Below are 237902 nucleotides of genomic sequence, written 5' to 3'. Positions count from 1 at the left end.
TCGACTACAATTTGCCTTTGAAAAAATCTCAAAAATATCATCAACTGGGCAGTGACGATTGTACAATTCCTTAAAGTAAAGGGTTGCATATTTGGACATAACTATAATAATTACGAAAACATCTCAACAAGATATTCACTACACTAATAAATAACAATAATGTGCTATTTGTGCAAGTAATACAATTAACTAACGTTCTAAATCGATTTAATATATTCAATACATGTTTTAATACTAAATGCATGAAGGAAAATTTTGTAAATGCTATACAGATAACTGTATGAGATATTTGTTTTGATTTTATTTTATTAGAAAGTATTATTTTGTGCGTTACCCTGTGACAACAAAAATTGGATTTGTGGTTAATATAAATTCGTATAAAATAAAATCACTGGTAGGAAATTGTTTGAAATGGAAGACTAGAATGCCAAACTAGGGTCATTGCGCCTGTTCGCGTCCACTTAGTGCAGTTGGAAAGTTTGAAGGAGAAAATAAAAATGTTCCAGAACAAATTTCAACGCAAAATTTATGTAACGTGTTCATTACATAGTCTATTTTAAGATTTACTTTCAATTGTGTTGGAAATATCATGTGGTTTTTATTTATCTAGACAAATAGCAGAATTAGGCGTTTTACCCAGTTCGCGTCCAAAAATTCCAGTTTGCGTCCACCCGTGGACCAGTTCGCGTCCACCAGCTCAGAAAAGGAATTAAGAGTGTATTGGGTGATATTTTATCAGATAAATGCAAATAAAAATTAGATTTTAATAAATTATTTATTTACGAATATAGTTATTTAATAAAAACCGGCCAAATGCGAGTGGGACTCGCACACCGAGGGTTCCGTTTTAACCTGTTTTTTTTTCATATGTTTTAACTGTAAATGATTATTTTTTCAATGTTTCCCTTATTTTTGCTATAAGACGTTGCTTCGTACCAAACTTCAAGTGTCTGTGTTCACGTAAAGTACCCTGTAGGTTTTGATTCCCTTGCGAGTTGCGAATGTCGAAATTTGCGAAAATTTGCAGCATAAACGGCTGTATCTTTTGATTGCTTTGGCTTATAAGTTTGATTTTTTCACTGCTGAACCGTAGACTTGAGTATTCAATATAAATTTCAGCTTTATACCTCCACGCGTTACTGAGAAAAAGGGTCTTGACCGAAAGACAGACCGGCACACGGACATACAGACGGATGGATATCAAAGTGATCCTACAAGGATTACGGTTTTTCCTTTTGAGGTTCGGAACCCTAAAATCAACATTATTATTAATATAATTCACTGTAAGGAAACTGGAAAAACTTATTTATATTTATCTTCTCATCATTAATAGAACTAAAAATTCACAAAAAACAAAGTTACGTTATGTAAATAAATAATAATCAGTTCTATTAAGATTACCTACCTATCCTATTTTTTAGTTTCTAATGAATTAAATTTATTTTTTGTTTATATTACTCTCACTCTCATTCTCAAAGATACTAGGTCTCATTCTTAGAATACCCATTTTAAAATGAAAAAATAGCAAAAAAAATTGCTAATTTGAATGAAAATTTAAATTATCAACTTGTAGTCTTAGTCAAAAATTTACAATCTATTTTAAATTACATATTTTAACAAACAATTCATTGCTACTTAATGAAAAACAATGTGGACGCAATTTGTTCTATTGTTATGCACTATAGGTATAGTTTGCGCCCACCGTGGACGCAAAATGGAAGTTGTACAAATTCGGTGTAGTAATTCGCGTCCACCTTATTTTAGCTATTAATTGTAAAAGAAATAAGCTGATTTATAATCCATACTATTCCATGTTTTGTTAGCAAAGTAAAGAAACAGTTACATATTCAAAAATTCACATTTAACAATAAGATACTTACCGTGAAACGCGACGCTGCGCACTATTTTTTTCTCAAAATACCGCGCGTTTTAGCTCTCTCGTTTAATAGCCAAAATTAAATAATTTTTTTTAATAGGATAGGCGGTGCGCAGGCATATTTTGAATATGTGTGCATGTCTCTTATACATTGAGGTATTATCGGAAATTTTTCTTATTACAATTTTACTTAAAGTAAGTATACTTATTTTCGTGAATTTTCTAAAAGATATCCGCAAAGTGGACGCGAATAGGCATGTGGACGCGAACAGGCGCAATGACCCTATATCGCGATCGGAATCATACGTAAGAATCCATTGTGTTGTATTTGGTAATGAATTTTTTTAAAACTTCCTAAGGTTTTTAAAATTTGTTTGTTTTCATACAGTCTTGGATCTTTAATTAATGACTTTTTATATATTTGTATATTTAATCAAAGTTTTGATCGGGTTAATTTGAGCGTACGCAGCATTTTATAAGTAGTTAACAATAATATTATGTAAAAATATCAGTTGTAAAATTTCTCAAATAATAATATTGTACTAGTAAACATTATTATATTAAAAAAATCACTTGATAACATTGAGGCAGTGTACACGTATCTTATTTATTGATTATTATTTAAAATCAGAAGTCATAAGGCATACCATAAAATACATTTTTGACCATATTTTTTATATTAAAATGCAACTTTGATTCAATAACACTAGTCTGCTTCGATACCACATATTATTTTCTATCCTTCATATTTTAAATATATCCAAATAGTAACTATGAATAGTGCAATTTCCTTACATTTTTTCTATGACAAACTATTATAGTTTGTTCTTGCCTCTTTGGACGCCTTAGAAATAGGTTAGTGTTAATTCGTTGGGTTACCAAAAATATTTTATTCATAGATTCTAGTTTTACTTTATTCCACCCTTACTGTGTATCTTTATCATTAAATATATTTAATTATTATTATTTTGCTGTTATTCCCACTTACTTCAGTAAATATATTCATAAGTTATACACGAAGGGAAAAGTCACTGGAAGTTAGTATTGCTTGCACAATATTTGTGGTAACCAATTAGAAGTTTTCATTAATACACTTATTACAATATGTTTATAATATTCCGATAAATTTAAACTAGCATCTTAATCTAACAGTTTGCAAATAGGTATTATAAATTCTGAAAGAGTTGTGACAAAGTACAGTAACCTTGCATTTGTGTGGGGTAAGGGAATGATTTCTCAAAAAATATATATTTGCTTTTAAAGCTTCATCTACGTGGTGTCACTAGTTCGTGCAGCGTTGTATCGTAGCAACAATAATTACATAGACCACTCTAGGGCTGCCGGAATCAGAAAAGTGTTGCGGAAAATATCAAAAATAAATATAGCTCAATAAACGCACGCGGAATATCTGTTATCACGTAGAAACAGGAAACTTAGGAAAACGTCACACCTTATACATATTCTCAACCTTAACCTATTTCACTAGAATAAAGGTTGTGGCTTGATCTCGTATGGAGGAACTTTTGACGCTCGATTGTTAAACTGGAATCTATAGATCACGCCACAACCTGTTAACGACGCAAAACAAATGCCAACGAGAAATCCCCATATTTATTGTCACATCATTCCCCACAACAACATGCAAGGCTGGAATGCTGTCCTCACGCAGCTAGCAGGGCTCTTATATTCTTGGGCGTGGATTGGCTGTTGAGGTGTTTTGTCGTGTATCGGAGAGCGTTTAGGAGTGGCTCGGCTTTGGGTGGGGGCTGTTGTTGAAGGAATTTGACGCAGCCTTTGACATCTACTGAGGAGGAACGACAGAACGCGCCGGAGGGGTGTACCCAGTCGTAAAGAATGATCAAACCGACCATCACGCGTAGCACGAGCAATGACGTTTCTTCGCGGCTGAACTGTGCCACTAGTTTGCTGAAAAGATATAAGGGACACGTTAAAATATTGTCAAATTAATTAGCTGTTATTATTTTAATAATTTAATCATCCTATTTAGATTTTAATAATTTAAAGATCATAGAAATTACAAATTTTAATAATATGTAATATTAATTAATTAATGGTGATTTTGATCAATTTTTAAAGTGAAACCGGTACATATACCTTTAGTAGGTATGTATACTGTCCTACATTGTGAAACAGTGTCCTGATCGAATTTCGGTCACAACAGCTTATCACACACATTAGCCAAGGGAACGGCGAAACTGACCATTTGCTTATCGATTTCAAATATCACTTAACTATCTCTAATCTCAATATTCTGTAGGGTTTTAATCGTGCTCGTACTGTCAATATTATAATATCACGAATACTTTATTACGAAGATATTTAATTCTCAATCTTTTGTAGAGAACTGCTTTTTTTAATTTTTAAATGTATTTTTAAGCCAAAATTTGAAAAAGTGTACGATATAATATCTTACTGTTTAGGCATTTTTGTATCTTCCTATTACATTTTATAACTGACTCCCTGCTCCTAAATTACCAAAAACAATTCCGCTGTTTTTACACAGTTACAAACATCCATACAATACAATATTCATATAATTTTCTGGACTCTGAACGCATAATTTTTTATCTTTAACTCCGCACAATCGCAGGCGGAAGCCAGTAAAAGCGTAACATTTTGATGTCCTAAAAATTAGCTCTAATAAATTAAGGTTTACATGTTCCGTATTGCTTCACCTACATACACATTTGGAGCGTACATAAAATATGTACAGTTAGCCGTTTCCTATATTTTAACGGCGGCTACAACTATGTGTAAATAAATAAAGCTTGTTACTAAAGCCCAGTTTCTGTATTTAGTCTGTAATCTCTGAAAAGATTTGTCGGCTGCATTATCTGTTTGTAATTGATTTTGGAATTCAAAAACGTGTTGGTTAACCATGATTGTAATTTGTAGCCGGTATGTTACTTATAAATTTCAATTTTAATCAACATATTTTGTGTTTTAGGGTTCTCTATTGTAGTTACATGTCACAAGACTTCTCCCCTTAATAATATCCATCAAAACAAACGGCAAACCATCTATTTACATAGCTATATGTTTAGCTAATTTACATGTGTTTGAATATTTCTCTTAGGTAGGTACCAACAATTCTCAAGAATCATGATTACTCCACCTACCTCTATTAACAATAACCTACCCAAATCAATTTATTACCACAGCCAACGTAATATTGAACCATAGATAATTATACTTCACAACTATTACAACTTATAGTTAATCGTAAAACAGTGCACACATTTACGTAACATAAAGTTACAAACAAAGACTGCAGAAATCGTTAACCCGCTTGCTCTAAACAGCTCGATTTACAACCGTATAGTTAGAACAGGAAAATTATTTATTCGCTCCCATCTATTTGATTGCAAAACCACAGTGCATCCGACATCCGTTAGTCGCGAGCCAATCATAGGCAATAAAACTAATTAGAGCTTTTTGTACTTGATGAAAATATATAATTAGTTTCGACTGTGGAAGTAGCTTTTCCTGTACATAATATATTACGTACACCAAAATGTATGTGTCGTTTTTTTTTTCATTAGTAGTAGAGTAGATTGACTTGCATTTTATCGTTTTCTATTTTCTTTAATTAGAATGACTTAATTGTATTGCTTTCAGTTTCTAATGTTTTTAATTGTATTGCTTTCAGTTTCTTATGTTTAGTAAGTTTTTCATTCATTATTTAATTGACATGTAAATAATTCGTTTTAAATAAAAAATCTTTGGCATTCATTACTCATAATATCCTACTTTATTCCGCTACTTCTGATTCTGCGTCTGTACTATTTTCTAAATTTATTACGTATTCTAATGTTAGTTATATTTTTAAGTTTTCCGCCCACTTCATTGATGGTCTTGATTAATGACGATCTACGTTGGCTATGGCTATTATGATGGAATATTAGGTCAAGAAACCGTTAGTTAATAAAATTGTAATTGCTACAAAACTTGGACTTTTCATCAGATCCCACCCAATCATCTATTACTTCTACATCCTATTTATTAAGTATCTTGCTTTGTCAATACGATTTTTGTATCATTGAGGGCTGATTTTTCAATCCTTGGCTAATACTTATTCGTAAAATAACGTAAACTACCAATTCAAAAATGTATTCTTTGCCTGTATTTGACAGTTTACGGGTGACATTTTAATGTTATCGTGTAATGCTTTAGGGTGCACTCACACACATCAGTCACCGTTACGGCACGTCACCGGACAGGATTAAAAAAAAATATGTATCAATAGTTCTAGTATGACTCTGTTCCCACACGACAGTCGCCGGCACGAAATCTATCAGTGACGTCCCCGGTCAGGCACGTCAAATAATCTTTCCATACATGTATCATACTTTTATCCCCACTCACCCGGTGCCGTCACGTCTCAGTTCAGTCAGCGTCGTGCTACCGTCAATTGCTACATGTTCTCTAGCGTGACACACGTCTAATCACTCACTAACCTGATGTATGTGTTCAATGATTCAGTCAAACCGGCGACGTGACTGACGGACAACATGACGGTGACTGGTGTTTGTGGATACGTACACAAACCGTCACCGATCAGTCATCGGTGACTTGACGGTGACTGATGTGTGTGAGTGCACCCTTATTGGGCGAATAAGTTTTAACCATGGATTGAAAAATCGGCCCTTAATAAAATATGAATATTACTAATCAAGTAATCATATACAAAGTGATAGAAACGAAACTCTAACATCGATTAAAAACTACCAATGTTATTGTCATTCAAGGCGCACGTTGCTATTGTCACTTTCAATGGCGCGAGCCGATTGCGCGTAACGTACACTAAACAACAAACACTACACGCAATATTCATTCTTATCACTTTAAAACAACGCTGATATTAGCATGTACGAATTGTACAAATGAATCAACGTTCGCTCCTTTGTATCTCCCGAATACGTTTTGATAAGGAAGTGGGTGTAGCGTCATAGGACGGTGAACGCGTCCTGAACGTGATTTGTTGTCCGATATTAAAAAATTTTCATTCACTCAATTCTGAACTGAATATTTAAATAATTGGACAGACTTATCACTGAAGGAACTCGTGTAAAAATAACTCATACTACCTAATACAAAAAATGATATAAAATACCTATGATTCAGGTAATTGTAAGATAACAATCATTGCGTACTTTCAGATTATATAGTATGCACCTTTATGATGTTGACTGACATTAGCATGAGATAACCACTGCGTTTTTTTGCAAATACATATTACTAATTATAAGTGTGATATGGCAAACTCTTCTCTCGATGTTTATTTTTATAAGCTCGCTACAAAAATCTTGGCACAGTAATGAATATCAATCAAAAACCTTAATCTTAATTATTAATTGTATTCAATCTTATAATCTCAATTAAACTACATATAGGTATTGTATCTTCTTCAAAAGGGATAAACGGCGTAGATATGTACAAGGCAACACTAATTGCATGTCGATATAGCAAGTTGCAACCATAGCATGCGCAGAACAATATGTGTAATCTGCAAGCCTTTACCATATACCACGAACTATCCAAGCGATTATATTAATACCACAGATAACTCAATAATTATTGTAATACAATAGCTTTCCGCACGTGACTTTGCCAGCTTTGTCTTAAACTTAACATAAGTAAATAATAATTATAATATAAATATATATATATAAATATTATAATATTAATACTAAAATATTCCTCTTTAACCACTCTATCTAAAAAGTGCATCAAATTACGTTGCGTAGTTTTTAAGATCTAATCCTAAAAAGGAAAAGACATAAGGGGACGCGACTTTGTTTTAAACTGTGCAGTTACATATCTTCTGTGGTAATACATAGCTAGCGGAAATCAGTAAACAGTAATCGATATGTCCACGTAATGACATTTGTCATTGGTGTCCGTGCGGTGGTAATGTGACACCTCGTAACACAATAAATTTGCCCTTGCGCCAATAACGCGCCGGCCGGCTCGAGTGCAAACATTTGTCGAGTCAATTTTGCATTGACTATTAAATACTGCGGGATTGTTCATTATATTGGAAGTTTCTACGTGATCAAATACCATAAAGCTTTAGAGAAAATTATATCGTTCATTAGAAGCACCTAAGTTACGCCCTTTTGTGCGTGCTGTCAAGCAAATAGAGTAAATACAGCATAGTATCTTTCATTTACTAAGTCAATTTTACAGGAAAAACTGGAATATCAATAAACGCTTCACAATCTATTAAAGAAGAAATTAAACTAATAGATTTAGGAAATATTTTCAAGTTAAAATCTCTTTGATGTAAACGTGTCGTTTTTAAAAATAAAATAATACACAGGATATCCGTAGGCAGTAACTGCTACTAGACACAATCTTCTGAAACTCATTTCGAATAAATAAAGAACACAAACATTTTAAAATAACATGAATCACGATTGATTAAAGTTTGAAAATATTCTATTTCGAAGTAATCTTATAAATTAGTTATACAATCTTATCATTTAATTTAAACTAATCTCTACTCCTGACTTATAAAGTGAAAAATATTCAGTTTCATTTTAAGTTTTTGAATATTCAAGCCTTGTTTTTTTATAATAAATGGGTCATTAAGTCTCTTTTATTCGCTGTAACTAAGCCTGACCTAGATCGCGAAAAATTTTAGACCTCCTTTTGTAAGTTCTATATTTTTGTAAGATTGCTCGCGAGACCTAAATTAGCCTACCTTTAATAAGTATCTTGCTTTCACACATGCGAGAATTTCTCATATTTTGAATAGTTGAAAATACATGTTTGAAAAACTGAAGCACATTTCATTCTGTTGAAAGTCTGTTTAAAAGAACTATATTGTTTGAATGAAATTATTATAGGTAAACCAGAATCTGATGGCAATTAGGGAAATCAAAATTTTGAGTGTGCAACCCTAGGGAAAATGGACTGAACGATCTTGATACTGCTTATTTTTTAGTTTGTTCTCAATATCATTAGTCACATTACTTAAGTGGACAATACTGTTATTAATGAGATATCCACTTAATATTATATAGGTACATACTTACATGTATTATATACATATTACTTTTATACAGGTAATACATCATTATTTACACATACCTATATTTTTATGTTCATTATCATTATGCCATGTGAAAATATCGATGTTATATCGATCTTATATCGATAGAAAACTAGACTGCTACTAACTAGAAATAAAAATAAAATAAAACTATGTTTATTTTCGTAAGTATTAACAGATACACACATTATAAAATTTACTTGGACAGCTTGGACTTGACGAATAGCCGTATTGGAAACTCCTGTAATAAGTTTTCATAAAATTATATTCCAATCAACAAACAATATTATAGTTACCTACATATAATATTTTTTAATTGAAAGTATCAAAGCGGGTAAGTCCAATTTACCAATAAAATCTTCTAAATTGAAAATTGTGATGTGTTTGACCCTTCTTCATCAAATATTTTTCTATACACATTATAAACAACACCTCTTGCTTGTGATCACAGCGGCTTTTTCGACATTTTCGAAGATTTTTTAGACAAAATCCTAAAAATTATTCATCAACTGCAAAAAAGACAAATAATTTGACAACCAATTTGATAGTTGTCAAATAAGTTGCCACATGAAAATCTTTTATTTCTTAAATATAAATATGCCATCAGATTCTGGTAGACCTATACAATCTTGTTAATATTTAGAAGAAGAATTATTGGTATGAATGTATTCTCTTATGCTGATTACTCTATCAAGAAGTCGAAACTACTTACGGATTTTCCAACATCCTCAAACAGACTTTGGCCATCGTGCTTAGCGTCTCCGTCGTGTTCTCTAAATCCTGTTGGTTGTCGTTCACAAATTGGCTTGTTGCTTCTGACAGTACTTTGAGCATTGGCGTCGCTTGTGCGTAGAACAATGACATTCGGTTCGCGACTTCTGCCCCTATGTGAGGCTCTTCGCCAGGAGGCAGCTCCGCGTTGATCAGACCACCTCGCGACACTATACGCCTGTAGTAGCTGAAGTCGTTCTGGATCGCTGGCGTTTTCATCTAGAACATTCGAGAATACAACTGTTTATAAACCTATAGGTATGTTACTCGGTGAATTTATTACTTTAAGTGCAATCTACGTTTGATATCATTAAAATCTCGCAATGCAAAGACTTCATAGTTTGAGAAATGAGCTTAGCTCATCTAACTTTCGCATAAATATAGTTAATGAAGGCTACAAATAGCTCCATCAGAAAACCGTATACTGAAAATTAAATTACAAGACAACTCTCTTAAAATTTCACTCCGCATTTAATTGAGTGCTTTTGGAAAATTATTAAATTACAATAACAAACGTTTCCACTTTGAAATGAAACATTTACTAGATGGGTACACGCAAATACGATATTTCATTGGCGCTTTCGCTTTACAAAAGTAAATAAATAAGCTATGAGGAGAAACATGACTCACATTTATTCAGCCGAGGTCGGGCCAAACCTTACTTTCTACAATGCTCAATTTATTTCAATCGATACCATGTTTGTCTCATTGGTGATGACTTATTGTTGGTATTTTATGATGTAACGTGAGTTCTGTGTATGTATTGAAAGAATGTTAATCGATTTTGGGTCTTGCTTTTTTCCTTGTCTTTATTACATATAATGAAGTAAATTTTCAAGTGTGCACTATAGTTTAATTATTATAAAACTACATCAGGGTTTAAATACTCAATTGTATTTCCAGACTGTTTCTTCCGTGAAAAAATTAAAATATTTCTTTTATCGATAAATATCTACCTTATACTTAATAATGAAGAATCAAAACATAAGTATTTAACTGTGACGCTAAGCAATTCAATACCAAAAGGTCTACGTAAGTATTAAATTTATTTCAGTCACAAATCAATTTGTTTTACTTGTTTTATACGGGAAGTTGTAAATATAAGAGCAATTTCTATTAAATTGCTGGCCATAAAGTGCATAATGGCTATCAACGTCGTGCGAATGGCCCAAGGTTGGGGTCAAAAGGGCCCTCAATTGTTAAATAACTTCGATACGCTTTGTTTATATAAACATTATTTCAGTTAGTTAACTATTGGCGAAAGTATTGGAGTCAGTATTGTTTTGATACGTCAATTAATATAAATGTGGACCACAGGAGTCGCAAATAAGGTATGAAGGAAAATTAATTCTAATATTATATTTGCATACAGCTTACTCTGTAAACTGTTTCGCGGAATACCTATTTCTTATTTCAATTTAGCTTAACAGGAACAGTAAGTAAGCAAATTGAATGTAGTCTCTAAGTTAATTCTACGAAGCGTTCTCTCTAGTTTCTTTAACTACATAAGTAGGTACTTCTATGTATTTTAAAATTAATATAATTCTGTTGTGTCTGTTTTGTGTTAAGTTCTATATCCTGGGAAGCTAGAATTGGTATAAAATTATCACTGTTACTTTTATCAGATACATATTATCTTAGTGGGAAAAGTCTCTGAATATCAAACTGTACCTATTGCATCTAAGTGCATATCCTGTACCTTATAGAATGCCTTTCTTTGACCCTACGTTTTAAGTGTAACTTTTCATACTAAATCATTACGCAAGGAAGACAGTCTTGAACCATTCTTTCATGCGAATCTTCACACGAACGGGTTAGAGATAATACAAATCGCAGCTACACTGAATCATAAATAACGAAGCAAATATCATAAAGAGCATTTCATTGTAAGCTAATAGGCGTGTGAGTGGAAATATTCAATAAACACTTGCGCCTTGTTGATGTAGGAAGCACGTCATTGGAACACGATTGTCATGCAACTGATAACATTGATATGATTCCGAAAATATTTTGTGGAGCTCGAATTTTTCTACGCAAATTGGATACAGCTTTGTTTAAAAATATATACATATAATAGTATGATGTATTGCAGCTAATTGGGACAATGTAAACAGTATTCAACGAGAGGATAGTTGAGGAATATCTAATCTGTGGTTGAGGTAAACGTTAATTCGAGAAGAGGGTAATTGGATATTTCATATACTCGGGATAACATTACGCTGATATATTTTTAAAATTTAATCAGATGTTAATAGTAAAAAGCCCATAAACCTTCTTAGAACTAGGTTATCTCGTGTACGAAATGTTGACATATCCGTCCAGTAGTTCCAGATAGAACGCATACAAACATACTATTCAGTGATCCGACTCGTTAAATATACGTACGAGTTAGTGCAATCCAGTAATTGCATAATTATCACGACACCTTAGCGTGATGACGTCAGACAAATATAATGACGACGAGGAAAAAGTTCTTAGTGTGTTCTTTCTGATCCAGTAACAGGTAACAAAAACAACTAAATTAAACATAGATAGGTCCGTCTTGCCCTCCTAACCGAATCTTAGACGCGGCGGCTAATCTAGTCTGAGACTATAGGCAACTGCTCAGAAATTATGCACGAACAAGCATCGAGATATATGTACTACTAGAGGGGTTATTCCAAACAAAAACATTGCGCGCGGCCGATGTGGTGGGGTACGTGTGGAACGAGCGAGGCGTGGCTTCAAGTTCAAAGATTAAGCAATGCGTGCAGATGCGACACATTGTGCAATCTGTTTACTCGGTACTATCTGGTGGTACTGATACTAGGGAATTAATAAAACGAGGATTTTATATTAAACTATGTATTTTAATTTCCTTTAAATAATATCAATTTAGTAAGTTTTTGTCGTTTTGTGTAGTAATCAATAGTTTTATCAGTTTTTGCTTCATGATGTAATCGAATTTTGGAGTATTGGTTTATAATAGCCCTAATTAAATGTATACGATGATTCAATGTTGATGGCGTTTACGTATAAGAAACTCACATTTTGAAAAATCTCACGTGAGATTCGAGGATGGGGGAGGGGTTGAATAAATTCTCACGACATCTCACCAGGGGGGGAGGGAGGTGCAGAAAATTTTAAAAAACACCTCACGTAATTTATGGACGCCCCCTTACTCGATCACAATTTTTGTAACGAATGTGAAAGACGAAACAATAAATACGCAAAGCGGCTTTTACTATAAACGGAACTACATTTAAAACTATACTTCGACGCCCCCCGCGAATAATCCGGTAATGACCTATTACGGGGTTTTTCATGTTATGCGTTTTTCGGCATCTAGAAGTTAAAATACACCATGTAAATTTTTTTCAGAATTTTTCTATCTTTATTTACGAAGATATGAAAAATTACGCGTATATTCCATAAAATAACATTAAAATGTATTTTAAACGAATAATATGGTTTTAGATCTTTACGAAAAATAATATCAATATGCTTCGACAGTAAACATTGTTACGATATTATTCAGGTAAATAGTTTTCTACATTATATAGGTAAGTGCTAGTACAGGCTTATTCGGGGTTTTATTAAGAAATCGATTTCCAGATACATTAATTATGGAGTGCAAGTATGCAAGGTATTGGTATGTAAGGTATTATGCAAGGTATAAACACTTTCTATTACTGAGCAAATGATTTACACGGCCTTAGAAAAATTAAAAGAGATGAAAGTTTGATATAGATAAACGAGGCAGGCATCAGAATAGACCACATCGAAACCTTCATCTTCATCTTCATTAGATGCTGGTCGTCCGACTCAGGTTCTACCTGCTGCCCACAATTATAAGCCCCCATCAGTATGGCTTCATGTCACAGAGGAGCACCGAGGACGCCCTCTATATACTGGTGGGCCACATCAGAAATAAGAGGGAGGAGAAGAAGATTTCTGTTGTGGTATTTCTGGACATAAAGGGAGCCTTCGACAGCGCCTGGTGGCCAGTCATAAAGGTGCGGTTGGCCGAAGTTGGGTGTCCGGGGAACGTAAGGCGGGTGATCAGCAGATACCTGAGTGGAAGAGGTGTGAAAGTTACCTAACTTTCACACCTCTTGTCCCCCGCATACCTGCAGGTGTGAAGTGAGTAGAGAGACCAACAAGGGGTGCGTGCAGGGTTCCATAGGTGGGCTGCTCCTGTGGGTCCTCTGCTGTGGATGTTAGAGGAGATGGATGTGTTTTGTCAGGCTTTTGCCGACGACATTGTGCTAGTGTTTGATGGAGATACTGCTTTAGAAGTAGAGACGAAGACAAACTGCACATTGAGGAAAATTGACGAATGGGGTGTCAGAAATAAACAAAAATTCGCACCACACAAGACATGTGCCCTGCTCTCGACACGAAAATTAAAATTTGCCATGCCACGACTTGTAATGGGGAGTGTGGACATCCAATATTTCGAAAGTATTAAGATACTGGGCCTTACTATTAATGGCGGCCTGACATTGACCGAAACGTCGGGAGCGTTTGCAAAAAGGCAATCGCCCGTTATAAGCTATTAGCAAGAGCAGCTAGAGTAAATTGGGGGCTTAACCCCCAAGTAGTTAAGACTATATATATCGCAGTTATAGAACCGACTATCTTGTATGCATCAGCAGCGTGGGCACCCACTACGGAAAAGATGGGGGTCCAAAAGAGGCTTAACACCGTTCAACGGGGTTTTGCCCAGAAGATCTGCAGAGCATATCGGACTGTCTCCCTGAACTCTGCGATGCTGTTGGCTGGGATTCTCCCTCTTGACCTCAGGATACTCGAAGCTTCGAGGCTTTATGAGATCAAGAGGGGTGTGTCGCACCCGGCGGTGTTGAGGGACAGGGAGGTGGAACGAATGGCTCTTGCGATTGAGGACCCACATTCGGCAGAGCAGGTAGAGCTGGGGCTCGGCTTGATAAATGAGGACACCTATGCTGACGTGGTTAACAGCCACGTCCACAGGGTCTATACGGACGGCAGCAAGATTGAGGGTCGAGTCGGAGCCGCCTTTTACGTATGGAAAGGTGATGCCGAGACAAAGGCCATTAAGCTTGCGTTGCCACCGTATTGTACCGTCTATCAGGCTGAGCTCCTAGCGCTCAAAAGAGCAGTAGACATAGCCTGCAAGAGTGGAGCGGCAAAGGTCGGTGTCCTTGTTGACTCCAGATCGGCGCTCCAGGCGGTTACCCTGAGTTCCTCTCATCCCCTGACTGTACAAACACAGGCGGCCCTCCGAAAAGCTGCATTGCAGAGGCGGGAGGTCTCCCTGTTTTGGATTAAGGCGCACGCAGGGCGGGGAACGAACGGGCAGACGAGTTAGCCAAGGAGGCCGCTCTGGGGTTGAGGAGGAAACCGGATTACGATCTGTGTCCTGTTTCATTCGTCAAGCGTATTTTGAGACAGGCTACGATCAGCGAATGGGATAGGAGATACGATGTAGGAGGAACGGCCGGAGTCACGAAGCTCTTTTTCCCAAGCGCTGCTGCTGCATAGAAGGTAGTCGGGAAAAAGACATCACACACCACACCATACAAGTACTGACTGATCACGGTGGATTCGCAGTCTGTGAGGTTCTGATGAGGATTCTGATTATATTTTTAACTGTAATAGGACCATAGTATAATTTTCATGATTATGTAATCATGTGTAATAGTCGTATCTTCAGTACAGTGTCTATTTTTTATAATAATAATAACTATCGTGTTTTGTGAAACAATCCAAAGTTGTTTCATTTACTAAAATGTCCTGTATTTCATAAAATATACTATAATAATCATCAAATAATACTTAAGTAAACTATTCGAATAAACAGTAATAGTTATAACAATAAAATGTACGTTACTGTTAAACAATCGAATAACCAAATAATAGATTTTTACAAATGTTCAGTATACAAAACAAATGACACGAATATTAGCGCAACAAGATATTACTGTTGCCGTCGAAAATATAAATTTACACGAACAATATCGTAAGTGACATTACTGACCAGAGCTTGACCTACACTAGTATAGTAAAATGCATCCAGCTAAATTATAACGAAGCCCTTGGGACTACTTAAATTTTGTTGAAATAACCAGATAGCTGAAAAAATTAGCTTCCATATGCGACATTAAAAGTCTCTGATACTTGTTGTTTAATGGAGTTATTAAGGAAAAATGGTTTTTTATTTTTCCTGAACATTTTCACTTTTACGATTACCGGATTATTCGCGGGGGGCGTCGACTTTATTTATTGAGTTATAAGTTTGCTTCCATTCTGTTTATTTACATTCTCAAAAACATAAATCGCCGCAGAGGCGGCTTGCGACAAAGGCGGCTTGTGTCAAAGGCCTCGGCGATATCATTTAAGAACATAATATTATGTACTTTAGGCAAACTTGTAATAAGATCTATTTTACTTTCTTATTAGTCCATTTGACAAGGATATTGGGTAAGATACCTATTGGAATAATTTAATTACATATTATGTATGTACTTATTAAATCCGCGAATAAAAAAAATTTTTAGTCGCGAATATAGAAATTGGGTCGCATTTTTTTAATCCATAGTGAAAACTCGAATAAAGGAAGCGCGATTAAGGAACTTTTACTGTATTAGTTTCTGTGAATGTTGTGTTTATTTGTAATTGTTGTGCCTTTGTTGTGCATAATAATTTATAAATCCTATTGGAACAACTGTTGATGAACCTTTTTTTAATAAATAAAAATAGGTAAATAAATAAATATTACTTAATATAACCTACCGTTTTACTTTGCGTAGTCGGGTAAAAGTATAAATATTTAGGTACTACACCACGGTAATCTTTCCTAGTATACATATATTGTATATTCATAGTTAAAAAATTCAGTTACATTTTTTTAACAGACTCATCGATAGTGTCACGTCTGTGCTGTTAGTCTATGAAAAATGGCGCGAAACGCAGAACGCGTGGTGATTTTTCGCAAAATGATAACAATATTAGTAAAATGCATGACTTACTCATAATAAGGAAACTTACTGGTGAAAAGTCACTCCTCGGGCTTTGTTTGTATTATGGGAACTGTTAAAACAATATCTAAGCACACACGAAGGCATTTTGAACAGAGCAATAACACGTGTTGACGCGGCAAGCGGGGGGCACAGTCCGACACAGACTAAAGAGACTTGTGATTCTTACCTCTAGCTCGTGTTAAAGAGAGTGTAGTAGCGATCGCCTCTCTAGTACGTAGTACATACTATCTCGATGCGAACAAGGCATTTTTTTAACAATACTATGACGTAACTTTTTATTTAATATTTTTGTGGATGAATAGTTGTCATTATAGTTGTCACTATGTCCTGTCAGAACATGCTTAGCTGTCGAATACTATAAAATGCCGCCTTCCGAATCGTGCCTAGGGGCTCGGACGTTGTTTATACGACGTTTGACCCAACTACCCTCACTTTATTAATAGTCGTTGACTTGCTGTGATTTGTTATCAACTGCTTACATCAATTAGGCAGTTGTGTAGAATCGCAGTACATTCTTATTACATTCAAAATAATATTTAACGCAGCCTCGCGTGTAATTTCTTATAATACCTTATTTCGACCCGTTACACACGTTGTATATAATTTATTACAAACTAAACAATGATTACCCATCCTGTACCTTGGAATTTGTATCTACAAAGCACAAAAGAGAAGATGTCCGTTTCCAGAATGCGTCCTATTACATAAGGAACATTCCCGAGTACTCGAAATAACTGCTTTGTACCAGAGGTTAGACGTAAACAAGTTTAAAGTGTATTTCTTCTTAATAAAATATTTCCTTGATATGAACCGAAGTATTGAACAATATTTTCAACGTTGAATTGCCGAAATTATGCATAGTTTCCTAAACTCCGTCAACTATTATCGTAACTGTTTTATACTACATTTTTGCAGCAGTGACTCAAGAATATTTAAACGATGTACTATTATTAACAATAAAACATTTCATTGATTTGTCACCATTATTCTAAAACTGCCTATTTTGGTTCTGTATGACTCAATGTATACCGAAAGGACTATATTTCACAGTACCTTATGTTCGTCGAATTTGAGAACGAATTCCAGTATTTCCGCAAACTGTTTCACCAGGGCTTGCTGCTGCTCCAAATGTTGTGTTGGACTCATACCACCGCCGACGAGTGACCCCAGTAGTCTTGGAACAACCTACAACAAAAGAAACGACATTAAAAGAGATCCAAAAGTAGAAGATGAACTATTTTCAGTAGAGAAACTTTATTATCCGCATATCGTCTACATTAATCAATAAGGTTAAACTAAACAATCAAATACTATGTAATTATTGTTTTGCACATGAGGCTAAATGACTATGCATTAACAATTATTCATAATATTAAAGTAGGACACAGTCAAAAACATGCTTAAATATCATTGAAGCATTTGAAATCAATAGTAGCTTCTCACTATGGTAACCGGGGAAAAATAACATGTTTATATCTGGTACAGCAAATACAATAAAATAAATATACAAACAAATAAATATACAATAAATATATTTGGCAATACAAAATTAACAAAGCTGAATTCAAGTCAATTAATTGCTTGCCATTAAATCATTGAAACACAAACATCGAAGCTTAGTTTTCAGAATTTATACATAGGGTCATACTCTAAAAATGAATATTAGTACACCTCTTCTAAGAATTCGAAATAGGTAATACTAATTTCTGGTATTTCAAACGTGAAGAATTGAAATAAGCATAGTAAAGGAGGGATTGAATATTTAAAGCCAAATTATTACTGATTGACTGATTGTCATGATTTAGGAATGAATATTCATATAAGAGTTATTTAGTACACGTATAAAAGAGAAACCAAATAATGGGCAACAAGTACCTATGGAACAATTTGAAGTATTCAACTGAATTATGTTTAATTGTTTGACATGTAATGATCTAAGAATTAATATGACCTATTAAATGCAATTTAGGATCATGAAAGCTGAGCTGCGTATACTATAACAATGAGAGTTAAGGCTAGACGAAGGTCGAATTGGTTTTCAGGTATACCACGTAGGTACGTATTTATTATAACGATGCAAATAATATTTATATTTAAAAATATAGTAATATTAATTAAATTTATAATTATTAGCATACTAGCAGTCCGCCCCGGCTTCGCCCGTGATACATATTTACGTTTTCTCTACATAAGAACCATCCTCGTACTTCAAGGAATATAATAAAAAAAAGAATTAACGAAATCGGTTCAGCCGTTCTCAAGTTATGCGCTTATACCAACAAATTTTGGGATTCATTTTTATATTATAGATAATACAGGAGCAAGAAAAAGAAAAGCAATTCATTGAAAATGACCTTTTGCCAAATTAGCTAAATTTTTAGATTTGGATGAAAATACGCTTCAGTAAATAAAGCTTGTATGCTTACGATAACTAGTACTATTTAAAACAAATAATTAAAAATTATAGAAATCCATAATTAACGAGATGATAATTTTCATCGAACGGGCAAAACGTTTCAATAAATGCATTATGTGTAACTGGCGCGAAGCCAAGCTATTGATGAAAAAATTTCGCGCCATATTGCTGATCACCATGCGTATAAAGTGTGGTGTATATACTCCATGCACGTAAAGATGTAAAATCAAAGTGCTTATAGTGATCAAATTATACATAAAAAAAATTGGTTGTCAGTAAAGTCGGTTTACTGACGATAGTTGAACGTGACAACGTCCGATTATGCTTCTTTGTCGCTCGTTCCGCGCTCTCGCTTGCACTTCAAGCCTTACATGGAACGCCTCAGAGCGAGGTAACGCCGCATGAGTCATGTTATTTCGTGCGTGCAGCCTGCTGTATCGAATTATAAGACGTTGTCACGTCAAAAATCCTTTACTATAAACAAAAAAGCTATTACATATATTAAACACCAACGTTCTTTACTTACAATAACAGACGACAGTGGCTACGTGACGGAAACACAACTTGTTTTAGAAGCAATGCCAATGACACAAATGTACAATGTAATAAGTTGGTTAAAACAAAAGTAGGAACTTTACAAAGAGGTCTTTGCCTGGACATTTTCACGTTAACTTAGAACAACTTCTTGAAGGCTTGCGAAGTTTATGCTTTGGTAATAAAAGTTTTACGTATACCTCAAGACCTTTACCGGTCATATGTCCCTAGTCACAAAACGTTGACGGAAGTTTAGCGTCATATAACCACTTGCTAAATGCAGAAGGAAACGTGACGTGCCGCGATAGCTACCGATTCCCTAGATCCGCATGCAGTTGAACGACCGTGCAAATGGGAACGGTTTGAATAAAATATTAGTTTCTAGTAAACCCGGTCAAACGTGAACCATCTGTTGTTTTGTTTTCCATAACAGTTCCTTTATGCTTTGTCGGCATCGCCCTCTACAATACATAGTTTAAAATTGCATGTAAACTTAATTGGTCCCCTTGTGGATATAATATCTATCTTGGGGGTCTTTCTTATTATTGCACGCCTCATAAGCGAAGCGTTGAGGTGGGTACTACTGTCACTTCGCGCAAAACATCTGATTTTTCAAACTTAAAATGTCTTTATGTATCATACATTGCACTTGTAAGATAATACATACACACACATATTAAGAAAAAACACTATTTTTAACGTTAATGATATTTTTGATGTCATTTTTGTTATTTAAACTAGTTAAAAAACAGTTTAAAAAAGTTCTGTCTTGGACGTCCGTGTGTCTGTATGTGCGGATCCTTTTTCTTGTTAACACGATAGCGACCGAAATACTTTACTAATCGAGTCTTTTTTTTTCTCTTACGCTTGAGTATGCTCAGGAATAGAACCCTTTCATTTTTCAGGGTCTGATTCGATGTGGTTTAATTGTTATTAAATAAACAAAAATAATAATTAATAAATATTTATTAAAAAAAAATTATGAGGCGTGCACTTTTGGATTTTCCAAACTATTTACTATTGCTAGCGTGAACTCTAATCGAATTAATATTTCGTAAACACGCTAACTGTAATCATATTTTGAAACTGTTTCGAGTCAATAAATATTTTTTGTTTATAAAAAAAATCTTCCAGGTTAAATAGAATTCAACTTCCGTTCATTATTAACAGTCAAAGCAATTTCAGTAATTACAAATATAGGTTAAGATGATTTTGGTTCGTTGCCAGCGTTTGACTTAATAGTTGCAATATCCAATTTTGGCCAAATTTTCGTCATGCTAAATGATAAAAGCTATCATCGCATTTATTAAAGGTTCATTTTAAAGGCAGGTAAGGAAGAGAAATGCATAATAACGGAGCAGCCAGTATTTGCTGCTCTTTATTATTAAATCAATCGATATGCGAATTCATTGAACCAATAGAAAATGATATGTCAATATAACAATTGAACTCGATTGTAAATCGTCAGAATATCAGGAAGTAGTTACAGCAGTTGATTAAGCTCGATGGCTGCGAGAGTGCACGTTAGCAACCATATTGTCTTGGTCTAATTCCTATCCTAGCTCAGTTAGAAATGCAAATGATGCCCAAATACGCCCACCTATTGGGATTGGTACATTCCTCGATAGTAATAATGTGGCATAGGTTGATAATATTTATAATTTATTAGCGCCTCTATCTAAATGTGAATAAATATGAGTAGAAATTGCGCTCACAGTTAATTTAAAACAATCTGCAAGTAAAACTTATCAGAATAATCCTATTGTTTGCGGTTTATTTTTAACTAAATAATTAAATATTATTCCCACTGGTGCTAGCAATTTCACGACACGTTTTCTTGTATGTATATATTCGTAATATAGTCCCCAAAAACGATAGTGCCTTTGTCTAAAGCACTAACATCACCACTAAAAATAGCAGAGATTCCTTTGTCCTGTTCTCATTAAAATTCAATTCTTTTATGGACAAAAGGATAAAAATGAAAAGTCAGGGCTTTCAGCTGGGATTTAATTACGATGATATCATACTTAAAGAGGTCAGTTAAATAACCTTTGTTGTTATTTAAAGAATTCAATGACATAACACGACAAATGTATGACTGGTTTGGTAAAAATAAAAGTATTTATGAGAAACAACATTATAAAACTTGGATGATAAATATTTGAAAAGTGAATTGTACCTACTGTAATAGTAACTTATCCAATTAGTACCTACAGGCTACAGCATTATAAAGTTCACAGGGTGGATTTTCAGTTTGAATTCTGATTTGAATACTATTTTGTTCAATAGTTGCAACTTGCAACCAGTGATGCAACGAATACGAATACGAATATTCGTATTCGCCGAATAGTAGACATTTACCGAATATTCGTATTCGGCGAATATACGAATATTTAAAAACAAGTCAAAAAAAAATCGCCCAAAACCAAAAAAAATCTACGAATTTTATGTTTTTTAAATAAAAATTTGCCTATTGTAAATTTTAATTATTAGAAGAGTAAACATTCATTAAATTAATAAGTCTTTATTAGGTAGTATTCGTATTCGCCGAATAGTAGGTTTGATATTCGTATACGTAAAAGTAGTATTCGTTGCATCACTAGTTGCAACGTAAGGAATATTACTTCTAACAATAATAATCATAGTTATGTTTGTACAGTCAGATAATACCCCAGCAGGAAATCATTAAAATATTTGATTACGTACGTACCTACATAACAAAAGCTTAACCGATATTTTCTCATTGCAATGTTTTGAAAACAAAGTTGTTATTTCCTTCACGACATTCCCTTGCATTGGTTAACAAATTTATATTTTAAATTTATTTATTTATTCATTTGAAATTCAAATGAATTTTTACTTGAGACTTGCGTGTTTATGGACATAATTATAAGAATTATCATTACCTCCATGAGATCTTCAAAAACAAAACTTTTTGTACTATTGTGAACGGAGAAATTGTATTGACTACCTTCACTACTCGGATATTACCCATCGCAAAGTGTATTGGGTACAGGGTAAGTAAGTTATTATTATCTAAAGGTTTCATACAATACAATGTCTTTTTCGATTGCCATAGTCGATAAACCAATGCGTTCTTTCGTCCATCATATTTCCTAACAATCTTTGACCCTCTATTTCAGATACTGTCATTCTGTTTGTATGTTTATATGATCCAGTGACACCATGAGGCTGAATTAATTGCGGTGAATCACGCATACTTAAGTGAGTCACGTGGTATTCAGATTCCGTGCGGCTCGTGGTCTGATCGCTGTTAGGGTTTACATTTATTAAATTAAGATTTATACTAGATTTAAGGATTCATTACTAATTGGTTTAATTACAAATGGAATACCAGTAAAATTGTGGGACTTGGAATTTATCGTTTATGATAGACTAGCTGTGCTCCGCGGTTTTACCCGCAGTGCTCCGCTAGTGTTGGTCTTACTCTTAGCGAGATGCAGGGTGGCCGGTCAATTGACGTCACAAAAAAAAATGTAGGTCCGGTATGTTGTGGAGTATCCGAATCACCCCCATGTATGTTCCGCGATTTTTTATAGTTTCGGAGTTATGATTTTTTTTCGATTTTTTGAGGAATTTCGACTTGATCATCTTAAAAAATTTCTAAAAAAAAAGCATAGACTTTTTAGAGTTTATTTTTTTTGCAACTGAGTTCCTATGAGTTGCACTTTTATGCCTAAAATAATCAGCTTCGTAACTTTGATGAAAGTTATGAAAATGTTGGTCTAAAGTTAAAAATTTACGTTCCGTGAATTATGACTTAAATTTTCAACTTGAAATTAAAAATCTAAACAGGTGACCTTATGATTTCTTAGTTAGTCTTAAAACTGCGCCAGACTCTCAGCTTTCATAATAATAATAATAAAGTGGTACTTAATGGGGGGAATTTGGCTAAAATCGGTCTTCAAAGACAGCAAGGTGGAAAATTCTTAAAATTAGCCAACTGATTAAAAATAAATTTATCATTCCTACGGCTAATTTAATGATTAGAGAATGCTGAAAACCTATCGTGTTGGTTGGATAAGGAAAGTTTTAAGTAAGAAGTAGATCATAATGTAAAAATAATTTAATATTTTTTAAATTTACAATAAATTTTCAAAGTGGCCACCTCCAGCAGCAATACACATTCTACACCTTCGTAAGAAATTGTGTTTCAATCGTCTAAATGCTTCTCTGTTCTCCTTGACAACACGTTTGGCTTCTATAATCTTCTGCCTCAGCTCTTGTTCACTCGAACATTCTCGGGCGTATGCTATTTCCTTGTAATAGCCCCAAATGAAAAAATCGATGGGGTTGAGGTCAGGTGAGCGTGGAGGCCATCTAATTGGTCCACTGCGTCCTATCCATCTGTTGGGGTATGTTTCATTTAAATAATTTCGGACTTGTGTTGCGTAGTGACACGGTGCGCCGTCATTTTGAAACACCATAGTGCGTCTAAGTTCGAGATTAACTTCTTGCAGCAACAATGGAAGTTCATTTTCCAAGAAGTTTCTGTAGGTTGCTCCATCAAGTCTAGTCGGCAATTCAAACGGACCAATTAGTTCGCCATTGAGGACACCAGACCACAAGTTAATGCTAAAACGATGTTGAAAGGTTGAAGCTCTCACAGCGTGTGGATTTTCCATCGCCCACGTGTGGTAATTATGAATATTGAATATTCCAGATCGCTCAAATCTTGATTCATCTGACCATAAAACTTTATTAAAAAATCCAGGATCATCTTGCTCTTTTCTTAACATGGTTTGGCAAAAATCAATGCGCAATTGGTGGTCTGTCGGCTGTAAAGCTTGGACTCGTCGAAAGTGGAACGCGTGGTATCCTTCATCGTGTAGTATGGCTTGGATAGAAGTCCTTGGGATGTCTAAAGCACGAGCTATAGCTCTCGTACTCGTAGACGGATTTTGCTGAACTGCTTCCAGCACCACTTCTGTGCGATCCAGGTCTGCTCTAAAGATTCCTTCACGATTGCCGCGTTGGCCAGGAATGCGGCCTGCCATCAAGGTGTTGTGTGTGTTAATAAAAACACGATGGTCGGGATATCGCAGAGGTTGTGGTCCACCACGGCGTTGAAGTTGTTCGCGATACAGTTTCGCTGCTTCAACGCCGTTTCCTCGTGCAACTCCATAAAAATAATGCATTTCTGCATATTCACTTAACGTGTAACTCATCTCTTACACTTCCAAGTAAACAAAGTCCAAATCACAATGCAAAACACAGTCCAATAAACGAGCTAAGTAGTCAAACAAGTAAGCAGCGGCGGAGTCCGTGGGTAATAAAATGGCGACACGAGTAGCAATAAACACAATGTGAGCACAACTGAGGTCGGTAACTAACAAACTTGTTTTGCATTAGATTTGGTCGGTTGCGCTCGGCCCCTCACGCCACCGAGAGTGAGAGAGATAGCAATACGGTCTCTTATCCTTTCAGCCCATTGTTATTGCAGGTAAAAGTTGCCGTTTCTTACCAAGGTGTACAATGTGTAATACTGCTGGAGGTGGCCACTTTGAAAATCTATTGTAAATTTAAAAAATATTAAATTATTTTTACATTATGATTTACTTCTTACTTATAACTTTCCTTATCCAACCAACACGATAGGTTTTCAGCATTCTCTAATCATTAAATTAGCCGTAGGAATGATAAATTTATTTTTAATCAGTTGGCTAATTTTAAGAATTTTCCACCTTGCTGTCTTTGAAGACCAATTTTAGCCAAATTCCCCCCATTAAGTACCACTTTATTATTATTATTATGAAAGCTGAGAGTCTGGCGCAGTTTTAAGACTAACTAAGAAATCATAAGGTCACCTGTTTAGATTTTTAATTTCAAGTTGAAAATTTAAGTCATAATTCACGGAACGTAAATTTTTAACTTTAGACCAACATTTTCATAACTTTCATCAAAGTTACGAAGCTGATTATTTTAGGCATAAAAGTGCAACTCATAGGAACTCAGTTGCAAAAAAAATAAACTCTAAAAAGTCTATGCTTTTTTTTTTAGAAATTTTTTAAGATGATCAAGTCGAAATTCCTCAAAAAATCGAAAAAAAATCATAACTCCGAAACTATAAAAAATCGCGGAACATACATGGGGGTGATTCGGATACTCCACAACATACCGGACCTACATTTTTTTTTGTGACGTCAATTGACCGGCCACCCTGTATATTATAGCCTTTCTCGATAAATGGGCTTTAGATAGCTCATTTATCGAGGAAGGGAACCGAAAGAATTTTTCAAATTGGACCATTTCTCGAGATTAGCGCATTCAAACAAACAAACTCTTCAGCTTTATAATATTTGTATAGATTAAGACGCCGAATCACTAGGCGTAATGGTTGTAACAACGCGGGTATCATCTTTGTAAATATGTAATTCATTCATTAGACAAGGAAAGTGTGAAGGCAAAGGATAGTATGGAAATCTATTTGGTACCAAATCGGGGAAGAAAGTTTGTTATCTTTATGCGTTTAGAATCCATAAAAGTCGCTACTTTTTACCTTTCTGTTGAGGGATAAGCGCTATGCTGAGTTGTAAGCACTTTCTCGTGGATAAAAATGTTATGGAAATTGTACCAAAAACGTCTTCTCAAAAGTAATATTGAAAGTTGAGTTACTAGCGTTATGTGCGTTACTTTTACGTTAATTGTCCTCATTGAACGTTAAACCAATGACCTCAGAGAAAATGGCATGTCCTTTACGCAACAAAAGACTTTATTTATAACTTTAAGAGCGTATACGCACTATGCGGGTAGCCGCATTGCGGGTAGCCGTCCGGCTGACCGCAAGCACAATTATGTACGTAATATTCATTTCTATGCGCACTGCGATGCGGCTACCGCAGACCGCACAGTGCGCATAGAAATGAATATTACGTACATAATTATTGTGCTTGCGGTCAGCCGGACGGCTACCCGCAATGCGGCTACCCGCATAGTGCGTATACGCTCTAAAGCGTTGGAAAAAGCAAATCATTAATCGAACGAAGACACACCTACTGTACTCCACTAATCGACAACTATAACAAAATAATTTCCCAACACACAGTTCATTGAATCCCAAGTACAATAGCCAAGTGTGACCTCAGACAATATCGAACTTCTGCGTACGAAGGTCTAGACTTCAGACTAAGTCTAGATGCAAATGAACACAATAAAAAAATCTTATTAATATTCAGGTGGTAGCCCTATTTCCTCACAGGATGAGGCAGGATTCGTTTCACACTTGTGGTGACGTAATAATCCATACATGGTGCTTCACATACAAGAACACGTGTTCTGTAATTATATCTATGATCATATTGTATAATTTATATGGAGGAATTAATGTTTCATGGGGGCGCTCCTAAAATCATGTTACAATTGTAGCGTGGCGTACAATTTGTCAGCATTGAATATCTACACAAGCAACATCATCCAATGATATCAAAACCAGCGTGATTGGTTAATATATCATACCAAAATATAACTCACTAAAATGTATTTAGTTATTCACTGTTTACTTCAACTGAACAAGAATATGTTTCATTATTTCCTCTTTTGCACTGCGATAGTCCTGAATTCGTTCGATGTGTCTTCAGTTCAAAGTGCAGTAAGCAAGGTCATCGTTCTAACTGATATATATATATCCTTATTTCACAGTTATGAGTGTTCTTATATTATTCCTTACATAGTCTACACCTACATAGCGACAATGGTGCAAGAATCACGCAATGCGGCGATATCGTTGCGATTCGCTAAATTTCGTGTGAAAGTTCCAATGCAGACCACACTGCGGTCCTTTATGTTATGTTATCCTTACGATGTAACATTAAAATCTGTTTTATTTTTTGCTTTGCAATATATTCACATGCATACACATTAGGTACACGGTAATAGCACAGAATACTTAATAGTAAGTAGCTAATCGTAATAGATACCGAATATTTCTAACTAAGAAACAGTTACTGTACTTTGTAAATAAGAACAAACCATGCTATTACGTTTCTTGTAGTTAAATGAACTAAAGCAAAATACGTACAAAAACACAATCTATTTATTATACAAATGGGTGAAGATTTATTGATATTGCATACAACAGCTGCCAATTAATATAGATGAACAGTAATGTGCAGTCAGCGTAAAAATTAACAGTGCAAGCGCTGTAAAAAGTATTGCAGTCACCATCCCTATATAATTAAATCGACATGCTCTGAGCGCTCATGTATTCTAACAAACACGTTCCAGGAATTGTTGGTATAAGCTAGAAAACCAATCAATCTCAAAGTACCAGCAATACTGCAAAACGAGGATTTCCAAATTCCTTGGACACTTGAAACGCAAGCTTCCAATATTACGATATTGGAAGTATCCAAATATTGGTATTTGGTACAGAAATGATTGAAATCATAATACACTATTTCGCATAGATATTCGGTCAAATTCAGTACACTGTAGTTTGTACAAATCTAAATCAGCAGTACATGCTCGGTATTTTAAAACGATTACAATGATGGATTGCTTCATCTCATCTCTTTGTAATGCGAAAAGCTATAAACAAAGACTTTTTATAACCGTTTCGTTTAGGCTGAAAAATAAAATGTGCATTACCTTTGTTACGTGTATGCGTTTGAATGAAATGTGAAATATTGTATACAAAGGAAGTACGAGGGAAACATCGAAAGACTTTGTAAATGTTTATGAGCAGAAATATATAATAATGAACAAAATCGGTCAAAATTAATAAGTAGGTAATATTATTTTATGCTATCCAAAAACCAACTAAAACGATTACACCAAGTCAATTATAATTTTATAGTAATGTAGGTTTAGTAGTTAGTTAAGTCTTAAACTTGAAGTTAACGAATGACTCCAGAAAAACGTGATAATGACGAGAAGTTATATTGCACAACCGTGAGAATTACAGGTAAGATCGAGGAGAAACTTTAAAATATGACAACCCTAAACGATTTTTTTTACGTTATTCTAAACTTATGCAAGTTATAATTCCTCATCTGCATTAACTTTAAAGATCCGCATAAAATGTAGACTTCATATTGTTATTCTAATTGGGAAAGAACGCGCATTTCTTTTCAATTTGATCATCTTTAGACTCTCCAGCTACATCTGTCAGTAATGCCCATTAATTGAATTAACATCAATTGCGAGATTTGAGCAATAAATAAAGGCAGATGTTGGCGGCAAGCATGCGGTTACTGCGGTCGTCATTTTTATTTATAGTTATTATATCTTATTAACAACTATCTTCGTGACCTACTTTAGAGGTGGAGTGCTATATACTCTAAGATATAGTCTTGACCAGATTGAGCCTATTACCGATGTCTGGAAAGCGTATTTCCGTTCATATGCTATTGCACAAAGTCCTTTTTAGATTTACGTTCTTCGTCCAATCTTCCTGTTTCTCTTATTCTCGTATAGACCATCTCAATATTTGTCTATTTTAAAGCCCAGTGTAATGCTTCATTAGTCGGGACGCGTAGGTGTCTAAGTGCAATTGTGTGGAGAACAAGAAAGCATACTCCGAGTGCAACGTCCTACACGCACTATTAATTTGTTACGATCATATGCTTCAGATATTACAAGAAACTTATGTCTTTGTTTTCTGAAAGATATCTAATGTTCTTTGCCTATAAGCCTTTTTGTTATGTGTCTTTATTTGATATTGATCTTTGATTTCAAAATTAAACTATGTTTGTGTATTCATAACTTTTTATCCCTACAATTATAGTACAACAACTCAAAACTTTCAATGATGATGTTGCGATAAGGGTTCGAGATTAGACAAAAGAAAAGCATGCAAGGTACTTCTGAGAATGACAAAGATCAAAGCAGACTTAGTGCAGTCAGTACATTTAGTAAACGGACTAGACATAACACAGACATAACACAGTACTTATGTCATTATTTATCATCTTATATATAAAATTCTCGTGTCACAATGTTAGTCTGCATACTCCTCCGAAACGGGTGGACCGATTCTCATGAAATTTTCTGTGCATATCGGGTAAGTCTGAGAATCGGCCAACATCTATTTTTCATATGTACCACGGGCGAAGCCGGGGCGGACCGCTAGTAATATGTACGGATTTTGTATGCACAATGATGACAACTCACATAAAAAGAAAGAAAAGAAAAGAAAGAAAATGCACGCTCGTTACACATTATGTTTCATCACGACGTCAGGCATGTTAACATGAGGACTTAACCAGTTTTTAAATAAATTAACGGATGTATTATGCAAAAAATATGAAAAGTTGTGGTAGAACGCAACCTAATTTTCATAGGCTTTGTGGAGCAATGCATGAATTAAAACATGAATATCATAATATGTAAGCGTAGCTAACTTGATAGCTTATTGTTCAGAGCAGGATTATAACCTAGAACACAATATGAGGTATCTACACAACAGAGGATTAGTATTGAAGGGCGGAATTTAAAGGCCTATTGTTTACAAGGCTGGTTTTAATTAACACAAACGTATGTATATCCTGATGGTTTATAATTGGTGTCTCTCTAGTACAATTTAGAGTCTAAACACGTGCATAATGAAACTAGTAGTGTTCACCAACAGCCCACGTTCCGGTTTCCTTAAAACACAATTTAAGAAGGTTTTTCGTCCTACGGGATTTCTATGTTTATTCATTACGTCCGCGTCTTAGGTAATGAAAGTTGGGATCAACAACGGGTAGCCAGAGAGACAGACCTATACTACGCTACGTTCTTATTTTTTACATACTTCCTTAATCCTTTCTAGTTCTTCTTGACTAGTAAATTAAACATTTATGTTTAAATTTTTGTTTTTATTTGTGTTTAAATAACAAATACAATATATTTTCCCCCAGGTTCATTTTGCAACGTGAAATAATTTGAGCGATAACTTTTAAGTGCACTTCAGAGCATTCCAACCGTGAAGATAATGCATGGAGTGTCCTATTGTTTATTAATGCCAGACTCGTAATACCTTATAAGGACCTTAATAAGCGTTTGTGCTTATGTTGTATTTTTATCAAGGAGAAAAATGAGCAGACGATCGTCCGACGATAAGAACCAAAACAATGGAAATTAGCTGCGTCACAAGGAAATTGAATAGCGCAATGTTAAAGCGAGATTATCAGACATTACATAATTCTGAGCATATTTCGTAGCATTTTGGGGTAAGAATGTTGCTGTTATTGATGAGTTTATTCACATTGTACATGATTTTATACAATATTATTAATTCGCAATATAATATCACTTTTGCATTTAAAGCAACCTCTCATAAACAAATTAACTCTGAGGCATATAGTCCCATTTCCACACTATTTCATACTTTACTTCATACCAAGTTGTATTTAGAGCTGAAAGTATTCACGGGCACAAAACCAACACGAAATCAGTTCAAATGTTGGAATCAATTGATGTTTACAAGTGACGGGCTTGTGGTATTTATACCGATTACCGCTGCATTTACACTCCTAATTAGATCTGTCACGAAAGTAAAGTGATATTACAGCATAGACCACAGTGCTACAAATTGAGTTGATCGTCTATTATTACTGGTTTAGCACTGGCCTGTTCATATGCGTTTATGGAGTAACTGCTTTTGAAGCGAAAAGAACTAGGTTTATGGAGTAACAGATTTAAATCAAAGGCAGCTTAAACCTTGTAGCTTAAGATACATTGTGATTTGTGCCTATAAAATTGTCAATAGTAAATTTTGCATGCAAATTGCGATCTGATAGGATATAAATATTAATAATAATAATAATAAGGGCGTAGGGATGTGACGACCCGATCTATTGTCTACGTGACAATAGATATTCCACCCGTGCAATCAGTCAACCCGCAGGACACCTTGTGGCGGGGTGTCGGGGAGTAGCGACCCCGCGGGAACCGAGTGCTCCCGGGGGAGGCCCCTGTCTTCATCTCCGGCTCGCCTTCACCGGCCGGTCGGAGTGAAGCCTGACGAGGACAGGACCCCCACCTCTGGCTTGCCTTAACCGGCCGGCCAGAGTGGAGTCGCGAGAGCTTTTAGCTCGAAGGGTGGATGCGAAGCGTAAGTGGCGAGTGGGCACGTGATGCTGGACCCTCAGGGAGCGCGTGATCGTAGTTTAAAGTCCAGGGACGCCTCTCCACCCTTAGCTGCTCACAATATGTTGCCCCCTTGTCGCACTATTGCAGCGACTTATTTCGGGGGCCCATACAGTGAGAGGGCGAGTCACCACCTGCCAACATATTTTTACTTTCTTTTAGTAGAAAGGCAGGTGCCATAGTTTCCCATAGTCCTCAGTACCAGTCCATTTAGCATCCCAATCCATAGCCCAATCATTAAATTTCCATACCCTGCAATAGTCCTACATCGGCCGCGGACTGCCCAGGGCTGTATCTCTATAGTGCAGTCATGGGCAGGCTGCGGCTGGTGTCCCACAACACATTAAAATTCTCGAAAGGGCCTCTGCGTGTTGGATCCGTGTCCCCACGTAAGCCTTCCAAAGATCCGGGTACTGTCCTTCTGGTGGTACCCGAGTATTATGGAAATGAGAAACATAATAATAATAAAATGGTCTTTATTTGTTTCTCACAACATTAGAAAGGTTACAAAAACTTATTAATACTACACAATGTATACAGTAGAAGATAACGTTGTGAGAAACTGGTGCCTGAAATAGACTACATAGAAGTCTGAGGTACAGGTCACCAGCCCCTCTCGCGGATATCATACGAGAATACACAAGTTTACGTACCTACAAAATGCATAAAGTTTTACAAATTTTATCAGAAGACAACTTTACCTTAAAAACACTAATACAAAAAAGTAAAGAGAAAAAAAATAAAATATATATATATGTATATATATATGTATATATATATTTAATTTTAATCCTACCAAATCTAAAAGGTATGAATGTGAGTGTGTTAGTGCTAGTATGCTAGTGTGTGTGAGCGCATGTGTGTGTGTGTGTGTAAGTAAGTGTGTGCGCAAGTATATGTGTAGGTGTGATTATATGTTTATATCAGTTTACATAAAGCGTTATTAATTTGCAGTAGAAAGATAAGCCCACAGAAATTTAAATGAGTTGTTTAAGAAGGTCTTCGGTTTGTTGGTAATCCAGTGATTTTAAAAAAGTAGAAACTGTCTTTTTGCAGTTGTAATTGTTCAAGGGATAAATGTTTAATTCCTTATTTATTTTATTATAGAGAAAGGGTCCCAAAAAGCAAAAGAAATGATGTGAATGAGTTGATGAAAAGGTGGCAGATGAACAAATTTTATTATTACGGCGCTTATTTTTGAGTAAAGTGGGGTCAAATACCAGCTTTGAATGTTGCTTCATAATGGTGTGAAGTATGAATGTTTGTCTGACCGAAAGCACACCCCACATTCTATAGAGCTCTAACGTGGGGTAACGATATGGAAGTCCAGCACTCACTTTAAGGATAGCACGTTGAGCTCTTTCAACTTCAATAAGGTGTGACTTTGCACAACCGCCCCAAGATGTAATACAATAATCTATCAGTGAATTACAAAGTGCAAAATATACTATTTTTAACACCTCTCTGTCAGCAACATGTGTAAGACTTTTGAAAACATAAATCAATTTTCGCAGTCTGGAGACTAGAGTGTCTACATGGGGTTTAAAAGATAAAAGTTGGTCGATAGTGGTACCGAGGTATTTTATAGTTTTAGTCCTCTCTAGTACAGGACAGTTACAGTTCACGTGATTTGGGGGACAAGTATGAGCTGAGATGACGAGTGTAGGAGGTGGTAGTAGATTGACCTTATGAGCGAAGACCATATATTTAGTTTTGGAAATGTTTAGCGTTAGGATATTTTGGCGTAGCCAATGCCCGACCTTATTAAATCCATCCTGAGCATATTTAAACACATTGTCCCAAGTGTCACCAACAAAAAATAGCGCGGTATCGTCGGCAAATGATACGATCTTCCCATTAAAAAGAGGTAGGTTACACAAATCATTTATGTACGCCAAGAAAAGGGTGGGGCCGATGACACTGCCCTGAGGAACGCCATAATTCACCGATAATTCCCCACTAACCACGTCATGACCGAGCTTCACGCGTTGTCGTCTATCAGATAGGTAGTCAGTCAATAGTTTTAGGGAGTTATCTCTTATACCCAATCGTTCCAATTTATACAACAAGTGAGAGATAGAGACCGTGTCAAATGCTTTAGCTAGATCTAGGAATACTGTTAAACATTTCTTTTTAGAGTCTAAATTTGTGATAATTGAGTCAACTAATTCATGCACAGCATCGCCAGTAGCTTTGCAGCGCCTGAAACCGAACTGGTTGGATGATAGTAGGTGGTTTACTTCTAGAAAATTAATTAGTCTTTTATTGATTAGTCGCTCTAAAATTTTGGAAAGAGTTGGCAAAATGGATATAGGTCGGTAGTTGCTGACACAGTCTCTATCGCCTCCTTTGTGAATGGGAGTAATAAGGGCTGATTTAAATGCTCTCGGAAATGTGCCCGAATCCATGGCAAGATTACAGATATGTAGGATAGGTTGTGTCAAAAGTTTACTGTACTTCTTTAAAATTCTTCCTGAAATTAGGTCACTACCAGCTACAGAGTCGCTCTTTAAACCATTTATAACATGAGAGATTTCGTCATTGTCTGTAGGAAGTAAAACGAAGGAATTTACAGGTGGGGACAAAACAGGAAGGTGGTTAGGTGGCTGCTGTGGAAACGCATTATGATTTAAGTCGATGATTTGTTTTGCTAAATTTTCGCCTACGCGAGAAAAGTATTGGTTAACGTCATTGGCGCTTTTTTGGGGATCACATGAATTTAAAAGAGCAGAATTATGATTACCAGATTTATCACAGTTACTTATTTCCTTGATAGTTGTCCATAATTTTTTAGTATTACCCTTAGTTTTTTGTATAGCTTGCTTATCATAGTTGCGCTTTGCTTTTTTTAAGGAAGAGTTACAGAAATTCCTGTAACGTTTGTAAATGAGTTTTAAAGTTTCATTAGTCGGATGTTTTTTTGATTTAATGTATAGATTGTCCCGATTTCTCATAATACGCAAAAGCCCTTTTGTGATCCATGGCTTAAAGATCCGTTGCCTTGATGGGATTTTGACTTTACGCGTGTTATTTTTTATATGTTGGTATAAAAGCGATACAAATTTATCTGTAGCTAGATTAACGTCGGAGAAGGTAGAAATTTGTTGAAAATTAGTAGTTAATAAGTCATTTTCAAGCCCATCAAAATCAATTGAATGACATACATGATTAGATTTATAATTAGATATGTTGAAATTTAGACTTATAACAACGCATTCGTGGTCTGTAATAGATGACTCAATTATTAGGCATGTTACATTTAAGCTAGAGCGTATCATGGCATGGTCTAGGCATGTTCGTCCGTGAGTGGGAACACTATGGCCTGGCAGAATTCGATGGCTAGCTAGAATGTTAAGATATTCAAATGAACGTTTATCGCTTGTGTTCGGTGTGATATCAATGTTGATATCACCGCATATGATTATATTTTTGAAAGAGTTAAGTCTGGTTAGAAGTGATTCTAGTGAATTGACAAAGTTTGAAGTATTGGTTTGGCCTGGAGGGCGGTAAATAGCAATTATACAAGTTTCAGAGTTGACAGATAACATTAAACAATTAGCATCGCATATATAAGGTTCTTCGTGAGTTATGGGAAGGTTTTTATTAAAGTATATAACGACTCCTTCATTTTGAGTTTTATGAGAAGTAGATGATGCATGGCTGTAGTTGTTAAGGTTTGGAATGTGTCGCGCAGAAGGGAGCCAACATTCAGTTCAGTACTATAACGTACCTATGTGAAGTTGGCAACTGACTGAATAAAAATGAGTGTTTCTCAATTCTATTCGATTGTACTAGGTTTGTACCGGATTGTACCGCTATTTATTTCGTTTGTACCCCAAAGGGGTGGGGAGAAACATAGGGTCGTAGTTAAACTGAATAAAAATGAATGTTTCTCAATTCTATTCGATTGTACTAGGTTTGTACCGGATTGTACCGCTTTTTATTTCGTTTGTACCCCAAAGAGGTGGGGAGAAACATAGGGTCGTAGTTATATAGTTCGCTGCTAACTGAATAAAAATGAGTGTTTCTCAATTCTATTCGATTGTACTAGGTTTGTACCGGATGGTACCGCTTTTTATTTCGTTTGTACCCCAAAGAGGTGGGGAGAAACATAGGGTCGTAGTTATATAGTTTGCTGCTAACTGAATAAAAATGAGTGTTTCTCAATTCTATTCGATTGTACTAGGTTTGTACCGGATTGTACCGCTATTTATTTCGTTTGTACCCCAAAGGGGTGGGGAGAAACATAGGGTCGTAGTTAAACTGAATAAAAATGAATGTTTCTCAATTCTATTCGATTGTACTAGGTTTGTACCGGATTGTACCGCTTTTTATTTCGTTTGTACCCCAAAGAGGTGGGGAGAAACATAGGGTCGTAGTTATATAGTTCGCTGCTAACTGAATAAAAATGAGTGTTTCTCAATTCTATTCGATTGTACTAGGTTTGTACCGGATGGTACCGCTTTTTATTTCGTTTGTACCCCAAAGAGGTGGGGAGAAACATAGGGTCGTAGTTATATAGTTTGCTGCTAACTGAATAAAAATGAGTGTTTCTCAATTCTATTCGATTGTACTAGGTTTGTACCGGATTGTACCGCTATTTATTTCGTTTGTACCCCAAAGGGGTGGGGAGAAACATAGGGTCGTAGTTAAACTGAATAAAAATGAATGTTTCTCAATTCTATTCGATTGTACTAGGTTTGTACCGGATTGTACCGCTTTTTATTTCGTTTGTACCCCAAAGAGGTGGGGAGAAACATAGGGTCGTAGTTATATAGTTCTCTGCTAACTGAATAAAAATGAGTGTTTCTCAATTCTATTCGATTGTACTAGGTTTGTACCAGAACGTACCGCTTTTTATTTCGTTTGTACCCCAAAGAGGTGGGGAGAAACATAGGGTCGTAGTTATATAGTTTGCTGCTAACTGAATAAAAATGAGTGTTTCTCAATTCTATTCGATTGTACTAGGTTTGTACCGGATTGTACCGCTATTTATTTCGTTTGTACCCCAAAGGGGTGGGGAGAAACATAGGGTCGTAGTTAAACTGAATAAAAATGAATGTTTCTCAATTCTATTCGATTGTACTAGGTTTGTACCGGATTGTACCGCTATTTATTTCGTTTGTACCCCAAAGAGGTGGGGAGAAACATAGGGTCGTAGTTATATAGTTCTCTGCTAACTGAATAAAAATGAGTGTTTCTCAATTCTATTCGATTGTACTAGGTTTGTACCGGATTGTACCGCTTTTTATTTCGTTTGTACCCCAAAGAGGTGGGGAGAAACATAGGGTCGTAGTTATATAGTTCGCTGCTAACTGAATAAAAATGAGTGTTTCTCAATTCTATTCGATTGTACTAGGTTTGTACCGGATTGTACCGCTTTTTATTTCGTTTGTACCCCAAAGAGGTGGGGAGAAACATAGGGTCGTAGTTATATAGTTCGCTGCTAACTGAATAAAAATGAGTGTTTCTCAATTCTATTCGATTGTACTAGGTTTGTACCAGAACGTACCGCTTTTTATTTCGTTTGTACCCCAAAGAGGTGGGGCGAAAAATATGGGGTCGTAGTTATATGTATAGTTCGCTGCTAACTGAATAAAAATGAGTGTTTCTCAATTCTATTCGATTGTACTAGGTTTGTACCAGAACGTACCGCTTTTTATTTCGTTTGTACCCCAAAGAGGTGGGGAGAAACATAGGGTCGTAGTTATATAGTTTGCTGCTAACTGAATAAAAATGAGTGTTTCTCAATTCTATTCGATTGTACTAGGTTTGTACCGGATTGTACCGCTATTTATTTCGTTTGTACCCCAAAGGGGTGGGGAGAAACATAGGGTCGTAGTTAAACTGAATAAAAATGAATGTTTCTCAATTCTATTCGATTGTACTAGGTTTGTACCGGATTGTACCACACTATTACTTTGTACTTCTAAAACACTCATTTTTATTCAGTTAGCAGCAAACTATATAACTACGACCCTATGTTTCTCCCCACCTCTTTGGGGTACAAACGAAATAAAAAGCGGTACCATCCGGTACAAACCTAGTACAATCGAATAGAATTGAGAAACACTCATTTTTATTCAGTTAGCAGCGAACTATATAACTATGACCCTATGTTTCTCCCCACCTCTTTGGGGTACAAACGAAATAAAAAGCGGTACAATCCGGTACAAACCTAGTACAATCGAATAGAATTGAGAAACATTCATTTTTATTCAGTTTAATTACGACCCTATGTTTCTCCCCACCCCTTTGGGGTACAAACGAAATAAATAGCGGTACAATCCGGTACAAACCTAGTACAATCGAATAGAATTGAGAAACACTCATTTTTATTCAGTTAGCAGCGAACTATATAACTACGACCCTATGTTTCTCCCCACCTCTTTGGGGTACAAACGAAATAAAAAGCGGTACAATCCGGTACAAACCTAGTACAATCGAATAGAATTGAGAAACACTCATTTTTATTCAGTTAGCAGAGAACTATATAACTACGACCCTATGTTTCTCCCCACCTCTTTGGGGTACAAACAAAATAAAAAGCGGTACAATCCGGTACAAACCTAGTACAATCGAATAGAATTGAGAAACACTCATTTTTATTCAGTTAGTTGCCATATAACTACGACCCTATGTTTCTCCCCACCCCTTTGGGGTACAAACGAAATAAATAGCGGTACAATCCGGTACAAACCTAGTACAATCGAATAGAATTGAGAAACACTCATTTTTATTCAGTCAGTTGCCAACTTCACATAGGTCTATAACGTCCCAGGTTATTTCGGTTCTATGTATAAGCGTCAGTAGATTAGAAAAATTACAATTAATACTGCGGATATTTTGTGATAGTATATTAAGGTTAAATTTATTTGTGCCAATATGATTTTTAATATTCTCAACATTGCAGGTAATAACATTAGCCACTCGGATGCTGTCTAGATCGGAATTAAGTTTCTCAATAGCGGTCATTATAATTTAAATGAACATTAGGTGTCAGCGGCATAGGCCGCTACACATATAATATAGAAAAAATAAAATAAAATAATCCGATCAGACATACTAGCAGCGGCTATCACAATAGTGTTAGTAATAATTATTATATGGCAATGTTTGAGTTTTATTAACTGAGATTGTAATGATGTAAATGTAAACGTTGTATATAGGATAGTATGAGTGTTGTGTGTATAATATAGTGTATGTGTAAGGAGTGGTGTAATTGATTTTAAGTGATTTGGTAGGTAAAAATTGTATAATATAAAAACTAAAACAGTACAATATTCCAAGTAGATAATATATCCTTGAATAGATATTTTAAGAATCTTATACAGATGAAATAAAACTAAAAGAAAATATTTATAACTAATGTGTAAGAAGACTAGTCATGCAAGTATTGACAATAAATCCGCCTCTTCGTTTATCCGGACTGGGGTCGAATTCTGATTCTTCTTGATGTAAATCTTTCCGTGCGCTGTCCAAGTGCTAAAAATCTTATTGTTTTTAACATTTTGCCGAGCCATGTAAAAAACCTTTCGAGATTTAGAGGATAGATATTCCGAGATAAATATATTACGAGGCGCGCCCGATAGGTTAATATGTTCTGTATTTAACTGTTTATCTTTAGTAAGGCGTTTCGATTTATTGAATTTAGAATAACTAGATAAAAGTTTCTCCTTATGATGCGTTGTTGTAAAGTCCACTATTACGGCGTTAGACTTTGTGCGGAATATCTCCCGGATGTCCGTTGGTTTAATAGTTGAATCAGAACATAATATTGAACTCAAACCGGTCACAATATTGAAGAGAGATTCTTTGTTTTCATTTGTTTGTATAGGCAAATTCCTTATTTCAATTGTGCTGGAATGGGCTGATTTTTCGAGTTGATCTAATTTAAATTCCAAGTAGGCTATTTTCTTTTTGTGTTCCCTATTTTCATTCTCTAATTCATATACTCTTGATAACAATTCTTCATGTTGGCTTGTAATGCATTCAACCGATTTTTGTATGTCTTGGTTTTGGGTGATAATCGTAGTGAGGGCTTTAGTTAAAGATTCGAACTTGCGATCCTGTTGTTCTTTTAAATCAGTAAACATATTTTTTATGTCCAAAATCGACGAAGGGGACGGCATAGGACATTCAGCAAGACTTCGTTTTTGGCGTTTGGTGATATTGAAGTAATTGTCCTCTGCATCCCGACTGCATGGACGGTTTAGGGCCGAATCTGAATTATATTGCGTTATGACGTTAGGTGTATTAAGTTGAGTACAAGAAACTGGCGGAGAACGCTGGATAGACATCGTAAACTGATGCGCTGATTACACCTAACGAGTACAGTGGCGAGTCAGTAAATACGCTCTCGGCCGAGACAGTTGCCGAACCGAGTGGGTGTTTACACGTATTTCGCTAGTGGCGAGTCAATTCAGTTTTGATCACGACGCGGACGTCTGCAATGGATCGAAAAAAAAAAGAATTTAAACGGGTTTTAAATCGGCTGTTACCAGATATTATTAACGAATTGTGGGATTTATTAGAAATAATAAATAAAAATAATAATTCTTTGAAAAAATACAATGACGAAACGAACGAGTGGCGAGTGGCCGAGTGACGCGACGAGTGCGTGTTTATACCTGCCGAGCGGAATAGCGAGTGGGTACTCGGCCGAGTAAACAAATTGGGATTCTAGTGACTGTCTCGCCGCTCTTCTCGGCCGAGTACTCGGCCGAGCACTCGTTGAAGTGTTTATACCAACCGAGCACTCGGCCGAGGACACTGACTCGCCACTGTACTCGTTAGGTGTAATCGCCGCATAATAGAATACGGTTAAGTAATTGGACTGTGGAACGTATGAGCTATGTCTCCCGCATAAGGTAGTAATTAGCGTAGCTACTGAAAACAGCGATAGCTGTGTAGATTACTCACGCGAGTTTTTGTCTTCGTCGCACAGATGAATATCCTGCTCATTAATGCAAATCACTTTTGTCCATTTAATTCACGTGGTACTCGAACGATGTGATATTGTGATTGTGTCGAGCGTAATTTGTAGTTATCGCAGTCTTTCACAGTGGTTGATGATTGAGTTGATGATTGAGTTACGATGGGCGTTCTTATATATATGCAATTTATCACTATCTCGCCTCCGCGTCCGATTTGATAATTATCACATAATGTCTCTACAAATGAGGAGAGACTGAGGCATAGTTTTAAGGACGCTTTCTATCCATAATGACAAACTTTCCAATTATCGATCTTTACTTTAATGGTCTACGTGATAAGGTTATAAGGGGGAAAGTCCAGAATCGATCTTAAATGTAACTGAGGGGTGGCTTGTTATTTATTATATATATTAATATAAATAAATATCATACAACTTTTTAAACTTAAGCGAATTTAGATTCCTAGATACACTAGTTAGCGGATCGTAAATTTTTTTTAGAAGTTTCGTCAGTGTAGTTAGTAGTTACCACTACAATTTTACGATTTTATTTAGCTACTTAAATTTTGCGTTGCGTGACATAATATCGTTTTTATAAAGAACATAATTCCCATGATATGCCAAAAAATGTTTACGTATTTTTGCCAAAATGTCTTATTTTTGAAGAATGAAGAATAAACATTCTTAACATCAAAGTAATGTGTAAAATATAAATAAACACTGCATGCCATGTATATTTTTGCGGACGCATAACCTTTGAGTGTGTGCGGTGTAGTATAAAGTTGCATGGTTGAATAGACACCCTTACCTTTTCATAATATATAAACTGTATTAATTATAGACTGTCCTGTTTGACATTGATTTGTAGTAAACATAAAATTGTATTATTAATTGATTAATAAATAAATTGAATTCAAATATGAATGATACAGTTAATAACTTTACTGATAGCAATCACTCTATGCTAATCAAGTTTTATATATTGTGTTAGTTCATTACAAATGTTCCCAAAAACGACGGTTCTCATATGGACTGTATTTTTTGTGGATTTGTTACTCGATAATTCTGAGTGTTCAAGAGAGGATCGTCAATGTTTAGATATTAATTATAATATACTAGCGACCCGCCTGCTTTGTCTAAACACAATAAATAATATACTAAAACCTTCTTCGTGAATCACTCTATCTATTAAAAAAACCGCATCAAAATCCGTTGCGTAGTTTTAAAGATTTAAAATCAATCATTTAAGATAAAACTCAAAAATAACTTAATCTAGATAAATATTCAGACATTTTGCATTATTGACTTGCAAACATTCATCCGTTAATTCATTTAATATGATTCATAACATTTAGCCAGTTCCACAACATATGTTATATTTAGCTTATCTGATAGTTAAAATGACAAATAATATATTTTTAAACATATTATGATATATCTGTTTTAAACTTTTAAGATACATGGCTATCACTTTTACATCTTCTCTGTCGCAACATATAAGACTAGTCTATAAATTATAAGACAATGCAATAAAAAGCTTAACAAAATTTAAACAATATAGGAGGAAGTTCACATCAGTACATATACAGTTTGTGTAATGTGTATACCTTATCTATGAGATACTATTAATCATTTGTGATAAAGATAAACATCCTTCAGATAAGATAGGCGATGAGAGGTTTCTCATATAAACAATATGTCTGAAAATATTTGATTTGCTTAGATTTTGGTAATTTATATAAATAATTTTAATATTATGTAATTGGCCAATGGCCAACTCGCTATGGCCAGCCACCTTCATTATTTAATAACAGTTTTTCTACTTTTTGTGTCCCCTATACAGGACAAACGGCTTTGCGGAGTTTTGAATGAAGTTACTTCAACAGGAACAAGTAGAATAGCAATGAATGGTGGATAAGATCATGTCTCACAATATTTTAGATCTACAATATTACTAGGTTTCAATTTTATAGAACTTTATAAATGCTTATCTACTTTGAAAATATTAAAATCTTATTTTCAATTGTCCCATCAAATTCCCATAAGAAATTATATTTACTTGCCTAAATTATTTTTTAAGCAGAACTAAATTACCTATAGCATCAAATTGTTTATTATTAATTAATATTATGATAATCTTCAGACAGTATGTCCCTGTATATAATTTCATCCTTGTGACTTTCTGACTAGGTTCTTTGTTATAAACATGACTCACCCTTTGCAGTTCCAGCGAATGATTGTAGAATCTAAGAAGTTTGTCAACTAAAGGTTTTACGGCTCGCCACGCTCTCTCCTGTGTAATAGTCGAAGGATCTGCTATAGCTTCTCGTATTTCTTTGCCCGCCCCCTTATAACACTGTATTTCTTCTAATATTCTGTCAGAATCTAAAAGAACTCTTTGCACTTCTTCGTAAACATCGCGCTCCGTATCAGTGGGTGCTGCGTTCTCGAAATCCAAGAATATATCGTATCGCGGTGAAGAACAACAGTTGGAATCATCACGGGCCAACAAACTCAACAATTTACCCATATTGTTAAAATTTAAACACAATTTATATTATTAAAAATACCTCCTCGACGGCAGAGATATCATTGCCCGAAAATATCGTTCAAAAAAGTTATAGAACTAATAAAAAATAGTACAAATTCAAAAACACTATCACAATGGGAATATTTGTTTATTATCAGATTTTTTTCACGATTTAACCGAATTTATAGCACATTTCAATAAACGTTCTAACGCACATACCCCACCGAAGAAACGATAACGAATGACAGACAGTTCTCTTTGACACTGCGTCATGCGTTTGTTGCCGACATTTTTGTATCCGCCCACTTAAGGGATGTGCTCACGATGTGCTCAAGTTGTTATCGATTCTAATGTTGGCACTACCTACTGTGGACGTTGAACAGCGTAGACAGAGAAACCAATAGACAAATTGATATCTTATGTCGCATTCACACAAGAAAAAGAGCAACTTATGCCGGTGTTGTGTAAAGAAATGAGAGAGAACGATAAAATTTTTTGTTTCACCCAGCGTGCCACTTTTTTCAAGAAAAGCAACCTACTTTGCTAAACAAAGTTTGACAGCTAACTATCGTCTTCCCTAAAAATATAGTTTTTACATGTTATAAGTTAGAAGTAATTCATTGTGTTTGGTTTTGCATAATTTAAACTTACCGTTAATACCTTATAAAATAATACCATGGTGCGGTGTAGTGTTAAAGGGTGTAAAAGTGATAGTGGAACGAAAATGCCTGGATTGTCTTTTCACTCGTAAGTATACAACTCTTTATCAGTTAATAGACCTTCATGATATTTTAGCGTGTTAATATATTGTGTATCACGTGCTGTTGACTTGAATACATTGTTTAAAAACCACAAAAATAACAATTATAAATTTTAACCTAAAAAATTTTGTGTTGCCAACTTTTCTACAAATTGTTACCCACTATTATGGGAAATCTTAATATATATAAATCTCGTGTCACAATGTTTGTCCTCAATGGACTCCTAAACCACTTACCGATTATAATAAAATTCGCACACCATGTGCAGTTCGATCCAACTTGAGAGATAGGATAGTTAAAAACATGTAGGTACCACGGGCGAAGCCGGGGCGGACCGCTAGTAATAATATATATTCTGCAGTGTGTATTTAATTAAATATCTGAAATATTCAATGGCTTTTTCCAGTTTTCCTGGACCGGATAATTTACGAAAAATTTGGATTGTAGCTACAGGACGAACAGCTTGGAAACCAAAACCGTCATCAAAAATTTGCAGCAACCATTTTGAGAAAAAAATGTTGATCCAAAAGAAAAAACTTACAATGCTATATCCTTATGCTGTACCTATTCTGGTAAATATTTAGTGGCATATTAATCTTATCAATTAAAGTCTCAACTATTATATGTTTTATGTTTTTAAAATTTAATCACCTGTAGAAAAACATTATTTTGTGCATTTTATTACTTTTATAGACATTTTATTATTATATTATTTTATTATATATATTATTTTACATTTATAGACAAATGTTAACTAACGAAATTTTTTTGAACTTCCGTCCTTATTGCACATTAAAAAAAATGTTTAAATAATTGTCGGTAAAATATTTCACTTTTTGGAGCCCTTCATATAAATATACTTAACAAGATCGCGCCATAAAAGTTTAAAAAATGTTAATACTTTGTTTATAATATTTTTTTCAAGTTAAGTAACTTGAACAAAAAACTAGAAATTTCTAGTGTTTTGTTAACTTGAAAAAATTTTTTCTTAGAAATTTCTAGTTTTTTGTTAACTTGTTAATAATTTCGGAGTTATTAACAATAAACGAAATACCTTTTTTTTTGCGACGCTGCCCCGCCGAAGACAATGGACACTCTTGGTTCCAACATTGAACCGGAGGGACGTAGTTAATTAAGTTAGAGATAATTTAAATGTAATTTTTTTATTACAATAAATTATTATTAAGTAAATTTTGGTTTTTTTGCGCCTTCGCGGGTCGGTCAATATAATTGGCGCAGCCGGTAGGATTGTTAAGTACATATAACACGCATTGATTATAGGAAGATGCATAAGGCCACCCAGTAAGGACTTGTACCCAGTAACGATTGCGACATCGCGCACACCTGCGGTTCCAGAAAGTATTACGGCAATCACCACCACCGCAACGCTGCCCCGCCGAAGTCAATGGACGCTCTTGGTTCCAACATTGAACCGGAGGGACGTAGTTCATTAAGTTAGAGATAATTTAAATGTAATTTTTTTATTACAATAAATTATTATTAAGTAAATTTCGTTTTTTTTTGCGCCTTCGCGGGTTGGTCTATATAATTATTAAAGTGTGTATCTGTTAATTTACGAAAATAAACATTATTTTATTTATTTTATTTTATAAAAAATAATAAACAATCGAGTTTTCATCTGCATTATCATTACATACTTACACATTTTCATATGGGATTATGATAATGATATATACATATTATATAATATATAGGTATGTGTAAATACATAATATGTATTACCCATCTAAAAGTAATATGTTTATTATATACTAGCTGCGCTCCGCGGTTTCACCCGCGTGTCTCCACTCCTGTTGGTCTTAGTGTTACGATACAATATAGCCTTCCTCGATCAATGGGCTATCTAACACTGAAAGAATTTTTCAAATCGGAATCAAAGTAGTTCCTGCGAATATCCCTTCCCTACTCACCTTCACCCCGTCCCGTACTACGCCTCCTCATTGAATTATACAGTATACCTACTATTTTCTGTAAATTGACACTTTTAAAAATTCGTTATATATCTTTTTAATGGAATATCGCGGACTTTCTTGTAGATATTGATCCATTCTATAATACCGTAGAACATTTTTTTGTTAAATGCGTTGTTAAGATAGAAATCTTCAATAGATTCCGCAGCGCACGCGATGACAGAATTTTTATTAAGGATACATTATTGCATTTTTGGTAAAGATCTCTAATTTTTTTGAAAATGCAATATAGCCTATGTTGCTCAGTGAAGATGCAGCTTTCTAATGGTGAAAGAATTTTTGAAATCGGTCCAGTAGTTTATGCGTGAAAACCATACATACATACATAATTACAAACCTTTCCTCTTTATAATATTAAGTATAGACGTGTAAGTATGTATCTACATAATATCAATATGTGGATATCTCATTATTATCCACTTATGTGAAAATGATATTGAGAGATTTGTATCTTACAAATTGTGGGGTAAATTTTCCCTCATACGGTAACCCTAAATATTGTGACGTAATCTTTTCTATCTCTTTCTGCGACACGCATTGCCGGTGTCTATTGGATTCTCCGTCTACGTTGAACAGTAAAGACTTTTTTATTATATTTATTGTAAATTTATATTTACGCTCCTTTTTTTTAGAACAGAATAATGTGGTTCTTATCTTTACAATTTTATTAAAGCTAACGTCTTGTCTTTGACACAAGACAAGTTGTCTTGTCTGTTACCACACTGGTAAAGCGTCATATTTACGGTCCATCTTGACGTACGTCCCGCCAAGGTCATACACGATGCACGACGCAAAACGACAGTGAATAGCGTTGACGTACGTCAATAATTATTATTATTATCTTGCTGGATGTGCACGACCAACTTTTCATCCAGCAAGCACCCCCACCACCGCGAACGTCGTGCAGATGGACAGTGAATAGCGCGGACGTACAGCAGATTAGTGTTGCCAACAGAAATTAATGTAAATACTTGGAAACGTGGCCTATTGATATGATTTTTTTGTGATAACTTAGTGAGTACATGAGCAAGCAAGAAACGGTTATTTTTGATTTTTATGTACACAGGAAATCCCAATTATCATTACTTTTGGATCAACCTTGTACACATGGACAGTTTATATTCAGAAGTTAATAAATTAAAAGAACTCCAAGGCGAATTGTTGAATAACACAGATTTTATGCAAAAGTCCACTGCAGAAAAATGGCAATTTATTTAAAAAAAAATATCTTGACGAATTTGTTTGTTTAAAAAAAAATGATTAGCTATAATATACTCTCTGTTCCCGCCACTTTAGCATTTACTGAAAGAGTCTTTTCGGTCATGAATGTGAAGTGGCGGGAAGAGAGAAACCGAGCTTCATTAAAAATTAGTTAAAAATGAGCTCTTGAAATATATGAATTTAGATTTGGAATGTTTGGATTCATATAATTCATTTAAAAATAATGAAAAATACTTAGTTACTGCAAAAAGTACAAAAAAATACATTTTTAAAAATATTTATTTACTCTTTATTTACCTCCTTTAAAATCAGATATACTCTATTTCTTCAAATAAAAGTTGGCAACCCTTGCCATGCTTGATGCGCGCACGATCGTCAGTACTCAGTAGGATACATCCAGCACCGCGGCCTTGAGCCGACGTACGTCGGGGATTGACCGTGAATAAGACGCTTAAGTACTCGGAGCAATTATGTAGCACAGAACTAGTAGATCTGTGGTAAGTAGTAAAGTATAACGCGTTTCATTCATTTCATTTCAGAAACGAATCTTCAATGGCAGCCAAAGCTGACACTGACATATGGAAGGGTCAGTAAAAAAGAAAATAAAAATAATGTAAATGGATAATTATTTTATTAATTATTTCAAATTGTTTATTGGCAAACTTCTTTGTTATGGCACTTGTGTATTTATATGAATTATCATATTTACGTATTCAGAATGCAACAAAATCCCCATAATACTTGTAATGAGCCCATAAAACTGAACAACTTTTCCCAAAGAACATATTAATTTGTCAAATTCCAATAAAACATTATTTACTATCGCAAATACATAATTAATAATTATCATTGTAAATTAATGATAAAAACTATTATAGGGAAAATCAAATACATTTTAGTATTTGATTTTCCCTATAGTTGCATGCCGTACGGCCGTGTGTAAGCGAGAGGGAATGAGAAGTGCCGCCATTTAAGATTCTTCTCTAATTAAATGCTCTATAGTCTATACACCTTATACTCTCTACCGAGAGGTTTTAACTTTTATGTACTAACTTGCTCAGTGCTCTGTGGTATAGTGTTCAAACGTAGTGATTATAATTATCCTCTTTGTAGTGTTCTGTGCACTAAACACAGCTGGTAAATTACCTACAATCCGTAGGTAGTTCTGCAATAATTAGCAATATATGTATTCCTTCAATCTGAAACAGGAGATTAGAAAATTTCGTGAACAATGGAATAAAATATACAGTGTTTATGAATGAATGAATGAATGAAAAATGCTTTATTGCACACTAAATACAGGATTAGAAAATGGATTAGAAACTAAGAGCTATACACGTAGTAACATGTACAAAGGGCGGTCTTAACGCTGTAAGCGATTTCTGCCAAACAACCCGAAAAATTTAGGAGGATTACATTAATTATAGTGGTGATGCATTAAACAGACTTTAAATTTTGCTTTGAACTAAAATAAAATGTATAATAAATAAGTATAAATAATTATGCCCTAAATAATAACATACACAGCAGTTTATGTATTGTATTTTATTTTATTTTTTGTTATATAAAAAAAAACATCAAATTATATTATTATTATGTAAAATTTACATGACTAAAAGAGCAACACGAAGTTTCTTGCTGATTCTTCTCCGTAGAGACTGCAGCTTTCCGAATCAGTGGAAATTGGTAAAACTATGTTTTATGACAATTCAAAAGCGCTTCTAGAAGAAATCTAATTGAATGAATAAATATTTGAGTTTGAGTTTGAATGCGAACTGTAGCGCTCGAAGGTGGAGGGGATTACTGCGCATGGATACTACTGGTACTATCCGCTGTCGCGCCCGACATTCAATTATCACTGGTCTCAGATTGTTTATTTATTATTTCTGCACATGTTCGGGGGCTCGGGCCAACTGCAACGCTTCAAAAAGGTTTGGCTACGGGCTAAGTTTTTTAAAGGTTTTCCGACGTAAACATCTCCATTGTTTCAGGGAATTTACAAAAAAAGAAAGCAGATTAATTACAATATCATACATGCGCGTATAATTATGATTGCGTAATTATAATCAATTACTTACTTATGGTGCATTTACATTAAACGAGCGAATGCCCATTCTAACCCCACTATGTCATATTATGTTTGTATAATACTGTACGCTTACTGTATGCACCATAGTTTATCGCATTTCATTATAGAAACGAATCTAAAATGGCGGCGTTTATCATTCGCTCTCGCTAACACACGGCCGTACGGCATGCAACTATAGGGAAAATCAAATACTAAAATGTATTTGATTTTCCCTATAATAGTTTTTATCATAAATTTACAATGACAATTATAATTATGTATTTGCGATAGTTAATAATGTTTTATTGGAATTTGACAAAATATGTTCTTTGGGAAAAGTTGTTCAGTTTTATGGGCTCATTACAAGTACATATTATGGGGTATTTGTTGCATTCTGTATACGTAAACATGATAATTCATATAAATTCACAAATACCATAACAAAAAAGTTTGTCAATAACCAATTTGAAATAATTAATAAAATAATTATCCATTTACATTATTTTTATTTTCTTTTTTACTGACCCTATCATATTATGTCAGTGTCAGCTTTGGCCGCCATTGAAGATTCGTTTCTATAATGTAACGCGTTATACGCACCCATTGGCTATTACCATGCTATTACGCACCACTCACCCCTATTTGGTGACTGGAAATGAAAGATGAGTATCCAGGCATTATTTATTTATTTTATCATAAGTATATAACATCGACACAATGCCAAATGTATTTTACATACGAATTTAATTTACAAACAAAAATTAATTAGACTATTTACAAAACTCTTTAAATTTTATCTTGATACATATCTACTAGGTACATATAATAATATTTTCTCATTTAAGCATGCTAATGAGCAATGTTTACTCACTCATTAAATCAAGCAGACAACATCACATTCATAATAAATATAATACATATTATGTAAACAATATTGAATATATGGTAATAAGTGCGGATTGTTGAATATGCAATACATAATAGTAATTCTTACTACTTCTTCTACTTTTATTTTATGAGTATTTTAAGAATTATATAACATATAATATATATTGAATATGATGTTGCCTGGCATCAATCAACATATAATGGCTGGTTCACACTTTGATTAGTGCGAGTGCAGGTGATTAGTGCGAGTGCAGGTGTGTAGTGCGAGTAGTGTCCAATTGACTGCGAGTGCAGGTGATTAGTGCGAGTGCAGGTGTGTAGTGCGAGTAGTGTCCAATTGACTGCGAGTGCAGGTGATTAGTGCGAGTGCAGGCACGCTGCGAGTGAGGGGGAAGGGAGGGCGCGCGGGACGTGGCTACTCGCAGTCCACTCGCAAAAAAATAGAACACGCTTCTATTCACTTTACTACACAGCCTACTAAACACTCGCACTAAACAGTCGCTGTCCACACGTAGTACTACTCATCACCTGCACTCGCACTAATCAAAGTGTGAACCAGCCATAAGTAAGTACTTGAAAAGTTAAAAATAATTGTAAATTTTAAGCCCCTGTATAAAATTTAATCTACTGATTAATAGAGAGACATGGACAGACCAAGATAGCAATAATTATTTTATCAAATAATAATTACTACAAATTAAAAAAAATCTAACAAACTTATCGATATCTTAATAATCGTATAATTTTAAAGATCAGTCTAACATTCGATAAAATTTACATTTATAATTCTAACTGCGGTGTTGAATAAGGCTGTGGCCCACGGAAAGTAGGCCTGTAACATTTTTTAATTATGTAGTTATTTCTTTTTAAAAAAGTAAAATTGTACATACTTACTTGTAAAGAAAAATATTATTTAAAAAAAAATGAATACAAATTTTATATGTAGTAAACAGATAGACAAAAAAGGTTTTCACAAACTGGTGATATCTTTTACAACCAAAAAAATAATTTCTTGTAAATAAATACAAATCAATCACGCATGTTTTTTTGCCAAAATATAAATTTCGATTGTTTGACATCGTTAAAATATTCGAAGAGATGTTGTTTAAATTAATAGACATAATATAAAATTGTATTCAGATTAACGACGTAAAGACACTCAGACTAAGACACCGTTCGCACAACAATCATTAAATAAAATCAATTTTAAATATAATATCCTACATATCTAACATCTACAATACAGTATCTACATTTGCTAACGTAGTCTTAATTTATTTGGTGTAAAGATCCATCTTATATTAATCGTAATTAAAATTTTCAATTTATGCTGCTACAGTTCCTTGAAGATTAAAATAAGTAGGTAGATTATAAGGTTTATTTTTGTGTAGATAACTAGAACGAGTTTATTTCGAATATTTTAATATAAGGTACAAATTAATAATCATTGCTGTTTACATCTAGATATAAGTATCGTGAATTAATATTAGTGATGAGAAATTTAGTGCGATAGAATAATTTTCAAGTTTGAACGTGGTGGAGTACCCTGAAAATAAATGCCATAAATGCGAGACAATATTCGCTGTGAAATCATGAATTTGTATAAGTGTTCAAAACGTTAACTTAGTGTCCAATAAGTAATACAAAATAGTAACAAAGTAGTGCACCGTCTCACCCAACAACCATAAGTCTATACTAATATAAAACTAGGAACGAAGTATATTGTACGTGATGTAGGTAATCCAATGAGCACTAGAACTTTAATGAAACAATAATTTATACTTAGCCACTAAAATTCCATAAATGCAAGCGAAAAGTAATGAAAAATTTGTAACACCGGCGCGGGCGGTCTAAACGTTCAATACATTTCCGAAATTCCGTGTGATTGTTAATAAATGAGAAGGACCAAATTTTGGAAAGCTGTGAGTATATTTTAATTTCAATTAAAATTAATCGTCATGTAAATTATATATCAAGAAGCAATGTCTTTTTTATCCCCACCAGCTTCTATCTGTCTGTATGTCTAGCTAGGCTTATAGCACTATACCTAACATTATTTCCAGAAAATTCCATTCTTCGACGATATTTTTCAAATTACAATTATGTGTAGAGTTATCCTGAAAATCAACAAAATGCTGTTTTGGAACGTTTAGCGCCGCTGTATCTCTGTCTGTTTATCTGAAGTACTTTAGAGCCGATACTAGAAGGAACTTTTCGATGAAGAGGTCGGAGTCCAGCGCGGCGATGTGCGCGGCGCGTCCAACTAGAGCGCTTGCGGTGTGCGGCAGCGCGTGTTGCACGTCGTACCGCACCACGGAGACGGATGACGCTCGCGCGGCTAGCGGGGATACCATGTTGTGCACCTGTTCGAAGTTTTGTGTTTCGTGAAGATATACAGGGAAGAACTGTTTCAATGATTGAAGTTTTGTGTTGTTGAAGGGGAGAAGTAAGGATATGTTCCATGCTTCAAGGTAAGGATTTGCTCGTTCCACATCATGAAGTAGTTAAATTAATTCGGAAACTTAAAGTAAATTTAGTTACTTAATTTCAATAATTTATTTATTTTATTTGAAATTAAAATGTTTGTTCTGAAGTAATAATGGATGGTAATGGAAAATTTGAAACATGTCCCAGCGCTATTGGAATAATGTTATAATGCGATTTATTATAAATTTTATGAAATGAAAAGTATTCAAAAGTAAAATTGTGAATATGACACCAACTCGCTCACCATTTCTCTATACGCCTGTCCCAGAAGCGAAGTGTCTTTGGCAGCTGCTTTACACAATTCGAGTCTAGCTGAGTGCAATGGAACGTATCGATCTTGACCAGATCCGCAAAGGAGGATGTGCTTGAACTGATGAAGTTGACTCCTTTCACTCAATCGATACAAAAACGACCGTCGCGGGTCTGACGCATCGCGTAGTGAAAGTTGGAGAAGAGAACCAGACTTCTTCCATTTTTGCATGAACCACATTCCTGAAAATGTTTTATATTAGAAGTTTAAGTTTTAGATCACAGAATATAATATTTTCATTGTTATAACCAACTTACCCGCATTCACAAGACCACTAGAATTGTACAACGTTCCTAAATGGGGTCCACTGAGAGACAGGAATGTATGTAATTTTCCCAAAAATGGCTTCATTTGAGGCCTGGCCAGAGCAGACCTAATAATAATAGTGCCTAAGGAATGTCCCACGAAACTTATTCTAGCTGGTTCGCTTGAATTTTGTATGTGGGTTAAAATTTCTTGGACTAGCCTGAAAATTTAAATAAAAATTATTGAGTTATACATATTTTGAAGAACTGTATTAAACATGAATGTATACTTACCTATCTGTCATTGTGTCGAAATCAGAGAATGTATCTCCTTGATTCCTTTCAGACATAAGGAAGTCTAGTCGAGCGCCGGGTAAGCCTAGTTCTAAATACGTTTTAACTAAGCGTAGATCGGCTGCATTTCCGTCTAAGCCGTGGACACATATTATTAGATGTAGACCTAAAAAATTGAAATAAAGAGTTTTATAAATATTTTCATTAACAGTATTAAATTAGAGATGATTAATTATTCTATTATGTCTTACCTTCTGGGTTAAACATTCTATATTCATCACTAATATGAAAGTATGGTAACGAATTTTCAACAGGCGGGAAGTCAGAGTATATCGCTCCAGGGTACTTCACACTTTGTCTGAATTCGTCTCTACATTTTACAAACAGTCTTTCTGATTCTGCGAGTCCAAATATACTGACTAGATTACTTTCTCGTTCTAAAACAATATTGGTATTAATTTTTATGATTTTATTGTAAAATATAGTAAGTATATTGAAATGGTAATTTCAAATTTTTACCATTTTCATTCCTTGATGCTAGTTCTCCTGTACTTCTACTTTTATTAAGTGTGCTTGTAGCAGATGAAGCTGAGGCGCTTGAAGATTTTTGTGGCCGTAGCTTTCGCCTTTCCAATATACCTGAGATAAATGTTTTCATATAAAACTATTTCAATTGTTAGTTCGTTTAAACTTTATCTGTAAAAGAAACTATTTATATATTTACCTTCACAAACGTGATATAATGGATTATCCAATTGCAAGCTCGTTGGTTGCTCGGCTTTTCGCGATTTTGAAGGCGTTGATGATTTACTGCTTTGTCGGCTCAATTTTGGTGATTTCGTCGGTGGATCCTAAAATATAGTTTTGAATATTAGAAATAACAAGACGTGTTTGTTGTGTATTTTTTTTATCTCAAATAATAATTTACCTTAAATTGATCAGGTGGCGGTGGAGCATCTCTAAATTGTTGTGGAGGTGGTAAATGTTCGTAATCATTGTCCCCAACAAAGTGACTTAAATCCACTTCAGATTTAGCTTTTCCTTGATATTGTTGTACAGCAGCTATTGGTCCACCTTTATGTGATTTACACGGTCTTCCAACGGTTAAGCTTCGTATTTCAGCAGCTATAAGCTTTTCTGTATATTCTATCTTATCTCTCAGTTTTGTTTTATCTAAGGTATTTGATTTTATTGGAACTAATTGAGCTTTAGTAGATATTTCTTTTCTAATATATGGATGTAAATTATCACTAATAGTTTGAGACTTTTTCACAGTTCCTTCACTGGGTGTTTTAGATGTGGATGCATATGATTTGCCTTGTATAGCACTAAATGAGTTATGCCTTTGACTAATTTTATTATTAGCATCGGAACACTGGAGACAACTTGCGACACAGGTATCAGAATTACATCCTGCATCTATACCGTTACTGTGCATAACTTTATTATATTCACACTGGCTATCCGTGCATATTGAGTCACTACAGATTGTGCATTCTTCACAAACTTCTTTATCACAACACTCTATTTTTTCTTCATCATTACTTTCTTCAGCTTTTACTGCTAATTTCATTAGCCTCTCTCTTAATTGTTCTCCATTAAGGATACTTCTTTTAAAATCTCTTAATTTTTCACTATCCCTTTTACGTGGTTCGCTTGGCGGTTCATAAGTTTTGCTTGCTTCTTGAGTGACGACAGTATTTCTAGGCGGTGCAATATTTTGATTTACACTGCTGGCATTATCAGGAGATGACGGCCCCGAACTGCGTCCACTCGATACCCATCCACTTTGTTCACTTAAACTTGACGTTGAGCTTCTACTCCTTCTGTCCTCTTTATTTAGAAAGCTATCTGGCGGCATAATTTTAAAATCTTTATCACCTATATCTAAAGGAGGAGATTCGAAGGCCGGTGGTGGCGGAGGTGCTAGGTTGGGTAGGGACTCAGATCCAAATGTATTATTTAAATTAGGTTCATCTAAAACGGACGCGGCGCTCCTACAATGACGTAACTCAGAACCATGATCAAGACTATATGGAACGCTAGCTGAAGATTCTAATCGTCGAAGTTGTAAAGGTATGCTCTCATCACTCGACGAAGAAGCAGCAGCTGACATAAGCTGCGTCATTTTTTCGGATGCTTTATGCTTTGTTCGTTTTTCAGGTCTACCACTAGACCGTCCGCTTTTAGGCGTAGTGAGTCCTGATTTTGGTGTTGCTCTTCCAGATTTAGGTGTAGCTCGACCAGACCGCGGTGTTACGCCACCAGATTTAGGTGTACCTTTTCCAGATTTAGGAGTAGCTCTATCAGATTTTGGAGTGCTACGTTCTGATTTAGATGTATGCCGATCTGATTTACTATCTCTTGATCTTATTGAATGGTGACTACTTAATGAGTCTCGACTAGAATTTATTTTTGCATTTTCTTTTCCCGCATGATTCAGTCGCGATTCTTTCGAACGACTTCTTTTCTGTCTTACTGATGGCATCGTCGAATGTGGGGTTGATGGTGGTGTTTTCGAGTATGTTGACTTTGAAGTGCCATCACTACTTCGATCTAAAGTCATAACGAAACCACTGTCATCGCTACTTTTACTCGATTTTTTCTGATAATTGTGAATAAGACTTCCAGTATTAAAATCATAACTCCAGTCGCCCTTTTGTAAATAGTAGTTTAGTTCATGCCTTAATTGATTGCGAGCTGCTTCGATGTCTATTTGGTTGTTTTCAATTTGATGAAACACATGTGTAGAATTAGATCTATGAACATGTTTACTAGATACTAAATTATTTTGATCAGTCACTTGAGTTTTTCCACTCACCGGTGGATAAGAATTACGCGGAGGCAACATAGGACGGGGTAAATTTACAGTATAGCCTCTTTGAAATTCTAGGGGATTACGAATTACATTATTAACTTGCATTGTACCCTGATTACCGAAAGCATAACCATATATTTGGTTCGAATTCGTTTTCGCCGATCCATTATAATTATACCCTACGCTATGGAATACTTCATTATTTGACCCATGGGTACCGACATTCATTGTGCACGGATTTTTGTATTTTTCTCTAAATTCATTAATATTTCTTCTATATTCATCACCTTTAGATCCACACCTTGTTGTAGTGCTTGTCGGATATGAAGTTGTTGTTACACTTCTTGGGAGAGTCGTTGGTTTTGTTTGCTGTGGAGGCACATATTGTTTTTGATAATTAACAGAAGCATTGGAGTTGTTTCTGGAACTTTTTGTTAACTGCTTTGTTTGCACACTAAGCGGTGTCATTTGAGATACTCGTAGTTGATCAAGGGATTTACTATGTCTTGCAGGCAATGTGCTCACACCACTCGTTATTTCATGTTTTTGACTAAATACTTCACCATGATCTGCTTTTTCTTTGCCAGTGCGGGTACTTTTACCTTGACCTTTTGCTCCGTTTATATCAAGTAAGGTTGATGCTGAATACCTTGATAATTGTTGACCTTGTTGAATAGGGCAAGAGGAAAATGCACTGTTAAGTGGTAATTGAATTTCAGTTATTTTATTGTTCTGAACGATATATCGATTCCTTCCCGTTATTTCTAAATTTTTATTATGAGGTTTATTTAATTCGACAACGTTTTGCTTTACTATTGTTCTTTTAGGTGACCCTCGAGCAGAACTTTGTGGTGCAAGAGTAAGAGTTGCTTGTACTACGTTCGAATTGGCTTTAGCTGTGCTGTATTGTGGTTCCATTACGTCTACCATATTTTTTGGTAATGTAAGAGTCACTCTGGAAGCTTCGGATGAAGGCCTCCGTGAATCCATCATAGAGCTTACACTACAGGCACAGTCATCTCTAGCGGGTTCAGAGCACAAAAATGGATCTGAAACATAAATTGAATTTATTGTTATAATTTTAAACAAAACAGTAATGTCCCTGATAGTATATTTAGTACTTTTAGACCTACATTTTAATTTTTAATCCATTATTATTCATTGATATAATATACCGAACATTTACAGAAGCTCTCAAACCGCTCATAACAGCTGTTAATAATATAATACATACCGCTGCCTGATTTACTAGCACTCGAATTTAAGAAGGATCGTCGCCTAGCAAATTCTGCTGTATCTTGATATCTGAAAAATTATCGTAGAATACTGTAATATGCATTGACTATGAATTGAATGAAGTAGAAAATTATCTTATGGATGAATTATTTTAATAGATTTAATACCTGTCCTCAAAAATAATCGGCATTATATGAGGATCTCCGTCTAACGCAATGCAGTGGACCGGCAGAGGTGGAAGAAGCGCTAAGTATCGAGATCTTCTCGCCACGTCACCAACACTCTGATATGACTGATAGTTGCTATCATAGCAGCCAGCAAGGGAATGCCGTGGATTGTCTAGCACGAAGAAGCATTCTGAGAACCGCTTAATGCTGAAAATATAACGGAGTATTATTTATTATTTAGTTATAGTTAAGGTTATAGTTATGTCATCATAACAATGTTGCTCTACTGTTTATTTTTCTTATAAACGAGACAACTACGCTTTCTAGAACGTCGAAATTTATAATATAGTGTTTCAAAATTAAAAAAAAAAATTACCGAAGAGCGTGATGCCGAGCAGCTAACGCATGATGCACGTGCGGCCGGTCTGACGTGTGATGCAGGAATGCGCGCCATCTCAGTGTCACTTCAGCACATAACCTCGCTATGTCGTGCGCAGCTCCCATCGCCCATTCTTCTTCTTCGCCAGCATCGGACTTCTGTACAGATTTACAAAGAAGTATGTAGTGCTATTTCATAATCGTAATTTTTACCTACAATGCCTATTAGAATAATAATGCTTATTGTTTAAGTTACGTAGTAACCGATTTTTTTTCTCAAATAGGCATGTGCAATGTGCATATTATCCACGAACTTTTAAGAATTATGTTAGCAATTAATTTTGCTTGTTTGCCTAATTTATGATTAATATTTTCAATGCTATTATTGTCATTGTGTAGTGCAGATCTGGTACCCCTATTGTAACACCAACCTATGGCTTAAAAATTCTTTTCACCAAGAAAGCGTACCTTGCACAAATCACTAATATCCTTCATCCTCTGTGCTACTTCCCCGACGATGGAATTGGAAGACTCATCCGGGGTAAGGGTAACACCTGTTGAACCGCACACGGCTAACGCGCTCTGCAACCCTTCGAGCGAGCCAAGAAGTATGCCGCAAACTTCTGCATGCACTTGCCTGAAAATATTGGCAATTCGTAGTACTATAAAACTTGTTAAAAATGATAGATATATTTTATTTATTTATTTGTTTATTTCAGGCAACAAATGTAGTTACAGTTAAAAAGGTCTTAATAGGTAAAAGGTCTTTTAGAAATGTTTGCTATTATAATATGTTGTAAACTTTTTTTAATCCTTCCCTTGGGCCCTGTACCATGATTTCATCATTTTCCCACTCTGCTTTAAGACATCGAGGAAAGGAAAGTTCACGTAGGGTTTAAGTATGTTTACATTTAGCTCATTAAATCAAAATATATTTCACACAGTCACATAGCTTAAAATTCGCTAAATGTTTCAATTTTCATATATTACCTTGCATGCGCGATCTTGCTAGAGTTACCGCCCGCACATTTTCCACCAGAACCGAATAGAATGTTCTCGAAGCTTCCAGAAGCATTGAAACTTGCTCCAGCACTTTTCATTAACTTCCCCCATTGTTTGCTGGAGCGAGGTGTACTGAAATATTACAGTAATATTGAATAAACTTGTTCGAAATCCGATATTCTCAATCGTTCTCTTATTCCAATTACTTTTTATTCTTAGGATAGACAACTTTATTTTCATAGGTTTATACAAATGAAGAGCAGTATATTATACTTCTTTTAATCACTGATAATAAAAATTGATAAGGGAACTTACCAACTTTGAACGTAATGCATGATGCTTTTCCTGAGAGACATGTAACAAACGAATTTCCTGACATTTATTAGCTTAAATAACAATTATGATTATATGTTAGTTGTGATATTATCTATTACTAAGACATGAGTGAAATCCACACAAGGAAAATAGCATTTATAAATCAAAGGGTCGCTACTGATTAGTTTAAAACTAATAACAGAGAAGCGGAAATCCCAAAAACTTTAATCTGTTTAAACTTACTTTATATACGGCTGATGTAAAGCAACCAGACTGGCATGAATGGTTATCGAGACAGCTGACAGATGAAAGTAGTCGAACAGCACTGGTAAATGATAATGCAAGCCATTAGATGGTTGGAAGTGGAGCTTCAGTACGCGGCAGGAGACTGGCGCCAGTGTACTGGACTGCGCTCCTTCGCTGCACCAGAGTTCCACCCCGAGACTCCATTCTGCTCTCTCTAGAGACTCTTTTAGATTGCGGCTATCAACTGTGGAAATCAAATAATGTTTATACGATTTTTTTCAGGTACGATGTAAATTTCGGGCGTATGTTCTTGGTTTTTCGTTCATAATCATAAATTGTGTGTAAAATAACAATTTTGTTTTTGCGACTTTTGTTAATGTTAATTTGTTTAGTTTTGCGGAGTTTTATATGGGTTTGACGCACTTGGTGCACTTCTCAACTTGTACACCATGCTCAAATGGTGAACTTAGCAACTTGTACACTTCTCAAATGGTACGCTTCGCGACTGGTACACGTCTCAAATGGTGCACTTCGCAAATGGTGCACTTTTTAAGATTAGTTGAGATTTGGAAAAATTGTGTAAAAAAGAAAGAATTTTTAGTTTTGGATGTTTAATTTTTATAATTATAAATGAATAAAACGATAAAACGGGTAGTAACGTTTAACTAAATTTCTAAGTACCGTAGTCTTGACAGTTTTGTTTTTTATTCTATAATTATTATTTATGATGAATTACTAAGTTTTACTTATTATTACTTTTACTAATTTGTTTTTAAGAAACAGGTTATGATTTAATTTAAAGCTTTTATTTAATTAGTAATAGTTAAAAGTTAAATAATAATATTACAAAGGTTATTGATATAATATGATATTATATCATATCTTTATTATGATATTTTTTTACTGTAAATCTACTTTTTTTTTGACATAATTATATTATTTTTATTATATCCGAGTCACATTTTTATTTTTGAAAAAATAAAAATGACCCAAAATGTTATAGTGTTTAAGGTGATTCTGTATAGTTTAATTATTATTATTGTGTTGACATAATTATATAAATTAAACATCCAAAACTAAAAATTCTTTCATTTTTACACAATTTTTCCAAATCTCAACTAATCTTAAAAAGTGCACCATTTGCGAAGTGCACCATTTGAGACGTGTACCAGTCGCGAACGATCTGGTCTTACAAAATGCACGAACTAGGATTTTCTTGTCCTCATTCACACGAAGCATTTTGCATATTGGGTCATCCTCGGTGGCAAAATGCCAGACTTCATAGGCTGATTTATCTTTACATTTTTGTGTATTAGGTGTCTTTGTTTTTACTGTGCTCTTTTCGTAGGAATCAAAAGAAATCAACACAGCAGTTAATTAGTGAAACATCAACTATGATTGAATCGTATCTGCAGTATCAGTAAATATGCTAATGTTTGAATAAATAAAATTTTCACGTTGCCTATGGCTGATTCCATTAGACGCAGCTAAATAAACATAATTAAATATAGACACGATAAAAGACAATGAACCACAATTGAATGTGTAGACTTCGTGCAGACACTCGAACTATTCATAAGTCTTGAAGGTCAAGATAGCATTCAAGATAGAAATCTTAATTGAGTATGAGCTTTTTCCACGTGTTTTGCTATAATACTTAGGTATAAAAATAACTAGCCGCTCGTCCCGAATCTACGAATTGACCCGGAATATAAACAAAATAAAATATCCTCTATGTCAGTCAGGAATAATGCAGCTTTCGCCTGGTGATACAATTTATCAAAAAGGTTTAATAATTTCGGAAACAAACAATACATTCTTTCTTCTTTAAAATATTGGTCTAAATGGCGATATTACCTAGCAAATGAGCTCTAAAATGCACGATATCCCGCAAGGTGACCTCCTCGTTCCTGTACATGATCTGGAAGGCTCTGGAAGCAGCCAGGCCGCCGATGAGCGACGCGTTGGCTGCCGGCCTGCCGGTCCTCGCCGCCCCATTGCCGCTGGACACGGAGGCTTCGATGTGGACCGGCACTTTCGGTGACACGCGTAAACCGATACGCACTTGGTAGAGCCTGTAAAGAAAATTATTTTTTATTCGTGTAGACTTCTTTGAAAAGCGCTTTTTTATTGTTATAATTTATTGACAATGTTAATCATTTCATCAATAATCGATTTAATGTTTTATACACCACTATACATATAATACAATTTTTGACATATTAGTTTGGTTTAAAATGGGATCACTAGCATCAGTTTGCATCATAAGCAACAAGCATTCGGACTTTACAAACAATCTCATATAACCCTACCTGTTTTTTGATTCAGAAAATTAAAATTGTACTGGATATAAAATGCTTGAAAATGATTAAAATAAAGCCGCATGATAAAATTCAAGAGTTTTAAGACCTCTTCTACTAATTCACTGGTTCAAATTTCAAACGGCTAAAAGCATTTTGCCAAATAATAGCACGCAAACATCTTATGTTTCTATTTTTGGGTTATGAAACACGGTTTTGTGCATAAATAAATTCATATTAATAATTTTGGAGCGATAAATTTATCTACCAGTCTCATTTTAAGAGCTAGCCGCTAGCGTATACTAGGCATTAGCATTTCTATTTCAATGCTACAATATTTTGGATTCATTCCCATTGGAATGGTATTTTTTAACAATGAATACTACCGTTCCACCTGGCTTGGCTTCAGTTTGACAGCGAAAAGGAGGTCATCGCCGGAACTAGAAAAATACGCTAGGAAAAGTTGAACGTATTTTTTAAAATTTTGGGTAATAAACATTGAGGTATTACCTAGTACATGTAACTCAATGGTAATAACTAAGGGTAATAAATACAAATTCGTCTGATGTGGCTAAAATTGTGATTATGTTTTCAAATCTAAATAAAAATTAGACTACGACAATCGGATGAAATTTTTATTTTAAAGCATTGTTATTTATTCATTAAAATTGTATGTGTTACTACTTACTACCTAGTTAAAACTGTACCTACTGTCTATAGATTAAACATGATTTTCTCTTGATTTTCTCACTTGAGTTTAGTTATAACTGTCATATAAAATTAATCACATTATATTCCTTTTAAATGCTATGAAAAATAGAACCTATAACAATAATATTGTGCAAAATCGGTACCAGGGAATAATAACTAAGCCTAGATAAAATGCAGTTATTTTTCCAGCTATGAATGAACGAATATTTGAACGGAAAAGTGTGACGACAAAGCAACTGTGCCAGTACTTATTATAATAGACAACCTTTTTGCCGAGGCTTCGCTTTTATGGTTGGGACAAATAAGTATCATGCGTTTTAACGATACTAGCTGATTCCCACTACTTCGTCTGGGTTAAATAGAATTTATTGTGAGCAGACTCTTTTCAAAATCTGTACAATACATTCATGCAGGTAGATAGATTTCTTTAAAAATTGTTTTGATGTGTTATTTGCAGCCTCCAGGAAAATCTAACAGTGAAAAAAAAGAAAAGCATCCTTTTCACACAAGAACTGAAATACACACATACACTTAATACACATAACTAATTTTCACTCTCTTGTTAATGTACTTTTATTTACTATTTTTCTATTTTATTGTATCTATAATTTTCAATAATATCGAATAATATATTAGTTTATCAACTTATCACAGATTACAACGTACCAAATCCAATTAAAACTGCCAATTGTCTTGTTGAAGCCGAAAGCTATCGCGCATATTTTTCATCCCACTAAAAATATTGTACGAGAAACTATAGTGCTTTTGTCTCGAGGGCTCCAATAAAACAATGTGTTGGTTGTGAAGAGTCTTCGATTGAAGATGAAGTGGATGGTTCATCTTTATCCGAGGTTGTTATTAAGCATGTGTTATAAAAAAACCGGCCAAGTGCGAGTCGGACTCGCCACGAAGGGTTTCGTACTATAGGGGTCATCACTACATAGTATAAAACAAAGTCGCTTTCTCTGTCCCTATGTCCCTTTGTACGCTTAAATCTTTGAAACTACGCAACGGATTTTGATGTTATATGTATAATAACATCCATCAAATAGTGGAGAAGTACTGTTATTTTTGAGGTTTGTAATGTGATGTCGTAAAAAATTACATTTTTTCCGCTTACATTGCAAACGCAGGCTGAACCCGACGTGTTTTATCAAAATAATGTACTAAGTATAATTGTACACATTGAAAAGGTCTACAGAAAAGTCCTCGGTGGTATATGTCTATCTCATAAGAGAAACCCACAATAACTTTTTTTTGTCATTTACTTTTTACGACAAATAATGGCTAATTTTCGAAGCGATTTTAACCAATACAGCATTAATCCTTAACCAATTTAATACCTTGAATACATTGTTCATTTAATATAGATCTATATGGCCCCTTACACCGTATGATTTAAGTGAATATTTTCGAAGATATAACAGATTTAAAAATTGCGGGACGTAGCGTTTGCGGCGGCACCGGCCGGCCGCCTGGCTATATATTTTATACCCGTGCGAAGCCGGAGCGGGCCGCATGTTTTATATACTTCGTTCACAGTTTTTCTGTAGTGTATTTAGTATCAGCATTGCACCCGTGCGAAGCCGGGGCGGGTCGCTAGTTAATATATATAGTTTTTATCTTTTAGTAAGTATTTGCTGTTATAGCGACAACGGAAATTCATTATTTATGAAAATTTCAGCTTTCTAGCTATCACGGTTTATGAGATACAGCCTGGAGACAGACAGGACCCTATGGTTCCGTTTTACCCTTTCGGTACGGAACCCTAAAAAGATTTATTTTTAAAAGTTACGCTCTGGCGAGCAGCTATAACTCAATTTGCCACCCCGGTGTTAAATGAATTAATTTTCATCACTATCGTGTGAAAATGTTGAATTATTCTATACACGTTGAGTAGACACGAGCTTTAATTTTTTATGGAAAGTTCTGTTTTACCATTACCTGCTGTATAAAATTGCACACTACGCATTACTTTTTAATCTTTCGTGTAGAAATAGATACGTACCTAGTACCTACTTCTTTTTAATTTTCCATGTGACATAGCTAACTAACCAATGATTTTCAAACGAAAGGTTAGCAATTATCTCATTTATTATATACTTATTAAACATATTTATGTTGAGAAGGTGAAAGTATATAATAAATTCTCCAATAATAAATTCTTTTACTTTTTAATTTATTATGCACCTTTGTCCACCATACTCAGCATTTGTCCTAGTCGATTGGGTTGCCTGGCAGAGATCGCTGTCAGCGATAAGGCCGCCCTCTGTACATTGTTAAATAAGTTATTATGTGTTTTAAATTGTCCTATATGGTGTAGGTACAATAAATAATTTTTCATTCATTCATAGTCTCTTCATTAAGGAATGAAAATGTTGTTTTGTCAACAAAAACAAAAAAATAATTATCTGAACAAATTATTGTAGGAATGTAAAAAATATTTAAATGAAACTAACTACTACTTTAACATAAATTTAACCAAGATCTTGTTAGAATTTAAGTGAATTGTGAATCTCTTTACATTGGGATCAAGGTAACAACGAAAGAAAAAACTTGTCAACGTTATTAAAAACAGATTCTTTATTCTTATATAGGTACCATCATAACAGAGTCTGGTTAGGTAGGTCAAGTGAAGACAGTCGACTGTTAGGATTTTGTTCTAAAAATAGTTAAAAGTAAATAGTGTTAGTAGTTGCGTGAATAGTCATCTTCACAGAAAAAAGAAAATCTGAAAAGGCAGTAAAAAGTATATTATAATGATAAGAATCATTTTTAATTTGGTTTAATCCGAAGTTGATGATGGTGCAGTCTGAATATCCAGAGAAAAGCCCTTATTTATCGTTTTGATTAAAAAATAACTAGTCAAATTATATTTCACACCTATCTTTTGTAATTAACAAATTATATTTCATACCTATATGTAGTTTATAATTTCGCAGGTTAGATTCAAATTCAAACTACGCATTAGAACAAAATTTTCAATCCCATCATCGAGCAGAGGCAGACATTAGTTTCCGGCACATTTCCGCTACTAGCTGGTTTAATTTTGTGTACTAAAGTTACTTTTGCACTTTTCATAAGCTTTTGTAGGTCTAAGACCTAAACCTTAATATCACGGTTCCTTCATGAATATGCTGCTCTTCATAAGAATTGTTAAAAACTATCATGCACAGAAAACCATATCAATCTATTTAAATGCCGTAATTTTTGCATGCTATGTTGTATTGGCTGAACATGTTTGTTGTACTTTATTAATATTATCACCATATTTAAAGAAAAGATAATTTGGAAAATCCAAAAGTGCACGCCTCATAATTTTTTTTTAATAAATATTTATTAATTATTATTTTTGTTTATTTAATAACAATTAAACCACATCGAATCAGACCCTGAAAAATGAAAGGGTTCTATTCCTGAGCATACTCAAGCGTAAGAGAAAAAAAAAGACTCGATTAGTAAATTATTTCGGTCGCTATCGTGTTAACAAGAAAAAGGATCCGCACATACAGACACACGGACGTCCAAGACAGAACTTTTTTAAACTGTTTTTTAACTAGTTTAAATAACAAAAATGACATCAAAAATATCATGAACGTTAAAAATAGTGTTTTTTCTTAATATGTGTGTGTATGTATTATCTTACAAGTGCAATGTATGATACATAAAGACATTTTAAGTTTGAAAAATCAGATGTTTTGCGCGAAGTGACAGTAGATAGTACTAGTCCGGGATACATCGCCCATTTTTGCAAGTGATTACTATCAAGCTAATTTTTCGTGAGTAGCTTTATTTTGATGAGATGCCCAATAATTTCATGTACGAAACTCTCGATTGTGGTAGCTTACAGAGGTAACAAGGATAAAAATTTTTGATTTGACGGTTCTCAAATATTTATTACGCAATTTGTAGGACAATATGTCTGTTGAATTAAATAAGTATTAAATAAGTGAAAACAAAAAAATCAGCTGGTTAGTAATCATTTATGATGACTTCGTTATCGATACACATTGGAAAGGGGGACTCTTTGATCAAACCATAGATTTTGTAGGACAAATATTTTTTCGAATAATTTAGATAATTATCTTGAGATTGAACAAAAAAAAACATTCAGTTAGTAATTAATATTTGAGAACCATCAAATCAAAATATTTTATCCTTGTTTCCTCTGGTAGCTACCACAATCGAGAGTTTTGTACATGAAATTATTGGGCATCTCATCATAATAAAGCTACTCACGAAAAATTAGCTTGATAGTAATCACTTGCAAAAATGGGCGATGTATCCCGGACTATACCCACCTCAACGCTTCGCTTATGAGGCGTGCAAAAATAAAGATTTATTTATTTATATAAAAGTTGTTAGGTACCTTAATATTGAACATTAGAACCGTCTGAGAATTATATTCAGACTAGAGGTCCGCCCCGGCTTCGCCCGTGGTACATATTTCGCAATAAAAGGTAGCCTATGTCCTTTCTCGGGTATCAAAATATCTCCATACCAAATTTCATGCAAATTGGTTCAGTAGTTTAGGCGTGATTGAGTAACAGACAGACAGACAGAGTTACTTTCGCATTTATAATATTAAGTATGGATTCGGAGTTTCTTCCGTGAATTATATTTGCGATACCCTATCGGTTACAAAGTTTTCCACTAGGTATGTAGAGTGTGCTTGAAATTTTTTTTATTGATTTTATACCTCCTCCTTTATTACTTCATACAGTGGGTTGCCTGGAAGAGATATTTAGTGATAAGGCCGCCCTCTGTGCTAGTCTAGCTATTTATTTTTATATTAATAAGGTTTAGTTTTAAGTAATAATAGAAATATGTATACTAGCATTACTAGCATAGTAGTGTAATAAATAAATAAATAATAAATAAAAAATAAACACAATATATAAGAAACAATTAAAAAAATGCTACCGCTACGACATTATTAATTAAAGATATATATAATGAGGTATCCTAAAACATTTGTTGTTATACGGAAGCGATTTACTCGGACCCCCATCGATAAGAAAGGTATTACACGTGTAGCCAAAGATTTGCAATCTCAGTAATTTCTTGGCAGTATTTCTTTCTGCATTCTATCACGTTACCTCACAGAGTTAATGAGTTTAGAGTATTGTACTTAGATTTCACAGTATAGTCAAAAATCATCCTTCTTATTGGATGTGACTTGCATTCAAAATAAAATTTTCACATAACAACGTAACTACCTATGTGTAATCTATACTCTATACATATATAATAAATCTGTAGAAGGGTCAATTCTGTACATTGAAAATATTGAAAAAATAAATAGCAGGGGGTGTTACTGGATCGATACCAAACCCAAATATGTGATTAAAAAAATTTTTGTCTGTCTGTCTGTCTGTCTGTATGTGAAGACATCACGTGAAAACTAACAGTTCGATTTCGATGAAACTTGGTATAATTATACCTTATTATCCTGGGCGTAAAATAGGATACTTTTTATCCTGGAAAAATACGCAGAAAAAAAAATAATCTTAATTTTTGAGTTTTATCCATAGACGTTGTTCTGTACAACCGCGAACACACGTTGCGTATTATTAAAGGCCTAGCCGCCAATAGATATTTATAAGATGTTATTGTCAGAGTAACTCAAAATATAGAAATAAACCATCCACGCGAAGACCGACATCCGCGCGGACGGAGTCGCGGGCGGAAGCTAGTAAAAACTAATATTATAAATGCGAAAGTAACTCTGTCTGTCTGTCTGTTACTCAATCACGCCTGAACTACTGAACCAATTTGCATGAAATTTGGTATAGAGATATTTTGATACCCGAGAAAGGACATAGGATAGGTTTTGTCCCGAAAATCATACGTGACCGGGTTTTTCTCTGAAAACGCGGGCTAAGCCGCGGGCGGAAAGCTAGTGTGTAATAAAAATAAACATCATACATACTTATTATGTAGCATCACTAAACGTCGATCTTTTAGATACTGTATACGACAAGACTAGATCTAATAATAGATAGCTCAGAAAGATTTTAATGTTTTGAAACAATTTTGAATAAAAGATAAAATATTTTAACAATACTTTGAGAAAAGTGCGGCTGGAGCTTTCTAGTCTCATTAAATTATATAGGTACTATTCAATATTGCTTTGGAATAAATACTTCGAGAAAATACGAACGATTGTATTATGAAACCTTGCAGGATTAATATTTCAATATTTTTTTTTGTACTATGAGTTGAGCTTTGATAATTAATGAGGTGAGGTCAAATATCTAGTGCTAAAAAATCAATATGCAGTCTTAACTCTTTAGTTTACAGCCTACGGATATTATAAAAAAATATATATTATAATATACACAACTTAGTTCAAACAATTAAATTCCTATTTATATTTTTTTAATACTTATTTGCGGATTCCTCAGTATTTCATACATTAAGATTAAACGAAAGTACCTACATATTAAATTTTCAATACCACATCATATCATTATAACACTTGGCATAAACCCACTATAATAAATACCTACTAAATACAAGACAACAATAAAATAGCAAATTATGCAATAGATAAATTAGATTCTTTAGTAAAGTTTCCAACATAACGTTGCCATGACTGTTTCACGGGCGATTTGCCAATCATAATCGGATTACAGTCACACATAAACATTTATGAATGTGTTTATTAGATTTTAATAGAGTTGTTGAACCACTAGTAGTATAAGCAGATCGATATATTTACTAATTATAAGCTTTAGTTCAAACTGTTATAAGTATCTATAGATACGTATAATATGTTCGCCCAAGGACTGCGCTGTAAGGCCATTTGTAGTTTTATGTATGTGGATGATAAAATTCCATTGAAAGATAAAAATATGTACAATAATAATACCCTACAAACTATGTTACTTGTTCAAGAATAGATCGTCTGAAAAGTTTCAAATGTTATGGTAACTATTTATAGACAAGGTGTTCTGTGTATAGATTTTCGCACCTTTGTTAATTTATACATGTGTTCTAAATTAGTCAAGTATGTAGTAAGGTAAGTATCTGAAATAGAGTCATATACAGCTACATGGAATTGAAAAATAAATAAGATATTTGTTTTGCAACTAATATTATACAATATACTCGTTTAGACGTTATTTTAATAGCTAGAACAACATAAGAAGTAAGTTTTCTGACCAAACTGAGCCATAAAGATGATTTATCTTGTAAGAAATACGTGTTACATAAACGATTAGGTTGCATAAGTGTTATTGAATGAGGGTAAACTATATGTTTACTCTACTAAGGTTAGACTATCGATTTTTCAACACATGGATGAAATTTTCTATCCTGTTCATGATTTATGAAATTATAGGTCGTGTAGGTACCTACTCGTGTAATTATCTGTTATCAATGATTAAATGTAAATGTATGTTGTGGAAGCTATCTTTTATTCTTAGGAAAATTATGTCTATATAGTTAAATGGATATAAAAATCCTAAAAGTGGACGAAAAACACAGATTTTATCTTTTATCAAAAATAGGTATTTAATTCGATTCATTCAAGGCTTTGTTTCCTATTTTATTATTACAAAGGATTTTTTTGTAAAAAACGGAAACAACGAATATGAGAGTTCGTTGTTTCCACGAAGAGGTTATATTTTTCAGTATTTTTTCATACGCGACAAAAGGAAAAGGTTAGTTTTGGATTGGGGATAACGAATTCAAATTACATATGTCGATAATTGCAGGTAAAAATAGTACATACGCACATACATAAAATGTATAACAGTAAATTATCAAGCTAATTGCTTTCAGCGCTCACATTAAAAGAAACCTCAATTATTTCAGTAACTAAATCGTAGAACCACGGTAATTACGTCACTAAGGGTTAAAAGCATACTCTGTGTAAATTTGAAACAGTGCAGTGTTTCTTTTTAATTTATGCTTCATATTTCAGTGATTAAAAAGGATTTTATAACTTGCAGTGCTTTAATTTTCTTAAATAATGAATCCTCGTGGTTGTTTCCTTATTTTTAGCACGGCATTGTTTCTAAGGCTGGAATATTTGTAGTCCTTGAGTTAAGGTGAAATAATAAAAAAGAGACACGGTTGTTTTCTTATAAAATCGATATCATAGAAATTCCTATACTTATTTTCAAAAAACTTGTTGAAATAATTGTATATTGAAACAAAACTTATGTTTGATTTTAAAATTTCATATTCGGAAATTCGGTACAGAAATATGGACTAGACTAAAATACAGGCTTTTTGATGTAATACAGAAAGAACAGACTAAATTGAAAAACACGAAAATTCCAATTCCATTCCATTCATAAGGTATTGGTTAACATAATTCATGATTCTTCTTTTTATGTTATAGGGAGGCAAACGAGCAGGCACATTGCCTGATGGTAAGCAAATTGCGCCGCCCATAGACTACCATAACAGAGGTTATGGGTTGCCTACCAGTTATTACTTCTTGTAAAGCAATACCAATACGCATTAATTATTATATTATATTGATATGATTGATTGAGATATCTGAATAATAGTTAATGTCCTACTTACTGGCTGCTACATAATAAGCTAAAGCCTGCAATTTTCTCGTAGCCCGTTATACGAGTAAGAATTTTTTTCATTCTGGTTACCATGTCACACAATCTATCTTTCATCAAGACAAAGTTCGACGACCCTTTTTAAAATCGTTCTATTTTCTTTTCATATCACAAATAAGGAAAAAGTAGCCGCCCCCGGGGTCTTCAACAATCTAGTCATACAATATGATCAAAAGTCATGAATAATTTATGAAAATGAATAAAAATAGATGGATTCAATACATAGATACAGGGTAAATATATTGACTTAAAATCGACTAATTGCAAGTGAGGGTAAGATTCTGGAGTAACATTCTTTACCTCACAATGGCTTTGTATCTTTTGTGTTTTATTTTCTACGGTAAATGATATTCTATTTTAAACGATTCTCAATTTGAAGACTAAGGAGTGTTGAAAGACGCTCTATGCTGTATTTATTTTTTAATTACATACCAAGATATGACCATATGGAACACCCATAATTAAGAACGTCGTATGCTGCGTAATTGAAAATGTAAAGAATTAAGTATTTATTTAATTGTAATTGATAAAAATAAGTAATACAGATTACAGGCATATTTTAAGATGCCTAAGTAACTATATCATATTATTATGACGATGTACTAAATGTAGAGCTTTGTCATTATTATTTAAGATGTTTTGTATAGATTTTATTATAAATATTTTAATAATACACTTTTACATTCATGTCATAATTATCATTTTATCTCATTAATTGCAAGTTTAAAATATTTAATACTAGCGGTCCGCCCCAGCTTCGCCCGCGGCCGCGGTATTTACGTTTTCTCTGCATAAGAACCATCCTCGTACTTCAAGGAATTTGATAAAAAAATAATTAACGAAGCCATGTTCTCGAGATTTTCGCTTATAGTCTGTCCACTATAAGAATTGCTTTTTGACAGCTCGACGGGTGATACCAGAAGTGATGTTCAAAAGATTATCGATTGTGATACCATTTCAATTATAAATTCAAAATATTATCATAAATCGAATCAGGTACGTAAATAATAATTACAACGTAAACGTACTAATAAGATATGTAATAATAAGACCACATATCTATGCATTGTATGTTAAAACTAAACTAAACTAATATTTTATTATTTATTGGTTTCTATCTTACAATTTGGTTGTCTTTACGTTTAAATTATATAACATAATAGAAGAGTTTTTCTGTATCGGATATATTTTACAGAGTATTTCTATCGATTATTTTAATCTATCGACCCATCATTGAATAATTCTGTGTAGGCATCACTAAGTGGGCGGGACCTGTCCATGAAGTACGATAATTATTTGTATGACATTTTAACATAGACAATACAATTAAACATAGGCGTGAAGCTGTCAAAAAGCAAATAATATAATGGACAGAGTATAGCAACATTAACGTTTCATTTTTAAAATATAGATGAGAATCAAAATAATATTACGATATATATCTGTTATCTCTTTATTTCAACGTTTTTCCTTTCAACATCCCTTACGAAATAATTGCTTTCGTATATCTTAACAAGGGAATATATCCTTAATGGGCTTAATAATTGATGAAATCCGAATATCAGCCCGGGAGGACGTCAGATCCCGTCGGGTTTACTATTTGACGTCATAATCATTGTTACAGTTAACACAATCCGACTCAAACTTTGTTTCACTCCAGTTATTTATACCGATTTAGTTACGTAATAGTCCTGCGAAAAGATATTATTACCTATCAAGGTTTTCTAGCAATATGGTTATATACCGAAATCTTTTATAGTGGCGTTTAATAAATGTTAGTGTGATGAATTATTTGTTGAGCCAGTAACTAGCAACTAGCAACGACTTCTAACAATTAACCACCATTTTTAATTTTTTTTCAGTTTAAATTTCACTATTGGAAAAGAAACTGTTCTTAATTCAATGGATTTATAGCTATTGATAAGTTTGAATGATTGTTGCTCTGGTTCTGAAGATAATCTCTCGCAAGAAAATAGATGAGGTCAAAAGCTTAATGCTTTGAATACACGCGACTGGATCTACTAATTAAAGCGTTCAATTATAGTTTCAGCGTTTAATTATTTCTGCTATTAATTCGATTCGACACATTTTATGTCATAACTCATAACCTATGTAGCGGAAATTCAATTTTGCGGTTATTTTAATAAATTGTAGCATGCCATTTCTGTGTATAATTTACGAAGACTGTTGCGGTGTGTAGTCATTGAAGACGTTCTTATCAATCGTTATCAAAATTCCTGAACATCGAGTCAAATGTTACGTAGGTGCTATAATTTATGCATGGTCGTCGTGGCTAGGCAGCTTACCCTCTCTGGAAGAGATCGACATTGTAGAACTTGTACAGTTCAATAGAGAACTCGAAGGTAGCCTGCAGGTCGGTCATGGTGTGAGATCGGGGGAGCGGGCGCGGGCGGCGCGGCGCGCCATGCCGCGGCCGTCGTTAGCAGCCAGCCGGAGCCGGCCGGAGCGCCACAGCCCCGCGCATCAGCGATCACTGCATCCACCTCAGTCACGACCACACCCCACAAACACTCCCGGGAATTTTCAGCGGATATTCTGAAACGCAGCGGCGATCACGAGCGTACAGCCGACAGTGCGGGAAACGGGAATTCATTTTAGCCGCGCCGTACGCATGCGCGAGTGCCGCGTCGTCGCGGCAGAGTCGAGCTACGGCAGTGCGCGCTGCCTGTCCGACTGGGCAGGTACGAGCACATGGCGCTTGCCACCGCATTTACCTTACGATTAAAGGTCAGAGGGCGGTCGCGTGCGCCGGCCTCTGTACCCTCTTGCCGATGTATATTGGATAACGTAGCGCAATTTGGGGCGACTTTAGCGTTGCGAAAGTTCACGGCGCTATTTGTCACTTGTAATAGAACGAAATGTCAAGAGCTGTCTTTTAGAATTGTATTATTCATTTTCTTTCTGCATTGTTGTTTAAACAGCGTCTTCATTAGAAATAGAAATGAACATAAAACGATTAGTAGAGATTTATTTAGAACATAGAGTTTCGAACTGTGAATCATTTGATCAAAATTTAATTTTGAATACACAATAACCTAGGGGAAATGTTTATTGAAATTTTGAATTTTCGTAAGGTAAATCTCGCTTCCAAATATCGATATATGTAATAATTGTCTTTAACATAGCAAAGGCAAAATGTGTAAGATTAAATTAATTTTTCATCAGCATACAATACAACATTAACATACTTGTTCTTCAAGAAAATAGCGTAGGTATACCGCTGTCAAAGGGCGCTCACATAAAAATACCATTGGTTTATGAATGTAAATGAAGACGATTTTCCATCAGGTGACTCGTCTACTTAATAGGTAGATTAATAAACTTTAGCATTCCGTTCGCGGCTTCAACATATGGTCAAGGAAATTTCCATGGGAATGGGGTTGCTCCATCGTGGTAAAAAATAGTCTATGAGTACTAACTAGTCTCGTAACAACTTTCAGACACTAAATTATTGTATCAAATCGCTCCATGCGCCTCCACGTGCCAAAAAAGAGCGTGAGTGCTGAGCACACGTGTCAGAAATGAAACTAATTTGGTATGATTCAAAGATATCAAAATCGTCGCCTTACTCCATGACGTGATGGTATTGCCATGACGTGACTTTGAAATTTTACTCTCAACGCGCTTCACTTCAAAAAAACACTTGATTTCGTATTAATGTATAATAAAATTAGTAAGGATAGAGTTTCCCTAATATTGCTTCATGAAAATGAATTTTTCTATACTACTCCGATAAAAGGACTAAATTAATCAGGCCTAATAATTGTTAACATTCAGTGACCACCCAAATCCACTCGACAGCGATGCGTCAACGATACACGTTCAAACAAATTGAAAACAAAATGCTAAATATTATTGTATAAGCTTATTCTGTACGTGGATTACAAGCGGGATTGAATTTTGCATGGCTACAGGAAAAGGTCATGGGTCGACTTTTAGGTGATCGATACTTAGCAGTTGGGAACGTTAAAGTTTACGCTTAAATTTAGAATAGGCTATTTGGGGCTGTCTTCAAGATAGATACGGTTAGAAATAGAACATTGTTTTTTTTTTACTATTGCTTTGCTTATATCAAAAATATTAAAATGCTTTGCCTCGTTCTTACATCTCAAACAATCTGACTGTTTGAGAATTGTTTTGCTCTACATTTTTAATTTATTAGAAAATAAATATTTCTCGCATTGCATAGGTATTGCTCATCATTAAACCTTTATGTATATATATATATTTATGTATTTCTATTTACATTTAATTTTATTTATTTAAATGGTATTGGTATATGGTACCTATACCTGTGCTCAGCCATTACCAAATATCGATCCTCAATCCTTACATCACTGCATTCACAATTTACAAAAAAAGCAACTATAACGAAATCATGATACGAGCAGCAAAACGTCCACAAGAGCATCCTACAAGCATGCAATATGCTGAGTGTTTCGAACCCTGCAGTAGTGCATTGTGAATGCCATGCCTGTCGCCTAGTAACGCGACTTTAACGTACATTGCACTTCTTTGTGATGTAGGTTACCTATTTAGTTGAAGTTATGTAACGTATCGGAGGGGGCAATAATTTAATTGGATGTTATACAGATAGTACAGACATATAGTGTACTTATATGTTATGCGCTACACTACTATATAAGTAATAGGTACGACAGAAATATGAATGTAGAGTCTCGTTTTATCCATATCATGATATAATTCTATTTATTGGGGAACCCCTAATGCTGCTTCAGATACTTTCAGAACCTACACGTAGTTATGTACACTGAAAAAAAAGTGAGTTTGTGTATAGTTTTTTCGTTATATGTTGCTTCAGTTAGCATAGCTCTTTTGCTGCATAGAAGTTTAAAGTCAGGATTCCCCTATTTGTTTAAAAGAAGTAGAATACGAAGCAAATGAGGCACAAAATTGCTGCACACGTTAGAATAAATCACATAAATCACAAATGGCGCATACCGTCTATTGAATTCAAAAACTCCAATTTATCATTATGGTCAGGTGCTATTCTGTAAAATCCTGGGACTTTGGAATTTATATTCTTCGACATCAATTAACATTTGATACCTTTTATTTAGTTTTCTATTTAGTGCCTATTCTTTTGTTAAAAACTATTCACGTAAATTGCAACATGGTTTCTGAAATAATTGAAGCTTAAACGAACATATGAGCATCAAAATAGCCCATTCATTGACATAAAGCATTGAATGTACAGGCAAAACGTGTAGAAGAGGTTGTTTTTCCCCCAGTAACGCACTATTCAGTACATTGTCGTATGGAACTCATACTTTTTGTGCTCTATAGTCTATGTACTCTATGTAGAAGTACATGAGCGTTTTGAATTTTGCCTTTTCAGGTCAAGCTTGTGATTACGGTGCTATGTGGTTTGATTGGTTGTTGGGTTTTATGAATGTCCTTGCTTACAGCTAAATCCTTGATTTTTGAGGACACTTCTAAACAGGTAGTTTTCGTAAGTATGGCAAAAGTGGTACGATTTAGAAAATGATTTGGTGGGGTTATAAAAAAAGAATGGATCATTTTAATTTCAAAAGTACATAATTTACAGCTTGGTTCTATGCAATTAATTAAATTAAAACGACTTATCCGATATTGATAATTCTTTCACCAATCTATTTTGTTCTATCTGTTCTTTAAAAAGCAATAATCTTAACTTTGACTCGATGATAATAATGTTCACTTACAATTTTTTTTATATATAAATTATTAGCATTAAATTAGTATATCATCATTTATGTAATAAAATTCACTGCTTCTTCCGTTATTAAAGAGGCAAACAATAAGTTCGTGAACAAAGGCAACAATAAAGCCATAACAATTTGGCCAACAATTATTGACCTTCGTGAGAATGTAACAATTTGCAAAGGTCATAACTTCAATAAGGGCCACATTGTAACTGGGAACCGCGTTTGTTTCCTCCCCGTAATGGCGTCAAGAATAATTACACCTACGGCCCAGACGGCTTTCTGTGGGTTAAAAATAATCGCGGTGAAACGTTAAATGTGGTTTTGTACTGTTTTTTAATAATACGAGCAAATATGAATTTAAATTGTAACTGAGCTTCACAATTTACGTTCGGTTCGTTTTCATTTATTTATTCACAGCTAATATGTTTGTTAATTCGAAATATGTCATAAAACAATTTATTAATTTCATTCCGTATAAATAAATACGATCATTTCCTTCCAACTATTGCAAAAACTTTTTGCGATTACGATTTATACCTCTAACAAATTTTGCGAACGCCTGATGATTTTATCATAGCAACATCGTGTCAATTTGTGCCTTGTGGCGAGCGTTGCTAATTTAATGCGGTGTTGACGACGAAAGAAGAAGACAATAAATTTGCGCGTATTAATTTATTTTTCAAAATTACAGAATGCGTTTGGTAGAATTAATTAATTTTAGTGAGGGAGTGTCCTGCTCAGCGGTTGCGTGGCGAGTCGAAGTAGTAGAGGACAGTGGGGTCAATCCGCGGCCAATCGCACGGCGCCGCGACGTGACGACGCGATGACGCAGTCGCAACGCTCCGTTCCGCACGATTTTGTTGCGGCAACATGCTCCCGGCCTTGGAACGTGCTGGTTCCAACGAACTGTCGACCACGAAGCGAAGAATCAGCTATCTGGTGAAGGAAGCGGACAAATTTTAGTGAACGCCCGACGCACGATGCCGTCTGCAGTACGAATGTCGGCCACTCGTGCTACTCCATCCTTCCCCGGATATGTCGCGTGGATGCGCCCCAAGCTCCACTTCAACGGCGGCAATCGGTCGTCCTTAATGAGAACGAGCGTGTTCTCCTTGAGCTCCCCCTTGTGCTGGTGCCATCTGGTTCGCGTTTGCATCTCGGAGACATACTCTTTGGACCAACGATTCCAAAAGTGCTGGCGTATTTGTTCCACCCTCTGGAACCTCGGGAGACGAAGCTCAGGCACGTCGTATAGCAGCTCAGCCGTTACAGGTGCAGTCAGCGGACGACCAACCAGGAAATGTGCAGGGCTAAGTGGAAGGAAATCATTGGGATCTGTGGAAAGATGGGTCAAAGGACGGGAGTTCAGGACAGCTTCAACCTGGGTCAATACTGTGCTAAACTCCTCGAACGTTAGATGTGCGTTACCTACTACACGTTTGAGATGGTGCTTGCAGCTTTTTACTCCAGCTTCCCACAATCCCCCGAAATGACTAGCGTAAAAAGGTATCATTTTAAAATTAATATTTTGCGAAGTTGCATATGCTTTAATTTCATCAGAACAGGTAGCTAAAAATTTTTTGAACTCATTCATGAGACCGACAAAATTCTTCCCATTGTCAGAAAAGATAGTCACGGGTTTACCTCGCCGCGATATAAAACGTTTCAAAGCTAATAGATATGATTCCGACGATAGATCGCTAACAAGTTCCAAGTGAACCGCGCGTGTAACAAAACATATAAATAAGCATATGTACGATTTTTGCAACTTAGCACCTCTGCCTTTGCGATTCAACGTGAACACTGGGCCAGCGTAGTCGACACCACAACGTATAAACGGATAACCTGGGTCCAGACGCTCCTGCGGTAGATTCCCCATTATAGGCGCGACCGTAGTCGGTTGCAGTCGTGCGCAGCGCATGCACGAATGTACCACCTTCCTACCGAGGTTTCTGCCGCCGACCGGCCACCACATCTCTCTGATCGTAAACAGTAGAAGCTGTGGCCCGGCGTGGAGTAAACGTTCATGCTCGAACCGAAAAAGCAAAAGTGAAAAATGATGATTAGCTGCGATTAAAATAGGAAATTTTTTATTAAAACTAAAATTTGGCGAATTTTGAATACGCCCACCTACACGAATTAAATTATTATTTGCGTCAAAGAATACATTTAATTTAGAAATTTGATTGTAGCCTGATATATTCGTTATATTTTTATTATTTTTAAGCGCATAGTAAATATCGGGAAACGATTCCTGTTGACTCAACTTTGCTAACGTTAATTCAGCACGATTTAATTCCTCGACTGATAATAAACCTGTCCACTTATTAGTTTTATTTCGCGCGTTATTAATAAAACGTAATACATATGCAGCTGCGCGTTTAAGTCTATTATATTGTGAAAATCGAGAAAAAATAATTAAATTATCGTTTAAATTATTACTTATGTGACAACAAATATTTGTAGATTTAATTTCCGGTAAATCTGTATTAATTAATTTGGAATGTTTTAAATCGGACAATTCAAAATGTACATTATGTAAAAATAACGGACCCTCCCACCATAAAGATGAGGAGCTAAGCGCTTCTAGACTTTGCCCGCGTGAGACTAAATCGGCTGGATTATCCTTGCCTGCGACGTGACGCCATGGATGTTCCTTGGTCAGCTCGTGAATCTCTGCCGTCCTATTTTGAACATAAGGTTTTAATAAATTAATAGGCATACCTAACCAACCTAAAACGATAGTTGAATCTGTCCAAAATACAATTTTATTAAAGTTTGAACGCAGTGATCCAATAAGCTTATAATATAATCGTGCACCTAACAGCGCACCACACAACTCTAATCTAGGTATAGTTGTAGGTTTAGTCGGCGCGATCTTACCCTTCGAACATATCAAGCGCACTGTGACATCAGCTGTTGCATTGATCGTACGAGCGTATGCGCAAGCTCCGTACGCGACCTGTGAAGCATCGGTAAATATATGTAGTTCGGTTCGCACTGGATCAATGCACATAACGTGACGCGGTATTCGTAAACTGCTCAGAAAAGATAATCCATTTATAAATTTATCCCATATTTGCGAAATTTCGTTAGGAACCGATTCATCCCACGTCAATTTTAACAACCAACATCTTTGTAATAAATGCTTTGCGATAGTAATAAACGGACTTAATAATCCTAGCGGATCGTATATTTGTGAAGCGCACGATAAAATAATACGTTTTGTCACTACTTCACTCTTTTGTATAATTTGCGTGAAATAATAAATATAATCATCGAGACTATTCCATCCGATACCTAAAGTTTTATTGTTACAAGTTTTATTCAGTAAACATAGATCGTGTGTTTGCGATTCATTAACGCTAGGCGTAATTAAATTTAAATTATGACTAAAAATCCATTTTCGTAATTTAATACATGCTGAATCTAAAAGACTACTAGTTTCTCTACAAATATTTTCTAATTCGGATATAGAATTCGATGAAACTATGAGATCGTCAACGTAAAAACAATTATTAATAGTATCGGCTACATACGGAATATTCGAGTGTTTGGCTAATTCCTTTAAACATCTACAACTTAGATACGGTGCGGATGCCGTTCCGTACGTCACGGTGTTGAGTCGGTACACCCTCAGCGGCTCTGAGGGATCATCCCGCCACAAGATCAGCTGCAGGTCACGCTGATCTTCAGCAATCTTCAATTGCCTGTAAAATTTTTCAATGTCAGCGCATGCAACATACCTATTCTCGCGAAAACGTAATAAAATAGAAATTAAATCACCTTGAATAGCAGGTCCAATCATTTGTATGTCGTTTAATGATACGCCGGAACTAGACTTCATACTCGCATCAAAAACTACGCGTAATTTAGTTGTGGTGGCGTGCTCCCTAAACACACCATGATGCGGTAGGAAATAGTGCGGATTCCCATACGTATTGACGAGACTCATATGACCTAAATTAATATACTCCTGTATAAAATCAGAATACATCTTTTTATAATTAGTATTTTGCTGAAGACGTTTCTCTAATGCGTAAAAACGACGTTCAGCTTGTGCGCGTGTATTACCTAATAACTCAGGTGATTGTTTCAACGGAATTGAAACACAGAAACGACCATCGGAAAGTCGACGTGTTGTGCGAATAAAATGTTCCTCACAAGCAATATTATCTTCGCTCGATAATTGCTGTAATTTATTGCTAGGCGCGGATAATTCTTCTAATTCCCAGAAATTCCTAACTAACTTATCGAGTGAATCATCTTCCGTGGATAATGTCGAATAATTACAATTAATATGTGATAATTTTTTATTACTAGTATACGGAAAAGATTTAATTGCACCTGACACTATCCAACCTAATTTGGTGTTTTGAAGGAAAGGACCACTTTTCAGGCGCATTTTTCCTTCGGTTATTAATTCCCAAAATAAATCAGCACCGATCAGTAAATCAATAGGTTGACTTTCGTAAAAATTGGGATCAGCTAACAATAAATTGTGAGGAATATTAAATTGATTTAAATTAACCGTGGTTGTAGGCAATTTTGATGTAATTTGGGGCAAAATCAAACATTGAAAACGGGCAGTGAAGCTCCCGTCGCGCGATTTAATTTCAATGTTACAAGATTGCGAACATTGCGTAATAGAATTACCTACACCGTGAATATGTTGAGTGGACTGTAATATTCGTATATTTAATTTATTTGCAAACGATTGCGTTATAAAGGATCGCTCGCTTCCGCTATCTAGAACTGCGCGTGCGCAATAATACTCACCCGATTCATTATATACTTCAACTATCGCCGTAGACAATATGACAATCTGTTGCGAAGAATTGTCATCCTTTGTATGCATAACGGTTTGTGCGTGATTAATACATTGAAGTTGCATGTGTGCGTTATCTACTGAAACCACTGAAACGGGATGCGTATTAGTAAGCGAGGGGTGCTCGTACGTAGTTAACGTCACTGTATTTTGTTTAATTGGTGATAATTTAATTGCGTCACAAAGTAAACTATTGTGCTTTTGTTCACACTTTCTACACGGACCAAAAAGACAAGTATCAACTAAATGACCTGGGCGCATACAATTAATGCATAAGTTTTTATCATTTATGAAATTAACCCTATGTTGCGGAGATAAGTCGAGAAACTTCTGGCATGAATACAGCTGATGCCTTTCGCTACATAGCAAACATGACTTGTAATGGCTGCGCGACTTATTGGATTGCGATTTAGATTGTTTGTTATCCGAAACTATGTTGCAATGAATTTTGGATGATGAATTTTTATTTTGGTAAGTAGAAAATTTATTTGAGTTATTTGAAATACTAGGTTTACTGTGATTTACGGATAGTGTAGTTAATAAATCGGCTTTTTCTTTAATAAATTCTAATAAATCGTTTAGTTTAATAATTTTGTCCTTATGTAATTTATAAAATGTGTTTTTAAATTGTTCCCACTCGCGTTCAGTGGTAGGATCTAACTTTGAAACTACGATATAAATAATCAAAGTGTCCCAGTATTCCGTGGGTTCTCCTAAGATTTTAAGAATACGTAAATTTTTTAAAACTGTATCAATTAAATTGTGTAATTGAATAGCCGATTCTCTTGAGACGTTTTGAAGTGAAAATATTGCTTTAATGTGACTTTGCACTATCAATCGCGTGTTATTAAAACGGTGTAATAAAAGCTCCCATGCAACCAGATAATTTTCGGATGAAAATTCAACGTTTTCTATAACGATTTTGGCATCGCCTTTTAAACTCGCCTTTAAATAATGGAATTTTTGAACCGGTGGTATTGTTTTCGAATTGTGAATTAAGGATGAAAACGTGTCGCGAAATTCTACCCAGTGTTCATGTGAACCGTCAAAGCTAGGTACAGAAATAGTCGGTAATTTTACTGAATCGTTATTAAAATTGTTACAGGTCGTATGGTCGTGCGCTAAGGAACAGTCAATGGATTTATTAACAGATCTATCCTCGGAATTATCTGGGTTTACCATGCAGTCCAGCATCGCCAGGACAACATAATATTCCCTCTCAAACTCTACGCGTGATTCTATGAGTTTATCCGTTTCTGACTCCGGGACAAGATCTTCGATTTTACTTTGTACTTGGTTGAAATCGTTCATTAAACTTTGTGCACCTGGTATACGTAATTTTAGTTCTGCCCTTTGATGTGTATCAAGATCCACGTTTTCAAAAGACGAAACATATTTCTTAAAATTCGTTAATCTACATTTGATTAATCCCCTTTTCTTCCTCAAATCCTTAAGCTCCTTTTGCTCAGAAAGAGACATAATGACTGAAGTAAAAAGCTACAAGTACTTACGTGCCACGTGAAGCAGATTCTTCGGTTGCGTAAAGGCACGTGAGGAGGCAAGCAACACCAAAAGCTCTGGAATATACAAAGCACAGTATTACTCAGATGAAGCTTTACAGGGTTGGATAAATTAGCTGGCCGTCTTACCAAACTGCACTGTAATTTTGCGACTTCCTTGCCGATTGCGTCTCCAAAATCCAGGATGTGATCCGGTGTCGAAGGTCCAGAAAATGTTGACGACGAAAGAAGAAGACAATAAACTTGTGCGTATATAGTTTAATATTTAAAATTACAGAGTGCGTTTGGTAGATTAATTTTTAGTGAGGGAGTGTCCTGCTCAGCGGTTGCGTGGCGAGTCGAAGTAGTAGAGGACAGTGGGGTCAATCCGCGGCCAATCGCACGGCGCCGCGACGTGACGACGCGATGACGCAGTCGCAACGCTCCGTTCCGCACGATTTTGTTGCGGCAACATGCGGTGCTAGCGGACTGTGAGGGATCGAATTGGACGTTGGATTTCGACGGAATATCACATGGCTTCCCCTCGATTTGTTTGAGCGAGGAAGAGGGACGTAGATTGCATGTTCAGGAAATTAATAGTCGACGCGGATTCGTTTTGGACAGAATATTGCGATACGTTCGTGTTTTTGGTGTTGATGGAATGAAATTCTTATGATGATCAACTACTAGGTATATATAGATATAAGATAGTATAGAACGGTATGGGGTAAGCACTACCGCGAATGCTATTGCTTGTAAATTCTGTAATATTGTTCTGACAAGAAGTTACATTCTGATGCATGATAAGGAAATGACCGTTAAGAGCCCTTTTACTGTACGACACATAAAATTGTACAAAGACGTTCAATTTTTATAAAATTTATTTGAAATTGCATATTTCATTCTATATATTCTATATACATATTTCGTTTCTTTCAATTCAAGCTTTCACATCTAACCAAGGTATAAATAAACATGGAATATTTACATTTCTTCCCCCATGTCATGTTGGCCAAGGGTGGAGATATTAAAGGCGGATCCCAAATATACATTCTATATATACCTATGGATATTCAATGTGACCCTTCTGTTCGCGTTTGATTGAGGAACTAGAACAAATATTCAAAATATTTGATGCTTGTACCCTCTTACCAATATGTTATTTGCATGTATAACGTATTAGCTAAGAATAACGAAAAAATCCTTAAATACTGTAACTATAAGGATCCTTAGTAACTAATAATATAGTCTGCAATTTACAAATAACCAGGCTTCACCCAGGTAGAAATCTCTTTTTATTTTTTTTTTAAGTTCAGGCGGAGGCAGATCCAACAGCCTTATTATCATTAAAATCCATTCAGCCTTTCTGGAGGGTAAGTGGTGTAACGAACCAGACTTACTTTTAAATTCATAGACGTATAGTATAAATTTTTACATAAACCATAGACTATAGAGCCTTTACTTAAATACTATTCTCCTGCTAAGTGCAAGCCTTCTCTATTTGCACTTAGCAGGAGAATAGTATTCTCTAGCTATCATATAACAATATACAATATTATTCCTCTAAAACACCAAGAGCTTTCAAGAACTTTATTATCATTTTACTTTTTAAAAAATTATAACAAAAAAAATTGCAAGCAAAATTAAAACAGACAATTTTACGGCTATATAATTGCATCAAACACAATTTATGACGATAATTAAAACGCTCTATTCCGATTCGTTTCACTTAATATTCATTAGAGTTGCATTAAAAACTCCAGCAACTAATTAAATAAAGGCTCTCAGCTACAAACGGAAAATGAAACCTCCTTACAAAGTAACCTATTTACGAGGACGGAAATGACGAGCTTGAAGCGGCATCACGGTAAGTAGCCACTTCCGGCGCGCAAATGAGATTTAACTTATGCCGATATCGCGGTACATTTATTTATAAATAGGCTTACAGTACAATGTACGATTATTATGTGGGAGGTTTAATGCTTTATTTATTTATGTTATAATAGGATCTGAACTTTTTAGAATAACGCTCTGTCTTGTTCACATTAAAAAAAAATGAATTGCTTGTGTGTGTGTGTGTGTACTTTAATTAGTTTATTGCAATAAGCATAAACTATAATAATTATATTAATTATATTTAAGGAGGTTGGATTTACCGGTGAAGCCCATGACAGTGGGGATACAGCGGGCAGTCCTGCTGGACAACGCTCGGATAGTCAGTAGGTTCCTCACTCAGTCGCCCTAGACTCCGGCTGTCTGGCCACTCAGCCGGAGTTGTTCACAACACCGCCGCGAGGCAAGATACTTGCCCCCCCAAATATTAATTAAATTAATTTTATAAATAAAATTGCATGTGTAATAATTGTAAGACCACCTAGGTACAGGACTGCAGACTACAATAGAGTCAATTGATTTTAAGTTATTCTAAATTATTTTTTGTTTGAACTCTAGATTAGAATTATAGCATAGGATGTGTTTGTTGTTCGAAATGAATTCTTAATCAATAGGCAATCACTAATTGTGATGGAACCTAATTCTTATGGTCATTCGCACTTGCCTTAACAACAGGGTGTTTCAATAAAACAAAACACAAATAACTCGTAAGTTTCGTTTATTTTTCCTTAAAACTATTTTTACACAAGATAACTTGTACTAACACTAGTTTGACTATGGACACACGTGTCCTTCGAGCTGCGAGAGCTCTGGTAACAAGATCATAGGCAGTGACCGTTACAACTTATCATAATATATGTTTTTTTGATCCACAATCTAATTTTATTGATACATATACATTGCATGACGAATGTTTGCTACCAATACTCGAAATAATAATATTATATTACGCATACATGAAATTTTGTGAAATACAGACGAATTCCAAAATGTTTTAAAATGTCTATGTCTTAAGAGTTATGTTACATATTACATCCTCATTTCAGCATTGGTAGTCCTAGTCAATAGATGGTATTTTTGCAATCAAATAATAATAAATAACAACCCTACCTAATCTACAATCGTACAACATCTACCTTTTACGAAGAAATTGTATCACATAATTACAAATGTACTGAGTACTGACCGTAATCATTTCTATTCCATCTTATTTATTACTTGAAATAGAAGATTAACATCTAGCACACTACTCTTATATCACAACAAAACAATGAACTGTAATAAGATTGTGCTTAGGACACGAAACATGATTTCTTTAAATAAAAACCTAATTACTATTTGAACACATGTACAGCTTTTGAGAAGTAATTTATAGAACTATTAATCGAGTCGGCACGTAAAAGTTAACAAAACAGTATAAGATAATTTGTGACGTTACAGTATCGTAAAAAAGTATTGTTAAAAATTGGCAACAAAAATGTACGACACAACCATTTCCACTAAATATAATTAGAACTTCCATTTAAAAATGTAACCACCCTGTATAACATGTCGTGTCCAGCACTATGACATTATCAATCGGACCTCACTTCGCAAATGAAGTACGTTTCGAAGGAACAAGGGGAGTCGTTCCACTTGAGACCTTTGTCGTCTCTGTTCCATAGTTCCAAGCAGTTTTCTTCTTCTCCATTCTCGTATCTGAAGTTGTTTGGTTCACCGGCGTTCCAGTTGACGAATGTTAGTGGCCGACCGTTGGCCATCCAGAAGAAATTGCCTTCTTCAGCCAAATCGGTACCTGATGTCCAGAAATGCTCGCGGCCATATCCTGCAATTTGAAAGGGTATTTTAGTCTCTACAATGTGTGGTGTAAAAGTGAGAAATAAAGTTTATGGCTGTAATTGTGTTGGGGCCCTAGATCAGGAGTCAGTTTCTTCTTGTAAATGGGAATGCTTTGATGAGAAAAAACAAAACCGACTCTTTTTAAATATTTCATGGAAATTATGATACATGTTGCATTATAATTTGGATGTTTTGCAGTTGTAGTACTTTTTATATATGACAGTTCTTCATAACACAGTTATTTTTATACATACACAAATGCAACAATTATAATAGACTGCAGCAATAAAAATATTTCATAAACATCTCTTCAATTACAAGAAATTAACCTTTTATTTAATCTTATATATAAAAATGAATCGCAAAATGTGTTGGTAAGCGCATAACTCGAGAACGGCTGAACCGATTTCGATAATTCTTTTTTTATTATATTCCTTGAAGTACGAGGATGGTTTTTATGTAGAGAAAACGTAAATATGTACCACGGGCGAAGCCGGGGCGGACCGCTAGTTGAACATAAAAATGTCTGTCATAACAAGTAACAACGTATTAAAGATCAATATACTGCATCCTCTTTGAATTATGAAACTTAAGAGGAAATAGATCAGTAATTATTACCAATTAGTCCTTAAACTTTTTAATTGATAAGTATGAAAAAATATAATAAAGAAAAACTAGCTGTTTTGAAATTTGCTAGAGACGATACCACAGTATTACCATTATTTCCTACAGTAAGGAATCGCCTTTGATGTCGCGCAATGCCGCCGCCAGCGTAGGTACTTACGCTGCCACACGAAAATACACTAGGGTTGCAACAAATGGGAAATAAAACAATTGTGATTTTTAATATTATAATGAAATCTTTATTCATATGTACATTCAAAATAATTGCGATTATTAAATCTGATGTAATTATTTGTTCATAAATATATAATTACAGATATTGCACTGCTAAATATTATTTACGTGGACACTTTATTTTTGGATGTTCTTAATTGTATATTATAACATTTAACTAAGTAATGCATTCGCATTGGGATGTACAATCTGATTAGAAAATAATGAGGACAACATATATACATAGCTTTGATTTTAATTCAACAGATACGATTAATACAATCTTTCTGAAATATTGTTTCCTTCTGGAATTTCAATGTAGATTTACATCCGTAAACCGAACAGTTTGTGCGCGCCATAATAGAATATGTAAGTACCTATGTATAATAAAATTATTACACAAAAAATACGACTGCGTCATCCTTTCGCGCTAGGTAAAGCAAACTAAGCGTGTTTGCTTTACGCGGCCCGCGTCGCCCGACCCCCGCCAGTTCCCCTCCGTTTCTCTGCACAAGTACATTCGTCACACTACTGTAGGAAATAATGGTAATACTGTGACGATACTATAATTAATATGTAGGTATGAAAACCTAAGTGCCTTTAAATTTATTTGCCACATTTCAGAAAATTTCATAAGGAAGCTCTATATTTCTATGAAAGCATTTGCAACAATTACATTCATCGATATTTGATTAGATTCACTTTATTGTGTTATCTTACTATCTTAGTTTAACTCAATCGACGGCTTTACGAAAACCACCAATAATGTAGCGGTAAAACAACAATTATCCGGATTGCAATGTATAATTTGATAATAATCTTAATAATAAATATTACCTGATTCTCTGACGTATTTCTCAAGCCTGTCGTTCTCTTCTTGTGACGAAATCGAGGCTAGATGCATTCCGTGGAACCTGCAGTATTGTTGCGCTTTGAACCAGTTTGCCTGAAACAATAGATTATATTATGTTATATAACTTTATATTATTTAATTTTTACTTAAATAATATACATGATATAACAGAGTAATTATTATAATCTTGTAAGTAATAAAAAAATAACAGTTAGTTGTGAAATTACTGCATACATTGGGGAGTTATACCTCCTCTATGCTGTATAGGCTACTCTATTGCTATATGCACATGAAAATATGATATTTTTTTTAAATAAACCAATGAAAATTATCAATATGGAAATTGTAAAACTAATAAATTATGATAGTAGCACGATGTATAAAATACATACAATTATGTAGGTAGGTGTTTGTTCGCATTTTCTTTGTTTGCGAGGAGTCAAATTTTATTTCAAAAATGAAGACAACAATGGAAACAATTTATAGGCTTATCCAACTATAACCTATTACCTGAGTTATGTAATAAAAAATGCTATGTTTTTCCTATTATTTGTTATGTGCAGTTGTTCAAATGTCATTAAATATCTAATTATGTAGACCCACTTTCACTGTGACTGATAGACCGGGAGATACTGACACAAAATTTCGAGTCATTTGTAACAGGATGGCGGTTCTACAGGGGTCTTAGTACGCAATGACAAAAAGAAAAACGATGGTGTGAACGCTGGTACCGGCGGCTTAGTCGCGTGGGCGTTAGTCGAACTCGTCGGAAAAATAGCGAAGTCAAACGATTTGTAACACAAAAGTTTTAGAATTTACCGATAGCCCATAAAAAAGAAGTAGGCGGTAGTGTCATGCCATACTTTTCCGGTGTGACTTACAGCCCGCCATACCGACGCGAATGTGTTGATTTAAAAAAAACAATTCAACCATTTGTACCAGGCTAACTTTTGCACAGGTAACCATCGTCGTGCAGCCATTTACGAAAATCGCCATGCCATACATACGATTGGAATCGTATACATACGATTCCAAATGGTCGCCATACCGCCGAAAATCTGCAAATTTTTTTTTTTCGCCGAACCATTCGTAACACCCTACATTTTTTTTCAACAACTCCTGAATGATTATAAATAGAAGTGTGATAATGCCATACCTGTGGGAGGTGGCGAATGTGTATAAGATTTTTTTTTATTGTATGATTTTATTCGTATTTTGAACGATTTGTAACAGTATGGCATTAATCTTTCCTATAAGTTCAACAAATATAAATACAAAATTTCAAAGATCTAGGTGGTAGAAATCTTCACTTCTATAAATTAATAATAAATTTATTTATGAAGTATGGCAGCACTTTTTCCCCCTACTAGAAGTATGGCAAATATAATAATGGTCACATTTTATCAAATACTCTCCAAAAATCCAAATGCAATACTGGTACAAAAAGTTTGTCGAAAAAAAAATGTTTGCAGATTTTCGGCGGTATGGCGACCATTTGGAATCGTCCGAAAAGTATGGTATGGTGATTTTCGTAAATGGCTACACGACGATGGTTACCTGTGCAAAAGTTAGCCTGGTACAAATGGTTGAATTGTTTTTTTTTAAATCAACACATTTGCGTCGGTATGGCGGGCTGTAAGTCACACCGGAAAAGTATGGCATGACACTACCGCCTACTTCTTTTTTATGGGCTATCGGTAAATTCTAAAATTTTTGTGTTACAAATCGTTTGACTTTCGCTATTTTTACGACGAGTTCGAGTAACGCCCACGCGACTAAGCCACCGGTACCAGTGTTCACACCATCGTTTTTCTTTTTGTCATTGCGTACTAAGACCCCTGTAGAACCGCCATCCTGTTACAAATGACTCGAAATTTTGTGTCAGTATCTCCCGGTCTATGACAGTGGCAGAAGATTAGTTTTCGTCATTAAAAAAACTAGTTACTTGTGTATCATTAGTGACAATGTAATTACGTAATATGTTATTGAGAAAAATTTTCAATGACCGAAGTGCAAATAATATGTAGAGCTTATTAAAATACAAAGCTGCAAGTATGAAGCATTTGATATACACTTAAGTCAAAAATGATTTCCAACGTTTAACTATTTTCTATTATGAACAACTAGATCGATTGAAATTTCCAAACCTTCTTCAGAAATAAGTTTGAGAAAAAGAAGTTTAATGACTAGAAGGCGCTACTTCGAAATTGTGTAAAGAATGACGAAGAAGATAAAATAATAATAAGGGTACCTATTCATTCTTCATGATAAAGATTATAATATAAAAATGCGACAATCTAGCAAATAAATTATAAGGTTGTCTACCCTGTTTTATAGATTTCAACAAATCGTAGACATCATTAATAACGGGTCTATACTAATGGGATACTATTACTGTGATATATTGGAAAAACAAATACCTATAGTTAATTTGAGACTTGAATAACATTATCTAAAAGAATATTAATTTTGGGGTGAATGGTCTATTAATCAACATATTTTAAGGTCATTCACACGGGATAAAAAAAATTCAAACTTGTTAGGGATTTTGTCATATAATATTTAAGGCTAATTTAAATATTAGATAATGATCAAAATAATATTCGAGTAAATTGATTAATATGAATGCAAATTTCTAGAAATTCTGGATTTCACAATTTGTTAGCTATTAAACTTCGATTATAAAGTTTTCGCATGACATACAATTAATGATTTTAAATAACAACTTTTATATAATATATATTGTATATTATGTTTAAAATTTTATAGTTTATAGACTTATATCACTTAATATATTATACTGCTAAGCGACGTATTAGAGTGCTCTACGTTCGACTATTTTGTTATCCATGTTTTATATTGAGAAATTATATTAAATATCATACCTAAGAGGCAAAAGGTGTAAAATTGTGATCAGTTTGAAGTTTACGCTTCATTTTCCATTGCAGCCGGCATACCCATTACTTCCAGTCCATTGATATCAGAGCTAATTTTATAGGAACGGATGTTTGATATTTCGATGAAGGAAATTACGTCCCTAATTTTAGAAGAAAACATCGATATTTATATAATAAATACCGAATTTTGTTGAAATGCCTGTTACGACAATTCTATATTATCTACGCTATAAATCAATAAAGGCTAGAATCTAGATAATATTATGAAAGCTTAGTAATAAAGAATATCATATAGAGAACATAAATACCTATATTGTACATTGGTAATTTCTAAAAGAGAAACCTAAAGCAATTGCAAAATCAGTGTTGCTTATAAAAATTTATGAGATAAGGAAGCGTAGATATTAAAATACTTCAGATTATCCAATTAGAACCAAAATTTTGACAGTATACTCTATAAGATCTTTAGGACATTTTATTAAAGTAATACCTACGCAAAGACCTTAACAAACATAACATAACACATATTATATAATCTTTGTTTACAGATACGTATAATAGTTATACAATAGATCCATTTTATTGTAACGATGGCTACAAAGCTATTGTTTTGTCGTTACATGCATTTGGAGCGCGACCGTTCGGAACAGTTACAGCTTATGAAACCATTATTTTCAACCCACGCAATTTAATATGACAGCGAAATGTTCAAGGTACAATGCAGATAGTACAAAATACAAATATTGTACATATTGCATGATGGTCTTTAGGCAATACTGATAACGCCTACAAGTAGTAATTTTTGACATTACAATGATGTAAAAAATATAAAAAAAATATTTTGATATATTTATAAAAAAATAACCGTGTGCAAATTTAATACTTTTAAATTTAAATTACATCGTAAATTAATTTTCAGCATAAAAAGCGAAGAGATATTTTTTATAAGTGAACTGCCAGCCTTCAACTCCGATAAAGGAAAGGGTGCACTCTGGGAGTATCACCCTTCCTGTACCTACGTGTCTACAACACTCATAGTTTTACGACAGATAAAAAATAACTGAAAATAAAAAAATTATACATTTCTAATTGCCTCCCACCTAATAATATTTCGTAGGCGCGGTCCATTGATTCTAAGTAAGAGAAAGTTGCAAGGGTCAGCTACGCGACAAGTATGATGCGTATGCACATCACGTAATACAAGTGATTGAGTAGTGAGTAATAATTGCATGCTCCGACCAATTTCGGAGCTATAAATCTTTTTAATTCGTGGGAAATCAATTTAACTGCATAGGTGGTATTGTAATCATCTTTTATTAAAATAAACTTTTGTTTTCATTGTGTTCAATTCTCTTTTAAGTGGCAACATATTATAATGTTCCTTGAGATTATACTAAACATCCAAGCGAATGCTACCTATTGGCAATACTTAGATTTATTTACATATTTTGCTAGTGGCAATTCTATAGATTAGCACCCACTGAAGGAAATATACCTAAACATTTTTTGGCTTTATATTCGCAGGAATGGACACCAAAATCCTTAACAGCTTAAAACATAAATATAAAATATTTTGTGTGTCAATATGGTCGTTAAATTAGCCTGTTGACAAAGATGGACGGACAAACAATCGATATGATGAATGAAATCGCAAGCAACGCTTGTCAAATTTCCAATAAATCCTTGACCTAAAGATGAAAGCAAAATTATTGTTATTTATATTTAAAGAGGACATGTTTTTTTTGAGTCTCAGTGTTCTTCTAAAAGAATATACTTAAAATGAGCATTTAAAAATGTTAATGATTTCGAGGCTTGTCAGGTTTTTTTAGTTTTTTTAGGTAGTTGTTTAGAAAACTACATATACCTTTATAGCTTATCAATTTGTCATTGCGTCAATAGCAATTTTTATTGTTGTTGCATCTGTCTGAAGAAATTAATTGCAAAATTAAGGGCATTATGCATGATATAAATTGTGTTGTATTCTACTAGGTTAAATAGGTTACATCCTAAGCCCTAATACTCACATACTTTCAGCTATAGTTTTATATTACGTAGCTAGAAGCCTCATAAGCTATCGCGGTGAACGTACTATAATTTGTACAAGACTTTAATTTGCAGAAATTATGTAATAGCTCATTAATTAATTTTAAATTGATATATTTTTCCACGTATCAATAATGATGTTTAATTTTTTAAACGAAATTGTTCTCGCATCATTACGTATTTTATAACGATTTTTTATTCATTGTGTTTTCATTATCTGTGATAGGTAATGGCGGGAATAAGATGACAGTTAATATTATGTATGTACAAAGTTTATAATATATATAATATATATATGATAAGGCCGCCCCGTTACACATATTGGAGCTGTTACTTTGTCATTTATTGTTTACTTTTATATTTTATAAAATAATGTGTGTAATGAAGTGTCAAATAATAATAATAATAAAGTTTATCTTTCGTTTTTTTTAAGGCAATAAGAATAAACTTTTTTTAATTTTAAAGCGGTACAATTCGTAAAGTAGGTTTTTAATTTTCCAGTAAGCGCAGTGGGCACAGTTTAAAACTTTAAATTAAGTGTACTTAACCTCTTGAACTTAGCTTCAAAAGAGCTGTAGAATTATTCGACCTCCAAACAGAGATATATATGCTAATATTTTAAGAAATTTTAGTCTGCAAATTTGTGTATTTATATCGCTTATTAAATGCGAATCTTCTGAAACCAGTTTAAATAAAACTTTATAGAAACGATTATAATATTTTCTTGTTCTGGTTGAAAGTTCTAGATATAAAATGATTTGTTAAAGTTAAAGCCGATGTATTTCAGTAATTAGTTCAATTAACTAGTATTTTTGATGTTTTAAAGGAAATCAACAAAAATACTAACTTCAATTAAACTCAAATCAACTCAGAACAAAATAATCAATTAAAACATTTTTATCGACTTGTTTACGTGTTTCCAAGGAATTTCCATTACGCTGTTTAAATATATTTTATAATAGGTATACATGTACTTATGTATTTATATTATCCTCTTTACCTTATTCCTTTACAATATGAACAAAAGAATACCTTCCCTTCCAAAGAATACCTTATTACATACTTTGATGATATCTTGGATACCCATGGTGCATAGCATGCGTTCATGCATGGATTGTCATATTATTTATAAGAATGTGACCGAGAATTACAAGAAAAATTATAAAACAAAGAATGAATACTTATTCATTCAGATACCTAGTTAAATAATAAAAAAGTTAATTTTAAAATGAAGTCCCAATGTACAATATATACATTACTAATAGCATTATATCTGGCAATGATTTATTTAATGCAAAATAACATAAAATACATAAACAATATACACGACTAGCTTCCACCCACGACTTTGTACGTGCATCCCCGTTTTTCCCCGTTCCCGCAAGAATTTCGGGAAATCCTTTCTTAGCGGATGCCTACGTCCTAACATCTACCTGCATGCCAAATTTCAGCCCGATACGTCCAGTGGTTTGGGCTGTGCGTTGATAGATCACTATATCAGTCACCTTTGAGTTTTATATAATATATAGATTATGGTAATCTAAGACCCAAGAAATAATAATTTCTACAGCCATTAAATTCTTGAGTTACACAAAAAAAGAAACAATTTCAAACGCAGGTATTGGTATGTGTGCTGCTGTAGGAGGGCATGTAAAAGTGAAAAATATCTAGACTAGATAGATATTCTGGTTTTTCATACAGTCATAAAATTTTATGAATTAGTTTTTTTACTGTAGGTATGTCTTTTTGTTCATTGATTTCATTCTGAACAGATAAATAAATAAATAAATAAATAAATATTATAGGACATTATTACACAAATCGACCTAGTCCCACAGTAAGCTCAATTAAGGCTTGTGTTGTGGGTACTAGGCGACGATAAATATAATATTTAATAAATACATATATAGATAATAACACCCAGACCCAAGAACAAATCTGTGGCATCTGGGAGACACCTGTTAACTCCATTTTTGGCAAAATTTTGTTAGATACATGTTTGATAAGTACAGAAAGCGCAGATTTTTTTGATCCAGGCGTGATATCTCTACGTCCACGGGAAGTAAATGAAAAAAAAATGTACACTCCTGTTAAATCCAAGATTTTTTGCTACAATCAAGATATATTATAATTATCATTAATATAGCATAGTAACTTTTGATGCCAAACCTGATAACTAATATAACAAGTACATAAATGTTAATTCCAAGCTTTATGCCTATGGACAAAAACTTGTTAAGTCCCAGTTACCGCGTATGTACCAAAAACATGAGATACCTACATGTTAATTATTGCAACTTATCAGATTTGGATTTATATTTCCAATTTGGTATATATAACGGTGACTACTAAATAATTAAAATACAGTGTTATTTTAATGTAAATATCTATTTATTTTCAAAATAACCACCATTTTGCCGATGGGGGATACATGATGTGGCTCCGGGGCGACTAGGAGAGTAAACTCTATCGTTATGGCGGTTATGAGACTGTTCAATCGGAAAAATTTCTTCATCTGTGAAAAAAATATTTTTCCATGCTTCACCAGCGGAGCGCGCTTTCAGTAAGCGACATATTATTTCAAGGAGTATTTTTTTATCTTTATCACCCAACCGCTGCGCTTTTCGCAGCTTGTATGCTGTTAACTTGAGCTCATTTTTAACAACTCGTTGCAACGTTGAATGACTTACACCTAAATCTCGAGCCATTTTTCTTACCTTGCTTGTGGATTGCGGGTCAATCTTTGTTTGACGATATGTCGAAGCCTAGGCGTCCTCAGAGTTCTTTTTCTGCCTCTTCCCGGACGATCACCAAGATGGCCAAGCACATCGTATTAAAGTCGCAGTATCTCGCACTGCCGCTTACCATATAAGGATATTATTGCAAAAAATTACTAATTTTTAATTTATTCTCTTCACAAATAACTTTAAGTTGGCGCCAAATCATGTGAAAATAATAATTAAAAAACAAAAGCAACGCAGCATGTCCCATTTTTTAAATTTATTATTTTCAAATTTGTCAACGTAATTTAGAACCACCCTGTATATTACCTGTTATGTATTGTATTGCATTGGCTCAAAAATCTACCGAAATCCACCACAAGTTTCTCGTGCCAGGTCACACTCATTTTATTAGAGTGTGACGGTGATCATGCGTTGATAGAAAGATTTGTTAAAGAGTACAACCCGAATATTGCAGTTGAATGTTATAAAAATGACAAGCAAAAATTTCTCGGTGAAATTTATGACACAAACCGAATTTTACGGTTTTTCGAAACTACTAAGAATTTTGTCAAAAAAAATATTGACATTTCAAAACAATCTTTTGCTTGGAAAAGTATTTTCTGGCTAAAATTTGAAAAAAAATCACCGGAAGTAAGTTTTAAGTATTCATTGGAGAAATCAGTTATCAGAGCCTTTTAGGACATTTTCAATGAAAAGAAGAGGAAGGCAAAGTATATTTTGTTCAGAAACATTACTCCCTGAACAGGCATATGTCGGAGGATTGGCGATTGCTCCATTAAATCTTTAACCAAAAAGTTTAAAGATTTAATGGATCTTATGCAATTCATTGATCCAGTATATCGCGATTTCTATTCTAATTTAAACCAATCAGCTTTTGTTTTGGAAAACTACTCAGATAGCGAAGAAGATTATGATTAGTATCCAAATGAGTGATTCTTTTGTTTTGGTATTTATTTGATATGTGCCTTTATTTAAAATTTTCGTTGCATGTACACTCCTGTTAAGTCCATACTTTTATTAAAATTAGCCATAAGAGTGATTCCATTGTGAAATTAACTTATAAATAAAGAAATATAACAAAAATAACGTAAAATTGTTTTAATTAAATGAATAGCAATGAAATAATCATTATTTTTATTTTGCTCATTTTGAGATAAGTCCATTCCACTGCAATATTTTTTTTTTGGTTATAATCTGATAAGTCACATTATTCGCTAAACTACTGCGTCAATTTTGTAAACTGTACAAGCAAAAAAAGGGTTAATATATGATATTTCATTATAATATGACATAATTCATCTCATTCATCATTTATATCTTATATCCGATTTTTAGCAGCCAATAATATGTTAAATTGCTTCTCCTGAAAATTTAACTTTTTGGAGTTAACAGGTGTCTCCCAGATACCACAGAAATAATTGAGTTCATCAGATGTGTGAAGGTAAGTGTTAATATATACAACAGACAAGACTCAAAAATTCAAAATTGTTCAATAACATTTTATAATATATTATAAATTAAGTTAGTATAGAAAATTAGATTTTCTACTCAATAAATATATAAGAGGAAAAACTTCCAGCGTTATATGATTCTAGGGTGAAATCTTAAGAAGTACCTAAGTATCTACTGAACGGCTCTTGAAAATTAAAGCTACACTATTCCGGAGAATTGGCAGTTTATTTAATACTGTGATGCCAATCCGGACATATTTGCGAAAACAATAGAAGGATTCATGGCCTTACAAGACAATCCTGAATTCTTTAAATATTATCAAAGTATGTGGCATAGCACATAGATTATTAGATAATGCAATTAACTGGTTTATATGTCATAGTAATTGAGCACGTGTAATAATTAATACATTATTAATGGATTAAATAATCGTCACTGAGTTATTTCAAAATTATGAATCATGGATGTTATTACACTGCTATTATCATTAGCAATAACTTTAACGTTAAAGATAATCAACAATGGTAATAGTGAACCTATTAAACAATTACGATTATTATCTAATTTTTTCGAGTTATTTCAATTCTCGAAATGGAAGAGAAACTGATATGACAGTTTATATTTTAAATATAAAAAAAAACCTTCATGGTCAGTTTCGGCACTCAGTATAACAAAAGGAATGGTTGATCCAGTATAAAATATAAAAGATATAAATTTATTAACGTAATTGTTTCAAAGAAGTGATTTTGTATATGGTCATGTAGGAAGTGAAAAAATTAAAAACAACAACTATCGAATATTTCGGTAATTGCATATAATATATACTTATATATTTAAACATCGAAGAACATGAAGAATGCTTCGAAAAAGCATGGCTATCTCACTGTATGGTTTTACAATGATTTTCAAAATTTTATGAATAAAATCTATAATAAAATAACTAATAAGTAATTTAATTAAATTAGATTGAACAATACCTTAAAGAATATGCCCAAATAATAACGTTTTTCTCCGCTCTTCAGTAGAGGCATAGTCCATCTTGTTACGCCTAATTCATCGTCGTTGCAGCTTGAACAATCTGAAAACAATAAGAATTTTATGTTAGTCCTACTAATATTATAAACACAACATTATATGAGAATGTATGTTTATTATTTTGTGATATGAAAACCACAGAATGGATTTTGTTGGTGCTTGACGGTTATGTGGCTTTTGCACCAGATAGAGCAGGCTCCAAGGAGATGTTCGTTTGCAAAAATAGCGGATCTAAATCTGACTTCTGATATATATTGTATAGGTCCCAGACATCCTATAGACAGATGTTGCCAACCAGTTTTGTGGTCCCCCTGCCCGCACCCCGGTAATTAAATATATGGCATACAAAGAAAAAAATAAAAATTTCCAAAACATGCCGTGTGGGGTATCAAATGAAAGAGCTTATTGAGTATATCACGAATATATAGCATACTATATACATTTCTTACACTTTCTCTAAGATTTTTTAGAAAATTTACGAAAATGGTCCATTTTTGAGTTAACTTTAAACCACTATAGATTGAAAACTCATGAATATATTTTTTAAATTATTATTTTAAATAATTAACAATAGTCCATTGTTTTTGATTCAATTATTGAGTATATCACGAATATATGTATAGCATACTATATACATTTCTTACACTTTCTCTAAGATTTTTTAGAAAATTTACGAAAATGGTCCATTTTTGAGTTAACTTTAAACCACTATAGATTGAAAACTCATGAATATATTTTTTAAATTATTATTTTAAATAATTAACAATAGTCCATTGTTTATGATTCAATAGTTCGTAATATAATATAAGTGAGCTATGTGGTGGATTTGATGAAAATAACTATATACTATATGAACTTGAAAATATACTCGCCATCTTTGAATGCTCCCACTCCCCCATGCAACTATTTCACTGTACGAAATATTGAATCGTAAACAATGGACTATTGTTAATTATTTAAAATAATAATTTAAAAAATATATTCATGAGTTTTCAATCTATAGTGGTTTAAAGTTAACTCAAAAATGGACCATTTTCGTAAATTTTCTAAAAAATCTTAGAGAAAGTGTAAGAAATGTATATAGTATGCTATATATTCGTGATCTACTCAATAAGCTCTTTCATTTGATACCCCACACGGCATGTTTTGGAAATTTTTATTTTTTTCTTTGTATGCCATATTTAATTACCGGGGTGCGGGCAGGGGGACCACAAAACTGGTTGGCAACATCTGTCTATAGGATGTCTGGGATCTATACAATATATATCAGAAGTCAGATTTAGGTCCGCGATTTTTGCAAACGAAACTCCACTGAGAGTCCGGTCTAAGAATAACAAATGAGTTCGCGAGTGAACCCGTGTGGCACAGATAGTATAAATGAGTATTATATAACGCTAAATGCCCCCAAAGACCAGTACTTAGTACTAAAGTAAAAAAGAAATCTTTGTAAGCCAGAAATAGGCTAATAACATATAAATTGAAGTGAAACTCAATAATTGCAAGAGACATGAACTCATTTTTAACGATAATCTAAACACTTGAATATGAAAAAGGCAGTTCGCATAATAAACAATTAAACAATATATTTTTTAAACCTAGACATAGATAAATGCCAAGATAAAATGCCTCATTTGATCATGGGAAATTATGAGAGAACTAGCTTTCATTTGTATTGAATTGTTTTTTTAGACAATTGTATACTTATTACTCTGCCAAGAACGTAAATAAAAATCTACTTCCTGTTGATATTATAAATCTGAAAGTTTGTATGGAGAATTGTTTATTATTATTTGTTGTCTTTCCAAATTAATTACGACAGCAATTTGCAACGTTTTCTAGAAATATGGGGGCAAATCTAGATAGGAGTAGACTTAAATATCTAGATCAAAGATTACTAAATATTTAATAGTAATTTTGTTATAACTATAATAATTATTATAAATAATGAATTTTCACGCATTATTTATTATTATTTAATTTATATATTTAATAAATTTAATGAATCAATCAAACATAATTTATTTCGAGTACACGTTGCTCTACTTATAATTGACATTTATTTATGACATTTTAAACACCCAAAATTACGAGCAATTTCTTAAATACGCTCATACGTGATTAATTATTCATATTTCTTGATTTATGTTGGTAGAACTAGTTATGTATTTAATCAATTATGCATTCCATCAATGTTAATACAATATATAATATTATTTTAGCAAATGTAATTGTAGCTTGCACGTGTTAGAAGACCTTGTTTTTTTTAATATATGCCAGTACACATTGCACAAGGGTGAACTATGAACTGCGAACTGTGAATGAACTGTATAATGGGCTTACAAAATTGTAGAAAAATAAAATTATTATATTTTTTTAAACGTGTACAATTTTTTTTTATATTATTCCATAATACATTTGTTTTAAAGTTTATCAATGTTAGTTGCGAATAGCACGTATCCATTTTATTTTATTTTAATAAAAGAATTTAATGCAAAAAATATGTTTGCGAACGAGATTTGAAAAACCTATTCATTAGAACAGGATTTATATACTTACCATAAGTATTTTAATGAAAATTAATAGGTTGATTGATATATTAAGAATATTATAATGCCTACCTATAATAATGACATCATCGTATGGCAATTCGATTTACCTATCACACTTATTTTTATTATGAGAAATTAAAAAACATTAGTAGTTTTAAATGTCAGGATCTTTATCAGACTAGTGTCGTTTGTTATTTTTTACATTAGGTATATAGAAACGTATATTCCATTCGTTCAATAAACTTCTATGCTAATGAACGAAAATAGCTAAAAGCTAATCAATTTTAACTGCCAACATTATTTAAGTTTGAGATTTAAACCGCTATAAACGAAAACGAAACCACGATAAAAAACATCTTACGTAGGGGGAGTCCGGGAGACTTGCCCAGGTGGGAGAGTTGAACCACTTTCAATAACTTTTTAAATTAGGCGCCAAATTACGCCAAGTAGCAAACAAATGAACGCGCATAATCTGCCAATCACAAGCAACTCGAAATTTTGGGTGATAACAGACGCGTTCGACCGTGAGTTACGAAAAAGTGTTTTCATCGTCGCGGAGTGAATTTTTTTGGATCTGTTGTTTTAATTGCTATGCACGCATTTCTGAAGGTATGTATCAAACACCTACGTTATTGCATTACTAGATTATCATATTTTGTCGTACGTTCAGTGTTGTTCTCCAGGTGATAGTGGATTTGTTGGAAAAAATCAAGATATGGCCTTGAGTCGGGTGTGGGAGAGTTGAACCAGTCTGCAGTCGGGAGACTTAAACAGTGGTTCAACTCTCCCTTTGCAGTTTGTGCACTATTTAAGTTAGTTTTTGTTTTGTTTCAGAAAGAAAATACCATTTCAGTATAAGCCTAAGGAAGATAGTCGTCACAGGAAACCGTTTACTTAGTCTGAGATTGAAAGTGCAGACAGAGAAATAAAGAGTGGCAAATCTATTCGTCAAATTTCAATCAAGTATGGGATAGACAGAACCATTTTACGACGGTATTACCTGTTAGGTGAACAAAAGTTGACACCTTTGCAAGACAAGGGGAGCCAATACAAATGCTCCCAGATTTTCAATGTAAATAAAGAGACATTGCTCGTTCGTTACTTATTGACCTGCAGTAAAATGCACTATGGCTTAACCAGAAAACAAGCAATGCAACTAGCATTCGACTACGCCAATTTCATTGAATTTACCTATAGTTCCACTTATTAAACCTATGTTGATTTTGCATGTGCCACATTTAATCTTTGAGACTAATAGCTATTCTTAGTTTATAGTAAAAAAATGTCTTTAAATTAGTTTTGTAGATTTATATAGCAGTAGATAGGTACTTCAAAACGTGTATAAATTAATTAATAATAAAAGCGAATGTTATGTTATGCAGTTGCTCTGAAAACATTTGGATAATTATTTTCACTAATTTGTTTAGAAGGTGATTATGAATATTCTAGTTATTGTTAAACGTGTCTAAATAATACATAAATAATGTGTGTAATATGCTTTATTTGCTTCATTTCTCCTCTCTAAAAAGGTATGGGCAAGTGTCCCTCACCTTATGGGCAAGTGTCCCGCCGGTTGGGGAGACTTGAATCAAAACTCATTTTTCATTAAAACTTAGTTTACTGTCTTCTCCTTGCAATTTTTATTTTCAAAATGGTATAAAATCTTAGCCAGATAATAAGGCTTCCATATGGTATAGATCTTAAAGCTCTCAAGGTCACTAATCAGATTTTATAGAGTTTTTAGTAAAAAGCGGTTCAAGTCTCCCGGACTCCCCCTAAGTAATATGTTGGTCTCATGTTTATGGCAATGAAATTATAATGCAAAGATTCATCTAAATTCGTTTTATAATAACAAACAAACATGGAGTTGTATTCTTTCAACACGATGTTATAGGAAGGTACTGAAATAGCTTGAATGAACTTAGTCTGGTTGTACCTATCTTGTTTGTTAAAGGGGAGGAAATTCTCCAAAGATACTTTGTTTTTTGGGGGAAATGCAGATCATATTGTGGGATCCCTACCTAATAAAACCGGTGGCAAAACCCACATTATAGCAGCTGTGACTCCAGAATCTAGTAATAACCTGGCTTGCTTTTATTTCAAATCAATTTCTCGATCTATATTTTGAAATTCTTTTAAAATTTCGTGCCAGAGATTTTTTTTCTTTTAGTGGCAGCACACATATATTGGTAAAAATTTCAATTACACATAGGTACATCAATGTCGAAAAAAAGAAGATATTTTTAAGTTAAAGGTTATCAGAAACACTCGAACAAATTTGTTCGATCACGAATTTATTTTTCGGAGAATCATTAAATTATATTACAAAATTACGTTTAAACGTTGGATTATAGGAAATTGATTTTCCACGGATGAAACCACGAAGGTTATAATATAATCGTTCATTTTGTAGGTTAAGTGATACAGGATGTACTTAGTTATCCTTTAGTCGATGGTCCATAGTGGTTAAAAGCCGGTATATTGCCAAAGTTGATTAGCTATGGAAAGACTTTGATCACGCTTAGCAACTGCTGTTTAAAACAGGAACCAAGGCTAGCGTTCCGAGGCTATAAGTCGAAAAAAAGCCTCTGTTTAATCCCGTCTTAATTTTTAAAGTATTTATAGCATTTAAAGCTGAAATGAAGGATTTAAAAAAAACCTATTTATGATAAAATAAAATTGTAAGTAACTGTTTTTACGAATACAAGGATCTATATTAATCTACATTTATGAATCATACAACATCCTCCTTGTCGTATTGGCTAATAGTAATTTGATCATCTCTGATATTTCTGGTAAAAAGGTCACAGCTATGATTTATTACTTTTGGTACAACAAAAGTTCGCCTTATTAAAAATTTCGTAACGGAGTTTGTAAACTATTAATAAGCTCTGTTTAGTATATTTCAATTGCTATAGTTCTGTCTTATTGTAGTTTAGTATGTGAAGTAAATTTTGTATAGAGTGTCAATTATTAAAGCGCAAAATTATGCAAAGCATTTTTGCAATAGAAGATTTTCATAAATATTGTCATTCCTTAAAGTCCTTAAATTATTAAATGATTATAATGTGTTGAGAATTAAGCCGGGATGAAAATCATGATTTTCAATATGAATTTGCATAAATATAATTTAAGTATTATTTCGTCCTGTTTTTAATTGCATCGCTTAAATGAACAAGCTTCCAAAGCCTAACAGTAAAGGGGTGACTGCGGATAGCGAATGAATTCAAAAATATGATACCTATGTAAATTGTAGACACGACGTATTGATTATAATTATAATTCTATGAATAGCACTGTTATATAACTCATTATGTATTTTTTACTAAATATTATAAAGCTGAAGAGTTTGTTTGTTTGAACGCGCTAATCTCAGGAACTACTGGTTCAATTTGAAAAATTATTTCAGTGTTAGATAGCCCATTTATCGACGAAGGCTATAGGGCATAGGCTATATATCATTACGCATAGACCAACAGGAGCGGAGCACTGTGCTGTACTGTGTGATAAAACCGCGGGGCACAGCTAGTTGATTATATCTAATTATAATTCTATGAATAGCGCTCTATATATTTTATTTACATCATCAGATTGATAACGAACCATATTTGTTTAACAGAATAAATTACACTTAAAATCTTAAAGCTTTTTGGCTATCGCTATAAAAGTAAGTTATTACTTTTTTAACCTTCGTGTGCCTAGAACAAATGCAGGTAGTAAAGGTCAATGTTACATGTTATAAAAATTATATTGTAACATTTATTTTTGTGTCCGTACAATAATTTATAAGCAAACAAATAAGTAAATAATTGTTAGTGTTGTAGCTCTACTAATATTACAAATGCAAAGGTCCTAGGACTCCTAGGATATGTTTTATTCCAGAAATCCCACGGGAACTAGTACTTCGCGAGTTTTTCTACAACTCTAGCTGTAGGAAAACTCGCGTAACTCGTTTCCAGAGAAGCCGTATGCGGAAAGCTAGTTATATATAAACAAACAAACAAGTAATGTAGTATATTATATAGCTACTTCAGTATGGCACGCGTCACCTTAATGCGATATCTCCAATGATTCATCCGTTTTGTAATGACACTGAATTCAAGATATCCGTTTCATTGTCTTTCACTTATCGAGGTTATATTTAAATCTGTAACGCCTTCGGAAGTGTTTTTTAAGTTCTTCAGAATCAATACATTTTAATATTTTTCTTTTAATTGGTGTTTTAGGAGTCAGGGATATAATTAAATAAATCAAAGCCTACGCTTCGTTGGCGTAAGTAAAAGATACTCGATGCTCGGTTCATCTTTATTATAACAGCTTTATCGTGAATATTTTAAAAACCTAGCGATAAAGCCGCTCTTTGCTGTTTCTGTAACCTTGTCGTTCTTATATTTATTTATGTATTTTCAATGCAATAAAGTATTTTTCATTCATTCATTCAAAACTCTACTGAAACACATTTGGCTTTCTTAGAAATTGACTTGATTAAAAAATTCATCTCTCTGATTCAATGTATGAATCTTGAGAAATCTATGTCACGGATCTTCTGTTAGATATCTTCTTGAAATCGATTATGACTCAAAACTTATTATTAACAGACAAGAGAACATACTATTCACCGAAGTCACCTGATGGAAAGTCCCTACATCCCGTTAAACATTAATAAATTAGCATATCACAATCCATGCTCATATTATGTTTTATCTGTGATTTTTCGCGAGTATTATACGGGTAACTGAAAATTCGATAAAAACTTTTTGTTTTTTCTTCACCAGGCGCATAATATTTAGAGCACATATGCACAAACAATGTCTATTCCAGGCCATAGTTCGATGGGGCGGATATCCGACATGACCGGCTGCACAGGGCAGCTAGGCCGCAACCAACTTCCTGACTACGGACTACGAGCTTTTATGTATACCACAATAACATTATTTCTGTTTCAGCCTAGGATTTACTGTAAAAAAAAATATTTTGATATCTGGAAGATCATTCAATAGATCATGAAAAGTATTTCTTATAATAAACGACGTAAGGAAAGTACAAAAATAGAGCAAGTTTCGCTTCCTTGATCTACTTATATAGATTAGGGTTTAGGCCGTTAGGGTATCTATTAGATAGAAAATTTATATAGGTATTATAGTCAACATTAATACTATTCTTTATTAAGAATGATTACAGAAACGAACATGGAAAAAGAACTAAAAAGATAGGGTACAATAAAAGTGCAACTGCCGTATCCTGCCACTTCAAGCACGATGCTGCCACGAAAATAGATGTATCATTTTATATCAACTTTTCCAGTCCTCCCCTCATAACTGTATCGGATCGTAAAGATAAAGGAAATTGAGATAAAATTCTTGACCCAAGTTCCCGTTCCGAAGTGCAACAAAAGATTGTAACAAAGACTAGGCCACTCTGCTTTTGTTGTTTGTATATTCTCTTTATTTGACGCCATTCTAAGAATATACTATTATGTAACATGGGAACATATCGTTGTATGAAACTCGCGACTTTAATTGAATAAATATTTAAAGAACTTATAAGAATAGAATCTTTTAAAAAAGTCATTAAAGCTATGCAACTAACTTGGTACTACAATGCTATTATTAAACTATACAGTATTCACGATGCAAATCTTATTGCAATCTATTTAACTTAGGTATTTGTAGGTAATTTCATAGACAATTTGAAACATTTCCCTGTTTATTTTCCATTATAACAATGTTTAAATAAAAGATAAGACGGGAATAAATTTAAAACATCATATAGCCAATCATAGAAATGTCTCTATGTTTTTATTTAAGCATAAAAATGCAGCATACAAATTCAGCAAGCTTCCTCTATTTACCTGATTTCCCAAAGTTTCCGAGAGGCGATTGGTAGTTCACCGTCTTCGTGTCAGCTATGCAGCTCATCACCAACAGCAACACAATCAAATACTGGTGGATCATTGTAACTTTCGTCTTTACCTTGTTACACTCAAAATTACACTGAATCTATTTGACTGCTTCTAAAAAACGTCGAGGATTTAATGAGGTGACTGTGCATTTAATCGTTCCTTGAAATTTGCGAAACGCTATGCAGTGTCATAACCTTTATATTTATTTTGAAGAAAAGTTTGCAGATTGTCTAAAAATTTCATTCAATGTTTGTCATACTTGAGAACGCTTTGTGTAAAAAAGAAAAGAGTTGCCTTCACATATACAATTAGAGGGGACATTTTTTATTCATAGCTTTGAAATCTATGAATGAAAAATATTTATAAATTGAACGCAATTGTTTTATTGAATATGCAGACTTATTCTGGTATATAATAAACTTAATATATATGCATTTAAAGCCGATAATTTGATAAATGATACACATTACTAAATTGATTTCCAGACTTAATTATGTCAGATTTGGAATTAATAAAATTAATTGTTATTGTGTGTAATTACCACTGAAATCGAGTATTAAGAATAACGATCACATTTTGTCTTAATATCATAAAAGTTCTATAAATATTAAATACTACCATATCATATCGAGTAATAATTATGTGTAATAAAATCTGTAACTTATAAGGTCATAAGAAATGCACTTTACTATTATTGTATGCAATTAAAAATTTTATTTACTATTTAAATATAATCATACACGTGTTTTATGAGTAACATGCATTTATATGGGAATTTAAGATCACATAATATTTTCCGGTCATTGGTAAGGACAAATAATTAATTAAGATTTTTTGAACCGATTTAAATCCGTGATTAATGTCTTATCGCCGAAATATCGATTTTTGTGTAATTCTTATTTATAATTTAAGGTCACATTTTACAACGCTTACTTATGTGTTAAATTAAATTATTGTTCAATGCAATATTTACTACTTATGAAAATATTATTAAAGGCGAGTGTCAATTTTAATTAAATGAAATTGACACTTCAAAAGTATAATTAATCCATACTAATATTATAAATGCGAAAGTAATTCTGTCTGTCTGTCTGTTACTCAATCACGCCTAAACTGCTGAATCAATTTGCATGAAATTTGGTATAGCGATATTTCGATACTCGAGAAAGGACATGGAATAGGTTTTATCCCGGAAATCCTACGGGAACGGGTTTTTTCTTTGAAAACGCGGGCGAAGCCGTGGGCGGAAAGCTAGTGTTTAATATTTTCATTTAATTATCTAAAAAAATACTGCATTTTTATGTTTTGGTAGCTTCCTTTCGAATTGACGAGTGATCAATTCTTTAAATTCTCTATTAGAAAATAACCAGCTTACTGAAACGAATTATAGAAAAGCTTACAAAAAAATTACTATAAAAGCACAAACGTATACAGAGATAATATTTAAAAACTAACAATACATCATAAAAAGTTTCGTCACTGACACAAGAAAGAATTGTGGGTCGTTACGAAGACATGTAGGTAATTTATGTTTCAAAAATATTTGCAACATTGCCATATAATGTTATAATAATAATTAATAAGTGTTATTTGGGTGCTCTTGCACGCATTGTTAAGTAATTTTTTCCTGCATATAATTATACATTTAACGAGTGTTGATTAACATCTTACTTGTGAATTTGTTTATGGGACAGTTTATGATGAAATACTTAGATTATGTCTTAAATTATCTGATAAGATTATTATTTTTTTAATTTAAATGAAAAAATAGTTAGTAGTAGCAGATGGCATAAGGCTCTAAGCTTGAATTTTGAATGTAATTTGTTATTTATAATTTCTTAAGTAAAACTATACGTATTAAGTATAAATAATACTGCTTCGATATATTATGAGTACCTACAAGTAGATATAGTACATATAGTAATACAATTAACAACCACTTTTTATATGAGCTAAAAAAATATCGAGCGTGTAAATAGCAGTGATTTAAATGAATTACAATCGAATAAAGACATTATTTACCTTAATGTTATAAATAACGGAATAATAAGCTGCTTCATTTAACAATAATCTTGTTCTTTACGATGTATAAATATTATAAACGGAGGCTTGAAAAAATTCCTTATTACACAAACCTGTTATATTTATTATGATATGAGTAATATAAATAAGTTAATAATTGATGCCCGCGATTTTGTCTACCGTAAATGTCCTTTTTATGGGCATCTCTATTTTTCCCAAAGTAATTTTAAAATAAATTAAAACTTTTATAGAACCGCTATAATAAGTGCAGCCTTTTCAGCCATAGACAGGCAAGTTAAAACTTATCACGTTTTATTTCGTTCTTTTCGTATAGACACCTACTTCTATGAGTTATGACCCTTTGGTATGACAAACAAAAAATCTTTAGAATTAGTATTCAATTTGAATTAATAATTGCAAAGCTTAACTTTAATATAAACTGATTTATTATATTGAAACAATGATTATTCGCGGAAGTTTATTTACTATTGTATTGTTGACTCAAAATAGTTCAGAAACCTCGCGATTTACCGGTTCCACATATTTCAAGTATTGCATACAATGAACAAGGGCAAAGCGCATAACGACTATACCAAAAATTTTATTTCCGTTAAAATACTTTTAATTAATGATTTAACTCTCCTTGTAAATAAAGATACGGATTATTAATGATACTTTACATAGAAAATAATATTTATCACGAAATATCATCATCAGCCCATATATGTTCCCACTGCTGGGACACGGGCCTCCTATGAGGGTACAGGCCATAATCCACCACGCTGGCCAAGTGCGGGTTGGCGGATGACACATATCGTCGAACTTTTGATTCTTCGACATGTCGGTTTCCTCACGATGTTTTCCTTCACCGTTCGAGCAGTGGTGATGTTACAACATGCGCAGATAAATTGAAAAATCAATTTATTTCCTGCGCGCTCGCCCGGTCTCGAACCCCGGACTTATCGATTCGGAATCCGAGGTCTCACCACTGAGCCACCACTGCTCTATTATCTGCTATCTGCTCTCTTATCACGAAATATATTAACACTTTTTGTAACGTCATATGATCGTGTCGTATTCTACTTCCTAATAGATTAAATACGAAAGTTTGTATTGATGTGAATATTCACATTTACGTTATATGTATTACATAAAAATTACTTATTAACATGATATAAATTTGGGCTTGGACATACAGGTAAAGTAAAGGCAGTTTTCATGAAAGGACGGGCGTGGACTGATGCTAGTAGGTACAAATTTAATTTCTCTACAGTCAAAACACTAATTTTAATAATTTATTCATTTAACTACCTTTATCTAATCCTTTACTTGAAAAATATTGTAGTTTTTGGCCCAAATTAGAGTGTGATTTGAAAACTTAAGCACATTTTACTTCACGGAAATCTAGCCACGTTTACATGCATGATTTTTTTTTATATATTGTGTCTCAGGTCCATGAGTGTCCATCTCAGGTCTTTATTCAATAGATATTTTCATTCATTTTAATGTATTTTAGCGTCGCCCGCCTTCCGGTAAAACAAGTTATCTATTAAAAAATAAAAAATGTATAATATAATGTGATGCATCAATACGTCAGAGTTACAACAGAGAGTATCCGTGTATAAAAGTGAAGGAGATTATAATTGCATATTGAATTCTTCTAATATTCAAGGAAAATTGGCAACTTCACTGTTATTTGCAGGTTTTTAATCTTGAAGAAGCTTTTGAATCGTTTTTTTTCAAAATAGTCCTACTTTGATTCTTTTAATTAGAAAGACGAAAGTAACTCTGTCTGTCTCTTCTTCACGCCTCAACCACTGAACCAATTTGGACAAAATTTGGTAGAGAGATAGCTTGAAACCTGAGAAAGGACATAGGATAGGTTTTATCTGTCTTTATTTTAATATTTCTATCAAATAGCAGACAATTTAAAAGGAAAATATTTTCCGTTGCGAAATTTGAAAACGCCATAGTCGCAACTGGCAACACTACCTGTTAGTTTACAAATTATGTAATATTTTGCGCTTACATAAAGATTAACTGCATTGAAGTAAATCACTAACACACATTTTGTCATAGATATCAATTAAATACAGATTACAAAAGTATTTCTCGGAAAAATATATTAGCACTTAGCAGTAGGTAATCAACATTTGAATGCAATTTAAATTAATGAAAAAATAATAATATGTTAGAAGATCATAAGATGACTAGTTTGGATACTTGGAAACTTTTGACCTTGTTATTTTTCTTTTGGAATTATAAATTAAGGCAGTAGAGTTTAGAGCTAAGGAGGCTCTTTATGAAAATTTTACTATTTATTCACATGATATTTGACGAAAAAAATAAAAATAGGACAACTCAAAATCTACTACTTAAGCCTGTAAGTGGACTATTGAGATTGATTGATTGATGAATGATTTACATAAAAAAATGTTGTTGTTGGTTGGTAAGATATTTAATTAACTTGACCTTATTAGGATGTATCAAACTTTTTGTTTGTACTTTTTTGTTATAAAATTTGGAATACATTATCCTCTAAAGGTTACATAATATTTTTATTAGTTTAATTTATAGCATGATATGATTAAAGCATGATAGATCAATGCCTTTTTTTCTATGTCACGAGTAGAAAAAAACCTTTTTTTCGAAAGGATAAATTGATATTATAAATTAAAACATCGATTGCGATACAAATCAAGAATACTTAAATCTGATTTTCCAGTAAAATCCTCTACTGTATCATTAGATGAAATATTGCGTTACATTGTTATTAACCTGTTGATGCAAGCAAAGAATGATGAAAATGTACCTGCATGGATGTTGCTAGTTAGCTAATATGGTCATGAAAAAATATTAATATAATTTAATTTATTAATTATCACATTAGGAAATGATACCTATATTAATTTCAGAGCCTATTGAAACAAATGCATAGTGTACAAAAGTATTTTAAAAAGATTTATTTTTCGTGCAGAGCATTAACTATATTACTTATATCAAATATCTATTTATTTTTAAGATATAATATCGAGTTTGAACAAAAAGTGAACGTTATAAATTGGTTATAAAACACAAGTCACAGACTATAGAGTAAAAGTGAATAGAAATTATGGAGGTTTCACTTATGTATGAAACCTGTTTCAACCGCGGGTTGCTGCATGTCAAGAAATATTTGATCGCTTGAGTCCTGTCACTTTTATGTCAAGGTCACTCCTAGGCGGGAAGAAACGTCAAAGTTTTTGAAAATCGAATAGCGTATAATTTTATTAAATTATGATGGCGAAGCGTAACACTTACAGATTAAAAAAATAAAATAAAAGAAGATTATAAATGCACAGTCAACCTCATGAGTCACCCAAAAACTTGCCAGCACTAAAAATGTTTTAGGCGTCGCGCGCGCGCATTCGAAACACGCGTTCGTCTCGAGCGTTTTACTTCTACTAAGCACCTCCTATGATAAAATAAGCAAGCTTTATGTAACCTTCAGATTGAAAGCCGCATTCTTTGCGGTCAAGCGTGTTGTTACCACTGAAGATGTCGCAAACCAGGCTTACCAAATGTCCATTGCTGACCTTTACAAGGTTTGACTCAGTATATTTACGTATTATATTGATTTGAGGGGACGTGACCGTGAAAATGCAATTTAAACTTTTATCCTAACGGGGGATTAGTTTGGCGTTTGGCAATAATTATGACAATGATCTTCCTTCATATGTTTAGATTCTACATGACAACTTAAATAGATCTTTCTTATAGACACTTGTATCGAGTCTACTTTTAATAGAGCCGTTGGTGTATTCTTTCGTAATAACGATTTTTTAAACGTTTTTTCAATAAAGTTCAATAAAGTTGAAAAATCAACATCAGATATGCAAAAAAGTTTAACAAATTCAAAATTATTTATATAAGTACCCACGTAGATAATAATTACAATTGTAGGAGCCATAATCTTAATTTTTACCAAGGTGTCCCATGAAAATATGGAAATAATATTAATCTCTACAAAATAAACCTTATACGCAAATGTAGAGTAGCGAATCATAGCGAGTATTTAACAAACAAGGAAGCAAGACTTCGCTCCCAATAAAAATGTGTCCATATCGTAAGCTCATAAAATATTTCATTTCTGGGCATTTACACAAAAGAAACGCTTCTTAATGTTGCAGGTGAATTTATTAGTTTTTGGTTTCCTTAAACCTTCCTATATTTTCAATACACGCCTTCATGAAACGTAAGCCGTAACAATTAATTTTATCTTAAAGCGAATTTATCGACACATTCACGACAAAGAATCCAAGTTATTGACTGAAATATTCGTCCTGAACTTGAACCTATCAAATATCAGATTAAACATTTACACTACCATGTATGGACTTTGTCGGAACACAAAAGAGACATAAATAAGGGAATTCCATTAAATTTTGAAAGGATAATTTCAATAAAATCCTTAAAATTATAGAGAACATATGGAATGATTATGAGGGCACATTAAATTGCATCAATAATGAATAATAATACATTGCTGTGCCTTCTTACATTCGATTTGTGGCTTTTTGAGTGTGGTAAGTGACTTGCTCAATACTATTTCTACTATTGATTGATGCTTATTATAAGTTACATCTTTTGGTACCTAATAAGATGAGCTGATTTATTATCTACTTTACAATAAGAGTATGTATTTACAATGCTATAAGTGAAACAGTAAGAATCTGTTTAGTCTTCGAACACAAAGAAAGATAAAGCAATTGAGCGGTAATCGACCATGGAAGGTATGAGACATTAAGCTTCTGTAGAAGCTCTTTGAACTTATAAATGTTTAACAACCACTAGCAAGAATATATTGATTTATATTGCGAAATATTTGTTTCAAATGGTCATTGTAATTACTTTTGTATTTTGTATAATACTAGCTTTCCGCCCGTCGCTTCGCCTGCTTTGTCTAAAACATAATAAATTATATACTAAAACCTTCCTCTTGAATCACTCTATATATTAAAAAAAACGCATCAAAATCCGTTACGTAGTTTTAAAGATTTAAGCATACATAGGGACATAGGGACATAGGGACAGAGAAAGCGACTTTGTTTTATACTATGTGGTGATTTTTAATTATTAAAATCATTGCATCTATCACACCATGTTCGTCATCGTCATCGTACGATGACTAGGTATATTATTTTCGGAGCGTAAGTATATGAGATTGAAAAGACGATTGAGAAGTTGAATTAAGATAATAAGCTCATCAATAAAGTTATATTAATGTTGCCAAACAAAATATATTTCGACATTATGTATCCATTAATTACGATCTATATCAATTCCGTGTTAACGAATAATAATAATAGTAAAACATGTCTACACTACAATAGGAAAGTAAGGGAAAGTGGTTCAGACGAGAAATATGTACTAATAGATGTATAGGAACATAGCAAAATGTAGATTTATAGCATACTAACCGCCTACAACTATTCCAGTTCATTTTATTGGCACAATTATTGGGTACACATAGCAAGGGAATTGTAACCATTTGGTTAACAATTTGATTGTTGTTACAAAATGATTAAAATTTCAACGAATACAGAAATAACTTTTGGAGATTTTTTTGTATAATAGGGTAGTCACTAGTCCCTATTATTATTTGATATGGTGCTGGGGGTGCCTGGTGGTAAACGTGCTTTAGTAGAATTAAGTATAGCAATGGTATAAGAAAAATAAGATCAGGGTTTGCGCTTCCTACACTTTTAATTGGAAATAATTATAGGAATAGAAAGTTCAAAGTACACAAATTATATATCTACTTGTTCTTGATAGGTACCGGATATAATAAAGTTCATGTTCAGATAAAAATAGTCATTTTTATAAACGCTTCTTAGATTGAGAAGTCAATCTAACATGTCCTGTGTGTTTAAAAATACTAAAGTTAATTGTTGCAAAATTTTAAGTGTTACTGAAATCTAAACGAATCTAAATGTTTTTTAATATTTAACCATAAACTCAAGCATGTTTCACATTAAAAATTCAATAAAAATAATTCCTCTTAGTTCTTACAGGCCCTCTTTACAATGGGCATGCTCTAAGCATCGGCAAAGCATTGGGCAGCATTGCGGGAGTAGAGGCATTCAAGATTTTTATTCATAGTCGTTGTAATGGAGGCAAACTTCGACGATAATTTATTGGGCCAACGCTGCCCATTTTAATGTTGATACTTTCAAACAAAAACAAGTGAATAGTGATGTTGATTTATAGCAGCCATTCATGCCTGACACCAAGTTGATGATACTATTACAAGGTTACACTTATTCTGTATGTACAGAACTTGTTACAGTAGATCAATGCTCTATAACGCAAAGTAAACGAACGTTAAAGGGCAAGGCCTACTAGTTGTTTTAATTCGACTATTTTATTTGTTCGTACTATTTTTACAAGAGGCTATAGAGGGTAATTTATCAGTGGTTTCTTTTTGCATACATTGCTTTATAGACCAGGTATAACTATCTTCTTTAAGAATAATTTTAATGATAATGGTAATGGTGTCTTGTAAATATTATTTGTTCTTGTTTTTCATAGTACTTCATCAAATAATGTCGTGAGAACTGAGAATTACAGGAGACGGATTATTATTTAATAATCTTTATTCAATACAAATGGAATTTTACAATAGTACACTAAATTATTTCAATAATGTTTGAATATTATTTTTATTTATAATTTATATTTTTCAATATAATATGAAGGATTGATAAGCGATTGATTTCTGATACCAATCTCCTGTAATTTGACCCATACCAAGGTATTATCGTAATTCGTATATGTCGAAATGTGCTTATAATAATATAATTATATCAAATCAATCATCTACAGTAATATGCATACTCTTTGTATTGCAGCTGCAGTGATGAAGCTGATGAGATTTTATTCTTATTATATTCGATCTTATAACATTGCTTTGGATTTATGATATTAATATATTTACATTTTTTTTATTTGAGTTGAAAAATAGTTTTCAAATTACGCATTTATATTATATAAAAGCTGAGTGTTTTTTTTTTCTGAAATTATTAAATCTTCAGTGAAATATATTTTGTTACTAACATTTTACCTGGTCGTTAAAAATTGCACATCTAAAATTAAATAGTAAGAATGGCATAAAAGCAAATTGATCTCAAAATTAATGATAAAGCAATAACTAGTGTAATTACTTTATAACTAAATGAGAATAAGTAGTAAGGGCTAATTCAGTGCAATCAGATATGTGCAGATTGCGTGAAGCGACAGCCTTGGTAGTTAGTTCAAATGTCACGTCTGTGTCACAAACGTATGCTCACATTTTTAATCTGTGCAGAATTTGAATTAAGAATTACTTCATATTATTTTTTTTTACTGGAAAGGCAAAGTCTGGTTTAGAACGAAACGAGAACGAAAGTTGGGTGTTGCTTTTTATCTGTGCAGAATTTGAATTAAGAATAAATTCTTCCATTTTTTAATTGGATACTGATGGATTAGTTTTTTTTCTCTTTATGGCAGCACGACTGAACGATGGATTACTTTTTGTATAATTTTTTAATTGTGCATATTTGACACAAATACTACGCAGATATCTTCAGATTATTACGTGTCTATGATTCAATAAAAAAGTTATAAACTTGATTAAATAAAAACGTGAACTGAATTAAATTAGGTACTCGAACGACACGTTAATAAATTATATTCTGTGTTCTTTATGGGGATAAAAAACATTAAATGCGATTCAAGCCATACTATTTAATAATTCCACTTTATTGCCAAGAGATTCCTGTTTAAGGAATTGCAGTCGTACATTATTTCAACTGGTTTAGTATTCGCTATAACATTATTATATTTAAAAAGCGTTATTTTATCATTCTCAAATAGAAGTAATCGATTTTAAATGATGTCGCATCGATTTAGTTCTTGATATAATATTTAAATATAGGTAGGTAGTATAATTAACGATTTAATAATTATATTTAAATATATCGAATATGTTAAGGATGATTATTTTAATTTATGTTTAAGTTCAAAATATAGCACGGTAATTATAAATATTTTATGGTTATAAATCTCAATATCAATTGGGAGCATCATATCGGATTTTCTTAATATTGTGATATATATTTACATAAAAAATCAATACGGCACGCAAAATAATTATCTGTGACCATCATGTCGCTTCCTTGAAGCATCATTAATTGCGACGTTTGACATTAATTTTTAATCAGTCATTAATGGGTCGAATTAAATTTATAATGTTCCATTTGACGATCAAAAACAGGATGTCGATCATTTATGACGTTTATCATCTATATTTAAAGCGTTTATTAATAATAATTATATTAAATAACCACTTAATATGAAAATTATGAATTAAATATTTATTATTAATATCAATGACTGTTTCTGGATCATGACGTTTATCCATAAATTATAAATGATCTTAAAATATATAGAAAAACTTATATGACTGAGATCTAAATCGATTGCTTACGATAGCTAGGTTCCAAATCCGCGTCAAGCGACTGGCTGGAATACTTTTTACTCCTACCTGAAACAATAAAACATAACCTTGAATTAAATGGTTCGGATGAGTTCATAGAACACCAAAAATGTAGAGCAACCTTCTTTCCATTCGTATACGGATTTGCATATATTCTAAACACAAGTTATTCGAATAAACTGAGTGCTATTTAACATAATAGTTAGGTGTAAATATAATGTGCTATAAAGAAAAAAAAACAAAAACAAGTAAGTATGTACATTGTACATACAAAAATGTCCTGCTGAAATTTACTATACAGGGTGTAATCGTTAAGTGTGCACAGGCGATTATTCCGTAACTATTACAGATATCAAAAAACTTTAAACTGATATCGAAAGTACTTAACCTAATGAGTAAAATGGCCATAATAAATTTTAAAAAATAATACGAGAAATATCTAAAAAATTAACTTTAAACCCTCCCATACATTTAGTATGAGATATGAATATCCCATGTACATGGGTTGATCCAAAAGTAATGATAATCAATATTAAACAAGGTTAACATTACAGTTAAAATAATTATGTATTTCTCTAGATAGTCTTCTAACTAGATAATATACTTCGATATTTTTTTTCCTTAACTTAGAAAAAAACCTTTGACTTCATCTACAAAAACCCCTCAAAATCGGCCATCACTTCGCTGTCGTCTTAAAATTTTTTGTATCGACGGTGTTTCTTGTGCCAAGGAGAGATAGAAAAAAACTTTGACTTCATCTACAAAAACCCCTCAAAATCGGCCATCACTTCGCTGTCGTCTTAAAATTTTTTGTATCGACGGTGTTTCTTGTGCCAAGGAGAGATAGAATTAACTAGGAGCTAGATCTTACAAACAGGGTGGGTGTTCAAGCATTTTCAATGCCGATTTTTGATTGGCAGCCATCGCAACTGACGCTTTGTGATCTGGTGCGTTGTCTTGGTGAACCAACATTCAAGACCGAAGTTTGCCATGTCTCTTTTTCTTACTAACCTACCCGCAATCTTTTAATTTGGTCTGTGTAGTAAGAGCCCTGTGTAGTACCTTCTTAAAATATTCCACATTTCTTCAGCGTTCCAAAAAACTACGGCTTTAATCTATCCCACTAATTTTCACTTTGAAAATCTTCACCGTCACTTTGGAAGCTCGCATCCAGGCCATTGATTGTTTCTTGGTTTCAGCATAAACATGGTGAAGCCAGGTAACGCCCATGGTCACAAATCGTGACAAAAAATTATCCTGAACTCATTAAAAATTTAGAAATTCACCCTCTAAATGTCGAATCGTTGTTTCTTCTTTTCGTCGGGAAACATTCTGGCTCGCACTGTTCACATTAAAATTAATGTTAATACTTGGAAACGTGGCCTGTAGATATAATTTTTTTGTGATAACTTAGTGATTACATGAGCAAGCATAAAACATTTATATTATATTTTTATGTGCACAGGAAATACCCAATTATCATTACTTTTGGATCAACCTATACATTTAATATGAAAGATTTTAGCTTTTTTTTTGTTTTTTTTGGTTTTCTGCTTTAATTACTTCGCAAATTTGGAGGGAAGTTCATTTAGAAACTGTAAATAGACCTCCTCATTGTATTGCACAATAAGGACGTCACTTCGAAAATCTACTATGAATACAAAATGTATGGGAAATAAATTGTATGGGAGCGTTTAATGTAACATTTTTGGTTATTTCTCGTTTTATTTTAAAAAATTTATTATGGCCATTTTACTCATTAGGTTAAGTACTTTCGATATCAGTTTAAAGTTTTTTGATATTTGCAATAGTTACGGAATAATCGCTTGTGCACACTTAACGATTACACCCTGTATAGCATAATACAATTTTAATGCGTAAAATTCATATATTTTTCAGGACACATACTTACCTACTTACTTAAGGGCCGATTTTTCAATGCTTGGATAAAACTTATCCGTCCAATAAAGTATTACACGATAATATTAAAATGTCACGTAAACTGTCAAATACGGGCAATTAGAATACGTTTTTAAAATGGTAGTTTTATACATTACTCGACGAATAAGTTTTATCCGAGCATTGAAAAATCGGCACTTAATTGACTTACTTAGCTGGACCATTTCTCAAAATAGATTTAGCAATAAATAGCTTTTTAGGTTCTTTTGTTAAAATGTTTTCTATAAATAATGTGAGAAATTATTTAGCTAAAATTCTATCTTGAAAAACACTTAGGTACTATATAATATATACAATATTTCTAGACATAAAAAGGTTACGTCATAAGTACTAGGGAAATAGAAAGTTGAAGGATGCCTACATTGTTGCTAATCTCTAGGATTATGGTCTAAAATAGTAAAACTGATATCTACGAAAGCTGACATTGCGGAAACTGGGAAAAACTGTTCTAAAAGCTTCAAGAGTTACAATAAATGAATATAAGTACCAAGCTTACTACAAATCACAGTTTTTTATTACGCATAATTATAATATGTATAGGTATATCCCTGGTTACATATTATGCTACATGCAACAAAAATGTAGGTACAATTGAAATTGATTATTTCATTATTGAATATATTATTTGAAATTATTGAAATTAGCTGTTGTCTATCTCTCCTTCATCTCATTTCTTCATGGTAGTAAGATATTATGTTTTTTTTTTTATTGTAACAAAAGTAGGTAGGTACTCGTTACAATTCATTCACTATTAAATGAGTTAAGTGCTTCTGACAAGATTTTGTAAGAATATTCAACACGTTCATACTAGATATTGCAAATTTTAATTATTCTATGATGCAAATGAACGCATTAATTGAAATAATATGCTCATAGCTATATATATGCTATGAATTTTACAAGATAAACTAAAATAAATTTTATTTTTTATAGAAGAAACTACTGGTATATTAATTATTCGTGATAATTAAACCAATTTATAGTAGGCCAATCAATTTTCACGTTTCAATTATGTAAATTAGAACCTTTGTTTTTATATTTTAATGATATATTTAAGGATCACGGGTTTATTTTATAAAATGCTAATTAATAATCCGAATTTTCCACTTCCCATGTTTTATAATCTATGTAAACCAATATTAACTAATGATTGCAAATCTGCCAATAAAATCTACAATCACGTAAATATACCGCTATTAGACACTTTGCCCCGCGGTTTTACCTGCAGTGCTCCCCTCTTGTTGGTCTTAGCGTGATCATATATAGCCTATAGCCTATAGCCTTCCTCGATAAATGGAATATCTAACACCGAAAGAGTTTTTCACATCGGACCATTAGTACTTGAGCTTAGCGCGTTCAAACAAACAAACTCTTTAGCTTTATAATATTAAGTATAGATAAAATCGGCTGCACTAAAAACTTTAAAATAAAAATCTAAACATAATAAAAAGCTAAAAATATTCTATCTACTAAACAACTTTACTTGCTCTTGTTCTACGGAGCGATCACCTGATATAACCTCAAAGTGTAATCAGATTAACGAACGAATATTGATGTCGGTATATACTTAAAAGCACACTTATGTGGCTCGTTAAGTGAATCTCGATTTTTATAACGATATCATACGATTGAGTTATTTATACGAACTTTATTCCTTCCAGCATGTAACTTGATGGAAAGGTAATTAGTAATTACTGTAATTTAGTTAATCTAAAAAGTACGAAGTTTTTTATAAATAATGCAAAAAATCCAAGTGCCGATGGGTAGTCAGATGGTAAGCGTAGATACATACAGCTGTCAAGAACCTGTCTTTTAATCGCAGTGGGTCGTCTTCTCGTAAATATTTTAAAGAGCTCCCTCCAGTTATAGCGATGGTACCTACATAGTGGATGTGGTATTGTTTTATTACAACAAGAACAGTTCAAATCATTCGATGGAGAAGATCCTTTGTACGATTGGGGATTGAATCTATAGGTACTATAATATTACAAAGCTGAAGAGTTTGTTTGTTTGAACGCGCTAATCTCAGGAACTACTGGTCCGATTTGAAAAATTCTTTCGGTGTTAGATAGCCCATTTATCGAGGAAGACTATAGGACTATCATCACGCTAAAATCAACATGAGTGGAGCACTGCGGGGAAAACCGCAGGGCATAGCTATTCATAAATAAATGTGCATGCAGGTTACGTAGATACTAGATAGTGCTTTTTTGTGTGTTACATTTTATTTGCTTCCAAACAATAACTTATAAATCTTCCTTTTTAGGTATGCTTTCTTAAGACGTTATTCAATAAGAAATATTCAGATATAACGATTGATTAAAGTGCATGAGATTTCTTTTAAATGCACATGAAATATTCATATTTGGTATTGCTTCAATAACATATAATATTTGGCTGTAAAAGTCATATTGGACTTCTGATTTAATTCAATGTAAGCGCATCAAATCCTTATTAATATGAATTTTTAAATATTTATTGTCTTGACCCTTGACTTGGCCTAGTTTCATATGCTGGAAATAGTTTTGCATAATTTTCTGATTTGGTTGAATTATAACAAATTCGTCTTGACGATTTTTAATTAGATACCTACCTATCTTAGGTAATAGATATTTCTTCAAATAAATATTCTTTAATTAGCCCTACTCGAAAGGTTTTTTTAACCATCCGCCTTGTATAGAGTGCAGTAAAATAATAGCTATAGGTACATATAGATGATACAAGAAGAAATATGTGGATTGTGGTATACATTATGTATTGCATATAATAGAATATATTGTAGAGCAGGCTTTGTACGAAGAGATCCGTAAGTTTAGAAGAACCTTTAAACACAGTAGAGTGAGTTGTATAATTCTTGTATCGATTCAAATAAAAAATGAAACTTACATTCTTCCGCATGAAGATAAATAATTTATTTTACAAAAGAAACTATTTCAGTACCGAATCATTTCTGCTGTATTAAGGTTATTTGATCTACTTAAGTAGCATAAATCACCGTAAACTTTTGACATTTAAAAGTATTCATATCACGAACAATAATCTTGATTTATGGGTACTATGACATTATGTCAAGGCTGTTCGAAATCGAGATGATGTTATTTTATTAACCGTGTTAATAGCGATTTGATAATTATACCTTAACATTGATTGAATGTCAATCGATTTGAATAATAAATGTAACATTTGGATCTAATCAATACATTATTATTAGTAATAATCTTGGTGCAGTAAAGTTGAAAGGTTAACGCCTACAATAGTTAATGTGAAATTAAAATAAAAAAAAAAGCGAAAAGCCATTTTATCGGTTCAACTTCAGAAGAGAAGAATTTGTACTCACCCACGCACTTATTGTTATCAATTAGAATGCAAGTACAAATTTAGAACGGACCAGAGTAGAACATACGACCGTTTAAAATTTAAATATCAAGTACGTTATAACTTATACGTACATTTTCACACCGAAAAATGAGAATATACCAGGTGTAGGAAGTAGCCTCTTATAGGCAAATACACAGAAGCATCAGACAATGCGGAAATAAATGTCGCTAGTGACCATTTCTTTAATTATCAAAACATCATAATAATATGCAAATAGATTACTAACGTAAAATCTATTTGTACATGATCTGAAATGAAATATAATACCTATGTGTAGTTTAAATTTGCAAAGAGAACTAATTATCGAGGTCTTATGTTTGATCTTTTCACTTTACTTTGATCCATTGATCCATAAAGTGTTTGAAAATATTATATTATATATGTATGAATTATATCTTTGCCTATATAGAATCTCGCCCACAAACATTCATTACAATAGAATTACAGAGATTTTATTTGTTTCGGATGACTGAACGACCAATGATGCATCGAAATTATCTCTAATCTGCAAATGTCACTTGTTAAACTTGTATAACAAGGTACCTAATTAAAAACTAATGGTGAAGTCACCAATTTATATAGATTTGTAGATTCCGTACATTATAAAACTTAAACAATTGCTATATTCGGTGTTAGTATGTAATAGAGAAAAGAGTGTGACTTTAAAAACCTAACCTGTAGCTAAACTTTACCTAAGCATTTTGGTCTGAAAGTTTTTATTCGTAGGACTTGTTTGTCCTTTATTTTTTTGCTAAATTTCTTTTTCTTTTTACTTTCACACAATATACCTAAGTAATTACGTTGATATTTTTCAAAAAACTATTTATACTCAAGCTATGCGTATTTATTTTTGTAAAACCCAGTTTACACCAAGACGTACATTAACATTGACCTTGCAAGAGCGACTTTTTGTCCGATATAAAACTATGCTAAGTGCAAGATGAACCAAACCAGTTAGGTCTAGTGTATATAAAGTTTCACGTCTTTTCTTTTGTAAGACAGGACTCACCGCAGGGACTCGAATATTTTTTTTAATGATCATTCTGGCATATCCGTTTATTTTTATTTGCATGCATTTAATGTAAAAGCTGAACAGACTCATTTACTTTATACTCGAAGAATGCATAATTATACAGGTTGACTGTTGTTACTTTTTACAGACCTACAATATAGGTATATATCGATGGATATTCCAATTATTAGTATGATAGTATAGTACCTACGTTCTATTTTATGCTGCCACAGAACTTTAATTTAGTCTGTTTATAAGAAAACTATCAAGACAGCCTTCTGGCAGTTTACTACAATCTAATATAGCACTAGGCGAATAAAATTGCAAAATACCAACATTTAAAAATGACATGGACCGAATAGTATGCACACTGCGTCACGTAAATATACCAACGGACTAAACACCTAGCTGGTAATTAAATTAACAGTGCTTTCGCAATATTTCGTAGTGTGTAATGTGTTCCTATAGTAATATAAGTCAATGCCTTCCTCCGTTTGTACTAGCATAGCGCAAGCGTGGCAATGCTGCGAAACTTTACGCATTATTTGCGTTTCTCATTTGGAGCAAAACCAATATTTATTAGCAAACAGTCTAAATGAGTTTTACGTAAAACTTATGATTACATTAGATAAACGCTCCTTTATTTTATTAAAACTTTTAAACCATTTTTATGGCTACTAAAATTGTTCACAATGAACAACTTTTGCAATTTATTTTAAACATTCAACATTCGTGGGTAACGACACGTAACGTTTAGATATGCTTAATTTATAAATTGTAGGTAGATAATAATTACTTTATGTGTCATCATAAATGATAATAAATAACTTTATTGCACAAATTTGTAACTAACTAACCATAACTAATACGCCACGTAATATAAATTGTTTATTTGTTTACCTTCAGAGTATATTGAATCAATCTGTTCGCTCTCCACGCTTTGTAAAGCGTCAAAGTCCGTATACTCTGGAACCTCGACAACCTCTTGTTCCACCTCTTCATTCATATCTTGGTTTTCTTCATTATCTGTACTCTCAGGTGAGGGCTTTTTCAAGCGATCGAGCATAGATTGCCGTATTGGTCGATCTTCTGGCTTCTTCCCAGGCAGAATGTCGAATATCGATGGTGCCCTGTAGTTTGGACTCGCTAATCCCAATTTCTTCTGTATAAACGCTTCCAGTATCTGCGTAGTGATTTTGTTCTGGCGCGCCAACTCTTGGAAATCTGCGGAGAAAGGAGAATGTCAGATAAAAATGACCGCGCGGAAGACCAATCATATGAAGTAGGAAAATTGAATTTGAATCGAGATAGACGTCATTTTTATCTGGTTCCCCGTTCTCTTTGGGATTCCAGTATTGGAAAGGCTTTAACAATTAAGGTAATGTGTTAAGAATTAAAGTAGTTAGTGGGTAGTATAATAATTGGTATGGGGAATCTTAGATAAACTGAGTCAATCTAGTTAGTAGTAGTTTTTAAGAATAGAGATAGTAGATAGGTAGAAAACTAAAATATCAATACTGGATAAATAAAAAAATTATAAAGCATAATATTTTAGTTTTGTAGAAAACAATATAATAATCGAAATCCTCCTCCCTTTCCTATTGATATTACTTCACTATAATATAAGAATAAGAAAAAAAATTTTCAAAAAGATTCATATCATGCCCTTGTATGTAAATCTTCTTGCGTGTATTAGCATAAATATTGAAGTACGCTACTGTGCTATTAACCATAACAAGAACAATATGCTCTTATCTGCTATCTTCCATGAATGTAAGGAAGTCGAGTACTTAATAATCGCAGGGCTGGTAAAAGGATGCGATAAATCCAAAAAGTAGCTCATTTGCTTTGTTTTAAACATCCTTGACGATTTCAAGGCGGTTTTAATACAGAGTTTGACTTAATTACTATTTGTTGAGAGTAAATATGGATGTAATTAGACAATTTATGGACGTGTACATAGATGTTAATCTTGTGTGGAGAAGAACAGTATGCTTTTATTCAGTGTGGCAAGACTTTAGGGTATTTTTACATATTACTTTACATAGGGTTTTATGGTACCTACCCAATTGTAATATTGAACGTCAAAAAAATAACAATGTGATTACTTAAATCTTCAAAACTGGCTTCTATAATAAAAGCTTCTTTAATTTTGTCTAGACTAACCTGAAATCCGGGTGTAGAAGCTAGTTCATATAAAATAAATAAACATCAAAGATTTTTATTTCTGATGAAGGTTAAAATACCTCCAAATAACGAACCAAAGCTATTGATTTGATTACAATTAAGATAAATCATCGATACACATTTCGCTTTCAATGACTAAGCTTTATGATACCAGAATTCCGATATTCATCAATTATTTGTTAGGCTTTTGTTGTAGATCGCTGCTGAGTTGCACAATGGAATTCTTTTATTAGTAACAAATAATTACGCCTTTCAAGATTACTGAAAGATATGAATAAGTGTAGTCTGGTAAAAGAAATCTTAATGATGATAGTAGAGTAAAAGCGCATGATGTTACTTCGGAAGATTCTTTAACTTTATAAATTGTCTTTAGTAGGAAAGTCTTTCAAATTTAATTGCACTCTTTGGTAGCCAAGTGTTTGCTTCTGTCTCTTCTCTGTCTTGAGGAAATGAAAATAGAATGTTCGAGAAAACTTCATTTAAAAAGTAAGCATGTATGCTAAATAAGAGGGACAAAAATTAAACGATGGGACAGTTTAGACAAAAAGTAACGATACCATAATAATATGGATTAATTCGTATACTTCGCCGTGAAGGTAGTCAAATTGACAAGTTCTACATTCGGAACTTAACGGCAATTATTTCACCATTATAATTTTCCCACTATAGTTATGATTCTTTAAAGTGCTGTAATTCTGGTTTTAAATTATTTTGTTATTTAAAAAACATAAAATGCAACACCAGCAACCGAAAACATTCCAATTAAGCTGTTGAATTAACCATTACTCTTTATGATCGTGAGAGTCATATAGAATGAAAAAAAAAATCGATGAAGAAACACGCTATAAAATAAAGAATCTTCAAGTTATGCACAATAACGCGGTTAATTTTTGAAATAACTGCATACAAAATTGGAATAAATTAAATTTATTACGTGAACCTTCGATAAATAATGTAACTACGCAATTTTGGAAGATGATACGTTTGTAATGTGGCTTTTAATGCAGTGATATAACGATTGTTGCAAAATTTTCCTCAAAAAAGTATTCGCTTTTGCGTACGAATTAAGCAATGCAGCGTCGGTTTGCCGTTTTCGGTTGTGCCTTTGTTGATTAAAGATTATTGTAGAATTTAGTACTACAAGGCAATATAGGGTAATTCCGGGGTAGATGGCCATAAAGGAGAGATGGCCTATCGAAGTATTTCAGGGATTCGTTCACTAGGTGTCACTATTTAGCGATTAGTTCGCTGCTTGTCGTGCGTGAGGGCAAAGGTACGTCGAAAAAATAAGCGAAAACTAAAGAAAAAGTAAGTAAATCCTTTGTTTTTTGATTCGAATAGCTTGAATATTTTTTAGATGTCAACTGTTTTTCACAAAGGTGATGTTAATTTCTTAAAATAATGGTTAAATTTGTATTTATTGTAAAGTATACGAACAGTGCTACGTTATTACCTCAAAATTATTGGTTTCATGTAATTATTTGTTTTAGTTTTTGATGTCGCCATCTCTCCCGAAATATAAGGATAGATGGCCAATTCTAGTCTGTAGATGATGGCCATAGTGACATAATATAAAAATTATGTTTTGTACAAATAATTGATTTATTTTTATATTTGTTTTAGACGCCTAATAAATACAAGTGAAAGACAGTGGCTGTGGGAGGTCGGAAGAATCGGTAAAAGCAGCCATTAATCTGTAATGATAGCTTATCCGTATGCGCGCCAGCGCGCCAGTACCAAATACCTAGAAAGACATTAGATTGAAGAATAAAAACAAAAATGTGTGCCCAGCACACGTGTCAGAAGTGAATCTCCTTTGACAAGAATCAAAGATCCAAAATCGTCACCTTATTCTATGACGTGACGGTTTTGTCATGACGCAACCTTGAAATTTTACTCTCTATCTAATCTAATATGTCAAGAAAGGACCAATGAGACCTACTTCATTTGGAGAAGAAAACGAGAAGAAATTTGTTACTTCTATCAAAACAAAGCAAGCTAAAGGCTTTGCTTTATCGATGGATGACGTGATCTCCTTACTGCGTATTTAAGATAGATGAATCTGGTTTACTATATCTGGCTTCTATAGCGGTCCCCACAGTGACGTCAACTGAAAAGGGGGAGACAATAACCAAAAAGAACGCGGCGAAAAAGAGAAAAGAAGACTTAAAACTAAAAAAATAGGACTAAAAATTAACCGTAAGCCTATAATTTAGTTATGGCCATCTTACCTCTAATGCCATGGCCATCACGCCCGGACACCTCGGGAGAGATTGCCAATTGTGATTTTTTAAAAACTTAAATTAATAAGGTGATCCTATTAGAAATTGTAACTTTTATGTTTAGAATATCATAGTTGAATCTTTAAAGTATAAGAAAAAATAAATACAATAACAAAAACAAAAGTATTTCATTTCTGATAGAGCTTAGAAAAAACTATGGCCAACTACCCCGGACTTACCCTATTGTCATGGGCATGATTTGTTTATGTGATTCTTGACCATATTTTTACATTGTGGAATTTGCCAACTTTTTATGTCATTGAGGATTTTTCCATGGTACGAAGATGATAAAGCGAATATTTTGCTGTATACTATAGTATAGTGCGGAAAATTGCAATTTAGGTACCATAGATATGGTAGGTACCTAAATTGCAATTTCCGATTTAGGTACCATAGATAATATGGTACCTACCAAAATTGCAATTTTCCAATTGCATTTAAATAATATTCTCAAGTGTAGATTTCCATGCTCGAAAGAATTTGCTATCGCAAATAGGATGATAGCCTTTTGACGATTGTTTTGTGAAGAGTTGTCTGACGTTATTGATCAGGTAAAGGTAGGTATTTTGAGAATATCATTATAAATGTTGACTTTTAAATTAATGAATTTCTGTTTATTAGCACTTCGAGTATCAATAGATCAATCTGCATTTGCATAAGATGCATCAAAGTAATTTACAGTGTGACATTGATCCATATTCATTAATTATATTTTAAATGGTGAAACGAAATACAAAAACGTATTTTAAATATTTATGTTAATAGAAACATCAATGTCTCAACACATAATAAAAAAAAAACAAAATATTTAGATTATAGTCTAAAAATAATATATACACTCAAGGACCAAGGTATAGGTATCATAAGTATTATTTTGAAAAATATTTTCTGGGAAACCTTGATTTCTTGTACAAATTAAAGATCTCCAAAGGATAAACCTCCAAAGCATACATTCACACACGTACATTTGAAATGTAAAATGATTATCGCATGAGTAAATATTTTATAGCAAAATAAACATAATTGGGATCCTTCCTTTCATAAAATATCGTGTATCCAAAAACAATGGGCCCATGTATCGTAATGAGCCATTCATTATCCCTTCTTTTATAAAATTTATGATACATCTTATTTTACACATTGTAAACGACGCATTCTTATTTTATTTCAGTTACATAAACATCGTTGCGATTTACAACTCAATTACGCTGTCAACGTCATCAATCCGATGTTTTATTCGCGATAATTCGTTGTTAAAATGAATACAGTTTTTCTGCAAGTTAAAAGTCTTTACCAATTCTAAATGTTTCGGATCTTACCTATTCTAATTATTTAAACTAAAGACAAGATATACAACTTTTGGTCATTGTAAATCTACCACAGTGAAAAAAAAACTTATCAGGTTAATATAGAGTACACTTAATAAAGTAAATCACTAATCGAAAGGCAATCTTATTTAACTTCTTTCAAATTATAAGCTTTATAATCTCAATGCAATAGAATCTATTTCTCTAGGTGTTAAACAGGCATTATATTTACGGCGGTTATGTTTCATTATACATATTACTAGCGGTCCGCCCCGGCTTCGCCCGTGGTTCATATGAAAAATAGATGTTGGCCGATTCTCAGACTTACCCGATATGCACAGAAAATTTCATGAGAATCGGTCCACCCGTTTTGGAGGAGTATGCAGACTAACATTGTGACACGAGAATTTTATATATAAGATGTAGTCGTCTAGCGAACAAATCTATTCATTAAATTCATTCATTGAAATAACAACAAAGCTTTGGTTACTGGGTCAAGTTAAAGCTATAAAATACATAATATCGTTTATCTTTTAAACATTCCATTGGATTAAAATATCCTATTTGTTTTATTGGAACGGATTAATCTTAAGGAATAACATTTTAATATTTGCCTATTAGCATCTATTAGACAAAATAAAAAATGCTGCTAGAAAATTTATATAAAATAATGAAAGTAATAGATAAATGATAATAGTATTAAGTGCCTATTTATTATGTCTGTTTAAATCAATTGAGGTTTATTTATTTCCAATAATAAGCAGATTTAAAACCATTCTGACAAAGATGTTGATCTAGCTCGTTTTTCAAGCACTTAAAAATTTATGATGGATTTTTCTGGCTCTTCCTTATTAATATGTTGTGTTAAATTAGAATTAATAACTAATCTCAGAATTATGCATATGAGATTGAGATTCGCTAATAAATATCAATAAATATAATAAAAAAATCAAGCCGTATCGAAAACAAGAGTAATTCAGCAGCATCTTTTTTGCCTCTTATTAATTAGAAATTGATTGTTTGAATTTATAATTGGCGTGGGTAATTTCTTTATGATGATTATAAATATGTCGATATTTTATAGTATTAAAATTTAAAAGGTTAAATATTAGATAATTATGGTACCAAGTTGTTGATTGGTGCGTGAGAGTTAGTCTATATGTATAGGTACATATAGCATATATCTGATTATCTTATATCTACCCAAGTTTTAGGAAGAGAGTTCTGCAAATCCCGTTGGAGTAAAACTACGACCAAAATCATCTTGTTCTGGTGGAAAACTGGAAAATACTAGTTTTGGCAGACAAAAGTTGCCTGTAATGGTGTCGAGGAAACTTAGCAAAATTATTGAATATTACTTACTAGATTTTTTAATCTGGTAGCACACCAACAAATCCACATACCATCAATTAAACAAAGAATAATTTTTTTAGCAAATAGATACATGCGTAATGCGTACGAAGTCGCGGTGATTAGCTAGTCAATTAGTCATAGATCACACAGATCCCATGTACATACACGCGGTTATTACACAATTAAATTAACTAGATACAATTAAACTTGAACTTTAAATTGCTTTCAAAAGATTGGGCCATGTGATGATAACTGTTGCAATCGCATAGTAGCGATGATTTTTACGTTTTATTGTGAATTTATAGATATTTAACCTATAGTTGATATTAATTATCTACGATTGACTTTTGGGGCTATAAATCTGAACTAAAATAAGCAATTATAGGCATTAATTTCTGAGTCGTAAATATTTAATGTGAGCAACGTGGTGTTGTAAATAATGTGTGATTTTTTTTGGCGTCATGGCAATACCGTCACTCATGGAGAAGGGTGACGATTTTGGTATCTTTGAATCTTGCCAAAGAAGTTTTACTTCTGACACGTATGCTCGGCACACACGCTCTTTGTTATGGTAGAGATAATCTCCAGTTCTATAAAACAAGTAGGTTCCTACATAGCCTAATTTTAAACTCTAGTAATAATTTTAACACAGCTACTTCAGTAATAATTTAAAGAAACAAATACTGTAAAATCTATCACCTAGGTCCTAGAAACAAAGTTAGCACATTTACTTGACCTCGGCACAATGTCAATGCACATTGCCACTGTCTGCGCAATCAAGATTTAGAGAAAACAATAGGAGTAAAAGTATTTTGGTGTAATTTAAGATGAGAAAGAAAAATTTGTTTATGCCACATCATGTATACTAAAGAGTATATTAAAATTAAAATTGTTGAGCTAAAAGCAAAGATAGATTTTACTTGCAATTTCCAAATGCCTTTGCAATAAATATTTAGACGAAGAATATATTATTTCCCATAATATCAAGCCGGTATAAAAACCAAAAAATATAAAGCTTAAGATATTTGAAATCGGACCTGTAGTTTTAAAAATTTAATCAACAACATAAATGACTCAAGTTAACCTATTTCAGTACCTACAGTTTTGTTTGAAATGAATGCAGATGGATAGATAATTTGTGCTTATTTAAAGATCACATTTTAATTAGTTAATGAATTTTAAGATTATACTGGTAATCTGCGTTACAAATTAACTGAACACGTAGATATCACTAAGTCTTAGTTTTGTCACTTCAATTGGCACCGAACTGCACCTTGGCCCACATTTGTAGAAGGCATCCTAATTTAAGTCACCTTGCTACTATCACACACGAAATCATAGATTAAATGCATTGTGATAAGTGTAAAGAGCTATCATGAGATTCATTAATTAATATCAATTATTATTATTGATACTAAAATTATTATCAATTTCTAACTGGCTTTGGTAGAATTGAAATAATTGGTAGAATAGTTGAAATAACTATAAAAATAATTATACAGTAGGTACTACGTAGATAAATAAGGGGTCATCTTCATCTTCATCACGTTCTCCACAGGAAAATAAGAAATAAAATGTAGATAATAAATTAAGATTGATTTTTGACAGATGGTATCAAGCTTTTTGGCAAAAAGATGCGCAACTTTTGATTAGTAATTCGAAGTATGCTAATATGCAATTAACATTGAAATATCAAGACAATTCAGTTAACAATGAATTTAGATTGGCTCTAGAATAGTTTAATATTATTAACAATAAATTAGGTTAAATCTTATTAAAACGTTTCTAATACAGACTCAGGTATCCTTAACCTTTCGAACCGAATATTTTGGTTAGTTTCTCTGTAAATTACCTAGGCATTTATCTAAATTTTATGCAAACAGTTTATGATTCGATGACATCATTATGGACAATATTTTGTCCGAATTCTTCTATTAACCATTTAAGTTTGAATTTTGCATATCAAATTATAATACTAAATTCACTGAACTAGAATTTTCAGCATAATTCAAGCGGTAATGTTATTCATTTAGATGTTTTTAATTATTTCCTTATTCAGCTAGTTTTTAAATAAATAAAAGCTAACCGGGAAGAGTTTTCATAATTTAGAGCATGAATAAATAACTTAATTTAGTCGTTATTTATAGATTCTAAGTAATTTTCTACTATCATTCAAGTATTGTAGGTACATGTAATAAAACAGAATTAAGTAAACGTTAGTCTACAAGGTGGATTTGAATGCAATTTCCCTGTCGATTTAAAGATTAAACTTTCCTCATTTGGCCACTAGATAATTTCTACAAAACGCTGCAAAATATTCATCTAGTCTTCCATTTCCAAGCCAATATTCCTATAACACGGTCCTGGCTACTGAGCACTCCTTACCGAACAATAAAATTTACTACTACAAGTATCTAAACTTGAGATTACTATTTAATTCTACAAAGCATTCATTTAAAAAGAAAAGTCCTCCACTTCTAAGGAGCCACATTCCTTTAATACGGCCCTGACAGTCCTTGAGCACTCCTTAAGGAAGACGCGTGGTTCACCTTTACGTTACACCATCTCAATCTACAAGATTGGCGAAACCGCTGCAAGTTACAACTAACGAGATTTGTAACTACTGTTGCTTATTTTAAAATTATTTTACATAATACTGCTCCTTTTTGCATTTACCTATTTGAACTTTAAAACTACGAAAACGGAAACGACTAAGGCATTAGGATTTAGGATCTAATTAAGTAAACAATATGAAAAAAATACATAGGCAGGTACATTAAATTAACACAATACACTATTGTTCTGCTGCTGTATTCCTTTGAATGTACAAAGGGACAATAATTGTCGTATATCCTCTGTCAGAGTTAAATAACACAAAACGTAGTAGAGTTACAAATCAATTAGATATCTAAGTAAGATCATGATCATGACCATCTTGGTATAGTTCCTTTGTAATTCGTGCTAACGTGATTGTTATCTCACTAGAATACTATCGCAACACGGATTCTCAATTGTTATTTTGTATTGAAACTATTTTATTGATAATGAACAATCTTATACATTTTATTGTTTACAATATAAAATAGTTGTTGACTGTTGTTTTAGATCTGCTCTACTATTTGAAAAATCGATCCAAAAAGTTTTCATTTTACTTTTAGTCCTACTAGTTTAAGAAATAAATACGTGTCTAAAAAAACAAAATAAGCTACTTATAGGAAAAGGTTTAGAAAGTGCAACAAAACCGCATAAAACATTGCGTGTATAATTTGCCATTAAAACAAAAAAGTTTCTGACTGCATCGCATCGGCATGAATCAATTACATCGTTTGTAAGTTTTATAATGTATTTATTAATTAACTAGGTTTCCGCCCGCGGCTTCGCCCGCGCAGTCAAAGAAAAACCCGCATAGTTCCCGTTCCCGTGAGATTTCCGGGATTGCGTCATTTTCCCGGGATAAAAAGTAGCCTATGTCCTTTCTCGGGTATCAAAATATCTCCATACCAAATTTCATGAAAATTAGTTCAGTAGTTTAGGCGTGATTGAGTAACAGACAGACAGACAGAGTTACTTTCGCATATATAATATTAGTATGGATTATGTCATATTATTTATTTATCTTTGTTCCATGTAACGACGAACTTGCAAACGAAATGAGTTCCGTAAGTCTAGATGCCTACTAAGTACCTATTAGAATTTAGAGTTTAAAACATTAACTACCTATCTACACTAATAATATTAATATATTAATATTAATATATATTTAATATTATAAAGAGGAAAACTTTGTTTGTTTGTTTGTTTGATTGTAATGAATAGGCTCATAAACTACTGGACCGATTTTAAAAATTCTTTCACCATTCGAAAGCTACATTATCCACGAGTAATATAGGCTAGGTTTTATCCCAGAAATCCCACGGGAACGGGAACTATGCGGGTTTTTCTTTGAAAACGCGGGCGAAGCCGCAGGCGGAAAGCTAGTACATAATAAAAATGAATTTACAGGTATTAGAGATATTAGGGATAATGATATAAAATCAATATTATTACAACATAATATTTTGATATTATATCATTACTTACGTAGATAATAAATAATTCAATCGAATCAATAATATGCATAAGGCGCTAAACGATATCGTCCAAATATGTTTATTCATTTCTTACTTGACCTATTAACACATATTAGATGAATTCCTGATTTTGATTAATTGGTGCCGATATAAAGAAAAAATTAAATTGCCTTTTGGCCAAGGACGGTCAATAAAACCGTCTGAATATTATAGTCGTAAAGAGATTTAATGTTAAAAAATGTCTTCAAAAACTGGATCTAGAGCAGATGTAGACTTAATTAGTAATTAATATAGACACTCCGTGATATATGTCAAATATGTTGATGATATTTGATGGGTTGACCTAAATTAAGATTGATTAAAAAAATCTACATTTTTTGAAGGACTACCGATATGCCAAATGATCGTCAGACCAATATATCACATGATTTACTTGATCTGTGTATAATTAGTACACATTTAATTAATGATTAACGACTAGACTATATTTTTAGATAAATGCCAATTTTGTTGCGTATTTCCGGGTTTTTTTTAATATTCCAGATTGTTGTATCTACTTAGCTAAAAATAACATAAACTGATAATTCTGTTATATTTCTTGAGATCAAATGTATCTAATTTGAATTATGTGAATTGCAATTGGTAATATTATTACAAAAATGATAATCCGGTAATGGATTTCAATTTATAAGAAAGTGCAGCAAAAACATGCCATGCCAATGTCTTCAATCTAATGTTTCTGAATAATCAAAATAATTCATCACATAATAATCACAAAGAGAACATTTTTCTATGTATACCCTCTGCCCTCACAGTACTGTTTTCGTTGAACCATAAAACAGGATTTCGAAATAAGTTCAAAATGTTCCATATTTTTGTCAATAAAAAGGACCTATTGTGTGCATTGAAAGCTTTCAAAGCATTCCATAAAACAAGATGTCCTGAAAACAAATACGCTTTAGATAAAATTCAATTCGTACCTATTGTTTAAATTGTCCTACTTCCGCATTTTTGCTTTGGAGGAATGCAAACTATTGTTTTCCTTGCAGCGTTTAAATTTTGAGTTTATATTATTAAGTTGTTGCGAGCAGTTTCGTAGTGTTCTGGAAGTTTGCCAACACTTGGCTTACGGATTGGAACCGACAATCCTTAGACCGAATATCCGGAAGATTTAATTACATTTCTCACCCTCCAACTTAGCATGATTCCCCTTTTGCAAATTTGTTGATAGCATCTTTAAATCCAAAGAAATTGCATCTTAAGTGATTAAGTTAAATTTAAACTGTTTTAAGTAATTGCAATAGTTTCGTAATTTTGTTTACTGTTTTGTTTTGTCGAATATAATCTTATATATTGTAATACTAGCGATCCGCCCCGGCTTCGCCCGTGGTGCATATTTACGTTTTCTCTACATAAGAACCATTCTCGTACTTCAAGGAATATAATAAAAAAAGAATTATCGAAATCGGTCCACCCGTTCACGCGTGATGCCGTGACCAAGGAAAACGGGTTTCATTTTTATATACAGGGTGTAATCGTTAAGTGTGCACAGGCGATTATTCCGTAACTATTGCAGATATCAAAAAACTTTAAACTGATATCAAAAGCCCTTTACCTAATGTAAAATGACAATAATAACTTTTTAAAAATAAAACGGGAAATATCCAAAAATTTTACATCAAACACGCCCATACCTTTAGTATGAGATATGACTATTGACAATCCTCAACATGTAATATGAAATGTTTTCGTTCTTTTTTTGGTTTTGTGCTGAATTTACTTTGCAAATTTTAATGAAAATTAATTTAGAAACTGTAAACAGAGCTCGATGTGGAATACAATGGTATTCCAAAACGAGGACGTCACTTCGAACATTTGCTTTGAATACAAAATGTATGGGATAATAAATTTTTAAAAATAAAAAGTTGTTATTGTCATTTTACTCATTAGGTAAAGGGCTTTCGATATCAGTTTAAAGTTTTTTGATATCTGCAATACTTACGGAATAATCACCTGTGCACACTTAACGATTACACCTGTGGATTACACCCTGTATAATTATTGTCAACTAGTGGTCCGCCCCGGCTTCGCCCGTGGTACATATTTCGCAATAAAAGGTAGCCTATGTCCTTTCTCGGGTATCAAAATATCTCCATACCAAATTTCATGCAAATTGGTTCAGCAGTTTAGGCGTGATTGAGTAACAGACAGACAGACAGAGTTACTTTCGCATTTATAATCTTCTTATATATAAAAATGAATCGCAAAATGTGTTGGTAAGCGCATAACTCGAGAACGGCTGAACCGATTTCGATAATTCTTTTTTTATTATATTCCTTGAAGTACGAGGATGGTTTTTATGTAGAGAAAACGTAAATATGTACCACGAGCGAAGCCGGGGCGGACCGCTAGTATTGAATAAATATAATAAGGATACTATTTTCACTATTATATATTACCTTTTTACAATTCATTCATAAATTTTTAATTATAATAACGTTGTCAAAATTGAAGAGTGACATCTATTCAAAAGAAATTTAATGGAAAAGTCGAAGTGCACAACAAACAAATAAATAGGATAAATTATGAATAAACTTGCGAGTTCGTGTAGTGATATTTCTTTAGATAGTCTTGAAAATGATTTTAAAAATAAATCAACAATCAAAGAACAAATTTCTGATGATAAGATGGACACGATCCTAGTGCCTTTTTATGAGAATGATGTGCTAATGAAAGTCCCAAAGTTGAACAAACATAAGCAAAATAAACCAAATCATGAGCGAGAATCGAATTCAAAAGAGCCAAAAAGTTATTTATTGAATAAATATTTGCAATCGTCCAAAAAGACTACATATTTAGATATGTTTCGCAAGCGAATCAGTGGTAACAACAACATCAACAAAAAAGAACAAACAGAGGAGATTCGCTCGACTTCACCTCAAGTAGGTGACACTGAAAGAGAAAGCATAGACGATGCGGGCAACAACAATGAAACCGAATTTTATAATACAGAGGCATACAATGAGATGTATTATGAAAAACTTATAAATCAAGATATGGCATATTATTTGGATCGATCATATGAAGAACTTAAATTTACTGACGATTTAGAGTGCAAATCACAAGATGATATAGCAGAGAATAATTTAAAGAGTGTTTCAGAAGTATCGCAACCTCGAAGGCATGCAAGAAGAGCGACAGCACAACCTATACAAAATTTAAAACTCGGTGGCTTGGGTCCTGACATGGAAAACATAAGACCGAGATTAGAAAGAGCACGAAGCCTGCAGAGGTATTCAGAAAAAGTGAGAATGGCTAATCGTTTAAAGATTTATAAAAAGTCTGTCGAAGAAGAAAACACAAAGAAACACGAAAGACAAGCGTCAGCTTCTCGTCGTAATTCCGCAACTCGTCACGATTCCGGCAAAAAAAAAACTTGCACTAACGAAGATCAAAATAAATCATACCTCGTTAATAAGTCGGTTCAGCAAAAGACATCAATTATCAGGAAAATATATCAAAAATCAAGATCAGCAGATCAAAACAAAAGAATTAAAGATAACCAAATGAACATAAACATACAATCAGACAATCAGGATAGAGGTGATCAAAATATAAAGAAGTGTATAACTGCTAGAGGCAATGTTCGACATAAAGATAAGAAAGTTGATACTAAATTAGAAAATTCCAGAAGTAAATCGAGTTCAAGGATCCAAGGAGTCAATACAGATCGTACGGAAAATAATGCAAAAATCCAACCAGTAGAAATAAGTTTTTTGGTTAACATTGGAGGAGGACTTCGACCATCAAGTGCTTTAAGAACATTGGAAGAAAAACATAAACAATATCAAGATAAAGTAAAAGGGTTTACGGCTGAGTTTTAAAATTAATTTTATGTATGTATTGTTTTATTAATTTATGTTATTTTATCAATAGTAAATAGTCAATGTCATTTTATTGTTTTCTTGATTCAAATTAATATCATATTATTACTATGATTCTAGTTGCATTATTCGATACATCTTCATTGTATGTATTTCACCATTTACTTCGTATAAGGCTCTAATTCAAGATCCTGGTCGATAAAATACTAGGGCATAAGAAATATCTTTCATCACAACAACATTCGCCAACCTAACTTTCTATTTAACACTAAATTATACGTCAGCCACGTGTTTGATAATCGATTTTTCTTAAAAAAGCACATTCACATTTTTAAATACCTAATATAAAAGTGATGTAAACAAAAATTTCTCAAAAAATATCACGCAAATAGTTAACGTAACGGCACCAGTCTTGTACAGATTAAGGGAAAAATTGAAGTTTTTTGCAAATTTCTCGTAGGTTTTTTAACTTTATTGGATATTGTTTAGTTATACCTTTAGTTCTATGTTAGTTTAACGTAACCAATGTTAGAAAAAAGATTACAATGCATAAATAATGAAGTTATTTATAAATTAAAAAACCACTTTTTTGCACCAGTGTTGGACAGTGAAAAATCTAATGATGGACACCCAGTTTTGGACAACATCCAGTTATGAACACCCATTTATGGACTGTACCTAATGTCGTTTCTCCTGTTATTTACACTTGGAGAAGACTTATAGTTATCAATAGAATCTTGAAAATGGTGATTGGAATACAATAAATCGGGGATGTATTTATAAAAAATAGTACTTATTAATTATTTTGCATGCTTATAATATTTAAAACAGTCTTAATTTCCATTTTCTAGGCAAAAATTGGAAAATGCATCGTTAAATACGAGTTATGTCCGTTAAGAAACACCAATATGGTTTTTTTTCTCAATAAGTCAGGGATGAAAAATATAACTAAAAAAAGTACTGCCATTCCATCCATTTTGGAACTTTTTCTTCTTCGTCATATCACTCTAGGGGGTAGATGTTACCCACTTCACGATGTTCCGCCATATCTCTCTGTTTCCTGGCATTCCGCTACACTCGTGAAGTGAATCGCCAATCTGAATCCGCCAGCAGCCTTAATCTGATCGGTCCATCGATATGGATTCCAAATTGTAGCACGAGGCAAAAAGCTTTTTTTAAACTGTTGTCAAGATGGTGTGGATGGAATTTAAGCGTGTGTGCTATATGGTGGTGGAATTTAGCAGCAGACAACGATCCAAACAGTTCATCAGAGAACTCTCTATGATAGATCCGTTACAATACGCATAAGTATGCGACTTCTCTACGCAGTGATAGAGAATGAAGCCGAGAACGAGTCGCACAGCACATAATGACCCATTGTTCTAAAATATATTCTTCATGTTTAGATAGATATTATGTTGTTGGACCAATTAGCGTAATTTTAACAAAAAATATCAATGTCCATTATAGGAACCAAAGCAAATCCAGTCATGGACAATTGTTGTACAATATTGGAACCCTTTGTTTGAAATGGTCGTGATAGGTATATTATTAATCAGAAAGAAAAGACAATACAGAAAAGCGCATGTAATTTTCAACCTTTAAAAAAAGTTTATTTTCGACATATGTCCATAAATGGATATATCCATAGAATTAAATCCAGTTATGAACACTGATGAATTTTATTTAAACAACATAACCTATCATGATACTAAATCGTGTAATATTTCGTACACTTAACTACTATAAATAAAAGTAATATCAAATTTTGCTGACATTAATACAAAAATTCTTATAACCAAAATTGTGTCCTCACTTCCTTAAGGATTTTCTTAGTAAAAACGGATTTCTTCGAAACGAGTCGCAGCATCTAAACATAACGTTCTGCCGTCTTCAAACATTTTGGCCGAATAAGATGAAATGTCGTATTTTGATAGCTTATGAACCAAACTTTTATTTTAAGTATTGCCAAATTATATAACGTTAATTTTGGTCTTAATATTTAAATTTAATATTTATTTTGTCCATTACTGGATGCTTGTCCACGACTGGTGCCGTTACCTTACCTTACTTTGGAATTTGCTAATACGCTTTGGTGAGTCCATGCTTAGATTTGTCATTTCCACATTACAAAACAGATAGGTATGATAACTATGTTCTCTTTTTTATTGGACAAAACTTTTTATCACTATAATTATAACGATGGTGAAAGTGGCCTATGTATTGAATCTACATACTAACAACTCACACACCTTTGATTAGGTATTTTTTATATCTCAGAAATTTAATCAGACGTATCTCTATTCAAATAAGATTCGTACATGGAAACGATTGCATAAGTTAAGTAATTATAGCATCGAGTTATATCATATCGGTAAAATGCTTAGGAATTTCCAAGAGTTCGAGGAAATAGGTAAACTATATTGTTTTATTCCTCTCAATTTTCAACTACAAATAAATAAAATTGTACGTCACACCTTTAATTTTTTTTAATAGTTACCACTGATGAAAGAATTACATATAATATGATTTCGTAGGCCTAAGACATTTAACTTGTTTATAATGATTATCAATAGAGGTATTTTAATGGCTTGTTTATCAAATTATTTAATTGAATTGGTATTTGGATGTATTTCCTGGAGTAATAGTGGTATGTAATGTTTTGACGATTAACAAATCCGGATATCACTTCTTATTAGGCCTGTATTCAATCAAAGTTAACATTTAAACGTCCTTCTGTTGCTTTGATAGATGCCTCTTGATATGATTGTAGGTAATTTGTTAAAAAATAAGTTAACAGGTTTTAAAATTACTTAACAAATTATCGAGCAAATGTGTGCCGAATTTAAAAGACAAAACAATAATAGTAAAGTGATAAATAAGGTATATATGAATATTCAAAAGAATAAGTATAATAACATATTCGTATATATCTATAATCTATATCTATCGGAGTATCTGGCATTATAATAAGTAAGTATGTATTTCTCATAATAACTTCCAAATGTATCTACGCTGATGAAAGTGAAGTAGTCAGAATATGATGTATATGTACCTATAGTTATTAGATCAAGTCCGGTTTTTATAGAGAAAGTGATTTGTTACAAGTAGAATTGAATCATCAGTTGTTAAAGAGCCTTGAATATAATGATTAAATACATTTATTGGTCAGTACAATGCTTCATCAAATTAGTGTTTGAAAAGATAACTAAAAATACTTAAGTAATTGTTGTTGTACAACAATAAACACAACACAAACAATAACATAACAAAATGTAGAGAGATATTTAGAAAACAGTAAAAGAAATATTTTTCAAGCAAGCCGGCAAGGACATAGAATTTCTTATACTACATATATTGACATATGTACATATATATGTAGGTACTTAAGTACCTGCTTATGGACTTATACCAATTTACTTATGATTTAATAATGATTTTGGAGAAAGGTTAATTGTAATGACATTCATGAAATTACAAAAATCGGCACTTGCGGGCCAATCCATATTTTTGGGAATTCCATAATAATTACATTGGTACAAGTACCAACGAACTTAAGAAATATAATTTTCCTACAAATACTGGAATCGACATAAAAACCATAGTAAAAACATGGTTGTCGTAACGTACGAGAAATTGAAAATATTATGTAGGTACCACCGAACCCTTTATAGGTCGGTGTATTAAAACTAAAAAACAACTCTCATATTATTTATTATGACTGATAACATTAAATACATATCATTATTGTATCGATGTGTAAGTTGCTTTCAAAAATATACATGGATATTGATAAGTCATCATTTACCCGAATGTTCACTCACTTACCGCGACAATGATCATTGGATAATGGATATAATACTCATTTAAATTCCCAAATTAGCTGGCCTTTATCACCCTTGATACAGTGTATTGAACGAATACCTATAGAAGTTACCAGTAATAAAATTAGTGTCTGTTTGTAGTATGACAATAACCGCTTTTTGCTAAATGCATAAATTATAGCTAAGCAATATATTATGATGTACACGAGGTTTATATACCAAAATAGTAATTTTTACAATTTTTGGCTGTCACAATTTGTTTGTTCCGGCTTATCTCTGGGACGGCTGGACCGATTTTAACAGGACTTTAAATGACAGATAGCCAATGTAATAAGGAGTTAATAAAAATAATTAGGAACATTAGGATTAAAAGGAAAAACTCATTTACGCGGGTGAAACTGCGGCACGCAGATAGTCAAATATAAACATGGAGAATGTAGTAGTGCGACTCGTAAAACTTATGCAACTCATTTCTCCGACACATTGGAATGTATTTTTTGCTCAAATTGAAGTGGCACGCCTTAATCAATGCAGCTTAATATTGGCATTGCTGGCTGTTATATGAGATGCCATACATTAAAATTATTTATTTGATTCAGCCGGAATTACAATTGTAAACCAATTGAGTTACAATTTCGTAAGATTGGTTTTTAACACCCAATTACAATGTTAAATGTGTTTAAGTTTTTACCATACTAAATGATAGCACCTTCCTCTTGAAACTAGATTTTTTCTCTCAAAATTTAATAACCAAAGTAAAGATTCTTTTACCATGAGCTGAGAATTGAAGTTACAATTGAAACATAGCTTTAGTCATCTGAGAAATTGGTAATTTACTATGTAAGCCTGCGAATCCATTTACTTGGACTTTCGTAAATCAAGAAAGCCTTTATTTCTCATCTTGTGAAATTAAGCTACATATTTACATCGTTTTACATCAATGATACGGCCGATCTACGTGACGATAGTTACAATGTCTTCAAATAATAATATGTAAGACGTAATATTATTATCTTGGTCTAGTATTATATTATCTGTATCTTGGTATTTGGGACATCGTTTCTACTACAAAAACAATTATGGTTCTATCTTTTATTGTTTCAAAACTGTATCTGTTTATTGTCTAGTCTTTGGAATAAAGAACTGAATCGAAAACATTTTCAAGAGTTTGCGAAAACGGAGGACGACTGGTCGATGATTTTTTCATTTCTTTAAATACAATACTAAAATGTAAAGGTAGAAATTCAATTAGTTAACACTACAATATGTTTAACAGGTTTATTAAAAAAAAGCTTTTAATCCCAAACAAACAGATGCTAGAAAGCGTTTGCACATTGTGAATCTTTGTATTACTCTCAAAACTTTAATGTGACAACACGTTAAAAGCCTTTCTATTTACAAGCCTTAATCACCAACAAAGTTCACAGAGCATGCGTAATGTATAATATCCTCAGATTTGATTAATGGATCAAGTATTGCTTGTTAAATATTTCAAAAGCAAATTTCTGCGTGCAGGCATGTGCCGTCATGGAAATATACGTACATACAAGGATTGCAAACTACATATTATTAAAAGGTTTGAGTTTTTTCGTAGAATGGAATGGTGTAATTTTTTATGGAAATACATATTATAGGTAAAGGTAGTTGCAAGATAACCTAAGACCTCCGGAAGTGTCAGTTATACCTATATGTAGCGTGTATTAAGCAAATATAAGACACTATTTAGTATATAAGTAGGTATGTATTGCTGTTCACACCTTAATATGTTATACCACAGACTAATAATAATATACTACGGTTATACAGTACCTGTAGTTATATTGTAAGCACTGTATTAATTCGCAAAAATAATAACAGTATACTGTATACCTAATGCCATAATCATAAAGCACATAACCCACGTCATGTTTTGTCTAGTGAATATTATATATGCAACACTAATTTAATTCAATTTCAGCCTCGCCTATTGTTGCAAGAAAGTGGACCATGTATTATAATGGTATTATGTGTTATTATGATAATGCTAATGTAAGTACATATATGCAAATTATATCGCACAATGTTACTGCATCGTCTTGTTTATGATTAAGTATTTAATATTTTATGTCTCAAATAGTACATTCGTTACGCCCTGAATAACGCATTTTGTGGAAAAATCTCGAAAAAGAGAATTACGATATATGAAGGAAGTATGTAACAAAGTTACAAATATTTGTTTTAATTTACATATTTTGTGATTTAACCGCTCAATTTCAACATTTTGGTATAAATATGTAATTCTATATTACGTTTAAAATATCAAAATTGAGCTTTGAAATAAATTTTATCCGCAAAATTCATAAAAATGTCTTTATATTTCACTGGAACAAAATACAGCGCTATGCACTATCCGAATCTGTCTCGCCTTTGGAATTAAACTTATATTTCCCTAGACACCGCGAGCATATAAAAATTAATGTCATTTCCTCAGACCGTGAATAGTTTGATATTTTACGGTTCGAACAGATTATATAATTTAAATAAAAATAATATAATACAACTAGTAACTGAACGACTTATAGGTAAATCCCTACTCCCTAGGAATAATAAACACGAAATTAATAATTTATAATTATGTTTCGGATGTCTAAACACATTCCGGTAAATTTTGACATACAGGTTGATAGATATGGAGTTTTTTGTTAAATATAACCTGTCCATTATGGGTTCAAAATCCAAAGAAAATAGGCAACATGCGAAAACGAAAAATATGAAAATGGCGCTACAACTTGAAATGCACTCTAGCCGAGTCGTGTATTTAAAGTTAGATATAGATGTTGAAATAAAGATAATTCTTATTTAATAGGACACGTTAATAAATGTCCTTCAAGAACATTAATAGGAGAAAAAGAGAGAAAACAAAAACTATATCCCATGTTCTATGTTCCTAACTATTTGTTACATGGTAACACAACAATCTATTAAGTATACTTAATATTTAATCCAATGACCAGTGGTCTCTCGGCCTTTAATTCACATGTCACTGTGAGGGCCCTTCACATTGATACAAGCATCTTGTCATAACACGAAGTGGCCCTTTTGAAAATGAATACATAATTGATGTTATGTTGGCGCTTCGTTCATATTGTAAGTAAAACTATATTACAAAAACAACAAGTAGGTACTACCTAATTACGGTGATCAATTATTTTAATATTCCTCCCCAAAAAACAAATAAGTGTAAGTAGGCAAATATATATAGGTAAATAATGAGTTTGAAATACTTACAAATCCTAGTATATAGACTCTATCTAGATTTTTGAACGTAAATTATACCTAGGCATTTAATTGAATCTTGGACTTTTGGTCGAAAAATAGCCCCACAAATAAAAGCTTGTTATGATACACTTACAAATTGTTTAAAACACTTTAATGTTTAGTCAACATTGATGCAAACTTGCACAGGCTAATTGCAGTTTAATTAAATATAGGTAATCTCCATAAAGTGGTGGTGAAAGGACGAAATCCGGACCGCGCTCCAGTTAACAACGTTGCGCAAACGCATGGATATGGTCTGAGATCGAAATGGAACATTCTTCCTTGTTACTGATTTGTGAAATTAATGACGACATTTTCCGATAGGTGACTGTTTTGTTGATAGAAATATAGAGATTTAACAAACGAGTGTACCCTGTGTACCTACATGGTACCTACACTTTGCTTTAAGGTATATGAGATGAGATATAGTATGAAATGAAAATAGGTTTCTTTTATAAGTTCGAGTTGTGTAATAGCTTTATGTATAAAACATTAAAAATTAAATACTGATTTGTACTTTTAGACCGGGAGATACTGACACAAAATTTCGAGTCATTTGTAACAGGATGGCGGTTCTACAGGGTTCTTAGTACGCAATGACAAAAAGAAAAATGATGGTGTGAACGCTGGTACCGGCGGCTTAGTCGCGTGGGCGTTAGTCGAACTCATCGGAAAATAGCGAAAGTCAAACGATTTGTAACAGTATGGCACTTATTTTTCCTGTAAGTTTGAGGATCAACGAATATAAATACAAAATTTCAAAGATCTAGGTGTTGGAAATCTTCACTTATATAAATTAATAATAAATTTATTTTTCAAGTATGACAGCACTTTTTCCCCCTACTAGAAGTATGGCAAATATAATAATGGTCACATTTTATCAAATACTCTCCAAAAAGTCAAATGCAATACTGGTACAAAAAGATAGGCGAAATAAAAAAAAAATGCAGATTTTCGGCGGTATGGCGACCATTTGGAATCGTCCGAAAAGTATGGCATGGCGATTTTCGTAAATGGCTGCACGACGATGGTTACCTGTGCAAAAGTTAGCTTGGTACAAATGGTTGAATAATTGTTTTTTTTAAATCAACACATTCGCGTCGGTATGGCGGGCTGTAAGTCATACCGGAGAAGTATGGCATGGCACTACCGCCTACTTCTTTTTTATGGGCTATCGGTAAATTCTAAAATTTTTGTGTTACAAATCGTTTGACTTTCGCTATTTTTCCGACGAGTTCGACTAACGCCCACGCGACTAACCCACCGGTACCAGCGTTCACACCATCATTTTTCTTTTTGTCATTGCGTACTAAGACCCCTGTAGAACCGCCATCCTGTTACAAATGACTCGAAATTTTGTGTCAGTATCTCCCGGTCTATTTCTTGCGGTCCGCACGCGCTGCGAAATTTTTTGTAACCGGTTCAGTAGTTCCTAAAACAAACAAGCAAACTCTTCAGCTTTGTATTATTAATAAAGATATGTGTACATTAGTACTGCAATTTTGGAGTGAGATACCTGAAGGTGGCTTTGTCTTAAATTTCTAGAAATATGTATTTATTGTCCAGTTTATTGCAAAAACAGGCGATACCATTCACTCACATTACATTTAACTAATCAATATTCTTTTACCCAGCCATTTGTTCACCAAATAGTGGGTTTATCTCTCACAAATCTTCAGTTATATGCACGCAATGTTCTTACCTATCTCTTTATACAATCGCTTCCTATTTTGAAATTTGTTCAAGCGAAATTTAATTTGCCTTTACATTTTTAACCGACTTCATAACAGTTTAAGTAATTAAATAAATTTAATAAGAAATCCACTCCACCCATGGTCAGTACCACAGTCAGAAAATACATGAGAAGCTTACACTTACTTACTTTTTAACTTACACTTACTTATGCAGAAGGTACCTAAACAATGGCTACAACATGGACGTATAAAAAAAGACGGACGGTATATCGCCTAAATATTGAGTGAAGCCTAGTAATGGCGGCGAAACATCCATGCGTGTGTGCCATGTTGCCATGGCAACAGCTGTGTTGATGACAATGGCGGCTGTATTTTTTTCTATAAATTTTGCCGTAATAATTTTGTCATTAAAACATAAAAGAAATAACTTGCTTCCCTGTGGAATGTAATCCCTTGTGTTTTGTTATTTAAAATTGTACTGTTGCGACACCATTTAACCACGCAAGACGGCATTTTAAATATTTTTTGTGAAACAGTGACGCAGTTAATCAGTCGGTAGTTCACGACGTAATGGCGGCCGACTAGCTTACTATGGTGAGAGTGTGTGCGTGTTTATTGTCTTTACGCGATCGCTAGCTTACTATGGTGGCTTCACGTTGTTTGTTCGTAATACGGCGTCCGTCTTTTTTTATACGTCCATGGGCTACAATATGAATTTATTTTGTAATATTTGAAATATGCATTCATATCTGATTATACGTGTGCCTCGGAATTACTAGTTTCTAGTAAATAATCACAGTATTTCTTCCTTGCTCGCAATCTATTGATTACAGACCACAAAATCGTTTCAATAAGCTTGAGTCACCATTTATTGTACCATTTAAATAATAATATATCAAATAACAAATAAGAAAATAAATAAAAATAAATGTACTCGCTGTAGTGTGTTTAATTTTTTTTTAAATTTCTAAACTGTATACATACAGTAAATTTTTTCTTAATTTAAAAAAAAAAATAAAAAAGTCTTTTTTATCATGGAGCATCAAATATTTTTCATGGCAACTTTATGGTATTTTTATGAACTAGACAACTAGGATATTAAAATGTAAAATATCTACATGTTTAAAATTTACCTAATAGGTACTATAATGATTATAAATCAGTTAAAGCTTTGGCCTTAGTTATCATACATTTAATAGTTATAAGTAGGTATATAATTTGATGGTCAGATAATTCCAAAGTTAATTTTATAAAGCAATTCTCAGCACATCAGTCATAATTTCAAAATCATGTTATTAAAATCTCATGAAGGAACCTGTTTATCTTTTGTTATTGTAAAATTATATAAAAGTTTATTAACTTTGTTTTCATAAGAAGTAAAAAACAAATAAAAAAAGGCAAAAATCCATACTAATATTATATTTATGCGAAAGTAACTCTGTCTGTCTGTTTGTTACTCAATCACGCCTAAACTACTGAACCAATTTGCATGAAATTTGGTATGGAGATATTTTGATACCCGAGAAAGGACATAGGTGATAGGCTACCTTTTATTGCGAAATATGTACCACGGGCGAAGCCGGGGCGGTATTAGGCTCTAGTATTATATATGTAACTACCTCATCAAGTCATGCCACTTTTAATTATTATTAGTCGATAAATGCCACATTAAAATAGTGATTTCTAGAATGTTTATTATTAAATAGTTTACCATAAAATGTTATGAACCCTAAGTTCTAAGTCTGGTCATAGGTAACCTTCTCACGGATGATCAAGGCTACTCATAATTTAATTATATAGTCTGTGGAAATTGTTATAATAATTGACATTTGTGTAGTATTGCATCAATTCTAGACGGTTCTGGATGGCTCTATCCGCTTATAAATATTTATTTTCGTGTTGATCTAAATAGAGTTGAATCGGAAACAATTTGGGAATCAATTATTTCGCAAACTATGTTCATACGTTTTAACATCTCTGAAATATTTCGCATGTAACGTTGAAAAAGAGAATTTTCGCGAGATAGTCGGAAGCAAGGATTCCAGGCTACCCACCTCCTCTTCCTTCCTACAATTCCTTTGACCTCGCAAAGGCTCTTGCAAAAGGGTGAAACTCTCAAATGAAAAGTTTCCATGACCATTATACAATAAAATTCATAAATGTAATACGTAACGCACGTAACGTAATAATACGTAGGTAGATAATGTGCGATAAAATTCATAAACGTTTCATATGTTTTTGTAGGGAAATGATGAAGAACAGAGCCTACCCATAATTAAGTAATTAACTGCAATATTGTATCAAATTATAGATTATTGCTGCTGTAGTAGAATAGAAAAATATATAGATTGAATCATACTTCCGTTCTCGATAAAAAGCTCATCCTACGTTTTTAACTACACATTAATTGAACTAATTTCTTGTCTTTGAGACTGACCTAACCTTTTCAACTTAAATGTACCTCTAGGTTAAAAACAGTTAAAAACGCGTTCGCAATTCTACGAACATTCGATATCGTTTAAAACTTAAAAGTAAAGCATTTCGATATAAACTCAATTTAGTTTACGACTTCTGCACGAAACGTTACATTAAAATATCAACGAGGTGTTAAAATTTGTGAATAATTAATTTACAGTCTTCGAAGTGATGCTAAACGATAACTTATTCATTATTTTTATGAAGCTGTTAGTATACATAAAAAATATTATTGATTTGAATAGTTTTTATGTTAAAATTTCCATATAGCGCCAATTCCGATAACTATAGATATATGTATATATACAAGTTTATACTTGACCTTTCTACTCGAATTATTTTTTATCTATATCATGATTCTGGTTATGTCCATATAAACATCGAATGAATCTAGATACCTAATCAATACTAATGCATACTTATGTTTTTCCAACTAAAATTCTAGTTCGAAAACACGAGCATATATTAGCTATAAGTAGTCGTTTGATCAAATCTAGGTGTATAATTGATAAGGTTCTATTCAAGCCCGACTCTCCGAATTCAGACTTTATAAGTACTTAGTAATTGGTTATGTAGAACGAATCGAAAATTCTATTCAGACTGCATAAACCTATAGGTTTACACTTTACAGTTTGAAAGCTAATGTTCAGCTTATTTTACTTTGTAATATGTAGCACAGATGATATAGGTTATACCAGTGTACCTACTATATTATCTGTGGTAATACTATCTAATAGGCACTTCCCTGAATTATATATAGCTAGGTAAATAGCTACTCACACAATTTTAGTCTAGTTCATCATTATTTATATTAGTAATTGATTTATAAGAGTAAAATTGGCTATGAAATAATACAAGTGAGATTCTATAACTAATTCGATTCCTAATTAATTTGTTTTGGATGAGTTTGAAGCTATCACGCAGCGGGAGGGAAGTTAAAACACAGTGGTTGGTCAGTAGGCATTAGTAAACTAATTTTTCCTGAGAGCCTTTGATATTGCTACTAACTTCGTATTACTGATTTTCCCAACGATATTATGTAATAAATGTACCTACCCTATACCTATAGTTACAATTGTTTTTTTTTGTATCGCTGCAGCTGTTTGCCCAGGAGGGCTTCTATAGCTTGATCGGGCTTATAATTATTACAATTGGCAAACATACAAATACATATAGAGAATACCTTCAAAAAATTTATTGGAATTCTTATGGAATGATATTAATAGGTAGTTTAAATACATATTTTTCATAACAAATCCATCATCTTACGGCTTATAATTATTATTATAGTTCTAATGTAAATGTTAAGGTCATATACGAGAAAAAATAGGAGGTAAAAACTGTGATGAGACTTTATGGCATGTTTTATCATATAAAAAAATAACATTATTTGTACACATATATTCTTCAATTTTAAAGAATAATATTTTCGATTTTCGTTAACTATTCAAAATGTTTGGCTGTATACATAATTCCTTTGCCTGAAGATTCTGTTTACGCGGGAACTTCCTGTATTCCCGCCATTCTAAAATTTAAAATTTTCCACAGTTTACGTAGCCGCCTATTGCCATTTTTAAAATGAATTAATATTAAGTTGTTTATGAAATATTGCGGAATAGTAAAAGCACTAGTGATATTCATTGACATTGATTTATAACGTAAGTAATATTTGTTTTTGTAATTTTATCCAACGTGCGAAATTGCTTTCACTCATCACAATTTGCCTATTTGGTATTTATATTTTTACGTTTTTTATGGTGAATGTCATTTTATAAAGCGAAATGCTCAGTATACATTTTGATACCTACCGGTTGGTGAATTAAATACCAGTGTGAATACCAGTAACTAATTCTTCGAAAGGTGATGAAAGAGGATATGTGAAAGACTATTTGAAATAATATTTGACAAAGCTTTATGCTTATAAAAAATAAAACGTATAAACAGGTAAACTGCATAGCACATTAACTTAAAACTAGGTATATAGGTACCTACAATAAATTAGAATAATTAAATCGATTGTTACCATGAAGTTATTTCAAGGTACCTAGGTAATTCATATTTGCCTACATAATATATAATTATAGGTATCAATGTCTCAAGTAGTAAACTTGACAAAGAAACTAATTATTCATGATATCAAAAATAGACATTTAGCTTTGGAAATTCCACAATTTATATTCAATTTCGATAAAAGTATGGTAATTAATTTTAAGCTACCAATAATACTACATTCTTTCCCCCTACTGTGAAAATATCTGAGTGTGAAACCTGTTTACTAAAACACATGTTTATTATTGATTCAGGATTTTATGGAAACCAAATTAATGTGTTTATTATTATTAGTTATTACATAACTTTCGATTTAAGGGATTTATTTCACATACGAAGAGTTTTGTTCGTGGAAAAGTACTATGAATACTCACATATTTTTTAGACCATGAACCATTTTTTTATTATTTACTAATTGAGACAAAATGTCACCAAATTATCTATGACTAAGCTATGACTGAGTGAGTATATCTCAAAATGTATACCTACAGATAAAGAGACATACAAAAAGTGAAAAATACTTTAAAATAATAGTGATAGATTTTAGTCTAGGTCAATTTTTTCCAGGCAATTTTCAAAAACATAATAGATTAATTGTATATTGGCCTTCTTCTAGGAAGAGTGATTGCTCTACCATAGAGAGACATTTATTTAATGATCATAAGCTTTTGGTTAAGTGCATAAATTGTTATATTATCCCTAGCTAATCTTTTATCTATTGTCAAAGTATACGACATACTTACGTGTAAGTATTTTTGAAGTGAAAACTTCTTTAGCGGCGTTGGGTATAACTAAAATCTTAAACTCGCGTCAGGACACGTGGCCTGATCGAAAAAGAGTAAGACGGATTTTTTTTTAGCCCTTATATTCCATGCGTAAGACGTATACCATTCCAAAATATCAAACATGCTGAACGTTAATAATCAAGTTTTCACTTCTGCCGGCACTCCCGGAGTGCAATCCGTCTTTTTTTTTGTAAAAATTGATTAAACTGACAATAATTATATTTAAATTAAAGCACACTATAGAATTTCTCAATTTTAATGTTTATAATTATTATAAGAAGAGAAAGACACCCTAATCATAAAACGGGTCGGTCATAATTGTGTAAAAAGTGAGATTTGACATGATATTATGATTTTCATGTAAAAATTATTAAAATGCGGTATTAATTAATGGCAATATTTTTATGCTTTACATTTGCAAAATTTAAAAGTTTAAACCAAAAAATTATGTTCCTTAACTGTGTTCTAGGCAACTTTTTTTAACAGCATTGTATAAAGCTCCTTAGGTTTTGCATGAATTACAACTATGTATTGTATTGTATTTAACTTTGTAATACAATTTCCACATGAAACTTGACTTTGTTATAGAATCGTGTAATCTTCGTATAAGAGAAATTGATCATTGAACTCGCATAAAATCAAATTACATGCTATAGGTATTCTAATTTTATTACAACATATTTATGTTTCAGTACATATTTGAACAAAATGTGCCCTTTATGTAATTTATGGCTGTTGCATATTTGCCACAAATAACAGTAATTGTAATGAGTCATTTACAGGTCTTCGTTATATGTATTTGAAGGACTAGACATAATTATAGAGTCGAGATTATATGAATCTTAAACTGTGCCAGAGGGAATGTTAAGTTTGATAATATAGTGTCATCTGTTTAAGTAATAGAATCTTATTGATGAAAAAAAATACTCTTCAGTAACGCTTGAGCGGTGACCAAATTTTTTTTTGTAGGTAACCAAAGCGGAAGCAAATCCATTTAGAAAATTGCGCTCTGAAATTATGAATAACATAATAATATTGTACAGTTAGTACAGCAGGTAAGTCATATACATGTATGTAAATTAAGATTATCCTATAAATACCTACTTAATGATTAACGATGTTCAAACATTTATCAAGGATACAAATAAAAATATTTATCACTACTGACATAATTATTACAAAGGTATATTGATGAAGTAATATTGGAATATAGTCGAAAGCTACCTTTTGTGTCCAAAACTAATTTAGATAAGCAACTGGTTTTGTTATTCGTGTGCTTAGTACACAGTGTTGTTATTTTTTAAATTAAAGTAGTTAGATACTTACTATTCTTATATATAAAAATGAATCGCAAAATGTGTTGGTAAGCGCATAACTCGAGAACGGCTGAACCGATTTCGATAATTCTTTTTTTATTATATTCCTTGAAGTACGAGGATGGTTCTTATGTAGAGAAAACGTAAACATGTACCACGGGCGAAGCCGGGGCGGACCGCTAGTTGAAAATAAAATATTACCTTAATAACCACACTTATGTGAATACTGAATAGTAATTAATTAATTTTTTTTATGTTCGCCGCTAACTTATTAGCTACTTATTAAAATTGCATTAATAAGACATTTTCAGTTACCATGGAACTAATGGTCCGATTTGAAAAATTCTTTCAGTTTCCGATGGTCCATTCATCGAGGAAGGCTATAGGCTATATATCATCACGCTAAGACCAAGGAGGCACGCAGGACCGCGGAGCGCAGCTAGTATATTATACACAGAAGCTTACAATTTGGCTACAATGCTATGAAAATAATAAAGTAAAAATAGTATAATATGTAATTCGTATTGAAAATAGTACTTAAAATCATATACAAAACAATTATTTAATATACCCTAGAGCAATATTTTATTAAAATTGGTTTACAAATAAATACAGCTTCACTTTTACCGTTTTAATACGTCAATGAAGGCATTGAATGCTTTACATACCAGCTTTATCTTTTATTTTCTTACGATGGTAAAACGGTTTCTCACTATTATTTGTTAAAAATCAACTGAACTGGAACCTTCTATAATTTAAGCTGCGTGTACAAACAATAAGTAAGTATAATCTGTGGTATAATTTAAAGTTTCTGTAATAGTGTGCACTTAGTATTATAATGTAGTGTATGGTGTCGTGATGAGCTTAATAGTCCTAAGATCTTACCCAATAAAAGATGGCAATGACCTGGTATTCAGGCTCTATATCTCAATTAAATTGTGTTCACAAGTCAGCCTACGTTCTACCGTTACGGTCTGATTGTAGCGTGTACATAATGTTTATTTTATTACTAATAAAGTATGTATTAGCATTTAGTCTATAAGATTAACAGTTTTATATATTGTTTCAAGTTTCAACATAAAAATTAACAAAATCTCCGAATTATGTTTATTTCCATTTTTACTCAGTAATATCATAAAGTAACATATTACTCAATCAAAACGTACGGTCTACCCTACTTGACAATCATTAAAATTTAATACTTACATTCTTTTAAAATTTCGGTTAGAAAACAAAACTAAAATCAATTAAATCAGTCATTAATAAAAAGTTTTACACTTTTGAACGTTTCATACGTTTCATTTTTTTCAAAAATTACGATTTTTACGTTATTTGAAACCAAAAATAATTGGAATGCAGAAAAATAAAATAAATTAAATTAAAAAGAGGGATCGGTCTAGGGACCCGTTTTATGTTCAATCAACAAATTTTTGTTTTCCTTAATGTATGATAAAGAATATTTTAAGAAGCATTTTCGTATCATCGTTTAGGTTATAATAAATTATGTAATAAACGTTATATTAGCAAATTTTATATCTCAAAAAAAAAAACATTGAAATATTTCTGTATCAAAACATTTTTATACGTAATCACTATTTTAAAGTTTAACCTTTAAACATTTATTATACCTACTTTTAATGGGTAGGTAAATAAAAGACCCAAAAAAGTTAAAAAATACCGCCTTCTTAAATCTCAAAAATACGATAACCTAATAGGTAAAAAAAGTTGTTGATATAATTTTTTTTATTTTATTGTCCTTGTCATCATGCCAAAAATATTAATCTTTGTGATATTGCTAAAAGCTTGTTTTGTTTACCATGTTTTTGAGAAAAACAAGAATTAGGTATATAAATTCGAAGCAAATAAGTTGTTGTTTTAACTTTTAAGGTTTGTACGTTGATAAGTTATTAAAACTCGTCGTGTTTTTTCTCTACATATCCAATAGACTTATTTTTTCTCATTTCAGCATTAGCATACATTAACATTATTATAATAAAAAAGAGTCAGGTACTTTTTCATTATTATTTTTTACATTAGGTATACATACATCTCAGCACTCACCTCGATTTATTTTCTGGGTTTGGAAATTAAACAAAAGTAAAGTTAAATTACATATTTAAAAAATGGAAATTGTAAACCAATTTCTGGTACTTAATGTAGGTATATAGATAGATGTAAATGATTGTGTTAGTGAGCTAAAATGTGTTTATGCATTCTGGCAATATAAAACCAACTCTAACAGAGCAACAATTAAGATTGTTTTTTCTAATTGTTATTAACGGTTTCTTAACGTGTTAATGGTCGTAAAACGATACATTTCTAGGTGCAGTATGTACAAACTTTTTTAACCAACCGGTGCAACCATAAAAGGCATTTGGCTCACGGTTTGATCGAGTTTTTGCTAACCGTATTTTTAAGCGTCGATGACATAACGTTAAATCTTTACTCCGTACACGTTACGTTCCAATAAAATTGAACGTAAAACACAAACTATCTTAAGTATAACGTAATATTTACGTTAACTTACTGAATGAATTTTTAAAGAGCCGTCGAGAAAACGAAGAAAACAATATGTTTATTCAAAACGATTGATTTAGCGTTTTAGGACGACAGACGGTATCTAGCGTTAATGCTGAAATCTAAATAGAGTTTTAATACTTAATAATTTATTGTTAGGTACAGAACAAATCTTGTTATTTTCTGAACATACGTTTATAACTAACTAATTATATTAAAAAAGCAAGAGTACATATAACTATTATAACTTTTACATTTTATTGATAAATGTGAAAGTAATGAATATAAGAGTGAAGTTGTTATGAAAAAACAAAAAAGAAGAATATCGGCACAGAACTGACTTTGTTACAATTGCACTATTGTTATTGATAAAATTCACGGTTAACTGTTGTTAACAAACACATAAGTACCTACATAACTTATTTCACACACTTTGTCTATTCACTGCTGTATTTTCAGGTATTTTTTGTGTGTGTCAAACAAACCTACCCATACAATAAGTATATTATGCATGTTGAAGGTATTTTACAATGAAAAAGTATGAAAAAGTACCTTCCTCGACTTCCACTTTTACGATTACTCGAGTAAACATATTTTGGACATTATGAACGCATTAAGATATAATATCACTGTACTTATTAGCTGGTTTGCGAGAGAGAAATCACACTTAGTTGTGTCACTAAAAGTAAAAGTCGTATAACGGAGGCGAACCGAAAACTTAGCTGTGCATAATCACGGCCAATCGTTACATAATTTCGTTGAGAGTTATTTTATATCGGTCGATAAACGATTTGAACACCTGTTTTAGCATATCAAAGAATCCCTTACACTTATCAAAGGTGATAAGGACATTGTTTATAGTCATACTAGCGGTCCGCCCCGGCTTCGCCCGTGGTACCTACATATTTAAACTATCCTATCTCTTAAGTTGGATCGAACTGCACATGGTGTGCGAATTTTATTGTGACACGAGATTTATATATTATATTATTTTATAAGATTATATTCACATACGACCTTTTTGGTAACCATCTTCTTATTGCATTCCATTCGAAATTTGAATTTTTGTTCGAATTGTCATAATAACTATCTTACTATTATGTTTTATCCAAGGTTTTATCACGTTTTATGTTATGTTTAGATTTTTTTATTTCATGTTTATTTTATCAACTACCTAACTACTGTGCCTAACTACATATCAACATATTATTATACTTTTGTTTTCAATTGATTTCAATTTATAGAGTGCTGTATTTTTTTTTTATTTTCCATGTAATCTTTAAAAGCCAGTAATTACCTAATATAAATTATTTTGCGCAAAATAAATACATTTGCGGCCTAAATATTAATATTGAATCGTCAACAAAATAAGATGAGCCAATTATGCCAAGGATAATAATTGCCTAACGTGTATTTTATATGAAGAAAAAGTTATTATATATTCGCATATTAATTAGGCACTCTATGAATAAAATTTATGCCGCAAATATATTCAATCTCCATGCTTAAAAATTAAATAAACATTATAGGACATTCCAAATTGAATATTAAACAGGTTGGAATAGTTTTTTATTAGGATAAATACAAAAAAAGTGTATCGATAAAGACTATAAAATAGCCTAGAGACCTCAATAAAAACTAAAACATATTTTATAGCGTTTAGATAGATCGTTGACCGTTGTTGACGGTTATTTTAAAATATCGATAGGTAGTATCTAGGTAGTTGACTACTTTTATATCAAAGTAAACAACATAGGTATTATTATTAAGTAAGTATAAGTAAATATGGCTCTAGATTTTCAATGCATACAATTATTAATACATAGTCAATAACTTTAACAATTTTCTTACTAGGTGTTATAGAACAATCTATAAGGTGTAGTCTATAAGGTGTAGTCTATAAGGTGTTTTAGAACAATTATGTTATCGCTTGTTCGAAATATTATTTGTGTATTATTTATACATAGTTTATTACTAGTAGAAAACACTTACCGACGTCACGAAGATTATTCGAAGATTTTTGTGCGTTGGCCAGTAGCACAAGCGACATTAGGAAAACACTGGGAACGTTGTGTAGGAAAAACTTCATTTTTAATCACGATTATAAAAAATTACAAAAAAATAATAAAAAAGTCAGAAGTATTTTTTTACGTATATAAATGTAGAATATCGAATAAAGGGCGAAGAAAAAAATTAAATTTATTTAGAATTGCGATTTCATTTTCACGTGAACGTCTGTTACCGACCGCGGCGCGTGCGTTCCGGCCTTTGAAATGGGTGTACACTGATGCTGCGCCGGCTTCGATGCGATCCAAAAACTTGTGTCCGGTAGGTATAATGACCGAGTAATTACGTATCATCTGCTTATTATTCGCATACAAGAATCTTCTATAATATGCGTTTTTAATTTTGTAGTTTTATTATTACTTGCTCTGTGGTTTTATTTGTAGGTAACTAACTACTCTCGCTGTGTTTCTCCAACCACTTTTTAAACCGACTTCAAAAAAAGAGAGGCTTTACCTGTATGTTTGTATCTAATGTATATAACCGACTCCTTTTGACTTGATTTCAACCTACTTTAACCCGACCGCGACCGACGCGGACGGAGTAAATTAAAATTTTGTACTAAGTGAGTGCTTGGTACCGACTTATAACCTATTTAATAAATAGCACATCCAATATGTCGTAATTAATAATAATTAATATCAAATCTTTTTTTTTTCGTTTTTGAAGTCGGTTTGTTTTTAAATTTTTAACGTAGTTATTTTTATTTAATTTAATACTTTTAAGCTATTGCATAGCTTCTATCGCGGGCCTTGAGCACGGGGACTGAATCGAGAAATTCCGTAACGCAAAAACCTCACGCTCCCCACTCCGACGGGCTCGGAGGTGGGGCTTGAAGGCATGCTATGCAATAGCTTTACCGCGGCAGTCCCCGAGTGCCACACGTCTTTTTTTAGTGTATTTTTCAACACGAATCAAACTAGCCCAAACTCTATAATCGAGTCAATATATTACTCAGTTCCTATGGCCACCTTCCTATTTTATCATCAAATCAGCTCTATCCTCCTAAGGACCAATGGCCTCATATAAGTACATAAACACCATCACCATTACAACCCAAAGCACCAAAAAGTTTTAACTAAATTACCAACCACCGTCCTCATCCGATGACAAAATCGAAAATTCGAAATATCTTAAAAAATACCGCGCTTTTCTGCCTATGATCACTATGTAACGCGATTGGCTGAAAAGAACTATTAGGTTTGGTAGGTAAATGGGTTATCCAATCACAGAATTTTAAAATACTTTAGTTAAAGTTTTTAAAATGGCTGGTCAACGTAACAGAGGTAAGTAAATATAATAAGAGGTAAATCGTTAATTATCATATTAATCTCTCACTTGATTTTCATTTGGTATTGAAAAATAAATAGTAAAAACAGTACAGGAACGTATTTTAATTAAATTTAACGAAACAATTCATATTGTATTTTTTAAATTCACGGATAATTTTTATGTGATCATGTGAGAACATTGGTCATTACTTACAACATTATTTTCATTTTTTTTGTACTCAGTTGAAGACATTGGTAGTCAATGACTATAAAACATTTAATTAGTTAATAATTTATTTTGTTGTTTTACAGTAATTTTGAGTATAATTGTCCTGTTTTATGATTATAATTTATTTAAACTGTCAACAGGAATTACTATTGCAATCAAAATAAACAGTTATCTTCCTTATTTTTTCAGTTATTCGTGACGATAATATCATCGATTTCCCCGCCGACTGACGGAGATTTTATTCCTAGTGATGAAGACTTAGGAGACCCACCATTTGTTTCCAAATCGATTTTTAGTTAGCTCATTGATATTTCAAGTTCCTAATATTGTACTTCCAATGTTTTTATTTCTTTTGTTAACATATGTTCAGATAGTTTAGATATTTTATTACCTAATATGTAGTAAACTTACACATTTAGAATTTAAGAAAAACTGTTTTTAATACTTTTGTATACTTTTTAGAGGTTATTGTATGATCTCATATGTTATAACATAAGTAAATAAAAAATCTACAAGTAAAACCTTATTTTAATAAAAAAAATTTTGGATTCACTTAGGTCTGATGTGATCACATGGGAACAAAATAAATCGAGTTTTTTTTTTCAGAAATGTATTTTATAAGCTATATTTTACACAGATAAAAAATCCCACAAGTAAATTTTAACTCTAACAATAAAAAAAAAAACAAAAAAATACCATTGGGTGGCAGGTCTGTTGTATTTTTATGTACTCAGGTGAGAACAATGGGTGGTAATGCAGAATAGGATTTTTTTAGCTTGGTCCTTAGGAGGCTATGTCATGTTATCATGACATAGATTGATTTGATGTTTCATCGCTATCCAATTTACATACGTACCTATACAAAATTTCAGCCAAATCGGTTACCGTGAAGTGAATCAAAGTTACTTGCTAGATTTCAAACACCTAAGTCATCGAGATCAGACAAAAATCCTCTTAAAATTAAAAACTAGCTGGCCTATCTTTTGTGAAACAAAAGAATCACGTAAATCCTCCTCCTTTTTTTGAAGTCGGTTAAAAAAACTTGGAGCCTTCTCACTTGGACTAGCTGTTGTGTGGTTTACATAATATTATCACCACCGAAGTATTTTAAATAAGAGTAGTAAACGCGAGTTTTAAATAATCCGAGTTGTGTAAGTAATTTTAAACAATAAAGTAGAATATACTTATAATAATAATATTTATTTTATCATCTCAATATATTTCGATCATTCCTAGTCTAGACTGAAACTATTATAGTCTATACTCTATAGTCTTTGGACTAGATCGCCATTAGCTGTGGCCATTCGCCATTTCTTTTTTCTAGAAATAAGTTGTTGTCGTTGAAATTATTAACAAAACACGTCAAAAGAACAACAATTTACAATTGTGAATTACTAAATATTATGATAAGAGTCGAGTGTAACAAGTAGGTGCTGTTAATAAAATTTTAGACTCATCTCATAAGACGAGTACTAAAGTAAGTATGGCTGGATTTACGGAAAATGCTTTAATCCGTAAATTGCAGGAATTGAACTCAAGCCAACAAAGTATTCAAACATTGTCCCTATGGCTAATTCATCATAGAAAACACCATGCTGCCGTTGTGAAAACGTGGTTCAAAGAGTTACATAAAGGTAAGTCAATGTATACTTCTGTAATCTGTTGAGAGTTTGAATTTCGAAAATATTTTACAATGTATTGCATCAGTGCAATGTATTCCTTTTTCCACTGCAAATCTTGATTATTCGAAAGTCTTGTCTCATTAGCTTAGATGTTCTATTTTTAAAACTATGTGTAAGTACTTTTGTATGATTTAAATTTCGGTACATTGTAATTTGAAATTATAACCTTAAAAAAAACATGATGATTTTCAGTCAAAGACAGCAAGCAGCTTACATTTATGTATCTGGCAAATGACGTTATACAGAATAGCAAGAAGAAAGGACCAGAATATGGCAAATCATTTGGTGAGGTCCTTGTGGAAGCATTTCAGTTAATGGCAAAGACTGGTATAAATACCAAGACAAAACATTCTTTGCATAGAATACTTGCGATTTGGGAAGAGAGAGGGGTGTATGATGCAAAGAAAATACAAGAGTTTAAGGAGGCTGGTGAGTACAATTATCTAGTAGGCATAGAGATATAAAAATTGTCTTGCACAAAAGTTATAATTTTAAACATAGACTTAATGTTCAAGATTTGAATTTTGAACCTAAACAAAAAATTATCAATATAAATTAGAAGACAGTGCACATATTATCTCTCTTTGTTATTATCATTGTTTAAACTTATAATTTTTCTATCATATAAACATATATGTTCTATCAATTTCCAGTTGACCCTAATGACGCAATACCAAAGAAAGTGAGCAAGCGCAAGTCCACAGACACAGAAGCAAAGGATCCAGAAAAGAAACCTAAATTGGAAAGAGAGAAGAGATACAGCGAGACTAAAGTTGAAGTAGATGGCAAGATTGAAACACACATCACGCTCAGTCCTAAAACCCCTCCTGGTGACCCTCCGGAACCTGAAGAACTCATCAAGGTAATGTTAAACTATGATATAAAAAGAACGCTGGATGAAAGTGATGGGGTGTGTTTTGGCATGTATCGAGTTTAGCACGAAAGTTATTTGCTGCTTATTTTATTTTTGAAGTAGGCTCTCGAGTCGTGGCTTCGCAACTACATATTTGTTATTCTTATACCACCTCATAACACCAAATAGACCAATAAATCGCCAATGCGCAGCTTAACCGTCAGGGTTCTTTTTACATGACGCAACCTATACACTTGTACTTTGTGATGCAACTGCAATTTTAGTTACAATGTGAAACCTTGAAATAAACAATAATCAATCATAAAATGTTTTAATCACTTTTATGTTTTTATTAACTATGCTCTGGCTTTATGTCACTACCTCGTAAATCATTATCTAGTTTATAGGCAAACCACATGAAAATCTGTTGTGTAGTATGTGTTCAATATTTTATGAGTCTATTAGAATAACAATCTATGTAACTATAGAGGTCTAACTGCAATAGGATTACTCACAAAAAATTGGTGAATACTTTATTTTACTAAGTACTACAATCATGTGTGGGCAAATAAAGCAACTGCAATGGACTTAGGACACACCAAATATGCTTGACAATGTATGATACCAATAATGGAGATTTTTCAATCCATATAGAAACATAACCTTTTAAAAAATTGCAAATATTGCTCCAATTTTTTATGAAAAAGAGCTGCTACATTTCATTCATGTTTTAATATATTTTTTATAATTTTTCAAAAAACTTTTTCAGGCTTTGTTAGAACTGGAATCAAGTGCTTCAAGTGACGAGGCAGTGAGAGAAAGGATTGCATCTCTCCCCCCAGAAGTCTCAGAAGTGCAATTATTGTCTAAGCTGGAAGGTAATTTGTATATACTGAGATTAAATATGTGGCTAATAAAAAATAAATGTAAAAACAACGAAAATAAATATTTACTGCATCTTTTTGTTTTATTTATTCTCATATCAAGTAGCTGTGTAGGTAGGAATAATCAGAACATTTCCTTTTTATAATAATAATCCCTTTTTAAAAATGCAATCCATAAGAAATATTGTTGTCAATCAATATTTCTCATAATTATTTATTTAGCACATTTTTATCGTTGACTGATAGAATTTTGAATACTTGATTTATTTAAATTTTTATTCTATATTATTATATATTTTAATGTTGAGATAGTGTAGTGTATATTTTATTAACAAATTTTTCATCTTAATTTAATAAGTTTTTTGTTAAGTGCATTGGATAACACCCCAATTCCTTTGATTGTGTTTCTAATGTGCCCTGACCCCTAAACCACACTTTTAATTATGATTTTAATCAAAATTTAAAAGAGTTTTGATTTCATCCTTTAATAACATAGCTATTTGCCTTATTTAATTCATATCCACATATACATAAGTACAAAAATTTGTGTTCAAAGAATGCTCAATAATATAACTGAGCTAATTTTTTCACTTATTTTGTTCAGTCCATGTTAGCCACAGGGTTAATTCTATTATGTATCTGTATTTTTTTTGTCTTGTTTGTTTCCTTGTTAATATCGCGCTTAGATCACTGTAAGAAGGTTTTTTTTGTAAGTAATTAATTTATAGTAGGAATTCTACCGAACCATACTATTGATATATCTTTTGACTTCTCTTTGCATATCAAATATTAAGTTTACATTAATAACAATGAAGGTTTTAAAAGAATTCTGAATCATATTTTTTTATCATTTATTTATAGATAAGGAGTCTGCGTTAAATTTAAGTTCAGTTGTTAATTCGGCTGTGGAATTACTAGCGGAGTATAATTTGCGTCTTTCCGACGAATTGGAGAAGCGGCGGAAGGTGGCCGCCATGTTGAGAGACTTCGCACAAGCACAGAAGGATCTGGCTAAACATGCGGAAGCTAGACTTGAGGTGAGCTCCTATAAAAATAAAATAAAATAAGCCTTAATTACTGCAAAAACATTACAAACTACTACAAAAATCTTATACCGTTGACAATATTCCTTATTTATTCCTATATTATATTGTATATTATTTTAAACGTTTCTAAACTATTTTCTCTATTATATTGTTACGTTAGCTTTTAATCTATATAATCGGCAAACTTGGTTCTTCTATGGCAGCTTGTCTTCCGACAAAGGCCTCCTCTAAGGATTTCCATTTCGCTCTATTTTTAGCTATTCTGATCCATTCCAGGCCAGCTATCTTCTTAATATAATATGTTATGTATATGGTGAGCTCCTAGAATAAATAACTAGAATAAATTCACTTCGGTTTTTCTAGATTTTCAATAAACTAGCAAAATCACAAATTGGATATTATGCTGGATATATAGAAATGCAAAAATAATGTAAAATCATTGAATTGTTAATAGCTGGTGTAAACGAATGGGATCAAATAATTTTTTAAAACCTACACGTGGGAAACAATAACCATGGCAATAAAAAGTAAAAAATCTGCGGTGGTTATAAAAAGCCCTGTGTAAATGGTAATCCATTCCGGAAAAAGTATTAAACTATTATTGTATATAAAGAAATACGGAATCCAGAAAAGTATTTTAAATCCATATGTCACGATGACTAAGATCAATATGGCGCCATCTAGGAACAAATAAAAATAATGATTTAATTATTATCGTAATGAATTCCCCCTCTATTCATATTTCGCGTTTATTTACAGGAATACAACATAAAACTGCAAAAGATGTATGCAGTTAAAGCAGAAGTGAAGTCCCATATTGAGAACCTTCCAGACGTTTCTAGATTGCCCGATGTGACCGGTGGCCTCGCGCCTTTACCCTCTGCCGGTGATTTGTTTAGCGTTTGAAATATATTTATATTACGTGTATACAAGAAGCTTATATCTAATACACTGGAGATTTCAGTATGAACATTAACTTGTAACAAGAAAATATGACGTTGAACCTAACTAACTACCTAGGTGTGAAAGGGATAAAAAACATACCGGCGTCATTCAAGGTCATATTTTCTTGTTACAAGTTAATGTTCATACTGAAATCTCCAGTGTATTAGATATAAGCTTCTTGCGTGTATATTTCGATTTTTGACATTGTTTTTATGAGGGTAGCGAGAAGCGAATTGTGTGGGTTGCCAGGTGGGAAATATCAAAATAAATATGTGTTCACAAAAATTACATAATTAATGGCTGTGCTAAAGATAAAACGAGTAATCTTTATCTGACATATTAGAATAATTATGTAACGTTTTAACTTTTTACACTGTATCACTATACTTGGATATTTCTATACAAACTTTTATTCTTTCAACGACAATATTATAAGTTTATTTTTGTAAAATTTAGTTTATTCCCGACCACCTGGCATACCCTGTTTAGAATGTACGTCCATCGCTTGCATTACGTATCTAAACCTTAAAACATAATTGTTAGCAATATTATTTTCGCTTCTCGTCTACCCTTGCGTGTTCAGAGTTATGATAAAGTAGCACTACTTTACACTCGCAGTAGCATTAAAAGCGACAAATTGTCGCCAAAAATATTCATAACAATTTGTTATATTTTAATAAACAGCCATAAAATGTAACATTTTGTTGAATATTATAAATATTCAATTTAGGAGACTAATTTATTTATTAATTAATCCATGTCAGTAATTTGATTTTTCTATTCATTGATGTACAATAAACATCACAATCACGCTTACAAAATGTCTGAAGCAAAACTCAAGAGATTTGTAATGAGTGTTACAGTGGACTTTGAACCTTACTGCCAAGAAATAAGGTGTTAATTTCAATAAATATTTTTTTTAATACAACGCCGCTCGGACTTTTTATGACGACCTCTTAATAGGGGATTGTGAATCTAATTGTTTATAGTACGTCCTTGATTAAAACTAACATTAACTACAAATAATTACGTAGATAGTTTACTTTAACTTATTGAATTATTAATTCAAATCTAATCCTTCCATAAAATAAAAAAATTTGGAAAATCCAAAAGTGCACGCCTCATAATTTTTTTTTAATAAATATTTATTAATTATTATTTTTGTTTATTTAATAACAATTAAACCACATCGAATCAGACCCTGAAAAATGAAAGGGTTCTATTCCTGAGCATACTCAAGCGTAAGAGAAAAAAAAAGACTCGATTTGTAAAGTATTTCGGTCGCTATCGTGTTAACAAGAAAAAGGATCCGCACATACAGACACACGGACGTCCAAGACAGAACTTTTTTAAACTGTTTTTTAACTAGTTTAAATAACAAAAATGACATCAAAAATATCATGAACGTTAAAAATAGTGTTTTTTCTTAATATGTGTGTGTATGTATTATCTTACAAGTGCAATGTATGATACATAAAGACATTTTAAGTTTGAAAAATCAGATGTTTTGCGCGAAGTGACAGTAGTACCCACCTCAACGCTTCGCTTATGAGGCGTGCAATAATCATATTGTTTTAGTTTTGATTTCATTTCATGCGCAATATGATTGATAATTTTAGTTTTTATCGAAATTTCTTCACATTAACTGTCGAATTTATATTTGTTATACCTCGTAGCATGATTAAAAAACAATCGATTTTGTTCAATGTCCAATATGTACAAACCCAAAAATGACATGGAAAGTGCATTTCATTGTATTTCATATTTTTCACAAATGCTAACATAATTAATTTTAGGAAATGACATAAAGCTAAACTTGGCTGTTTTAGCTACTACATGCAATAATTAAAAAAATATTGTAATAAGCCTTATAGACATTTTATTAAACTAAGTAATTACGCAACGATTTGATTCAGAACATGTGCCTTTAACAAGTCGAGCAGGATTTTTGGTCAGAAAAATTCACAATTGGAACGGAAATGTATCGAAAACTAGTTATAACAATATTAATATAAGGAATTTTTAAAGAATAGAAAAAATAATATAAGTCGATCACGAGGCAGGATCCGAGCCCGCGTCGAACAATCGAACCTATTCTATTCTTTCAGTTTTATATGTCTAAGCCTGGCCTTACACGGACTGCTCGAGCGGTCGGTCGTTGACTGCTCGAGCTGTCGCTACAAACCGCACAGTTGACGGCTTGAAGCAGTCGCGACCGTTCGAGCAGTCCGTGTACGACAAACTCAAACTCAAACATTTATTTATTCAATTAGACTTCTTATAGAAGCACTTTTGAAACGTCATTACATATTTTAAAATTTACCACCGATTCGGAAAGCAGTATCTACGGAGAAGAACCGGCAAGAAACTCCATAGTTGCTCTTTTAAATCATGTAAGTATCAGTGAATGAATGTCTATAGTTTACCGCGCGGTCGCGGCTTAAAGCCGTCGGTGTCAACTGCTTGAAGCGGTCCGTGTACAGCCGCGTAGCCGTCCGGCTGGCCGCAAGCACAATTATGTACGTAATATTCATTTCTATGCGCACTGTGCGGTCTGCGGTAGCCGCATCGCAGTGCGCATAGAAATGAATATTACGTACATAATTGTGCTTGCGGTCAGCCGGACGGCTACCCGCAATGCGGCTACCCGCATAGTGCGTATACGCTCTAAGGGACACTCCAGGCCATCTATTGAGAATATTAAACAACTGTCAAGTGTCAACCAATATGAAACATTATTTCAGTGTTGACATACGAGTTAAAACAATGCTTCGAATCCGGCCTCGCGATCAAATTTTTATTATTCTTTAAAAATTTCACATTTTAAAGCATTTAAATGCTATGAAACTAAACCTAATATCTAATATCTTTTACTATTTATGCGTATAGTTGCTCAAAATGCAGTTCAATGAAAAGCAATAATATTTCATACATTTTTATTAGATCAGTATATTATAATAGTTATAATAGCTATATATTATATACAGGGTGTAATCGTTAAGTGTGGACAGGCGATTATTCCGTAACTATGACAAATATCAAAAAACTTTAAACTGATATTGAAAGTACTATACCTAATGAGTAAAATGACAATAATAACTTTTTAAAAATAAAACGAGAAATATCCAAAAATGTTACATGAAACGCTCCCATCCCATCACATTTAGTATGAAATATGAATATTCCAAACATTTAATATGGAACGTTTTGCTTTTTTATTTGATTTTGTGATTTAATTACTTCGGAAATTTTAATGAAAGTTCATTTAGAAACTGTTAATAGAGCTTGATGCGGAATACAACGGTATTCCATAACGTGGATGTCATTTCAAACATTTGCTTTGAATACAAAATGTATGGGAAATCAAATGTATGGGAGCGTTTCATGTAACATTTTTTGGAGATTTCTCGTTTTATTTAAAAAAAGTTATTATTGTCATTTTACTCATTAGGTATAGTACTTTCATATCAGTTTAAAGTTTTTTGATATTTGTAATAGTTACGGAATAATCGCCTGTGCACACTTAACGATTACACCCGGTATAGAGCTGTGCGTTTAATTAGCGATAAAATGACGTATGGTTGGCTAAGAAAATACTACCACTAAAAAAATGGCAATATTTTTATCAATTTTGGCGAATCTTAGCTTTCTACTAATCTTAGTATGTACATGATGTTAGTTTTACAGTTTAAAAGTAAAGATGTGCTTTAAAGCAAATATAAGTAATTATATTACATTCATGGTAGTTATTTAAGGTTTAAGAATGGCTTGAAATATAGATGAATTACTAGAAATTGGTTATTGTATGAGGCTCAGGGTGCTTTTAAACCAATAATGTGCGTGATTGTGTTTGTAAAGAACCAATCATATCGCTGCATTTAGTTTAAGGTTTGAAGCGATACTATTGGTTATTTAGAAACACATTCCTCGCACATTATTGGTGGAAATGCAATCTTAGATATTAAATGCTGGAGTGACGCCAAGTCAATGTACAAAATGTAATTGTTATTGATATTAATTATAAATGTTCGCACTTGCCTTTTGCAGCGTAAATTATACGCAATCAGTTTTATCGCATTTAGATTAAGAAATATGTATCAGAAAGATCGTACTAGAGCCAAAAAATATGACATTAGCCAAAACATTTTTTTTCAGGGAACGAATATATTATAATATTATGTACACATAAAAATAACATACTTTTATCATTGGTTGGGTAATGGGTACATGCTAGGGCTAGAGCATTTCTTGGTCATGTTACGTATACTCCATGCTCTATAATGTTTAATTTTAACTTACATTAACTTTTCCTCGGTCAAATGTTACCACAATATGCTCGTTGTTTTTTATAATCAAACTGTAACGAAAAATCGAACATCGTGTGCGTTTCGATAAAATTTAAAAACGGCGAATATTCGATGTTCTTTTAGAATCAAATAATTCTATGTGGTACTATAGACCTTCTAAAGGGACTTTCATCAGCCTATAGAAATTGAAATAAACGCTTTTTGTCCCTAGTACGATCTTATTAAATGCACCTCATTCATAGACATTAATAGACTGTAAATTTTGAACGAATACCACTAAATAGGTGCTAAATACTGACGAAAAGTAAAGAAGAAGAATATAATGACTAACTATACTCTGTCCATTATATTATTTGCTTTTTGACAGCTTCACGCCTATGTATAATTGTATTGTCTATGTTAAAATGTCATACAAATAATTATCGTACTTCATGGACAGGTCCCGCCCACTTAGTGATGCCTACACAGAATTATTCAATGATGGGTCGATAGATTAAAATAATCGATAGAAATACTCTGTAAAATATATCCGATACAGAAAAACTCTTCTATTATGTTATATAATTTAAACGTAAAGACAACCAAATTGTAAGATAGAAACCAATAAATAATAAAATATTAGTTTAGTTTAGTTTTAACATACAATGCATAGATATGTGGTCTTGTTATTACATACCTTATTAGTACGTTTACGTTGTAATTATTATTTACGTACCTGATTCGATTTATGATAATATTTTGAATTTATAATTGAAATGGTATCACAATCGATAATCTTTTGAACATCACTTCTGGTATCACCCGTCGAGCTGTCAAAAAGCAATTCTTATAGTGGACAGACTATAGGTTACAGGATAGACGAAACAGCATGCAAATATTTAAAATTGAACTAACAAAATTTGATAGTCCTTCACGGATCTTTTGGTACTTGGCCACCTGTGGGTGTGAAATAAATGTTGCCCGAGTAAAAACAAATCCTTTGTTTCAGGGAAATTAGGTACGAAGCCGCTAAGCCGATCTTCAAATTATTAGGAAACTATCTAATTTTCTTCAGACAGCGTTTTTGTTAGTTTGAGTTATTGAAATGAGATAATAAAATTATTCAAACAACAAACTTAACGATTTGTCATCAATTAGCCTTTTACAAGATGACGGTGTTAGTTCCCAATTTCGCCATGTGCCAGAAGATCCTTGTAGCACATTGCACATTGACAGATACGTGACAATTTGCCGACACGCACTTGGCCAGCGTAGAAATAGGCTAATGAAACGAACTATCATAATATAAAGACTCGTATTGTATAATAAATTTTCGATCATTAAAGTATTCAATTCTTATTGTAGGAAGTATTAAAAAAATATAATATGGTTGTTTTGCTCGTTCAATATTCAATCACCGGTTTGCACTTTGCACTAATTAACAATTTATTGTTAAAAATAAACCAAATTGTAGTTTAACTCGTGTAAAATAGGATATTTGAGCATTATGTTTAGCTAGTATCTGCGATATTAGTTACAAATACATATATACATATTGTTATATTAAAAACTGTTTTTTATTTTTTTACCCATACCTCAGTATACCTTACCATGCCACTTTATATTACAGCAATTTCATACAATCATCGTTCTATAATATTTTATTTCTACATATATGACAAGATTCCTTTACATTATTTTCTATTAAAATAGATAAAGTAGTTAGTAATTATTTTTATGAGTGAATTAAAGGTTGGATGGGCGCTGAACTTATGGTTTTATAAACATTAAACCACCATTAAACAATTGGCTTTATGGTCATTCAATAAACAATAATAACCTGTATATTCTGAAGTCAGTAGCTAAACGCTATCATCTATTGCTCAAAGATTTAGTTTTGACGTGGTTTTGACAAGTATTTGCAAGAATAATAATTTGATAAAAATATTAATTATTTAGCATTTTACCTGAGCCTAATATGACGGAATCTGTGGTAGCTTTTCAATAAATTTAAACATTTCAAATCGTTCAAATAGTACTTTAAATTAATTAATAAGGCCAACATTTTCAGAGCACTCGTACAAAAACCCTCACTGAGAGTACAGAATCAGTTTCTACGGAAGGTCCTTTGGTAATTAAATCATTGACGAATATTCTTACTACACTTTAAATAATTTATAACCATAGTTAATGGAAATTTTATTTTCATTTCTTTATTTCCCATATCCATTCCCAATAGATTGAAGACAGGTGGACAAACAACATAACATATCGACAATTAGTGCTGTCCTCTTGCGTGGGAATCATACAACTCTGGTGGCATCCCTATCTTCACGACCTTACGAAACTCCTACCATTCCTTTTTCTGTACAATGTATTTAGTATATTTTTTGCTTATCCGATGTTTTACTTGGAGCTTGCTTTGGGCGTGGTATCAAAGAAAGGCGTATTGAAATGCTGGGATATGGCACCGATTGCTAGAGGTATTATTTACATAATGCCGTAAAAAAAAGCCTATGATAATCGTTATAGGTGTAGGGTAGTATAATAATTTAATGGTAGAGTGATTTCTGAAATTGATACAGAAGTTGTGAATTCATTCATAAGTTTAACAAACGAGCAAAAATCATCTCTTATTTTTTTATAATACTAGTTTAGGTAATAAGTAGGTACTTACCTAGCATAAATAATAAAAGCTAGTCTTTGCTGAAATAATTTTATTTCATTATAACAAAAACACATTTTCGCATTTATAATATCTAGTACCTACTAGAATAGCATAGTAAGTTAAAATCATCTCCAGGCATAGGTTTCTCAATGCTCATCACGTCCACATTCACGGTGCTCGCTCTCGGCGTGGTCTCCGCGTGGTCTCTCGCGTTGACGGTGCATTCGTTTCACGCGTTTCTGCCGTGGCTGCATTGCGCGGCGGCAGCTAGCCCACCGTGCGCAGCGAGACACCGCCCTCTGCCGACGGGCAGCGAAGTGCCGGCGCAGTCGTTCTTTTTGTTAGTGTTTACTACTAAACTACTACATATTATATAACCTATGTTAATTGTTAGTACTACTATCTATGTATAATCATGTAGGTACATATCACGGATGGTTTTCAAAAAATTAACCAACCAGTTGTTAACTATTTAGGAAAGAACTAAGTATAAAGACACAAAAGAGCTAACTACTACTTATCTATAACAATTCTCTTTAGCAATTTCGTCCTGAATTTGAAAAGAAACGGTCTTTCTGGCGGTTTGGGAAACGTTGTACCCGAATTGACTGTCTACTATGTTATAAGTTGGGTACTGGTGTACTTTATAGCTTGCAAGAGGATTTACAGCTATTCGAAGGTACTTATCGAAATATAATTAGGTTACTAGTTTTTTACAGTTCCGTTATATTGGTACTTATGTAGATCATAGACTGAAATGGAGGATATGTGGGTTAAATATGTTTATAGTAATTATTAAGTATATTAATAATTATAATAGGTAGTTAAATAATACGCCATTTTTTTCACAGATGGTTTTGTTTAAGGATGTTTTAGCCTACTTCGTACTATTTGCATGCGCAGTTGGTGTTTTTAGACTAAAAGGAGCGACTAGAATGTTTAAAGAGTGCGACTGGGGCGTGTTGTCTAATGGCCTGCAGGTTATAACCAGTATCATTACATAGATAATGGGTATTATGCATAGTATTTCATTTACCTATATTGTATCACACAATCACCTGTGATCTGTGCCTTGCAGATGCGTCAATAATTCTTATTAATCATAGTTTTCGTATTTGTGAGGAACACAATTAATATAATTATCACTTTTCGTATAAACCATCAGAAATAACCAAATCAATCAATCTAATCAAAGAAATAACAGCTTACTTACCTTCCTACTTTTTGAGCAACCTATTAGCACGATTAATTATCTCAACAGATTTGGCGAGACGCGCTAGAATATTCCTTCCTACAGATGACTATATCACAGGGAACTCTCGTCATGTTAGGATCTTATAGTCTCAAACAGAAACACAAACTTGCGAACACGGCGACTCTTGCGTTTGCCGTGTCTAAAAGTTGTTGTACCGGCAGCGCTCTTATACTGGGCGCAGCTCATGGTGCATTGTATGTGGATTATGATAATAGCACTAATATATGGAGAGGTAAGATTTAGAGTTACTTGGCAGTATAAACGAGTAGAAGTTACATATGACATAAATTAATCAGCGTGCTGCGTGCAAAAATTAAAAGACAGAAGTAGCTATACCTAAAATATATCGTGGTTGCTTTTAGAATCAAAGTTAAATTGTTCCATTAAATTTGGGTTTTTTCGTTCGCTGGTTTATTGAATTTGGTTTTTCCTATTCCTTAATAAATATTGTATGTATTTAAGGTGCATCATCATCAATGATAATATGGGCGGACTATGTGGCGCGGATACCGGGCAGTCAGTTTTGGTCTGTTATTGTGTTCTTCACGTTATATGTTCTATCGCTCTCATCTATGGTAATTGCTCCTTTATATTAAAATTATAAAATATTATTAACATAAAGCGAAATTGTGTCTTTTTTTTAAGCAAGAGTGGTCAACCGGGCTGGGTCACCTGATTGTAAACTATTATATTTACCATCGCTCATGAGCTTTTGTAGATTAGAAACCAGATTGCCATAAAAATTACTAAATCGCCATTATAAGTACTTACAAACATTATTTATTTATAATAGACGTTGATACAAATTACTGTACATCTATATTATTGTTATTTGAGACTAAGCCAAGCCAAGCATCATGCATCCCTCGCAACGCATCCGCGCACATAACTGGTGGATAAACGCCCTTATTCCCAATTTATCTGAACAAAATATAAACTGATTTAAGTATAATAAAATGCAATTTTCAGGCTCTACTGGTGCAAACAATAATATCTTCATTTACTGGACGATTGGTTCGGAAAATAACATGGGCGTTCCTGATTTTAATTTGTGTTCTATTTTGTTTCATTGGAATTATTACACTTTGTACACAGGTAACAATAAAATTTAATATTTTTACATTCACTAATAGAGATACCTAATAATATTGTTCAAAAACATTTGAATTATTTTAAAAGCGAGGATAGCATATAATAAACATATAACAATAGGACTTAACATTTAAGAAAGTAAATTTTTAATATTCAATCATTCAGGGTGGTCTTTACATTTTGAATTTCCTCATGAGTTGGCCGGTATCAAAACCTCGTGTACCGATAGCAGCGCTGGTAACATTTATCGTCACCTATGTCTATGGCCAAACTACATTCTGTGAAGATATATATTTCGCGGTTGGGGAATACCCTTGTGTGTTTCTGAGAATTTGCTGGGCGTTATCCCCTGTGATGTTATTGGTAAGTAGGTACCTACTCTGGGTATGGTGTTGCTACTTACAATCTTAGATTAGGTTAACATTTAAAAAGCCTATTTTGGAAAGATTCTTAATAATAACTTCTAAATAATTCATAAATAGCATATAAGATAGAGTTGGTAATTTTCTTTCACATAAAAGTTACCAAACGGAGATAATATTATGACACGCCTTAAATTTTACTCCGATTCATATTCAAAATTCTATTGTCAAATGCTAGCATCTGAAAATACATTAGTATTTAATTATGTACAGTATACACTTCTATTGAACAATCAATTTCCCAAATTCTTGAATGACGACTTGAAACAACATTTCCTACAGGTTTTAGTAATCGACAGAATTTTTTGTCAGACCACCTTTCTATCGGGCATGTACCTCGGGCCGGCTGCTGAAGCTGCTGTGGGCTGGACGCTGGTTCTTATGACACTGCTGCCGATTGTGGTCGTTGTGTTACTGTACTTGGTGTTCAAGTTTAGAGTGCGAGTAAATATTCCATACGTTTACATTTAAAATATTATTTGTTGTGTACTGTTTGATTAACTTAGAATTTGTATAATACACACATAAAATTATTAGAAAGTTCTTTCTTATATCTAATTTTATTGATAAATATTCTTCTTTTCCAGAATATGCTGAATGAAAAGTGAGGGTAAATTGAGAAAAGGAAAAATATAAATAAAATGCATTTTTCAGAATGACACCATATTTTATTCACAAATTTTTCATAACACCAATTAGTTACCAAAATAAAGGATTATTTTATAGTTAGTCATACACACATTTAGTTTAACAACATAGGAATGTTGATCGTAATATATAACGCGTAATAGGTGTGAATTTAGATTTATAATTCGGCGTTATCTATTGCAATCAACAGGAGTATTTTTACACAAAACAACAGTTAAAACAAAACGGTTAAGCCGAGTACATAAATTAAATTATTCTTATACTGCAAATTACGCGTTGTAATTGACAGTAAGTTAATTTCAGTGTGATTGTAAGTGTGCCCCAGCCTTAAACCGATTTTTGTTTCAATGGGAAAAACACTCCTTAATACAGCCTTGGATCTTACCAGCTAAAACTAAACATAACTTAACGAACCTCTCATATAAAAATAATAAAATAGTTTAAGATAAGTATACTGTGTATATTAAACCTAAGTAGATAGACCGCTGACATATTCATTGTTATATAATTGATTTTTCTATTGCACAATTTGGTCTATGAAATAATTTAATGCGTTGAAATGGTTAGTCTTTAGCTCAATTCGTTCGTATCGCCAAGATTTCATTCCGACTAGACTCGATTATCATGCGGTTACACTATGTACAAAAATCTATTATAAAATTAAAGACCCAATTCTGTATAGTACCAGCTAACTTAGTTCATGAATGAAGCACGCATACACTTGTATATAGAAGTATCTGTTTTATGTAAGTATGTAAAGTATTTTTTATCGTAAAATGCGTAATAGAAAGAAAGTATTTCATACCTTAGAAAAAGAATCGAATTGGGTTTAATTCATAGTGATGAGACATTTAAGTAAATTTAAAAGGAATATGTGATCTCAGTTCTCTATATATATTAATCTGGTATAAATATATTTTATACATATTACGATGGTTATTATTTGTGTATAGGAATACTGTGATACAGTAATATGAAAAGGAAATATTTATGAAATAATTCGATCGATTTTTGATCATTTGGTGATTTAACGAAATCATATTGGCACAGAAATTCAAACACAGCATGTGTGAATAGGGATGACGTATATGAAAACTTGCTTAAAATATACTAATCGTGCACAATAATAATCTTTTACGAAATTTTCAAAGAAAATGACAGTACTATTTTTGGGATCGATAGATCGATATTTTTGACCCACTGCGCAAGGAGGCTATTCATTTTTGATGTATTTTAACATTTAGATCTTACAGTACTGTGCACGATTAGTAAATAATAGAGAACAATTAAGAATGAGACTTGCTCACTTACCATCTCTATTCACACATAAAAAAGACGCACGTAATAATATATTTTGATCGGATTATATTAAAATTACTTTATTCAGGAACGTTACTAATTACAACAAACTAACAAATTATTATATACACCAATTTTGTTATATTTACATTGATCGAATGACAGAATTAATAATAATAATTTAATGAAGATAAAATCGTGCTTTCAGATATATAAATTATATTGATCAATAAAATTATTAATTTCTATTAATCTGTATATGCTAATTTTCACGTTTAAAAAAATAAAAACCACATGCAATAATATTGGCCCCCGGGCTTTAAAATAAAGTCAATCTTTCCACGAATTTAGAAGACAATAAAATTCATAGATCAACAATAATAAAACCCTACAAAATATATATCTAAACGCACTATCCTATTCATATAAAGCATTTAAATTGTAATTTATAACATCAATCCCGCGTAAGATCACAGCCAACTGCGTTAGGATTGCGTGTTACAAATGCTAAAAATAACTTAGTCCACGTATTTCTAACATTTATCCGGTTTCTAATGGACTGATCAAGCTTTAGGCGCATCTTCGGTTACAATGTATAGATATAGAAATCATGTTTAAAAGAGACTTTTGCTTTTCATTTCAATTTTACGCTCAGCATTGGTCAAAAACCTTTCCCCATATAACTTAAAAAAGATTTAATTCCATTTTAGACAAAACTTTTTATTGTCCAAATCTATTACTATATTTAATTGAATGTTCATCTCATTTCTCCCTACCTACATTTAAAACCATCAACATAAAACTAAACAATTTCAAATATGAAAATATATCATACTATCGCCTCAAAGCCTGATCAGCTACGTCTAAAAAAAAAACGAGCCAATGATTGAAGCATCTCCCGTAAATAAACTTAACTAAGGCAGCATTGTGGTTACGAACTTATCACTATTATAATAATGTGCTCGTTAAAATTATAACAAACATTCAGGACCCTACACTCAGTCTTACACACGAGTGAACACACAGTCACAAGCTAGCTTACACGTAAATTATTCGATAGCTGATGGAGTATGGGAATAAACGTGATAATTCGAATAAAATAACGATTTATTTAAAAAAATATCGATGGATAAACTAAAAATGAATGAAATTGTCTCATGGTACATTCGGACCCGTTTATTAAGTTTATTTAAAAATAGTCGCGTCTCTTTCTTATATTTCAAAGGACACGAGATAGAAATACATTTATACTCTTTACTCTTAGTAAGATATTCTAGAACAGGCCCTAAGTACTCATCGACGTCTTAAAGTTACCCATAAACAAGTACATTACTTCCTAAAACATTAACACCATAGACAAAGTATATTATCGCGTTTTATGTGTAAAGCCATGTGTTCACGAATATTTAAAAACAAGAAACCGTGCAATAAACGAAAATTAAATTAACATTTGTGCATTGTCAGTGTTCACTGCGCTCTTATAAATTCGATATCTACGTTTATCATTTACGTAACTGCATCAATGCAAATACAACGAACGTCCATTAAATCTTATAATAATTATTATAAGTCGAATTATTAAACACGTGAATGCTTTACGTTGCAACTTATTTCGTGATAATCCCGTAAATATACACTAATCAAGCATATATGTAAAGACAAAGACAATTCCAAATTGTCGCGATTTTCTATGCCATTGCATGGCGTCACGATAAAAATAGAAATTTGGCTCGATAACAAACATTTTTGTTAGTATGAAGACACCACCTAGCAATAGTGTGAATTATAATTATTGCCAATGTATCACTACTTACTATTAGCTACCCACAATCCGAAAACAACCGAGTTATACACAAAGGCTTATCGTTAATTGTTAATAATGTCCCAGTTACAACTAAACCCTATCAATTTTAACATTTAAATTGACTAAGTAATAAGACTACGCTTTTTTTAGTACACTTGGGTAATAAACCAAATGGTGCATTTTTTGTATGATTTTTTAACACTTAAAAGCTACATATATCAGCTGATTCGAAACTTATATAAAGGACATTCGCGCGTTCTCGGGCACAAGGAATAATTTACATCCACATTGCGTACAAATCGAAATAACAACATTAGGTGAGATCAGACAATTTTAGTGTTTAATGCGAACACAATAAAGACCAGCGATTTAAACGATTTTCATACAATTAATTGCGTATTACGCATTTTAACTTCACGATATATCCACAATTATTTATTGGACGAGATAGTGGACACGAAAAAGCAATAAAAAATCTATTTATCGCTGATTTTTATAAATGTATACAAAAACGGCGATGCTTAGCACGTACCAACACAAATATTCATAGACTTTAAATTTAGCACATCTAACATTAAGAGTAGTAAAACTTTCGCGATGAAAATTTCAATAACAAAACGATAGATTGTGGATTTAGAATAATAATATTAAAAACAGACGTTCACGAGAGACCAACGGCCGCATAACATATATTTCAACAATTACAACAATATTATACAATCTGTAGCGTCACACCTTAGTCCATATCACATGTTTAGGCACATTCCATACAACACCGTATTACACCACGATTTCAAACACATTCAAAACACTGGCCACTATTCTTTTTTTTTTAACGCAAACACATAAATTGCAAAAAAAAAAGAAAAACAAGTTCCTTTTTCAAATCGCAATATGCTTCGCAAAAAAAAATAAACAGGCGATGTTTTTTTTTATACTAATGTATAAGACAAGGCAACCAAATAAAGTTCATTTAAAGCTAACCATACGGACATTCATTGTAATTATAATAATTACGTGTCATGGACGCTTCAAACTAAAACGGTAGCAGTCTATTGCCTAGAAAAGCAAAGAAAAAAAAAGAATCGATTTTATGTATTGAAAACGCGGTATAATTCCAACAGAGCACCATATCCGTTTCCTATCAACAATCTCAAGTAAATAATTCCATTTCTCATTGAAAATGCATCCTGGTATCATCAGGTATGTTATGTACATACGATTTTTTCACAAACTATGTACAATTTTGACTGTTTCAACACACTTTCCTGTAATCCCAGCTTTGTACTTTCTAATTATAACCATTTCGACACTCGACCCGAAATTTTTTTATATTTTTTTTTACACTTTATAGCACAACATTCATGCCGCAACCTCCAGTTATAAATATTCACAGATGATTTATTTACAAAAATCGACAGAGTCAGGACAGCACTCATAAATAATAATAAAAAAAAACTAGAAATTAAAACAACAAACACCCCCCATTATATGTACACGAATTTCATATCCAAATATAGATTATAAATTTTACAGTTTAAAAATCAAAATGTCGCCATTTTGTACTTTATACATGAAGATATATACAAACTATCATAAGTAATAATTACAAGCATCCAAATGTTCAATGTACAGGAAATTTTGAAACGGAAAAATCACACTTAACCAATCGTAATTATACCGGATGAAAACATAAATAGTTGTCTATTTTACATATACATTTTCGTTGTGCTGTTATGTAGGCACAATATAATTTTCGATAGCAATCAACTACAATTTATTGGCAATCGACATATACAAATAAACCGCGATTAAAACGTTACTCTAGCACTTATTTACATTAAGTTATTTTTACACTAATCACTGAGTCTTAGGTCTCAAATTTAGGATTTCCAAGTTGTGAAATATAGGATATTCTCCATGTATAGTTCCGTGTGGACAGCCACTCGCGCTATTCTTGTCATAATACCTGAAAAATAAAAATCTATGAGTATAATTTGTATTTTATTGTTGTTTTGCGTGTTTTATTTGATTGTATACTCAGTTCTGTTTGTCCTCACAATGTTTTATTTTTTATAAAACATTCAGAGACGAAAAATAGTAGCATCATAGTAAATTATAAATTTGAAAGAAATATGTCTTGTATGGAATTTTTGTCACATTTGCGTCTATCCAGTATAATCTAATCTTCAATATCAAACATAATTATAATTTTAGCTGTTCAATATTGTGTAAGAAGAGATTTACAAAACTACACATGTCCAACAATATCTTATTCCTTATTTGAAGAGGGTGGGCTCAGAAATAACACTTTGTTAGGGTAAAGAGAAAGTCGCTGGCTCAATTCTCTTCCCAAAAACAAAAACCCATTCAAAAGTTGGTCATGAAATTTTTTTAAATTAAAAAACAAACTGATACATACCGCGACTGGTTGCCCAACGTGTACACTTCTATTCCGGTTTGCCCGCAGGCCTGTTGTGAGCTGGTAGTGTGTCCTGTCTCCTGTACATCAGCAGGTACGGCATCCGTGGGGGCTTCGGCTTCAGCACTTGCGCATCCGTCACTTGGGTCACCGTGGAGTCATCGTACCTGAAATTGGATGGTCTTTATGTATGGGTTGTTTTTTGGTGGTTAAAGAGTGTATTTTGTGTGTGTACTCAGTTGTGGTTGACCTCATTGCGTTATATTATATAACTTTCAGAGACGAAAAATAATAGCATCATTGTAAATGTAATAGAACATGCTTTTTAAATCAAAATCGATTTTATGTTAAATTTATGAACTGTTTAAAACACATGTATCTAATAGTTTATTCCTTCTCCTTAACAATAGCTATGTTGCTACTTTTCATAGAACTCCATAATCCATACTAATATTATAAATGCGAAAGTAACTCTGTCTGTCTGTCTGTTACTCAATCACGCCTTAAGGTGATGAATTAATTTTTCTAACATTTACGGCCCTTTTTAAACCTTCGTAATTTTTATATTATTAAAGTTGTCGTGATGAAAATTCTTGACAAGAAAGTTCAATAGTAACACAATACGTCTACCGTTTTAGAAACATGATTCCATGATATTTTCTCGATAGAAAAAAAATACAAAGTTCTCATTGTTATTTTTTTATAATCTCTGGCATCTTCAAAATAACAAACGTAAAGTTACGACTTTTTGGATATTAACTATAAAATATACAACCTATACGTCTACCGATTTAGAATTTTGAAATATGCGATGGTTTTGAAATAAACAAGAAATACTTGAAATTAGCGCGCGACCAGCCAATATAGCGAGAGCCGCCCTGTACCTTCCTACCCCGATCGCTGCACGAGTCATTCCCGCTACGGCCGTCACACGGGGAACTTGTGTCGCTCGCGCAATCGTAAAAAAGGGTGACAACACGATAAGACAAAATGAGACAAATGGGGACAATAAAGAAAATAAGAAGAAGAAACATAAAGGTTGGAGGAAAAAGAATGCTTACAATTGGAACAAATTAATGAAGTAAGTTGGTTTTATTTTAAATTTGATGATAATTGTATTATAGACGATGTTTGATATGTACCCCTGTTTTAAGTACATAACGAATGTGTAAGATATTTTCATTTATAGCATAGATAATCTTTTCAGAAATCCGGAATCCAGAAGGAAAATAAACCCACTGATTGTTCACAATGTGAACCCACTCCTTCGTAAGTACCTTTATTCAGTCAAAAATGTATGTTATCAACGTTCTACTGGTTTTATCGCATGATTCCATTTTTAGCAAAAAGCAACAAAGTGCAAAGAAATAAAAAATCATGGTGAACTTAGTGGAAGTATGGCGGACATAATATGGAACAGGAGCTCATTGGAGTAGTATTATATTTAAAAAAAATACGAAATAATTTCAAGAATTACATTTCTTAGAAGGTGGTAGATAAGTATGTTGTATAAAGAATTTGATGTTGATATTTATTTCATTTATACTTACTACACCTGTGCGGGAAATTGCTTAGTAATAAAACAGGTTTATATTCATATTTACATAGTAATGTGAGTTTTCATTTCGAAAAATTTTGTGTAAGTATATTAAATTGAGTTCCTGGGTGATCTGGAAACACAATTGGGCCCGGAAGATGGCGCTGTAGTCACTCCTCCTAATGACATGAACCAATTTGGATGAATATTTGTGTGCACATTTCATTTTTGTGGGATGATTGGTTGATTCGCTTTCACATTAGCTAATATTATGTATTTTTGTTGTTAGAAAGTAAACTTAATTTAATGTTTATAATACATTATTATTGGTATAAATAAGCCAGTGTTCGTCTCACATTGCTGTACCTGCCTACCTACCCTACCAGGGCCTTACTTTGTTCTGGCTATTTTATTTTGATTATTTGTAATGAATAATTACAATTATAATAGAGTGCAAAAAATAAATACATGCGTCAATATATTTTGTGTTTTTTTTTAAACAATTTTTTTATTTAAAAAAATATCATTCCGACCGCGGCTTTGCCCGCGTGGAATTAGGTTATATCGTGAATCCTGTTTTATCCCACAGAAGTGTTCAGTTCGGATAAAAAGTATCCTATGTGTAAATCCAGGCAATTAGCTATATTTTATCAAAATTGGTAATGTAGTCTTGACGTGATTAAGTAACAACTAACAAAAAAATATACAAATTAACATCCAAAGTTTTGCATCAGTTTTACTGTATTAGTGATATCTTCCACTCTTGACTTTGACTGAGAAGAATTAGGGTGTACCTTTCATTTCTGGGCATGATGTAATATCTACGTCAGCATCAAATTCTATCTAAATCAATTCAGTAGTCCGCGTTATTGAGTACCATTTCATTTTTTCAGAGTAACAATATTTTTTGTTATTTTAAAGATTATTTATAACCTGTATTATTTTGTAATAAAGTAAGCATTACGAAATATGTAATAATAATTATTAATAATGTCTAAGTAGTTGTTGGAAAGAAGATTATTTGTTTATAAGCAAGAAATTAAAACCAATAAATCAACAATTGAATAAATGTATAACAATATTATAACTGTATGACGACTCCATACATGTTTGTCCCGAGTCGGCCAGCGGCAGCGCGGCGAGTTTGCAAGAATGACTTCGCGCACACCGGCGTTCGCAATAGCGAGCTATTAGACTCCGCCCGCCAAGCAGTGGATTTTTTTTTGTGTATCGTCTTAAACTACTGAACCAATTTGCATGAAATTTGGTATGGAGATATTTTGATACCCGAGAAAGGACATAGGCTACCTTTTATTGCGAAATATGTACCACGAGCGAAGCCTAGCGGACCTCTAGTAAATAATAATTTTGGCAAAATTCTTTGTAACGAAATTAATTTTAATAAGACCATCATAGTAAAACTTATTTTCTATTTGTTTAATAACTTGAGATAATGCATAGCATGTGCTCGTACTAATATCAAAATATAATTTTATTATACTTTATTTGTAAGAACATATTTTAAAAGTAAATGTTATACCTAATCCAACCAGCTTGTCCATGATAAGTATCAGTGAGGTAGTGTCCCTTGACAGCCTCCACTCCCTCGTGGTATACCACCGCAAATAGTTTATATAGACGCTGCTTTGATGTGTATTTGGACGACATTATTTCTGAAAATATAACAATTTACCATATTAGATTAATTCTCATATATTTCTACAATATTGACTAGATTTCAGTCTTATTCCTGTGTTGTTAAATGATTTGATTCTTTATCAATTTTGCAGTTTCTTCTATGAAACATACTATTTTACATTTTAGAGGTATGGTATTATGTAAGTTGAATGGCTATGTCGTTTTAATTACACTAACTAATGGAATAGCATCAGGATTATGCAATTGCTAATCCAGTTTATTATCTTGTGTGATTACATAAACTACTGCTATGTCACATACATTGTAGTATTAACTTTTAGATAAATTCTTTTTTGAAAAATATGCTTTTACTGTATAGTATAAAAGAAAGTCGCAAAATTTTTAAAATTACGCAACAGATTTTGATGGTTTTTTTAATAGATTGAGTGATTGAAGATGAAGGTTCTGGTGTATAATTTGTTGTAAGTTTTCAACAGAGCGGGCGAAGCCGCGGGCGGATAACTAGTAATAGTTTTATTTTTGTATGTTTTAGTATCTAAAACTGTTAAATAAGAAAATGATAATTCAAGATTAAAACAAACACTCACTAGGATCAATCTTCAGATCAATTGGGAAGTCAATGTTCTTGACAATCTTGGCGGTGTGTCCCTCTGAGTCCAATTGGAAGCACTTAAGATGTAACAGTAGGACAACTGGTAGTTGTTCCAATGAGAGTTGTTGCCAGGCATCTGATACTCCTTCTAGTGTGTCCTTGCCTGCTAGCAGTTCGAGGGCATCTTTCACTGTTGTGGATCGCTGAAAATGGAATAATGTCAGTTTAAAATACAGCAAGTTTAAAGTACAAGTGAGGGGAATTGTTCACGTCAAATTGTCAATGTAATTTAAATTTATATTTAACAATGATTATATACATTACAATGTCGACAATAAAAAATTTGCTTATATTGAATTAAAAAAAAAAAAGGTTCTGCAGACATATTTCAATGCCTTGTTTTCTTTTTTTGTTATTTGGTTCACAAATTGGAATCGTCACAAACTATTGCCTTAACTTTCGCGATGTCATACTTTAGTAAGCACTTATGTGCTATATATATAATGCAGACTCGACTAAAATAAAATGCAGACTCGTCATTGGCGACAAATATACAAAAAAATCTTCGTGTTCCGTCTTGGCACGGAGCGCGAGACGCGTTCGCAGCTTAGAGACGCTATCGTCCGTGAAATATGACGGATTCGGTAAAGACTGGGTACGGCACGGGGCTGGAGTTAATTTTCTTTCACCACGCGAGCTACTAAGCTATAAGCACACCTCTCGATGTGACGCGAGCGTTCGCATGCGTATCGTGTGGTAAATAACAAATTTGTCCAATTACTGTAAGTACAATTATGTACAATTCTGTTTCAATCCATACTGTAATATTATAAATGCGAAAGTAACTCTGTCTGTCTGTTACTCAATCACGTCTAAACTACTGAACCAATTTGCATGAAATTTGGTATGGAGATATTTTGATACCAGAGAAAGGACATAGGCTACTTTTTATCCCGGGAAAATGACGCAATCCCGGAAATCCCACAGGAACGGGAACTACGCGGGTTTTTCTTTGACTGCGCGGGCGGAAAGCTAGTAAATAAATAAATACGTAACAAATAGGCTAAAAAAGCACCTCAATGTCGAGCTGCAGCGTGAAGAAGGGCTGCACCGCGTCGGTGACGTCGTGGTGCGGCGCGCGGTGCAGGCGCAGGCGCGTGCGGCCGCGGAAGATGTCCGCCACCGGCGTGCGGCGCGCGCACCAGCGCCGCTCCACCGCGCCGCGGTTGCGCGGGCCCATCACCTGTAAAAGAAAATTGATTTTAATACTAGCTACTGCTAAATACTATAAAGAAGGTGAGTAATTAAGCTTTCTACTGGTGAAAGAATTTTTGAAAATAGTTGAGTAGTTTATGTGTGAAAACTTCACAAACAAATATGATACAAAAACACAATGTTTTTTTAGTTGAAACAAAACCCTCCACCTTCGGTCTGGTCGCGATAAACTAAAAAAACAATTTCAACTTCATTCTGTTTCAAAACGCACGCAGAGCTAGTTAAATATAAAGCTAATCGCATAAACACTATTTTTGTTATACAGTGTGTCCGGACATGACATACCGATATTTGAAGGGGCTATTCTCCAGGTATTTTTATCGACAATTCAACCCCTCTACAGTCCCCTACCTCACCCCCCTCAAAATGGCAAACCTATCAATTCGGATAGTGAATTTATGAAAATTGTAATAACTTCGAAAGTTAGTGTCACAAAATACTAAATTTGGTTTTATTTGAACAATAACAAGTTATTCTAGGGACCACTAAACAAATTTAATTGATAAGAGTGATGAAACATACTTTAAAAAATTCGAAAACCATTTTGAGGGGGGGGAGGTAGGGGACTGTAGAGGGGTTGAATTGTCGATAAAAATACCTGGAGAATAGCCCCTTCAAATATCGGTATGTCATGTCCGGACACAATGTATATGTAGTACTATATTAAATTTTTTTTAATTCCTCAAGCAGTTTTCGAGTTAAATATAACGATTTTTTTTCTTTATAGTATGTAAAAATATCCATACCTTCCATTCATCATCATCATCATCCTCTTCAGGAGGCTGCTCTTGTGTGACGACGCCATTCGGTTTGCCATTCGTTTCTTTTGGTTCATCTGGCTCCACCAACTTAATCAGCTGTAATATTAAAGGTTTAAATGTTAAATATTTTCTTAAGTTTGTAATTTTTTTTTATAAAAATTTTTTAAACAGGACAAGCAAGCAATCTACTGAAAAACTATCACTTAAAAGTTTGGTTTTGCACAGTATTAATTAATAGTAATAAAAACTTATTTATATAATTTTATGAGCTTCCCTTATACAACAACTTACTAGTAATCTACAGTTTAATAAAAATATAAAAATCTAAAACAAACCTCAAGCATTTCATCATTCAGCGAGTTGAGCAAACACCCCAGAAACTCTTCAGCGTCCTCTTGCCTGCCCTCCTGCGAGCCGGGGAAGGGTCTCAATGCCCTCAGTACCCGCAGACCGGCAGATCCATCGAGCGGAGGTCCGGCCGGTACGGACACTGTGCTGTTGGTCGCGTCGCCACGTGCGCGTCGGTTCGGACCGGACAATGGACTGAACTCGTAGCATAGTTCCACCCTGAGTAAGTTAATCACAGATTAATAAATGGTTCAACGTAAAATTTTATTGGTAAATTGGGATTATGTTGTGAAATATGTGAAAATCATAATACATACTAAGGGCCAATTTTTCATTCCTTGGTTGAAATTTATCCGTCCAATAAAGTATTACACGAACATTTTAAAATGTCATCTGTAAACTGTCACGGATATATTACATGTATACGGATAATTAGAATACATTTTTGAAATGGTAGTTTAATATGTTATTCGATGAATAAGATATAACCAAGGATTGAAAAATCAGCCCTTAGTTAAAAGCGATTGATAAAATAAGAATTATGCTGATATGGTAAATCTGTTATAATAATTTAAAACTGCTTCAACTGCTGAATTTAATGATGATGTTTACAACTTACATTGAATCAATAACAGGCGTGCTAGACTTGCCGCGACGGGTCTGGTAAGGAAGTGCCTTCAACATGTTGTAGAAAGGTGGACAGGCAATCAGCGCTTGTAGGATCGCGTTCACGTAGCAATAGTTAGAACGATTGGTGAGACCACGCGGTAACAGCGACACGGGCCTGTTGTCCAATGTGTATTTGGCAAGGAATTCTGAAATATTTGAAAATAAGATATTAATTATCAAAATATAATTTACAGATAGTAAAAAAAATCATTATCAAAATGTGGAAATACAATATTTACCTCCCATTCTATACGAATTTGGGTCATCACTGAAAGGCGACGGCTGGATAGTCACAGCTGGAGCGGCTTCTTTCTGAATAGGAACTTCGCGAACTTCTGTAGGCGTTTGCGTCGTTGGCTTGGCAGCTGTGGGAGTGCTCATACTGCTAGCAGTATTTACAGATGTTTTCTCCGAGTAGGAAATTGTCGGTTGACTCGCTACTGTCGTTGGCGGTTTGGAAACGGGAGTTTTGTCAACTCCGACGCTTTGCAGTGGCGATGCGTCAAAAGGTGGTACTTTTGCAACTGGCTTTTGCACATTGGGAGCCACTGGTGGGGTAACTGTGGTTGGACTGATAGGTTCTTCCACACACACGGGCACAGGAGCTGGCGGAGTCGTCGTTGTTATGGTCGAAGGTTTATTGGAGAAAAGACTCGCCCATGATTTGCCGGGAGCAGGTTGTGGTTGTTGAACAACTGGAGCAGGTGTTGTATCAACCCTGTTACGAGGGGTGGGTGGTGGTGGGAAATCAGACGCGGTAGGAGCCGGGGGAGGAGGTTGTGGTACCGGCGGTGGTTCAGGCACTGAAATCACTTTACGTGAATGTGCGAAGGGTGACTTATTAGTCACAATCAGAGGAGGCCCTTGCGCATGTAGTGTGATAGAAATCGGCATAGGAGCTTTGCTCGGCGGTAGTGGCGGTTCGCGTTTCACGTGCTCGACAGGTATATTCTTCTCGCCATCAGCATTTTCACTAGAAGGTGAACGGTTAACCATGCCGTCACGTTTCTGTCTATTTCCGAATGGAGCTTTAGGAGTGGAAACAGATTGCTGTACTGGAACAACAGTAGGTAGTTGCGGTTTCGGTGGCTGTTTTCCCACTGAGAAAGGCGCATTTGGCCCTTTTGCTGCTTTGTTAACAACTGGCGGAAGTTTAGCACCAGCATTTTGAATGTTAGCAGCTGGTGGTGTTGGATAAGCTTTTGGAATATTTTGAATCTGATTAAGATCTTGTATTTTATTTTCAGGTGTCCAAGCGGCTTTAGTCGGGTCCACTTTACTTGCTGGCGAAATTTTATCACCAGCATTGAGTTTACCATTTGCATCATTTTGCCTGTCTTGTTTTGGACTCCCAGGTACTTTTGTGATTTTGAGATCTTTCATCGGGAGTGATTCGACGGGACCAGCCGCCGACGTGGTAGCCGTTGATATCACAGGCTGAACCTTCTGATCTTGATTTTTATCATTGTTAAAGTTCTTGTTGTGTTGCCCCTGAACGAAATTTTTCGCGTGCACATTAAACTGATGTGGGGCGGTTTGATGTGGCGGTTGCGGCATCGGCATCGGGGCGGGGTGATGCGGTGGCGGAATGAACATCGATGGCATATATTCAACGCCACCTTCGACCGGCGGGCCGTAAGGCGGAGCGTAGTGTGCCCCCGCGTAATAAGCCTCGACCGCCTCCTGTTCCATTACCACTTCTTGTGAATATTCATCTGGACCCTTCTCTCCAGCTTCGCCCTCTATCGGGATCGGGTATTCTGGATAGTAAGGTGGATACGGGTAGGGTCCGTACACGAGCGGCTGATACATCGGCAGATGGTATAGAGGTGCGCCTTGAGCTTGAGCAGCGGGATAGTACTGTGGATATTGAACATAGTACGGCGGTTGCGGCTGCGGCGGAGACGGGGGCCGCTTGTTGCGTCTATCGCGCCTGTGGTTCCGTGGCGGGCGGTCGACCGGCTGCTGCGGCACGTATTGCTGCGGCTGGTAGTACTGGCCCATGTAGCCGTGCACGTTGACGTTGGCGGTGACCTGGCTGACGTACACGTTGGGCGGCGCGACGGGCCACTGGTGGTGCGGCGGCGGGTAGGCGGGCGGCTGCGCGTACGGCGGCGGGCCGGCGCGCTGCGGCGAGTGGGGCGCCATCTCGCACTCGCCGCCCGACAGGCTGTCCAGACTGCTCGACACGGTCGGTGGTCCCGCCGTGCTCGATGAACACGATGACACGTCTGACGGTTACAATGTACAATGTTCTATAATATGCACTTTTGAAACTATTATAAAGAAGGAGAATATAATATTTGTGTAAAAAAAATCACATTATTTTATTTCTTAACCCATTGAGCCCCAAGCGGCCCGATCGGTCCCATACACAATAGATTTTCTATTGTGTCTGTGGTTCGGGGCCTGAGTTACTACAGCTTTGATATAATTACATATTTGAAAAATAACAAAGTCTTACATAAATCAAAACAAAGATAAGCTCTAATTAACATTGGACTCAATGAAAATAATTAAATTTAATGGAATTTGGCACTAGTGAATTTAGTTCTCCAAAAAAGAAGTTTCTATTGTTGTATTAAATACATACCTGTAGTAGATTCGGTCCAACCGTTCTGTCCGGCGGACGCGATTTTAGGAGTTTTCTTGAACAGCGCGCACTGCAAACTGCTCAATTCCGCTTCTTTTACATCTGACAAGTCTAGGAACTGATATTCCTGGAAAACGTCACGCATATTTATAGATACGAGATATATGTACAATTATGCCACAACCATTTACTAATTACATGAAAGTGGAAAACAGATTGATTTAAGCAAAGAATGTGTGCTAAATTTTCCAATTTTGCTTTAGAATAGTCAATTCCTTCATAACATTGCTCAGCCAAAGCTTTGCATGTCCATAGATTTCAATAACACATGCTTAAAGAAAAAATGTTTTTAAGTGTGTACTTAATTTATGCACTTTTTTTATGAACATCGAGATTGTTACCTTGAAGTTATTACCTGGAACTAATTTGACCACTTAAATTATAATTTATCAATAAAGGAAATGTACCCACATTAAACAGAGTAAAATACCTGATTTGCAACTTACTTTACTATTATTAGTAGTTTTGATCCATATATCTTCCTTTTGCATATTATGGAAGAATGAGACATCTATGTAAATATTGTGAAATATTTGATTCAATAATTTCTTTAAGTTATTCAATTTAGCAATGAGGTTTTTAAATTTTTGTAAATATTACACATATTACTGTAGTATGATTAATTCTAGGGATGTAACGATACATGATTTTGCCGATACGATACCGATACCGATATTTGTAGTAATGTATCGGCGATACCGATACCGATACCGATATCGATGGCTTGGTAGAAAAATAAATAGTGAATTATGCATAAAAAGTTACCAACATTTAACAGAGACAACTGTTAATCGTATTCTTTTAAATAAAAATGCCAAATCAAAAAACAACAAAACCATTTATTTTAGTAGATATTATTATTTTACAAAGTCAGTTAAACTTTAAGTAATTCACATACAATCAGTACCTAATAAAAGTTTACTATTGGTAGAGTTTTTTCAGAAAACAAAGTGCGCACGCGCGGGCGGCCTCCCGCATCGTTCATTGGACGCGGGTTTTTGAATTTTTTGATATCAAAAAAATTGGTTGTTTGTAAAGTAGGTTTACGATCGAGATGTTTACGTGATAACATAATGCAGTGGCAGCGCGAGATGAAACGTGAGATCGGTCCGTCTCTCTCTCGTTATACCTGCGATCGCGCTCGTGAGGTTTTGGTGTGACACAAGTTTATGAACATGTCACCCGACTAAAACGATTTTAAAAACGTTATCACGTTAAAAATTAAAAAAATTCAAAATAATTTATTTCTTTCCTTTACATAAACAAATTTGTGATTGGAACACTCCTAGTAAGCAAATAAAATGCTTGTGTCAGGAGGTTCCGTTCTTCCTTAACACTATTACAGAAACAGAAATAAAACAATATGAATGAATACAATGCAAAAACATAAAAGAAAAGAAAGAATTTAATAAAAAAATATCGGTATCGGTTGATTTATTATCGGCGATACCGATATATCGGCTTGCCGATATATCGGCCGATATATCGGTATCGGTATCGGTATCGTTACATCCCTAATTAATTCATTGTAATATCTTAATTTAATTTGCTTTTAACTAGGGATGTAACGATACAGATACCGATATCGATATATCGGCCGATATAATCGGCAAGCCGATATATCGGTATCGCCGATTATAAAACAACCGATACCGATATCAAACAATTAAAAAAACCGCGCCCAATTAACGATGCGGGAGGCCGCCCGCGCGTGCGCACTTTGTTTTTTGAAAGAACTCTACCAATCGTAAACATTTATTAGGAACTGATTGTATGTGTATAACTTAAAGTTTAACTGACTTTGCAAAATAATAATACTAAAATAAATGGTTTTCTTGTTTTTTGATTTGGCATTGTTATTTAAAAGAATACGATTTACAGTTGAGTCTCTGTTGAATGTTGGTAACTTTTATGCATAATTCACTATTTATTTTTCTACCAAGCCATCGATATCGGTATCGCCGATATTTTATTACAAATATCGGTATCGGTATCGTATCGGCAAAATCATGTATCGTTACATCCCTACTTTTTACTATAAATTATCAATATCTATCTCATATCTTACAAAATTATAACAACTTTTATGGTAATTCATCCCAAAACCATTAACCATGCCTCCAATGATAAATTATGCCATCAATTTTTAAAAAACTTATGCCCAACCTAATGTCTACTTTCACTTTTTGATATTTGCCACACAATACAAAATGTTGAGAATTTTGGATACAATACAATAATCATGCAGCAATGTCTTATGTATGTCTGTCTTCAAAAAATATTTTTTCTCGATTCTAAAGAATCTTAAATACCATTTATTATAAAATAAAGTAAATAAAACTGAGTGGATCAGAGCACTTCAGTATCTTATTTAATTGTAAGTACTTTATAAGTAAATTGAGTTTTGGAAGCTAGGAAAAATGCCAATTTTATCCTGTTTTACACCTCAGTATTACTTTTCAGGTTAATATTCATTATGAAATCATCTTTCTTATATTTGGAATTATGACTTCAGGCCCTTTTAAAAGTATCTAGGATGATAATTAATTATTATAACACAATGATAGTTGCTGTATGTGTATAATTTTCTATAATTGCATGTGCTTATAATCATCATACTTTCATAATATGAATGTTTAAAAGTATGATATAGCTTAAAATTTATTATATTGAATAGCAGTTATATTGCAATTAAATAAGTTGTTCTGAAACCGAGTTAATCTTTAAATATAGAGTAACTAGCTTCCGCCCACGACTTTGTACATGCATCCCCGTTTTTCCCTGTTCCCGCAAGAATTTCGGGAAATCCTTTCTTAGCGGATGCCTACATCCTAACATCTACCTGCCCGATTTCAGCCCAATACGTCCAGTGGTTTGGGCTGTGCGTTGATAGATCACTGTATCAGTCACCTTTGAGTTTTATATATATAGATAGATTTTAATAACTGCAAATAGACCAGAAATTCACAATTGAATCAAAGTTCTATTTCTTGTGAGTGATTGGATAATGGATAATTTTTTACTCTTTCAAATGAAAACCACTTTACGGATATTGATAATACCCCGCAGGGTAGCTTATGTACCAGAGTAATACACAAGCTTAGATTATATTCATTTATACTTAATATTTGCTTGATAAGCCATCCATTGCTTTAATCCAATTATGATTTTTTTCCAATATCTCCGTAACGTAATGAATGTAATAAGACATAATGTTCTTAATTAAGTCAGTCTATATTATGATAAAAAATAAAAATACATTTGCTCCACGATACTAGGAAATATACTCTAAAGAAAAGTTGATTTGTAACATACTGTATACATATGAGCCAATATGGCATTTCAATTACTTAGTGACCTATCACCTACTCATAATGCTTCCTATACATTCTCTCTTTTTATCAATATCTAATTATAGATATTATTGTTTCCATGATTCTGGGTACAACTATTTCTGCATAAGATCAGAACAAACTAAAAATAACAGGAGCTCATAATTATCATAGGTAAGTATATTATATTATGGCTGTCCAATGTCCAACTCATTATACAAAAAAAAAATACTGAAGTTGTAACCTACTAATACATTTTCATTATTATTGCATCAGTGTAAAAAGAAACACTGTAATAGATTTCTACAACTGGGTAACCTTGAAAATACCGCAAAATGAACAAGAATGACACTCAATTTATGAACATTGAACTTCTGTCAAATTTATAGGTTACTTGTATGTCCCCAAAATGCAAATCATGATATAATAAGCGTAATAGTAAAAAATATGCTACGTTTGTATCAACATTTAGCATGCAAAATCATTTTCTAAAAAAATTCCTTAGCCGATTTAACAACAACAACAAGTCCGTCTAAGCACATGTGGTTTGTCAAGTAATGCGATGCAATGAAATAATGAAAATGACATACCTAGAACCCATGTTTACTGATTATTTCCAACACAATCACCGGGACTTAAAGCATGATTTTTTCAGCATCTATTTCTCTGTCGTAATTAATACAAAGCTTCAAAATGTGCGGAGCATTTGGAGGACTATAAAATGGCGTAACAACGCTCAGTTGCCGGGTGCCATGTATTGACAAATCAACAAACTTGACTTTGTGTAACCCCAGAAGGAAACATTTACTAATGAAACTATTATCACTTACCTCCCACGTGCACACATTTTCTGGAAAGAGATTTTTTCTAATATAATGGCCAGTTTCAATATCACCAAAACAAGAAACAAAAGCCAAACAAAATTATAAGTATATTGCTGTAATTATATAATGCTTACCGTTTTCATCAAATCCATGGCCTTTTACAGAACACCATTACGAATTTTATTGCCTTTTATTACATATGTAAAATTACTGCGGCTTTGTGGAATAAAAATCTTGAAACGGGATGAACGTCGAGGCCATGCACTCACCGACACATAACAGGATGTGACAAATGCCGCGCCATTTTCAATTTTATTTTATGAGCCAATCACAGCGCAATATTCTTAGCATAGACAAAATGAAGAGAGTACGCTGCCATTTGCAGAATGTCCGGAAGCTACGCACAAAATTTTATTGCTGTGTTTTATTGTATAATGTTAATTATGATGTTGTTGGAAAAAAGGTATAAAAAAATATTTAATAATTTAATATAGAAACATTGGGCATTGCTTTTACCAACTTTAGTCCGTTTTCTTATGGGCATGCTTGTATGGAAAGGTATACATTTTTGAGTAAAGCAATGAAATTTGGTTCGAATGTTGTACTCGGTCACCTAAGCCCAAATCGCCTGGTAGCCAGTGTCTACTCCCCGGCAGAATGGAGGGAGGGGGGGTTATAGAACAGAGCGCCCGGCGCTCGGAAAAAAAATTCTGGCGGATTCATTTGGCCCTTTGAGTCGAGTTTGGTGTCGTTATCAGGTAACTAGATGATGCCCGATTCATTCCCCATACCAGTTTTTTAGGGTTCCGTAGCAAAATATGTCACAATCTTTAAAATAATAAACTTTTGGCAGTGGCAAAATCCAAACAAACCAGTATAATTATATATTTTTGTATCAAACTTGGTTTATAAAAAAATACTGTCTGAAAGGCCATTTCATGCAGATTATAAAAACATTAACATGTAACATATATCTTACCATTTTCAATGTGAAATAAATTATAGAAAGTACAGGAACGTTCGTCAGCGCAGCGTAGTGGACGGCTAATAGACCCGAAAAATAAGCAATAACTTAAAACAAAAACCAGTCAAGTGCGAGTCTGACTCGCCCATCGAGTGTTTCGTACTTATTTGTCCTATACCATGTTATCTTGTCTGGTAGGACCTGGTTAACTGATACACACACACTTTCGTCTTTATAATTTAGTGTGATTTTTGATCATCTTTAAATTATAAATGAAGTCAGGTAACATTGTTAAAAATAAAGATAGATAATAATAGAACGTTTTTGTATTAATAATAATGACAGCCACCTCCACAATTACATAATTCGGTACATTTGAGCTGGCGTATAAAACACTTCAATCTGCAGGAATTGCAAGATTTCACGCACCGACATCTTATCAATTCAAAGCTTCTCTTTTCTTTTTATTTCAGATGGGCAAGGAATATTTTGATTTTTTAAGGAATTAGGTCCCTAAATATATTATACATCCTGTAAAACTGCCCTTAAGGTGTGTTGTTTAAGGGCAGCTTCTGTGGGAGACAAATTTTCGATTTGCCTGTCCGTTTTTGTTAAAAATTTGTTTGCGACCCGCATTTACAGCGGGGTACAATGTGAAAAACAAACATGTACTTATAATAATTATAAAAAAATATAAGTTCTGGATAAGAATATCCTTAAAATATCGTGACCGTCCTTACCTATCATGCATTGTAATCACAAACTTTTCAATTTCACTGTCTGCATATTTGCCACTATAAAGTGCTTCAAATCCTCGTTGACATTCGGATATGCCTTCCATACCTCAAATGCAGGTGTTCCTATTGTTCTTTTAGACCTTCTAGCTTGGAATACATGATATTCTGTACGAGCCATATCTGTCGACTGTTCTTAACATTATTTTGACTACTACTACTATATCCAAAGCTAGAAGGTCTAAAAGAACTATAGGAACACCTGCATTTGAGGTATGGAAGGCATATCCGAATGTCAACGAGGATTTGAAGCACTTTATAGTGGCAAATATGCAGAAAGTGAAATTGAAAAGTTTGTGATTAGGTACAATGCATGATAGGTAAGGACGGCCACGATATTTTAAGGATACTCTTATCCAGAACTTATATTTTTTTATAATTATTATAAGTACATGTTTGTTTTTCACATTGTACCCCGCTGTGACAGTAAATGAGGGTCGCAAACAAATTTTTAACAAAAACGGACAGGCAAATCGAAAATTTGCCTCCCACAGAAGCTGCCGTTAAACAACACACGTTAAGGGTAGTTTTACAGGCTGTATAATATACTAATTCCTAAAAAAATCAAAATATTCCTTGCCCATCTGAAATAAAAAGAAAAGAGAAGCTTTGAATTGATAAGATGTCGGTGCGTGAAATCTTGCAATTCCTGCAGATTGAAGTGTTTTATACGCCAGCTCAAATGTACCGAATTATGTAATTGTGGAGGTGGCTGTCATTATTATTAATACAAAAACGTTCTATTATTATCTATCTTTATTTTTAACAATGTTACCTGACTTCATTTATAATTTAAAGATGATCAAAAATCACACTAAATTATAAAGACGAAAGTGTGTGTGTATCAGTTAACCAGGTCCTACCAGACAAGATAACATGGTATAGGACAAATAAGTACGAAACACTCGATGGGCGAGTCAGACTCGCACTTGACTGGTTTTTGTTTTATGTTATTGCTTATTTTTCGGGTCTATTAGCCGTCCCCTACGCTGCGCTGACGAACGTTCCTGTACTTTCTATAATTTATTTCACATTGAAAATGGTAAGATATATGTTACATGTTAATGTTTTTATAATCTGCATGAAATGGCCTTTCAGACAGTATTTTTTTATAAACCAAGTTTGATACAAAAATATATAATTATACTGGTTTGTTTGGATTTTGCCACTGCCAAAAGTTTATTATTTTAAAGATTGTGACATATTTTGCTACGGAACCCTAAAAAACTGGTATGGGGAATGAATCGGGCATCATCTAGTTACCTGATAACGACACCAAACTCGACTCAAAGGGCCAAATGAATCCGCCAGAATTTTTTTTCCGAGCGCCGGGCGCTCTGTTCTATAACCCCCCCTCCCTCCATTCTGCCGGGGAGTAGACACTGGCTACCAGGCGATTTGGGCTTAGGTGGACGAGTACAACATTCGTACCAAATGGCATTGCTTTACTCAAAAATGTATACCTTTTCCCATAAGAAAACGGACTACTTGAATAAATACTCTTGATATAAAATAAAAGCATTGTCAAAAAGACCTGTATCACTTTTAAATATTTCTAAATTTTAATAAAATAACTAAAAGGCGGGAAGAACCACAGGGACGAACAATCAAACAAAAAGGAGTAGGTAAGCACAGTTAATATACCACACAATAGTTCTGAATATAAATTTAGAAACTAAGCAAGGTCTGCGTTAATATTAATTATTCTTTTAATGATATAAGGACACAAATCACAATATTATGCTTAACATTCACGAAGGTTCTTCCAAAATTGCGATTGCATATTATGGGCGGCGATGATCACCTAACATCACGTACCGCCCGCTCCTTTGCTGGTTGTCGAATAAAAAAAAACTAATGGATCTGCCTGGATCTGGCTCTGCAGTTGATGTCTGTGATGACTTGATGAGTTGATGGTCACGAGATTCATAAAACATTTATCAATAAATATTGGTCAATAATCTATACTTATATACTTATATATCACTTTCAGCCCACACTTGTCCACTGCTGGACATAGGCCTCAGTCATGGCACGCCACTGAGCCCGGTCGTTTGCTCGTTGTCGCCAGTTTTGACCAGCAACCCTGCGGATGTCGTCACTCCACCGTGTAGCAGGGCGTCCTACGCTACGTTTACCGAGCCGCGGTCTCCACTCTAAGACATGTGTGCCCCAACGGTTGTCCGTTCTGCGGCACATATGACCGGCCCACTGCCACTTCAGCTTGCTTATTCGTTGAGCTATGTCGGTAACTTTCGTTCTCTGGCGAATAACTTCGTTTCGGACCTGGTCCCTCAGAGAAATACCGAGCATAGCTCTCTCCATAGCTCGCTGAGCGACTTTAAGTTGGTGGACCAGTCTATAGTAATATAATATAATAATACTTATTATAAAGAGGAAAAGTTTGTAATTATGTATGTATGTATGGTTTTCACACATAAACCTCTCAACCGATTTTGATGAAATTTGGCACAGACAATCTTTAGACCCTGAGAAAGAACATAGGCTACCTTTTATTGCGAAATATGTACCACGGGCGAAGCCGGGGCGGACCGCTAGTAATTAATAATTATCATCGGGCAGGATGAAATTTTCGCCTGTTTTGCAGACAATAAGGAGAATATAAAAGTCGACGCAATATGTTTTGAAATTTAAATTCTAGTTAGTCTGAATGATTTTTTAAAATTTTTGTCAATATAAGTCCGTTCTATTTCTACTACATTTGACGAATAGCGTATTGGAAAACTCCTGTAATAAGTTTTCATAATATTATATTCCAATCAACAGACCATAATATTATAGTTACCTAAATATAATATTTTTAATTGAAAGTATCAAGTCAATCAATATAAGTCCGTTCTATTTCTACTACAGTAGGTACTATTCTGCGCCACTCTTATTTTTAAGTAGAATGAAAATAATTATGAAAAAAAAGCAAAACCACAAAACACAACACTTAAAAAATCACCTAAAAATTACTAAGTAGGTTACCCTATAGCAATACGTGATCCACTTTCTCTAAACCATTATTGCCTATAAGTGTACTTAAGAAGAACGCAAGCATCACACTATTATTAAATTTCTGACTCTTCCTATTACGTCAAAAGGACATCGTCTATACCGTAGTACAGTTTAGGTGAGTCAGTACCTGCCCACGAGTATTAGCAAAGCTCTTATCTCAACAAATATTCGGATTGTTTGTATTGCCGATCTAATTCGTCTTCTACGTGACAATATATCCTAATAATAATGTTTCATCTCGCAAAAATTACTTTTTCTATGCCTATTTATTTTCACTGAAATAAATGTGATTGGTTCTTGATTATTTCGTTTATTGTACTTGGCTATTTGGATGGGTATAATTGGGTAAGAAATCCCTGGTTTATATGCTTTTAATTAATGATGTAATCACGTGAAGAAGAAGTGATTTATCGCGTGAAAAGAATTATTCAAATATATTTTTGCAATTAATATCGAAAATATTGCAATATTATCCACTGTACAATGATCTCCAAAGAAGCTATCTGCAGAGCTGAAAGTATCTACTATGGTGAAGTGATTTTTGTTCTTTTATATTAATTTCTAATTCTAACAAAATGCTTTTCCATCTACGTGATGGAAAAGCATATTTGTCTTGGTTTAGGCATAATATATAGAATTAATTCCTAATGAGTAAAACCTACGTAGGTATTCTACTTATTTATGCGTACCTACCAACGGACATTGTTTTGCAGCGGCCTGTAGATCATTTAACAATGTAAATGTTAGGGAAAAATCAATTCGTATAGGTACATTGGTTTAATAGCTGATTGTATTATCACTGGGATATTATTCAATGTAACGCAACCTGCCAGAAATTCGTAAGTACCTACGTATTATATTAATATTAATTATTAGGTCACATTATTTATGGTGACTAGGTTATGGATTTGCATGAGTTGGATAATAGATATATCAGTACCACCGAATATGTATTATTGGAAAGGTCTGTACAAAAACTAAACAAAGATTTGAGTAAGGACCCGTTTCACCATAATTATTATTATCTATAGACTTATAGCTCGTAGCCTTTGGTACCTACATTTTGGTTTATATTTCATACAATATTTTTTATGTTTACTGACAGATAAGCTAATTAAAACATTTCCAAAAATTATGAAATTGTTGATACTTAAAAATATAAGTAAGTACCTACAATCTCTTTTACGCTAAAGTATATTTTCTTTTCTACACACCTAATTATGTTTCCGCTATGTTGCGTCATCTCCGACCTAATAGAGAAGAAACTTCAAACTTTGATCTAGGAAGACTTTAAAATATGCACAAAATATTAATTAAGAACTAAAAATGGCTCAGTAGTTTATATGTAATGGTTTTAAATATGGGATGAAAATAGCTGCTGATCTGTTTAAACTTTAAAGGATGTAGAGCATGCACCTGGATGTCATAAATGTTGAATCTAAGAAAACTTATTCTTAAAATAGAAGGTTACCTACCCTTCTATTATTTATGTGTGTAGGATATTTAAATAATAAAATTTAAACACGTTTTTATAAGGTTTTTATAGTTCCCCGAGAATATTTTTCAGTAAGTAAATAAAGTGGATAGGGAAGCGGGATGCGAACGCTTCATACATTATTGGAATCTATAACCCTGTTTCGCGGGATGGATCAACATTGATATACCTACTTATGTTTACGTTATATTTGGCTGTAGTTAGAAATACATTGTCTGTACTGGCATGGCTTGAGATATCCAGTTTTGTGAAGAGAGATGGAGAGATTTGAGCTAACAATGATATTAAGTAGTTACCTACTTCAAATGTCCAGATATAATATCAAGTATTCTATAATAGACATTGAGGGGTTTATTATTGTTATAATTAACGATCATAGATCTTCTTTTTGTATGTGTATCAGATCTCAACGGTTATAAACCTAACTCAACAGGGATATTTCCATCAAAGTTCAAGTTATTATAATTTGTTCAGCCATTTTTGAGTCAAATTCGTAGTGTAAAAAGAAAGTCTAAAAGTCGTATAGTTTCTTTTATATTTTACTAGCTTTCCGTCCGCAGCTTCGCTCGATTTGTCTAAAACATAATAAATTATATACAAAAACCTTCCTCTTGAATCACTCTATCTATTAAAAAAACCGTATCAAAATCTGTTGCGTAGTTTTCAAGATTTAAGCATACATAGGGACATAGGGACAGAGAAAGCAACTTTGTTATATACAGTAGAACCTCGATAAGTTAAAGTCCAAGGGAAACACAAAATATTTTAAGTTATAGAGGTTTTAAGTTATCAAGGGTCTATCCATTTTTCACTGCTTCTATAGCTTTTAATTTATCGGCGTAGGTGAGGGTTGTTAGTTTTCTTTTTGGACTTAAACTTTAAAACTGGCTTAAAATGTAAGCCAGTTTTATCACACAGTAAGTAAAGCGATGTTTCCAGGACAACTATCAAAAACTTATGATGCAAGTAAGTCGTTGTCATAAAGCTATCCGCCGCAAAGCTTTGAAGAATTTCGATAAAGCAAACAATAGGTCATGTATTGTATACGTTAACAATACATAGTAAACACGTGCAAGCAATAAATACCGAAACCTTTTGTTTTGACACTCTTTCAAAATGACTCATTGACAAATAATTTTATGTTATAGAGGTTGTGGAAACATTTCTTTAAGTTACTGAGGGCCAATACAGAGATTATTTATTTAAGTTATAGAGGTTGCGTATTTTAAGTTAAAGAGGTTTTGGGCTCTGATGGGAAGGGAACATATAATTTTTTGAAGTTACAGAGGTTTTTATGTTATCGAGGTTCTACCTATGTAGTGATGTGTATAACTGGAGGACTGGTTTTGAATATTTGCGTTCTTCATCCATTTATTTTCCAGATAAAAGGCAAAAAAATGAATATTATTGTACTTGTACTTACTTAATATTAGAACAAAATAGATCACATAATCTGCAAGTTTTAATTCCGCATGAAACACATTTTTAGCGGGAAATTTCCGGACGTCAGTTCGTGATTAACATAGAATAAATTCTCAGTGTTTAATAATTCCCGATGTAAGCCGGGAACTGTACAATATTTAAATGAATATACCATTAATCCATGGCGAGATTTACACAGCGTAGCGTACCGACCGTTATTTTATAATTAATAACACTTGCTGAGGATAATTAGATACTTTTTATTCAGGATACTTAGTGTCTGATCTGTAGGTATATGTATAGAGAGTTTGAAAAATATATTAATATAATGTTTCTTTTATGATATAACCTGGATAAAAATACTATCTTTAAAAAAACGTACATTCAAAATTGATTATAAAATTGGAAGGCTTTACTGGAGGACGATGCACTTAGTTACTTACTTTTATTTTAATTTCATATTTTCTCCTTAATTACAATCAATTCCAAAACAATATCTACTAAAAACATATTATTTTGTATTGGTGCACATTTTGTAATTAGGTATACTTAATATGCTACAATATTTTTTTGATAAATGCTCCTAGATTTAGATTTTTCAATAGAATACATAATATTATACTTCCTACTCTATAAGCAAAGCGTATAGATATTTTCTCGTCATTCCCCTGGTGATGGCATTTTAAATTTCTCTGACATTTGACAAAGCGAATTGAGTGGGACGTGAAAAACTGTAATCGTTGTGAATAAAATTAAAAAATATAACCCTAATAAATATACAACTATTTTATTCCATTCAATTGAATAAACCAACTTAAATCGTAGCGTCCAATTTAGATTGGTGTTTTTGCGATTTTCGAGGCAATTTAGGTAACATATAGGATAATAATTATTTCATTTATGAGACTTGAAAATTCGATGAATTATTGAATGGTATTTGGTACTTAGGTTTTAACCCATATCGTTAAATACTAAGTGAACTAAACATCCTTTTAGTTTAAAATAAAAGGCATCAAATGCATTTGCGTACGAGCGAATTTTAACGGGGCCACCATCACGATTCCAGTAACTGCACTGTAACACTAAATGATTTTTTTGGCGAGAAATATTGAATTGTAATCATGAAGAAATTTGAATATGGAAATCTAGACTAACTGATATTATAAAGCTGAAGGGATTGTTTGTTTGTACGCGCTAATTTCAGAAACTACTGGGGCCTTACGCAAAGTAACAATTAAAAAACGATAATGAAGTTAGAAAAGGAAAAATGTATGGGATTGACATTAGATAGACCACGTGATCCAACGCGGCGTATGTCAATCCCATACATTTTTGCCTTTTCTAACTTCGTTATCGTTTTTTAATTGTTACTTTGTCTAAGGCCCCTGGTTTGATTTGAAAAATTCTTTCGGTGTTAGATAGCCCATTTATCGAGGAAGGCTATATATCGTCACGCTAAGACCAACAGGAGCGGAGCAATGCGGGTGAAACCGCGGAGCACAGCTAGTGGTAGGTATAACTATATAAATAACTAGCGGTCCGCCCCGGCTTCGCCCGTGGTACATATGAAAAATAGATGTTGGCCGATTCTCAGACTTACCCGATATGCACAGAAAATTTCATGAGAATCGGTCCACCCGTCTCGGAGGAGTATGCAGACTAACATTGTGACACGAGAATTTTATATATAAGACTAGCGGTCCGCCCCGGCTTCGCCCGTGGTACATATGAAAAATAGATGTTGGCCGATTCTCACCCGATATGCACAGAAAATTTCATGAGAATCGGTCCACCCGTTTCGGAGGAGTATGCAGACTAACATTGTGACACGAGAATTTTATATATAAGAAGATAATATATAAACGCGTAATATTATGGTAACATTTTGTCAATGTTTAAGTAGGTATTATTGTTTTAATTAAATTACTGTTTCATCGCAGTAATTTCATACCAACAAGAATTTAAATATGAATGGAAGAAGCAACCGCATTTAATTTGAAACCCCAAAATAAAAGGAGTCATAATTAAAAATAAATCAAAGACCAGTAGCGGGAAAAGAGCTTTTGTAATGAAATCTCGTCGAATCAAACAATCCGTTCTCCTAATTTGACGTTATCATTGATCTTGAGGCTTACCAGTCACAGCCCGCTATCTCGAATAATTTAACATATTTCTATGGATATTTTCAAATACGTGGGTATGCGGATGTTAAGGTGTACATGATAAATCTTTGACATTACAAAACATAATTATTGTATCTTTTAATATGAATACCGTAATACGTACGACGTAGGTACCTACGTATTGAAAATTTGTGTGTCAATCTCAGGGAAAATGTATTTCACATGTTCTGTTATTTTCAAGAATATTATTTGCCTTCTTAACTCTCCTAGATAGACATACATCTGTTTTCTATGTCTCCATCGTAGCGGCTATAGCTACAGCCGCTTTCGAATGCTAACGCTACGAATTAAGGAAAAACTCAGTTATTACCAGGGTTAATCACTCTGGTGAACAAAGGATAGATGAATTCCATCCTACCTACGTATTGAAAATTTGTGTGTCAATCTCAGGGAAAATGTATTTCACATGTTCTGTTATTTTCAAGAATATTATTTGCCTTCTTAACTCTCCTAGATAGACATACATCTGTTTTCTATGTCTCCATCGTAGCGGCTATAGCTACAGCCGCTTTCGAATGCTAACGCTACGAATTAAGGAAAAACTCAGTTATTACCAGGGTTAATCACTCTGGTGAACAAAGGATAGATGAATTCCATATCTATACATTCAATGTAAGCATAAACATATTATGTACATGTAGATATCTAAAGTTACTAATACATGTCTGTTTTGGAAATAATATATTCGTTTAATTTTAAATTTGCTTATAGGTATCATGAAATAAGAGTTAAATTAATTATCCAAGCATTTCTCCTTTCTATTATTAGCAATTTGCTTCAGGCTACTTAAGGCAAAAGTAAAAAAAATAATATGGTTAAATTATAGAGTAGTATTTAGTAACGTAGCAAAATGTGTTTATATAAATTTTATCGGAGCACGTACCATACATGTTCACCAGAAAACTTAATACGTAAAAAAGATAAGCGTGATGAATGCATTTTTAAATTTAAATCCTTTAACCTGAAAAGCTTGTTGAAAATAGCACCTCGTAGATTTCGTCAGGAGTATCTAGGAAATACATGGACGTGTCGTGGCATTTACCTTACCTAGAATAAACTGTAGTCATACAGGCTGATAAGGCTGACGTTTTTTGGCAATTTTATCTTTATAGTGAGATACCGTGAGATCGAATTGTTTTTTTAATAAGTGTGGTACATACTGTAATATTAAATTCATTTAAAATTTTAAGATCAGCTTATTTAAAGTAAAAAAATGTTTGTAATTTTATACACCAAGCTGTTATACCTATACCAATAGGAATAAAAAAATAATTATAACATGATGTAATATTTTATATGAAATTTAGATAAATCTGAAAAAAAGGAAGTTTATATTACCTATAGGAATACTTCTTTACTACAAAAGCTTACTTTAAAAAGTTTATAAAATACAGACCTGACTCGTTTTATCCATTTAATCAAGAGGAAAAGGCTCTCGTGACAATAATTTACATAGAAATAGTGATTACTATGCTCCTAATAGAAATCAAATAGGTTTTTCTTGTAGATACATTTTGTCAATTGAGTGGTGCTTAACTAGATTAAATAGGGCCCACAAGTAAATAAAAGGATTAAACTTAAGTAGAGATAGTTTTTGAAGTAAAACTTCTTTAGGCGCGTTAAGAGTAAAATTCCAAGATCGCGTCATGGCAATACCGTCACGTCATGGAGTAAGGCGACGATTTTGGTATCTTTGACTCTTGTCAAGGAAGTTTCACTTCTGACGCGTGCGCTCGGCACACAATATCTTTTTTTAATGACGTGGTATTTTAAATTAATAAATTGCAGGTAGGTAAATAGGTATTGAATCAAGCAATCTGGGAGAACTTACTTTAATTTCATATAAAAATATCCTAACTAAATATTATGAATGCGAAAGTAACTTTGTCTGTATGTAGGGACTATACTTTCACAATTCTACGAATAATAAGTGAATATTATGAAAATTTTACTTGTTTGTGGCAGTGAATGTAGATAGTCATAAGATATAATATATTTTACAAACAGAGATAAAAAATGCGTTATTATAAGAAATACGGCAGAAGAAAAACACGCCTACATTAAAGAAGAAAATTAATAATATAAATTGTGGGTATTTATGAAAAATAAAAAGTAATTGTCGTGTATTCCGAGTTTACAGCCCCTGAGGAGGTACAAACTGCGTTCCTGACTCCAGATATCAAAAATTATAGAAAATAAAGTGGATTTTTAGAAAAGTATTCTATATTGACACGTGATGGTATTGTAAATTCTATGCAATGGGAACTATATTACTACATATGTGTATTATTTCTGGGTTGAAATTCTCATAGGACTGTGTCTGGTGAGTAAATAGTTTTTTTATTATTTATTGCTCTGGGACAATTTTTTTTAAATAAAGGAATTTCTTGTGATATTTTAGTTCTAGCATTAAACTGCTTACGATAAATAACATTGTTCGTAATTCGTATTCATGTACAAATTCAATGAGATGTAAAAAGAGAGAAAAATTTAACAGAAAGGCCAAGGGTTATGAATCGTATTGTTTTTTTGTTGTAAACGAAACCAAATATCACATTAGTCCATCCGTAATTTCTGATTTATAATAAAGCATGTTCACTAAGGAATGTTAGCTAGCTACTAGTTATTATTATGTGGAAATGTATAGGTACTTTGTTTGCTGTTTGATTCATCCTCAAATGTGTCAGAACATTTAGTTCAACCCTTTTCATAATGCAGGTGTCGTTGACATGAATTTTGCTTGTTTCATAAATAAATAAGGTTATCTAAAACTGCAAGTTCTCGAATACTATAGATTTAGGTAATAGTTCTTCGTTTAATTCAAACTTATTGACCAATAAATAATTTATTTATGATTTAGTTAGGTTCGCTTAATTGTTTAAACAATTTTAAATTTGATAAATATACGTCTTAAAGAAGAAGAATATAAAATTTAAACCCTTAAATTTCTAAGTAAATTGGCAACCCAGAATATTAATTTTCTTCCTAAAATAATGACCTAGAATGCTATATCATTCCACAATACTAAATGTTACTTGCAAAAACAAGATTTGTATTTATTAATCCAGTGCTATTTGCTGAAACCTACAGCGGGAATACCCCTGAGTTTAAAATTATCAACATAGTTATATGCGCAAATGAACACTATTTGGCAGGCCACTTAGTAAACATTTCCTTTGGAACGGATGGTAATTTCCACCGATATTACTCAATTTATCGTATGCGAAATATATTTGTAATTTGATAGGTTTTAGATAATATTTTGAACTTTGTATCATCGCTCATTATATGATATTTAAGTTAAAAGTTCACTTTAATGACATACAATACAACACACATTTTATTGAATGAATTATTTCCTAAATAGTAAGTAGAAGTCCGATCAAAAGCTTCGTAATTTCGTTTTTACGCTTCCTTAATAAGGATCATTTGTTTATACAAATCATAGCGGTTCAAGCTATACAGTATGCCAAGCTGGCTTCGAGTTTTCTATAGGGATTTGTGGCGGAAATGTTCCCACGGTTTAGAAACCACCGCAGGTACACTGGGGAAAATTGCGTCCAAATTCAGTTTGCAGCGATCACTTGCTGGCAAATAAGCAGACAAATTCGAAAGCGGGGGTCGGTTAATATATTGCATGATATTCTGTGACTGTTTAATATTGTCGCATTTCTTGTGGATGCTTTGGTTAAGGTTGCTATTTATGAATACGTTTAACTGGGCAAGTGATATAAGTAGGCATGAACTGATAAAATATAAATGAATGTTAGTTTATGAAAGTCAAAAGTTAGTAAATATATACATTTTGATAATGTTTTGATTGTGCAAGTGATATATTATTATCTTTAAACTTTGTAATATTTATATAAAGTTTAATGTTTCGTTCTCATGTGCAACAGTAATAATTTATATGTTCAATCCTCGATTTTTCTCGCGTCAATTAAATGATGAGCCTTCTATTTCCTAAGCGACATAGCTATTACAAATTTCGTAGTCCTAAGGGAAAAAATATTTTTTTCTTGATAAACGATAACTAGGTAGAGGGTACAAAATATAAAATAAACAATAAAGTTATTCCAAGAAATGGACCGGATACCCTTTCGTTTTTCCCATGATAATATTATTTAGATTATACAAAATATTTAAATATAACATTTCTGCGTGGATAATTTAGAAATATAATACAAACTTGATAACGAAGTTCTCATAAATTTTTAACATTATGTTACAGTAATTGTAACCTTGACTTAAAATAGTTAAAAGAATTTTAATGTGGACGTCATCTATGCTATATACCATCTATATATCATCTATACTTTGAAGGTGTTTTTGAATTAAAAATACGGTTTAAAATATCATTTACATTTCTTATGATTGTTTTGATAAAGGTTCCGTAATCAAAAATGTTTAATTAATAATTAATGCTATGGAAGCACAAAGTTTCTTCGAAGAATCTTTAAAATTATAATACAAGTATTTAATAAATTATTCGACGTACAAATGTTTAAAATTTTGTATCATGACTTATATATTTGGGAATTTTACGCAGATAACTTTATGTTAGATGAAAGTGTTTCGTAGTAAAAGAGTAAATATTTGAACATGATTATAAGTGATTACTTATGTGTGTAAAATGATCAAGTAGGTATGTACAAACACTTTGACAAATGAGGTGTTCGTAGAGTGAATAGCCAATTTTCAATAATTTTACTAGGAACCTTATTTTTGCTTTAATTTTTCTTTATTGTATTGTTAGTAATATTAACGAAAAAATTAATATTGCTCATCTTTGCTTGCTACTCTAGTTAAGGTAACCTTCGTGTAATTGGATTAAAAAAAATACCAAGAATGATAACATAATATGACCTAACTATAAAAAGATTAATTCAAAACAATATTTGTTATAAAAGATAAGTGAACGCTTAGATCATATTAAGTAAAAGCTGCTTTTAAAACGCAAGCTTAAATTACGAATAATTAATTATAATATTACAATTAAGAAAAATGTATGTTAGGGTAATTTCTTTATGAATGAATTCATTAGAGTTACGTCTTCATTAAACAAAATGTTTTTTTAAACGTCAAAAAGTTTAATACTGGTTCAATTTTTCTTATTCTTATAGCAACAGCCAAGCAGAACTCTTTATTGTTTATTCAACGTTAATTCATTTTTAATTCGAATTTTACTAAAAACGAATGAAAACCACCATGAGAGATCTGCAGCGGTCCACCGTAGGCGAAGCCTACGCACGCCTACGCGGGGCGCGGCGTTCTACGGCAGACCAACCGCTACGCATCCCGTCCCGGCGTTAGGTATATAACGCACTGTTGTTCTACGAGCAGGTCACTTTACGTGACGAAGTGCGCGCAGTAACCGTCGGTCTAGTGCTTAGTGTGTACGATAACTTACAAGTTACAGGTAAGTTTGTGGAAATGAAAAGGGGATGATTTTTAAATTAGTTGGGAAACTTTTGAAAACTTTCGAAGGGATTTACAATTTTTTATAAAATTTTAAAGTAAATAATTCAGTAAAGTTTGTAACTGTAACTTTTATTAATTTATAAAATAATTAAATCGCAAGCTTAAAATATTTAATAATTATTTAATTAAAAAAACGGATACCCCTATTTAAAATTACTTCCACCATTAACTGAATATAATAAACTTGATATACAAAAAATAGAATAATTATTATTTAGGAAATACCGTTTCACTGAAAACAAAAAAAAACGGCTTTTAATTAAAGTATTTTGTTAGCTTTACTCGCGTTACGAGCTTGTCCACTGGCCTGTGACATTATACAACAATACATGTATTGGATCGAGTTTAAATATCATATATTCCCTTTGAGGGATCCCTTTGAATAAGCCGATTCATAATTAAAATTCACAAATACGCTATTAATTTAGGACGAAGGTAATTACATCAAAGGTACACGGAAATTTCTCGTTATCCGAAAAGAATCACAGCAAAGCAAAAATATATTAAATTATTTGACTAAAAGGAAAGCTAATTATTATTTCCGGAAAGTATTGATATTATTTATGTCTTCGTTCTTTATGATATTGTTTTATATCGTTCAAATATTTGGGCGTTTTAATGAATACCTCTGTTGAATACTTCTAACTTTGAAACTTAGTTAAAGTTAGAACTTGTTCTAAATATTAAATTTAGTTTTTAGGTCCATTGAAACTACAGGTATTAATTTTGTAAAGGCTTTAAATAGTATATTTGTCTCTATTGTAGATATTTTCATAAATACGATATTATTAAATATACGACGTAAGAAATTATATTAAGAAATAAAATTTTTAAATAAAATTTTAATTTACATTTCATAATAATCCCTTCAAGAGATAACCATTACAAACCTAGTCTTCTAATTAATAAAAAATTCAGTCAATTTAATGAATATAGTAACAAACATTTATTTTACTTATAAAATATAGCTTGTTTTGCATGGAAATCAAAGTATTTTAATGCTAAATCGGACTCCTTATACTTGTTAATTAAGAATAATTTTATACGATTCCTTGGTGTGTCTATTTAAACTTGATACATGAGTATTAACTAAAATACATAATATGCTTAAGCAGAATCCCATAAAGATCGTTCTAATATTATGAGATTAAATTATTTTTTAAAGAACTTTATTCATGAATGCAACACCTTTTTTCAAATGTCATTGAATTCCTAGTGGAGATAAGTCAAACAAATTTACTAAAAATCATTGAAATCCGTTCAATCGTTCTTGAGGTTTTTTATGTTTTCATTTTATTATCGTTGTGAATTGTGTATCTAAAAATATTACCACAACACCTAAATTCATATTGATATAAAGACAATAAATATTTTCAGCCGACCTCGTTCTTCGGCTTAAGAGATTCCGTTGATTCATTTTTATAAATGCTATTTACATTATACAGGTTTTTTTTAAAATAACCAACGCTATTTTTGTCGGAAGAGAACACGAGAAATAATTTCGTAATCTGTGTAAGATTAGGCATAACTCATCTTTCTTGTTTTACAAATATTCAACGCTTTGCTAAACGTTTTATACGTGAAAAAGTATTTTTTATTTTGTCATTTGCAAAAGCACTCGCTATTCTAAGCTTAAATATTTCTGCCCATCTTTTATGTGGCCATAGGTATATTTAGACAAAACTCTTTGAATGAACTACGATTTTTCCAAATGAATAAATATTCAAATCATCAGATAGTGAGCGCTATGTGTAAATTATTAAAAGCGAAAAATATTCATATACATTATTAGTTCTTCATTAAGAAAATTAGCCGGCACTAAATGTGTTGCGTCGGAACTATAACCTAATATTCGAGCGCATGTTCGTAAAATGAACTCGGCTCAATTTCACTTTTATGTCAAAATTGTTTTATAAAATCTCACTGATATTGCTAAAACTGTAGGGAATTCGTAAAGTTAATGTTTTGTTTTAAATAGATTAAATTATTCATAAATACGGACATGAAAATAAATCTACGATGATTTTTATATATGTAGCCGAAATATCCGCATATGCAGAGCTAAAAGGATGCATTTCGCTTCTAGCTATAATTCTGGAATATTAAAAATTTTGTTGAAACTCTTAACTATTTCTATGGCTAATTGAAACTAAAACTACTTGAAGTGATATGCTCATATTATGCACTTATTTAATAAAATAGTTATGATCAGTATTAGGTACCTACTTACTATATGCAATAGCTTCTATAAAATATCTGAATTGGATTCATCTTTCTTGGGTAAAGTTCTTTAGTACACAATTTATTATTTCAGTATAAATAATTCAATACTATAAAGACCATTGACACTGTGATAAAAAGTCCTACCTACAAACAGAATAAATATTTTTTCTATTATGAAAGAGATGTCACTGTGTCCATTAAACAAAGACACGTAGACACACGTAGGCACGTTCCCTCGGCTATATTTTTAAAACGAAGAGTCATGACCGACGTAAATTAATCCTTGGAAGTTATTTTAACGTTCACATAAGCTTTTTGATCTCTTCTTCGGAAACCTGATTCAAATGGTACTTTTATTTAATTACTGAGTAAAATATATTTTTTTTTAATTGAGGAGGAGGACATTGAGAATATGCTATTTTTTTGTAATTGTCCATAAAATACATTCGCGCTACATATACTACGCATATAAAAATAACCTGCAGGTTATTTTTGTATTTTTGCCTTAAGTCTTTGTTATATTCAATGTTTTTCACATATCCGAGTACATTTTGTTAATTGGATCTATAGTACCTACCGGAAAATCTGAGTAATCCAAACAAGGTTCACTTTTATGTAAAAGTAAAGTTTTTCCAATAATTTACATTAAACTAGCTTTTCGCCGACGGCTTTTGATTTTTTAATATTTTCATATTTTAAGCCGCGTGGTAGCATTAAAAAATGTCATGACATGATTACGAAAATTCTTTATTAGTTTATACTTAAAGCCTAAAAATATTCAAATCATTTAATAACGTTAGAGTTTCATACTTGTAGCTTTCGTAGAACGAACTTGTGCAGAACTTCGTAGCGTTTATTGCCTATTTTATCCCTTTGATAGATTATTATGAATTTAATATCAGCAGAGCGTTGTAATGTCAATCAGACATTTATAGATCATTTAATATGCATCAAAGATTTGTAACTATTTTTGGATTTTGTGCTTAAAGTTATTATTACATATTTTAATCGTCAAAAAATGCATTCATTCAACGTAGCTGTTAAAGAATGTGATACCTACACAGTAAATAAAGAGCAACTAGCTGTCATATTGAACTTCAGCATAGAATATATATACTGCTTTCAGTCATAGCTTTGAGCATTGAACAATGCCGGAGATTGCATGATGTATATGAAAGTTTACATTATATCTCAAATAAAAGAAAAATATTTCGGACATACCTTGTATTGGCTATATACTAATAATTGGCCTCTGTCGGGCTTTATATTTGTTTTAATTGTTGGTCTTAATAGAAAATAAATATCTGTATATTATTTTACAAATATTTTTAATACCGAAGGTTAAACGATGTAACAAATGAAGCTCAAGCTTTTTAGAATTCACATATTCAGATTAATTTAGAAAATTAAGTATTTTTAAAACTTTCATAAAAAGGAAAATAAAAATAAAACGAAGCTCACAAATGTTTTATCCGAAAGAAAACACGCTCGAGACAACGAGAATCACAACAAGTTATCTATTTATTCAAATTGATACATTTATTTGTATTCACAAGAAAACTGAGAACTTGCGGTACGAACAATTCATGAAGTTTGCACTCATTTTAAAGTTGCGGATTGAACGTTTTCAAAGAATACAATCTCATAGAACTAAGATATGGTTCATAAATCTAAACCGGATTCAATAAACTTTCATTTAGACTTGAGAGCATCGGATGTATCAGGCCTGTTTTATTTTGTTTCAATACTTGTTTATGTAGTTCGCATTTTCATTTTCATTTCAAGATTGAAGATTTAAGAAAAGTATAGGCTCAATGACAATTAGTATCGACAAAAGTACGATTATTTTAAACGTTTTATAATTTAAACTGATTATTTTGCAATGGTGCAAAATATAATTTGAGATGTAGTACAAGCATAGTAAAATAAATAATAAATACAATTGTTAAAAAAAAAACCTTCCTTTTATTTTATTATAGCTTCATATAACTTGAAATAAAAAGCGTTAAACGAATAAATTAATAAAACATATGTGATAAAACCAACCCAGTAAACGTATGACTTTATACACGTAAAACGTTTGAAAACTTTTGAATAGGCAAGAATGCTTTAGAAAGTGCATACAACAGAACCTTTGATGAACATAGCTGTTGTTCCTTTCGGAATCACTACATACGCAGTTTCACTCATAATTTGTTGCCAGATAAATTTCATACTTCGTTATAAGCACGTGTTGAGGGAAAATATAATAATTTCAATATACAATAAAAGCAACAAGTTTAAATGTATGTGTGTATCATCTCTGTTTTTTAAGTATAAAAAGGAAGCGCATGAAGTTCAATGTGGAATTAGTAGATGATTTCGACTGTCATTTGGGAAGGGGATATCTTATTGCATGTATCCTGTATAATATTTATACACTATGGTTTTCCTAGCACAAGCAATGATTGCACAAGCGAAATATAATGTTACAATTTTACTATTTTTCCGACCTAAAAGTATAATTATATTTTAATTAGGTATATTAAATCAATGTTCGCGTGAAATATTAATTATTAACCAGGATCTACCCACCTTTTATTAATAAAAGCAGGCTAAAATATTAAATCCAAGATGCCTAAAATATTCGGCCTTTAAATCACCTGTTAAACAAATCCCACGTTCGTTAACTAACGAAACGGTACTAAATAAAAGACGAGGTTTCAATTAACAAGCAAATGACATAGCGTTTATTTGAAAAGGTAATTAATGAAAGCATCTAATAGAAAGTGGTCGAATGAAATCGCAAGTTTGCAGATTTGACATCTTATACTGTTAAATATTCTTGAACAAAAGATTTGAAAAGTTCAAACGGCCATGAATTAAACGTGCAACAAGAAAATATATAGTACCTACTTACTGCCATATAATTCGAAATTTAGGGCAATAAATAAATTATTAAAACTGTTACAATTATTTGTACGTACAAAATACAATTATTGCTATCGTATACTTTGTAATCTTATTACATAGACGGTTTTTGACCTGATTGAACAACTTCAGTTACTTAATACGAATATCGAATAACGTATGTATGTGTAACGTGTTATATTCGATTCAAATACATTGCGCTTATGAAAATCTATGTTCCAGCTAAAGAAAGTGTTCTTTACATAAGCATAAAATTTTATTGTATTTTATTCTCTCACAATATCCATACGAAATCCCAAGGATATACAAAAATATATATTTGATCTTTCATCTTTTTATAGATATTCCAATAAGAGTATCTATTATTGATCTTATAAAAAAAGTTATATGACATAGACCTTACATAGACAATGTTTCGGGCCGAAGAAACCTATTAGAAAATATAATTGCAATGAAGTTGTATTTAAAAAGTAATTTATACCAAAACCAGTATTCCAAAAGGCAAAGAAAATTCTATTCTAACTATTTACAATATCATTTTAAAATGCAGTCAAACACTTTCATGCAATAATAATGTCAGAGAATAAATTATTCACGTATACTATTAAAAATTATGTAACGAAGGTAAGCAAATTAATTTTTAACACGCTATATTATTATTTAATGGGTAATATAATATTAAATGTTTATGATCACTAAAATGTTGCGGGCTTCATTAAAACACTGTATCAATTTCAATTAGGATACCTTTATTTTTTAATCTGAAGGTTAATCATAATATATCCTTCAGTTTTTATAATGTAGCACAATTATAATATAACTTGTAGGTACAATTATTTCAAATCAATGTGAAAACAATAACAGACCACAAAAAAACGTTTATTCGTATATGTAACAAAATTAATTAGTGATGATTCCCTGTAATAATTACATAATTTTGATAATAGGTACTATAATCTCGGTCAGCGAATAAGCATTCTAATAAACTTTTTTCTATCATATATGTATTCGGTTAAATTTGTCAACACTCTAAATGGATAGCTAAAATAAATACCTCCATTTGTATAGGAATAGGAAATACATGCCCAAAAGTAATTACTGTATACAGTGGGCGCCAGCAATTTAAACATAGCCTGCTATTTTATCCAGAGCGATCAGTATTCAATTGTTTTGGACCTAGTAATTACTCAACACGTTCTCTTATCGAGACCCGGTGATAGAACAAGCGAATTCAATATTGTTTCCAGTTTAGGACTACGGGAATCTAAAAAAGTATCCAATGCCTTTATGAAACATTTTTGAAGCGGCCTTTATAATGAAATGAGAATATAAAATATTTCGTAAAAAATGGAGCGTAAATACGTTATATATCTATAAAATCCTATTTTTTAAATCCAATCGTAAATTTTAATTAATTGTAATACGTGTTTTCAATTTCATTCTCAAATCTTTTTAAATTGATTGGCAATTTATGAACGAATTGGCTGATATAAGACAGGATAAATGGTATAGCGTTCAATTAAACTATTTAATACTAGCTTTCCGCCCGCGGCTTCGCCCGCGTTTTCAAAGAAAAACCCGTTCCCGTAGGATTTCCGGGATAAAACCTATCCTATGTCCTTTCTCGGGTATCAAAATATCTCTATACCAAATTTCATGCAAATTGGTTCAGTAGTTAAGGCGTGATTGAGTAACAGACAGACAGACAGAGTTACTTTCGCATTTATAATATTAGTATGGATTTTCTATATTCTAATACATAATATAGATTGTTAGTGAACAACTTTATATTAATAAACTATAATTAACGTTAATCTAAATTTAGGTTTTCATATAGAGTTGCCATTATTTCCGTAATTTTAATAACGTCGTTGGTGGTTATTGGTTACTGTGGAATGTTGTCATTTTGTACAATAATAATTAGTAAAGTGTTTGAGGTAATGTCTTATGGTGCGAAAATTATGTACAAGGAACATGCTATTAATATAAATAATTCGTATGCCGACAATAATGAAATAACGTTGTGGTAAAGGCAATATCCAATATGTTTATAATTATGATAGTTCTTTATATAAGGAAAGTGTGTTAAAATTTTAAATATAATATATTAGCATTTATAGCAGTTGTTGTTCTCATGAATAATTATTTCTTGGAGGTTTTTTAACATTATTGATTGAATATGAACAATTACTTACCATGTAATTTAGGTAGGTATTTAGGTATTATGAAATATTAGATTTCCGCCCGCGGCTTCGCCCGCGTTTTCAAAGGAAAACCCGCATAGTACCCGTTCCCGTGGGATTTCCGGGATAAAAACTATCCTATGTGTTAATCCAAGTTACCCTCTATATGTGTGCTAAATTTCATTGTAATCGGTTCAGTAGTTTTTACTCGAAAGAGTAACAAACATCCATACATCCATACATCCATACTTACAAACTTTCGCCTTTATAATAGTATTAAGATAAGATTAAGACTAAAAGCCATTAAGAATTATCTTTAACATAAAACTTACAGTATATTTTACATATAAGTTTAATTTGTGTTTATGTTTGCTACTTTACGATAAGGCCATAAGCAAACGAGAGTTATCCCGTAATCCTAAAGGGAGTAACTATTGTACATTCCGATATCTTTCGGATAGTTAATGCAAATTTGCTTTGTGCTTCGTGATATATCTATACAAATATTATAAAGAGGAAAGGTTTGATTTTTTGTTTGTTTGTATGAATTGAATAGGCTCCGAAACTACCTACTTGGCAGATTTGAAAAATTCTTTCACTGTTGGAGAGCTACATCATTTCTGAGTGACATAGGCTAGGTTTTATCCCGGAAATCCCACGGGAACGGGAACTATGCGGGTTTTTTTTTGAAAACGCGGGCGAAGCCGCAGGCGGAAAGCTAGTTATGGAATAATTATTGAACTAACATGGGTACACTTACTTGTTTTGTTATTCGAGTACAATAATTATTGTAGACATTTCACCAAAGATTCAGAATTTAGCTGCGCCGCTGACATTCAAACCAATTCTTGCTGTACCTCAAAAAGTAAAAAATAAGAACAGATCAAGAAGTTTTTCAATTTAGTACGAAAAAAATGGAGTATCCTCAATTTAATCTAAGGAGATGCATGGATACATAGTTTCCGGTTGATAATAAATATAATGATGTATAAATTAATTTATCTGAACTTGGATAGGCGAAAATACTGAACTATAAAAAAGGAAATCGCTCCAAGAATCAAAAAATATTATTCAGTATACGATTATCCTCAAGATATGTTTTCAGGGTTAGGTAATATATGTATATTGTACGTGAATTAGATTGTTCCATCAAAACTATTGAATTTATATTCATCGAGAGTTTTTCTATTATCATTTCGTATTTGGAGATCTAACAATTTTTTGTAGTCACTATTATTTAAATTGAAAATGTCTCTAAATAGGCTACAGTTATTTGCTTAATAAGTTTGGTAAACTGATTAATTCGAGTCCCTTTGAGTAATTAAAGGTCTTCGGTTAAGTGTGAACCCAGTTAAGCGGTCACTTTTGTTATCTAATTTCAGATTAATTTAATTAAAACATTATAAAGAGACAATTATATTGTACCGGTAATTCGCACCCTACTTAAATGAGGTGTTGTTCAAATACGGAATAACAATAATAAATGAGCAGATCGTATTAACTTTCAAATAGTAAGTAGGTAAAGTGAGTATTAGCTTGGTATTAGTTTGTAAATGCTTCCTAAAAGATTATGTCACAATTTGGTTATGCTATAATCGATCATCGGTTGGGATGAATGAACAAGTTTCCTAATTTTTATTAATGTCGGATCTACTTTTAAACTGCATTTGTAACGTGCAGTTCTTGTAAAAACTTTATAATGTTTAAATTTGTTAGTTACTATTTTTGATCTACTTATTTTGATTTACTTATATTTTGATCGAAATACAGATAATCTAAATACAACAAATATGTACTAAACATTAAGGTAGGCTACGACTTACATGCCATTGGGACAAAAGCTCAAAATTAACAAAAAAGAAAAGGACATGGGTTCCGGTTCCAGCATCTTATCTTTTTAATCTCTTGTTGTTTTTAAAGTTCCTCTAAAATATACCTACTATAAATTTCATAAAGCAGCGCACTTCTATAAAAAAAATGTAATATTTTATTAAAAAGTTTCAATTAAAACTTATCAAACCTAGCCTCCTTTGACGTGAATGAAAACTCAAACAAAATTATGTCCTCAGACGCTGAGAAAGAAAACATATTAGTAAAGTTTTGACCCGTTTCAAGGCTAACCTAATCACAATCTATTGGGAATCCTTTTAGCCTTCACGTATATGTTTTAGCCAATGCTTTTAATCACTTTACTGCGAAAAAATGTTGTAACGGAATCTATTCGAAGTGGAAGCCATTCAAATCTAATAGATATTTGATAGATTGATACATAGGTACATAGATTCTATACAGCATCCACTGTTAAATTACATATAACTCGGACAAGTCGCTCTATGTAGAGATGTAAAAAAATCATTAATTTAGTATTGTTATTAACTCTTATCATATGCTAAGATTAGCACTTTTATACAAAAGCTAGAAATGTATTTAACCAAAAAGTACAGGAAACATAAGCGACTTTAAAAACGCGTTCTCCCGACGTTTTAAAATAGACACGAAAGAAGATAGTCGCTATACATATAATTATGAGCAGTTCACACTACAAAGAGCAACATATTTTCCCGTTTGGCAACTCCCGCGTTCGCAAGCTGTAGCCTGTAATTCCGACTTACGGGCAAAGGTGAATTTGGACAACCTTAGTACAGACGATATATTATAGCATAGAAATAAAAAGGAACTTACTATTTTACTCTTAATATATAATAAAACCTCTGCTTATTCAGATAGTTAAAAGGTCTTGATAGTCTTTAATAAAATAAAATAAAATATAGCTGTTCAATCGATGTAGATAGATACTTAGAGACAATCCAAAGATTATATTCTATGACATAGAAGAGACAAATTTAATAATCAAAGCCACAATTTACACGTAAAAAAGCTTTAAAGCTATTATACATTTTAAAGAAAATGTATTGTCGTTCGCGCTATTTAGCTATTTTTAGGTAAAGGAAGTGAAATGTCAAAGCATATTTTCTAATTTTAGTAGCAATGTATGGCAACTTTAATTATTTATAAATCATATTATGCCTTTGCGATTGCCATATACATAAATGAAGTCAATATTGCTCAAATTTCATGATATAATAATTGTTGCTTCTATACTCAAAATATTATGATGTACCCTAATAAATTCAAACGAAGGTGTGGTAGCATAGCCCATTCTAATTAACACGCATATTTCGTATTTCTTTAGGGAAATAACAGTTATTTTAAAGTGTACCTACTATTTATGAAATTTACGGATTAAATAATTACTCGCTTCATCACTAAGTACATAGTAGGTACCTATAAAACAAAGTCGCTTTCTCTGTCAATATGTCCCTATGTCCCTTTATATGCTTAAATCTTTAAAACTACGCAACGGATTTTGATGCGGTATTTTAAATATTAGATAGTGTGATAATTCAAGAGGAAGGTTTTAGTAGACTATATAATTTATTAGGTTTTAGACAAAGCGGGCGAAGCCGTGGGCGGTAAGCTAGTAATTACATAAAGAAGAAAAGTAACAATTAAAGAAACACATCAATTATTCAATAATTAAATACTTAAAAATGTTGATATTTCTACCTAAGAATATTTTTAAGAACTGTAGATAAATAATAGGTAAATCAGTCTGTAGTTCTAGATATTATCAGCCAATTAACCTAGGTTGTACCAACGAACCATCAATACATTTGTGCACAATAAACAGCCAATAACTTGATTTAGTTCCGGACCCCTATACATTTGCAATCCTTACAATTCAAAGGTTTTCGGTGATAACCTATAACTCTGAGGAATTGTTCCACCTTTTACCAGCCGCACAGTTCCACCATCGGACCACACGCCGTAAAAACCAGTTCCATCCGCACCATCTGGATGGTTGGCGCTCCACCACTGTCCGCTTCACCCGCAACTTCCTTCCGCGTACGGTGAAACTGTGGAACGATTTGCCACCTGCGGTGTTCCCGAACAACTACGACATTGGGGCCTTCAAGAAAAGAGCTTATTTGTCCATAAAAGGCCGGCAAAGCACCTGTAACACTTCTAGTGTTACAAGTGTTTATGGGCGGTGGTGACCACTTAACATCAGGTGGCCCATCTGCTCCTTTGCTTGCTCTGATATAAAAAAAAAAACTGGTTTACCTTATATTAGTATTCTATACACAATCGGCTTCGGTACTTGCATTGAACCGTGGGAAAAACATCAATTTTATGAACCCTCTTTTATTGCCCAAGCATCTTATAAAGATGTGCTAAAATTTTGTATCGCTCAATTATGTGAATGTCGAGATTTATTTTCTTCAATTTTTAAGGAGATAATAAACAGATTGTATTTAGAAATATAAAAAAGAAAAAACTTACTGAATTTGTTTTTTGAGTAAAATTCGAATTTTAAATTTCATTATTAAATTAATATTAGTTCAAATAAGCCAATATTAGGACTATCTCATCACAAAATATTACGTAAAAGTAAGTCTGATTGTTATAAAACCTTTTTGCGTTCATCAACAATTTTGCAAATGAAAGACAATATTTCTTTAATTTACTTAAATACAAAGTAAACGTCTTTGAACGTAAAATAGAGGTAGGAATAACGAGATTACAATATTAATCAAATTATGATTTGCCTTTTAAATTAGAAGATTTACTTTATTTGAAAATGTTTAAAGGGTTATAGGACGAAAACATTAGTAGTCATTGTTTTGCAGTTTAATTTATTAGTTACCTATACTTCCATGTTTTGTGAAGAATAAATAGATTTTCTTAATATTTTATCAATTATTTATAATCATTTGAAATAGTGGATTTGCTTTACTTAACAGAGATCAATTTGGTCCTAAATTAATTAATTTCAATATTCTCATTTCTCTACTTGTATGGGTCTAGACTGTTTGTTATGCATACCTACATACTTACCTCTATGTTTTTACGATTAAATTGCCAAAAATATCAACAAACCAATCACGTTAAAAGCGTTGAAAATAATGGTCAAATTGTTTCGGTTCATAAAAAGGCGTTGTAAAATATTCAGTATTTTATTTCCCATCTGAAAGGGAACGGTTTTCGTGGCCCTTTTCAATGAATGTATTTTTGACTTGGCATTCATTGTTTGTGGGTTTTTTGTGTCTATTGGACGCGAATCGCAATTTTTAAAGGACATTATGGATTAACCAAAATTGTCTTGTCTTCATAATGTTAAATGCAATATACCTATAATAGTAGTAACTTACCTAACACATTTAAACTTATTTTGTTTTAATTAAATGATATTATGACTATTAATTATTGGTCTCTAACTCGAATTATTTAGGTACCTACCTACAAACTTCATTCTCCTGTTAATCACTACATAGTAGGTATAAAACAAAGTCGCTTTTTCTGTCCCTATGTATGCTTAAATCTTTAAAACTATACGCAACGGATTTTGATGCGGTTTTTTGTAATTGAGTGATTCAAAAGGAAGGTTTTAGTATATAATTTATTAGGACTAGGATTTTATTTATTTAGACAAAGCGGGCGAAGCCGCGGGCAGAAAGCTAGTATTCTAATATATTTTTATTTATTTATTTTTTAGTTTTAAACCTTCATACTAAATAATGTTTCATTATGAGAATTAGTTAACGTCATGTGCATGTCTTAATACTCGTATATAATAAAATTTACCTGCTAGGAAAACCTCTTTACGCTAACCTTATTATGTATGTTAATAGGTTGAAAGGTAGTTGAAACTTATAAAGGGAGTGCATACAAAAATAATACTCGACTTTCACTGGACTGCACTTAACTATTGCCTTTTAATATTTACATAATCCGGATTACCGCTTTTGCAATCTAGATAGAAATATCATACTAGACTAACACAGGTTTTATAAAGTGGACGCTTTTTATAAAATAAATTCTTATTTCCTTTAGTATTAAATTGTTACAATCTCCTTTCTTGAGCGATTTCATACTTAAAGTAACACTGAAATGTCGGTACTGATAACACAGCATATTCTTAAACAATTAAATATTATTGAATTAATATTATTTAATTATTGAATTAAATTAATATAATATGTCCATTGTATTTAAAAATACGTTATAAGTTACTTAAGATTTGATTTTGATTATTTAAATGTTGACTTGTGGTAAAAAAAATATATTTTTAAATCTGAAAAACGGATTAATGTACAGTAAAAGTTCCTTATTCGCGGGTAATAGGTTCCGTAAATGTGCCGCGAATAGAGAAACCGTGAATAAGGAATGGTAATTTGTATGGGGTTATAGGGAATACGTTCTTAGGTGATGAAATAAAAAAGCAAATACATAAAGAAACCAGTTTAATTTAAGTTTTTGACCAAACATATTTATTAATTACCATTTAATTAGGTATTATCTTCAGGTTTAGGCAATGGCTTGTCACTTTTTACTCGTTTTTCATTTTTTTTAGTCGACATTATAAATTCGTAGTTGTAGTTCAAGCGTTTACTAAGGATAACGAATGGTTTTTATTTAGGTAAATACATATATGTATGTACCGATGTACCGATTCGATCCGCGAATAACGAATTTTAGGCCGCGAATACAGGATTTAGGTCGCATTTTTTCCATCCGCGAATAGTGAAACCGCGAATGAAGGAAGCGCGAATAAGGAACTTTTACTGTACTTTGATAAATACTACTTTTCAAGCTTGAGTAAGTAAAAATATTACACATAGAAGCACATAAAAGGTTGTAGGCTTATTACATTAATATGGTTTTCTATGTTATTTGTATAATTACAAACTACATATTAAGCAGTAATAACTGTTTCATTATTTTAAAAACTCACACATGTGATTCGGAGCTTTTTCCATTTGTTTCATGCATTGATTTCATAATATTATTTTATTTGAAAATTATGGGGTCATTTTTTAGTCCATGGCTAAGTATTAACTTATCAGTATAATAAAGTATTACTTAAACAATAAAATAAAAATATTACCCGTAAAATCTCAAAAGACGTGCATTTAGAACACTTTTTAAATGGTTGATTACGAAATTTGACGAATAAATTTTAAACCTGAAGGTCGATAAATTAGCTCTTTGTGATATTATATTACATTATTATATATTACATATACCGTTATACGTTTAGGAAGTGTGTACGTGTTCCCAGGCTTGTCTTATTTTAGGCAAACCGGAACATGCATAATACCGATTACTGCCTATTGGAGCATAGATATCTCATGTTGTCAAACACACCACACGACATACATTCTGTAGTACAATCATGTTATTTCAGGTGCAATGACTTTATGAGAATATTCCGAAATACATGTGTAAACTATTACTGTTTTTAATATATAAATTTACCTTACGTAATATATATATTAATGTATAAATATCTATACGTACATTCATGATATTTGCCCTTTTAGTTGAATTTAAATATGTACAATTTTTAAAAACTACACATTTTGCTCATATATTGTATTATACATATTATACGAAAATATTATGACGTCATAGTTCATTCTAGTATCATAAGGAAGATATGTACATAAAATAAAATAGAAGATGTATTTAATTATACATAGGATGAAAGCATCTTGAGAGAAATCAAAATGGCCAACACGAAAGCTTACCAAGTAAAGCTTTGACTTAAGAAACGACGTAGCTGAGAGCACGGCTAAGTACAGGAATCAGAATATCTGGATAGAAATTCATTAAAATCTGTAAATAGATATATATTTGTTTCCAAGATAGCTACAAAGTAGATATTAAATAGTAACTATATCGTCATCTCTAAAAATAGCTATTATTACCCGAGTAGCACCGCTCTACAAAATAAAATATTATATTTGTTTTTCACATACACAAAAGGAACATCTATTAAATAATACATAAACTAAATCAGATATTTCCACTCTCAGTCTTGTATATTCTTATCGTAAAAATAAAAATAATACCTACTATGTATGTAGTATGAAGTTGATGACTCGTTAAAGCGAATCACTTTTACCCAGGTACCGCTTAAACATATAAGTTCATCGTAAACTAATTCATCTCTATGCGTTTATTACACTCCCTAGTTACTACGATAGTTACAATACGGCTTATTCCCCTTACAATTAGTAGTGATGGCATAATTCGACGAGCAACAATTACTCAGAACAACTTGCAAGAAAGGATAAGTACCCTAACTTTGTTAATGATGATTAAACTGCCAATTGTTTGGTTAAACGTAGAGTTGGTGATGATTTAATATGCGAAATTGAATTATGAACATACCATTTAGTTATTAGTAACGAAATGTGGTGTGTTAATTGTTTAGGGCTCATTTTAATGACTTTTATGTCATCTGTTTTAAAGTAGATAATCTTATGTCGAACATAATTTTTTATGAATCTTTCGATTGCGGGTATTTTGAAAAATTAATTTAATTAATTATTACCTACAGTCTTTTTTATATTAATAGTTTAAAAAAAATATATATGTATTCTACCAATCACGTTGTAAGATTAATTCATTCTAACAGTAAAAAAAATATTTTAAAGATTTTATCGACAAATTATTACAATTTCACGAGTGCTTTTAAATTTAGTGCTGAAGATTCAGATTCGACTGTTTCAATATCAGTTCTGTTAAGATCAACATAAATACTTTTTCGCTTTTCCAAGTAAAGAATGCTTTTGTGTAACTTTCACGAATTTAAGCAGAATGATTTTATTTCATTTTCTAATTACTAGATACTTTGATGCCTAATTGACTTCGCCTACAGGGTTATTTGTATTAAAAAATTATATAATATGTAACGGTTCTTAGATAATTGATTGGCTATATTATAAAGTTTTTATTTACAAGTAAAGAGTAGGTATTATTTAAACTATTTTCCATCAATTGTAAAATTTTGAACGTTAAAGTATAGATATAACTGCAAATAATAATTGCTATTATTTATATTTACTATCTAATCCCTCTAATCGTTGCCCTGTTATTTCTTTAAAATAATTTTGTTGCGATATAATTAGTAATATATTCAATTTGCATATTGAATAATTTAAAAAAATATTGAGTAAAAATCATGTAGCTACAATTGTGAAAAGAAAGAAAATCTATCATTTTTTCAGAATCTGTATATTTTTAATATCTACATAATAATTATTATTTTATACCGTACTTACGGGAGCCGTATATATTTAATGAACTGACGCATAAGAGTCTGTATTAGACCTAGATAGTGGATGAGACCTCTCAAACATTATTAATATTAAACTCTACGAATATCCTACACACACTTAGACCGAAAGAAGATTAATATTTTCCTGAGGAACCCTTGCTGGCTAAATATTAAAAATTATGTTGAGACTTTTAGAAAAGTGATGTAGAAGTTTTATAAAATTGGATTCGTTAAAACATTTTATAATCAATAGGTACCTAATATTGACTTCTTAAAAATACTCCGAAACTCCGGAATAAGATTCTGTAATTTTAAGAAAAACGCTGACGATAAGTAGCTTAAATCTAACAATCTATCAACCATAATTTGTTCAAATATTTAAAAGGTTTTATTAAATTATTTAATCTTTTAAATTAAATTATCTCTTCTGAAAAGTGTGTAAGCATTTGAACAACAAGTTAGAATTATTTTATTTATATTCAGATTAAATAAATTACACAAAAAAAAACAATTAAATATAGATGATGAGATGAACAATAGAAGAGACCACGATACAGTTAAGCGCTTCAATCGCAGTAATAATAAGCTGATAATCAAATTCTTTGGCTAATCACCAAACTGCCCAATCTTCATCAATACCCAATATTACATCAAACTCGCTTATAATTCTAATATAGGACAAGTTATAATAACTTAAGTTATATAATAACATTACGCCCTTACAGAATATGTTGCTGAACTTTCCACTTAGGTAAGAGAATGGACTTAATGGATTCATTCGTATAATTACTGACGGATTGTTAGCACGTGTACACAAATTACTTATAATTATTATAGAAAAGTTTATCTTATATAATTATTAAGATTGGAATTTAGAATAAATTTTCGGTAATAAAATATTTCTAGATATATAATATTTCTAGTAGATTATATACCTATTCCTTGTAGTCTACTGTTAAAGGGAATTTTAAAACGAATAATAGAATAAACTTTATAGTTATACGCAATACGTAAAATTTTCTTTATTTCAGTCCAAATTCAGTGCGCAATGGAAAAGTAATTGGATCTGATAATGATATAAAACTGGGAGTATATACAGTTTCGCACTTAACCCTTTTAGATTCCAACTAACAATATCTTTCCAGACTTTTCTATTCAAATATAAATCTCAGTGTATATGCCCTTATATCTAAGCATACTTTACCCACTTTTAGACACTTCAACGTATAATTAATATGAGTGCATTCAGTATGGAAATGAAACAACCCCAAGTTAACAAGGCGTAGACGTGCTAACGTTTTTAGTAGCCAGTAATGTGATAGTAACTTTACGCTTAGTTTTATTGTTACGAGGAACTGTCAACGGCTTTACAATCTTTTTTATTTTCCACTGCGTTGTTTTGTTTACGTTGTGTATAATAAGTATAGTTTTTCCTAACAAAGGTACAAATATTTTTAAGCAATGCTTGACTGAAACGTTTGTTTTAAAATATTGGCAGTTTCATCGTGATAGATAATATATTGTTTTGTCTCTCTCAAATAGTATTTTGTAGAAATGAACATTTAATAATTTAGCATTTTAATCGAATACATAATTTTTATAACCATCGCAACGGTATTAAGCACTCCCTTTAATTTAATTTGTTGATTCTCTAATTAATCATGTCTCACATTGTCTCTCGAGTATGGAGTATAAAGTATTATGAAATATTGTTAGTTTTTACGTAGTCTTTGGTAATATGTTTGTATGAAGTAGGTACCCACTTTATTAATAGGCCAGTGAATAGTTCCTCTCTTCTCTACTTAATTAGCGCTGCTAAAAACAGTAATTGTTTTAATAAATGTATGTTATAAGTGCAATATACTTAGATAGTTCTTCTCGTACAAACATAGACGTATGCGTGATTGCTTGTTTCTTGAAAATGATGATACATTAAACATTATTATTACCTGTAGGTATTTAAAATGAAAAAAACTTGTGTTAGCTCTAAAAATTCCTTAACTAGAAGAAAGCTACATTATTCCTTCGTACTTCCACATTTTCCCCTACATTTTTTCCTTCTTAACAAAGTCCGTCTTTCCAGACATGAATCTCACAATGCAACTAGCGGTGCTCGTGGCGGTGGTCCTCTGCATGGTGGACAGCGCGCCGGAGACACGAATGGTGCGCAAGCAGCAGCGACCAACACGGGGCTTCAAGAACGTCGAAATGATGACAGCTCGTGGCTTCGGGAAGCGCGCTAGGACTGAACGTAAGTGATAAAGTTTGAGATTAGACGTTCTTTTGACGGAAAATTTATGTTCAATATTAATTTTTGCACAATGTACTTATAGAATAGGGAATATTATGTTACATACTGCTTGGTTTGATTAAATGCAATTATTATAAAATCTAAGCGAATCATATTAAAAATGTATTCTATATTCTATGTATTACATAATATATCAATATACTATATTAGTATATTATGCAGAGCAAAGATACAATAAAATAATTTACCCGCTTTTAAAATTATTATTGTCTTTAAAAACATTTGTAATTTACTTCTCTGTGAAGTTTCTCTACATTCCCAAAGAAGTATACAGTAACATTTCACTAATTACTGTATAAGAGTTTCTGAGAACTAATATTTCCATCAAGATCCAACTAACCTTATCAAAACTCTAATATAATACTTCGGCGATACTTTCAAACTTCTAATGCATTTTGTCAGATTCGTAGAAGATTGGCGCGAAAAGCATCAATCTCATTCAGCTTGAAATAGAAGCCAATGGCGCGTATAATTTGTCACGGATTTTATAATACCTTTTAATTTTCTATCCAGTCTATTTATGTTATTATGAAGGAATTCAGCTTTTTATAGCTCTCTTGAGATTTAAATTCTATCGGAAAGTCAACCTTAGTATTACGACATTTTTTGCGTTGTCCTTTACTCATAGTAAACAACGCTAATTATTCAGGTCTATACTTTTAATCCTTTGTGAAAGCATTATTTATTTATTTATTTATTTATTTATTTATTTATGTAAAGGTACCTTACAGCTAAACTTACACTAGGTATTACATTAACAATTCAATACGCCAATTAAAAGGTACACCAATAACAATACATAATACTGCGAGTGAGCAAAGTATGAAGATAAAGAACGATATAACAATTACAAACCCTATATTATATATAATTATACATAGTTAAATAAAAAGGTAACAATAAATATGAGTGAGTACAAGTGTGATTGTAAGTGTGTGTGAGTGTGTGTGTGTGTGTGTGTTGTTTGTGAATTTCTTTACAAATTTTGGTCAATAAGCTGTAGTATTAATTTTTTAAACTTAGAGCGAGATAATTGAAAGGGATCTGCCAAGGAGAATTTATTATTATAATTATTCGGAATTCTCAGAAAGGGTGAATGTTTGAGGTAATTAGTAGAGGTTGCTGGGACATTAAAGAGAGGCGTATGACGAGTACGTTGTGATGGCGCACGATATTGTAAGTATTCTAAAGCAACAGGAAAATCAAAGTTATTATTGACAATATCATACAATAACATAAGGTCGATTACATCTCTACGATCCTCCAAGGTATTGATTTTATAGTGAGAGCAAGCTTGTGAATAGGTTAAATCATGTTGTTTATTTTTATATTTCATTCTATTTACAAATACCTTTTGAAGCTTTTCCAATTTAGTTATATGACATTTATAACTTGGACGCCAAATAACGCTAGCAAACTCAAGAATACTACGTACATACGCGTAGTACAAAACTTTCAAACATGCCGAATCATCAAATGGTTCCGCTTGCCTCAAAACAAATCCTAAATTTTTGTAGGCTTTTTGAGATATTAATTCAATGTGCATGCGGTAACTAAGTTTGTCGTCGAGGATCACACCTAGGTCCCTTACTGACGTAACGGATGGAATAATTTCGTTGCTAATTTTATAGTCAAAACATATAATTTTAGTAGCCTTATTTCTAGAAAAAGTTATTTTTTGGCATTTATTTGTGTTTACTGATATTTTGTTTAATTTATAATAATTGGTAAGCCTATTAAGATCGTCCTGAAGCAAGAGGCAGTCCTGAGGAGTTGAAATTTTTCTAAAAATTTTCTTGTCATCTGCATAAAGCAGAAATTTTGAATTTTTGAAACAAGTATCAATATCAAATAAATAAATGTTGTACAATAAGGGACCGAGGTGCGAGCCTTGGGGGACTCCGGAAGTGACATCAACAAAGTCAGATCTATAGCCTCCCAAGATAACAGACTGACTACGATTTCGAATGTACGATTCCAACCACCTAAGGAGATTCCCTCTGATGCCAACCGCGTATAGCTTGCGAATTAATATATTATAACTGACTCTATCGAATGCTTTCTCAAAATCCGTATAAAGCACGTCCACCTGCACTCCTTCATTCATGCTACTATTCACAAATTGTGTTAATTCTAATAAATTCGTTGTGACATTACGCGACTTAACAAAGCCATGTTGGTTGGAAGGGATGCAATTAATTGTTGAGCTGTATAAGTGTTTATGTACAATTTTTTCTAACATTTTCGCAAATATGTTAAGTAAAGATATACCTCTATAATTCGTTATTTCATTTTTAGATTCTTTTTTGTGTATGGGTATGATTAAAGCTTCCTTCCAGCATTTAGGAAAGACTCCTTCGTTTAAAGAACGCTGGAAGAGTAAACGTAAGGGTATAACTAAACTAGACTGACATTTTTTGACAAAAATTGCAGGTATTCCATCAGACCCAGCACCCTTCCGACCATCAAGCTCTCTGAATAATGCTTTTATTTCCTTGTCAGTAATCAATATAGAACAAATACAGTCAGCAAGATTTGACTCAACAATAGGATTCACAAGATCAGAAGAAACATCTGGTCGAAAAACAGATTGAAAGAAATCGCTAAATGCCGAACACATATCTTTTCCCGAAGTTAACATATGTCCACGATAAGACATACAACATGGATAGCTAGAATTCATACGTTTGTTCTTGATATAAGTCCAAAATTCCTTAGGAGAAGATTTAATAGAATTTTGACATCGTAAGAGATAATTTGAGTGTGCTTCTACTTTTAATTCTTTTACTCTAGCTCTGAGTAGTGAAAAGGTTGAATAATCGATAGGATTCTTGTATTTTTTTATTTATTTATTATTAACGTGAATATAGGTTAATCCTGTAAAAAGAAAAATTGTGTTTATTTTCCCCTTAAATTTCTCAGTCTATCCATATTATGAAGAGTTATCTCCACTTTCCTATGTTCTTGTTTGATTGTTATCTCTAGGGGTTAAATTAGTGAGGATTTCTCTTCATTAGTTCTCCAACATTTCAGTAGTGCAAATGTTTAGGAACAAAACTTATCTTTAGTGAAGTTACATCCGGATGTCTGCATTTAAAGCTGACGTAATACAAATAACTACGTTTAAGTAAAAATTGGCAATAGTCTAAAATGTTTTGTTAATTAAGAAGGACCTTCTTCCTATAATTGTAATGATTTTCATGTATTGATCAACAATATGTAATTATTTTTATATTTAATTCATTCATTTAGTATTTAAAATAATGGTTATTGATTATCATAATTGGTTAAGGCGATGTATCCCAACAAACTACGGCAGAACGCCCGAACCGCGGTACACCTACTTTTAAAAGTCCCTCCGTTGGTATCGCAAGAGATTTTGGCAAAAGAACACCGGAATTGGAATCAGAAGGTATTCAGGCTCTCAAAAGGATTCCCAACTCGCTGAATGGAAGGAAAAATTACGAATATCTCCAAACTACTGCTTCTCGTGGCGAGAACAAGAAAATCCATTTGTAAATGGCTAAGAGACTCAAGGACGGTCTATTTATATGTTGCTTGTGAGTGCTTAGGAAGCAATAAAATCTAATTTCACAGTTTCATTGAGCAGAAAGTTTCTGCTTTAGCATTTTAACTTTATCAATAGCGACAGTTCTAAAGCACAAACTTTCAGAAAGGCTCAACAGTGACTCTACATTATTATGTTGAGGTGTCAAAGAATGTATAGAACCAAACGGACTGGTACGCTTTTGGAATTTTTAATTTCAGCCTTTGAGCGTCACCTTACAGTGTGACATTTTATGTGAAACAGTTTTACTGGAATCTCTTTTACTCCACATTCATATCTGAACAATCAACATATTCTTCACTTTTACACAGATGACACACATCGCGCCACCAAGGTTTTTAAGCCCAAAGGTCCTTTAATGGTTGCGTTCGATTTTGGCAAACGCAGTGGTAACGATGATGTAAACGAAGAAGGTAATATAACGCTTGAAACGGTCGTCGCCTTATCACGCTTTCGACTGCTACCGTAGATATAACAATATGGAAGTAGAAGATGATCGCAAGAAAAGTACCCTAGGCTTCGCTTGTCAAATATTTATCGCTTCATTACTACGCGAATCTATGAGATCATTTTTGAATTCAATATTTTGATTACCATTCAGTGAAACGTATAAGTATACTATTTTTGTAATTCTGTTTTCTACCTATGAAATATGTATAAATTCTCACAGTAGAAGAGATTAGAGTGACCCGAGGTACATTCAAGCCAAATTCGAACGTACTTATCGCAAGGGGTTATGGGAAGCGACAAGGTAAAAGCGGCAGAGGTAATAAGATCACGCGATGATTTGAACCAATATAAAACCGATCGAACTATATTGGCGATATATCTTATGTTTTGATCGTGGCTTAAAAAGGCGACAAAGTGACTTATTGTTTACCTTTTATTTTCTGTATAATGCGTATCGACCGAACCTTAGCCTCAGGGACCGGCTTAACGTGAACAGACATGAAACGATACAAACAATATTGTGTGACTGGACATTATTCGATACATATCACACACGAATAAGTTTAATATTTGCTTTACGTAACATTTATGGCTTAAACTATATGCATTTTCTTTCACAATATCGGCAGCAGAGTTGCGTGAAAGATTATTTTATGTTATTTGTCTTTGGAAGATTGAATATTATTATGCCTACGCTTTTTGGTATACTCGAGAGTTATTACGCTAAAAGGGCAAAAAGTTGTGATATATCATAGTAAAAAGAAGTTCAGGTCGCATTTTCAATCAACGTTAAGGTATATACATTTTTAAAGTTTCAAATTTTGTAGTGTGATATATGAAAAAACTAGTCAATTTCAAGGGTGAATATTGCATAAGTTTTTCCTTTGAATAAATTTTATGAAAAGAATTAATCTAGTAACGTGCTAAGACTTTTAGAACTTTAAAAAACCTATGAAAGGAAGTTCAAAAGAATTAATTAGGATGCTTCTTCTAGTATTCCTATATTAAAAGATAAGTAGTTCCACACAATGAGGACTCTATAAATAATCCTTGGTCATTGAAGGTGAAGAAAATGCGACTTGACCTAATACAATTGTGGCTTCGAGATAATTAAATCAAGCTTTACTAACAGCCAAAGTCAAACTTGCTTACCTTATTTATGTGTTGTGTTGTAATTGAACGACGTTTGTTGAATAACCTACAGCGTTATTCATTGCGTGTCTTTCTCCTCAGTATTTTGCCCTGAGTGAGGTTAATTCCTTATCTTAATTACGTTTAATACGAGATTGTATTGCAGTGTATGGACTGGACAACTTCTGGGAAAATCTCGAAGCTACGCAGGATAAAGACGGACAGGAAGCTAACGAGGAAAAAAATGTGGAAAGGTAAGTACACTATTGTATCGATAAAAGGTACCTATGAATTATGAAGGATTAACTAGTGGGTTTTATCATTTCTATACTTATACATATTAATGTATTTACATAGTTTATTGCGTTACATAATTGAACAAAATATTTCTGTTTAAATATTGTTTTAGTATTATTTTTATGTTCTAAGCCTATAGGTACTTTCTTATTTTGTTGTGATATTATGTTGATCATTATGGTCATATTATGTCATCAACAAATAGTTATTGTATCTATAAATCTTATGCTTTCATTCCGCTTAACTTTTAATGATTTAGAGGCAGCGATATTGTTGACAAAAGTTATAAACTTCGGTATCAAAGCAAAATATAAAGAGATAAAATGTTTTAATGTTGTAGTCTTTAAAAATAACTTAGAAGTTTCTATGAGTAACTTTACATGTAAGAAACAAAGTTTAAATGTGCTTATCCTGTAGGTACATTAAAATAATGTCGTTTGTCTGTGACGTCACTTTCATAATGGTGATGTTCTAAATTAACTTATGTACCTATGTAAATAATAGACATCGAACATTTGGCTAAAGCCAAATTTCAATTAAGTTATTGTGGTACATTAGACAGCTTTGTATGGATACAAATTACTATGGAATTCTTGAAATTGATTTGGTTTATTATTTATTTGTCCATTGTTAACTAGTAATCTACCTTGCCTATGATTAAGGTATGAATTAAGTAGGTATATGGGTAGTAGGAAGCGAACACGAAGAGTAGGTATATTATGTAGTACGTAGAGTACGATATTTCCAATTGACACAGAATTATAGTAGGCAGTTAAAATGAAAAAGATATTTAAAAACTAAATTTTACAGCATCCCCTTGGACTGGTTTGTGAACGAAATGATTAACAACCCCGACTTCAGCCGATCAGTTGTGCGAAAATTCATCGACCTCAATCAGGTAAATAATTAATAAGAAGAATTTACTTTATCACTATTTGGATATGCTTCTAATTCTATTTTACTTTAATGTATAAAATGATAACATAATCTTTAAAAATAGATCATCTCTCAATTCCTGTGAACTGCTGCTTCCTTAACTATTGATATAATTACAAAGTTTTTAATTAAAGAAAGTTAGAGACTTGGGAAATAAATAAAAATATTGACATTTGTTGCAGGACGGGATGCTCTCGGCGGACGAACTACTACGGAACGTGGCTTAATTATAAACTTAATAAATAAATACGGTTGGAATCTGTTACAAAATAAGAGATTTATGTTTAGACAAATTATTTGCTAGATGATTTATATGTTTGTAACTTTATAGTACTGTGATATGATTATCTCTATCTTGCAATTAAAAATTATTAAAAAAAAATCGTTATTAATCAGAAAGGAGAAACAATTCGCTTAACTTTGTAAATAGTTCATTAAATAATATCAGTGGCGTGAGGTGTCTATTATTTTGAAATTTATGGTCGACGAGCATAGATAATAAATCTAGTCTATTATGTTTGTCTATGGTTGTCAGCCAGTTCGTAGGTTATTGTTGTATTCTTTTTAATTGTGAATTTAGCCGTGTCCAAACGGAGTAAATTAGTTCAAAGTTTTGAGATGGTCTTTCGATTGCGAAGAACCTGAACATAGAGGCACAAGACTTAAAGATTATTAATGTTAGTTATCTCTTGTACATTTCATTTATCTTAGTTATATTAATTCAGATACGTGTTGAACTTCTGTTATATATTTTTTTTATTCATTAGTTATATTATTTCTTCAGGCTGGGTAACGTAGTCAATTCGCATTTATTTCGACCTCTACTCTACATACATACATAAATAAATGTAATTATATTTAAGCTGTATCGGTGTATGTTCGAATGCCCAAAGATATATTTACTTAGTTCATTGTTATTTGTCGATATTACGAATCGAATAAATCAATCGGGTATCGAGAGTGAGTTTTATTTTTATCCCTTTTCTCTGAACAACATTATGATGAATTTTATAAAGATTCTTACATTTATAGTCTATAATAGACACAGTAACATACATTTAATATTCAAATACTCTACTCATACTTGTCTTTAATGATTGTGGTCAATTTCATATTAAAAATTAGAGGTTCTTCAAGGAGGTATAGGTGTCTCAAGAGTGGCTACATATATTGTACACTAGCCGCTCCACGCGGTTTCACCCCCGTGGCTCCTCTCCTGTTGGTCGTAGCGTGATGGTATATAGCCTATAGCCTTCCTCGATAAATGAGCTATCTTACACCGAAAGAATTTTTCAAATCGGACCAGTAGTTCCCGAGATTAGCGCGTTCAAACAAACAAACAAACAAACAAACAAACTCTTCAGCTTTATAATATTAGTATAGATTAAACTACAAATAATATTATATACACATAACTGTATATGCATACCAGTAGTTAGGAACATATCATACACTTTGTACTATTTATAGCACAATGTGGGCGATTGTTCGAAAGGAAAAGAAAAGGGTTCAATAATCCCTTTATACATCATTTTCTTCATAAACTTTCATAACAGTCTTGGCGCCAATAGATAACCTAAGTTTTGAAAAGTTTTGGCAC

At 32.7% G+C, this 237902-nt stretch overlaps 10 protein-coding genes and 1 long non-coding RNA gene across 15 annotated transcripts; 6 read left to right on the top strand and 5 right to left on the bottom strand.

Annotated features, from left to right (window-relative positions):
- Positions 1–2165: 2165 nt before the first annotated feature.
- Positions 2166–43486, bottom strand: LOC149903874 (CYFIP-related Rac1 interactor A). Its single transcript, XM_090107994.1, has 4 exons — positions 42920–43486; positions 17783–17914; positions 9667–9944; positions 2166–3802 (listed from the first exon to the last, which is right to left on the bottom strand). The coding sequence occupies exons 1-4, from the start codon at positions 43232–43234 to the stop codon at positions 3538–3540; spliced, it is 990 nt and encodes a 329-aa protein (XP_089964120.1). The 5' UTR covers positions 43235–43486; the 3' UTR covers positions 2166–3537.
- A 155-nt stretch (positions 43487–43641) lies between these two features.
- Positions 43642–45432, top strand: LOC149903873 (THAP domain-containing protein 6-like). The gene is made up of 3 exons (XM_090108301.1): positions 43642–43981; positions 44402–44567; positions 45277–45432. Exons 1-3 carry the CDS (start codon positions 43911–43913, stop codon positions 45286–45288), a joined length of 249 nt encoding a protein of 82 aa, XP_089964427.1. The 5' UTR covers positions 43642–43910; the 3' UTR covers positions 45289–45432.
- Positions 45433–50735: 5303 nt separating this feature from the next.
- LOC149903872 (protein FAM135A) lies at positions 50736–73708 on the bottom strand. Its single transcript, XM_090107867.1, has 17 exons — positions 73567–73708; positions 61519–61736; positions 59659–59905; positions 59416–59445; positions 59089–59232; positions 58567–58735; positions 58097–58257; positions 57721–57927; positions 57552–57622; positions 54428–57366; positions 54224–54350; positions 54019–54138; positions 53751–53936; positions 53500–53665; positions 53218–53426; positions 52895–53142; positions 50736–52526 (listed from the first exon to the last, which is right to left on the bottom strand). Exons 1-17 carry the CDS (start codon positions 73641–73643, stop codon positions 52338–52340), a joined length of 5508 nt encoding a protein of 1835 aa, XP_089963993.1. The 5' UTR covers positions 73644–73708; the 3' UTR covers positions 50736–52337.
- Positions 73709–77917: 4209 nt separating this feature from the next.
- Positions 77918–80986, bottom strand: LOC149903871 (uncharacterized). Its single transcript, XM_090108188.1, has 3 exons — positions 80529–80986; positions 79873–80027; positions 77918–79056 (listed from the first exon to the last, which is right to left on the bottom strand). Exons 1-3 carry the CDS (start codon positions 80984–80986, stop codon positions 77918–77920), a joined length of 1752 nt encoding a protein of 583 aa, XP_089964314.1.
- A 277-nt stretch (positions 80987–81263) lies between these two features.
- Positions 81264–83146, top strand: LOC149903870 (uncharacterized). Its single transcript, XR_016457302.1, has 2 exons — positions 81264–82288; positions 82923–83146. It is a non-coding gene; the product is annotated as an uncharacterized LOC149903870 (long non-coding RNA).
- Positions 83147–86656: 3510 nt separating this feature from the next.
- On the bottom strand, positions 86657–159587 carry tfc (Brevican core protein triforce). Of its 2 annotated transcripts, XM_090107665.1 has the most exons (6): positions 159279–159587; positions 125147–125470; positions 117889–117945; positions 98852–98952; positions 88723–88831; positions 86657–87034 (listed from the first exon to the last, which is right to left on the bottom strand). In XM_090107665.1, exons 1-6 carry the CDS (start codon positions 159373–159375, stop codon positions 86784–86786), a joined length of 939 nt encoding a protein of 312 aa, XP_089963791.1. In that variant the 5' UTR covers positions 159376–159587; the 3' UTR covers positions 86657–86783. The 2 variants fall into 2 exon arrangements, with proteins under 2 accessions (XP_089963791.1, XP_089963792.1); XM_090107666.1 differs by lacking the exon at positions 117889–117945.
- Positions 138031–139329, top strand: LOC149903869 (uncharacterized). The gene has a single exon (XM_090107659.1). The coding sequence runs from the start codon at positions 138031–138033 to the stop codon at positions 139327–139329; it is 1299 nt and encodes a 432-aa protein (XP_089963785.1).
- Positions 159588–162143: 2556 nt separating the features above from the next.
- On the top strand, positions 162144–172102 carry LOC149903867 (regulation of nuclear pre-mRNA domain-containing protein 1B). 2 transcript variants are annotated; one of them, XM_090107781.1, is made up of 7 exons: positions 162144–162484; positions 162725–162961; positions 163186–163394; positions 164155–164263; positions 165131–165306; positions 166075–166201; positions 171556–172102. In XM_090107781.1, exons 1-7 carry the CDS (start codon positions 162334–162336, stop codon positions 171597–171599), a joined length of 1053 nt encoding a protein of 350 aa, XP_089963907.1. In that variant the 5' UTR covers positions 162144–162333; the 3' UTR covers positions 171600–172102. The 2 variants fall into 2 exon arrangements, with proteins under 2 accessions (XP_089963907.1, XP_089963909.1); XM_090107783.1 differs by lacking the exon at positions 171556–172102 and having other exon boundaries at positions 166075–167351.
- Positions 172103–172451: 349 nt separating this feature from the next.
- Positions 172452–176609, top strand: LOC149903866 (sodium-dependent proline transporter-like). Its single transcript, XM_090108258.1, has 12 exons — positions 172452–172539; positions 172618–172677; positions 172786–173029; positions 173350–173554; positions 173755–173893; positions 174066–174194; positions 174476–174701; positions 174932–175044; positions 175439–175564; positions 175727–175924; positions 176296–176427; positions 176571–176609. The coding sequence occupies exons 1-12, from the start codon at positions 172525–172527 to the stop codon at positions 176589–176591; spliced, it is 1608 nt and encodes a 535-aa protein (XP_089964384.1). The 5' UTR covers positions 172452–172524; the 3' UTR covers positions 176592–176609.
- A 20-nt stretch (positions 176610–176629) lies between these two features.
- On the bottom strand, positions 176630–196098 carry Usp10 (ubiquitin specific protease 10). 2 transcript variants are annotated; one of them, XM_090108257.1, is made up of 12 exons: positions 195941–196096; positions 195813–195832; positions 191591–191717; positions 189237–191228; positions 188948–189143; positions 188316–188547; positions 187966–188076; positions 187020–187187; positions 185940–186147; positions 185234–185366; positions 182157–182323; positions 176630–181703 (listed from the first exon to the last, which is right to left on the bottom strand). In XM_090108257.1, the coding sequence occupies exons 4-11, from the start codon at positions 191143–191145 to the stop codon at positions 182185–182187; spliced, it is 3096 nt and encodes a 1031-aa protein (XP_089964383.1). In that variant the 5' UTR covers positions 191146–191228; positions 191591–191717; positions 195813–195832; positions 195941–196096; the 3' UTR covers positions 176630–181703; positions 182157–182184. The 2 variants fall into 2 exon arrangements, with proteins under 2 accessions (XP_089964383.1, XP_089964382.1); XM_090108256.1 differs by lacking the exon at positions 195813–195832 and having other exon boundaries at positions 195941–196098.
- Positions 196099–211043: 14945 nt separating this feature from the next.
- On the top strand, positions 211044–237001 carry LOC149903864 (allatotropins-like). 2 transcript variants are annotated; one of them, XM_090107725.1, is made up of 8 exons: positions 211044–211104; positions 229693–229860; positions 233213–233332; positions 233800–233901; positions 234159–234254; positions 235236–235323; positions 236177–236264; positions 236485–237001. In XM_090107725.1, exons 2-8 carry the CDS (start codon positions 229695–229697, stop codon positions 236527–236529), a joined length of 705 nt encoding a protein of 234 aa, XP_089963851.1. In that variant the 5' UTR covers positions 211044–211104; positions 229693–229694; the 3' UTR covers positions 236530–237001. The 2 variants fall into 2 exon arrangements, with proteins under 2 accessions (XP_089963851.1, XP_089963852.1); XM_090107726.1 differs by lacking the exons at positions 233213–233332; positions 234159–234254.
- Positions 237002–237902: the final 901 nt, after the last annotated feature.

This window comes from Colias eurytheme, chromosome 12, assembly GCF_061535395.1.
Source record: "Colias eurytheme isolate Ceu_HAF_F1 chromosome 12, ilColEury1 Martin Lab GWU primary, whole genome shotgun sequence".
NCBI lineage: Eukaryota > Metazoa > Arthropoda > Insecta > Lepidoptera > Pieridae > Colias > Colias eurytheme.
Note: the sequence above shows the minus strand (reverse complement) of the source record. Positions and strands in the feature narration are given on the sequence as shown.

What these genes read in the sequence shown, in the direction of transcription:
- LOC149903869 (XM_090107659.1), top strand. Translation starts at nt 138,031, where the DNA reads ATGAATAAACTTGCGAGTTCGTGTAGTGATATTTCTTTAGATAGTCTT.
- LOC149903871 (XM_090108188.1), bottom strand. Translation starts at nt 80,986, where the DNA reads ATGTATTCTGATTTTATACAGGAGTATATTAATTTAGGTCATATGAGT. An exon ending in GCCAAACACTCGAATATTCC is followed by an intron (nt 80,028 to 80,528) that starts GTATGTAGCCGA and finishes TTTTCTGAGCAG; the next exon opens with TTTACGAATACCGCGTCACG. An exon ending in GCGCTTGATATGTTCGAAGG is followed by an intron (nt 79,057 to 79,872) that starts GTAAGATCGCGC and finishes TTTTAATCGCAG; the next exon opens with CTAATCATCATTTTTCACTT.
- LOC149903864 (XM_090107725.1), top strand. Translation starts at nt 229,695, where the DNA reads ATGAATCTCACAATGCAACTAGCGGTGCTCGTGGCGGTGGTCCTCTGC. An exon ending in ACCGGAATTGGAATCAGAAG is followed by an intron (nt 233,333 to 233,799) that starts GTATTCAGGCTC and finishes ACTTTTACACAG; the next exon opens with ATGACACACATCGCGCCACC. An exon ending in ACAAGGTAAAAGCGGCAGAG is followed by an intron (nt 234,255 to 235,235) that starts GTAATAAGATCA and finishes ATTGTATTGCAG; the next exon opens with TGTATGGACTGGACAACTTC.
- LOC149903872 (XM_090107867.1), bottom strand. Translation starts at nt 73,643, where the DNA reads ATGACCGACCTGCAGGCTACCTTCGAGTTCTCTATTGAACTGTACAAG. An exon ending in TTCGACACAATGACAGATAG is followed by an intron (nt 53,427 to 53,499) that starts GTAAGTATACAT and finishes TTAAATTTTCAG; the next exon opens with GCTAGTCCAAGAAATTTTAA. An exon ending in TAGTGGTCTTGTGAATGCGG is followed by an intron (nt 53,143 to 53,217) that starts GTAAGTTGGTTA and finishes AAACATTTTCAG; the next exon opens with GAATGTGGTTCATGCAAAAA.
- LOC149903874 (XM_090107994.1), bottom strand. Translation starts at nt 43,234, where the DNA reads ATGGGTAAATTGTTGAGTTTGTTGGCCCGTGATGATTCCAACTGTTGT. An exon ending in ATTCGCTGGAACTGCAAAGG is followed by an intron (nt 17,915 to 42,919) that starts GTGAGTCATGTT and finishes CTTTTGTTGTAG; the next exon opens with GTTGTTCCAAGACTACTGGG. An exon ending in TCAAATTCGACGAACATAAG is followed by an intron (nt 9,945 to 17,782) that starts GTACTGTGAAAT and finishes CGAATGTTCTAG; the next exon opens with ATGAAAACGCCAGCGATCCA.
- Usp10 (XM_090108256.1), bottom strand. An exon ending in TGATCTGAAGATTGATCCTA is followed by an intron (nt 185,367 to 185,939) that starts GTGAGTGTTTGT and finishes TTATATTTTCAG; the next exon opens with AAATAATGTCGTCCAAATAC. An exon ending in GGACAAGCTGGTTGGATTAG is followed by an intron (nt 182,324 to 185,233) that starts GTATAACATTTA and finishes ATCCAATTTCAG; the next exon opens with GTACGATGACTCCACGGTGA.
- LOC149903866 (XM_090108258.1), top strand. An exon ending in TAGCACTAATATATGGAGAG is followed by an intron (nt 174,702 to 174,931) that starts GTAAGATTTAGA and finishes TATGTATTTAAG; the next exon opens with GTGCATCATCATCAATGATA. An exon ending in TTCTATCGCTCTCATCTATG is followed by an intron (nt 175,045 to 175,438) that starts GTAATTGCTCCT and finishes TGCAATTTTCAG; the next exon opens with GCTCTACTGGTGCAAACAAT.
- LOC149903873 (XM_090108301.1), top strand. Translation starts at nt 43,911, where the DNA reads ATGGTGCGGTGTAGTGTTAAAGGGTGTAAAAGTGATAGTGGAACGAAA. An exon ending in CCTGGATTGTCTTTTCACTC is followed by an intron (nt 43,982 to 44,401) that starts GTAAGTATACAA and finishes GGCTTTTTCCAG; the next exon opens with TTTTCCTGGACCGGATAATT.
- LOC149903867 (XM_090107781.1), top strand. Translation starts at nt 162,334, where the DNA reads ATGGCTGGATTTACGGAAAATGCTTTAATCCGTAAATTGCAGGAATTG. An exon ending in GTTCAAAGAGTTACATAAAG is followed by an intron (nt 162,485 to 162,724) that starts GTAAGTCAATGT and finishes GATGATTTTCAG; the next exon opens with TCAAAGACAGCAAGCAGCTT. An exon ending in ACAAGAGTTTAAGGAGGCTG is followed by an intron (nt 162,962 to 163,185) that starts GTGAGTACAATT and finishes ATCAATTTCCAG; the next exon opens with TTGACCCTAATGACGCAATA.
- tfc (XM_090107665.1), bottom strand. Translation starts at nt 159,375, where the DNA reads ATGAAGTTTTTCCTACACAACGTTCCCAGTGTTTTCCTAATGTCGCTT. An exon ending in GAATAATCTTCGTGACGTCG is followed by an intron (nt 125,471 to 159,278) that starts GTAAGTGTTTTC and finishes CTTTCTCCGCAG; the next exon opens with ATTTCCAAGAGTTGGCGCGC. An exon ending in TGATTCAATATACTCTGAAG is followed by an intron (nt 117,946 to 125,146) that starts GTAAACAAATAA and finishes TTATTGTTTCAG; the next exon opens with GTAGGAGTAAAAAGTATTCC.